This window comes from Falco cherrug, chromosome 2, assembly GCF_023634085.1.
Source record: "Falco cherrug isolate bFalChe1 chromosome 2, bFalChe1.pri, whole genome shotgun sequence".
Lineage (NCBI taxonomy): Eukaryota > Metazoa > Chordata > Aves > Falconiformes > Falconidae > Falco > Falco cherrug.
The window spans coordinates 29370790-29609207 of NC_073698.1; the positions used below are offsets into that span (position 1 = coordinate 29370790).

Consider the following 238418-nt stretch of genomic DNA (forward strand, 5'->3'; position numbering starts at 1 on the left):
CTAGCGCTCTTCCATACACTTGTGCTCTGGTGCCCAGCCTTGCCTTGGACAAGCTCCACACAACTCCTCACCCCATGAACCCCCAGCACGCATGCCTGCAGCCAAAGTAGGGTTCCCAGCCAAGGGCAGACACACAGCTTCTCTGTACTTGGACCTAGCCTTAAGCAGAGAAAAAGACATTTGGCAGGAGAGTGCTCTTCCCCTTTGCAGAGTAAGGCATTATGAGATTAACAGCCTGCAGGATGACACTTGGCAAATTCAGAGTCAGAGCAAGAAACGATAATAATTAACAATGCAGGTAATTAAGCAGTGGAAAAGCATGCTAAGGTCTGTGGCTGGTTCTTCAGCCCTGGTTATTTTACACCAAAATATCTTTTCTCAAAGAGATGCTCCCATTCAAATGGGAGTGAATTAGGTCAGGAGAGTTCCCTGACCTGAGGTAGGTAGAAGATCACACAGATAATGCACATACTCCCTCTGGCTTTGTGACTAATTCCCTCTGGTACAGCTATTCCTCATGTATGTGGGACTGCTTGGACCTGTGCTTGCCCTCAGGAACTTATAAACTAATTACATTTGTTGTGTCAACCCATTAGATGGTTACAGGCTGCATGCAGACTCATTAGTTAGGCTGTATTATGTTTTTGCTCTTTGAACGTTATCAAAACATTCAAGTCTAGCATGTTTAACGTCTGCTACCATTCTTTGTACACAGATTTCTGTGGTTCCTCTTTGCTAGCAAACCACAGGTGCTAAATGCGCATATGCTGGTTTTGGTTATTTAGAAGATTGAAACTATGGTGGCTGATGTCATGCTGACCTTTTAAGTTTATCCTACTTTTGATGAAACCCTTTATTGTTAGATTTAAAAAAAAAGTTTCAGATCTCATACCATAATTTTATTTTTAAAAAATCGGCAGCCCATACTCCTCCAGAAGAGGTATAGTAGCTCACAAATCAAGAACCTGCAGGCCCCTGGTACCTCCACACTTGCAGTGCCTGCAGAGGACCCAGGTCCGCAGTCTCTCCCAGTGAGCAGCATGTCCGTTCGTAGAAGGTGGGATGTGACAGAGAAGTATAAAAGTAATGGCAAATGCATAAAGCACCTGGATTCAGTGCAAATGAGCTGTTTTTCTTGGAGCCAACTCCAGACTGCTCTGAATTTTCCTAGGGCACAGGTAGGCAGGCAGACTCTTGCTGGGAAAACCTCAGGTCTCTGCACCTCCTTCGGAGTCTGAAGCCGTCTGCCTCATTTCTTCCCTTCCCTCTTTAACAACAAACAAACCACGAGGAACTGGTCTTGGAAGAGTTTTGAGGTGCCACCACTGTCTTCCAGCTGCAGTGATGTCCCACGGGGCACTGGGGGAGTGAATGTTCATCAGGTGTCATCTTCGTGTCTTCATCCCAAGCCATTCTTTCTGGGAAAGCCCAGTGCCCTGCGACTGTAGGAGTATTAAGAGCTGCCCCACAGCCGCCCTCTTCATTCACATTTATCCAGCAGTTTGCATTCTTCCTGTGCTGGCTGTGCATTTAATGTGTGAATAATAGGCGTTTTATGACTGTTATTCAGCACCTACATACTTTTGCTGGAAGGAGGGTGGACGAGAGCAGGGCGGGGAGGTTTTTAGTTACTGAAACTGCTATTATTTGTTGACAAGATCACCGAGTATCTTAAGAAGAGGGAATTTGATCTCCTTCCAAGTAACTAAAAAGAAATTTGCACTGCAGAATATGTGTGAAGCGTATGTATTCCAGGGTAAAAAAAGAAGACCATTTACAGTCACATTGCCTAGGGATTTCAACATCTGTGAGGAAACAACAACAGGGATCACACAGTGTCCACATTCTTTACAATGACTTGATTATTTTAGCTCTGGGCCAGTGGAGCAGTACATGAATGCACCCTCCTGCTAGACCCACCTCACGTGAACTCAGCCTCATGACAATCCCTCTCTTGTACTTCAGGTATTCCTAAAACTTCATCTAGCCTGGGAAAATAAATTAATTGAGAAGCAGGTATGCAAGAAACATGTTCTAGCTGACTGACTTTTTCACATGCAGACTTTGGTGAGGCTAACACTGACGGAGTCCTAGAGACAGTGTGCGAGTGCCCCAGATGTCTTGCCCCTGAGAGGTGTTTGCTCCTGAAGGAGGGTGGGAGTTTGTGTCCTGCTCCTGCAAAGCTGCAGTCACATAACAGACATGTGAGTCCCGCGGAGACTGCAGCTCCACTGCCTCTTCCCACCCAGGGACCAGCAGGACTTAGAGACGTGGGGCCCGATGCTCCTGGCCTTACAGCCCTGCAGATGGCTGTGAGGGCTGCTCACGCTGCCCGTACCGAGACTCCAACACTGCCACCACGGACCTGGGCCCGTCACCAATCCCATCTGGGACCTGGAGGTGCTCGCAGGCCGAGGAGAATGTTCGCCATCTAGGCAAGAGCACAAACTGGTGTGCAGCATCTCAAGCCCTGGCTGGCTGGCTCCAGCTGAGAAAGAGATGCTGCTGTGGATGAAGGTGCCGGGGGATGGTGTGCAGCCCCCTGTGCTCAGGTGTGTGGTACCCCAGCACCCTGCTGTTGGCTGTAGTCCCTGGCTGAAGTAGTGGGAGAAAGAGCTGAGTACCCACTAACGAGGAGAGGAGACGTTTCACTCATTTCACAGCTGCCAAAACCAGCCTAAAACTAGGGGTAGAGAGCAAGTGAGAAGAAGAGCGCTGTTTACGTAATCCTTTGGCAGTGAAATGGGTCAGTGTTCTTGTGGGAGAGGAAGAATGTAGTTTTTAAGAAATAAACAGCATCACTGTAGTTGATAAAAGCTGGACTGTCCTGCTTTCCTGAAGGGTAACACAGAAGTTTACTGTGGGCTTATATGCCTTGTCTTTTGTCCTCACAGTTTCTCCTCTGAACACAGCACACTGAAATGGAACATTCCTGCTGTTTTCTTTTAAATAATCTGTAATTCCTTGGCTATAATGCAAAGGGAGGCACCCATCAGTTTGTTTGGGTTATTTTTTCTCTCTTCCACGAATGTCCTTGTTTATGTTAACTAGCAAATCTAATCAACCAGCTCAGAGGAGAGTTACACAACTGCAAACCTCCTGAGATTTCAGTGGAATAGCAAATCTTGCTTAATACCGCTCCCACCCCCCCCGCCCCCACCCCCATTCTCTTCTCACTTCAGATTTGCAGCTCCTTTGGCGTTACAGCTGTGCTGTGCCTTTACATATAAACCAGATTAAACAGCAAAGGGAATGCTGAATGGAAAAGCTGTGTTATTTCCACCTTGCAGGACTTACTGAAATAAGCCTGGCTGTATCAAACATGAGATGAAACTCCCACAGGGAGCATTAGTCTGAGTGATTCATGTAAATGCTTAAAGAAGTCTGTCTTGTTTGAGCTTCCTAGTCAAATAAGGTGGGTAATGGTACGCAACCAGCAGAGCCCCTCTGCTTTGGAGAGCACTGCTGACAGAGACCTGTTGTTTATTCTTACTGGGAAGCAAGAGGATGAGTATTGGGTACCAACAGATTACCCCGAGTTATGGGTAACTTTCACACGAGGAGCTGTGAGCGTCTTCTGTGGAACTGTCTAGTGCTGTGAAACGTTCTTCGTCTGCACCCTTGATGTGAGCCATCTGGAGGGGAAAAATCTCATCAACCTCTAGAAATGCAGCCAGGTTTATGATCACTTTCTTTTGCAGTTGACTTTTTAAGGGAGATAATCTCATCAGGAGGAGGTCTGAAGGAAAGGTGACTTACAGGTATGTGCATTTCATGTGTGTTGATTAAGGCATAGATGAAGTTGCTTGCTTTCCCTCCCGTCTGCACTGTCTGGTTGTCAGGAGCTGTGGCTCAAACCCATCCTTCCTGCTAACTTTTTGACTCCACCACATGCACCGCATGGGGCCTGATTCTGACCTCGGCACCAGTGCTGCAGCCCCAGCATGGCTGTGGGGCGGTGTGGGTGAACAGCACCAGCAGTCACAGATAGGGGAGTCCCCTGCTGCAACACTGAACTCCTCTCTATGAGCTGAAAGAATGCTGTGTGCTGGGGCACCCACCTGCACGACACCTTTTATGGGTGACTTCCATGGGGCACTTCTTCTCTTGGCTTGCTTTGGGCACTACCTGCCTGGCTTGGGGGATGGCTCCCCCGTCACAGCAGCTTCGCTGGCTCTGGAAGCAGCCCCAGCATCAGCTGCTGCAGGGGTGCTAATAGAGCTGTAGCTGAAACAAAGCTTGTTGCTCAGAGTGGAAAGCTGGGTAGCCAAGTTTCTGCAGCACTTCCAGATGTGAAGCGGGGGAGCCGATTTTAGCTGATTTTTCAGATTTTTTTAATTCTGATTTCTTTGATGTATTTTTTCTAAAGCACCGTGCAACCACACTGCAAACAATTTGTACTGTTCACTCACGTTCAGCTGCATGTTCCCAGTGTCATTTGCTTAGCACTTTTTCTAGCCGAGGCTCTCCAACTGAAGCCATCTGTGTGCTCAGGCAGGTCAGCAGCAGAGATCTCTTCCACCGAAATCCAAGCAAAAACTATCCCATGCCCACTCAGTCCCATGTGTGACTTCTGATGTCGGCCTCTAAGGTAATCCCATCCTGACAGACTGCTCCATGGACTGAGGGGGGGCAATGCCTACAGTCACTCAAGAGGCAAAATTCCTCTTAGCTTTGTGGAGTTTGGACTGAGCAAGGACTGTGTGGTTTTGGCCAACCAGTTTGGCAAGGAGTGCTCCAAGGAGGTGTAATTGCTGAGTAACTTCCCATCTGCGTGGGCACTCAGGAGAAGGGGCAGAGGCTGCCGGGGAGTTACGCTAGGTATTTATTTCTCCAGGGAAGCAGGAGCTTGGACCTAAACCTCAATATCCCTCTCAGCACACTGCACTGGTGCTTCAGCTTCCCCCTAACACGCATCTTTTACCTGTTTTTCTCCTTCCTGTAGTTTCAAGCAACCTCCTTAAATCCTGCAACATTTTTCTGGGGAATTAAACGTGATTGTGAGGGGGGACTAAGTTGTGAGAGGAACTAAAGAAACCTCCAGTGCAGCCTGTCAATGCTTCTTTTCAGGTCAAAAGAAATGAGTGTGATGATGCGTTTGCTGCTGCTGCTCCTTCTGGTCAGCTTCGGCTCGCCTGCACCCAGGTTTTCAGTGCGTATCTTTTACTGGTGTCTGTACAACCTCTCAGTGGTTTATGATTCCCAGCCATGTAGAGATAGGTGCATCCACAGAAGAGGGATGGAGACCTGCAAGAGCAGAGCAAAAAGGCATCTGCCTGCAGCTAAAGGAGGGTCACTCTTGTCCTGATAATAGAATAGTTTGCACACAAGGGGCTGTGCAGCTCTCTGGGTGACTAGACTGATATTGCCAAGAGTTATGAACAACAATAACAAAAGCCCTTTAAAAAAAGAAAGTAATTTTATGGCCAGTGAAGAAATATTCTACTCCATTCCCTCAGGGAAAACTGCCTTCATTTATTCAATGTGATTTAAAAAGCAGTAAGGGGAAGATGAGGTAGGCATGATCTGAGGCAACCTGTACTCTTCTGATGAGTAAATTTCTCTTGGGCCATCCCAACAGGGTACAGAACTTGGCAAGGAGAGTCCAGTGAGATAAGGGCTGTCTGCAGCAGGTCCCTGTGTGCCTCCAGCCTGGAAATGCTCCTCTGTGGAGGAAAACCAACAGGCCTAGGAGAAGGAAGAGGCAGCTGGATGGCCATGTTTGATCACACTCAGCAGTCTGCTGTCATGGGCAACTGCTTGTTTTGCTTGTACCTAGTACCGGTTCTGACCTGGTATCACTCAAGCCAGCTTGCTCAGGGTTAAAATAGCCAATTATTCTTATTGCACAGGTTTCCTTGGTTGTCTTGGAAGAGATTTTGCTCTGTTTTGTTGTGTTTTTAATGGAATAACACCAGCTGCACACTAGACTGCGGCTGAAAATGTTTATCCCAGCCAGTGTGTGTCAGATTCTTGGTTATGGTAACGTAGCTTTGAAGTTATACCACTGTAGGCTCACTGCTTTCAGCTCATTTGTGTCAAATATCAGCCTTTTATCTTCCAGTTTTACATAAAGATGATTCTGGAACCTTGCTGGTTTGGCCTGGCTGCAGTGCAAGAACTGAGTTTCCCCCCTCTTATTACCCTGAGCATTTTCACAACTTCCAAACACTCCCCTTGAGTTCATTAAATGGGAGTCAAAATGAATGACTTTTTGTCCAGAGTAATTTTCTACATATCTGACCATATTCTGGGATGCTCTGAGCAGTGGCAAGATCATTGTAGAAAACTCATTTCCACTGGGTTCAACTCAACAGCCCACAACAGCATGGTTTGTGTATCTTAGGAAGGAACCGCCATGGAATGGTCTTGATCTGCAGAGGCAGTGGGACATGTTAGGGTCAAGAGGAGGCAGATACTCCTTCTCTCTGCCTCTCTGATTTCACCAGTGACTTAAGTGTGGGGATTTTTGTTTTATTTTCTCCACAGGAAAAAGATATCTGCCTCCTAGACAATAATAAATTAAGAAAAAGGTTAAACCAGCTTCAAGACTTGCTTTACTTATATGAACTGCAACTGAAGGACATCCTGGAGAACACTTACCACAGAACAAAAAGCGGGCTGTTTTCAGGCAACAGGAGCGTGCAGCATGAGATGCTCTTACCCACGACCAGTGGAAATTTGATAGTCTATGACCAAGGTACAGTTTGCAGTGGTGTGTGTGGAAATTTCAGCTTGCCATAATGTTTGTTTCTCCCTGCAGTGTCCCATGCGTCATATTTTATTTCTGCTTAAAGTTATAGAATGTGTAAAGGTGGATTGTGTTTTTAAATGCAGTCAGATACATGAGAAGGAGGGGGGCAGACTGGCTGCCCTGGTACCAGCAGACATCCCCCAGAGCCAGTCAGCTGGGCCAGCTTTAGGCAGCTACTGCCCAGGTACAACGCAGACACCTGCAGATGAGCTTCTCACCTGGGACTCTGGTGCACAGAGGAACAGGCTCCTCTCAGATGTTTTCCATCAGGCCTACTTTAGACATCTCCTTTAGGAAGAGATGGGTCTTGCTCTTGAAAAGCTCATTTTCCCCGAGTGACTTATGGGAGCCCAGAGTGCCTAGCTCAGCTGTGGGCACTGAAACCTGTTTTGAAGAGCGCAGCCTCCTTGCTCCTCAGCTACTCCACCACCTCTGCAGCACAGCAGTGGGCATGCATACCCGCTTCCCTGGTGTCAGTTTAAGAACATGGTCATAACTGGAATCGTGGCCTGTGGCCAAGATTTTACCCTTCCTGGGCATTGCATTGAAAGTGTGAGGCATTCTCCTGATACAGCCCTGATGGAGCTGGTCACAGGAGCTTAGCCCCTTCCAGTAGAGATTTCAGGCCCCAATCCAACCTGAAGTACAGCTGAGATTACCTTCCACACGGAAATCAGTTTCCCTGCAACTGATCTTGCTGACAGAGCCAATGCCTGTCCAGCGCTGCTCCCATGCTATGGCCCCAGCCTAAGCTGCAGCCACCCCGTACCTCACCAAAGATTTGGGAGTGACTCCCTCAGAGGGCATGGCTGTAAAGGCTCTCAAGCTTTGCTACCCTATGTCAAGCCCAGCAGTTGGCAAACCAGCGTTGCTACTACCTTACTGAGCCATTTGCTTTGGCTTTGCAGGGCTTGCAGGGCCATCCGCAGGCTGGCCAAGTGTCCTTGTCCCATACAGCCCCTCAGTGATGCCTTCCCTTGGCTGCACGTACCCCTTTGCTTTCCCCCCTCCCCATATAACAAACCCATACTGTTCTGCCCTAGATTGCTCCGCAGTGTATAATCGTCAGAAGGCCAAAACCGGCTACTACCGGATAAGGCCCAGAGCAGACCGAGAGCCTTTCCTGGCATACTGTGACATGTCTGATGGGGGGGGGTGGACCGTCATTCAGCGGCGGAGTAACGGCAAGGAGAATTTCAACAGGTGGGTGCATTGTGGTTGCATCAACAGGGCTTGCAGCCAGGTCTCCAGCTCCCAGCCCCGGTCCCACTGCCTGGCAAAACCCTGCGTTTGAGAAGCAGGGTATGCTACGCTATACTTTAGCAATGATAATTCTGCATTAGGACAACCTGGTGCTACAGGTTTGTAGCAGGAGGCCATTTTCAAAATGGACCTACAAAGGCTTTTCCATGGCTTCTCTGCATTTGAGTAAGTGTGTACGTGTGTACATACTTGTTTTATCATTATTGGAGATAGCCGAAGGCTCCGAATTGGCAGGTATCTGCTGTCAGTTCATAGACTGAGATCTGTTGAACCTATTACCTGTTCTCGTATCAGGAATTCCATTCAGCATGGTGTAACATTTATTCATCAACATATTTCAAAAAGATGTCAAACCACTGGTCCAGATTGTCCTTTCTCTGTGCAAAATCCCAGAGAGGTGACTTTCACTTGGAGACCTCCAGGAGGAGAGACGCTCTGGTAGCACAGTAAAGAAGGAACATCCCCATGCAGATCACAGCACACACAATTTCAGGGCATGTCCAGTGCCTCCTACAGTGAGTGCAGTCCATTGCAAAGCTACCTCAACTGACTCTCAGGCTTGCTCAGAGAGTGGTAACCATCTAGCCATGGTACTTCAGGTCTCAGCATCAGTGAACGAAAAACATACTGAAGAGGAGCATTGACTAGTGTGTACATTAATATCCCTAATAACATGAGGGAGGGAATAAACACGGGATTACTAAAACTGGAAATGATGGTACACAGGTTGTATAGGTAGTATAGAAGTATCAAAGATAATACATAAATAACAGAGCAGATTTTAAGAGAATGAAATTATGAGAAGAATGTAACAGCAGGAGATTTCTCTCAGGAAGATGAAGCCAGAGAATGGTGATGAAAAGTGAGTATATATCTTTGAAGGACAAGTTGCCACATTGAAACAGTAATCCTGGAAAAAAACCAGAGGTGAGAGTCAATGAATAAAAAATACATTTAAATGGAACAGGAGCTCAAAACAAACACAGATATTTTCCTTTAAACTTCCTCTGCAAGCTTCTACTTGCAGCTTCTATGCAATTTCTGATTCTTCACCATACCACATCATACATTTTAGATTGCCACGTATTTTAGACTGCAATATTTGTTCCCAGCCAGGAGTGCATTTGAATTATGACTTGCTGAAGAACAGTATCAGATGCTTTGCTGAAGACCAGTATGACAGCTGCTGCTTTCCCTTTCCATCTAACTGACACCCTCAACCTGTGAGCACTGCATCTGGCAGTTGGAAGGTTTGATCCCAGTATATGTGTGTGCACAGGTTTAGCAGGAGAAGCAGCTGTGAGCTGTATTTACTTCTAAAGTGGAGTGACAAATCTCAGCTCAGCTTGCTATGGATCAGGTACTTTTAGAAAACAATGTCTAGAGATACAGATGAAGTTTTACTTGTTACCATAGCCAAGTGTCACAAACTGTCTAATTCCCTCATGCGCTGAAATTGGTATTTGTATCTCACTGCAGGAAATGGGATGATTACAAACTGGGATTTGGGAAATTCCAGGGCAAGAATGATGAATACTGGCTGGGCAATGACCACATCCATGACCTGCTCGCTAGAGGTGCAAGTATTTTCCCTCCACAGATTTCTTTCCAATTTGCGTGAGATAGCTCATCCATCTAACAAGACACCACTTTGTGTTTAGGAGAGTGCTCATTAAAGATTGACCTGATGGACTGGCAAGGGGAAAGACGTTATGCAGTTTATGAAAATTTCCAGCTTGCAAATGAGCAGGTAAGAAATTGAGAGTGGTGATCTGCTTGGTTTGTCTGTGAGGTTGGGGCATCTGCATATGCAGCATCAGACTTCAGTATCAGGGTTGTAATTACAGTGTTGCAAAACTTACCTGCTCTGGTTCCCTGGGATTCCAGGTTTGGCTGTTTGACAAACAGCCCTGGGAGCAGGGACCTAAGCCTGGGACTGCTTCCTCACAACCACTGAGTGCCCAAGCCAGCAGGTCACCTCTGTGTGTGCTCTTTTGCTAACTCAGCTGCTGCACGGAGGGCAGCTCTCCGCCACAGGGCGCAGGGATTCCCACATTCATTTGCCTCCAGCCCCATGGTCTTCTGTGAGGTAAGAGACAAGGGTTTGAACCTCTGCAATGAAACTGAACCCTGTTTTCCTGCTTCCTAGGAGAGTGTTTCAGGCTGTCACATAAAAGGCAATTGCCAGAACAAACTCTACTTTGTTTTAAAAGAAAACAGTGAACTGTAATCCAAGCTTTGGAAGAGCAGTTATAAGTTCCTATCTTGAAGAAAGGTACCTGTACTACTACACTTGGTGCTACGGACACAGAAGACCCAAAGACAGACACATCCCTGTATTTTCATGTTTGCTTCTAGCTTTAGACGGTGTCACGCTCAGTATTAGTGCTGTTCTTTGCAGGCTTGCCTGTCTGAACACACCATGCCTAAGTGGCCCAAATACCCAGGGACATGAGTTCCATTGCATGGACCAGTCCTAGTTCCAACTCCATGACCACTCCAGAAATTTATGCATTACATTCAGTTTGCCATTAGTTTTCTTATGAAAAGTTTGAACAGCTTCATTTTAATACCTTACTGCTATTTTTCATAAACAAAAGTGGAATATGATGACAGGAAAAAGCCCACACCACAAAAGTAATCATCCATCTTACATCAAACATCTCTTAGATCTGTTAGCCGTGCACAATGGAACTATTCTTCTAAGTATTCCTACCAGGACTAGACCATTTAGCTAGAAATCAGATGGCTTCTAGTTCCTGGAAGAGCAAAATTCCTAAGGAGTTATTCTAGCTGAACAACTGACCAGTTTATGAAGGCAACTACTTGGCACAGTTTTCTGCCAGGTTGTTCTTGATGAGCTAGGAAGAGCCTTCCAGCTTGTTGTATAGTGCATCAAATGTTTATTGAAAGACAACAAAGCCTGAAGCCTGTTGTAGCAGCAGCTACTAGCAATCCCTTCTGGAAGTTTAAACCCCGCATTGATCTACACTAGGATCATTAAAGCACGGGGCCAAAACTCACCCTTGACTTCAACAGTCTTGCCTTTGACAGTGGATACAATGGCCAGAGAAAAGTTGATCTCAAAAGTGGGAGGAAGGGCAGAAAGAGCTGATAACAAAGACGTTTCACATGTTCTTGCAGGACAATTACAGGTTATGGTTTGGCACCTACTCTGGTAACGCTGGCGACGCTCTGTCTGGTGGGAGCAATTTTGAAGATCAGTGGTCAGCCTCTCACAGAGGGATGCAGTTCACCACATCTGACAAGGACCACGATCGATTCCTGGCAGGCAACTGTGCATCAGAGAACAAGGGCGGTTGGTGGTTTAACAGGTATGGAAAACAGTTGATTCCTCTTGGATGCATAGGGTGTGGGTGGCTGTACAGCCGAGAGCACTTGCCTGCCTTACAGCAGCTGGAGGTTGCTGTGTGCATTTGCCACCTCACACAGTCAAATCTAAGATGTTCAGACCTACAGATCCTCAAAGGAAAGCAACCTCCTTCTTTCACTATGAAGCAAAGCAGGTCAGTTGCATTCATTTTAAGAAAATGGGTCATAATAAATGCACAGGGGGGAATGACCTGGAAGGAAAAGAGCTCAAATAAAATTCCTTTAAGTGCTTTGGGTTATATCCCAGGAAAGAAAACAATGGTAGCCACTGCAAGGTGAAGTGTGTATGAAGGACATTTCTCTGTTGTGGAGCATGTCTAGGGGGTGAGTTACCCCTTGTTAGTCCTGATGGTATGTTTGCTAGTTGGGCATACCTCACACATCAACAGATAGGGGCTCAGGTTCACCAGCCCTGGACACACTGCTCTCAGGTTTTTTCAGCTTTAGTGCAGAATGAGCCCCTTCTTTGACCAGGCCCTCATCACATACAAACTGAAATCACTAGAGCTACAAGAATGTACATCAATAGTGGGATTTACCTTGATTAAAAGACATCTGCATTTTTAGGTGCCAATACGTAGCCGCCTACACTTGAGCTGCAGCCTACTAAGTGGCACTACACCGCTCTGTTTAGGCAACTGAACTGAGTCCCTAGTTAATACACTTGGAGGAGTCAACAGGTTGAATTATCTGACCAGCATAGGTGTCTACGTTAGGATGACCCACATACTTCTCTGGGTTCCACTAAATGCATTAACCAGATTCCCACAGGCTAATGCAGGACTTTAGATAACCAGTTCAGTACAGACAGATACATCTAGGTGTCTGAATTTGTCAGTGAATCCCGCCCTGGTATTTCTAAATGTATGATGTGTGAAAACTGTACTTCACTGTAATGATGCAATATCTTCCCACACTAAACCTAATTTCCCTTTTTTCCCTTTCCTACATTGTTACAAGGTGCCACGCCGTAAACCTCAATGGAAGATACTACAGAACAGGGAAGTACAATGGATCCCATGACAATGGCGTGGTTTGGTCTACATGGCATGGGATGTGGTACTCGCTAAAATACTCGGCCATGAAAATCAGGGCTCCGTTCTTTGTTGACAGCGAGAGTGGAGATGGTGAGAACGGTCAGGGCAGCTGAAACCTGCTGCTTTGGAAAGAAAAAAGTACAGGCTGAAAAGAATTGTGTAAATTAATAGCCAGCCCTCTGCTGCTGCCAATTGACAAACCTGCACTGTGATAACTGGAGTTGCACCTGTTTGTATGAGCTGAAGCTAATGCTGCAAGTTATTTGAGCACAGCCAGCCAACAATTTAATGGAAAACATATGGATCTTAGTCATGGAAGAGTCACAGTTTTCTTTTTCAGTGATTTTCAGGACTTCATTGCTAAGCGTTTTTGAAAAGCATTCTGGACCTTGAATGATCAAGAATGTTCTTTTAGCTATTTGTACTCTTCAAGATCTTTCTCATCTTGATTTTAACTGTCCGCAGCTCAGTTACCAGAACTTAAGAACAGAAACAACAAGTTGATGGGGAATTGGAATTAATCTGGTGTCTCTTCGCTAGTGCTTTGATCTGAATCAGCAGAGTTTTTTTAAGCAGCTCTCCCTATGGTTCCCAATTGCCACACTTCAGTTGCAAAATGCTTCTGGAGTGTGTGAAACCGAACCAGTGGATGCACATGCTCCAGTTGCTAACGTGCATCCAGGCTAAGGCTATGTCAGAGTAAACCCCCACAACGTGGACAGTGTGGACACTGGGTTTCCTTGCCAACAGCTTCCCACTGCAGATACGCTTCTATAGCAGACCGTGATACATTAAAGCAGACAGAGACAGCGCTGCCAACCAGGCTTAAGCCCCAGGTGAAAATTAGGCAGATTTTACTACATTTAAGACAAGCACAAATATTCTTAGGAGTTCATATAATGCAGTCATGATTCATTTGTACATTCTCGTGGAGTGAGGGGAATCAGTAAGTGGAAAGTGGTTGAACTGTAAGGCACACTGACTTCATTGTCTCATTGGAGTGAAAGAAAGAGCAACACAAATGACTGACAGAAGTGGAATACTGAAAATTTATTTTCCACAAGTTTTTAATAACAACTATTAAAAATGAACAGTAATATTAGCTTGATGTAAATCATTTAACTACCATGTTGCAGAATGAGCCTTTTTAAAAAAAAATAATATTTACAATCATGTATTAAACTGGTAGTTATTTTCCATTTACTTGCTTTCAGATCCATACATATTGTAATTTGTATTATATATCCATAAAGGGTGAAATAAAACCATCTGAGTAGGATTTAACACTTTGTATTTGGTTTTCAACAGTACAAACTTGAACAGAAATTTGGATGAAAATCTTGGTAAAGCTCATAATGTGAGAAATGCATTCTTTTGGCATTGACTCTAGTGCTTTTGCACCTGCTGTTCTGGATAGTTGAGTGGGTCTGCAAGGTAAGTTTAATTTCCATGGCTCAAGCTGTCCTGGACAAATGCAGAAACATGTGCAGGTTCAGTGTGAAACTTGGTTTGGTTCCTCTGCTTTGTCAAGAGGTAAACCCTGCTCTCACTTCTTCCTAAACATCCCAGTGACTGCAAAGGTGAACACTGGAGCACAATGGGCCAGCGCTCCAGGGAACCATGCTCCTGAAGCCTGTGCCCTGGCAAGGCTGCACTGCTGCTCTCTTCCCAAGCATTGGCATGTACCCACATGGAACGAAACTTGCACTATGCCCCTGAAATGAGGTTGCCCTTGTGAAGAAACCACTGCGAACAGCCAGCACTTACTATTTCCTTTCTGATCCCTAATTCTCTATTTTGCTATGGTAAAATCTTAGTGCCAGGTTGTAACTGCATGTTGGGAACGTAAGGAATCACTTTGCACATGTTGTAACCGTGGGGCCACAGATGCAGTGCTGAGGGCAGTAAGGACAATTTTTGTCTAGGCAGAAGACACAGAGAAACACGAGTGAAATAAGTTAATGCCTTCTGGCAGATGATGCTCAATCCCATTCTTCAGTAGAGGGCTAGGGAAGCAAGATAAAGATTACAGACTGGTGATGCTTGACTCTGTATGCTGGAAATCAACTACAGCACCAAAGAGACAGCGTTAGTGGTTTGCCAGTTCACTGAGCAGGCAATAAGCCATCTGATAATAGAGCATCAAGCTGGAAATAAAAGTCCACAAGGCTTGGTCAGACAACTGTTACCCAGTCCAGCTCCCCAGTGAGTGTGCAGTAAGTGATGTAAAGCCCAGAGTACAGAGCCTCTTCCCCCTTCTATGTTAATATGGAGAGGCAGGCATTATATTTGGACTGCCTTCAGCCAGCATGAATATGTGAAGGTGCTTTTTTTTCTCTTTCTCTGAGAGAGAAAGGGACCAAGATCTGACAGGCTGGGAGGGAAGGGGTCTGCCTTGCTGCCTTAGATGCAAGATGTACCTAAGTACATGTAGTGCATTACAGTAGCTGTTCTGAACACAGTTCGACCCCGAGACAAGGTTTCAGGAAGCAGCATCTGGCTTAAGAGTGAGGGTCCCCCTCCTCTGCCACGCAGGGAACCCCCTTGGATATGCAGAGGTCACAGGGCTTTGTGTAGGACCCTGCAACTCCCACAGCAAACCCCAGGAAGTGTTTCAGAAGTCTCTTTACCTTAATAAACAGGGTAAAATGCCACTAGCTAAGAACTTATTTGATCTGAAGGCTACTGCCAAGCTCAGATCACTCCCACTGAGGGTTAGGAGACTGCTTGCTGAATGTTGCTGTGCTGTACATTTGATCTCCTGTTTCTCCAGGGCCTCCCGTGCTGAGAGGCTCATGGAAGCTGTAAATATTGTAGCCCTGTAGCTCCAGCGCTGACAGATCACTGCTTCAGGGCAAATGTTCTTGACACTGTGGAGTTTACCTTAGTACAGGGGTGGTAAGTAACCTGAGCAGCAATTGCTTCAGAGCTCTGATTTCCAGCTCATTTAAGTCAATTTAAAGACTCATCACATTTGATTAGCTTTGGATCACTCTTCAAGTGTGGACATGTTCTCAAATGCTTTAAACAGCATTTCAAGTTGATGGTTTATGGGAATGCATAGCTGGTACTAAAGCCACGCTGGGCCAAAGGGCTGAATGCCGACAATGCAGTGTGCTGGCACAGCTCCTGGGAAAGAGGGAGTTCGCATCACCCTGCGAGTCAGATCTGGCGCTCCAGCAGCAGCTGCGAAATGTTACCCATCAAAAAAAGGCCATTCAAATGGCGGGGTTTCGTTCTGGCAGCCAAATGCCGAGTGTCTTGCTCCTCCTAGGCTGTCACAGCAAGACCTGTTGCTGTGTGCCTGTCAAGTTACCTGTGCATATGCTTTGGATACTTCAGTGGGGTGCCACTGGTAACTGGCTAATGCACAGTGATGCTGCTCTTCCTTCAAAATAGTTGGTTTGGAGGGAAAAAAAAGTGTGGCCCTGTGAAATCTATCTTTCTGGTCAGAAAGCCAGTGTTGAGAGATAGCCAGAGAACTGAGCACATGCTAGTTTTTCCCTCACACCCACAAGGCAGGCTATAGGGCATGTAGGGTTGGGCTCCTTATGGCGGAGTTGTTTTAAGACTGACAGTCCTTTGCCTGAAGCTATCTCCTTTCACTCCATCCTCCATGGGCAGCACCTCCTCTTTTCTTGTTTTTGCCCAATAGCATTCCCTTGGTCTTTGCAAACTCCCTGAAGAGACGGTTATCCTAACAAATGGCAAGCAAAGTCTCTGAGTCATTCTCACTGGCCTGAGCTCTGTCTCGGTTGTTAATTGGGGTTTCAACCCAGCTCTGAATACTTGCAGCAGTGTGTAATCACCAAACTGTGATCTCTGGTTTTAAAGCACAACAAAAAAAACCAAAACAATGTAACTTTTGTACTTCACCATGATTCTCCAGGAATCACCAGATGTCAAGCCACTTTATTTTTTCTTTTTGTCCGCAAAACAGGTATTCATCAAATAAATCTGTTGTTCACTGGTTTTGTTCATAATTTATTTTGAGCTTGCTGTAGTAGTATTATTGTCAGTTATTTACATTTTTTAAAAGTTTAATAAAGGCAAAGATGATTACAGAAAAGATGGGTGATTCAAAAATTCTCTCACTGTCTTTTACCGATGCTTCAATGCTGCCTTAACATTTCTGTGAGGACTAAAATTTGATGATCAATTTTCTCTGCCCTCCCAGCATCATGCCTTTTCTACTAATCTCCCGCAAATATTTGCACATTACTGTTTTCTTAACATAAATATTGGCAGACAGAAAATATCAAAGTCTTGAATGATGAAAAACACCTCCTCAATTTTAAGTTCAGTCCAAGTATTCAGCATCAATTGTTTGCACTTTCATGCAACCAGCTAAAAAAAACACCACCATATGACTTATTTGAGCAACTACAAATGACGAATCAACACAGTTCAATAACAACTACCAGAAAAACAATGAAAACTGCTCGCAACTTGACGTTTATGTTTTCTAAATGGCCAATGATCCACTAATTAGGACAGATGGTCTAGGATACTGGACAATAGATGCTTTAGGATATCATAATCTACTAGTACATGGTCCACAAGGTGAGAAAGGCTAGATCAGTGGCATTCATCATGCATGACGCACCAAACGTGACTGCTTTACACAATAAAATCTGTTGGCTATTCCTGCGTCACACCTTCACTAACATGTGCTTTCCCAGGGTATTCTGTGTGTATTGTACACACATACATACAAAAAATAATTACACGGAAGCACTTTCCAGTAATTAGAAAGGAATGTGTTCCCAGAAGCCAGACTTGGGGCATTATTCCCTCCTGCTCTGTGCAGAGGTAATGCAGTTCCTGCTGCCCCTTCCACCAGAAGCCAACCGACCCTGCAGACCCTCTCCTGTGCACGCCCCTCCTGCAGGGCTGCAATGAGTCACTCAGATCACCAGCTTCTCGATGCTTAAAGTACTTGTTTCATCCTCTTCATTTGAGCCGAAATACCCGGGGAGGTCGATCATCTGCTGCTCTGCCTCCGTTAAGCCAAAAGTAGTATTGTCATAAAAGGCAAACTCAGGGTCCAAGGGGAAGCTCTGGCACTTGTCCCTTCGGTACTGGGCAGGGCTCACGCCTGGGCCTCTCTGGGAATTATCCTTGCCAGTCGAGCCCGCTTCCTTCCGCCACGCACCTCTGGGGTTAGGTGAAGGGCCCCTCTTACTACGGCTGAGCTCGGGCTTATCAGCTGCCTTCTCCTGACCAGCAGGCTGGCGGTCAGTGATCAGGTCCAGCTTCTTCACCGGGGGACCTGCCCTGTGGTGGCCCTTTGTGCCGTGGCCCTGTGGTTCGCACCCCAGCACAGTGCTGTGGGACTGATCCAGCTTTTCACACGTGTGATTGGTGTTCCTCGATTTTGGCCGCGTCCTGTCCTCCAAACCCTGGTCCCACGTTCTGGTCCTGGAGTTGTAGAGGGGAGTCTGTCGGGGGGTGAGGGTGGACATACTTCTCTCTCTGAAAGGCCTGGCCTTTTTGGTTTCATGGAAACTGGCTGTTCTTCTAAACTGCGGGTTTCTGTGACAGCCCCTCTCGGGTAAGTCCCCTCTGTTATCCTGGTGCTTGAAATGAGCTCTTCTTACTAAGGTCTGAGTAGGGCTCATGGCAGGATTGGCCTGTGAGAACGGAAAATCCAGCCTAGGGTGAGAGCTTTCCCCCAGGAATTTGGGCTGACTGGCTGGCTGGTCCAGAAATGGAGATTTGATCCTAAATTTGTTCGCCACTGCCTCCTCTTGGTTCTCCCCACTCAGGGGAAGCATCGTGGTAGCACCAACAACCGTGTCCGTGAGGGGATTCTGAGAGACATGGTACACCTTGGTGGTCTCAGTCAGCCCTTTCTTCTTCATCTCTTTCAGCTGCTGCTGTGCCAGGCGGTAGCTGAAAATCGGAGGGATTATTTTTTGTGCGTTTGGCTGAAAGTTTTCGCTTCCAGAGGCATCATCTTCTTGGGCAAATTGGAGGCTTCGCCTGTAAGTCAGAGGAATGTTAACAGGGGCATCCCCTCCTTCGGCAAAACTGTCCCGCTGCTTGTTGCCTTGGCAAATGTTCTCCTCATCAGAGTTTTTCCGGAAGCTGGGGGAATGGACGGAGTTTCGGCGGACAGCAGTGCTGCACTTCTGAGCTCTACAGAGCTTCCTCCAGAGGGTGATGAGAACAGTGGCAAAGATGATGAACAAGCATAGGGAGATACCTGTGACGGTGACTATATTATTTGCTTTCTGGTCCTCTCCTGGCTGGACAGAAGGTGGAGTGGGAGGCCTGATAGCTGTAACAAAGAGCACACATGTCTGTCAGAGTTGCACTGCCATCAGCACTTTGGTATTTTAGGATGGATACGTTACTGCAAAGAAAAAATAACCAATTAATACAGTACAGGAAGCTGTCCAACTGCCATTAAAATTTGCTCATTGGAGATGACTTACTACCAATGACTTCAAACTGGCAGGAACAGATCTACTTACTTTACACCAAGGCTCCCATGGACCTTTTCAATGTAATCTTTACTTTTTCCTGTTCCGCCATTTCCTTAAGGCATCCTAAATACGTGTAAAATGGGATAACACTATTTGTCCTCCTTTATGAAGTACATTAAGATCCTCTGGTGAAAGGTGCCGTAAAAGTGGAAAAAAATAACCCGACCCACATTAGTACTTCAGGTACCACTTTAGACTTACTTTTAGGATATCTTAAGCGGGCGTGAGATTTGCAGTGAGTCTGAAGAGCAGAGAGACAGCACTAGCATGGGCAGTGTATCTTTTCTAAGGAGTCCTCTGAGGATGGATCTTCCACTGCTGCCTGATGTCACAGCCCCAGAGGCTGAAACCTTCCCCCACTACAGCAGGCTCCCAACTGAGAAGGCCACTGCTCTCATGCCCCTGGCATTCTAGTATTGACACTTTTCTGTTGTGGACTGGAGATGGGCCTTCAAAGAGGGAAGAATATCCTGCAGCCCTCCTTCACTAAGGTAGTGGTCAGTCACTGGAACAGGCTCCCCAGGGAAGCAGTCACCGCACCAAACCTGTCAGAGTTCAAGGAGCATCTGGAAGATTGTCTTAGTCATGTGGTTTAATTTTAGGTAGCCCTGCGAGGAACAGGGAGCTGGACTCTATGATCCTTACGGGTCCCTTCCAACTTGAGATATTATATGATTCTAATCTGGAATGTGAACATCTCAGAGCTTTCCACATCCCTATTTAAACCTCCACCTGCCCATTGCACCTCATTACAGAAGGCTGAACCAATGAGAGATTAATAATTCTTTTTGTGGATGAGGTCTCTAGCATTTCAGATGCAACCCTGAGCAGAATATAGCACGGTGGAAAGTGGATGATTTGGTGCAGCAGCTAATTTTAGTGTGTGTTAGCACTCCCCAGTTTCTTGTGGCCAAACGTCAGCTGTCAGGCCACAAAAATGCCGTCGGAGGATGAAGCTGCTCAGTTGTAGTTGACAAGAGCTGGCCACAAAGCTGTGAGCTCAGACTGAACCACTTAACAACCCTGTCCCAGTCTCTAGCTTTATCCGGAACCCAAAGCCTTCCATCAGAGTGATAGACAGTCTGTTGTAAAACTTGGCAGGTGCTCCTGCCAGCACCACAGTGACTGTCCAGGCATAGGAAATGCGTCTGCAGAATAACAAGAAGGAGACACCATGTACTTCCCATAATTCAGAATAATACTCATTCCACAGCAAGCTGGTAGCACGGCGATTAGTTGTGCAGGATGCACAAATGCACTGATGAACACAGACCAGAAGGTCTCAGGCTGCTATGACAACAGACATGCAGGGTGCTGCGCTGGGCAGGAGATCTGTTTCTTTGACTCAGGACCACCCGACAGTCCCAAGCCCTTTGAAAAATCCTGCCATTGGGTTAACTCTGACCTTCATGTCACTCTGAGAGCTTGACATCAGCTTAAAGAACAAGACCACCGCCTGCTGAGTCCTTTTTGGAGGATGTCTAAAACTTGCATTCAGCCCAATGCCACCACGCCAGAGCATGGAACACTGCTGTTGTGGGGCCTGAGCAGGGAGTGAACATGCTGACCTCAGGGAAGAAGGCAGGACCAGCATTTGCTCTGTTCAGTACCACCACAGCAGAGCAATCCCTTCATTGCTCATCCTTCCCTCAGTCCAGTTATTTTCTAAAGACTCCGTTTTCTATCTGTAATGCAGATACTGTGCTGTATTGTTTGGAGTAGAAAGCTAACAGCTAGGGAATGGCGAGGTTTGAAACAGGACTTAGTTGCATAGATTTGCCACTCTCTCCTTCTCATCTACCTCTGCCCCTAGGCTGTGTGCTGGTTTCATTTATTCAGCCATTTGCTCCATCTGCTGGACTAATGACTGCAAACACAGTTATGCTGAAAAAAAAGCTTGCCTGCTTCAGAAAGGTGCAGACAGTCAGGGGGTGGGGAAGAGTGACACTCCCAGCTTGAGATCAGGCAGCAGATGAACACTGTAATATCACGGTGTCAAGTCACTTCTCAAGCACCCTAGGATTCAATGAGATGAAATCATGTAGGTGATTCTGTAAAGAAAGCTGCCTGACATGGGAGCAGGAGTATTAGAAACCACGTGCAAGAGAGAAGCGAGGCAATTCCTCCAGATGATCCCAGGGCAATGGGTGCAGATGTAGGCCTCCTGTGCATCTGTGTTTTCTATATATAAACCCTCTTTATCAACCCATAGACCTCGCTAGAATCTGAGGGTTGTCCAGACCTGCTGAGTACTGTTAGGCTGTATCTCTAACCAGGCTGGCACAGGACGGCTGATATCTCTGGAAACTACCATATGCATTATACAGTTGCGCACCTGCAGAGAAAGAGTGACACCTCTGAGAAGCACCAGAGTCCTGTCACTTCTGTGCATGTAAAGCAGGGTGCATGCACAAACCCCGTGTCCAGCACATGCTCCACATGCATGGACCATCCTCTGGGGAGCTCTCTGCACTGGGACTGCCCTCAGAGCTCCAGAGGAGTGGGGTGAAATTGCCCAGCAAGGAGCCAAGCCAAATACTGTCCTTACAGACATACCCCTCCGGCAGGTAACAGGAGGCGCGGAATAGCACAGCTCAGTATCAGCTTTAGAAAAATACCAACAACCCCACTGCATTTTGCTGGTGGCATTACTGCCCACAGCATTCTGACTGCTCGGCATAGAGAAGACAACCAGACCTAGAGCAGGGAATCAGTTTTAAGCTGGGGCCCTAAACACTTGGCTTGTTCCTCCCTGCTTACACTTGCAGCATTACAATATAAGCAAACCCACATGGCCAGCATTTTCTAGTCATTAAAAACATCAGACAGTTTAACAACAAGCTGTTTAAACATCCCAAGTGCTGCACAAACACTGACAAAGTGCACTATCTGACTTGATAGAATACAATTTTTAATATTTTCCCTTCGCCTGACCCGTTGTTCAACACAACCCACTTCTTAGAGTGCTCCCGATACATTTCAGCCCTGCCTGTATACTTCTGAGGTCTTCATTCAACAAACACCCTAAAGCTGGTTCAAGCCAACATCTCCATTTAAAAAGTCGTCCTGTGGTCTTCCTGCTCCAGCTACACATTCTCCCCCTCTCCTGTCCTTCCCTTTTCAGTGGCCGTGTGAGAAACAACCTCCCTACTTTCCTAAACTGTCAGTTCTTTAGGTGGCTGCATTCCAGTTCTCCACACAGCACTTTTGCCAGCACAAGAAAGTTCACAGAAGCAGCCAAAACAAGGGGTGAGGCATTGCTCACTTTGCAATAGCTTAAAATATCTGCTAAATTACATCCTGAGAGCTTAGGAGCTTGCACAGTCCCTGGGCACCTTCCCCTCCCCATCCCTGTCCCCTGTGGCACCTGTGGGACAGAAGGCATTGACTGGAGCTTGTAGATGAGCCCGTTTCTGAGCAGATGGACCTCTAGGGCCCCTTGGCCCTGCTGTAGCAGCTCTCCAGTTCCAGAGACAGCACCCTCCTTTCCAGCAGGGAGTTTGCAAGAAGCGAAAGTTTAGCATGGACTAAGCACCAGCGCCCTGTTAAAAGGGGCCACTTCTGCCCCTTATGATGGCTGCAAACACTCAGCTATGGGGCTGGCACAGCCTCATCCAGCCTCACCACGGCCATGTGGCTACTGTAACCCCCTCTCACCTTACAGGACACTTAAGTCTCTTGTATCCGTACCCACTGGCCACCCACCGGCACTGGCCAGTCTGCCCTGTCACTGGCCCACAGTAGTGGCAGGCTGGAGCAGGGGGAGACCTGGCACTGCCACCTCAAAACTCCCAGAATGGGAACCTCACTGTGGGTCTCAGCTGGAACCAGCCCTCTTTTAATAGGTTTCCACTGCCTGGGGTCTTTGGCTTTCAGTACTGAACATGTTCTGCTAGCCCCAGGATCTCTCCTTCAGCCCTTCTCTGCTCCCTGGCCATGCTGGAGATTTTAAACCCCTTCCATAGCACCCACAGGTTTCAGAAATCTTCTTACACCTTGGAGCCCTATCTCCAGCTGTCCTACAAACACATGTAGGCTCCCACCCTACTCCATCAACTGCAGGAACGTGACACCCCCCCACAATCAATATGACTGAAGGAGAAATCAGATACTTCCATTTTACAAAGCCCTTCTGGTAACAGGCCCTTTGCTTTTTCCAGGGGAGACATGCAACCACAGGGAAGAGGACAGCAGAGCTACGTACACAAACACTCCTCCAGTGAACACAAGGAAGTCTCCCTCGGTGATCCAGCACAGCCTGGTTTTGCCGGCGAGGAGGTGAGGCACTCTCTGGAGCGCTCCCGGACGCCGTCCCCACAGGTGACACTGCAGGGGCTCCAGGGCTGCCATGGGCTCCACGTTTCTGCAAATACATAAACTCACAGCAATAAGGAATGCATCTGCCTCCTTACCTTTAAAAACACAGCCATTTGCCTTCTCTTATTTGAGAAAACCAGCAATAAATAACCTAACAATCCAAACAGCAACCCCAAAAGAGCAAGCAGCATCCAGGGATCTGCTCCTGTTCCCATCAAGAGTCTGGGGCAAAGCTTCCACTGTTTTCCTTTTCTCACTCCAGTGCCAACCAGCAACACAGCAGTCGGTCAACTGGCAGGCAGGTTCTGCCTGGAACAGCAAATGGAAATTAATCCACAGATCTTTGGAATGGGTTAGTAATTTATATATTCATCTAATTCCTGCCTGACAAATAGTGCTTTTACAGCAGGATAACTAAAGTGTAGTTACTCCTGATTTATATGATTGTGAAAGGAGGATGAGCCTACAAGGTCTAATGAAACGGCAATACTGGGGTTTTTCTTTATTATCTTCTCAGCCACACAAACATGTTATTGAATCACTCATTTGACAGCTTACAGGCCCCTATTGCTTATGGTTAGACAATTAACTCAAGATATAATTTTGCAGGTTCATTTATTTATTTTAAGTGGAGGCAGACTCTAGTTCTAATACTACCTCAAACATTATCATTTTTTAATGTTTAATGAAATCCCCCTTTTGCTTAGACAACATCCTCATCCGGTGTTCAACACTCAAACTTTACAGCAGCAAAAACCCAAGAGGGATAAAGGGACCGTTCCTGCCCATATCTGGCAGCTGTGACGCTGAAGCAGGACCACAACTTTAAATTCCAAACTAACGCATGAGTCCAGGTGTAATCTTAAAGGACAAAACCCTGGGGACTCTCCTATGGGTCAGTTGACTTGGTGGCCTGGTTTTGAAATCTGCCAGAAAGAAAAACAATACACCACTTAACTCAATTTCACCACTCACAGCTAAAGTGGAAAAACAACTAATTTAAAAAAAAAAAAAAAAAAAAAAAAAGAGAAGTAGATTAGGTTTGTTAAAGTTTGCTCTTTTAAATAATTTATGGTGCTGCCACTGCCAACACAGGTCATGATCTTTAATTTTATGACACAGTTGCTTTGCTGCTAGCATGCCCCTGAGCCCTGAGCTCCTGGACAGTGACCAAGTTACCATATCAAAGGACTAGACAGTGTTGCATGACTGGCTTTATGATTTCATGTTATCTTCGTTGCTCTATTGTTACTATTTTTGAAAATAACTTTTAATTTTTGTCTAACAAAAATTAAATACAGCTGTGTTTCAATGAACATGAAATTTTAACTGGTTTGGGCCCTGTCCTATGAATTTTTGTGCGCACGCCAGCAGGAATAACGTTAACACAAGCAGCGTAACAGAACCAGCGGGGCTGGTCTCCTGCGTGCAGGTACTCACCTGCATTGCAGGATGGGGCCCAGAGGGTTTGAGCTTACACTTGTGCTGTCAGCCAAGGCTGTAAAGCGTGTGTGGGCACATACTCACGCACATCTGTGTGCATGCACGTTTGAGTATGTCTGCCTTGCCTAATGCAGAGTAGAAATGGGCATGGCAAGACGCCCTGGTGGTGCTGCGGTTGTAAAGCCCACACAACACCAAGTGACCTCTCTGGCTATTTGCCACTGACTCCACAATACTGTGACATCCATGATCCCAGGCTGTCTTTCACTTTGTGCTTTTCGTGCACCTCTCTGCTTTCGCCCCTCTGTTTCTGGTGCTGGAGAGCTGCTACAGCTGGGGTGAGGAGCCCAGAGGCAGGCTGAGCTTTTGCACTCCTCCTCCAGTTTGCAGTTATGTCAGTTCCCAGTAAAGCGCAAAATGGAGCAAGATTGGATGGTGCGTGGTCTCAGGAGGAAAAGGAGTCAGAGGATGCCAAGGGGAGGAGAAATGAGGAAGCTTGTTGGGGTAAGGATCTCTCAAAGGTACGACCCTGGACAGTTGCAACGTCACATCAGCTAGCGAGCAGAGCTATTAGCAAGGGCAGGAAGGAAAACAGGCCATAATTTAGTCAGGGCTCACTGATCCATCCTCCAAAATTACTCAAAAATTACTTCACGGTATCACAGTATTTGGGGATCTCACAACACTTTTCTTCATATCAGTATCATGAAAGACTCCAGCAGCATCCCTCATCACTAGGCAGAAGGAGGTAGCTCAGCTGGAGAAGCACCTACCTCCTCACAGACTACTTTATGTGAGCAGCTTGATGAGTCTCTACCATATTTTCAGTGTGTGAGCTAGCTCGTTTCCTTCTCTCCACACTCCCTGTTCATTTAAAATTCTGTTAACTACAGTGAGATATAGACCCAGATCCTGAAAGGTTCCAGTTGCCTCCGGTATTAACACTGGTGATAGTGAAGGGTGCTCGGCAGCCTCTGCATTGATGCCTGTGGGCTTCAACGTACAAGAACATTTAGGATGAGTAATTTTCTAACTTTGACGTCAAACATATGATGTGCCCATTGCTCCAGGGCACTTTTCACTGACTTCAGCTTCAGCTGAGGGCACAGAGTTCCTTAGCAAAAACACTTGGCATCCATAGCTTTGGGGCTAAGAATATGCACCTTAGGCAGCAGGAGAGCAGGAAATGCTCCAGCTCCCACGAACGAACGACGGGAGATTTAAACTCCTGCAACTTGTTCTGCAACCTCCTGCAATTACCAGAATGTAAAAGAAAATGAAGCATAGTTTATTCTCCCCCAAGGAAATGAAATGATTAACCTTCATTTAAGACAAAACAGATCCAAAGCGCTAGGGGAAAACCCAGAAGGTACGCACCGCAAACTAGCTCTAATAAGTGTGAATTTTTTCACATACAATTGAGGAATCAATTATCAACGTGAAGACATCTAACTGATGAGTTAGTCTGAAATAGCTGACAGTTGGCAGATCTGCCAGCATGAAAGATAAATGCAATTAACTGTGTTAATTGTTGCTCTGCATAAATATCTCCCCTCAAATTTCTGTGTTCGTAAGACTTTGAGCATGTAGTGCTATCCAACGGCACAGCCAGCAAGGGTTGCTGAGAGCATCATCCTTACAGCACATGATAGTCCTAAGCACTTCAACCAGACCAGTGATACAGGACAAAATCACTAATTACTTACAGGCTCATGTAAATGCCTACACTAGCCTGGGGGACTGCAGGATATTTGTGGAAACTGAGATAGTTTTTAGGTCCTGAGCCCGGGCGCACACACATTGTATTGGTCTTTGGATAAGGCCTGGGCAAACACTCTTCTCAGCTATTCCGTGTTTCTCTCTTCCCATGGAAATGAAGCCTGGGTGCACCGAAACAGTGGCATGCTCCAACAGGTTACTAATTTGGACAACGAAACGACGAGGATCTCTTTAAAAGACAAAAACCTAGACTCCACCTGGGCAAATTACAGACATCTTTAAGAATCATGGCGGCACAGCCTAAAAATGTTTTTCAGAAGCCAAGAGCTATCCCAGTGAGTCCACAACACTCGATTTATTCCTAAAACGCTGAGGGTGTGGAGATGAAGTATTCACTGACACAGGAGAAGCTGATGGGGTACAAACCAGCCCTAGCATACCCACATCCCCTGCACCTGCCTGTTTCTAAATAAATGCAAACCAGATACAGATTCAGGCAATAGAGCTAATTAGTTCCCGGAGTTTCCTACAGATAGGCAGGTCTGATTCATACAATCTTATTCAGGGAGTGAGAATTTGATGGAAGCCTGACCCCTAGATACTCCACTTACTCTCCTCCTCCCTTACTGACCACTTTTCCCTTCAGAAGGTCTTCTCCTGCCTTCCTCTTTGCTGGCAACAGCCGCGCTTCTTACATCTTGCTGACCCCTCAATAGCTTTTTTTGACAGTTAGCAAAAGACAGATGAAAAAAATTAATCTCTGCTGTCGGCAAGTGCAAGAAACTACTGGGAGTCACACCGAAGTTGAAACTGGTCTCAGGAGTGTAACTAAGAACTGTAAAAGAAAGTTAATTAACACCGGAAATATGAATAAAAATTTCTATGGGCATATTACTGATTCATTTTATCAGTCTCATCCCTAATGTTTCACGAGGGATACAGGCTAGGACATGGAACATCCTTCTAAGGAGTGCGTAAGTCTCACTGCTGGGGACACTTAAATTCCAGATGAACAAAGCACAGGATAAAGCATTGAAAAGAATGAGCCTGCAATGCGTCTGTTGCTGGGTAAGATGATCTAACAGAGTTTCCTACCTCAGACATTCAAATAATCCAGTGAAACAGGGAAAAAATTAGCTACATGAATCTCTAAGTCACCTGTGTGAAACAATTAACATCCCACTGAGACGAATGAAATGATTCACATCTCACTGTTATTTTTTCACAGGTTCTCCAATCGGAGTCTAAAGAAAGCTGCACAACTGCTAGCTCACAGATGTATTCCCCACCTTTAAGAGACATAGTCACAGTCTTAGGTAGCACAAGGTTGTTGCAACTCATTTTGAAGCTGCTGCCCTGGCCTGTTCAAGGCCACTGGGAGCCTTCTCCTTCCTACCCTAGACACAAGCCAGATTCCTGTTCCACAGGCTGTACTAAACCTGGCTGGGATGAGGAGTAAAGGGCACGACTGACAAAAGGTCAGGAATACAACTGATGCCTGACCCATGGAAAATGGGTGTGACAAAATAATCATATTTTATCTCTTCCTCTGTGGTTTGGATAAAGATAATTTTAATGATTTAGGAGCTTTGATCTTTTACAAGACAATATCTCTGCTTCATAACAATAGAGCATACGCTAAGTGAAGTAAGAACTGGCTGAGTGACAGATTTGATACGCAATTGTCAACAGAAAATCATCACCGAGTGGGAATGCATTTGGAGACATTCCAAAGGGATTAGTATAAGGCTCAGTGCTGTACAGTGCTCGCCTAGTTGACATCAAAATAAATATAAAACCATTACTGAGAAAATATGTCACTCCTGTGATGACAAAAATAGACAGTGCAGTTGTATGGAGCAATGTGGGGTACTTGCTAAGTTAGAATAACTCAAGCAAAGTAGATCATAAATCGGCAAAATGCAAAAGAAGGAATTCTAATTGTACCTGCGGGAGGGTAGATTACATACTGAAAGGTCATACACAAAAACAGCTCAAGATGAGTTTACAGGGTAACATTTATGGCAAAACTAGCTAATGCAATTGGTGGAATGAAAGCAGAGGTAGGGATAAGGAGAGTGCTACTGCTCAAACAGCATCAGTGAGGAGGGCATCTGAATACAGCACCCAAAGCTGGTACTCCTGTTAAATAAAAAGGTTTAAAATAATGGAAATGGAGCCAAAGAGAGACAGAAAATTAATCAAATCCTGAAGAAAACGCCTTCCAATTAAAGACTCAATCTTTTCAGTTTATTAGGAAGAACACTGAGATAATCTGGAAGGACTGAGATGATCTGGGTGTGCAAATGCCTTTGAGGGGGGTGGGAGACTGGATAGGAAACAGCTGTCTCCTCTAGCAGAGAGCAGCAGAGTAAGAGCCAGTCGCTAGAGGATGAAGCTAGGTCAGCTTTAGTTATGAAACACACAGCTTCCTTTTTTTAAAAAAAATAAGTCAGAACGCAGTATTAAAAGAAATTATCGGAAAGGTCTCTGTTTTGTGCTGCCTTCAACAGAAGACTAGATAACTCTCTGGAGGATAAGCAGCAGACAAATGCAAAGACTAGCTGTGGGGCTCAGCACCAGGGTAACTGGATGACAAGTGATGGCCCATGCTGCACAGGAGCCCAGGCGAGAGGCTTATCAGCTCTCCTCCCCTTAAACTGAGTGAGTTCAGGAAGCCCAAAGCAGAAAATCAGTGACTTGAGAAGAGGCGTCTGTTGTGCAGCAGCCGCGCATTTTGCACTAACAGCTATCGGGGTCTGGGTCCACGCAGGCCATCTCGCAGTGCCCTGCAGCAGGGTGAGAGGGCTCAGGAGAGCTTTCCCAAGCAGCCAGGAGGCGGATGGCCATCACAGGCGGTTCAGCTCTCTCTGCCTGTCGTGGCTTCAGGCTGATGCGCCCCTCCCAGCACGCCCCGCTCCTTTCAAACGCTGCCTGCGGGCTTTGAAGTCTCGCAGATACAGGCACAAAGTCAGATGTGCTGCAGTCTAATTAATTTCAGGTTGACATTTTATTTACGGCTACGCGGTGTGGTTTCGCTTTCATCGGCTTTGTAGATTTGACACTTCTAACTTGGCAGCTATTGACTTAACTCTGTTCTTCGCAGGCATAGCCTGATTCTTTCGGCTGTGGTTGTAAGGGTGGTGCAACTGGGGAGCCCAAGGAAACAAAGCAGATTGCAGGGATTCATCGCTTAAGGTGGATCTCATCAATTAAAACAGTTAAATATTGGGCACCGAAACATATCTATGTCATATCCTAGGTATTCATCTGTCAGGGTAATTATCTAGATCATATCAGTGTAACATACCACCCAAGCACAGAGAAAGAGTTAGAATTCTATCTTCCTTTTTCCTTGAGAATTATCTCCGTTACGAAAACAATATGCTTTCATTTTTAGATAGACTTTCTTATGCCAAAGGAAGAAAGAGAGTGCCAACAGAGAACGCAGATGGGAAGTTAAGATGAAGAGAAGAACTATGTACCCAGGTTGGCATGTGGTGAAAATAGAGGTCATTTTTAGTACAGAGTATTAATTAAACAGCTAACAGTTTTAGAATTTATGAAATAGTGCAAAGCTAGACCAAGCAATCCTAGGAACCTAATTAAGGTAGGCTGTGTCTGGACTGTGTGCTATGGAGCATGTCCTACAGTCCTGGTCTCCTGATGATCCCACTTAGCTGCCCATGAAGCGCAATGACCGTTTTTTGGCTTGAGTTCCTGCACTTCCTTTTCAGGGAGACCAGGGCGGGGAGGTGTTGAAAACTGTGCACACCTCAAACCTTTCAACCCAAGCTCTTTGAAGTGTGCAGATGGGAAAGACTAATTCATGACCTATAGACACAAGCCTGCTCCAAATGACAGAACTTACTTTTCCATTCCAGGATGTAGGCAACACAGGCTAACCCAACCCAACCCCAATCCCCTCGTGCACATACTGCCCATCCTGCACTGTGGTTGCCTTCCACAAATGAGGGATGAGGACATTTGGCTCATCTGCTTCTTCTGCCATGCTACTGTGATTTGTAGACTCTGTCAAACCAAGGACTGCCACCTCTGGAGCTAGAGCTGCATAAGATTTATAGATATAAACGGAATGTATAGATACTCCTTAAGCAGGGCTGAGGAATGGGCTCAGGTTCTGTCTTGTTATCGTACTTAACTGTGACCACTCCTTAACCATGATCATTCATACTCCTGGACATGGTTTTGGCTTCTGCTAACTAGCACTCTCCCAGACTATGCCTGGTCATGGCCCAAAAGACAATATGGACCATGGACTGGTCGTTTGTATGATTCTAATCTTTCCTGGAAGAAAAAGTTTAGCTATATGAATGTGACCCATGATCTGCCAGGTGGTCTCATGGGTCAGAAAATGCATGCTGGCCTATTTTAAGCAGCAGAGACATGTCTTGAAAGGCTGGCTGAAAAAACAGCAAGCTGTCCAAGTGACACGGTGTCTTTTGGTATGGCCAAACCCTGATTCATCTCACCAAAATTTTGTGTATCTAACAGGTAGGACTCTAAACAGCAAATGGGCTAGAGAAAAAGACACGCAAGTGAGGATTCAGCCCATATATCTTTTATACCCATGAATCACCCTTGTAAGATCCCCATCTCTCTTGACTAAAAAGCCAGACAACTACTTAATGTTGGACTTTTGGCTTTTAGACACCTAGATGCAGGTAGGACTAATGCTACCTTTAGTGTCTCAAATGGGCCAGGTCTACTGCAGTATCTTCTTACCTCACTGAGCAGGCCAAGTTTCAGTTTTACCCAGACTAGATAGGTACATCAGTCAGAAAGCCCCAGATGGTTTTGGTTGGTACTTCATGTTAACTTAGTGCAGTTTTAAGCCACCAAGTGGCATTTGTTACCAAATGTCCTTATGTATGCCTCTATGTAACAGTCTACTCCACCTTGTTCCCAACTGCATATGACATCACAACTATTTTGTCTGGTGTAGGAGACCCAAAAAGTAGCTATTCAATAGGGGACACCACAATCAAACCTATTTATCATTACCCACATTGGCTGGAAAGAGTGCTGAAAGAGGACAAACGTCTGTACAAACCCATATTCCTTTGGATCATCATACACTCCTTAACTCTTGTTGGGAAATGGCTTCGGTTTGAGAAATTAAAGAGGTCAAAGCAGTACTTGTTCTTCCCCACATCAAACAAAGTGCAGTTAAATTCTGTCCTGTTGTCTCCTGGGTGAAGGGCATTTTCATACAGCCAAGTTGTTCGTTGGCTGGGATGCTTGACAGCCTCTTTATAGACGACAATTTTTCCACTGATAGAAGTGCACGGTGGAGAGACTATGAAGACCTGAACCAAAGTCTTGCATGTTGTTTCTGGTGCCACAACCAGTCTGTATCCAAATTTGTGGAGGAGATCTATGGGTCCTATGGAGGAAATGATGGAACGTGTTTCTAACGATTTCAGTAACACCGTGATATATGTTTCTTGACCAACAGGCGGGCAATCAAACTCTATCCACTGGGACCTGGAGAGCAGGATTCTTTTGCTAGTTCTAATGCCCAGAGTGTCGTCAGAGCTTACTCTTCTGAATTCATAAAGGGTGCTAGTAAATATCACATCCAGTGAAACCACTGTCTCGTTTATGGCACACAACTGCTCATTCGTAAAAATTCCAACCTGAATGGAGCTCCCAAGCACCTCTGAACTCCTGTTCAAATCAATGTGAAATACAGGCCATTCCACATGGAGGGCAGACATGCTTCTTCTGCTCCACTGGGCAGCACTGCTGTTGTTGCTGGGAGAGACCATTCTGAACAAGAAGTCCCCGGCACTCTTAAAATGGAAACACTCAAATTCTACCCTCCCATGGGACTGATTTGCTGGAAGTTGTTTTCTTGCAATTATCTCGTTGGTGCTGGCATCCAGCAAAAGCACAGACAGATGCTCTGCTGTCACATTACCATCACTATAGTACTGATATTCCACAGATACTGTGTCATTGCTGAAGGCTACATGACCTGGGCGCTCCAACAGGAGATACTCCACTTCGCCGAGAACTGCAAGGAAAACAGTTTCACAACAGTATTAAGAGCCAAAGAGACAACTGATTGTTTATCTACCTTATGGAAGAATCCAAGGATTTATAAAGTGGATATTTAAGAAGTGGATCTCAAGCTTTTTAAAGTGAATCAGTTCACAAAAAATAGGTCCTAGCTATAGCAATTAAAGCTCACAACCTCCCCTTTGCACAGGGACATGGTTTGCAGCAGCAAAAAGCCCACTGCAGTAACATGTTCAGGAAGGTCAAAAACAAGGTTTAAAAAAAAACCCCACACAAATGACCCAAAACATTCACAGAAAATCTCAAACTTCTCAACTTCTTTCACTTACAGTTTCTTTAAATCCACTTCACAGTGGCCAGCTGATGTTCCACTTACTTTAGCTATAATTGAGTAAAAAAAGCACAGTAGTTTCTTAATAGAGAAACATGAAAAATGTCCCCCAAATTAAATAAAATAGGAAGTCTGCATGATGCTTTTTGAAGCCTCTTCTCTTGCTCTGTCTTATGAATCTTTCATTTTGCTCATTTGCATCGCAGAGACACTTGAGTGAAAGAGCTGAAAATAACAGTGATGGTGACTGCAGCACTTTTCTTGTCTCAGATGTGGTGCAACATGTCTAAATGACATCATTTCATTACAAATGGCCCAGTCTTTTTAAATGTACTTCTTGCATGACCATGTTTGTGCAAGTTGCCAAATTATCCTGAGACGTGCTATAACTAGCGGGGATAGATGATATCTAAAGCAATGGATTGGGAAGATCACATTTCCGTTCTCAGCTCAGCTAGCTTTTCTGCATTGCTTGAAACTTAAGAATTGAAAACATAGAAAGGTTATCTAAAAAATGGGAGCTACATGCATCTATTCCAGACACAGAATGCACTGTGAGACGTCTTTATGTAATTAATTGTCTGGGAAAAGGCTTCTGAGTCTTGGATGATGCTACGGAAGCATAAAACTTCAGTTAAAGCAATCCTTTCATAGGTAGTATCAACTAACAATACTTTGACTTGTTAAATCTGTTACATATGTCTTAAGATTACCTCAAAGAACGCTTTGCTGGAAAAACACTGCAACTGCCAAGAAGCACTCAGCAGTCAGGAGTAGCAGGACTCATCTCACATAATATTAGACGCCTACCACTCTAAGCTTCTATTTGAGTTAGTCACCTTGGATTCACTTTCTTGTCAGCGGGGAAAATTTTCGGGAAGAAATTCATCTGACCAGCTACAGACATTTACACCAGTGAGGTGCAGTGTGCACTAGAAGAGCCTATTACCCTCCACCAGCTATAACACATCCTCAAAAAAAACCGGCTCCAACCACATCCATGCAGTCCGAATGAAGGTGGCACGCACAGCCTTACACATACAAATCATGCATATACTCTTACATGTATGTACCATAACTTTCATTTGCATTTCCAAAAGACACTGCTTTATTTGGCAGATGGATGGTGCTCATTACCAGAGGGCTCTTTTCTTCTCATTCCTCTATGGGTGGTGCCAAGCATTACTGACTGCACACCATCCAAAATCCACGCTGATAACACAGATATATTCATTTCCCACATGTACTCTTCTATTGTGCTCTTACCGCAGTATATTAGCACATTAGAAATATTAGCAAGTTTATCCTCCCAATAACCCTGGAAGATGAGAGGATGACTCTATTTGTGTTTACTGTCTTTGGAACAAAGCACAGGCACAGAGGAAAAGTGTCAAGTATCAACTAACTGCAGGTGCCCCTAAGAAACCCAAGACCTGATTTTAAATACAATGGTCCTTCAGACATCCAAAGCAGGATCCCATTGATCCCAGCTGTGGTGAGCACATGGCACTCCAGGAAACCTGATCTCAACTCGGACACTCAGAGAGCAGGAAACAGATCCTGCATGCCTGTTAAAAATGGCTCTCCATGAACTGTCCAGCAACATGTTCTCCTTGCTCTTCATGTTTTGGTTCTGTCATCTGTGCCTGCCTGTGCCTGCCCATATTTTCCAGGCCTGTTCCTACCATCAGCTACTGCCAATATCTCTTGGGTACTATCCTAACTCCGTTACCATTGTTCTCCAAACTCCTGCCTTTGTCTCTTTGCCTTTATAGCTCTTGTACCTTCTCCTGCTCCTTGGGCCTGCAATTAACTCCAGCAAGTTCCTACTTTTCTCACTCACTGCTAGCATGACAGCAGAGAGCACAGGACAAGAACTCTAGTCCCCAGTATCACAAACGTGGAACGTGGGGGAACTCTGCTGCCTTGGGCTGGAGCATGCACAATATTGCGTGGGGCTGGCAAGAAGAACCAGCGGGAGCTGGGGCATGCTTAACCCTTCAGAGAACTTCATTACCATCATCTGCAAGGACTTAGATCTGAACCAAGTCTGGGCAATTCTTCACAACGACAGCAGAAAGCATGTCCCAGGCCACCGCGAGCACTCCAACATGAAGTTCCCACAGCTGTGTGAAGAGTTTCCCAGGGAAATGGTTGCAAGTTGCTGAGCTTTTGTTTCTTTGAACATGGGCAAAATGATGTATTTCTCTACAAAGGAATTGGCTAGATTCAACTTAGCTGAAACATTATAAAGGAAAAAGGAATCAGACCACGGCAAAAGTCCAGCACGAAAAATTTCAGCTTCAAGCTTTGAACTTACAGCAAAAACATTAAAGTGACAGTAATGAAAAACATTGATGTTTGTACCTACTGCTCTACTATCTTTGCTCTGTCTTGACTCTTGCACTATTTTTTATTTGGAATGGCTCAGACAAGAAGAAGTACCACTGTGTATGTGTGGGGGAGGACTGGAGAGAGGCCAGGGGACTGCCATCTAGCTCCCATCAACCTTAATGCAGATCATTTGGGAAGTGAGGAAAGTGGGAATTACTGGAGGATGCTGTTATAGCATTGCAGAGCTCTGGCTGGTACACCCCAGTTCACAGCATCCTTTCCCCCATCTTTGGTTAATAACACAAGAACTTTGCACTCACGGACAGCCCACACAGCAGCTTTTTATGATGCTCCAAAAGGCTCCAGTCAGAAGTGGCCAGCTTCTGCCACAAGCTCCTTCAGCCGCCCTCCAGCTTACTGTGTGTGCATGACTGTGTCCATACACCAAAACTTGGACCCAAGTTGTTTGGACAGCCAGTCAGGGCAGCTTTCAATGCATTCGTATATTTTTGGTTGCCATTACAATGGTCTCCCATTGAAAGAAGCCTGGCTGTGGCATCAACAACCTGCCAGAGGAGTCTTTGCAAGAAGTCACTCTTAGAAAGATCAAAAGAAAAATCCTTGTTTTCAATGAAGAGCGAGAAGAATTATTTGAGGCTGCTGTTCTGATATTTATTTGTTTCTTGCTGTGTTTAAGCCAACTTGGGTTGTGTTGTTGGCTTGTCAGCCACCAGTAACACAGAGCTAAGAAAAACAAACACATCAGAAAAAACTAATAAGAAACAAGAATAATGTTTTGTTGTATGTTAGGACATTTTTTTAGCATTACAATAATTTTCCAGATCATACTGGATGATTAAAAAAATTAGTCTTGGTCTGAAACAGAGAAGTATATGAGTAAAATAATCATCTAAAAACTAGGTACACATAGGATACTCAAAGATGTGTATACGCAGAATTGCTTGGAAGTAATCTTCTGAATTACGGTCCGCCTTTTAACTGGGAATAAGGCAAAAGATGATGCACCTAAAGTTTGCAGAAGGGATTTAGCTCTTTAACTGCACCTTGTAATTACTTACTGTGCCACACTATAAAGTTCAGGAATAATAGCTTTTACCTCTGAGTCAACTAGTTGTGAATGCCTGCAGGACTAGCTCACCAAGAACCAGTGGACAATGCACTCACTCACCTCACTTCGTGGGTTAAGCAAATTTAATACTTACCTTCACTGTGTTCTCCGCTCAGTGCAGTGTTCCTAACTTGGCTAATTAACTTTGTCTTATTAAAAGAAGAAACAGTACTAAAAGCCATAGCCAAGTATTGCTACCCCTACTGGAATTAAATTAATCTAAAAGATGGCAATTCTAGGTTCTTTACACATTCTAGAACATGTCCCTTGTTCTAGAGCGGAGACAGAGCAAGCACAGAGGCACGAGTAGCATCCTTAAGTATTCAGTCATTACCCATGATCAGATTGTTCTCACTTACACAAGGAGAGAAAACCGCATACACTTTTGGTCCACTTCTCTCCTTTGTAAGACATCTTCAGCTGTTTGGTGTGTAAACTACGTGCTACCACAGCCCGTTCTGTAAAGGGGGACTAAACAATCCTTTATCTATTTTTTCCGTGCTGTAGACATTTCAGCAGTGTGGGGCTTAATCCTTTAGCGTGGTTTGACAATATACTGCAGCTGTCAGAACACCACCTACTTTTATATTAGGAACATAATTTTCAAAAACAATTTAGGAATTAGGAGTCCCATTTTCAAAATTTCTAATTCACTGTGCAATAAGGAATTAATACCCTTTGTGAATCTGCTTCCTACTTAGTACATTCTTGGAAGAGAGAAGACAACATGTATAGGATGCCCCTCAGCTTGTAAACATCTTACAGTTGTCTCACTTGAACTTAAGATGTCTAACCTCCCTCCTTGGCAGCTGATAGTGAGAAGGCGGCACCTTTTCACTCCACCCATTTCAGACTTCAGATGGGTTAGAGCTGCTTTCAGTATGTGCTGATTTGTGTGTGAACTACTCGAACAAGACAGATTGCCTCTGACTAGATGCCTAATTTTACATTACTAAAATTGAGTGAGTACGAATACCATCCTTTGGCTTCTTATACATTCAGAGAAAAGAACACCTCTGTTCTTAAAGGTTCTCTAAGTGGCAGCTTAGGTCCATCAGATGGGGGCTCACTCAGTCAGAGGAGAGGAGGTTGCCTATACTGTAGATGCTTACATCACAGCCAACCATCATAGGTTCCTTTTATAGTTAATGGAAAGAATCAGGTAGTTGTACGGCACATACATCCTGGTACGGATACCTAAAACAGGACTGTCTTCCAAGATGCTCATTAAATATTATGAAATACGAGTCTTACAAGACAGCAGAGTTCCAGTCACTGCTTCAAACACAACTGGAAAGGATCCTGGCACTCTGATCTAAAGGGACAGTTTATGCAAGCTGTATTTTCCACCTAAATATCGCATAAGATCTGAACTGTCTTCTATGTTTATCAGTGGTGTCTTCCATGGCACCTGATTTCAACAGATCATCTGGAAACGGCACCATCCAAAATCACCTTGTGAATACACATTTCACAGTTTTCCCTTGATAGCTCTAATACTCACCGTAGTCACAGAGCACTACGAGCAATAGATTTGAAAAATCTTTCAACATCTGTTTCATTCTGACCAGTGAGATCCCAGGTTCTTTTACTCCTCATGTCCTTCTTCAGCTCCACAGTGCAGGCACGTTTTCCCAAGAACGCCTGAAAGTTAAAAAGTTACAGCTGTGTTGACTTTGCTTCATAAAATATGAGAAGGAAGACATCCCACTAATTAAGTAAAAAAAATCCCACCCCAAACACTATTAATCAACACTTTTCTCCAATTTACTTAAAAATTACTAATACTGTATCAATGGACCTGAATAAACACAACTACAATTCACTGGACAACAAATTTTCCCTCCTGAAATGTCAGCTCCTGAACCAGAACAAAGAAGACAGGCCACAACAATTTACCTTTGCACTGCAGCAACTGCTGCTGTGCACATCTTATATTAAGATAAAGACTCGTGATAGCAAAATTACAAGTATTTTATACAAAATGTAACTCTGATCCAGCACATACTGATAGTGGAGATGTATTGCTGCTGCAAAATTCATATCACTTACTGTCAAATACTTTCAAGCATGAAACTGACTCAGCAGAAAACTACCATTTTGGTTCTCAAACTGCCCTGTTTTTCAGGTCTAGTAATATATTCAGTTACCTTACTAGATTTATAAAAGATCTATAACTGCCTTTTTTTGTCATTCCAACTGATCAGATCAAGGAAAAAGTGGAAGTTAGCACTTTCTCCATCATTTTTAAGTTTACATACTCTGCAGCCTCAGTTAAGCCAACAAAAAATAGAGCTCCTTTTGGCAACTTTCACAATTTTATGTCCATGTGTTTTAAACTAGTCTTTATGAGGCTTGTAACAATCACATAAAACAGGTTGGAAGCACAACGATAGCAAAACCAACAGTTTGCTTCAGAAACAGAAGTAGGGGAGAATCTCTAAAAAGATACAACCTAGCTCAAGGGAACCATTCTTAAAATATAAGGACTGCTCTTTCATATTGCATAGGAGTGCCAGCAAGTCAGTCTTGCTGTGCTCACCATCACACAAACATGCAAGAAAATTCTTGTTCCATAAAGTTTACAACCTAATTTTACGTGAGAAATCTGGCACTGGTGCAGGCAGAAGCTAGAAGCAAACAGAACTGCAGAGCATAGAGGTGAAACACAAGGACCAGGTACAGCAAAGATCAGGTACGTCTTTAGGAATCACAAATGAGGTATTTCAACAATTACATTGCTAGGCTTGTTGAACGAAGACACAGCAGACATGTTATTTGAAAGCTTTTTAAACTGGTCTCTGTGCCAAGTGGCTGGAGAGAATGATTTCTAAGAAAAGACTAGCAGCACGGCTTTGCTCGGTAAAAGCCCATTACACCGATAGCTGTACGCATCTGACAGGAATAACCACCACCCGGCCCACAAACTTGACAAGGCTCCAGACAGAATTAGACAGGGACAGTGATACCACCACCCCTCATGATTTCACTTGATATGCCGTAAATTACAGCACGACAAACCTTACGGCTCAAGACAGGGCGGGCTGCTGGCAGAGGGCGGTGCAGAGCCCAGCCTGCCCCCTGGGGGGCGCTCTGTAACTGCCCCTGCCTACCGACAGCAGCATCGCGCCAGGGACGTCGCTCCTTCCCTGGGCTGTTACTGATCATGAATCAGTTAATCGAAACAAAGAATCAAAGTGGTCCAAAGAAGAAAAAGCAGGTTTTGATTACAAAAAAAATAATAATAAAAAAATTGTGATAGATGCCTTGGCCTCTAACGTTAACTGCTCAAGGAATACAGCAGAAGTTACACTGTGTTGCTGTAAACTGCTCCGAAAAGGAGGGGGGAAATGCTCTGTGAGGCACAGCCGTGACTGTGCTGGATGATCTAACAGTTCCTTTCCACTTCGAGCTTTCCTAGCTGTGTATTTTTCAAATGGCTTTTACAAATACTTCTTTCGGAGAGACAGTCACACACTGACAGGTGAAATTCAAAGAATCCTAATCTCAGTCTAATGAGTGACACACTGCAGAAAGGAAACGAAGGTATGGAAGGGAGAATAAATCCTCGGGAAGAAAAAAAAAAAAAGCCTGCGTGGGAGAGTACTTTTGAGGCGGTGGCCTTACATCTTCATTTGCACATCAGCCCGACTGAGGGAAAAGCGACATGGTTCACGAGACAGGGCACTGGCAGGAGGTAGGGGAGACGGAACTTCTGTCCCTATCCCTGCCATCACCAGACACACAATATCAAACCGCAGCATTAATCTGCTCCCCTCTTCCCCATCCCATCTCTCCTGCTCTGTATTTATAGCACAGATTTGTCAGGACAGGGTCTCCTAACCTAGCCTGCGGATGGAGCGCAGCACCAGAGCCCTCGGCTGTTTCAGTAACACCGATCGTTTGTCAGACCAAACCCTCCTGCCCTCTCACCCATCCCTCCGCGTTATCTTGGCTCGCTTGGGAAAAGGCTCGGGCATGCAGCGCAGGCAACACCCAGGCTGGATGGAACTGGAGTACTTGAAACGGGACCAAAACTAACTTCCAGCCGGTGAGATCAGGTACCTCTGGAAGCCTAGCCTGCGGCTACTTCACCCTCCGCAAGCCTCTGCCACCACCACTCTGCAGCCGGAGCCTCCCACCTCACGCACAGCTACTTCAGCTGCCATACAGCCCTGCCTTCCAACGGAGCTCCTGTTAAAGGGCCTCCATGAAGCCTCCCGGAGTGTTTGCACCTTTGCTAGCTCAATTCTAATAGCAGCTTTGAATGAGAGAACTGCTGGTCCCGTTCTGGTGTGGTGTTGCCCCTCTCCTCCTCCTTCCCCACAGGTTTCTTCCTCTCCTTTCCTTCCGTTTTCCATCCGTTTGCCTCGCCCCAGTTTTGGACAGCCCTTACGCTGACCTCTACACTTGGTTCAGACTTCTCCCCTCTCCTCTCAGCCTTCCCTAAGCCAACTTCTGTCTAGATTTCTTCTCATTTTTAGGTCTTCTTCAAAACTCTTCACATCTTTTCCCCCTGCCCCCACTCTATTATTTTTTCCACTTTTCATACTTACATAGAATTAGTACTTTTCAAGGCAGACAGTACATCTTAAGCGGTTTCAACACTATTTAGATCTTCTACCTCAAGTTCATCAACTTAATGAGATGAAAAATGATCGAACAGAGAAGGCTATCAGACTTTGAATAATTTGCTTTTTTAATTTATTGCTCTCATGGACAAGCATGGACTAAGGCTCTATTGTGTGACATGCCGCAGAAGCACAGCAACATAAAAAGATGATTTCTTCTTCCAAGAGACAGCATAATGGGCCGACTGGAAGTGGAAGACTTCCTCTCCAAAGGGAATTAGAAATGACGGTTGAGGAGGGGATAAGCCATAAAGCACCTCAGAGATGCAAATCAATAGGTTTGTGTGTAACACAAATGATACTGAAACATTTCAAGTCCCTGCTCTGCAACAGATCTCCTGTGTGATCTTGGTCACATCACTTAGTTTTCCTGTGCCACAGCTCTCCATTGGAAATAGTACCTCACTATCTGGTACAGGAACTACAAGAATAAATCTACCATGAACTTCAAGACTAACAGGCACCACAGTGTCAGAACCCGTGTAAGAACCAAACATAAAATTTACAGTTTTATTTACAATAGGGTTTTTTTGCAAATAAAGAATAAAAGAACAGGTTATATATACTGACTACTAGAGTCACATACGTTAACCTATTCATATGATGTCCCTATTTCTCTACATCATTAATATCATAAAGTATTTTGTGATCATTTTGGTTTTACAAACAACAACAACAAAAAAAACCCCAAAACAACAACAAACCACAAGCCAAGTGGATTTACAACTCCCATTACTTTTTGCGGCAATATCCAGGGTCACAGAACAAACATTTCACAAACCAGCCATCTCTTCCGAGTGCTGTCACTTGCTAATTTAGCACAGCTAACCAGTTACCAGCTTCATCAGCTGCAACAGTATAGCGCTCAGCAGCTACTCCCCCTTCATGTAGGAGGATGAGAGGCAAATGAGCCCTGCAGTTAAGAAAGGGCCATCAGGAATTAATCAGCTATTCCATGACCAAGCACTGAGCTTAATGAGAATGCGGACTCACAGCACTTGAAACCTCTGCACTCTGGAGCCTCATTCTCACGAAGAGCGCCATGCATGGATCCTGTATTTCACCCCAGCCACGGGTACCCTCAGTCCCTTTGCAAATCCCCCTCCCCTGCTCCAGCCTCCTTCAGGAATCGGGAAGAGGCCTGTCCTCGCTCACCTCTCCTCTGAGCACAGCCCTGCTCCCTCCTCTCCCCCCAGGCCCCCCAGCTCCAGGTGAAGCTGGATCCAGCCATGGCACAGGTCCCCCATGACTTGGGGCACACATGAGCTCGAGACAGGAGAAGGGCTTGGAAAAGGAGTAAGCTGGGGGTCAGGCTGAGGACTGCCCCTCTCGGAGGCAGCCTTCCCCCGGACCCCAAGCACTGCCCCAAGCAACAGCACCCTACCCCAGCTACCCCAACGGATCCAGCAAGTAGCTGAGGTCTGGAGTGATGCTGTCTGGAAAATAAAGTTATTTATTGGAATTTAAAGCAAGCAAAATGTTGCCAGAATGTAAAGGGGGAAAAAAAATCCCAGATGAAAACCAGTTTCCTTAATAGCTGCCCATTAGTAAACATTTTTCAGCTGTATTTGCAAACTGAAATTTGCACAATTCTCGTTATGCATGAGAGGCTGACAGTAAAATAGGCTAGAGACGGAAAAGCCTGAAAGTCCCCAAATCCTCCCTACATTCCACTTGAGGGACACCAAGCAGCACAGACAGCAAAAAGAAACGTGTATCTGCAACATTTCAACAAATTTAAGGTATTTTATCTGTATGGCAGGAAAGAGATTAATTATTTTCAACCAGTATTTGCTTATTGCAATGGGATTAGGCAGCTATTGAAGTGTTACCACCTGCTGGGAATTTCAGAACTTCCCAAATAATCCTCCTCCTTTGACATTAAAGAGGGAGCACCTTAGGTGTGCATCACATTTTATCAAAATCTAATCACTGCTGACCAGTCTGAGTGGTCGGGGCCAAAAATATGCCACTTCTCAGAAGACACCGAGTTTAGCAAAGAAAGTATATGTATGATGTCTGCCACAGCAGGGGGCTAGAGCTGACATCCTCAAAGGCATCTTTCATTCTTATTTACACATCAGACAATTTTACATTGTTATCAGATAATGGCTTTATTAAAATTATGCATCTAAATTCACTGGGCTGAAACTGACAGCACCAGACTCTCTGTGTGCAAGAAAAAAACCCAATAATTAGATGGTAAAGCCTATTTTCATCAACATTTGGGGTCATATCTCACAAAATGCTAGGATTTCTCAGCTCCTTTTGATATCGACTCAGCAATTCAAGAGCTAGCTGGCCGGCAACATCTGTCCTTTGAAACCTAAGGGCTACAGCAGACTGAATAGATGGATGAGATTTACTTTGGAAAATGTACAGTGAAAATAAGTTTATTAAGCACAAGGAGATTTGAGAAGGTGTCCAAGCAATAATAAATAATAAATGCAAAGAATTAAATACAATAGACCATCCCTTACAGCATAAAGGATGTAATGCAGTCATCCATTCTTCCCCTTTAGATTTTTTCTTAAAATAGATGGGTATTGTTCACCGTTTCTAAGATAAACTCCACTAAAAGGGGAATTCTAAAGATCGTAGTACGGGGAGTATGTATTGCACAGCTGAAATAATTGGAAATACGCTGGAGAAGCAGGTCCGAAATACCATGAAGTACCAGCACTGCAAAGAGAACGGAGAAGCAGTCTCCTACGCTTCAACACTGGTTTCGTCGGATACCCACACGGCTTGATCCGGTCTAGCGCCCAACGTAAAGCAGAAGTCACTAACCGTGCTGTGAAACACTAAGGGTAACCCCACTTGTCGCCGACCCGGAGTGACACCCGCACTCGGGTGCTCCAGGTCCCGGCGCTGCCCGCGCCCCGGCGGTGCCACAGCGGCGGCGCTCCCCGGCGGGACGGTCCCTGCCCCACGGCGAGGGGCGGCCGCCGCCAGAGCCCCGGCCGGGGACAGGCACCAAACCAGACGCCACACGGGTGTTTTTAAGAGCCCCGGTAACCCGGCGTTACGGCAAACACCGCGCGGTGCTGCCAGCCCCCCTCGCAGGCGACCTACGGGCCGCCCCCCGCCTGCGCCGGCCGAGCTCCGCGCCGCTACACGCCGCCCAGCCCGCTGCCAGCCCGCGGCTGCCGCACGGCTCCGGCCCCTCGTCACCCGCGGCGACGCGGCGACCGCCGCCGCCGGGTGACCCACCCACGCCCCGCGGACGGCGCCCAGCCAGGCCCGGGACCCCCCGGCCCCCGCCCCGCCGCCCAGGGAGCTGCGTCCGGCCCGCGGGCAGGGGCTCGGCTCCCGCCCCGCGCTCACCTCCGCGCCGCTGCCCGCGGCTCTGCGCGGGAGGAGCGGCCGCCGCACCGGCGCCACCGGCGGGACGGGCGCGCAGGGACGGGGCCGAAGCGGGATCCTTCCCGCGGAGGAAATGCCGCCGGGGCTGCCCTGCGGGCGGGCGGGCGGGCGCTCACTCACCTCCGGCGGCGGCGGCGGGAGCGCCCGGCCCGGCCAGCGGCGGGGGGAGGGTTAAATGGCGGCGCGGCGCGGCGCGGCTGTCAGGGCGGCTGTCAGCGGGGCGCGGGGCGGCGGCGGGCGCCGTGCGAGGGGAGTCCGCGCCCCTGGCGGCGAGGCGCGGCGCGGCGAGGCGCTGCCCTGCCCGGTCCGGCCCGCCGGGGCCGCGCCACCCGCACACGCCCTCCCGCCCGCCGCCGGGGTGAGGCGGCCCCGCGGGCGAGGGGCCGCCGGGGGGGAGGGGGCCACGAGCCGCCCGCCGCGGGGCGGGGGGATGGGGGGGTGCGCCGGGACCCTGCGGCGTGTGCGCCCGGGGCCGGCCGGTGCCGGTGCGGGCTGTGCCGTGCCCCGGCCGCCAGCGGCGCGCAGTGCGGTGCGGTGCGGTTTGCGTGGCCCCGGGGGGTAACGACCGCGGCCTTCCCGCCGGCCACGAAGAGCCCGAGGGCCGCGGTGCGAGCCGCGGGGGGCCGGCGGGCCCTCAGACCTGCCCGCACCGCTGTTTCGCCACAGGTGCGTGGCCCCCACCTCCTGCCTGGCTCCGGAGGTGCCTTCCCGCCAGCGGCGAGCGCGCACCGCGGAACGGGCCGCCTCCGCGGGCGCTGGGGAGGGCATCCAGGCATCCGTGCGCAAGCCCGCACCTCGGCGCCGGGCGCGGGTGTCCGCTGGTTCCGCTGCCATCTCCTGAAGGGTGCAGCGGGCAGGCAGGAGGCCGCTCTGCAGAGCCGGCAGTGAAGACGGGCACCAAACGATCTCACCAACGGTGAGGAGCGGTGCCGGCTCCTTAACGTGCCCGTCTGCAGCCGAAGGTCCTGTTTGTGCGGGTGTTTGTCATGTCCAGTGTTCATGGATAGTGTTCAGGGACTGTTGTGACAGGATGAAACTATCCTCTCACCAGAGGCTTCTTCAAAAAAAGAAACAACTTCCCATCTGTTTTTGTGCAACAGACTCATCCATTTGTCTCAAACCACAGTTAAATTTGTTTCCCGGACATGGAATTTGTGATTTAAATACAGACTGATGGATGCCCACACACCTGCAGAGCTACAAAAGGATTGCAAGGGGCGTTTAAATCAGCCAGTGTTACGTGTAACAAATCTTCCTGCTTTCCCTAATTCATCTGCAACAAGCATAAGGCATGACATAAAGGCCTGAAAGAAGTAATTGTCAACTTTTGGTGTCCAAAACTAAAAACAAGCCAAAATGTTGCTCCCAGTGAACTTACATCATCGATACGACCAAGAAAATACAACTTCCACACGACACAAGCATCCCTGCCCCATGTGACCCTGAGCCTGAGGAGACAGTTAGGGTTGCCACCTGCCCAAGCCCCCTGTTGTCCCCGGCCTGCCTTCCCGCTGTCACTCAGCTCTGATCAACCTGCACTAAAACCCTTTTCCATATGCTAGCTGGGGTCTGCGGTGGTTAACACTTTACAGGCACACTGCCATCTGGAGTACCATCAAAAATCTTCGGGAAAGCAAGATAAACACTTGCTGAGGAACTGGGGCTCTATTCTGGACAGCAAAAAGTGAAGTATTCATGTATCATAAAGATTTTCTAGGCTGTTTGTGAACATTTTAATTTGAACAATCCAAATTCCTAATACTCTTCTGTTTTGTTTCAGTCAAGGTGTGTGCGTTTTTTTTTAACTTGGCTGACTTTTTGCTGTCTGTAAGATTTTGTTTGAGGTTTCAGAGAAGCGATACACACGTGCGTGTGTCCAGTCTAATAAGTGAAGGTCACTGCATTTTGCCATCAGACACTTGCAGCTACATGGTCTGTCCCATGTCTCGTGGTGATGTGGCTCAACCCTTTCTCTGAATGCTGAGGAGCTTCCCGTGCCCGGTCCTGGCCTGTGTGACACGTCTGGCAGCCAGCATTCAGCTCCAGCTCCAGCATTCAGCTCCAGTGCTGCTGTGGGGGTGCTGAGGCACAGAGGTGCACGGTCACGCCAGGAGCTCCTTTCACATTGATCACATAAGTTACCAGCTGACAGAAGTGGGTACGCCGTGGTACTGGGTTCATTCAAACAGATGATAAGTCACGTGGTAAATAAGGAAAATAATACTGTAAGGAGATTACAGATGATGGGGAATTTCAGAGGAGAGGAAGTGTGTGATGAATGGCTCCCTGCTCCAAAACGTCTGCTGAAGTCCCACAGCTGAAACTCCAGTCTTGCTTGCTACCTACATTTAACGTCTGAAAAATCTTACATCGGTGAGTGCATTGCCAGGCTTTTTTCCTCTATGAACAAAACTTTTTAAGGATTTAATCACTAAGAAAAAAATATCATTCCTCAGTTGTAGTGCAGAGGAGAAAGTAAAGAAATCCGCACAGCAGGAAAGAGCCTGGAACATGTGGCAGGGTGTTTTACTCGTACTGCAGTATTTTGCACTTATTATAGTGTCTTTGATCCAATGGCCTTAGAGTATTTTATGAGCTATGAGTGATCCTTGGTCTTTTTGTTTCCCACTCCTGATGAAAAACACTTTGTCTTAATTTTTCTGCCAGAGTAAACTGATTTGCTGAGATTATGCTTAAATTGTAAAGCCAGAAACAAAGCAAAGACTGCAGCTCGGGTCCCTGTGCTTCCCCCCCATGCCTTCTCTTAGACCCATTTTTGGGTCTTTGCCTTTGCGTTAACATGTCCAAAAGGGGACAGAGTCCAAAAACTAGTGATTAAAACCCACAAGTCACCCATATCGTTACGTGATAGAATTGACAAAGACCCCAGATAACAGGAGGACGAGCATGGGATAAATACACAGGCTACTTTATTAAACCCTTTGAAGCACACTGGATTATGTTTGCACATAACACACCTGCTGTGATGCTAGGGACTAAGATCTGTCTTTGTTAACGTGCCATCCAAATTTCATCAGGAACATATTTTTCATTAAAATACTTCAGCGGAGCTCTTCTCTGAGGCATCTGGCTAGCGGCGGATAAAATGCTGGGTTCCTTGCCATTAAAGTTGGTCTCCCTGGAGAGTGAGAAACTAATAACAGAAGGGACAGGAGGAAGAGGGAGCAGATGAATACTCATTTAGCCCACGATCGTAACATTGAGAACAAAATTAATTTAGGCACTGAAGGATACAAAGAGAGAGTGAACTTTAATTGCTGATCTGCAGCACCAGCCGCCGGTGTGATAAACAAGTAGGGAGTGCGCAGATGGAGCCACTTGGGTGCAGGCCCCAGCTAGCTGCTCTGCTGAGGTGGCCTGTGTGGCTGAAACGTTAGAAGCAGCCATGACAGGAAAGTCAGGCAGGGAAAAGCATCCTGGCCTGGAAAAACGGGTTTACCTGTTTTCCAGCTGCTGGCAGCTGTGCAGAAAACACTTGCATGTGTCGCGATAGGCAGTGTCAGAGGCTATGGACCCCCTGCTTGGCCAGGCCAGAGCAGCCACATTGACTCCAGCCACGACCTGAAACCAATCTGCCTGATTTTACCCAAGCCAAATTAAGGTTATTTGTATAAAGGGCACCACTACCAGATCGGCTATGTTGGTGGTTTTCAGTGGGCATAAGGTGGCGTGCTGGTGTGTGGCTCCCTCCCCATTGCCAGCGCAGTTGGGTTGGGAAGAAAATGTCTTTTTTTTCCCTTGGCATAAACCCAGGATCGTGTAGTTGCACATATTGTGTACAGACCACCAGGTGTGAAAACAGAACGGTTGGCTACCAAATTCCCTCTCTGCTCTGTGTAGTGGGGAGAGATGCGACACTGTGTGCGATTTCTATCTGTGCAAAATATGCTAAAAGTCTCCTCTTGCTGATATTAAAATGACCTCAAGCTCCCTAAAGGGAGCAGTAATAATATGCTGAATCGGAAAGGGAAACGTGCAAGCCAAAGAAGTCTCTATTTGCCCTCATCCACACTGGCAAAGAAGAATGAACAGAGCAGTGCTGGCTGCGATACAAGCTAGTCATCTGTTATGGATGAACAAGGTAAGTGCCAAAATAGTAATATAAATATTTGGTGGTTTAGGGGGGAACTTTAGAAAGCTGGAAACAGGAAGAAACTTAAACATGTCCTTTTGGAAATGATACCTCTGCATTGTTTAAGAAATTTTCTCAAGCTATCAAAAGAAAAAAAGGTGCTGAAAAAACTACGGTCTTGACTGGAGAACTGAAAAGAATACTAACAATTTAACTACAGAAGGCATGTAAATGAACAATAATAACTAGAAAAAAGGTAAAATTGTCAGGAATTGATAGAAATCAGAAGCATAAAACTGGTAAAGAACTTAAAAGAAGATGAGATCCGCAGCCAGTAGTGTCGAACAATAAAGATTTGTCTGATTTTAATATAAATTTGAAACCAAAGCATGGCAGCTCTTCTACTCATCTACTGCTATGTGAAAAATTTGCTTTGTCAATTGGAATGCAAAAGAAATACAGACGTTCAATAAATACTTCTGGTCTGGTCTGGGGTGGAAAACCCATGATAGAGCCATATTCCAGGCTGGTAACAAAATACTTTCTGTTCCAATGCAAGCTTCAGAATGTAAAATAAGAGCAGCTCCAGTTAAACAACTTAAAGTCAGCAGCTCTGGATAAACTTGCATCTGACAATTCGTAATATTATTTTTCCAATCAGTTAGTTTGGAAATGCTGTGGAGGTTTCAGACCACTGGATGAATACTCCTGTATGGGATTTTGTTGGTTTGTGAAGTGAGAGCAGCCCCAGCTGAAACAGACCCATCAGCCTTACCCTGATTCCAGGCACAGGGATGGAAAAGCTGATAATAAAAAGGGAGAGTACCATCACCAATGCCATTTGACAAAGGTTGGTGGAAAATGTGTTTTAGATAATGTCACAAGTTTAGTGAGTAAAGGTAGCAATGCTATAATGTAATAATACTTCACATTTCCATAGAACATTTGGTTTGGTAACCCCTGACATTTCCACCAAGGACACTTCTGCAAAATCAGCGCAGCATGCATCAAAAGGATTAAATGTTAACTAATTGGTCTCAAAATGTCCTTTTAATATGTCATCTTCATGCAAGATGTATTTACCTAAAGATTTAAGTATGGATTAGGCTTTAGCAATTTAAAACTTTTATCAGAGACCTAGAAGAAGATGTAACATCATCACCGCTCAAGTTTTCAGATAACACACCAATTGGGAGAATGGTAAGTCCTGAAGACAGGTCACTACTGCTGAGCAATCTCCAAGCAAGCTGGGCTTTAACAAACATAGCTCCCACAACGTCACATACCTAGGAACAAAGACTGCAGGACATGCTTTATGGGATGTGCCGCTCCCTCCTGGGTCCTCATTACTTTACAAAGATCTGAAGATCATACTGAGTTGTTAGCTAATCTTGAGCCCTCACTGTCGTATTAGTTCATGCTGCTGCCCACAGGTTTTGAGCAGAGAAAGATGTCACCTTACTTTTACAAGTGTTTTGCCTGAAAGTATTATGACCAAGCGCAAGAAATATGACCTGGATGAAATTGCTGTAAGGAAACACAAAACTTATAGGAAAATGGGGGAATGAGTAGTTAGTATTGATATCTTATAAAAATAAAGAGGTGATTGAAATTCTTCAGTCACTAGGAGAAATAACCATACAACCATAGCACAAAGGACAACTCTGGAGGAAGCAAATCTGCAGGAAAGCACCTGCAAGCTGCCGAGGGAGCTGCAGAACAAGCTTAATCAGATGAAGCCCTGAGCCCTTCCATCTGCGCTGTTGGTTGTTACCCCAGTGTGGTTCAGGCTCACAGTTTCTATACTGTGCTTAGGAAAAGCCTAGCTTTGGACACCCACCAGGAAACCAGGCTGCAGTGTGCTTAGCCTAGTGCAGTTTCACAGGAGACCACCCTCAAATCCCACTTTACCTTTTTCTTTGGTTACCCACCGGAATGAGAGTCCAGCAGAAGTCTGACATCTAACCCACATTCACACCTGAGCTATAGGGATGGGGAGCGAACTGAGCATGAACATAGGTGCAAGCACACGTCTGGTAGCGTGGGCATACAGTCTGTATGTGATGGCTGGGAGTATAAAAAATGGGGAAACAAATTACCTCTGCAATTAGTATTTTTGCAGTAGTTTTTCTTGGTCCAGCGCTGCTGTTGACAATTTAAGGTGGTTATTAGGTGACCAGGGAAAACCTTGGGAAGAGCAGAAAATAGGACAATGCGGTGGGCACAAGGAATCCGATGATTAATCTGTTTAAGAAACAGTTAACTTCCAGGACACCTGGCATGAAGGGAACTCAGCCTTAAGGCTGAGGACTCATTAAATATAAGGTCCAGCGGCTAGAACCTGAAGCTAAACAAACTCTGATTATGCACGCTGAAAATATTTTTACAACAGGTAGTGGTCATTGGAATAATTTGCCAAGAGCTGTGGTGGGATTTCCCAGAAGTTGCAATCTCTTGTTGTTCCTAAAAGAGGAGTTCTACTTCAAACACACATTAAGTATGGGAAGTCCTACAGCTTCTGTTACCCAAGAGGTCAAGCGAGGTGATCATAATAGTCCCTTCTGGCCTTGTAACCTATAAATAGATTAGAGTCCCAGGGGAAAAAATTATCCTTATCTTGGGCTTTCCCAAAACACTGTGGAAAAAACAATTGAAATGCAGAAAGATCAGAAATCGTCACTTTGCAACAGTTGTGTCTCGTTCAGTATTTCTACTGAAAAGACCAAAATATTTTGTTATCTTATTCCAGAACATCTTTTAAGCTCTTTCTTCTTGCTGTCAGAGCTCAGCCATACTCAATACACCCATTTTCAGAGCTGTTAACTAGTCAGTGTTTGATAATTATAACAAAGGTTGGGTTTGAAGTCTGTGGGAGTTTTGCCATTCTCATTTAATGGGTGGATCAAACCAGAGTATCTTTGCAATTTAAGGACACACCTCAAATTCTCCATCCGATGTGAAGTGAAACTCAGGGGAATTGTGCCACACACACACAGCTGCTGAGTCTAGCTGAAACAACAGACGTTTCCCATATATCACGTCAAATACTGTTATATTTAGGCAACATTTGAAAATAATTCTACCTACATGAAGTGAATCATTAAACAGCCACAGTACCAATGCCACACCTGCAACAGACACAAATTTATTCTGTGCAACCGTGCTGCCTTCATTGTTCTTTGCAAAAAGAGGGTACTTCACACAGCATGTATCCTCCTGCAAACTTTTTGGTTAAAAGACAGTAACAAATCCTGCCTTTGAGTTTCTAGGAGTGTTCTGCAAGTATGAACTAAGGAACACAGAAGCACCAATTTAACTGTTGACTTCAAAAATACAGTGAAACAGCATTTCGATTATAGCAGTCCCCTCCTTTACTTACTTCCCGAGATTGTTTTGATGATTATTCATCAGCAGCTACATGAAACCCTCCAAGTACATAAAATACTTTGCACTGAACAAAACAATGCATAACTTCTGAACAGTCTCAGCCTTATGCTCAGAACAAGATTGGATTCACAAAAGTGCTGCGACTATTTCAGCCCCTTTTGCCTTGAACTCGCTGTCCATCATTGCTGTGAGCATGGCAGAGTAGGGTTTAACATGCTCTTTCATCAGTGGGAATTTGAAGTCACAGCATTCCACACAGTCCAGTGGGAATGCAGGAGACCCAAGATCCTACTGGTCTCAAGCAGGGATGTGAAGCAGGGTGGTTTCTGTCAGGTCTACCTTTTACAAGTGTGTGCTAACTAGCAGGCTATAAAATTTTCTGAAATGGAGGCTTCCTCACTCAGTCCTGACATTTTTGTGTTTTGGTGTTTTTTTCATATTTGAGTAATACTTTAATTCTAAACCACAAAGAAAAACAACTCTCAGGCCTGCTGGCCTAGACAACTACCTGGGAGGTATGACACTTGGGCCTGTGCTCTAAAAGGTATTTAAGTATTTCCTTAAAATAAAGACAAATGTTGCCAACATACATGCCCAGAACATCCTCTTAGCATGAGTACTTGCAGCTCATTCTTGGGAGAATAAAATGACAGATGAAGTCTTCCCAGCAGATGACCTGTAACTACAAGGTCTGGCATTTCACGTGGATGCCTGGAGCACTGCAAATTAGGATGAAATGGGAACTGCTAAAATAGGAGAAGCAATGTTGCAGATTCATGAATCTAGCTCGGAAAAAAAAAAGCATTGGAGAGGGGGTTCCTCCCAAAGAAAACAATGATTTCACATCAAATTCACAAATGATTTTGAATCAGCCATTCCTGCCTTTTCAGTGTGTATTTTAGAGAACTGTCCAGTTGCAAACGAGAGCCTCCCTGGGCTTGAGGAAGCAAGAACTTCTACTCTTGGCAACAGGCTCCTGCTGTCTCCCACTACTGTCCTCACGAATTCGGTGAAAATACTTCCACTAATTTCACAAGCAGGACAGTCAGGTCCTTTGGACAAACTGTAAAAGTCCTGTTAGAAGAACTGAGCATTGAAGAGTTTAGCTTATCAATACACAGCCAACAGTGATTATTAAAGATACACTTCTGAAGACTTCCAAATACACATACATACATAAATAACTGTCCGAGGGAAAAAGAAGTTTGCACTTCAGAAATGTCGTTCAGATTAGATCCATGTTTCCATAGGCTGAATAGAATTTTTTTGAAAACAAAGGCAAAGGAGAAATGGACAAGAGGTACAGATTCCTGAGCAGCACTCTTTTCCTGTCAGAGGTATAAAAAAGCCCGTGTTTTCAAATGAAAAACAGAATCATTATTTAAGACCACTCCATAAAAAAACCCAAGCACTTTTTGAACTGACCTCTGATACAAACTTCTGTTTGAAGGACTGTACAATTGGGCAGCCCTGGCAAAATGAGATTGTGATTTTTTTTGTATCATGATACAAATATTCTAGGAACAATCAAAACATGAAAGGTTCGTATAGGCATCTTCTGTATTAAACTAGAATGATCTGTGAGGTTTTCCTCTCCTATAATCCTGCTTCAATAGATTTTTTTTTGTGGGTAGTATCAATGGAAATGGGGCTGGGCAATGGCACTTTAGGACAGTGCGATGTACTACCACGATACCACAGACCTGTAAACATGTCACTCCCTCTGTTCACCCAACAGCTGGCTCCAAGTGTAGCACCAGATACATGATTTCTGTTGTCTTTCAGGTTGGAAAATACATTTCAACGTGTCAAAGACCTTGCCAGCGCTAGCACAGGGCATGTGCTTGGCTCAGACTCAGACTGGTTTCCTCATCAAACTGGTGCTTGTGTATGTATCTACAGTTCTGTGATTCTGGCTGGGGTGGGTCACAGGCTACTCAACGGAACCATGGCATTCTAATTACATTTAATTTTTCCCTTTAATCAAAACTACCTTGGCACCCTTTTAGCTACAAAAGGAGAAAGCAAAAATATGATGCACTTTAAAAACCTGCCCCACAGAATCACAAGATTTTGATGTGTAAAGATTTTAAAGCTGGCCGAAACATTTAGGAAGAAAAAAACAGAGAACAGTCTATTTAAGAAAATCTTTTAATTTTTATTACTTTCTAGTAGTCATTTTCCCATGTTATGTTTAAATTCTAAACCAGCTATACAATTTACCCTATAGATTTCTTCCCTGTAGAAAAAAAAAAAAAAAAAGTCAAACAAAAATCTTGGGAAAGAAAAGCTCAAGAAGGTACATCATTCTAAACAGGTTGTATCGTTATTGCTTAAAATGAAAAGCTCAGGGTTGGAGCAACCGAGGTTGGGAGTTGACACTTGGCATTTCCTTTCTCATTTTGTTCTTTCTGCAGAAGACATGCCCCCTTGTGGAGAGAGGTTCTGGCCCATAAACCACTGGTCTCCCTTGACATCGGGTAGAAGAAAGAGTCACAAATCAGCTTTTTGCTTCTGAATTTCTCACTTTTCAGTCCCTCCTTAGATGTGTGATGCTTAGCATACCTCGCATAGATCTCTTCTGTGGGTTGTGGGAAGGATGAAGAAAAGCTGCAAGCCATACGACTCCTGACGAGATGACACTAGATGGTTAACACAGTAAGAATAGCGTGAACCAGTTCCTTCAGCTGTGCCAAATACATTAGGCTTAGCACCTTCATGAAACAGAGGGAAACTGCCCTAAAGAAAGCACCGCACAGAAGTTTGCTCTTGACAAGGATAAGAGGACACAATTCCTTGGACCTAAACGAGCATCTTACAAACCATAAGCATCATCACTGTAGGGTTCTCTGCACTGAACTCCTTATTAATTTGTCTAAGCTATGGTAACACCAAAACAGTTCTGAAAGTATTTTCAAGCTCTTAAAAGCTTTTTCTCCTTTTTTGTAGTGTCGATTTGGCCATTACAACCACAATGCCATTACCTATGTGTTATCCTTGTTCATATCTTGACTGAATTTTGTTATTTATTAAAACTGGTGACTTCAAAACGCCAAAAATTTTAAGTGATGTGGATCATAAACATCCACTTACTGTTATTACCATGACAACAGATCTTCAAGTAATGTAACAACTCCACTGGAGTTATGAAAACCGAGACTATCAAATTGTATTCAGTGTGAACACAGGGTGAGGAATACCAAACAATACGATACCTTGTGACTATTAAACACAGGGTGATAGTCTTCCTCCCTTCAATACTGAAAGCAGATTAATTTTCACACATGAGACATAAGCTAACAAACAGTCTCTCCAAAACAGGTAACAGGCTGATGAAACAAATGATCTTTCATTAGAAGTACAGGATAAAACACAAGCACATTAAAGCACAGAGTCTGGTAGAGTGATAGGAGGGTATTCCACTCTGCTACATGAAGAGAGGACAGAGAAAGGGCACCTGAAGTACAACATAATGAGACAGGAAGGAAGATGGCAAGGAAAAAGAGAGGAAGTCTCCACTAACAATGCTTCTATCTGAGATATTAGCATAAGACATAACAAACACTGTGATTTCTAGATTCACATGCCATACGTTTATCTCTTCTGCAGCAGGTTCTTTCTGTCTCAAAGCACAAGAACTCCAAGATTCTCTCTTAGGAAACTGCTCCTTGCTTCAGGGAGAAGGGGTTACTCTACCCTGGTTTTGTTCCTTATACTTCAGTACACACCAAAGCCACTTTTCTTATCACTACGGATACATCTGTCTGCTTTGTTGCTCTAGACATAAACAAATTGAAATTGGAGTATACAGTAACCTGTCTTCTGGGTGCTGACCCCCATGGCAGACTACAGAGATAGTCTCTCCACTTTCACTTGTGTGGAATCTTCATCTGACTTCTCTTGAAATTAAAAAGGACAGAATACACCAAATAAAACCTGAAACATGAGCTAGCCAGCTTGAGACAATTAGCAAACTTCTGACTTAGTGATTCCTACTTCCATTCAGTTCCATGTAAGAGAGTTCAGCACTTGAAATACCTGAGAACCGTAAAGCATTGCGATGTTCATCACTGTTGCAGTTGACTAACAAAATTAAAATTTTAAAGTCAGTTGTTGGAAGGGTTCTGCTCCCTTGTTCAACCGTTACATAGTAAATTGTACACAAATGACATTAGCTTTGAGTCAGAAATAAATTTGGGTAGAATCTCAAGCCCTCCACTGAATCATCTCTGCAAAGATGGCCCATCTTTTCAGCAAGAAGCAGCCTAGAGAAAGCAAAAGAAGACGTGCTGTATTACTTGAGGACAACATGGTAACAGAGGTATTAAACACAGCAATTATTACTTACCTTTCTTTGGCTAAGAGAACAGACATCCCCACCAGCTTAGCAAACTCGTCAGCTGTGAGGGAACCCTTTTCAGACACCTATCAAAAAACAAATACACAAATAAATAAACTACAGCATTAAGAGAACAATGATGTTCTCTTAGCTAGTGAATCAGGGTTAGCCTTGTGAAGTGATAAATTGGTAGCAAATCCCTTGTGAAAACAACTAGTTTGTTTGCATTTTTAAAAAGTACAAATAATTATGGGTATTTGCCCTTAAAAATACCTCTTCTCTGTCTTGGGAAAACTGCCAAATATAAAAAAAGAATGTAGAAAAGACTCAAATTGTAACAAACATAATCATGTGGTACCCTCTTGTTTGGATTTTTTTTAAAAGATGCCTTGGGACAAAGAGAACAGAAAAATCAGAATAGCTCAGGCACAGTATACTGTCACAATCAGTATTTACACAGCTCAGCTATCTATACTAAGTGATTTGGCAAACTTCAAGTGATTCAAGTGAAGCCTAAATGAGGAAATAAAAGACCTGTTAAGGGCAGGTCATCGATTTAGAGATTTAAGTAGTCTCAGATGGAAGTAGAGAATTTGAGTTTAATGAGATTTAAAATATCCCCACTGTCTATAGAAGAATCCCCACACCTTAGTACTCCACCCTATATTATGGCATACTAGAGGGATCAGTAAAAGCCACCATCACATTCAGCTGACACAAAAGATAGGTTCAGTCTTGGGACTCAAAACTTTGTCTTAGTTAATACATGCTACAATGAAACCTCACAGGCTGGACATGCGGATGCTTAAAATATTAGATATGCAGTCTAGACTTATTATTGCCTTGAATTTCCCAGATAAACATGTTTTATTACCCTACAAATTAATAATTCTTCCATTTCTCCATTGCTTCAGATTCAAGCAAACTTGTAAATCCAGACATGGTTCCCATGTCCTGCTTCCCACGTAACTGGGTAGGGAGGGGTCTATTCTGCATCATTCTCAGCTGTAGTATTTTTATGGAAACTCAGATTAAGCTAGTCCTAACTTGAGATTCTATAAAGCTAAGTGATCAAGTCTGAGTAATGGAAGTCAGCTATAGAATCTAATATGCATATGGGTGATTAATTATCTTTCCTTCCCAAACCACTACTCTCATCAGGGGTGACTTTGGGATCCTTTGACTTCCATCTCATTTCCTGTCTTCACCAGCCTTTCAAAACATCTCTCTCCTGTTTGAAAGGCTGGTGACTTCCTTTCATTTCTTCTCAGAGGTTTCATGTTACCGTACATTACACATTAAGTACAGGGTGCTTTTGGCCACAATTCTGATCTCATCTTCCCCCTCCTGTACAGGTTAGCCTTCATCATTCAAAGCCTTTCCCTTACGTTTTTCTATGGAGTCAGTGTCTCATATTATGAAAATAAAAAGAAAAAAGGTGTTTCAGTAATAAATCCACCATCTGTTGCTTTTTGCAGTTGACCTTGTTTGTTATCAAGAAAAGGTTTTTCCTTTCCTTTCAAAGAGATAAGCCCTTTACTGAAGGCAACAAATTAATTAGAAACCAAAAATAATCAGAAAAAAAACCCCTAAAATGAACTAGGTATTTTTCTGTAAATATGAGAAAATAAACTGAAAGGATTAACATATATTGAAAAATTTAAGCATTTTAGTTTTGATAATTTAGGATGGAATCTTTTAGATGGCTACATACATTTCTCTTATCTAAAAATCTTTTTGATGAGAGAAAGCTATACAGTAACAATCATGCAAAACGCACTGAAGAGCCTACCTCATTTATCAAGGGAGAAGGTGCCTGTGATAGCTCTACTTCTTCCTGACTGCCCAAGTCAAAGTCCTCTTTGACCCTGATGTTTAACTTTGGGTACACTGAATCAGCCTTTACTCAACTTTATGAACAACAAAAAAATCACATCCCGCTGAAAGAAACACAGGAACATGCATCAAGCAATAGGATAGCAGGACTTTAAAGACCCAGAGGTAGTAAGACCATGAAGGTTTACCACACTGAGCAATTTATACTATTTTTTTCCCTGATGAAGCTAGCCTAATTCTATGCGCACTAGTCTCCAACTGAGTGCTCTTTACAGTGGCAAACTCAGTAGATGTTACACATACAATGTGCTATTTTATGAAATAAACCCAAACTAAACAACTGCCTATATCAATATTTCAGAGCTACTTTCACCCCGCCTTCAAGCATGTTGTGTACAGTGTCTGAAGTCCACTTCTGTTAAATTAAGTGCTTAATACATGCCATGAATTTCATTCTGCAGAGCAAAAGATTTGGAGGAAGGCTGAAGGTTAATGAAGTTTGAAAAGAGAGGAAAAGTGATTTATTCCTTAAGGAGAACGCAATGACTAAGATTATTGCCTGCATAGCACTTTGAAGATGAAAAGTGCTATTTAAGTATTACTGTTAGAAGATTGGAAGTGGAGTATTTTGTATTTCAAAACCTCAAAAGGAAATCCTGTACCTCAAGTTTTTATACCTAATGTGTTTAAATTTCCCTAGCGTGGTCAGAACACTGAAGGAAATGAAGTACACTTACTGTCTCCAAAGCAGAAGCTACCATTTCCTCTTCATTATGAGACTGGAGTTCAATCACCATCACACCACTGTCAAATATCCGAAGCCTACAATCAAAAGAGAGTCTAAATAACTAAAAACTCTGTACACATCACCTATGGTCACATTTCTGATGCATTCACACCTAAAACCACATTACAAAAGGAAAAAAAAACCAAACCAAACAAAAGCTCTGTAAAATGAATATTAAAAGCATCTTCAAAATCTGAAGACTGAAAAGAATGGGGTATATGTCTGAGTTTAGTTAAACACTTTTCCCAGTATGAAAAAAACCCAACCTGTATTGGAAGTGAAAACAATACTGTCTTCCTAGCAAAGTGAACCATTGTTAAAAATTCGTATTTTAATGTAGAGTGGATATTGGTGCTTACAGCAGCATCCTTTAAGCAAAGGATGACTTTGCTTAAAAAGCAAGAAAATCTACTGCAGGTAAAAATATTAAGTCTTCCAAACACCATGGTCTGACTTGTGAGTGCCAGGTTTTATAAATACATCTGTAAAACTCTTACCTTATTGGTAATTTCAGTGACTCCAGCATCTTACAAGCATTTACTAAATCTTCTGGTGACAGCAACTATTAAAATAGTAAAACAGATTTATTTCACAGCTTGCATTTTAAGTATACAACATAACACCAAAACAAACAGTTTTAATAACTACAGCTATAAAACACACCAGGCTATACAATATTGTTAATTTCTTTCTATTTTGCAGCCTACTTTCATTGGCTTCTACGCTCCTTTCTGTTTCCTTACTATGTGTTCTGTAATAATCCTTCTTGCCCTGTTTACAGAAAAAATTGATGTATTTGCTTAAAAAAAAAACAAAACAAATTCACCATTCTTTAGTATTCTCTGTCCTTTCAGTTTTCTTTCCAGATAAGTATGAATTTTCCCTTTTATATGGTATTACAAAAAGAAGCATACATTAAAACAACTTGTAGAGCATACATAAACATTGCATGGAAGAAGGAGAAAGAATATAGGTAAACCCCACATTTTAATAAAGGGCTGATCAGTTCATGCTGTTAAAACAAGTAGGGTGAGCAATTGGTAGGGAACTTCTTACACTTTTTCTTTAATTACCTTATCACTGAAGTACACTTTATAAAATATTTAATTAAACCAATTTCTCACCTCTAATCCTCGTGCACGATTTACCAGACAGTATACTTCTGTAAGTGACATGATCCCTCCTCGCTCCTGTGTTAAGCACAAGACTGGTAAGAGAAATAGCATTAATCTAGTAAACACGGTATCTTTACTTGCATTTGAGTGATTAAACAGGTAAAACAGAGGAGCTAAACGATGGGCCTTAATGAAAGAAACTACCCAGGCAATACCATATATTTCTAGCATGAGAGGTAAGTTGTAACATCTTTCACCAATCATTTTAAAATGCAAACCACTGATACTACATCCAAAGACTGAATTACTTTGATTTTAAAGCAGAGAATAAGTCACAGGAACAAGAAATGTCAATATATTAAATCTACCACATCAACTTGTTTTAGTAGACACATAGCCCTTATAAGTTGCAACATTTTGGTGAGAATCTTGAATTCTCTAACAGCTTCAGACACACTAGAATATATTACCAAGGAGGGATAGTCTGTGTAATAACTCTGTGTTGTATTTGCAAAATGCATAATTTTAAGGTGGTTTAAAGACTACTTATATTTTTAAAGTCATGTGTTGTTTCACTCTTTCTTTAAAAAAATAATATTCTGCAGCAAGGGATGAATAGAGGGCTGTTCAAATGGAAGGAAGACCGCTCGTATGATTTTCTAAGTATCACTGATATTTTGCAGATTAGAAGTTGAGATGCTATTACTCCAAAGGAAAATTCTTACTTCTTTTAAACTTTCTTAATTCAGGAAGAAGATATATATATATATATATTCTTTCCATAAACACTGAATGTGAAGCTATGCTGCCAAATCCAAGACTTTAAAAACAGGCACAGTGCTACAGCCAAACACATTTACGTCAAAATTCAGCAACGCATGGAAAATCTTGGTGCAAAATTAGGTGCTTTACCTCTAATGGTGTCTGGAGTATTCCAGCTAGTTGCTTCGCCAGCTGCATGTGGTAATGTGTACCAGATCCATGTGTTTCCCTGGTAACTGGATTAGCTATACCCATACTCAGCAGATAGGACTTGAACCTAATAGTCTAAACAAATAAATTTAGAAGTACATCAGCTAGTGAATGAGTCTGGTTTTGAAAAATCTTTTATTTTATTACTATGCGACAGTTTTGGTGAATAAATCCATTCAGTTTACTACCGATAAAGTCAATTACTATCAAAGAGAAGGCAAGTCTTAATAAAATTCAATTTTGACCAGCAGAGGTCAAAAATACAAAAATTCACACGAAGGCAGTAAAATCTGCTTTTAAGAAAGGGTCGAAAGAAAAGCTAATGCTAAACAAGTCACTTTTACTTTATGTAGGCACTAAAACACAAAAACACCCAACCATGAAGTGTTCCTTATTAAATAACATGTATTAAATGGATAATTTTTGCTTTGCATAGGAACATTTCTGTTGACTTTAAAAACAAAATTCACTTACCTCATCCTCAGTGATGTCACCTTGTTTTTCTTTAATCTTATTGGCTATTGACTTGGATAACTCCACCATTTCCTTAGCCTATCAAGAAAGACACACAGATAAGTCAACTTTCAGCTCCACAGTGAAAAGCACGCTTAAAACTGAGAAACAAGTGTAAGTCAACTTGGATAAGTGACACATGCCATACCTTCTCCATTAGTTTGCTAAGATCCTCAAAAGCCTGAAACAAAGACACCGCAGATCAGTATAATTACAGCATCAAGCTTCGTGGGTACAGTGAGCTGCCTTTGTCCACCTACCCAAGCTTTTCTAAGAGCTGCTATCCCTTTAGATCAGTATGTTACAATGTCAGACATTATATATAATTGGTTGACATACCTGTTTTATACCAGGTCTTAAAATCAAAACTACACAATCCATAAACAAGAATAAAGAAAAGAATCAATCAATCACACACTTTACTAGTACGTGAACACTAGTTCAATATGAAGTCCATACAATAGGAAGGAACAACGAGACACCAAGGCCCACAAAAGATTAAACTGTCCTAGTTTATTATGCTCTCCTAAAAGCTGGGGAAAGGTTTCCTGGTGGTGACGGTAGATTTTTTCCAACAGTTAACCATCACTCAAGGAGATCTATTGTATCTGGCCAGCAGCAAGACTACTTTAAACCTACAGAAGTACTCCTCCTGACAAGATAATTTTAATCAGTAGATGTTATGAAGTTCTAAGCAACAGCCATTTCAAATAAGCAAGGAAGAAAGTATATGTTTTTCACATGTATGCTTAACTGACAAGACAAAACCTCTGAAAATGTGTGGCAATTTCTCTTCATCTAAGTATTGCATACATAGGACCAGTGGTGCTAGCATAATAAACAAAAACCAGTTAAGAAAACGAATGAAGTAAGATCCACAAGATAAGTGATCAGATTTCAATAAGTTAAGATAAAAACTAGACAGAAAGCATCCTCTGAAAACTCTAGTTGTTGGACCTAAAAACCAAAATAAATACTAGATAAAGGGAAAAAATTATTTTTACAAAACATTTATTTTCTTGTCTAAGAAACTGTTAATTTTGTTTCAAAAAAACCCAAATAAGTAATATACTGGGCATCCACCACGGGACCATAATTATATCAAGCCTATTAAGCTCAGTAAACTGCTAAAGTCTCAAATACAACAACTCTACAACAACTTACAAAGGGCATTTTTAGGCTTAAATAAAACATACTTCAAAAAATGCTGAACATATACTGAAATGCAAAAGTTTTAGTAACGATAACCAACTAGCATTAAAAAAAATCATGTACAAAAAAAGGTAGCAACCATATTAACACAACTATATTAAAAAGCAGCTACCATTTCTCCCACCCTCAGCAACACATATTCAGCCTTCTCGCCCACATCTCTCAAATACGTGACAACACGCCCAGGTGGTCAACCTTTTCAAACAACCTTTTCTGAACAACTGGTGCGAGAAAAATTCCTGAAACTTTGACACCTTAAAAGAATTTGCATAGGAAGACCTAACTGTTCCCAGCTACACTTAGGTGCCTTACTTAGAAGCTTATTGGTCTGAGATTCAACGTGCAGAGACAGAGATGCCTCCAGGAAGGGACAGGGTTTGCTTTTCATCAGAACCCGTCCTAATGGTGCCAGTGTTTGTCCACTGACTGGAGAAGTCTAGCTTCTTAACACTTGGTACCTAGGTTAGGTATCCAAAATTAAGTGGGACAAAGCAAGGTCCAAGGTGAGAAAAGATAATATACTCGTGTATAACAATAATCTACCACTATCAGAACAAAAGCTTCTCTTTGGAATATTTCTTCTTATTCTGCCAAATTCAATAATTTAAAATAGATTTCCTAATCTATAGTGTAAATCAAAGTCCTCCTACTGTATTTGTATATGATATCAACAAAAAGTTTTCTAACAAGGCTTTTCCCAGCTTATTTCTAATCTCTATAGCCTGCATGAAAACATCATTCATCAAAAGAACCCTTGATTTAGCTAAATAAACAGCATGCTGTGTCTAACTCCTCCTCTGCCTGACTCACCAAGGGCAGGCCTGGAAACAAAGGGGAATGTGCACACACCTAACAGGAACTTCCTCAGATAAACAAAAGGCTAAAGAACTGGATTCTTATCAGCAGTGAACAGCAGATGCAGGAAGCCTTTTCCTGGAAGCCAGGGCACCATTTTTTAAATTAAGTCATTTATAACATTTACAGCTAGAGGAAGGCAGGATTTTACAAGCCATGGTTTTCCTTCGTTCATACAACATGTATAAACGGATTCATTTTACTCTCTGACAAAGCTGCTGAAGGAAAAAATAACCAGACAATACCTTTTGAACTATATACACAAGCATGTAACCACAATACCTTTTGAACTACACACAGAACTTCATTCATTACATTCCTTATAAATAGAAAGGAAAAATTTTAATGCTACCAGTATCTGAAACAGCAGGCAGCCTGCAAAGATACTATAATTTTCTTAGGTACTAGAGCACTGAATGTCTTTTTTTATTGTGCCACACTGAATTCCATAAAGCTTTGCCACAAAAATTAAATCTATTGCATGTAGTTTATAAGTACTTCTGTATTAATCTCTACTACCAAGATGGAACCAGACTATTTTTGAGGCTACTGTTCCCAGGTATATATGAAGAAATTAATTGCCTCTGTTGTCCATCAGTATTGAGATCTGAAATTCAACTATTGTGCTGTTTCTGGGGAAAAGGATGGTCTCCATCTAGCCCAGGTATTTTGCAAAGACACTTGTAACATCTTGCTGATGCCTGGACTGCAGAACATTTTACTGTAATTATAAGCCTAAATCTTAACATTTAGAAACTGAATAAGATTAAAATCTAACTTTACCAGTTACATGCAGACACTTAGATCAGCATATTATCCTTAATATATATTACATTTTCAACTGAAATTACAATTAGCTGTAAAACAATGAAGGACCTCCCCCCACGCCCAAAATTGTAATAGTCTACTTCTGCAGATGCCTTTGTGTTCTGCTTCCCCTGATCAAAAGTCACTGAACTCGAATTTCTAATTCTACTAAAGTTAATTTCATAAATACACACCGTTAGTTTCAAAGAACAGTCTTCTTGAAAGGAACTGTTTAAATTAAGTACCTTTACATATATTGAAAAGCCAGTTAAACACAGTAAATAACCATAAATTATACACTCTTAAATGAATTCAGACTTCACAACAAAAACAATAAATATTCTCAGCTGCCCCTAAAAGAAAGTGTGAATGAATGTAAATGGCTCAGGTGGTTGACCTTGAAACATCAGTAGTATTTACCTCGGAAATGTTTTTGTCAGTCTCTTTTCTTTTTTCCTCTAATTTCCTTTCAATCCCTACAATTCCTACAGCCCTTATTCTTCCTGCCTGCAAAAGAAAATAATGAAAGGAATCAAAATAGGAAACGCTAAGTTTTCTCATCCGCCTCACTGTGAAAAACTTTACATTAGATGACAGGAAACATTCTCCCAAAGAGCTGGAATCACACATACAATATTTCATATATTTCTTAAAGTATTTTTTAAACCAGTGTAATAAAATAAACAGTAAGCATGAAGCACGTATGAATTTGCTGTAGTAGACAGATAAGATTACTATATTGAAGCTATTAATTATGAAGATGCTTAATAGCCTGATCCAGACTGCGCATGCCAGCTCATCTCAATTAGAGCCTCTGAGTCCATGTGAACATCTATACTAGAGCTGTGCAAATGCATGAGTGTATCTGAACAGGATTACCTCAAGGAATCTACCCTGAAGAAACATAGCCACAGAAACACAATGCGAAGTGCAGTCTAATTTACCTTGCTGAGAAGTATCAGAAGGGAGGTAATGGTGAACCTTTCATTTGATACCAAATGTGTTTTCGAAAGACTGGTACCTAAGCAGCAGTGGTGCCAGCCCTCAAATCTCTGACTGCAAAGCTTAGTGTTAACAATTTACTACAACTCAAAATTAAGAACAGGAGGTAAGGCATTTTCATTGATTCTTGATGCAGGGTCCAGGCTTTGCCGTTAGTCCAAATGCAGCAATGTTTATAGATACTACATTTACAAAGGAAGACATGTGATCTGACACGGAACAATCTTTAAATCATCCTATTTCATTCATATAGTACTGTATGTTCAATATATTCATATATTCAACACATTCATATGCAGAGACAATATCTACATATTTATCACAGAATGGTCAGGGTTGGAACAGACCTCTGGAGATCATCTAGTCCAACTCCTGCTAAAGCAGGTTCACTAGTGCAGGTTGCACAGAATCACATCCAGGTGGGTTTTGAACGTCTCCAGAGATGGAGACTCCACAACCGCTCTTGGGCAACCTCTTCCAGTGCTCTGTCACCCTCAAAGTATTTTTTCCTCGTATTCAGATGGAACTTCTTATGTTGCAGTTTGTGCCTGTTGCCCCCCTGTCCTGTTGCTGGGCACCACTAAAAAGAGCCTGGCCCATCCTCCTGACACCTGCCCTTAAGATGTTTGTAGACATTGATAAGGTCCCCTCTCAGTCTTCTCTAGGCTAAACAGGTCCAGCTTTCTCAGCCTTTCCTCATCAGAGAGATGCTCCATCCCCCCAATCACCTTTGTAGCCCTTTGCTGGACCCTCTCCAGTAGTTCTCTGTCTTGCTTGAACTGGGGAGCCCAGCACTGGACACAGCACTCCAGGTACGGCTTCACCAGGGCAGAGCAGAGGGGCAGGAGAACCTCCCTCCACCTGCTGGCCACACTCCTCCTAATGCACCCCAGGGTCCCACTGGCCTTCCTGGCCACCAGGGCACACCGCTGGCTCACGGGCAACTTGCTGTCCACCAGAACTACCAGGTCCTTCTCCGCAGAGCTGCCTTCCAGCAGGTCAGCCCCAGCCTGTACTGGGTGCGTGGGGTTGTTCTTCCCCAGGTGCAGGACCCTGCACTTGCCTTTGTTGAACTTCCATGAGGTTCCTCTCTGCCCAGCTCTTCAGCCTGTCCAGGTCTCACTGAATGGCAGCGCAGCCTTCTGGTGCATCAGCCACTCCTCCCAGTTTTGTAGCATCAGCAACTTGCTGAGGGGACACTCTGTCCCTTCATCCAGGTCATTGGTGGATAAGTCAAACAGGCCTGGACCCAGCACTGACCCCTGGGGAGCACCGCTGGCTACAGGCCTCCTGCTGGACTCTGCGCCACCGATCACAACCCCCAGAGCTCTGCATTCAGCCAGCCCTCAGCCCACCTTGCTGTCCGCTCACCTAACCCACACTGCCTGAGCTTAACTATAAGGATGTTATGGGAGACAGTGTTATCAGTTTATAACCCAGAAGTATGCATACAGATAAAGAAGGTAATCTAACATATGACAAAGGGATTCTCCATAACAACTGTCCATTTAGCATACACATTTAAATCAAACATACAAAGGTTCCAAAGAGTTATATAAATTACATGTTATATATTTGACTTCCAGCCACAAAAGTAAAACAGGAAAGAAAGCACAATTCAGACCAAAAATCTTTCAGCTTCATTAGATCTCTCATGCTGAATTAATATTTGCATAATAGTGTATGTGCACATGTGTGTGTATCTGACTTATATAAAAAAACCAGAGCTAATTATCAACTATTCCAGTCTAAACACACTCTTAAGAAAGACAGGCCATAGTGTTCTGTATCAGGTGAAAACTGTAAATGAGAAACTAATTTATGCCAGTGAAGAAACAGGCAAAGTAAAGCTGAATTCCCACGTGTCCATGGTGTTGGTTAGAGAGGCATGCCAGATGCAGTAGATTGGAACAGCAAGAAATGGAAACGACATTATTACATACAGATTCTGCTCAGAAGCTCTGCGTGTACCTGTGGATCCTTGTTAACTTGTATGGTCTGACCAGTGGGCATGTTCTCCCATCTCCTATGTGTGATTTCTTCTGATAGTCGTCTATAGAACTGCAAACATTAAAGAGTGACAAGAGAGGTTTCATAAACCGTGCAGAGTACCTCTGGGTATTTTTAGCATCTTGGTGGTAGATGAAAGAAGCTTCAATGTAAGACAAAGCACAGGAACACCTACACATCCACAGTACAACATTACCTGAAATTTCTTAACGTCCAATTTTCAAAAATATATACATTAGAGAAGGAGCCATGTAGTTACTAATTAAACTTGCATGATTACTTTTATTGTAAAATATTTTTTTCAGATATTCAAAATGTTCCAAAACATGCTAAATTTAAAAATGTCAAGGTTTGCTCAAAGGTATGCTTTTAAAGGAGGGAAAGTTGAACAATCCAATTACTATTGAACAATATAAAGATGACCGCACAGATCAATTACACTTATTTGTTTATCACTAATACCAGAAGCTGGCATTAGTTAATTAGTTAACAGTAGTTAACACTAAGTGTATCCCACTGACCAAAATCCAGAAAGAAAACCTATTCCAGTGTTACAGTGCAGTTTTCAGGAAGGCATTCTGAAGTCATAAAGAAAAAATCTGGAGTGTAATTGATATGCTAGGTAAAAAGTAAATACAGTAAGTTTGATTTTCAGACACTAGCGTTAACATTAAAATAAATAATGTTATAATTAGGCAAAACAGCTATACAATTATAACTAGGCATAAATCTACTTGTTCTAAGCTAGAAACAGCTCACAAAGAAATGAAAGTGAGTCTGATCAAGCAATGCATTTATAAGCCAGTTATAACTAAGTCAAGTTGAAAACCTGATTTTCTGCAGTGAACAGATACAGCTTTTTTCATTGTTCAAAGTTAAAGTTCTCAGTTTCTTCAAGTGAGGATCTTATAATGTGAAATTTCTTTACAGAGTGCAATTTCTTTGTTTTTTAGGATAAGCCTTCTTTTTAAAAATATATTACGGTTTTTTAGAATGTTCAAAGCCTTTGAGATTTGGTGTAGGTAAAAAAAATAAAGATTTACAAAAAATAAAATGAAACAAAGCTCCAAGGTGACAAAAAGTGTTCAGCAATAAAACTAAAGAGATGATTAGGAAGGAGTAAGTTGCTTGATTCAGGTTCAGTAGAAGGCTAGCTACAAAGAAACGTATTTTACTCTGTTAAGCATTTAATAGATTTCAGACATATGACTTCAGAAAACCCTATGTTCAATTTAAAATACTAAAAAAGGAAGTATAAGATTATATTAAAACTACTAAAATAAGGACAAAGCTTAATAATGCCTCTTGGATTTTTGGAACTCCATTTGTATTATTTAACCAAAGTACAGGACCCTGAAAGCTCACAGTGTTTGTCTTCAAAAAGGATGTATTGAAAAAGCTCCACCTCAAAAGTAAACATGGAAAGATCATGGAAAATTATCACTAATGCAGCAAGAGGGGAAAAGCATGTTCAAAGATCTGATGTACTGGGCTTGCATGGTACAAAACTTACCTCAATCTGCCCATGTTCTTTGAAAGAAAGTTTGATGTAGGAATATTTGCTGCTTTGGAATGGACCAGGCTCTTTGTTTGAAGAAGCAGGATGAAGATGAACTACTATTTTGGCACTAAGAAAAAGTTATACAAAAGAGGTAGCTTTCTGTAATAGCTAAAAAAATTTGTTTCTACAAATTTTAACATCTAATCAAAACCTCTATTAAATTTATCTCACATAAGAGCTAAAATACATCAAATAATGTTTCATGTTTGTACATCAATATTTAAGTATTTTGACTCAGTATTATAGTAGATCTTGCATAAAAAGTACTAGAAACGCTGAAACACCAACATCTCACAAATTTAAAATGTACCCACCACCAATTCTTAAGAAATAAACATAACAAATGTTAACATTTCAAGCAATAATTTCTAAAAAAATCTTTTAGTTAAGATTAATCATCAAATAGTCATTTAATTTGGCTTTTGACTTGCAATAACTACTGCCAAAATACACTATCTTTGTAACAGGAAAACAAAAGGTCTCGATACTATGTTTAATCTGTCCCACTTGTATATGTCACTTGTGAACACTGTATGTGAATTTGTCCAAAACCAACATTCAAAGTTAGCACACATGGAAATAACAGTCTAAAATGACACCTACCACCAAAGCAAACTCTAAGATAGCATTATTTTAGGAACATAACAAACTGCTATCACAGTAGAACTGCAAGTCCACCATTATAATTTCACTTTACTTTTTTCATGGGTCTTTATATAGGTGACTTATCAAGCATTAGTGACTTACCTGATTTATTCTGGACACCTCAGCACATTACCTTACCCATCCGACTACAGGCTGCAAGCAGATGTCAACTATATATATATTTCTCCAGTTAATATTTTTCTCTTCTTCTTATGAAGCTTTGAATCACAGAATCATAGACTTTAGGCTGGAAAAGACCTTTAAGATCATCAGGTCTTCCAAGTCTGCCACTAAACCATGGCCATATGCGCCACACCTACATGTCTTTTAAATAACTCCAGGGATGGTGATTCCACCACATCCCTGAGCCGCCTGTTCAAATACCTGACAAACCTTTTCAGTGAAGAAATTTTTCCTAATATCCAACCTAAACCTCCCCTGGTGCAACTTCAGGTCATTTCCTCTCGTCCTTTCACTTCTTACTTGGGAGAAGAGACCGACCTCCACCTGCTTACAACCTCCTCTCAGGCAGCTGTAGAGGGCTATAAAGTCTCTCCTGAGCCTCCTTTTCCCCAGGCTGAACAGCCCCAGTTCCCTCAGCCGCTCCTCACCAGACTTGTGCTCCAGACCCTTCACCAGCTCCGTTGCCCGTCTCTGGACACGCTCCAGCACCTCAGTGTCTGTCTTGTAGCGAGGGGCCCAAAACTGAACAGATGTGGTCTCACTAGTGCCAAGTACAGGGAGACAATCGCTGCCCTTGCCCTGCTGGCCACATGGTTTCTGATACAAGCCAGGATGCCATTGGCCTTCTTGGCCACCTGGACACACTGATGGCTTTATACGCTAATACACTTCTTCATACACAAACCATGCTGAATTAGTTATTCAAGTGAGTGGAAACACTTGAGTTCCTTCTAATCACTGCTAGCATTTCCATGCTCAAAATCAATCATATTTGGTCATAAAAAATATATATAATACAGGATTTGGCAGAGTTTCTATCCCCAACCAGTTCTGTGGCACAAAAGACTAAAAGTAGCTTTCAAATTTAGATTCAGCAAAATCACTGTTGTCATTTATGACTAATGAAATTAAAATGGCAAGTTACAATGCATACTTGTTTAGTGATTACAAGATTTAACAAATCATATCAAACACTGCTTTGTCATGACTCTCTTACACACTTGACCTCAAGTGAGGAAAGCAGGTCCTTGTGGCTGTCAATCTTAGATTACAAAAGGAATCTACCATGAATTAATATATAAACTTGGGTACCTCATATAACATGCATGTGCAAACTATCCATCTGAAAAAAGATTATCACCTTACCTTTTTCCTATCCCAGCTGCCTGCTCTTCAATAAAGACGATCTGAGACAGAGGTATAGCAATGCAGCACTCCTGGAATAATCAATGCAAGCACAAGTGAAATTGAAGCCACATACTGACTATTCATTCTCTAAAACCAAGTGTTCTCTTTCCTTATTTCACAAACAGTATGGATCTCTACAGGTGCTGCCTGAGGCACTCCATATGAAATACGATAGTAACAATCAAAACAATCTATTAAAGATAAATTTAAGTAGAAAACTAATAGAAAGTTGCAACTGAGCTCTAGTTAATAAAAAACAACCCAAATGTGTCACTAAAATTTCCACACTACTGCAGCATATCCCTGTAGGTGCACAATACTCAATTCTTAACATTTTTTAATTGATGTTACTTCGGGAGCTAAAACAATATCCAAAGGCATCAGTCTTTTAAGTGTTGAACATGTACAAAATTAGAATATCTCTGAGTGGAATATTAGTTTCTCCATCTATCCCATACCCACGGACTTAATCCAGAAGTTGATGGCTGCATCTCAACACACATTTATTGGACTGTGCTTCAGACAAAACAAAGTGGAGCAAGAAACAAGACTATAGCCATCTGTGGGAGACTAACCTACCCAAGATAAACTCTTAGTCTATGTATTTGAGACATAAATTGCTCAAGGGAGTGAGTGATTCAACATATCTGATTAGGTGCTGGTCTTGTTTTGGTGAATATCCTTCAGTGAAGTCTTTTGCACAATAGCTTGGTGATTGACATAGTCACCCAGAACACAGGAAACACAGGATACATTCCCTCTTGGAACCTCTCTCTTCCATCTGCCATGAGGGTGTGCTTAGCACCAGGTTACAGTGAACACTGTTAGGGGGCCCTCTCAATCCCTACTACCAAAATTGTTCCTCTTTGCATGGAATAATTAAATACTCATTAATTTGGAGATTAGAAAAGTATACATGCAGGAACTCTTGACTGTTCAGTAAACCTCTCACTGGGAAAAAGCATGGATTGTATTTCCTGTTCTAAAAACTCTTTATACAAGCTATCTAGATTCTTCTGTGGCTCCAGATTCTACAGCCGTTACATACTGTAAAACACCCACATAGCTCTGAACGCTTTAAAGACAGGCAAAATCATACTTCCGTTAAAAAAAGGTTTTGAATACAAGAGTCCAACTATATATAATATGTACACTTCCAAGATGATTAACTGATTTAGTTCACAGCTAGAAAGTTAAGGACTTCTTGTAAGCACAAGGAGTTAGAATCACTCCTTCCTAGTGAGAGAAGCAAGAGGAAGGGATACAAAAAGACAGATGTGTTAAAAATGCTGTAAGCTTATCTGGATACTTTTTTCCTAACGTCTCATGCTCACATTATGCACAATTTTGTGATTTAAAATGTACAAATCTAGCTATCTAACCAACTTAAAAGAATCAATATTTTTTCCTTTGATAATCACTGTATTTTCTAAACTGTTCAACAACAGATGGTATGTAACAACAGCAGCTATAAAATACAGCTGTCTGGTTTTGTAAAAAGGTTTGCTATGTTAACCTAACGATAACTGCCCAATTTATTACTAAAGTTTGCTGACACAATAAAGGGGATTTTCTCTACAAGTTTATTCTAGTAAACTAGCTAAGGTTTCTAAGGCTGATGTTATATCACAGCTGAGCTTAGTCAACAACTCACCATGAAAATAAAAGGGCACTGTGCTCCCCATGTTTCAGTCCTCAGAGCTTGAAAAATAATCAGCTTTATTTACCACACGAACAAAGTTATTTATATTTACATCCCCCCTAATCAGAACTGGCTAATTTTTGCCAATTTCCTAGCCACATGTACCTGTCCCTTCTGTTAATCAAGCCTGGAACCTGTCAGAATCTTTGCCGAGTTCAATTAATTTGCTAAACTAAAACTATTTTTATTATTCTCCAAGGTTCTCCTCTGCTGATTTAGCAAATCAAATGATCTTGGAAGAGGACAAAAAGCCATGTGGCCCAGGAGCACAGGGGGAAGTCAAGGAAAAGAGACATGTATCATCCTTTTGTTGGGAAGGACAGAATACGGATGTGGACAGTTGTAAGACTTGCTGAAGTCATAATGCTTATTGTCACTCCAAGCAAGCAAAAAGGCCAAATCAGATCAGAAGCAATGCCTGTTGCAGTACATGCCCATCTCTCAAAAAGAGATGCTGATGAAGAAAAAAGGATTAACACTGTCAGTTTAGCAGTTAAATTATCTCACACTGCCTGTGCCCAAAAAAAGTTAATTTATACAGAATAGTTCATGGTCTGGACAATCAACCCCTGACTTGTTCAACAGTTAACCCCACCCTGGGGACCAGCTCTCAAAACATTTTAAAAAATTTGTATTAAAAATAGTTCTGCTGTTCCTGCAAACAATCCCTGAAGAAAAAAAAAATTGCTTTGCCAAACTAAGAACATCCTTGGTGACCTTACCTTCTTCAGAAGGCTCTTAGTAGCTCCCTGCTTTGGAGCAAGGATGTGGTATTTGGTAGGGAACAGCCTTTGGGTACGAGAGGTGCTTCAGCTATCCTTGCACAAAATTAGTCCAGTGGAATATAATTCACCTTTGAGAAGTTGTCATCTGAACATGCTCTGTCTAAACCTTGGTTTCCAGGGGTAAGTTTCTAAAAGACTGTGTCCAAAACAAGCATTAATCCAAATTGGTTCTGAGGAGGACTTCTTCAGTTGCAGCTGTACATTGGTGCATGCTGTCACACTCTATGCCTAGAGCTTCGTATGCGTTTGTAGTCTTTCTCACTCACTTTTAGCCTGCAATCTCTGGCTGTGGCTTAATGGTACAAAGCATTCAGCAGCAGTATCGCTACAGTGTAGTTCTGACATTGCCACATAACCTCTGAGTCAATTCTCCATAGCAGTACAGACAAATGTTCTGGCTTATTGAAGGGATTGTTGAGCGCAGGAATAGGCAGTTGGGAGGTTAAGACCAGTACGAAATAACACTGCCACCAAACACATTCTGTTACCAGATCATGGTCTGGAACTATATGGTGGGAGCAGAAGACAGGGGAACTTGGACTTGAAAATAATGAAGAAGAAAAGGTCTTTCTAGACAAGGAGCATGGGTGAGAAGTTCACATTTTGATCTGCCTGACACATTCAACTTCAGTCTCAACCCCAGTGTTTTTTAGTGCATGATACCAGACTCTTTTCTCCTTTGTGTTTGTGCTGTAGAAAAGGAAAATTTATATGATTAATGCCCATCCCTGCTTATCTCTGCATAATTATTTTATTAAAGCAGAAATAGGTGAAAGAACATTCCTGTCTCTTATTTTCTCTCCACTATGAGGCAAAAAATGGACTATACTTGTAAAACAAAACACACACAAAGGAAAATACCCATCTCCTCTCCATGTGCAGTCTTCTCATTGCAAGCTACCTGTTATGGAATTTACAATTGAATGACATAAAAGATACAAAAGTGGGACTTACGTGATTCTTCTGATCCCTCCAGATTAGTCTGTGCGTGCTAAGCAGTAATACTCCACTATCAAATTTAACCTAGACAGGAAAAAGAAAAGAGATCATCAACAAATTTGACCAGTAAGTTGCATAAATACTGATCTTGGACACATTACATGTTACCACAACATAGCAATCAAATTCAACAAGCCAGTACTTTAAGAAAACTTCTCCCACCCCCCCACCCCCCCTAAAAACACAATAAATGAAGTTTAGGAAACAATGGAGAAAATTAGTATAAAAGGATTAGATGGATATACACAAAGTTTCTTTTTCAACTGTATAAACTTTCCCCCAGGAAATCCTGAAGGATCCTCCCTCCATATGCTGTGCAAGATACACAAACATTCTTAATATCCTATTTTAAACATGGCTATTGGCTTTGGAACACTCTTTGCTGACAAGGAAAGTAAAAGTTATGCAAAAAAAGCAAAGCACCCTGATAAGAAGATACTGTGCACAATCTGAAATCTTCTGGCCTATCACACGGAAGTATTGCTTCTATCCATTTTACTGTTGAAAACTTCTTCACTTATCCGACAGCAATCAGCATGTGGAAAACCTGTGTTAGCAAATTGCTTCCTACTTGTAAAACTTGAGGCACGTTTTTTTCACAGCTTTTTATGAGGGTATGCAACTACTGCGGCATGGAAAAATTAAGAGATCAAGAGACAGCCCAGCAGCGAGGTGAAGCATTAAGCGGGCAGGCTCAGATCCGAGCAGAGGGCAAGGGGGCAGCCTTCACGACCAGACCTAAAGAGTATTTTACAACTACCAGAAAGACTCAGGTGTGAATTGTATGACACGTCCTGTGTGTGACACCCAACTTGCGGCACCGAGTGACAGGGGTGCGCTGAGCCTCCGGGACGGGCAGGGTCAGCCCAGGCCATGGACATCAGGTTTCACCGCAGTGACACGGGCTACACGCGTCCTATGGGCAGCCCAACCTTCCGCCATGTGCCACACACCGTCCCAGACCTTTCTCGGTCCCGCAAGGCCCGGATCCCCTCCGCAACAAGCTTCTCACAGGGCCAAACCCTGCCCGGACCCTGCCAGACCCCAGGGCGAAGCGTACTCCGCCCCCCTCTGCCCTCATCGATGCTCCGCCTGCAGCCCAGGCCCCTTCACACCCCGCGTCGCCCCACCTCGCCCGGTACCACCCGGCCCCCGCCGTCCCCCTCGGCCCAGGCCCACGGCCGCGCCTCTTCCCCCCCTGCCCTGCCCCGGCCCGCCGGGCCCCGCCGCGCCGCCAGGCCCCGCGCAGGCCGCGCCCGTCACCTTCTCCTCCCCGTCGCAGAGGCGCACGCCGCGCTGCTGGACCACCAGCGTCTCCCCCAGCTCCAGCAACCCGCTGGTCCAAACGAACCTGTCCATAGCGGGCGCGCAGCTCCCTCCCCTCCCTCCCTAGCTGCCGCAGGCAGACCAGGCCGCGGCAGCCGCTCCGCGCCCGCAGCCGCCGAGGCGAGCAGACACCATCCCCACCCGCGCCGCGCCTCGCCCTCTAGCGGCGGGCGGAGGAACGGCCGCCATCTTCCCGCCGCGGCCGGGGGCACCGCCCCTCCGCCCCAGCACACGCGCCCCCTGCCGGCCCCGCCGCCGCGCGGGGCGTGGCCGGCCCCGCCCTCCCGCTCGCCATTGGCCAGTTCAAGTCCCGCGGCCGGCCCAATCAGGGAGGCGCTGCGCGGCGGGCGATTCAACGGGCCCTCGCAGTCTCCCCCGTAGCGCTATGGCGGCGAGCTCCTCTCCCCAGCTCTCAGCCAGCCGCAGGTCTGAGCCGGCCTTCCGAGGTAAGGCGGCGGGGCGGGCACCGGGGCACGGAGCCCCGAGGGGCTGCGGAGCCCCGAGGGGCCGCGGAAGCGAGGCGCAGGCTGCCGGGGCTGTCTGTCGTTAGCCGCCCCGCGTAGTCCCGAGCAAGGCCGCGGCGGGTAAGGGAGGGGCCGGTGGGAGAGGGGAGCTGGCCGCGCCCGCCGGGAAGCGAGAAGCGGGAGGCGAGGGCAAGCGCCTCCGGTGGGGTGGGAGGCTGAGCAGGTCTCGGTAGCGGCGCCCGCTGTCGTGGCCTTGACCGGTGCGAGGGGGCCTATGAGACTTCACCTTCCCCTGGCAGGGCTGGGGCCGGTGCTCTCCCCCCGCCCCTGGGCAGGGCTTCTGGCGGGAAGGGCGCCCTTCTTCATAAGGAGATGCTTAAGAGCATCCTATTGAAACAAGGAAATGCTTCGATCTAGACCTGGACTCTTCTATTTGTTACTTTCTGACCGGTTTGGTTCGCGCGAGCTAAACGAACTGAGTTGCTTTGATGGGGCTTTGCCGTTTGGAGCTGGCAAGATCTGAGTTTCTGGTGCAGACGGTGCCTGGGGGGCTCCAGGGCGCAGCACCTCTTCGCAAGTACACCCGGGGGTGGGCCAGCTGGTGCACGCCTCTGCAGAGCAGGTGACACACATGGCCTCTTGGGCTTCCTTCGGAGCGGGATTTGGACAGCTGTGCTAAAAAAGCACTATATCCTGAACGAAACAGCGCTGCAGCAAGCCTAAGTCTCGATCCATTCTGCTGGCTGGCTGTTTCAGGCTTTGGCGTGTCAGTGTTGAGGAAGAACTTGCCTTTTTCAGCTCTCCCATGCTGGGAAGTTCTGAGGACAATTACCCCGTTTTGTGGGATGACAACTTTTTACCACACAGAGTGTGCAATCAAGTGCTTAATTCTTTCAGGATTAATGTTCAGGTCCTCAAAAGCAATCATGTTTTAGCAATTTCTACAGTGTGAACTTCAGTAATATAGAAATACCTGAGTGTTGAGGGAGGATGTTGATGAGCCTTGTAGGGATTTCTGAAGTGTGAATAAAGAACAAGGGGCAAGACAAAATATGAAAGATAAAGAACACATGCAAAGAGATTCAAAAGGGGACTCAAGCCTGCTTAGGAGGAGGCCAAAGTCAGGTTTTATGTGAGTTCATTGAAGGCTTCCACAGCTGAATGAGCCTGTCTATGATGGAGGATGGTGCAATGCCATGAGTTCCTGAATATGATAAAGGAATTGTTGTTTTGAGTCAAAGATAAAGCTTTAACTTCATGCTGTCATATCCCCGCTGCATGTCAAACAGTTTAAGACTTGGAGTCTTAACTGTCTAGACTGGCTGTGTGGATGCTTGAGCTTGCTTTGGGTGGCAGTGTTACTGAAATCTCGGAATGAAGAACTTCTCAACACCAACGTGATGTAGATAAGCAGACACTTCTTTATTAACGGCCGGGTGCGTGAGTGAGTCTTCTCACGATCAATGCACACCAAGTTTCAAAATCAGACACCATATATAGAACTTATTCATGCATAATCGTGATATTTCCCGAAAATCATTAACGTATTCTCCTCCCATATCTGATTCTGCACAGTAAAGGTTAGAAAGGTCCAGAAATGGGTCTGCGGTATGATTTGGGTAGGTGGTATACGAGTCGGTGGTCACGATCTCCCCCTGCCGGAGTTACCTTTTACTAAAGTTCACGGTTTCTTGGCAGATATCTACAGGTTGTTCCAGTCGACTCTCCCCAGTTCCCATTAATCCTATATTCTGACATTTCAATACGCTTTCTACATATGGAAGACTAGTTAACTACAAAGAAACCTTTCAAACCCTAAACTTATTACCTAAATTTTAAACACTGATTCTAGCCCATTCTTCTGGCCTTGGTACGGGACTGTACAAAGGATTTCATAACAGCTTTTACTGTGCAACTATGTTTCATTAAAATATATTTCTTATCCCTCTATATTTCTATTAAAAATTATTTTATAAAATCAAATAAAGTCAATCAATCTTAACTTATTAGCAAATCTGTAACAGCAGGACCATCTTACCCAGCTGCTTCCAGCAATCCAAGATCACTGCCTCCCTTACAGGAATAAAGAAAGGTCTCTGAAAAGATCAACAATGCAGCCCTATGAAGGATATAAGCCTCTGGTGTGCAGTCGGTCAGCGAAAACATGCAAACTAGTATCCTGTTCTGCAATGACTTTCTATATTAAGAAGTGACAGCTGGCTTAAGACCTTTCCATGATCACTTTGTGGTGTTATTAACACTCCCATTGATTCGGTGTTTATGCAAATGCCCAGATGACAGCAGAAGAGAAGGAAATGATTTTGCAGATGGTCAGCTGGGTTCACGTGCATGGCGTTTTCCATGTGTGCTAACCTTACCTTGCTACCATTACAAGTGAAAACTGTGCTCGCTGAGCCAACAGCAAGTATGTGAAATGCTGGACGGGCATTCAGAAGGTAGAGGGGTGAGCCTGACTTCTTCCCATTGCAAAATCGTGTTTCTTCAAGCTTAACGCAGCAAAACGGCTATCTTGTACAGCTGTGAGTTTACGTTCAATTGCCCCTTGAATCTAGTCTTTCTCAAGAAATAAGAGAATGTGTAAGACATCATAAGATGTGAAAATTAAAGATTTTTTTAACCCACAATGTCTATGTTTCATGATGTCCTGATGCTTTTCTAATGGCATTTACTTTTTTCTAAGAAACAAAGTTTGGCATGATTATTTTAGCTGAAAATGTAATCTATATTTTATTTTTTTATTAAACCCACCAGAACAAAGACAACAAAAGGTTGAAGAATACCTATCAAGAAAAAAGACCTTTTCTGGTGTGCCCGTTCAAAAAAAGCAGGCATCAATCAGGTAGTATTTCTGCTATGGCTTACATTCTTTAGAAAGCTTTGTCGGTGGTTGGTGGGAAAGACAATAGCAGTTCTGGCTGAAAACCTCATCCAAAAGGTGATACCACACAGTGAGGCTAGTGACCACACAGATTTCCTGAAGCCCTTTTATTGTCAACAAACACTAAAAGCTTTTGTTAACCACATGCATAATAGATGCAATTCATGAAGTGTATTATCTGCTCCTCTAGAGACTGAGACAGGACGTAATACCCTCATGACAGAGCTCTTGTTTGAGATGACACTCTGCTGTTTGCCTCTATGACCTTCCTTCCACAAATAAGTTTTCCCCCTCTTTCTACTCAGGCTATGCTGCATGTGTTCACGATCCACTTGATCTAGCTTCATTGTGCTTTCATAGTTAGTAATTCACTATTTTGTGCTAAAAGCAAACAAACTATAATAAAACACAAGCTGTGTGGTGGCCAGCACATCGGCATGATGTTCTGTAAACAGAAGGTGGGCACCTATCATCAGCTGGTGCTTGTTTTTATTGACTTGTATTTAAATCTTCCTGCTGTTGTCTAAAGTCTGGACATATACTGCAAGACATTCTAATAAGCAGCAGAAATATCTCTAGAGAAGACAGTGGTGTAAAGGAGCGCAGAAGGTTCTAGCTCTGCCGTTAGTTCATGGTGTAACAATGTCTTTGCAAATTGTAAATTTCAGTCTGAAATTTATTCCAATCTAAATAGGAAGTCTTGTTTGCTATTCTGTATACTTGAGGTGGTATGGTCCCATGTTCAGTAGCACAGAGCTACTTGGTAGTACAAATCTAACTGAACAACGACCTTTGAATGTAAAATACACATAAATTACAAGGATGAATATAATCTGCCAAAAGACTTACTCTGTAGTAGGAAAAGGCAAGTGCTTTCATGTTTTAAGAAAGCTATCTTGTGTTAGAAAATCAATGCCAACTACTTTCATTATAGCAATACTCTTAATTTAGCATTTGTTTTACTTTATTTTCCTTGCTTTCAGTTTCTTCTCTGGCAATTATATTCCAGGACTTTTCATAGTCTTCAGTTAACTTATTATTTAGAGACATCATGTATGTGGGTATGACTAATACTTTTATTTTGCAGATATTGTGAAGCTGTTACTGTTGTAATAGCTTTTTGAGAAGCTTTTACTTTTATGAAGCCATTACTGTTCCACACTGACTACCTGAAAGGGGGCTGTAGCAAGCTGGGTGTCAGTCTCTTTTCCCAAGTAACAAGCGATAGGATGATAGGAAACGGCCTCAAGTTCCGCCAGGGGAGGTTTAGATTGGATATTTGAAAAATTTTCTTCACTGAAAGGGTGGTCAAGCATTGGAACAGGCTGCATGGGGAAGTAGTCGGGTGGCCATCCCTGGAGGTATTTAAAAGACATGTAGATGTGGTGCTTAGGAACGTGGTTTATTGTTGGGTTTATAGTTGGACTCTGTCTTAAAGGTCTGTTCCAACCAAAATGATTCTGTGATTCTATAACTAATGATCAGTTCCCTTAACATGTGTTCTCTATCAGGTGGTGCAGAAGTGACAGCAAGATGCATGCTTTCTGCAGCACTTCAAAGTCACCAGTTATCTTTTTCTTTATTTTCATTCATGTACCCTCATTTTCAGCTTGGCTGGCTTCCAGAATGTCATCTGATGCAAAGTTATCAGTTGCTAACTGAAACATTAATTTTCAGTCACATGCAGTAGTGCCACATGTTTCGTATTATGCATTGTGAAGCACCTGAGGAAGGATTTGGATTTGTAACTTCAAGCTGAGGATATTTTTCTTCTGAGCTGTCAATATATTTTCCTAGTTTCTAGGAGACAATACTGGTCTTGGTGGTTTCGTTACTCATTGGGTAGTCTGATGCCAGCTGTGGTGCCTGACTTCGGGTTTTGGAACCTGTCAGTGTGGTAGGAGCTATGTATCCTTGTTCAGACTTGCCTCAAACAGCCTGGCCCCTCATGATTGCAGTAGCTGAGCTTCAGCTTGTTGTGCTGCTCCCCCTTCTCCCTCAACTGCAGCATTTAGAAACTTGACCTTGTGGCAGATGCATCAGGCCAGACAGGCTAGTGCTCATCCTTAAACATGAGAATGGCATCTGCAGTATATAAGGTCTGTTCTCTTTTCTCCCTCTCTGTTAGCTCGTTATGGTGTAAGAAGGGATGTTTTGCAGCCTGAGCCCTGCTCAATGGTTGCTTAGCCATTTATTTGTTTCTGGAGGAAGAGTACAAACTGAGCAGAAGTGCTTCAGCATGAGTTGCCTGCAGACTACCAGCTGGACCATGTGAACTTATTCTAAAAATATATTCATTTGTTACATTGTAGGATGATTTAAGATGTCTTCTTTTCTTCTTTTTTTTTTTTTAGCAGTAGCAGAACTAGGAGAGCAACTAGCAATAAACTGCAAGACAAAACACAGCTCTCAAGTTCTCCAAAGCCAGAAATAGTAAGTTTTTGACTGATAATCACATACTGATGGCACTCTGTTTCTGTGACTACAACATTCCACTCACTTAAAGCGTATTTAAGTTCTACAACTTCCAAAGCATGAGAAGCTTGCAGGTGCAGAGGTGCAGTTTTAACAAACTGTTCAGTGAGTGCTTATTGTATGCTTTTTGGAGAGCTGTCGCATTACTATGTGTAATGGACCATATTGATATTAAGTTTGTACCTGACTGGAGAGGGCATTAAAGAGGATACCATTCTTGCTGAAACAATGATTAAATTTTAATAACTTTTCTTGAGACTCTCAGAACTTTTTGGATATATTTTCAGTCTTTGGGGAATTTATTTATAATCTGAGCAAGGTCTTCTGTCAGAGTAGAGAATTCTTGTATTGTACTCTGTTACTTGGAAAACAGTAGTGGAGGGGGAAAATTCCAAAAGGGAGAACAAACTTTATTTAGAAATTTCCTGAAAGGAGATATTTTGGTCTGTGTTAACATTAAAAATCACATGAGACATTAAACTACATAGCTTCCTGAAATAACAGCCCTTGTACTCAAGCTCTAGTTATTGGCTTGGTCAAATCTTAACTTCTAAGCCTGAATGACAAACCAGGAAATACGAGATGTGGTATAATTTTCTTACTGTTCAAGGGCATCTTTCTTGAAGGAGAAGAGTGTCAATTTCTGCAGACTTTCATGTGTCATTTGCATGTCTTCTGCATTTGGATCTTTCACTATTCTATGAGCTGCTGCTTGGAAAATGCTGCCTTAGTTGCTGTAGAGCATCTTCTTTGGAGGAAAAGACTAGGGCTCACTCCTTGTAGCCTCTAGGCTAGGGTTATGCTGAGAACATATGGCTGAGAGTTTTCAGGGAGTAGTAAGGCTACATAAAACCCATGTGTCTATTCTTAACTACAGCATTCTAGAGCTCATTAGTAAGAAAATTCTCCTTCTGGTACCATGTCCTAATGCCCTAATTAAAGGAATTATTCACTACCTTGCATTAGCAGGGTATCCAAACTAAGTGGAGGAATGGTGCTGCCACTAAGTGATGTGGTATACAAACTAAGATACTGCTTTTGTCTATATATAGCCTAAAGCAAGTTTCTATTTTATGACTCTTCTTAGAAATTGATTTTGGCAGTTAAAAGTCAGCAATTACTTTGAGTTTTTTCTTTCTATAAGAAGAGTGTAGCCCTCAGGTTAGGCTGCCTCACTTCCAAGGTACAGTTTAAACAATGCTTACTTGATTTTTTTGATGTGAATTCTGCAATGAGAGCTGACAAATACTCTGTTCAGTGTGTATATATATATATACACACACACACCTCTTTTGTATTTTGTAGTTACCTTTAAGTGCTATTTACTGTTAATCACTTTAGTCCTGTAAATAAGTGAAAGCTTCTTTGGGAAAAAGTAACATGCAGCATGAATGTCCTTCTAATAAGTTTGTGGATATGTTTTTGACTTCAGGAAAACAATGAGAATGCTAATAAACTGCCATGGGACCAATCAAGTGGTCACTCCGAAAAAAGTGTTATTTTAAACTCTTCCACAACCACACTGACAAATTCCATATCGGGAACAAACTATAATGAAGATCATGCTTCCAAGGATGAAGTTACTGAACTAAAATCTCAGCACGTGTCACTTAGCAAGTCCTTCTTGCAAATGAAAAGCATAAAAGAGAAGCAGTCAGTTGAAGAAAAACAAAATTCAGGTATCAGCCTACCAAAGAAACCAGTGTTTGGTGTGTATCGTGGCAAAGTTATCCAATCCAAGGTAAACTCCTTCCGAAAAGCACCAAAAAGTGAGGGGGAAAAGAGTTCTTTGCCAGACAAGAAGTTTCTTCCTCCTGCCACCAAACCAGCAGCAAGATCTTTGTCGATCAGCCGCTGTAACGTAGTTTTGAAGACCATCAAAGTCACAAACAACCCTAATTCTGTAAAAGCAAATTATGTCCTCCCATTTCAGAGCAAACCATCTAACAAAGCTGCTATTAACTCCCAGTCCCATCTGAAGGAATGGCAACTGACATCTGTTGTAGCACCCAAGAAAGTAACAGAAAATACGATTCTTGGAAGGGTTGCACAGCCACTGAAGGCTGCTTCTAACAATTCTGACCACAGGATACTAGGAGTGAAGAAATGCACAAGTTTTTGTGAAGGTGCAAGACCAGAAGCTCCAGCAAAACCAGTTTCTGTTGTTCCTGGTACAAAGTCAGGACAGAATTTGAAAACTAATGGCAATAGAAAATCTCTTCTACCAAAAGAGTCAGCAGAAGCAAGAAGGTAACTGAATTACTGACTATTGTAGCTTGATCTTGGGAGGTATTTAGACCTTTTTTCCAATAATGTCTATTTTGATCTATTTCTTGCTGTAGTTGTGCTGAAAAGTGACATCTGAGTGTTTTAACTTGATGCCCAAGGGCAGTAGACAGAAACTGTAGACTTAATACTGAGAAATCATGATTCAGACTAATTACAGCAGCTCCTCAGGTTTACGGCTTGTCCTGTGCAGTTATAAATAGAAAATATATATTGCTTGTGGTCTCTGATTTTTAGGCTAAGTGTTGTGACAGCCTTAAGCATGACAGATAATTCTTGAAGTGAATCGCACATGCATGCCACTGCTTCAAAAAAAAAACAAAAACCTGATGCAGAATGTATATAGAATTGACTGTGTTTATGGCCTGAAGGAGAGCACTTGTCAATGACATTATATGGTTGTTCTGGGCTGCTCTCCATGCTTTGTGTCTTTAGCGATAGCTTTTAGTTTTCTGGTTTGAAGTGGGATTAGGGAAGAGGTGGTACATATGAATAAATCAGAAGCATTTTCTACCCCTTCTTGGAAAAATAAAAAGTCTGTAGCTGAAGTCTCTTGGTGCTGCTGAAAAGGGAGAGATTAAAGTGAAAGGGTGGTCAAGCACTGGAACAGGCTGCCCAGGGAGGTGGTAGAATCACCAACCCTGGAAGTGTTTAAAAAACACATAGATGCGGTGCTTGGTGACGTGGTTTAGTGGTGAACTTGGCAGTCCTGGGTTAATGGTTGGACTGCATGATCTCAAAGGTCTTTTCCAACCTAAATGATTCTTTGTTTCTATGAAAGCATTCTGACCTGATAGATACCTACAGCGTAAGTGATATGCATGGTTCTGAAATATCCATGCAGGTCTAAATGGCAGCTGTATCCTTTTTAGAATTAGAGGATAGGACTCAAGGACAATCTGGAAAGTATTTGTATGACTTACCCTAGTTAGTGTCAGTCAATGTAAAAAATAAAATATCTGTCATGTCAGCTAATAATGTTTTTAAATGCAGAGCTCGTCTGGATGAATGGAGGGCATCTAGAGGAAAAGTGCTGAGGAGACCTCCTATATGTGTGCAGCTGGGACCCCAGTCTACAAGTGAAGAACAAGGGTTCTCTTCTGGTGAATCTTTAGAGCATGTATTCCATAATGAAAAGGTCAACAGGACTCTTGCAGAATGTCTGAAATTAACTGAACAGGTATTCAGTCCCTTGCCTAGCAAGTTCTAATAATATAGATCCCTACAACATGCAAGTCCTATAGGCATGCTGGACTTGTGAACCAGATGCAGGGCACTAATTGCTCCCCAAGTTAGGCAATATTGTAGCTTTTTGCTGACACCTGAAGGAATTAGCTCTCACTGAAGAGTCGCCAATTTACTGAACTACCTAATAAGATTAGGCAATAATGGTAACATAATAAAGTAGAAAAGTTCTAATGTAATGAGGGTAGTATGAAATAATTAATCTAAAATAAGTTTGCATTTGCAGAAACTTGCCTAGAGTTCTGATAAAGTCTGGTTTAAGTAGTTTTGAAGATGTGTATGCATTATACTATCCCTTCTACTTACAAGACTGTAGAAATAATTTCCATTTGGAAGAATAGGTGAATGACAATTCTACTAAAGAAGGAAAAAATACTTGCTTTTTAGTTCAAAACCAGCTGAAGTATAGCACCTCACTGTTCACTGCATTTAAATCTCTGCACTTGTGTTGACTTTAGGGATGTCAAAGTGATGAAGTACGTGCCATGTTGGAAGATATGGCACAGAGCACTCCTGGGGCTAAAAAGCTTGCGAAATATTGGATCTGCTGTATACGTCTTGAACAGATGGGCCCTCTTGAAAAGGTCATTGCTGTCTATGAGGAGGCCATTTTGGCAGGGGCAATGGTAAGCAGCTTGTCTTGAAGTTTAAGAATAATAAATATAAAGGCATGAAAGTACGGTATATCTGATTTTAATAAATACTTTTATAGTAGGAGAGCCATGTAACCTATGTGAACGTTAAAAAGTTGGATTTGGTTTGCTCTGTAACCACTGTAGATACTACTTTCAAGAAGAAAGATTTAGGATCATCAAAATACCATATGATGCTCTGCCTAGAAGAAATTAAGGACTGAGAATTCTAGTGTCACTAGAAACCCAAAACAGAACTTAAGTTCATCAATAAATGTAAAATTAATTCCTGTACTTAGATATCAGCAAGGTTTCAGGACATCAAATAAATACAGCCTTAGTGCACCAAATGCAGGATTCACTTGTGTCCTGACTTGTGTCTGAACAGCATTAAATAAGCATCATGTGTTCTGTACCACTTTCCCTGTAAATGTTATACCAAATAAGCTGAAATGATGATTAATTTTGGAATTGTTTTTCTAAAACAATGCAACCTTTTTCCAGCCTAAAGATGAACTACGACACACACTAATAAATATTATAAAAAATACTGAAAGCCTCTTTGAGCCTGAGGATGGTAAGTCCAAGCGTACTCTATTCTAGCTAAATATCTGATTTGACAGGCAATGCAAGCTGTTTAAACCATTTATGCCTGTAAAATTCTGTTTCATGGAAACTCCTCTGTGATCATTTTTTACTCGGTTGTCTTTGAAGACAACCTTGTAAACCAATCAATTTGTAAGCATGTTAAAACGAGTAGTGGAGATGCTTGCATATTCGGACTTTCTGCTTCAGCTCTGTCAAAGCAATGTTGTCCAGCTATTTTAGCCTGACAGTCAAAGAGTAAATAAACATTCTTGTGAGCTAAAAATCAGTTGCCTCTTTGACACGTAAACTCCTTTACCAGCAGATGCATCGTTGTGTTATGGCATAGTGTCAATTAAAGGTGGTAAATCTTCCAATTTTGGAAGCAAAGTAGCCATATACACTCCTGTTCAATATAACGTAATCTGCCAAGTATTTAATCCCAACTGAATGAAATACTTGCTCAGAGCTGCTGTGCATGGGAATGAGGAGAATGACCTCTCAGGATGTATTTACCCTGAGTTCTCAGGTTTCACGTTCTTGAAGGCCACTAAAATTATTAGTAATTTAAATTGCTGTGGCTCAGACTCAGTACATGCTTAACTTTCTCATGTAAAGTTTTAAGATTTCAGATCTCTCAAACATTAACTTATATTTTGCTGTAACTAATCACAGCTGTACTTTTTTTAATATTTCAATTTTAGGGGGAGCTGTGGTAGAATCTGGTTTACATGAGGTAGTTGAAGTCAGTGGAAGTTTAGGTTCAGGAGCATCGGAGCAGGTTCAGGAGGCCTCTAAGGATCTCTGCTCTGATGACCAAAAAGCAGAGAGTGACGACACTAAGGCAGAGGCTAACACTGAAGTGATCAAAAACGAAGAAATGGATTCAGACTTGAAACCAAGAGAAGACATTTTGCCAAAAAAGAATAAAACCCAGAAGACTAAAGAAGGTACAAAAAAGAAAGGAAAATGTGGAACAGAAGAGCAGAATGAAGATGAGGTAAAAGATGTAGCCCGATCAGTTAATTCTCCTGAGAAAGAGAATGGCACACCTTATTTCCTGAGGTACAATCAATCTACCACACCATACTTGGGAAGGTAAGATTACTTCAGGTAACTGGAAAGTTTGCAGTGTCTGGGGCAACACTAATGTTTGTGTCCTGTTGAAACAAGGAGGCACTGCATTTGTGAAAACCTTGTTAAAAGCTCTCAAGAACTTAACTTTTTAGTATTGCTTCCTGTTCCTTCAGAAGGAAGTATTTCTAAATGAAGTCCTCTATTTACTCAAACTGTTTTGCTTTTTGAATGCCTTACTTCAGAGTAATCTAATCTCTTTGGGGCAGAGACATAGATTCCAGATTTAGGATCCCTTCCCACAGCCCATGTGGCAGTAGCAGTGCTACACTGAGCTAGAGAAAGTAGGTGTCTCCAGCCATCCCCTTTTCAAATGTAGATGTGGTTGTACATCCTACAACACAGAAGCAAACAAGATGTAACTGTCCTGTAAAGTTTACCTTAACCGTTTTCTCAGGCAAAATTCTGGTTAGTAATCTCGGGACAAAACAGATAACATCTAAATTCTTTTTTGCCACAAAGTGCCTTTTAAGATAGCAGATTTAAAGTTGTGCTCAGCCTTGGCATCTGATGAAGCTGGACTCTTGGCAGCTGTCTGCTATGCCTCATAGCAGGAAGAACACTCCCCAGGTGGAATGGGGGGAAATCTTCCTCTTTTGAATACATTCTCCAAATTATTGTCCAAGAAGAAATATATATCTAGTTTTAACTGTATGAAAGGACCTGTTTTCAGTTTCCTTTGGCTATGAGGATGGGGAAGAGTTGAATGGGAATCACGACTTACTGTTTCTGCTAGATGCTACAGAGATAATTTGTATGATGGTGTGCCTGTGTTTAGTGACTTTTATTTACTTTTTTTTACTAAGGGTGAAGATGCACCATGAGGCACATGACTCCAGTGCTAAAGACCTGAAAATTGTAACCCCGTTGCGATGTTCTCAACGCATTCGGGAGAAGATGCGCAAGCTGTTGGATACTGTTAAGGATCAAGATCCATGTGTGTCTTCATTTGAACAGCTAGGAGAATTGGAATAAGAAGCACTGCATTTATCCACAGACAGCAATGCACTCAAAGAAATAAGTGCTGAAGTAGAAAATTAAAAAGGGGCAGTAATGCTACATGGGGGTTAAAGATTGGATCCTTTTTAAGGGGAGTTAAGTGGCATTTGTTTTTAGCAGCTTTGAGAAAAGGAGCTATCTAAAACTTGCGTGGATGGCTTAATATGAAATTTGACTGCCTGAGTCACTAGACTTTTTTGAATTTATAAGTTTCTGCCTCTACAAAATTGCAGTGAATCTGGTCTCTTTTAGTACTTACAGCCTTCAGTGTCTTCATGTTAAATATGATTCATCAAATATTGAACCAAGGAATAGATTTCACACTTCATATAATAGTCTGATTGTAGTATGTTGTTAATATATACTGTTTTCCTGTTGCAATTCCTATAAATTCTTTAGAATTGCACGATCTTAGTTTAAGAAACAAAAACAACTTAGGCAGCGTCTACTATAGCAACGTGTAGTTTTGAAAACTGAAAACAGCTAGTAGGGTGTGTACAACACTAAGTTTAAACTGTGTATTTTTTTAGGGTATTTCAATAAAACAGATTAATTTTAATTCCTTTACTGGATCGTGATTAAACCCAGTAACTGGTTTCCTTTGCAAGTATGATACACTAATTACTTGTGCAACTGTTCTAATGTTGATTTGCATTACTCTGTAATATGGAAGACTTACTAAACTAGTCATCTTAGTTGTGTTTGTTCTTAGTTTCCACCTAAAGCCCATAAATAAATTGTAGATTGTGGCTAGAGGCCTGAGACCGGAATTCTGAAAATTATTTTATATGGTTCTTGGAAGTGAACTGTCAGAGTGGAACATGGTGGAATTTTTCACATTCAGCAGAAGCTGAGTGTTTCTGTTATAGTTTACCTGTCCAATTAAATGACAGAGACTGGCCAATTAGAAAATTTGATTTATTAAAGCAAGCGACAAGTAAGCAAAACAGTGCTGGGCGGCCGGGGAGTCTCCTGCTCCACCAACGGCACGCACTCTCTTCCCGAAAGTCACTGGTTTTATACCCCTCGTCCTCCGGTGATAGTGGTGCACTCTGCGTCTGTGCTGCTTGTTGCTAGGGGGTCGTTTTCTGCCTTCCTTGGATTCCTGGTGGTCGTGGGGATGAAGGCTCTTTGTCTAACTCACATCATGGACTCCTCGTGTTCATGAGCCCCATCCCCTCCTTCCTTCTCAAGTTTCTTTCCATAACCCTTCCTGACCGAATACTTGTGGCTGACCTTTGCATATTCCATGTAAATTTCCATTGTTCTTACAAACTTTGATGAAGAAACAGCTCACAGTTTATCACATTTCCATATCTTCGGTATGCAGTTTACATGAACTGTAACTTAAACCTTAGCTGAACATATTTCAGTGTTGAAGAGACCTTGGTCCTTATGGCTAGCTAGAATCTTCTGTTTGCAGAAGGGATATGCTCTTTGCATCTAACAAGAAACCAAACTTAAAGTGTACTATTGCACTACATTTTCTTCAGATACTCATCAGTGTTCAGGACGGTTAAGACCAAGCATCCATTTGTAGTACTATGGGGAGTAACAGGATTGACCATGTCTTGATCAGGACATGGTCTAGGCAGGCACTTCTGGTTCTCCTTGTGGAGGATTTAACTCTGCTGCATTTTGTGGCTTATGTGCTGACCAGAGCATCTGTGTTGTGCCAGTTCTGCTCTGCCATGGGCAGTGACTGTGTGCAGTCAGGCTCAGGGTGATTTTTTTTTTTTTTTTTAACCTGGAAGTCTGTGAAGTGAAAATACTTTTTCCAGCATGGAAAACAAAATGGTGGAAATCATCCTGCCAATAGAAGTGCACAAGACTTATGTTTTGCAAGCAGCTTTACAAGTTTTTTTTCTGTCTTGAGACATTTCCTTGTTTTTTGTTCTTGTAGTTAAAGTTTTTCTTATGCTTCCTTACCTGCCAGTTACATTTCCACAGAGAAAATACAAGGTTGAACTACAATTCATGTGGCCAAAGGCCTTGCTTATTTCAGTTGCTAGCGATAAGCTCTGGCACGAATTAAATCTCTCGCTACAGTGGAGAAACCCATCGTCAATCTATTAACAGGTGATTTGTCCCCTGGCTTTTGTGCAAAGTGGAGTCCAAAGAGATTTTAAATATTAACAGGACTTTCTACCAAAGGTGTGGTGTGGGGGGGGTGCTGTTTATTGTTAATAAGCCCCGTGAGCATGTTCAGAACGACTGGCCGCCACGGCCACACGCGGCGCCGCCTGAGAGGACGGACGGGAAAGGGGGAGCAGGCGGGGCGGCCCCGCCCGCTCCCCCTTTCCCGTCCGTCCTCTCAGGCGGCGCCATTCCCGCCTCCGGCTCGTCTTGGCTGGGCTACGGAAGAAGGGCCGAGCCCGGCCGAGTGCTTTTCATCAGGGGAAGGCTCCGACGGTTTCCGCGGCCATCTGAGGTGAGTATCGCCTCCGCGCCTCGGGTTGAGGGCCCGGTGGGATTGAGGGGCTCGGGGGCGGGCTGGAGCTTGCCCCCCTCAGTGTGAGGGAGCCGTGGCTAGGAGGTGTAACTGCAGTTAACGTGAAGTGCACGGCTTCCCCTTTCCCCTGAAAAAACACTGTTCTCCGTCATCGCTTAGGTGCTTGCAGTGTTTTCAGGGGAAGTTAATCAGCGTGTTTATTTTTCAGCCTCCAAGTGAACCGACGTTTTTACCCTTTCAGAAACAATTAAGCTCTAAGATGTCTGCTGAAAACAACTCATCGGCCCATTAAAACACTGCGTGTGCATAGGTATATACATAAAGCAATGTCTGAACTATCAATACCTTAAAAGCACCAACATTGTGAAGAAAGTATCAAGTCTGTAAATCCAGCGATAGGACATGTGGGAATAGTTCAAAGCTGTGACAGGGGAGGTTTAGGCTGGGCATTAGGAAGCATTTCTTTGCTGAGAGGGTGTTCAAACACTAGAACAGACTTTCTTGGTGCACCAAGCCTGTCAGCATCTAAGAGGCTTTTGGACAGTACCCTTAATGTTTTAACTTTTGGTCAGCCCTAAAGTGGTCAGGCAGTTGGACTAGATGATTGTTGTGACATACAGAATTAAACTTTGTAACTCAGGATAGATTATAAAGCAGGTATGTTTAATTCACTGGTGGGCATCAGGGTGGATAATTCCAAAAGCACCTGCTGCCCTGACTTCTTTGTGCATGTGTGATTTAAAATATACATTCATACATATTCAATAGATGCCCGAGAATAGGTTGGGTTAGGATAATTAGTCTACCGAGAAGTCATTAACATGTTTCCTCCCATTTGCGCTTGTGCACTACCTCCTTGCTGGGGGTCGTGGGGGTCATTGGGGATGAAGGCTTAGCAGTCTCCCTTGCTCTGAACTTTTCACCTTCACTTTTCATCCAGACTCAGTCGTGTCTTGAGTTTCTTCCAAACCATAAAACAGGACAGATCCAGTTTTCCTATCTCAAGGATGTTCACATACCAGTGTCTTCTTTTTGGCACACAGAGCATCCCAGGTCCACCTTATTAGTACAAAGGGCCCCAGGACCGGGCCTGATTTGCAAAGTTGTACTCTGAAGCTCCTCGCTTAATTTGCAAAGTCACACTGTGAAGCTCCTCTTTGTACATATAATGAGAATTTAATTATTCTAAGTTTTCCATATCCTATTAATCTAGTTATTTCTAAGCTTTCTATCAGTTGCAGGTCCCTTCCAAGTGAAATATTATGTTCCTATTCCTGCCTGTATCCCTATTCTTTCAGTCAGTCCTTGAGGTTTTTGCACATAAACACTGGTAACTTTTTCCGGTTTGATCCTTCTTGTGCTGTTTTAGATGAGAAATGTCACTGGAAGCTTGAAGCTTATTGTCTATATTATTTGCCTGCGAGTTTTGTTTAGCATTATGAAACAACTTGCAGAAATAAAGGTAGCAAAAAGAAGATGCTGAGTTGTAGGCTTTAGCATTCAAAATTTAAAAATGCAGAGATATGCTGTATGATACTTCAAGTTGAACTTTCTGAAGGCCTCATTTTCAGCAAAATCACAGTAGCAGTGGTTAGGAAGACTAAAGCCGTAATAGAATTACAACTGGCTGGGGACATCAGGGACAACAAGAAAAGCTTCTGTAGATACATTAATAATAAAAGGAAAACTAGGGAAAACATGGGCCCTTTCCAGAAGGAAACAGGAGACCTGGTTACCCAGGACATGGAGAAGGCTGGGGTACTCAATTACTTTTTTGCCTCAGTCTTCACTGGCAAGTGCTCCAGCCATACTGCCCAAATTGCAGAAGGTAAAGGCAGGAACTGGGAGAATGAAGAACTGCCCACTGTAGGAGATGATCAGGTTCAAGACCGTCTAAGGAACCTGAAGGTGCACAAGTCCATAGGTCCTGAGGGAATGGGTGGATGAAGTGGCTAAGCCTTCCATCATGTTTGAGAAGTCGTGGCAGTCTAGTCTGGAAAAGGGGACATGTAACCCCCATTTTTAAAAAGGGAAAAAAAGACCCAGGAAGCTACAGGGAAGTCAGTCTCACCTCTGGGCCCACAAGATCATGGATCAGATCCTCCTGGCTAAGGCACATGGAAAATAAGGAGGTGGTTGGTGACAGCCAACATGGCTTCACTAAGGGCAAATCGTGCCTGACAAATTTGGTGGCCTTCTATGATGGGGTTACAGGACTGACAAGTGAGGGAAGAGCAACTGATGTCATCTACCTGGACATGTGCAAAGCTTTTGACACTGTCCTGCATGGCATCCTTGTCTCTAAACTGGAGAGATGTGGGTTTGAGGGGTAGACCACTTAATGGATGAGGAATTGGCTGGATGGACATGTCAAAGAGTTGTGGTCAATGGCTTGATGTCCAAGTGGAGACTGATGATGAGTGGCGTTCCTCAGGGGTCTGTATTGGGACCGGTGCTCTTCAACATCTTTGTCAGTGACATGGACAATGGGATCAAGTTCACCCTCAACAAGTTTGCTGATGATGCTAAGCTGTGTGGTGCAGTCAACATGCTGGACAGAAAGGATGCCATCCAGAGGGACCTTTACAGGCTTAAGGGGGTGGGCCTGTGTGAACCTCATGAATTTCAACAAGGCCAAGTGCAAGGTCCTGCATGTGGGTCAGGGAAACCTCCATTATCAACACAGGCTAGGCTGAGAATGGATTGATAGCAGCCCTGAGGAGAAGGACTTGGGGGTGCTAGTGGCTGAAAAGCTCAGCATAGCCCAATGATGTGTGCTTGCAGCCCAGAAAGCCAACTGAATCTTGGGCTGCATCAAAAGAAGCATGGCCAGCAGGTTGAAGGAGGTGGTTCTCCACCTCTGCTTGGCTTTTGTGAGACCCCACCTGGACTACTGTGTTCAGCTCTGGAGCCCCCAGCACAAGAAGGACATGGACCTGCAGTGAGTGCAGAGTGCAGAGGAGGGCCATGAAGATGATCAGAGGGCTGGAGCACCTCTCCTATGAAGACAGGCTGAGAGTTGGAGTTGTTCAGCCTGGAGAAGAGAAGGCTCTGGAGAAACCTTACAGAGTGGCCTTTCAGAATTTAAAGAGGGCCTATAAGAAAGATGGGACAGACTTTTTAGTAGGGCCTACAGTGATAGGACAAGGGGTAATGGTTTTAAACTGAAAGAGGGTAGATTTAGGCTAGATATTATTTTTCCTGTGAGGGTGGTGAGGCACTGGCACAGGCTGCCCAGAGAAGCTGTGGATGCCCCATCCCTGGCAGTGCTCAAGGCCAGGCTGGATGGGGCTTTGAGCAACCTGGTCTAGTGGAAGGTGTCCCTGCCCATGGCAGGGGGGCTGGAACTAGATGATCTTTCACGTTCCTTCCAACCCAAATCATTCTATGATTCTATGAATCGTATTTGTGGTAATGCTGAATGGTTGTAGGTACCCACATTTATCACTCATTATTTTGCTGGGGTTTTTTTTTTTCCTCATGCAGATTATATTAACAACAAATTTCAAAAGAATGAATCAAGGTCATGATAAAGTTTAGAAGACCATCCTGTGAAAGCGAGCGTTTGAAGAGAAGTGTGTTGGACCTAGGCTTGTAAAGAATGGAAGAATACAAAGTGTTGAAAATACTAGGAGAGGGATCCTTTGGCCGAGCTCTCCTAGTTCATCATAGAATCAGTGACCAGAAGTATGCAATGAAGGAAATAAGGCTTCCCATGGTAAGTGTAACACATACATCACATCACCCACCACTTTAAAAAAAAAACCAAAAAACAAACCAATATAATTCTGGATATATTTTTGAAATCCTGAACATTTTTGCTGAGAGTTTTGTGTATTAGACAGGTGTATGGCATGGCTACTATGTAACTATGTCTGAATCAATGTTGATAATAAGTGAGGTAGCAAAATCTGATCTGTTTCAGAAAGCACATGGCTACATTTTGGGAAGTGTAGCACATAGGAAGACACTTAGAATGAAACCCCTGTTCTGCTGATGCCCTTGGCTGCATTCCCATTGATTTCACTGGATAGACATCACCTGCAACACCTAATGAGGAAATTAGCCTCATATTATTGCTGGTAATCAGTTATTCAGGTTACCTTCTCTGCACTTAGCTAAGCAAAAAAAAAAAAATCACAAAATGAGAGGCACTGGCTTTATTGAGGCTGAAGCTCAGTTAATACCTGGGCACTTGGCTTTATACTGAGTTCATGAAGTATAGACTGTCAGCTGTTCCAAAGTCTTTGTGCTGCTTTGTTACATAGTTCTGCATTTTCAAAACATAAAAAGTAATTAAATAAAGTAGCAAAATATCCTCTGAAATTAATAAGAAACAAAACACCACACACCTCCCCCAAAATGAAGAAGTCTTCAGCTAGTAATAAACCATAGATTAAAAAATGATGGGGTTTTCAAGTTTATGAATGTCTTATTAAAATAACTGAAGAACAATTCTTAAAAATGCTTTCCTTTTGGAAAGTGAGGTGCATCATCTGTATGTATGAAAATTTGTTAGTGTGACATTTATATGAGCATACTTACATTTTCAGTCTTCATCTGATGTAGAGAACTCTAGGAAGGAAGCAGTGCTTTTGGCTAAAATGAAACATCCAAATATCGTTGCCTATAAAGAATCATTTGAAGGTAAATATAAAAACTTAAAATACCTTTGTTTATAGTTGCATACTCTCAAGAGATCAAGATTACTTTTATTGTTGTTTATAATATGTTATAAACAAAGTACATGTTTATTGTAATATTTAATACATAGCATGTAGTCAGAGCTTTATAGTAAAAATAACATACTTACTCCGCTAACGAAAATACTAATTATTCTTAAATTACCTAAAATTTAGCTGGTGGACATCTGTATATAGTGATGGAATATTGTGATGATGGAGATCTAATGCAAAAGATAAAACACCAAAGAGGAAATTTGTTCCCTGAAGAAAAGGTAAGACATTGTTTTGAACCAAGGACCTAGGAATCCTTTTTCATGTAAACTGAAGCATGCTGCATTGCATAACACAAATTACAGATATACGAACACCTTAAATGAAACAAGGACACTTACAGAAACATTTTTGATTTGATAATTTCCAGAAGAACAGCTGGACTGAAAGGAATAAAAGACAAATTGCTGTCTATATCTGAGAATTGTGCAGGCAGTGTGAAAAAACAGAGTTGGGTTTGCATGCATAAATTTATGCAATTAAGTAAGGATTTAACACAAACTCCAGCCATAATTTCAAGCATGGGAAGAGGTATTGCAAATGGGAAGTAAATAAAGCATTCTGGTAAGATAAATGAAACTAGCCAGGAGACTAAATACTTGCATTTTATGTATGCATATGTATGTTAAATGTTTGAACCATTCAGCAGGCATTAACTTCTTTTATCAGATAGGATATAATATTACTTAGAAAAAGGTCCAAAGTGGCATTGTAGTGATTGAAAACTGCTTCCTGCCACAGTTAGAAGCATCATCTTAATCAAAATGAAAAGACCAGTATCCTCCCCTGATATAATATTTAGGTTGGCCATACATCTCCAAGAACTTTATTTTGTACTTTTAAAAAGAACACATTTCCTTTTAGAAACAGTATGTTATCTCAGTGTGGATTTTTTTAATTTTCTAATTTACTATAAAATTGTAATTCACTTGCTTATAAAATGACCGTCAGGTAAAGTGCCATGTAGTGACTCCCTATCTTCATTATTGTTATGTATTATTAGTTTTCTAGACACAGGTAGTAAACATTTCTTCTGCCATGTTAAAATATACTTTATCTTGAAGAACTCAAGTCTTTCATGCTAACTGGGGGCCATTATGCTACAGTTACTTTTAACTGCCAAGTATTCTGAACATGCTTTATTTTCTTAATGTTTTTTTATCTATTAGTAAAGCATTCATTATATGCAGCATTGAGCTGTTATAACTCTTACTCTTTTCAGATCCTTCATTGGTTTGTGCAGATGTGCCTGGGTGTGAAGCACATTCATGATAAACGTGTGTTGCACAGGGATATCAAATCCAAGGTGAACAAATCCAAGAGCAAGTTTTGTTGCCATTAATAAACTCTCTTCTGCATGCAAAAGTTCAAATCCCTCTTTCACAATTTCCTGTTACTGCTGCACACTGTGTTTTTCATTTAGGCTTAAGAATGTTAAGTAAATGAAATTGTGGAGTGTATGGAATGACACAATATTGTGGGTGTAAACATCATCTAAGTATACCTGTACCCTTCATGTCCACACTGCACCAATTGCTTGTGACAAACTGCATATAATTTAAATCAATAATAGATGTAGAAAATGTGTATGAAATACGCAGTTTGTAAATAACTTGCCTCTCACTTTTTCTTTGTTACTCTTTCCTAGCAGAAAGAGACAGATTCAGAAGAAAGTGTGACCTTAGTAATTCGAGTACAGCATAGAGATAAGGCATTTCTAAACTCTGATTCTTCTCTGTTCCTGATGCTGGAGCTTTAGGCCCATATAAACTTTCTATGTCCCTTTAAACATAGTTCTTCTTTCTTTTTTTTAATTTTGGTGGAAATGTTAGGAGAAGCAAGGAAAAGGATATATAAGGATAAAATATCAGAAGTGATAGTCACTTTTTTGTATATACAAACTGCAGAAATGTTTCCTAGAATAATGTTTAACTGTGTTAATCTATGCTCTTGAAATGCAGAACATCTTCCTCACTCAAAATGGAAAAGTCAAATTAGGAGATTTTGGATCTGCACGCCTTCTTGCACAGTATGTGGATATCTCCACTGATCTCAGTGGTGTAAAGTTTTATTTTACCACTGATAAGTAGTACAGAGTTGTTAAATAATTACTTTTCATCTGGCATTTCTTCTTTGTCATTTCAATAGTCCGGTGTCATATGCTTGCACATATGTGGGAACTCCTTATTATGTTCCTCCAGAAATATGGGAAAATACACCATACAACAACAAAAGGTATTAGTGTTTTCAGTGGTCACAAATAATGCCTGACTGATGTATGTCTTCTTATTGTTGACTCATTCTGGTTTTGTGGCTTATCCATATTTGGTTTAGAGAAGATATTGAGCTGAAGAATATTTAGAAAGAGGTAATTACAGGTTTTTTAAGATGAAAAGGCATAAATTCCTCCTTACTTGGGTAACTAAGAGTACAGTGTCTTTAGTCTTACAAGTTTGAAAACTGGTGTGAGACCTCTCTCTGTGTTTGGGAAAGTAAATAGATACATACAAACATACACACGTATGTATGTATGCACGCACACATATATATATTTATGTGTTTGTGTCTTTTTTGCTGGTCTTGCTTTTTTGGCTGGTCATATTTTTTTAAGCTCTCCTTGCCAGTCCTGATAATGCAGGGATAATGGCTACAGGACTGATGACTTAGATTTATACAGCCCAGTTGTTCTGGTCTTTATGCAAGAACTTCTGAGAGCATCTTGATAGTATGGTGTTTATGTCTTCCTCCTAGACTCCCAAAATCCTAAGTCACTTTACATTCCCTCCCCTAGACGTGTTCTGTGACCCTACTTGTACCTGAACCAAGTGATTTATTTTCCAGAGGAGGGAAGAAACCTTCTAGCACTTAAGTTTTTTTCTGCTCCTCTTGCAAGAAAGGCATCAGTTGCTTCTTGTGCAGGTGGCACTTTTGGTGGAAGACAATGTTTTTTTTCTCAGGAGAACTCTTAATGCCAAGGCCAGAATTCCAGCTCTCAGGATTAGGATTGTGTGCCTGCCTTCTTATGTTAAGGGCCAAGGTATACAAAGGCTTTCAAGTGTGGAAGGATAAATATTTTTGCATCAAATCATTGAAGAGGTATTCTAGGAATAAAAAGCCACCTACCACTGTATGATAGTCATCCTTTTTTACATCTGGGTAGGATAAAATAAGCAAGATAATTTCCACTGGAGAGGTTAAACCCATAATTGTATTGGTTTTTATGGTTGCTTACATTTCTTTTTAGTTTATTCAATTCAGTTATGTACACATATTAATTTCATTTTTTCTAGGCAGGATATTAAATTGTAATTTTTGGTTCAAAATTTCTCATCTTTCTCTATACCTACAGTGATATATGGTCTCTGGGATGTATTCTGTATGAACTATGCACTCTTAGACATCCGGTAAGTATAGTTTTATTGCTATCAAAAAAAGGTTTGGAATTCCTTAAAACTTAATTAGCAGTTAGGTGTAGTTTGGTGGATTCACGGTCAATTATATATTTGACTGACATGTTTGCTTGCTGCTTCTGAAAGAGGGAAGTATTGCTCCACCCTTCCCACCCCTCTTCCACTACATCTGTTCTTCAGCAGCTCTTGGGACCTTTTGGACCCTTCTGTAAAACACTCCATTTTCTACACTGTTAGAAAGCAATTCTTTTTTTCTTTCTTGGTTAATTTTCCTCAATATCAGTGAGGTGATATGGGGCTTATTAAGGAGTCTAGCAGCTGCCAGACTGGTTCCAGATATCTGCAGGGGTATTGCAATGAGCACTGTGTTTTACAAGATCGGGATGATTACAGAAGGTGGAGGCAAGGACACTCAAAATCTTTGCTAGTGAGAATATATTGTGTGCAAGTATAGCAAAATGTAGTGAGCTATAAGCAGTTTTGTACCTTGCATCAGCGATATATCTGTTTGCTTATTTTTCAAATCAAATAAGTCACTGTCCAAGCACTATCCTGCTATTGGGACAGTGGGAGCCTTGATGGATGGTTCTGCCTTTCTGTTATTTCTGGGACGCTGTCTTTTACAGTGTTGATGCTATGCTTCTTATTTGATAACTTCCTCTGGCTTCTATATACAGACACATGGCTAACATGAGAGCCCTTATCAGGGTGTTTTGCAAGACAATGAGACCATCCTAACTTAAGGTTATTTCATCTTAGTTTTTTTAATCATCAGTTTCCTTTCATTGAGCTAATCCTATCCCATGAAATCCTGTGTATCAGCAAAAGATTCTCTACAGCTGCAACTACTAGCAGTGCAAGAGTTTATTTTACACTGTACGTAACTGAGTGATAAAGGAGTCTGTGCATAGATGTGTGTTGACCTAAGTAGGTCTGTGGCAAGATGTTGGCAGTCTCATAGCTATTCAGGAAGTGCTCAGAGCCAAGATACCAAGGACTGAAGTATTTTTCCCTTTTCAGCAGCAGTGAAACATTATGTGTCTGGTTTTATGTGATGGTCACATGTGTTCTTGCATAATCTATCAGAGGTGATATAAAAGGATGCCGCACACCACAGATGCTTGGCACTCTGCAGCCAAGCCAGTGGGGTGTGCCACAAGAAAACTTTCTTCATGGAGATAGAAGTTCTCAGCTGTTTTCTCTCAGGCTGTTGCCATCCATAGTTATAGCTGTCGCTGCTGATACTGCAGTTGACCAATGACTTGTACCTGGAAGCAGTAATTCCTGACTGAAGACGGGTTAACAGTTAGCTGAGGAAAGTAAAAACTTCAGCCATTTCATGTAGATTTGCAAGAGGAAATTTGTACCTTTACAGGTTACTTTTGATGATTATTCTTTTTTAATCAAAGTCTGCATCTTTCCTGGCTGACAGTTTCATTCTTGCAGTTTGCTTCTGATCTCAAGTATACAAAGTAAAGCACGCCAAGATGATCCAAATTTCCTCAATGCCATATTGCTATTAAAATAAAATTTGAACAATCCTAAATTTATTGGAGTAACTCCCGCCTGGTTTCCAGTTGTACAGGTTAGTTTGCAATGTCTGTTATGCTCTGGTTTTAGACAAACTTTGTATGCAAACTATGACATTTTCATTCTCAGCAAATTTCTGTCAGTGTTAACATAATCAAAAGCCTATGTAATAGCCCTACAAAATGTAAAGCTACTGATGTATTGACTCAGGGTCATCATTCCCCACCTCTGAAACAGCCCTGAAACTGTCAGACTGTGTTCCAAATCAGTATGGTAATAGGCAGCCTACATAAATACATACCAAGCATTTTTATATAATAGGTGTTAAGCTTGGTCTTAAATTGTATCAGCTTTTTTCTACCTTATGCTTAAGCTCCATGGTCTAATGTTTGTTTGTTTTTAATGCAGTTTCAAGCCAACAGCTGGAAACAGCTCATCCTTAAGATATGCAAAGGGTCCTATAATCCACTACCATCTCATTATTCCTATGAACTTCATTATTTAATAAAACAGATGTTTAAAAGAAATCCCCAGAATCGTCCATCAGCCAGTACTATTCTTGCAAGAGGTTCCCTAACCAAACTTATAAAAAATTGTTTGCCTTCTGAGGTACGATATATTCTTTATCTCTAGATTTAAGCAACAGTATGTACATTTTAGATACTAAATCAGTTTCTTTTGTAGTTTGTTAGTGTATCACAATATGAAAAGTAGTGTTGTGTAGGTCCTGCTCTAAAAGCCATAAATAGAGCTGTAGACTTCTCAGAAAACAGTTTTTAGAAGGGTTTGTTTTGAAAATAAAAGTTGAATATTGACACGATGCTGCTAAAATTAAATATTGTTAGCTGTTATCCATTACAATGCTTTTATATGGCGAGTTTATTTTTAACAAATAGCATATACTGTAATTTAAGAAAGTTTAAAATGGTACAATATTTGCATCTCTTCATACATATTCCAGATGGCAAATGAATTTGACCAGGTATTAAAGGAAACCAAGAAACTTGAAGGCAATGCAGCAAGGCCAAAGGGTAAATCAGCAACATTTTTATTTATGTAAGAAATTATAAAATGGCTAGGAATTGTAAGATCTTAAACACAGCTAGAAACAGTATTATGTGTTCAAATCCACTTTTAATTATTTCAAAATCTAATATTATTGAATCTATATGGAAAAATGCTTGAAGGGCATAAATTATATTCCCACATGAGAAGTACAGTGCAAAGCTGCAATGCATACATTGTAGGTCTTAAGATTTGTGTTAGAATTAAACTTTTCAATTTTAAAATAGGCAAACCTTTCAGCTGTTGCATATACATTAAATATGATGGTGCTTTCTTTCCCAGAACACAGTGAAGCAAGTTATTTTCATTATTTAATTTTTAGAGAGAATGTTGGATTTTTTCTTGTGCATAAATTTAGTTACACCAAAATTTGTACACATTTGGAACTCAATAGTAGAGGGACTCCCTGTTGAGAATGAGCTACGTTGACTGAATTGTGAAGAAGCTTTCACATAATTTTCATTGCTTGGTTCAGTGCTGTTGCTGTCATACCTCTAGAATACCACTGTACCACAAATGCTTGCTAAAGGCATTAACTCTTGAATCTGTTCCTTAATGTATCAGGTAATGTCATGGCTGCTGGAAGCTCAAATAATAAGAAAGAAAATAGGGTAAGTATTCAAATATACATATAATATTTGTATTTTAGTAATTTAGAATGTTCTGTATTACAGAAAAGTTCATACGGAAATTTATTAGTATGCTGAATCATAGATCAGCCTACTATGTCAGCTGTCGTCTGTGTTCAAATTACAGAGTTTTCCTGTGCATTTCCCATGTAACATTTTTATGCTTCCCATTAGTTTAGTTTCAAAGAGGATTTCGTTATAGCCCTGTCAAACCCTGTGCCCCCAAAAAAACCCTCTCCTTTTTTTCTAAGTTTTGGGATACTGCAAAAATTGATGCATTTTCTTTGCTTTAGGGGCACATTTTGAACACGCTGCTGTGAAAATGGTCTAATCTGGACATAATCTTCAGTAGGTTTTAGGGCCCATGTGAGATTTCAGGTGAGGAGAATTAAGTCACAGGTGGCCAAGAAGTCATCCATGGGTACATTACAGCACAGCCTAGTGCAGCCTTGTTGAGTATATTTTTCAAAACATGTTGCCAGTAGCACTTCTTTTTTTTCTTTTGATAAACCTGTCAGTCTGAGGAGCTTAATATTTGGGTGCATCTTCCTTTCCCTGGGAGTATGACTCATTTGTCTTTATATTGCTGCTGTTCTTAAATGTAAAAAAAACCAACTGCAAACTGCATCAAGTAACTACATATGTGTAACTTGAAACATGTCAAAAAATGGCATGCAGTGTGAAATGCAGTGCAGTAATACATACAGTGCAATTGCAATTGGCTTCATGGTGTCAGTGGATTCATTTTCAGACCTTTAGACCACCCATTTTACAGCAAAACTCAAATAATGCCATGTTAATGTTACGGCTTTGTTTTTCTTGACAGCAAGGATAATGATTAATACAGTCTTTATTCTTTTAAAGCGAAGTAAAGATGAAAGTAGCAAGCATAGCCCCTTAGAAAGGAAAAATATTACTAAGGATTTGAGTGAAGGCATAAAGGAACAAAGGAAGTCCAATGAAAAGGGTAAGTTGTACAGTTTTAAGACTGATGCATTTCCCTCTGTGTGGTGATATCTAAATGTCAGCGATCCAGCTGTTTAAACAGGTAGAGCATACAAGTCTGCACCTTTAGAAAATGATGCCACTGTTACTTCTGTGATGATATTGATTCTTACTGCTTATCTGAGATCTAAAAGAAAAATTTAAAAAAAAACAATCTTGGCCAAAGGATTAGAAAATGACTGAAAACATTTGGTGTAGAGTAAATGTATGGTGAACTCTTACCAAGCTCGGATTTGTGCCCATAGAATCAGATACCACTGTCAGCGAAGTGCTGTATGCTTAGTACGAGTTTGCATGGACAGAGAATGAAGTTGGATACTGTTTATCATCCTTTTTTTGTTGTTGTTGCAATTGCAGTAGAAACTTCTGATGTCCTCCCAGGAATTACTGATGTGTCACATCCCCACAGGAGGCAATGGGAAAAGAAGATATCCAATACTGTAGTGGATATCCTGGAAAATGCATCCTTGCTTTCCTCCAGTTTTACATCGGAAGAGGCTAAAAGTAAGATTTAATTAAATATGGGTTTAATTCAAGTAATATCAGTGATTCTTTACAGATTTTAAAAGCCAAAACTTTACAGGGCATATTTAAAATGACGTCAAAATAATTTTAAAATATTTAGTAACAAACACTCAACAAGTCCACTGTGCTGAAGAGAATTTCTTAGTGGTCTTGTGTGACAAGAGGACTGCAAAGAGCAAGAAAGCCACAGATAACAGTAGCAACCCTAGAATTACAATCATTGCTAAGAAATTGTCCTATCAACCCTCCTCTTAGTATACCATTTGTGGGGGTAACACTGAGGAATTAATCTGATGCAGAATGCCACTGCCTGTCTTTCATTAGGAGCATATAACATGCATACCACTACTTCTGTTGTCATTTAACATACAGATAATGCCAATGACAAGAACTATTAATGATATACTTCAGATGTGAGGCAGAGATTTTGCTTCCACATCAACAGCTTTTAATTAGAACACATAACATGGGGTTTCTCCTGGAAAATGTTTCAGTTTTGAAATGCCCTACACTGTATGCAATTACTATAATTATTTTATGTGATTATGGATACGTATTCTAAGTAAATGTGAATAGATGCTATTGAAATAAATAATCAAGATATGAGTAGTTAGAAAATTCCCAAGCTGTGGTAGGAACGTTACATGATAATTATATGCAGGGCAAGGGAAGAGGACAGAAGAATGCATGTATTCAGGTGTTCTGCTATTAAAAGGCACTCCCTGATAGCAGAAGGTTCCACTGTGGCTTTCTGACATTTTCTTTCCTCTTAATGTTGGTAATGTCAGCCTCAGTGTGTTGAGAGGTCAGCGGTGCTGCAGACAGAAACATCTAGACTCTTTTCTTCCTGTATTTCTCTTTTGTATATGGTCTTTGTAATCAATGCTGCTAATGCGATTTTATGTAAGTAGTATTTATTAATGATTTTATACCTAGGTGGCTGCATTATAAACTACAGTGAAAACAAGCCACGTAAGCAGTGGAACAAGGAAACTCCTCAGACCCTGATGGACATTCTCAGTAACGCAGATGTCAGCTTAGCATTTAAAACATACACAATTTATAAACCAGGTAAATCCCCAGTTTGTGAGCAAACATTTTTGCAAACAGGTTTATTAATAAAGACTGTTGGGTTTGGTTTTTTTACATGCATAAGCCCCTATGTATAGAGATTGTGCATTTGAATTCATGTCCCAACAGGCTATTTCAGGTTTTTTATTTACCAGATGAAACGTGGGCTCACAAAAAGCCAGGTTTAGAATTCACAAGTGACTGTACATCTCTACTACATCTCTTTATGATGGACTTTCACTTGCAGCTCAATAGCTGAATGAGGTTGTGGCAAAAATGCAGCCACTGTAGAGCCCTGTGTTCCCCATCCTGCTAAGCAGCCTGGTGTATGTGTTAGGGAGGTGCAATAAAATACACGGTAGCCCCATCAGGTAAACCCACCTTCACAAAATCAGTAGTGCCTTATCTTGATGACAGGATGGTAAGATGGCACAGCTAAACATAACTGTCATCTATAGATGTGCACAGCCACAGTTGTAAATACTTGTTCTGCACATCAGCTGCACTATTATCTCCCCACTTAGAATAGGTAACAGCTTGTACTGGGATCTGCTAAGAACCGCAGGCAAATTAGAAAGACTATATCATATTCATATTCTTAATAATTTTATTTTGAAAATTAAAGTATTTTGGTAACATTTTCTAACTTTTTCATTTTTGTGTTTTAAAAGCTTCTGAAAATATATTAAAAGGTCCACTTTCTGATGAAACTGAAGCATCTGATGAAGTAGACGGTGAACATGAAGCTATTGTCATAGATTCTGAGAGACTGGAGCCTAGATCCGATGACGATGACACGTATGTCCAAATGACATCCTTACATTTTTGTTTTCTTTGGTTCCTCAAAGTGATTCTTCCAAAAAGACATTCCCCTGAGAAAAATCAGTATTTTTCTCAGCATCTAAATCCATCCCTCTCCTACATAATGATACTAACATTTGATGGTATTTGATATCTTACAGGTTTTCTTTGCTATATTTATGGTTATCGATGATGTTGAGATTAAACAAGTTGCTTGTTATTAGCAGATTGCTAATAATTTGCTGATGACTTTGCAAAAATGAAAGCACAAGATGCAGTTAGATCCACAGGAAAGTGCAAAACCTTCTTGCATGAAACATCTTTGCACTCTGACCTTGGAATCATAACCAGTGGCAAAACCACTTGCCTAGCAGTATGTTTGCTGTATGTGTGTACTCTTTCATGCACAGTGCAATAAAATCACTTTGGTACCTTATTACTGAGACGTGTTTGTAGAAACTTTTTAATGTTGGTGACCTACTTCTGGCTTTGAAAGAGCAGAGTGTACATCAACACACTCTGAACAGAAATACTGTATTTTACAGATGTGTGTATGATTTGGGGGGGTTCTTGGGTTCTCAGAATCTCAATTTATGTCATTGTTTATTTCTGTGGCACTTGGAGATAAACTTCTTAGGCATGCATTACCGCAGTTCAGCTGCCAGCTATTAATATCAACACATTTGCAGTCTCCTAGATGCATTTGCTTTTGCTTTTGATAAAACTTATTTGGGTAAATTCAAAAGAGAACATCTACTGGGTCCTTAATCACCATGCTTCAGGAAATAACTCTCTCATGTTGATATTTTTAACATAATTGTTCCTAGTTGTAGGGTAATTTTTTGGGGGGGAAAGCAAATACAGATTTATAAATTTGGTTTTTGTTTTGCAAAATAACATTCTGAAATCTATTTTTAGGGACTTTGAGGAAGATGACCCAGACTGGGTGTCAGAACTGAAAATGATATTGAAACACAGTGACTGAAAACTTGAATTTACCTACAATAACTGAGGTTAGGCTTGCCAGTATTTATAATCCAAGTTATTGTTGTTAATAGTTGCAGTTATTAATAAAATTATTTCAGTCAAAAAAATCTGAGTGGGCATGTTTTCTGCATCACAAAACAAAGGGTGGAAAATGCATGACAAACTTTTTTAGCTGGAACACTTTCAAATAACTAAATAAGCCTAGATATTAAATGTATTTTGAGTTGGTAATAGCTTTGCAGAAATGTTTAGTCAAAAGCATTAGCACTAATAGCATTGTTCAGATTGCCTCCTTGTCATGTTTCAAAGAGATGGTGTAACACTATGAGAATGTGTAAAGTTTTAATCCCTGACCACATACAGAAATATTACATTGTGGTGGGTTGACCCTGGCTGGATACCAGGTGCCCACCAAAGCTGCTCTGTCACTCCCCTCCTCAGCTGCGCAGGGGAGAGAAAATATAACAAAAGGCTCACGGGTCCAGATAAGGACAAGGAGAGATCACTCATCCAGTAGCATCATGGGCAGAACAGACATGACTTGGGGAAATTAGTTTTATTTATTACCAATCAATATTAGATTGAGATAATGAGAAATAAACCCAAATCTTAAAACACCTTCTCCCCACTCCTCCCTTCTTCCTGGGCTTAACTTTACTCGTGATTTTCTCTACCTTCTCCTCCTACAGCAGCACGGAGGGACAGGGAATGGGGCTGCGGTCAGTTCATCACATGCTGTCTCTGCCACTCCTTCTTCTTCAGAGGAGAACTCCTCACACTCTTCCCCTGCTCCAGAGTGGGGTCCCTCCCACGGAAGACAGTCTTCTGTGAATTTCTCCAGCGTGGGTCCTTCCCACGGGCTGCAGTCCTCACACCCTGCCCCAGCCGGGTCCCCCCACGGGTGCCGTCCCTCAGGCACAGCCGGCTCCAGCCTGGGTCCCCCCGGGGTCCCCAGCCCCGCCAGCAAACCTGCCCCAGCCCGGGCTCCTCTCCCCGCGGGGCCACAGGCCCTGCCAGGAGCTGCTCCAGCGTGGGCTGCCCACGGGTCACAGCCTCCCGCGGGCACCCACCTGCTCCACCATGGACCTCCACAGGCTGCAGGGGCACAGGCTGCCTCACCGTGGTCTTCAGCATGGGCTGCAGGGGAATCTGCTCCAGCGCCTGGAGCACCTCCTGCCCCTCCTGCACTGACCTGTGGGGGGGTGTCTGCAGGGCTGTTTCTTTCATGTATTCTCACTCCTCTCTTTGGCCTCAGTTGCAGTTTTCCCCTTCTTCTTAATACGCTATCCCAGAGGTGCTACCACCATCGCTGATGGGCTCGGCCTTGGCCAGCCGTGGGTCCATCTCGGAACCGGCTGGCACTGGCTCTGTGGGACAAGGGAGAGGCTTCTGGCATCTTCTCACAGAAGCTGCCCCTGTAGCCCCCGCCGCCTCGCCATGCAAACCCGATATGTACATAGTAGGAATAACCAATCTTGTCTGAAGGGCATATTACGGAAAACATTTAGCTATGCTACATATCTGAGCCTTGAGATCATGCAATTATAAATCCTGTGAAAACTCTTTGAGGCTGAGCTGTTACCTTAATGACTTCAGTCGAGATTTTTATATATGCCATTGCATGTGTGGAAGGAGGCTAATTGTTGGTAAATAAGGATGACTTTTCCAATTTTGATGAGGAGACACAGTCCTGCTGCAGAAAGCATTATTGGCCGTGTGGCGTTTGTGCTCTGTGCTGGCTGCTGCATACTGGATAGTTTCTCGAGAGAAGCACAGCAGGGGAGAGCAGAAACGCTCTCAGCAGAGTTCTGGGGAAGCTGTTCCAGTCTGTGTCCACGTAATAGATACTGTCAGAGAGTAACACACCAGCAAAGCTGTAGGAAATCTGTGGATCTGGTACGGCGACCTTTCACAGCGCACCTGCCGCGCTGCCCGTGGGCGGGTACGTGACTCCGCCGCGGGTGCCAGACCTTGCGGCAGCCGAGATCTTCCTTCGGGCCGCCCCAACCCCGTTACGGGCCACCCGCGGCGACAGCCGCTCGTCGCGGGGGGAAGGCGCGGCCTGGCTGAGGGGACTAATGCTCCCGCTGCTCCCGGCGGGGCCCCGCCGCCCCGGGGCTGGCCGCGGGCGCTGCCGCCACACCTCCGTCGCGGGGGCTCCTCCTCCTCTGGCCCTCGGCGGCTCCGGAGCGGCGGAGCGCTCGCAGGTACCGCGTCCCCCGGCGGCGGGCCGGGCCGCAGTCGCGGGAGGCCCCGGTAAGGGCTGCCCGCCCGGCGCCATGGCGACGGCGGCACGGCCGGGGAGAGAAGGGCGGCGGGGAGCCACCCCCAGCGCGGCCAGCGGAGGGGCACCCGGGCCGCCAGAGGCGCCTGCCCCAGCCCCCGGGCGGGAGGCTGCGGACCGCCACGCGTGGCTCTGTGTCGGCCCTGCTGCGAGGTGGTCCCCCGCGGCGTGTGGTGGCCGTCGAGCCCCGCCGCCCTGCCCGAGGCCTGGCCCTGCCGGCCGCGCCTCCCCGGCGCCCCGCTTCCATCGGGGTGCCCGCAGGGGCAAGGCCCAGGGCGGTGAGGGGCCTGGCGGTGCCGAGGGCAGCCGGGGGTGCGGGGGCAGCGCACCCCCGTCCCGGGGCAGCCCCTCACGCCTGTGCGAGCCCGGCCGCCCGGTGTGGCACCTTCCCGGTAGCGGCTGCGAGCAGGAGCTGGCGCTGCCCCGAGCGCCCGAACCGTGAGTGCCCGGGGGTCACCCAGCGCCTCGGGAGCTGCCAGCACCGAGCCCCCCCCCGGCTCCCGGGGCAGCTACACGGCTTGCCTGGCCTGCCTGGGGGGAAAGCCTGGCAGTAACTTAGCGAATCTCCCTTCCTACAGCTCAGGCCAACGAATAAGAACAGGTTTATACCGGCTGCTCATATTTATGTGTGCAAGGTTGCTTATGGATACGCTGCAAGTACCCGGTGATATGACCGTTTCTGCCAGAGGCTTCCAGACGGCTGCTGATGCCCGACGGCTCTTGGCAGTGAGCTCCTGCAAAGTGCAGCGGCTTTCCATTTTGCTGCCAACATTAGGTCACGTTAGTTGAAACTAAATCAACATGAAATAGATTATAATTTTATTTTTTTCCATTAAAAGAACAATTCTGCAGTATTGTTAACTTCAGGAAACAATGAGCCAGACTTACTTTCTACTGTTTTAACCTCATGGTGTGCTAAGACTAAGCTTCACACTTTTCTTTATGACACACTCATAAACTTGCTGCTTGTTCAAAGTGTAGATCAGCAATAAATCGCAGACTTCCAGGAGGTGGCATTTTCAGGAATAATCAACATCAGAAATAGAAACATGATAAAAGGTAATAAAAATGTGATGAAAATGACAGTCTTAAAAGGTAGTGTCCATTTCAGTAGTGCAAACTCAGATGTTACAGCATTGACTACGTGCAATATTCATTTGGGGACCTTTTTGTTTTAGCCACTGCTTTAAGACGAAGACACCATGGATAAATATGAAATCATTAAAAAAATTGGAGAAGGATCTTTTGGCAAAATATTCCTGGCAAAGGGAAAACTGGATAATGAGCAGTGTGTTATCAAAGAGATCGATTTAACTAAGGTAAACCAGCAAAACCTGGATGGTAATGGTAGCTATTTACCTGATTGTGCTACTTACATTTAGCTAGGGTATGAACTTGGGTTGTGTTTTGTCTCCTTTAGAGTTCCATCTTGATTATATAGAGTTAAACCTTCTAAAGACTGTATGCTTTGCTAATTTAGTGATTTTGCAATCATAGGCAAAACAGGTATTTTGGCATTAAGTCTTTACTTTTTACTGCATTTTTGTTTTCAAAACTTCTCCCTACTTACAATGTGTGACACTACCTAATTCAAATTTTATAGCAGATGATTCAACTACGATGAAACTTTTGCCGCTGAAATAACAGATCACAATTTTGTCATACATTTCCTTAAGCTTTTTAATTTCCTTTTTTTCCCTCTCATCCATATTTTCAGACATGAGTAATTCACAACGGAGTCTTTTCAGTTCTCCCTTCTGTTTATGGCAGTTGGATTCATCTCATCTAATTTTAAATTTCCATTCTGTTGCTGTCAGCATCTGAGCTGTTTGGCTAGACTTGCTTTCTGGGAGAACAAGAGAAATACGTATTTTTAGGAAGCTGTTGATCGTGTGTATTTTAGACTTCTGCTTTAGAATGAGCTGAATCGGCCCACAAAAGCGCTCTTTGTTGAGTACAGAGGCAGGTTCGGGTCACTAGCTCTGGTATTAGAGGAATACCATTCCTATATCTAGTTCCAGAAAGCCAGGCAATTAAACTCCCTGTGATTTCAATAAAGGGATTTCAACGGTCAATTTCAGTGAGTGCCTGCATGCTTTTGACAGGTCCTTTGCTATTCTGGGCCACACTAGTGAATTTCTAATATATTAGAAAATTATAATGAATTTGAATGATTTTTTATACAGCTGTTCTAGAAAGAGCTGTATAACTTCCAGTTGCAAACCCAGAAAAATTGATATGCCAGTAATGACAGCTAAATAAAAAAAAAATAATTTCTCTTTATGCTCATAACCAATAAAAATGATGCATTTCTAATCTTAGATTTTGATGTATGCAAAATAGAAAAATGGAAGTTAATAAAATATTGTTGTGGATCCCACTCATTCAAAAACCAGAAGCTGGATACAGAAAATTACTACCTTGAAGTCATAAGAATTATTTTATATGGTAAAGTGTGTTTCATTCATTTTCTGACTTCTGAATCTTTGAGGATTACATTTCAAAGTTATTTTGTAAGAGTGAGGGTAAGAAACTTTCTATAAATACAAGAGAATGTTCTAATGGATGGGGACTTAGAGACATGAATTTTTTAGAAGTAATGTCGATGAAAGTGTGATCACAGTGAACCAAATAGAAGTTTTCCATTTAATGTAACAGGGCAAAGAGTTTGTCCGAAAGTTGCAAGAATGAACAACACTGTAAAATGAAGGACTTTTTTTCTTTTTACTTCATTCTTTTGAGATCACCTATATTAGGAATAAAGAGTCATCTAGACCCTTATTTTTTTAATACTTCAGGGAAGTCTAACTTTAGAGTTTAACTATTCATCAGGTAGCTTAGCAATAGCATTTGTGTAAAAAGTTTAAAGGTGTACATTTGCCTGTTTGTAAAATATCATAAGTTGTTCTAACTTTGGTAATATTCCGATATATTTCCGAGCAAGCACTGCAAATTGCTATTTTACATCTTATTTTATAATATTTCTGCATCCCCTTGGTACACAGTCTTTTTGTGTTTGTGGGACTGGTTTGAAAACAATGTAACTATTTTGTAAAAGAGTTAAATATATTATTGCTAGCATATAGTTACTTCATTCCTTGTAGATGCCTGTGAAAGAAAAAGAAGCCTCTCAGAAAGAAGTTATTCTTCTGGCCAAGATGAAGCATGCAAATATTGTAACCTTCTATGCTTCTTTGCAAGGTTTACTTTTAAACATTTTTCTTTTATTTGTGATTATAGGCAGCAAAACTTACCTTGTTAATATTGTCCAACATTAAGACTGTCCCCAGCCCCTTACTCACCAGTGGGAACATGTCCCAATTCCTAAAAATGAACATAAGGAATCAAATTCAGTCATCATTTGCCCTCTCCATATGTGTGGGCGGGACCTAAGGTATTGTGGCATGAATGCTAGGTCTTGGCGTGTCTGCATTGCTTAAGTTGGACTTTAGTCTTGATCTTCAATAGAAGTCCAGAGTTTAATGAGACTTTTCTAGGAGGTTCAATGGAAGAAGAGAGCTTTTGAGTATAGCAAGAAACAGGCCCTGTTGGTCTTTTGTTGTGAGCCATATTTTGAGGTATCACTCAAGGATACGGAATTCTTCAGGACTGAAAGAGAGAGAAGGAAGTCAGTTCTCCATAAAGCTAAATCCCAGTATTTATTTTTCCTGCTGACATCTGTCATAAGCAATGCCTTACGTAACGAATGCTATAGTTACAGCTTGTGTTCAAATTGTGTTCTGTGATCAGGACTGTAAATGTTTTAAGGGACACATAAATCTGGTAGTCTTCTGGACCCCAGAGAGGTAACAATAGGGTGAGTTTCCATACTAAGTGGCCCCTGCCGTTTATTTCTGCTGTTTGGACGCTGTCTCCTTTTAACCTTTTCCCTAAGCCTAACTGTATATTTGGTAATTATTGGGGAACAACCTCAGCTGTGATGCATTCTACTAAGCATTGCCTGTAAGAAAATTTGTCTTTCTATCAGTGTGGTCTTTTGAGGATTTTCTCATGTATTTAAGATTTTTGTGAATCTCCATTTAAATATATTTTCACATCTTAGTTTTGCATCAGGTTTCACTGGAAGTGTCCATTTTTTCTCGATTACTCTTTGAAATGGAGGCATAGGTAGAGGTTTAACTACTCCCTTTTGAAAGAGGGACTGTATAGAATAAACAGAATTTATTGCTGTATTAACGAGTAATAAAGGAATAAAGGAAAAATTATACTTTTCCTTTCAGAAAAGAACAAGCTATATATTGTGATGGAATACTGTGATGGTGGAGACTTAATGAAGCGGATAAATATGCAGCATGGAGTGCTCTTTGATGAGGACCAGGTGAAAGAAGATATATTTAGAGGAAAGAACATATCATGTAAAACATATGGTTTGAATTGTCCGGTACTAGCTACTGTTTCTTTTCTGGCCTATTAAAATTATTGAATGTTTTAAAGAAACTTTGGTAATTTTAATGGGAGTTTAGAGTTTGCGTGTCACACTGCTGTGAGACCTTAAATTAATTCATTAGCAGTATTTTGATGCTGTTTTTATCCACCCTCCCTCCCACTGCTGCTTCCATTGTGGATGTACTTTTTCTTCGTATTAGTAGTACACCTACTAAGCCATGCTTTCTTTTAAATGGTATTTTAGAATTATTGGGTGATATATTACATATGAATTCTTCATTTTATGCTATTTGCATCATGACATATCCTGCTTTATATTGAAATCAGTGGTAAATCTCTCATTCTTTTCATTTGGGTCAAGATTTCTCTGATGCCATTTAAATAGTTAAACCAGCACAGAGAAACAAGCCCATACATCTGATTGCATTTGAACCATCTTCACTTACATTTTATTTTGTAAATAGGTGAGTAAGATAAGTACTGCAATTCACAGAAACAGAATTTCCCACTATTCCTTACTTACTCATCTTTTTTTACTAACTCTTAAGCTTTCTGAAGGAAATTTTCTCTTACATATTGGACTTAGTGTAATGAGCTCTGAGGTTATTTAATCCTGCATAGTCTTCTACTTTTGCAGGTACAATGAAAATTTACCTACAAACTAGACAGGTAGTATCAAACCTGTTAGTGAAAATATACTCTAGAGCATAAGAGTGGGGGAAAAAAGAAGTGTTGTGACTTTTTTGTTTGTTTGTTTTAGTAAAAGAAGAACTCCTTAGTGTAGAAGTTAGTTGGAAGTGAATTACTGGTTCAATAATAATGAATTTTAAGATCCTATTGGGAGCCATACTAGAGGTGGAGAGAACATGAGAGCAAATAGAGGACAAAACCACATATCATGAAAACACAAAAGAGAGAACTGACATACAAAACCCCTTGACAATGAGACAGAATAATACATATCCAAAGAAATTGAAAGGAAGTACAGACAGAAGAATGGATTACAGAACATGTAAATATATAAATATATATAGAACATATAAAGATACATCTGCCAGTCAAGAAAGGAAAGAAAATTGCCCAGTGTAACGTCATGTTAAAATATCTATATTTTCAAATGTATGCCTAAGAAAGTATCATTTATGGCATCAGCCCTATTCAGGAAATCATCTGCTTAATGTGAAGCATTAACTAAGTAGAAGATTATTACTTGAATCACAGTCTTTCATGGCCATCAGTTTTCCTAAATAGAGAAGCATGTAAACACATTGTATTTTTGTTTCTGAATTGAGTCCAAAAGTCCTTATTCAATAAAACACATGTATAGTTGAAGTTAAATATATGCTTAAGAGCTGTACTGGGTCAAGGATAAACCTGTGTGCTTACTTATTATGCAGTTTTTTTCATACCTGCATTTCACCACATTTCAGTCCTTCACTCTTTTTATCTGTTTTTTTCTGGACCACATTCAGTAAGAGTACTAATATTATACCTGGGTGGTTTGACTTCCACCACTGAGGATTAAGAAGCACCTCCCAGTTCTGTCTCGGTTGTTATTTGAACTCACTCATTTCTAAATAAAGGTCTAGTATTCTTAGTGTACTTTGATGTGATTCTTCAGTCCCTGTTCAAGTACTTGTCCTGTCACAGTCAGTGAAAACTTGATGGGGATAAGGGAAGTAGAACCAGTATCTGCTTTCATTTAGTTTTGTGATAGCACTAAAAAAGGAAAGGAAAAGTCTATGACATTAATTAAAACAGTATTAATTTTTACATTTTACATTGCATATGCTCTACATATTTTAGATTTTATTGTTGTAATTGGACATTAGAGTCACACAAATTTATAGGTATCTGTTCCCTTTAACTTTCACTGCAGATTCTGAGTTGGTTTGTGCAGATCTCCTTGGGCTTGAAGCATATTCATGACCAGAAGATTTTACACAGAGATGTAAAAGCAGAGGTAGTAAAATTAGTATCAGAAAGGGGGTGATTTTGTCTTGTAAAAGATATGCTTAAGAAGCTCTGCCATGTTTTCTTTTCACATACAAGTTTTGCTTTTATTTGCAGAACATTTTTCTTAGCAATAATGGAAAGGTAGCAAAACTTGGGGACTTTGGCATAGCAAGACAGTTGAACAGGTAAGCACCTTTTTTAATTAGTCTGTGACCTACACCAAATAGGACTGTTTATGAATATTCAAAATGCAACCTGAACGTGCACAACTGCTTGTGGATTGTGTTTGTTCAGGAGGTTGGGATACAAAGTTTCTGACACTACATTTTTTTCTGTTACCCTAGAACATGCCATTCTGCATGAAACCGCAGTCATATCTAGCATAGTAACAGGACTTCTGTGAGGTATACGAATGAGGTAGGGTGGGGAAGCCCCGGGCTTTCCCTGTTGTCTGTGGAACTCACTTAAAGAGATTCTGGAGGCACAGCTCCTGTTCTTGCAGCCATTGATAATCATTTCTAGCACCTCATAGAAAAGAAAGCGAAGAGCACTACAGGCTTTGGAAAGAGTGTAAGAAGAGTTTGTACATATTTCCTTTGTATGTCCTCCAAGACTGTGCCTATATTAATTTTTTTAAAAGGGCCAGAACTGACTCTCTGGGCCTGAGAGTGAGTGGCATGGGACAGCATGGCATGCATCCATACAGCCAAAATGTGTTCTCCCAAAGAGGGTGGCCTTATCTTTACTGACTTTGGGGGCAAGGTTGGCCTGTCTTGCATAGTGGCTAGATGTTGTCTAGGAAGAATGCTTTTTGGTGTGGCCAAAACATGCCAGAGGGCATGCTGACAATGGGACAGTTCTTGAATTTGATCTGGTTTTCAGCTGCTTGATTATCTTTGACCTTGGCAGGATATTGTGGCAAAGAAGGTCCACCATTTAGGTTTTCTGTGGAAAGGTAATTTCCTCTGCAGATTCTCCTTTAGCATCAGTCCTTCTCAGTTGCTTTGTACTCCATGTGCTGCAAGTCACTTGTTAAAACTTTTTCTATCCCTAAATTAGGTCAGTGTAAGTTTAACCACATTTCTGTCTACACAGCATCAGTAAAGAGAACAGATAACTTTAACCAACATAGGCGATTTTCTCATTTTCTTCAGATGTACCTAACTGTGTTCATGTATTAGGTACACAGGTGGTTTTGGATATCTGCTGCACCATGGACCTCCATGGGCTGCAGGGGGACAGCCTGCCTCACTGTGCTCTTCACCACGGGGTGCAGGGGAATCTGCTCTGGCACCTGGAGCACCTCCTGTCCTCCTTCTGCACTGACCTGGGTGTCTGCAGGGCTGTTTCTCTCACATATTCTCACTCCTCTGTTCTGGCTGCAGCTTCTATTGTGCAGTTTTTTCCCCCTCTTCTTAAATATGCTATCCCAGAGATGCTACCACCATCACTGACAGGCTTAGCCTTGGCTAAGTGGTGGATCTGTCTTGGAGCCAGCTGGCATCAGCTCTATGGGACATGGGGGAGGAGGCTTCTAGCAGCTTCTCAAAGAAGCCGCTCCTGTAGCCCCCCTGCTACCAAAACCTTGCCACGCAAACCCAAAAAGTTTCTTAGACTGTCTTTTCCTCCTCCTCCGGGGTATAAAAAGGCATTTTCATTGCAGTTCTCCAATATGTAAGATAGTGTCCAATACTTTTACTTGCAGTGTCTGTGGCATCTCTGGTGCTCAGACTTCACATACTCTGTAAAAAGTGTAACTTACAACTTTATTGACATCTAGTATAGAGTGAGAAGAATCACACTCTGTGAGTACCTGTTTCTCTCCACTGACTTCCCAGTGGCTCTTGATTACATCCACAGAGTAGATACCTGAAAGCAAGTGAAATTAATCCAACTGGTGTTATTTGGTTACACCTTTACAAGTTCCAGAGATGGAACTAGAATTCATTTACTCCCCATTTAGTTTCTGAACAGTACGTCCTCCTTCCACAGTTTCTGACTTGTGTGACTGACTACCACCTCCCCTATTCTTACTTCAGCGAGTATGTTGGAGACTTCTAATATTTTGCAGTGTCTTTGACAGCTTTCAGAATTCTGTGTTAATGATAAACATTCCTTGAAAAATGTTTATTACAGTGCTGGTGAAAAGTAGGGAAAAGGGAATTCTGTGCTTTCTGTTTAAGTGCAGACAGTCTCCACTATTAGAACAGCTGGTCATTTTTACACAGAACTGGGAAATACTTAAGTAGTTCTTGGGGTGTTCCATTATTCAACTATTTGGAGAACAGAAATAATGTCCTCTGTGGGCTTTTCACCTGGAGTAGAGAAGCCTCTTGTTCAATTGCGTGTAAACTTTTTCAGTGTGTAAGCCATTTTTTTCATTGTGTTTCATTAGCACTATGGAGTTTGCCCATACCTGTGTAGGGACCCCCTATTATCTGTCACCTGAGATCTGTGAAAATCAGCCATATAACAATAAAACGTAAGTCTCTGTCTTTTTTTCATATGCTTGTGCATGAGGGCATGCAGGCATAAGAGAACTTATATTAGTGATATCGTGGTTTAAATCAGTATTTCTCCAGGCCACCAGGAATTTCACATGTCATCCTTTGTGAAGTTTTGTGTTATTGTGTACATTAATTAGGTGTATCAATTGTACACAACAACTATGTTATACTGTACAAGTCAGTTGAATTTTGACTTAGTGTCCAGAATATAGCAATCATTAATTTGTTGCAATTCATTTACAGGCTTAACATAATTATATATTTTTTAATAAAATTATTGTACTTTAAAGTTTAATGTCATTCTCTTTTAATACTCCTTGTTAGTAGTGGCATGAAATGTAAAATAGATTTTTTTCCCCCTTTGCTTTCTCTGGCTCTCCATCAAATGCTAAATTTTTCTCTTGTTTCCGACATGTAACAACCAATGCAAGTATGTGTCTTTTCAGTTCCAAGTTTATTAATTTTTGATACACTCATTTGTGATTTATAAAAATACACTGAAATTAATGCTACTAGATTGGCAATTCTGTAACTTTGCAGTAGCCACCTGCAGGAAAGACAAATAGGTCTGAGAATTTTAAAGGCTCACTCAGGTTTAACACAAAATACTAGATGAGAAGCACTGAAAAGTTGAGCGGGCTAGACCCCCTTTATGTGGGAAATGTGATCAATACCAAATGTTCTGGAGCCCAGACTAGCATCTCAGCTCTAAGGTTCTATTCACACAAGTTTACTCCCTTATTGTCTTCTCAACAATCAAGTTAGCCAGAGACAGCTTTGCCCTTCATCCTGCTAGGAACAGTAAGTAGACATTCTTTATGTCATGTGCCTTTTCCAATTATAATTATAGTACCTAGTTAGGTATCATACAGACATTGGTACCAGAACAAAAAAGAAATTTCTAGTTCTTTTCAGTGCATCTTAAAGAAAATTAAAAGTTGCACCAATGTTGATCTGTAATGGACTAATGTTCATAAATTTGAGAGCTGAGAAGAGGTACTGACTATATGTATGAAAATATTGCAGTCTTTTCCATGAAACTTAAATGACTTTTTATTCACAGAGATATTTGGTCTCTTGGCTGTGTTCTTTATGAGCTATGTGCGCTAAAGCATCCTGTAAGTACCACAGAATCAGATCATTATCATATTATTGAAAAAGATAGTGGACAGCTGGGAAAAACTGTAGTAATAATAGCATTCATAGTCAGCTGATAGAATTATTTTCAGCTCATTTGTTGATATAAAAGAATGACTGCTGGTGTTAATTTTTTATATTGTGTCTGTTGTGTATATATTAAGGTACAATTTATTATGTTGTATTTCTGCAACGTGTGTGTGTGTATATACACACACTGAACATATATTTACTCTTTAGTAAGTACTAAACTTTTTCAAAAAGCAGATGAACAATGAAATGAATTAAAGCCAAATTTCAAGATTAGGGTCTAGGCATATAATTTTACTCATTTCTATTTGAAAATACCAATCTATGCTTTCTAAAGAATTTGAAACCCACATCTCCCCAGAAAGCAGTTTGACGTTCCTCAGAAGCATTTTCCTAAAGGTTTGCACATTCATGTAAGAAAATAACAGATTGATAGCATCTTCAGGAAGCTGTGCTGTCCTCAGCCTGATGTGAGCCTCAGATAATCCTCAGCCTGTGAGTATTATGTGGAGAAGGGAACACAGCAGAGACTAATCCCAGCAACGAGAAAAGGATCAGGTTCCTGGGCTCAGCAGAAGTTGACCTTTTGCTGAGCTTGGATGTGGGAGATGACAGAGCAGCTCTGATAGGGAGAGCAATTGGGCTGAGCTGTGAGCAAAGGGATATTGCTGAGGAAAATTTCAGATTTCACAAAGTGAGAAAACATTAATATTAATTCTTATGCATATTATATGTTTTATTCTGTATTGCTGCCCATTTTTTAATTTGGAGGCAGGGACCAGATGCTGATGTAGACAGGAAATGCAAGTGAAGCTAAGGCAAATTTTGGTAACACCACCTTCAAAACAGCCATGTAAATAAAATGGTAATTTTAGAAAGAACTTGCTTTCAAAAATATTTTTGCCTGTCTGAGGCCCTAAAAAACTGTATTGATGTTGACCTGTTAAGAGATCTGCTGAACTGAGAATGCTGATTTACCTGAGTGGCTTTAGTTGTTAAAAATTAAGATTGTACCTTGGTGCCTGAGAGAACACAGAACACAGAGGCTAAGCTGCGTGGAGTGAAGTTTTGTAGGTGAACACTGTGAAGACAGTATGCATGCAGGTCTCTGTTGAACAGCTTTTGGCAAAATAAATCATGTTTCATTCTGGAAAACTTGCTTCTGTTTTACTATATGAGAGCAGAGTATGAATAAAAGTCTTCCAGGTACAAAAGCTGTCAGACCTCCTAAGCTGTGCATCTGAAGCAAGTAACCAGCAAATACAGTCAGAGAGAGTGGTTGTATTAATTTTCCACAGCAAGCTATGGTTAGCAAGAAGGGATTTGTATAGCACAGGGCTTCTGTCAGCAAGTACTTTTTTCAAGTGGGGGCATCTAGTCCATCATTTCCAACCAGCAGTACTTACTATCCCCTTTTTACTGTTTTCATTAAGTTTGAAGGCCATAGTTTGCACCAGCTGGTGTTGAAGATTTGCAGAGGATGTTTTCACCCAGTGTCTCCCAGCTATTCATATGATCTGAGGATATTAATTTCCCAGTTGTTTAAAATATCTCCAAGAGATCGACCATCTATCAATTCTATTCTAAGGAAGCCCTTCTTGCAGAAGCTTGTTCTCAGGTATTTGCCCCCTGAGGTAAGTGCCTGTACTGCTGCTTGCTGAGAGAAAAATACAGACCAAAGTAGTATAAACAGTTCTGTCAGGCACCTTTTTTCTTACACATGACACAGGAAGAACTTGGTCACACTATGATATATAGAAAAAGACCTTCAGCATCACAGTTTGGGGCCAAGCTGATACAAGGTAATGTTAATAATATTATTTAACATTAGTTCTACACTGACATTTGTTAGTTGTTATATATGTGATGGTATAACTTTCTCCAGCAGTCTTTATTGCACATTTGAATACAAGAGTTTTGCACAAAATTAAAAAGAAAAAGAGGAGAGAACTGCAACAGCAGAAACATTCACCCCAGGCAGTGCATCACTGTCCTGTTTAGGAAAAGACAACTTTAAGTCCAGCTCATTAGTAACATTCAGCTAGAAAAGCTGCCACAAGAAAGTGCTGAAACATTAGTCTTAATTCTTTTAAGAATGGAATTTACAAAACTGAGAGGCTTTGGTCTAGATGCAGTTCAGGTCCATCACATGAAAAACAATCCTTACTTAATTTTTCCAAGCTATGTGCAAAAATCTTGCAAAATGTGCTCCATGGTATTTTAAAAAATAATAAAAATGTATTTTACAAAATATTATAAGTTAGATTCAGTTGTGAGAGACAATGAAATCTGTGTGGATTTAGTGCTCATTGATAGATCAGATTACATATGCACATTCTTAGAAAACATGAACGAGACTAAATGGTATCTCTGTATGAAATGCTGAACATGTTTCTATCAGCATAACTTTTTCCTAATTCTATATTATTTAGTATATCATAATTATGCCTTAAATTTATCTTTGGAAGTATTGAAGTAGTTTAAACAGATTTGTGAAAATAAACATATGTAGTTACTTAACTGCATTATGAACATTTTTTTTTTCCTCAATAAAAGTTCTTTGTGGTGTAAGAACCCATGTTATTTTGGAAGTTACTTCCAGTGAGATTACCTGCCTTCAGGACTCATGCAATTTGGACAGAGGCACCTGAACACCGTATCACTTAAGCATTTAAAATATATCTATGGTCATATACTCATAATTTTCATATATTTTATCTCCCAGACATGATAGTCTCACAGTCATTACTCAGGAAATATTTAAAACTCACTTAGAAACTACTTAGTCCTAGCAAGGACATTACTATTGGTTATTGCAGCTAAGGTATTTGCTAAATACTGACTGACCAGACTGGAGTGGTGTGTACTTGTATTCTCCTGCGTGGGAAACCGATAAGGTAAATTTTTCACTTTTCAACCCTTCTTTCCAGATTTCACAGGTACTACAACATTGTCTAGCAATCTGTAGAATACCGAGGGCTAGGTTTAGAAAGGGAATACCTAAGCAGGTAGACACCTAGCCTCCAATGAAATCTGAGCCTAACAATCAGACCTCCTTTTTTCTGTTATTGGTACTAGCATGAAATCAGCATTCTGATATAGAGGTTTCCCTTTTATTCAGTGTGCTTTGCAAAACTAATCCGTGAAATCCACTTCACACGAGTGTGACAAATCATAAAGTTTTCAAAAGGATGTCATTCTAAGAATGAAAGGCAGAGTGCCTAGGAAATGTGAAATATGGTGATGATGGTGATGATGATAAAGGGATGTAAGGAGTGTTTGTTAGCCCAGCCTGTCAGTGTTAGGTACATGCATTGTACTGTGGTTTGCAACTACATGATCATTAATCATGTAGAGAGCACAGAATGTAGCCTTTTAATGTTTTGTTTTTAAAAAGCATATAAACTTCAGAAAAGGAGAGTACAGGACCTAGTTTCTCCAGAATCTGGAATGGTGCTGCCTGTCAAGAAAAATGAATTATTTCAAAGAAATGAATGGAAACCTACTTCAAGAGGGCAACAGCCTATTTTTCAGGTACTGTGTATCTGCATTTTTGTAATGTTTAATCATTGTCAGAAGCCAAATTTTTGCTCTTAGAAAAGACCCTTTGAAAGGTTTCATTAAGGTATATTAAATGTAGCTTAATGCCTACACCAAGTCAGTAGAGACAGCTAAGCACTCCTGAAGCCTCAGAAGAGGTGTTTCAGAAAGTCTAAGTGGGAAACTGAATTTAGTCAGCTTCAGTATGGTTTTTTGTAACAAAAAAAATGAGGCATGCTTTGCATTTGTATTTGCACAAAGGCAAATAAACTCTGTGTTTGCATTTTTGCTATAGAAGCAAATGCACTGAACCTCTTACCTCAGTCCTTCTGAGAGCCCATTCACAGGCAAAACCACTAGCACCCACTGCCCTTGTCTCAGATACTTACTACAACAATCTGGGATCAAACCCTACAGCAGAAAGCCCCTGTTCTTCACAACTACTTGCGTCCCTCGCTCATTTTTCACCTCCTTTCCTCAGGCTGGATATCAGCTGTGTACTGTGTCCAGCCTTTTACTTGGCATCACTTCATACCTTTGTATTTATCTTCAAGAGCATGTAGTACTGCCTTGGGTGCTGGTGAACACAGAGCAAAGCACATTTAGGATCTGGGAGTTCCCAGCAGTAATTGCACATTGCAGTTATGGTAGATTAACTGACGGTAGGGAATGTGGAATTCCCAGAGCTGCACCCATCAAGCAATCACTTACACTACCAATGGATAATACTGGTCCTGTGCAGAATATAGGACTTAGTTTTCCTCGTAGTTACATTTATGTGTATCCAATGCAAATCCAGATGGATGAAGTTAGGAAGGTTAAGTTTCCTTTCATTGTGTACCGCTGTAATCAAAGGCAGAATTTTGTCCACAGTGTTTCCATCTATGCGACATACTCTGATATTAACGCTGGGAAAGCTCCCACATTCTTTCAGCATCCAAATGAAGCAAATGGTTTGCAGAGTTGCAGGGTCATACTTTGAACATGTTGCTTCAGAATTCACAGAATCACAGTATGTTTGAGGTTGGAAGGGACCTCAGGATGTTATCTTATCTGCACCCCTGCTCAAGCAGGGTCCTCTAGAGCTGGTTGCCCAGGACCATGTCCAGACAACTTCTTAGTATCTCTAAAGATAGGGACTCTACAACCTCTATGGGCAACCTGTGCCGGTGCTCGGTTACCCTCACAGTGAAAAAGTGTTTCCTCCTGTGTTTCAGTTTGTGCCCATTGCCTCTGGTCCTGTCACTGGGCACCACTGAAAAGAGCCTGGCTCCGCTGTCTTTGCACCCACTCTTCAGGTATCTTGATAAGAACCCATCTGAGCCTTCTCTAGGCTAAACAGTCTGAGCTCTTTCAGCCTCTCCCTATATGAGAAGTGCTCCAGTCCCTTAATCATTTTTGTGGCCCTTTGTTGGACTTTCTCCAGTATGTTCATGTTTCTCTTGCACTGGGGAGCTCAGAATTGGACACTGCACTCCAGGAGTGTCCTCACCACTGCTGAGCCGAGCGGAAGGATCATCCCCTTGACTTGCTGGAAATGCTTTGTCTAATGCAGGACAGAATACCATTCACCTTCTTTGCAGCAAGGGCATGCTAATGGTCGACTTGGTGTCCACCAGGACCCCCAGGTGCTTTTCTGCCAAGCTGGTTTCCAGCTGGGTAGTCCCCAGCATGTACTGGTGCAGTGTAGGACTTTACACTTCCTGTTGTTGAACTCCACTGAAGTTCAGTCAGCCACTGAAGTTCAGTCAGCCCATTTCTCCAGCCTGTTGAGGTCCCTCTGGATGGCAGCACAACCCTCTGGTGTATCAGCTACTTCTCCCAGTTTGGTGTTATCAGCAGACTTGCTGAGGGTGCGCTCTGCCCCACTTTCCCTATCATCCAGATCATTAGTGAAGATGTTGAGCAGGATTGACCCCTGGGGTGCACCACTAGTTACTGGCCTCCAACTAGACTTTGTACTATGATCACCACCCTTTGGGTCCAACCATTCATCCATTTTTCAATCCCCTTCACTGTCTGCTCATCCAGCCCATACTTTATCAGCTTCTCTATGAGGATTTTGTGGCAGACAGTGTCAAAAGCCTCCCTGAAGGCAATTGCCTGGTGGGCAATATCCACTGCTCTTCCCTTGTCTACCAAGCCAGTCATTTCATTGTAGGAGGTTATTGGATTGATCAAGGATGGCTTCCCCTTGGTGCATCCATGCTATTACTGACGATTTTCTTGTCCTTCATGTCCCTGGAAATGGTTTCCAGGATTAGTTGTTCCATCACCTTGCTAGGCACTAATGTGAGGCTGACCAGCCTGTAGTTCCCTGGATCCTCCTTCCTGGCCTTTTTGAAGATATGAGCGACGTTTGCTTTCCTCCAGTCCTTCTCCCAATCACTGCTATGTTTGATCAAAGATAACAGAGAATGGCTTTGCAATGACATTTGCCAGCTCCCTGAGTACTTATGGCTGCATCCCATCAGTCCAGTCTGCTTATGTATTCGCTAACCTGATCCTTTTCCACCAAGGGTATGTTTTCCTTGCTCCAGACTTCCCCCCTGGTCACAGGGGCCTGAGATTCCTTAAGGCTGATCTTGCTAGCAAAGACTGAGGCAAAGGTGGCATTCAGTACCTCGCCCTTTTCCATGTGTCACTGGGGCATCTGCTTCACTGGTCACAGTTCTCAATTCTCTACATTTATTTAGGTGGCCTGTTTTGTTCTCCTTATTGCTTGGGATTGCCATACTGTAAAACTTATTTGAATGAGGGACAAGATAAGTGCTTTTTGAGGTTACCTCTTCCTTGGGAATATTATTGGCAGTGGAAAATTTTCTTGTATAGATATGAATTTCTATTCTACTATAATCTGGACTTTACCATAGGTAGCTGAGCCAATTTTCAGTGTTTTGAACAAGGAAAAGAGGGAGGAATAGTTAATGTATTTACCATCTGTGGCAGGGATACTTAGATGCTTTTTAATTTATGTAAAAAAATAAGTAAAATTCAGCATTTTTCTCATACACCATGTAGTCTCCCACTATGGAAAAGTTTGTGAATGTCTTACCACACTTACATCACACAGTGGCAGCTAGACAGTCACCTTCTCTCCATTGTTCTTACGAGAAATGGAAAAGACATTCTTGTCACAAAGTAGAAATACAGGTGTGTTTCATCACAGTAAGGACTTTGAGAAATGAAAGGCAAGCTCCCACAGGCACATAAGCAAAGGGATGGTGAAATGAAGTAGCTCAGTGCTCCCCTGAAAGCAGGAGGCAATAACGCATACTGCCCAAAACTACATCCCAAGTCCCCTTTGCACTCACATGTCAAAATGAAACTCTCCTGGAAGCAATTGTGGTGCTTTAGGCTTTAGAACACTTTAGTGACTCTAGGGTAATGACACTACAGAGTACGAAGCCCCACACTGATTGACTCATGCAACGATATGGGCTGCTGCTTAATGACAGAAGTTGATGGAACAGGGAGAAAGGAAAATACAATGGTAAGATTACATAAGCCCTGAGAATTTAGGAAGTTTCGGGGTTATATGTGAACGGATTTGGAAAACCTACAATAACTGTACTGTAGGCAGCCTGTACTGTACTGTACTGGAGCCGTGCGGCTCAGACTGGGGCGAGGACAGGAAGTTAATTCAAACTTGTACTGATACAAATGAGAACAGGTAAATTGACATTATTTATTGTATTTCCAGCCACAGACCTCCAGATTTAAGATGGCAGAAAGGCCAGAAAGCATTAGAGTGCATGGCCATTATGACCATTACTATGATAAGCTTGACAACTTGCAGAGGAAAGCTAATGCACTTTATGACCTTTCTCATATCAGCCAAAGAGTTGGGGAATACTATAAACTGAAAGGACAAGTTGCACCTCCACCTCCACCACCCAACTGGTAAACTTTTCTCACTCTATTTATTAGTGGTGAACTGTCATGTATGTTTTGAGTTATCAGCCTTCCTGCTTAGGTAACACTGGACATGGCTTATTCAGTATAATTACTTCCCTGCTTGGTCTTTAATAATTCTATCATGTTTGTTGAACAACATAGTTCCTATCTATCCAGAAGTTCCTTCTGAATGTATTGTCCTGATGTTTGACATTTCATTGTCAAAATGTCTCCCAAATCTCAGCATTTTATTGAGTGAGAAGTAAACCACAGGCTTTTCATAGACTTTCTGATTATATCAAGGATAAACACTGTCTTTCCTTCCGACCAGGATCAGAATGATGTAAAGACCAAAAGCCGTTATCCACTTGAGGGAACAGAGTGGGAGGCAGGCCATGAAAATGGTGCTTTTTTTCCTGCAGAGCTTATATTTTGGTTTCAGATACAAAGACCCTTTCTCCAGCAGTTTGTTTACTTCAAAGCCTTTCTCACAGAGTAGAGATACAAACTTTTTTATTGCTTTAAACATTGCCTGTCCGTTCCATGATAAGCCATTTTAGGTGTGGATGAACTTTGAAAACCTTGAGAAAGGAAGGTAAGGAATTTTTCATACTGCCTACTTTTGAATCCTTCCTTTAAGGTTGACTAAATCATTCATTTTCATTCAATGATGACTGTGTTTAGAATGTTTTAGTTAAGGGCCATCAGCTTTAGAACATCTTGTCTGAGCTGAGTTTCTAGCAGAGTCTGTGAAATAAAAGGTAGTATATAAACATCCCTTTCTTCTCTCAGGCCTGCAGAATATCTTCAAAGGCGTTTTGAAGCCCAGCAGTACAAGATTAAAGTGGAAAAACAGCTGGTAAGTAAATACTGAATCGATCATAGAATAAAATCTGTAAAAGAAAATGAATGAAAATCCAGAAGATGAACTGATGTCTTTCTAACAGCAAACTGTAACACTGACAGGTAGAAAGTTTTGTTCTAGCAAGTTCATTGATCTGCTCTGCAATGCTCAACTTGAGATTTCATTTTCCAATGCAAAACTATAGCAATGTAAAATTCTACTATAACTTTTTCCTCCAAAAATACACACTTGCCTTACTGCACTCTTCAGTGGAATGAGGGGAGTGAATTGAGTGAGCACTGAAGGAAAGGACTCTAAATGAAAATTCCTTTGCTCTGGGATTTATTTGTATATTCACAGGGGCTGCGACCATCCTCTGCTGACTCATGTCATGACCAAATAAAGCAGCAGAAAATAAAGGAAGAGCATCTCAAAAACCATCAGCAGGATATGTCTAGAAAGAATGAAATGAAAGAACAGGTAAATGAAGTATCTTCCTGTTGTGTTTTAACCCTAGCTGGCAACTAAGTACCATGCAGCTGGTCACTCACCTCTGCCCTGGTGGGCTGGGGAGAAGAATCGGAAAAAAAGATGGTAAAACCTGTAGGTTGAGATAAGAACATTTTAATAATTGAAACAAAATAAAATATAATAACAACATGATAATAATAATTGTAATGAAAAGGGAGACAACAAAAAGAGAGAAATAAACCCTTAGGTTTATTATTATTTGTTATTAGAAAGACAAGTGATGCACAATACAATTGCTCACCACCCACTGACGGATGCCCTGCCTGTCCCCAAGCAGTGATCGGCCCCTTCTGGCCAACCTCCCCACTTCATATACTGAGCATGATGTTCTATGGTATGGAATATCCCTTTGGCTAGTTTGCGTCATCTGTCCTCGCTCTGCTCCCTCCTGGCTCCTTGTGTACTTGCTCACTGGCAGAGCATGGAAATGTGAAAAGTCCTTGATTTAGGGTAAGCACTACTTAACAATGACTAAAACATCAGCGTGTTATCAACATTATTCTTATACTAAATCCAAAACACAGCACTATACCTGCTACTAGGAAGAAAATTAATGCTATCCCAGTTGAAACCAGGACACCTCCTGAGCTGCTTAAAGCTGTCTTCTTACACTCCTTGATGGTAGTATTCTTTACATAATAATTGATTCTTTTCCATCTAACCACTAGGAAAATGTAAGCTGTTTGCATCTGGTTCCATCTTGCATAAACTGGTTAAGACTTGCACAAAAGCTGATGTTCATAATCATTTTATAAACTATGGCCTTAATCTCACCTACTGAGATCAGAGGAGTTACATCACTGACCAAACTAATGTTGGAAGACAATAGATCCTCACATTTACAAAACAGAGAACATAGTGATACATGTACTATTCATGTATGTATATTCATTGTCCGTAAGTCATACTAGGACATTTAGAGTGTGATATAATAGTATGTGATCATACTACTTCCCTGGTACGTTACAACTTTTGGAGATCATTTTATACAGAAACGATATACTTTTCTGGTTTAATTTTGGGTGACAGAGAAAACAAACTGATGCTTCGCTCTTAAATGAACACATGTAAATACATTTAATCTTCTATCTTAGAGTTATAGGAAAGTTCCAGAATAAATATGAATATATTAACTTTTACACTATGGTCAGACTTTGGCATAAGAACATACTCGTCATGTACATATTCTTCAGAGACTCTTGCTGTTAAATTTCACAAAGTCTGTCCTAAATATGCCAAAAAAATAAATTTTATAGATTTGTCCATTTGAAACATGGGCAAATTGGGATAACTCATATAAGCAGTACAGAGATGTCCTTAACACAAAAACTATGTTTTGGCCAAATTTGAAGTTTTTGCTACAAAGCATAGGAATGTTGAAGCTTCTCCAAGAAAAGATTACCGGATTTTGTTTCATTTTGGGGAGCAGGTTGCAATACAATAAATATTATATAATATTTTGTCCTCCTAATTTCCAGTCCTCTATATTTGGATTGCAACCTTAGCATCATTACTCAGCAAGTCCTTAGGTCATTCTTGGAATTAGCTGGTTTAGATATAACTCTACAGAAAAGGTAGCATGAAACTGTCTGCAAATCTTCAAAAAGGTTAGTCTGAAAGAGTTATAACTCAAAAATGTCCTCTAAGAGGAAGTATCAGGCAATCTTTAAAGCTGGCAGTAAAGGATAAGGATCCCTTTTTCTCATATATACACAGTTTGATATCCATATAATATTCTGTTTAGCTAGTGTTATTTCTGTATTTCTAATATATATGTGTTCTACCTTACTTGTCTTTAATAGGAGTATCTGAAACAATTGCAGAAGATTCGGGAAGAATACCACAGTGATATAAAAGAATTCAGATTTAGAGCAGGAATACTCCAGGTAACAAAGCTCAAACATACACCCAGTCATACTTCCTCTTTCTTTTATAAGTTAGTACACATAATTAGAAATTGAAATTAACATTTGATAAAAATGTTCCCTAGGAGAATCAAAAAATACAAGATAAAACCTATGTTGTGAGGCAAGGAAAAGCTGAGGACCAGTCTGAAATCAAGGATACAGCTAGAACAGGAGAAGAATCACTTCAGGTATCAGTATCATCTCCTAGTCTAAATAGATTTTTTTATGCAAGTCCCACATGGTCTTTGATTCACTCTCTGTGACAAATCTGAAAAATGGTAAAGCTTAAATCTTATCTGAAGCTTGCACCATATGTAAAAGTCTCCCTAGGTTCCCTTCATGAATAGCCTGGAAAATTTCTTTGGTGGAGTCCTGACTTGTTTTGGTAATTCTGTTTCATCTGTAAATATTAGGATATACTTTTACTTAATTTATTTTTGTCGTGTGTTTCTTTTCCTTGCTTTCTAAGCAAAGAAGCAGCCACTCACAGCGCAAGTCTTTTATGAAAATTCTGTACAGAAGGTACAGCGATTCATGACAGCCTGGAGTAGCACTGTGTGGGAAGTTAGAATTCAGTTTTATCTGGAGTCCTTAGTCCTTACTTAAAAATTTGGGAGAAGCGGGAGGAAGAGACAGAGCCAAAGCTTTCCAGCTACAGCACTCCTTCACTTCTTTCTCATCAAGCACTACCAACACACCTGCTGGAGTTGTTTCCAGCAACTGGAAAGTTTCAGAATTGTTCCACTTTGCCAGTATTGACATTGTGAACACCGGATGAGTTTTCCAGACCACATGGAGTTCTACAGAAAGTCCACTTTTCTTCAAGTGAAATGAATGCCTCAATTTATGCAAATTGATCTCAGTGTGAAAATTCCCAGTCAGTTCTGAAAGGAAAATAGCCCTGGTCTAGCTACTAGGATTCTTCAGTCAGGATTTGCCTCATTTTTTTTTGTTTTGTTTTGTTTGATGTAGAACTTCCTGCACTGTCCAGTAGCAAGAGGCAGACTGCCACATAGATTGGTGACAGATTCTGCTACCCTATTGCAGCCGGAACTTGGGCCAAACCTGACCATATTAGTAGGATTCTATTCAGTGATTTTCACAGATCGTGGATCTGGCTTTTACTAAAATGAATTCACACATCATGTGATGTAGGTTGTAGGCAACCAGAGCCATGATAGGACAGAAATTATATTCCCTGTGATTTAATGGGAAACACATGATAATGAAAAAGAAACACTAGATTTTGCACCTGCTTGATGTCACCTTAGTTCATGGGCACTCAATCTACTGGAGAAACTGTATATATGTTTTAAAAAAGTAAAATCTGTGAATTGTAGTCGTTTCATCTGAGGCTGAGGATGTGCCCTACTTGCAGCAGATCACTGAAGGAGCAGCATACAACTCTTTACTTTGCTTTTATCTGACAGGTTCTAACATAGGATAAAGGAATATGAAAAGGAGTAATTAGGTATTTTTCAGGTGTTACCAGAAAAGAAGATACTATGAAACATGGCTATACTTTCTGCAGGCATTGGTTTCTATTATAATCTTGACTTTCATCACTTCCAAAGTTTTCCAGAATGAAATCAGCATGAGTCATCTTGCTCATAAAAAATAAAAGATGTATTACTTATTTCTTGACACAGTACTGTATCCTCCTAACACAGGTTTTTGAAAAATCAGAGGTTTGCAGTGTATGCTAGGTTTCCCATTTTTCTATTTGCCAGATAAGCCAGAATTATGTCTTTCAGTATTAGAATCTAAATAAGGCAACAAATGGAATATTCTTACAGATACATATACAAGGAAATCGGTGACTACATTTACTACTTAAACGGGTCTTTTTTTAGAGGGTATAGACATAAACTGGTTCCAGAGTGTGTTTTAAAGTTGGGGTTTTTCCTCCTTCCAGGACATGGAAAAAAACTTTAAACAAGTCAGACTCCAGTATAGTCAAGACCAGAAAATCTTAGAAAAGAAACATAAACCAAAGGTAACCATCCTCATTTCTGTATTTTTTCCACTTTCTTCTTATGTCTGTATGTTTCAAATGATTGTGTTATCACAGTAGCTCTGGAAATCAAGTTATTTGTGAGTCAATTGAGAGTGCTCGTCAACTGTTTGTTAGAAGTTTATATGAGAAGATAGAATCCCTAAGAAAATAAATGAGGTTTTCAGATCATTTGAGGGAGACTCCCTTTAGATATTCCCAGATAGTAATCAATCCCTACCTACTCATCTTTATATCAAACTGCATTAGTAGTGTATGGGAACTCACGTTTACTCATAGTTTAAAGTCAGGCTGCTAATTTTTTAACATTTTGTTATAGAATTATTCTCTATAGTGCTTTTTAAATTATAGAAGGGGATGGCAATTGAATGGAAATGCACATAAGATATCAGGAAAGTTTCTGAGATTATTGTGAAGTGGACTCAAGGTCTGTTGTGAAATATTGCATGAAAGCAGTACAGTATTCAAGTTTTAATACTGGTTGAGAGCCAGCTGTAAGAACCAACTCTGTGTATTGCAAGGATTTGAATTAAATGATTATTAAAGACACCTTTCCTTAAAATCAAAAGTGGATGCAGTCCACTTTTTTTTTCATTTGAAAATATCCATAAAGTGTATTTAGAGAAGTCTATTTTTTTCCAATTTGTTCAACTTTGATTTTGTTAAATAGAAGAAAAATATTGTTAAATAAAATGTATTTTCAATAGAAGAATAACTTTCAAGTTTGTAGTACTATATAAACTGTGTACATTTAATTAAATGTTTTTATTTAATAAAATGAATTAATGAAGTGTGATAATTTTCTTCAGGGAGGAGTAAAGTTTGAAATTAATTTAGATGTATGTGTTCCTGAGGAAGACAGTATTCAAGAAGCAGAGGTATGTTGTAGTTGTATTCAAAGCATTTACATTAGTAATCTGAAACCATAAGAGTAGCTCCAGTATCTAAGGTTTGTTTCCATTACCATCATCCTCTACCTTTGTTATAACGAAGCTTCCTATTGAGGATTTGTTGACATATTGCATATATATGACCTTCTTGAAGAAGATAATTACTCAGAGGAAAATTGGATAATATGTGGATCAATCCTTCACATGGTAAAAGATGAAAGGAGTGCAGATATTTAATTTTTTTTAATTGGGCTTGAGGGGAAGAACTCGCCTCAAAATTGAGTTAGTCTGAGAATGCCAAATTTGATTTGAATTGTTTTAGTACATTTATGTTTATTTTCACTAGTATTGTATCACAAAGCAAGAATAACATTGTGATGAACCAGTTGTTATGTAGAAAAAGTGGAAGTGAGACTACAGAAAACATGTGTGATTTCATTTATTAAAATGACATTTGTGGCTGATCAACATGTAACAGGTACCTATTAAGATTGTTGTTAGTATATTAGAATTTTTTAAAATATTTGTAACAGCAACATCAAAAATACAATTTCTTTCTGGTATATATATTCTCAATTTATCAAGCACTGTTTTGTCATTCTGTCGTTTCACACCTCTGCAGAGCTCCATGCAGCCCTCTGATACACAACTCACAATGTGACTTTTGAATTTTGCTGCTTCGCTTTTTGATACATAGTTTTCCCGTGCATACATGAGAATGGCTCACAAACACAGTAAAATAAGAAGGGATTAGTTATTTTACCATATTTGTTTTCTGTTTCCAAAGTAAGCTATTTTTTTTTTCAGGTACTAGATAAACTCAGTAAGACTTTAACTTTTGTGGATTGTGAGAATCTTAAGAAGAAAGCGGTGGAAGTTTATGAAGCTCATATGGACAGAGCTTTGGAAGAAGTATCTGGATACCAAACAGGTATTTCTTGGAGAAATGCAATGCTGAGTATTAATCGTGAAAATTACATAGGAGTTAGGTAAATTCAGTAACTCCAGGCTAGAGCAAGTTTATCTGATGAGCTCTGTCTTTATATCACATAATGTTACAATCACACTGAAATCTACTTTAAAAAAAAAAAAAAAGAAATAACTTTGCCTTCTCTTTTTCTTCCCCTTAGAGTCCAATGACATAGATGATAAGAAAGAAAACAGAAAATATCGGCAAGCTGGAGCACCTCAGACATTACTGAATTTTTTAGCTGATGTTGATGTCACATCTGTATGTCCTCCTATGGCTGAAAACGAACTCAGTAAGAAAGTTTTGGTTTTCAGTGAAAGTAAGGAGCTGGTAAAATTCAGCCAGAATACTTACAGACCTTTGCCAAAATGATTCCATACCAGAATGTTCACATGATCTGGCAGGCTTTTAATTGCAAGACTTCATAATAACTGAGGTTATTGTATGTGTTAAATCATAGAATGCAGTTGTCATTTTCCCCTCTAATATTGCAGTGATGTTGTGCTGCTCATGCACGTTAAGAGGGCTGCATTTTGCGAATCACTCTGTGGCCTGGGTAACGGTGGCTAAAAATAACCAGTCTATGCAACTAACCATCACCACTTTCTTGGGCCTTGAGCTAATGAACAAGAACTAGAGAAGTCAGTTGCCAACGCCATCCCAGGGTGTGTGGGGGGGTTTGGTCTCTCACCCCACACACTAGTGTCGCTGTGGGGTCACAAGCACAGGTGCGTGCTCACACAGGTGTGGCTGTGGTGATGCTCCGTTTCAGGAGAGGCTAATCACTGGGCTTGTTACAGTAACAGTGCATATGTTCCCAGGCAGCCAGCTGTCTCCAATGACTGGTTGCTGCAGTCACTGGAGTTACTTCCAGCATTCCAGCATGCTCCCAACACCCCAGATACACAGAAATAACCTGAAGAGTTTGCATAGACAGTGATGACAAAGCAGAATATTATTAGTGTACCACTTCTTGTTCGTTCTGGCTTAGATAAAAGAGCGTAGGGTGCAAAAGAAACAGGAAATTCTTTGAAGATTTTTCAGCCTGAAGAAGCCAACAAGTTTGAGAGCAAGGACTGCTCAGTAAAGTTGCACCTGTCTATTCCAGGCTTAAAAAGCAGTTACTTGAGCATTAAAACTGGTGTTAGAAATTTTATCTGACAGATAGTCCAAACTATTTTTTTCTCTACGGTATTGATCAGATAAAATACTTACTGAAAACTAATGAGTATTCCACAAAGTAAAAAAAATACAGGTGCCAGCATTACCAAAAAGGAAGAAGTCAGTGTCAAGACTAGAAAGTCTGAATCTGAAAAAAAGACAGTGGCAAGCTACACTCATGCTTTAGTGACCCGAGAACCTTGCTGTTCTTCAGCTGACCACGCTTATCTGCCTGAAGACATCCCAGAAAACAGGAAGCAGTGGAAACAAACACTGCCAGGGACACTCCTGAACATCTTAGCAAAAGCAGAACTGTCTAATGATTCCTTCACCTCCCTTGAAGAAGAAATAGGTAGGATGTTTGTTACTGTAAACTCTGCAAGTTTCTCTTTAGTGTATTACTTCTTCTACCACTGGCAGAGGGTCTGTGATGAGAACCAACATTTTGAAGCACTTGGCAAACTAGAAAAACACGGGCAGCTTGCCCCAGCATCCACTGCTCTGTCCTGTGGCAGCGAAAGGCCTCTTTCAGGATGCTGCTGTTTTCAATAGCCAGGAAAAGGGCAAGCCCTACCTACTGGCTATTACTTTCATATGTCGTGTTTTCATTTGCTTGGGTAGACAGAGGTAAGCTACTACTGCCAGCAAGTCCGCAGGTACCACAAACCTGGATTTAGCCCCTGTAACTGTTAAGGTTGAAGAACCGTATGCTGTAGAAAGCATTTATGCAAATAAATGTATTTCTGTACAACAGCTGTAAATGATAGTGCATGGCGACTTAAACTACAGTGGTGACTTACTTTACAACATGGTCCATGCTGATGCAGCAGACACTGAAATTCTGAAATTGAGTTGAACACATACTGCAGTGCACTCTCCTAAAGTAACAGACTGTTTTAAAATTGACATTTTCTTTGCATCAAAGTTGTTTGCTAAAAAGCCACAGTATTTTCCACAGAAAGATGCTGTAAATATAACTGGACATTGTGGTTTTATGCACAATTGCCAATCTACTGAATGTATAATTGGATGACAGGCCTTCTGAGCCAGCTAACTTGCACATACCAAGTTTCAACAATTTTAATGGATTGTGAGAAATGTCTTCCATTTGCAGCTGTGCAGTCAGCACTCTCCTACTAATTATGCCTCACAGATGTTTCCTTAGAGCATAACGAGCTCTTTTAAAACTGCCCCATCCTGAAGACTAAACCAGCTAAATGTACCACCTAAATTTCTCTCCAAAGACTAGCTTTATTGCTTACACATTAAAAAAAAAGCAAACCCAAACCCCAAACCAAAATGAAATTCAGACCACTTTTCACTGATATCAGCAGTTCATAGGCCAAAGCAAAAATAAGTACACAGGTATTCTAATTGCTGTTACTTTTATCAGTTACATTTATTAAAATATGGCACTCTCTCAATACCCCATTCTGCCCTGCTGCTAAAGCTGACGTTGTGGAGTACAGCATTACCCAAACTGACAGATCTCTGTTGGATCACATGCCGGGTTTAGTCTTTATATTAGAACAACTCTTAGCATTGTTCTCCCACGTTCTCCCAATCTTCAGATTAAGATTGCCCTTCAGTCTTCGAAAGTGAGCATTTTTAGGTAACCATAGGTACATCCAAAGCAGTAATTTTCAGTCTTTCTCAAACAGTACTCGCCTAAGTTTTCCATTGAAAATGCAGATCCCTGTATTGGGAACTTAAACATACTAACATTATATCATCTTTCTTTCTTAACTTTTATAGTCCTTCGGTTATGATCTACAAACACATTAGGTTTCACTATGCAGAAGTTACAAAACACTAACTAAAATGTGTGATCAACAGAAGCATGGTATTAACATAGTTGTAATTTGAACAACAACCAAAAAAATAATCAAGCAATTACGTATTTGCTATTACTTTATGTAGACTTTTATAGTTAGCTAATACACAAATAAAGGAATATTTCTCTTCCTTTCCAGAAGAAAGATTAACTATGTTGCCTCCAAAAGAAAACAAGGAAGATGATTCAGAAGCATACTTTGCTGTTGCTGTTGATGAAGGCAGACTTGAACCAAGATCAGATGATGAAGACACGTAAGTCAAGCACATTAGAAGAAAAATCCATACAACTGTTTTCATGAAATGACAGGCTGCATTGCCTAAAGCTTTTCTTCTGTTCTTTTAAATTCACAAGTGAAGAAAATTTACTTGTTTTACAGTCTGCTAATTTAATGTTTAATTCTGTAAATTAGTAGGTCACATACCAACATGGTCATTAAAAAGGTTATGCAGAAGTATTAACATGGCTTTGCAACTCCTGTTCTCTTACCTTATAAATACAGGTAAACAATCTTACAGAGGAAGAAGAAACAGTTCATATTGTGTGTGTTGCTTGTATATTCTTTATAAAGTATCTTTAAAAAAATCTCAAAGACCTTGAAAGGAGAAAGGCTTGTAACAAGGATGTATTTAATTAATACAATTATCTTTTTTTTTACTGTACAGAAATTTTGAAGATTCTGAAGATGAACTCAGACATGAGCTGAAGGAATGTCTGGAAAAAGTGGCAGCTTCTCCAGCAGAGAGAAGCATGGAGTCTCCCATCCTTTCAACAAATAAAGGTCAAACAGATGAAGAAAGGATGAGTTTACCTCACAAACTACTTGGAAAATCTAATGATGATTTAGAAAATAACCATGGGTCATTTAGTGCTGACACATACAACGAAAAAAGTAAGCAGGAAGCAAGAGCTACATAGAACACCAGCAAACTAACTGTTTCAAAAACTTTAACTTGCTTGAAATTTCAGCCACATCAGTAACAACATTTAAGGATAGATGACATTAAATGCCAAGTAATTCAACTGCTTTTCCACTGTGCTAAATGCTCAATTAAAATTAATAGAAGGTTGTTACTATTTTGTTTAAAAGGAAGAAAATCAGGCTAATTGTCATATGTCTAAATGTTGAAAAATCCTCATCCAGACTGTAGTGCACTTTCATCTATTATTCTAAACTACCTGGGACATCTCTGACAAGACTTCCTTGAGCAAATTCCTAATTACATACTCTCTTTAACTGTATTTGTATCATGTAAGAAAGTTTCCTAACCAGTATATTTCCCTAGCTCAATCAGCTCCTTGTTATAAAAGAAGCTCTTACAGCCTTTCATAATCTCCATGTACTGCTAATACAGCTTTGTAATCCATAGTTTCATTTGCACAGTACTACATAGTACCACCAACTGCTCAGCAGTTTTTTATAGTAGAAGTAAAAGCATTTATTAGAACCATGAGAACTGTGTGTTCCCCATTTCCTAATAAAACATTGGACAGTAGGTTCTTCTAACTGTATTTTTTCATATTAAAAATTTCATATAATCCAGATAAAACTTAAATAGAGGGAAAACCGCATTCTATCAGTAGCTTTTTTATAGAATCATAGATTCATTTAGTTTGGAAAAGACTTTGAGGTCACTGAGCCCAACCATTAAGCCAGCACTGCCAAGTCCATCACTAAACCATGTCCCCAAGCACCACCTCTACCTATCTTTTAAATATCTGCAGGGATGGTGACTCAGTTGCTTCCCTGGGCAGCCTGTTCCAATGCTTGACAACCCTTTCAGTGAAGAAATTTTTCCTCATATCCAATCTAAACCTCCCCTGGCACATCTTGAAGCCATTTCCTTGTTACCTGGGAGAAGAGACCACACCCCCCTGTCAGGCAGCTGTAGAGAGCAGTAAGGTCTCCCTGAGCCTCCTCCTCTCCAGGCTGAACAGCCCCAGTTCCCTCAGCTGCTCCTCACCAGACTTGTGCTCCAGACCCTTCGCCAGCTCCGCTGCCCGTCTCTGGACACGCTGCAGCACCTCAGTGTCTGTCTTGCAGTGAGGGGCCCAACACTGAACACAGGATTCGAGGTGCAGCCTCACCAGTGCCCAGTACAGGGGGACGCTCACTGCCCTGGCCCTGCTGGCCACACTGTTCCTGATACAAGCCAGGATGCTGTTGGCCTTCTTGGCCACCTGGGCACACTGCTGGCCCATGTCCAGCCAGCACCCCCAGGTCCTTTCCCACCAGGCAGCTTCCCAGCCGCTGTGCCCCAAGCCTGTAGCGCTGCCTGGGGCTGTTGTGACCCAGGTGCAGGACCCATCACTCAGCCTTGTTGAACCTCATACAATTGGCCTTGACCCACCAGTCCAGCCTGCCCAGATCCCTCTGCAGAGCCTGCCTGCCCTCCAGCAGATCAACACTCCCCCCCAGCTTGGTGTCATCTGCAAACTTACTGAGTACATACTTGATCCCCTTGTCCAGATCATTGATAAAGATATCAAACAGGACTGGCCCCAGCACTGAGCCCTGGGGAACACCACTTGTGACCGGCCACCAGCTGGTCCATTCACCACCACTCTTGGGGCTCAGCCTTCCAGCCAGCTTTTTACCCAGTGTAGAGCACAGCTGCCCGAGCCACGAGCAGCCCATTTCTCCAGGAGAATGCTGCGGGAAATGGTGTCAAAAGCTTTACTAAGGTCCAAGAAGACAACATCCACAGCCTTTCCCTCATCCACTAAGCAGGTCACGTTGTCGTAGAAGGAGACCAGATTCGTCAAGCAGGACCTGCCTTTCATAACCCCAGGCTGGCTGGGCCTGATCCCCCGGTTGTCCTGCACATGCCATGCGATGTTTTACAGGATGACCTGCTCCATAACCTTTCCTGGCAGCAGGGTCAGGCTGACAGGCCTGTAGCTACCCAGATCCTCCTTTCGGCCCTTCTTGCAGATGGGTGTCACGTTCACGCACCCCCAGCCAGCTGGGACCTCCCTGGTCAGCCAGGGCTGGTGACAAAGCGGCTCGGTGAGCACGCCTGCCAGCTCCCTCAGTTCCCTCCGGTGGATCTCGCCTGGCCCCATAGACTCATGTGTGCCTCAGTGGTGTAGCAGGTACCATTTCACCTTGAGTTATGGTGGCTTCATTCTGCTCCCCACCCCCACCTTCCAGCTCCGGGGGCTGGGTACCCAGAGCATCTCACTATTGGAGGCTGAGGCAAAGGCAGCATGAAGTACCTCAGCCTTTTCCTCATCCTTTGTCACTATGGTTTTCCCCGCATCCAATAAAGGATGGAGATTCTCCTTAGCCCTTCTTTTGTTGCTAATGTATTTATAGAAACATTTTTTATTGTCTTTTATGGCAGTAGCCAGTTTAAGTTCTAGTTGGGCTTTGGCCCTTCTAATTTTCTCTTTGCATAACCTCATTTCGTCTCCTAGCCCTCCTGAGTTCCCTGCTCCTTCTTCCAAAAGTCATAAACCCTTTTTTTCCTCAGTTCCAGCCAAAGCTCTCTGTTCAGCCAGGCCCGTCTTCTTCCTCACTGGCTTGTCTTTGGGCACACGGGGCCGGCCTGCTCCTGCGCCTTAAAGAGTTCCTTCTTGAAGAATGCCCAGCCTTCCTGGACTCCTCTGCCCTTCAGGACCGCCTCCCAAGGGACTCTTGTCAACCAGGACCGTAAACAGCCCAGAGTCAGCCCTCTGGGCATCCAAGGTAGCAGTTCTGCTGATCCCCTTCCTTACTTCTCCAAAACGTGAAAGTCCTCATCGTTACATGATCACTGTGCCCGAGATGGCCTCCAACCACCACATCACCCACAAGTCCTTCTCTGTTTGCAAACAACAGGCCCAGCGGGTGCCTTCCCCAGCTGGGTCCTTCACCCACTGTGTCAGGAAATTGCCTTCCACACACTCCAGGAGCCTCTGAGACTGCTTCCTCTCTGCTGTATTGTATTTGCAGCAGACATCTGGTAAGTTGAAATTTTTCACTTCTGTGAGTTTGCTAAAGTATTAAATACTGCTTCAATGGCTCAAAAAAGAACTATATGCTTTTCCACTTTTGATACAAAAGCAGATGTCCAATTTTTGAACATTTTGTTCAGCGTTCCGGTTTATAATAAGCAGTAGTTTAGGGCTTTAATGTTCATGTTTGTACAGCATTTATTTATGCCCTCGAATCTAGACCCTTCTATTCCCTAGAACAGAACAGAAAACATTTCAGGAGAGTAGAGTTGGAAAAATACCATTAAGCTGTCATACTGTGAAAGGGCATGAGGAAATAGCTAATGCAAGCATCATGGGCAAGGGCAATTATTACACTATTAAAAAGCAAGCTAGCAAAACCACCGTATCATTAACTTAAAGGAATCACTGTAGGTAACAAAATATCCAGAATCACAATTAAAATCCCACATAATAGGATTTTGCCACACAACGGGGGACAGCCATTTGAAAATGTGCTGCAGACTCTGGAAACAAAATCTCCTGGGTAAAAAAAGCTATCAAACAAAAGCGTTGCCTTTAAAAAGTGTGACTGTGGGTGAAAAGTCATTAAATGGGTGGAGACTGAAAGTATTCAATAAATAAAAGAACTTCCAGATGTAGTTCTGTTACCAAGGAAATATGATGGTTCTGTGAATCCAGAGGGTTTTACAGTGCACCACACTGTCACGTAGTCAACACAGAAAATTATCAGGAGTGTTTTTTTCCCAGTAGAAGAATCTCTATTACGTAAAGCAGATACCCTGACAGAAAGAAAAACATCTCTTTATTGAATGGGACCAAGGGATCATAGATTAGATACATTTATAGGTGACACATAGCCAAATATAAAAAGTTAATTTTATTCATACACCTTTATATTTATATACATTTATTTAAATAATGGCTCCACAGATAACAGGAATGTCTCTTCAAAATGCTGGTCAGAAAACCTATGCACAGAGCGACGAGCATTTTCTCTGATCTCTAACCTTTTTTCAGGAGACAAAGAAAGGATATAAGCCATCATCTCGGCATAATTGTCCTCGTTTTCTGCTAGGAAGCCAGTAGTACGTCCTTCATAGGGTATCACAATATCTAATTTGGGACCTCCAGAATTGTGAGCCAGGATAACAGTGCCAGCTGCCATACATTCAACTACTCCTGTAAAAGATACAAAACATGCTGACATGAGTGTGCACATCATACTCTGGCTTTCTGTGAGGCATGGAAAGGTAAAACCGCAGTACAATTCACCCAGAAGTTACTACAGACTGCTGTTCTAGATCAGTTTGAAAAATACAGAGTAAATGGTCTCAGAAGAAAAACAAATTTAAGGTTTTCAGTCCTGAGGACTGAAATTGTAAGTTTCTCTTAAGCATATAAAATTGAAATTAGAAACCAGATATAACTGGTTAAGCTATATAATAAGTTATATATAAAGTTATAACTGGTTAAATTGCGGTTCTTGTAACATACTTGATTCAGCTGAGAGAGATTGTATCACCAGTATATAATGGTGAAAAAAAAGCCAGATATTGAAACAAATGTGAAGATACAAGGGAAGGTAGCTCTACAACACTGCATAGTTCTGTTCTGCTTTGTGACGGAACACTGCAATGCGCATTTTATGGTTTGGTGTCAGCTGCAAAAAAATAATTAAAAATTACAGCTGAATGTAACTTCATTTTCTCATTCACATTGAAGATTTTTAACATTTAGAAAGATACTGAGAGAAAAGCTGACTATGCATGTTTCAATCAGATGATATTCAGAAGTTCAATATTTTGAAGATTAACAAATCTATAGCTTTTGACAACTCAGCAAGACAAACTAGTAAAAATTGTTACCACTACATCTGTATTTTTGATGAAAGAAGTTTTAATGGAATGGGAATCTGATAGTAAGCTTTCCTCAGCCAAAAGCAGAGGGATAGGAATAGCATGTAATGTATACATCACTTCAGTTCTCCTCCACAGTTCCAGAACAGACCTCAGAAATCACTTTAATTGCTGATTTGTCTCAGTTCTGATTTGGTTTTTCAAAAGTTCCCCTAGCTCAAAAATTGCCAACTATAAATAATGCTTTTGGAACATGTTTTTTACAGATAAAATTGGAGATGAAGCTGAAATCATGCTGAAATTCAAAATCACAGTGTGATTGTGTAACTTTTTTTTTAAACTTACTTGAATTGTTTTGTGGGGGAAGAAATATGAGAAACCCATTATTCTGGGAGACACTTCAGAGTAAATTTTTTATACCAAGTTCCTACAGACTACTAGGGTTGATACTTATTTAACTTGTATTGTAATAAAGTCTGATGACATGAACTGCAGTTTAGTCACATTATATCCATCCGTTTGGCTGCTAACTTACCTTGTAGATTTATGACAGATGGGTCATCTTACATTCCATTTCAAGGTCGGGACCCAAATAACCCCAATAAACTGAGCCCAATACCTTAATTCTGTATGACAGCACATTGCAAACCAGGTCCCAGCTCCTCTTTGGTGTTCTGTTCCGTGCTATGGTGACTGATTTAATTGCCTTACAATGGATTTAATTGCCTTAGCACAGTGGCCTAGTGCAATGAGATGACCAACAGTAGGTACCTGGTGGCATCTACACGGGGCTTACAAGTAAGAGACAGGATCTGTGGGAGACTCACACCTCTGAAACAGCAGATGGAGCCCCATGACGTTTACTAGACATTTCAAATGGCAGCTGAGGCAGGTAATAGACAATCACAATCTCTACACATGAATGTCTATGTATGAACTACATCTAAGCTCCCTCTGTGGTCAGTGGAGCCAACAGGGCACAATCCAAGGTGCTTAAACAGAAGTACCTGCTGCCTTTTGAGGCTCTGTTGGGTATGGCTGGCATCTGTGCAATGAGGCTGGCAAACTTAACATGCGACCTTAGGGTGACCCATGACCTTGCAGAGGGACAGCTGGAGGTCAGTCAGGACATCCTGGGCAGCACAGACGGGACTAGCTGTCTGTTTAGGTGACCAGAGGATGTCCATCATTATTAACAGTCTAAGATGCTTTGGCTTGCGCTACAGTAGCACCTAGTGGTTAGTCACCTGAATTGGTCCTGTAGGCTTTACCTCAGCTAAATAGCCTGTGACAGGAATGCAAGTTGGACACCTGCCTGGCATGCAGACCCCTCTGCTTAGACACCTGTACTGAGGAGCCTTAATCACGAACTGAAGCCCTCCCTGTGTCCCCAGCTGGGACAAATGGCTCAACACTGAGGAAAAATACTGACCGATCCCAAAGTGCTCATTCCACATCGTATGCAGGCCAATGGTGGCCTCAGCCAGGTGTCTCTTTAGCTCCTCAAAGGAAATGTTTATTCTGAATATCACGTCCTTACTAACTCCCAGCTCATCACAAAGGTGCTTAAGGTTATTTACACGTTCTTCATCTTGTTGGTTACGACAGCCTCCAATTAAGACAAGCTTCAATGATGGCTGCTGCCCCAGTCTCTTCTCTTTCAGCAATTTAGCAAAGGCTCTGATTTGCAATGGATGATCTTTTTCAGGCCTGAACTGGCTGACAGAAACAATGGAATATTCACTGGTGCTCTTCTCCTCTTCCAGTGGAATATCCAGGAAGGTCTGAACATCACACGGTGGATGTACAACACAAGTGCAAGCCCCAGCTCTCCAGAGGGAAAGGATGTGATTTAGTGTCCAAGAAGAATTAACCATAATCACATCACTGCAGGAACCAACCAATCCATACATGAAAGCAAAGAAGTAGTAATAGACAAGTTTAAATTTGCTGAAAAGAGGACTGTTTGTAATGAAGGCTGCATTGTTAAATCTGGTATCCTGATTCCTAACGACAGAAAGCATATCGGTGCTGATAGTGGGATAATGGACATAGCATCCTACGCGACAACCTCCTAAATATTTAAAGAGGGGAAGCGTGAAGGCATAACCCATTGAGTCAATATAAATATCAGGAACACACTTTAGAAGAGCTTCCCAGCCAAGAAACACTGATCCTAAACTTTGTCCCAGCAAAGTGAAGTGAGGGTAAAGAGAAGCTTCCACAAGGTAGCGTTTTTCCAGAAATACAAACTTCACAGGATGAGATAATTTAATATTGAATCTTCTGAAAGCACCTTCTACTATTTCTTCTCCAGTGGCATCTCTATCACCAGTGTAAATAACACACGTTACATTTCTGTACCTGCAAGAGTAAAGAAAAGAATTTAATAGATTCTTCAAATTTTTTAACATGTAACTAAAATATTATCCATTCAAAATTACTCAAAAGATATGTGAGAACTAATGTCTGGCCTAGCTCTGAAATTATTTTAACTGAATTATACTTTTCCTTATACTTCCACAGTTTTTTCTGATCTGCAGAAGAACATATGGCTGAGGACCTGGGGAATATGTTTTTTTGTAAAACAAAAAGGGAGCTTAGTATTATTCTACAGACTTAAGAATGCCTTGCCCTACATTACGAGATGTCTGTGTGTGCATAGCATGACTAAAATGCAGAAAACTGTGCGAGCCAGTGGGTGTGCCAATGTTAAACCCACTTTAGATGTTAACCTGTTTTGCCTCCTGCACCAAGAGGCAAGTATGAAAATCATCAGTTACCTACTGATGAGTTAAGCCCATACAAAGCTCCATACCAGTAGCAGAAAACCAATGAAGTAGGAGGGGTTCTCCCAAGGGGAGAAAGAATTGATAGATGCCACAGCAAGAAAGATCAAAATCCGGATAAAGGGATGAAGTGGAATGGTGCAACCAGGTGAAACTCAAATGCAAAAAACCCCCATAGGACTGGTAGATAAATGACACCTATTTAAATACGTAAAATGCCAAAATGTGCACAGATAATACCATCAGCAGCTGAGAATGAAATATGGTATTTGATAAACATATAGGCTTACTTTTTCTGGAGCGTTCTAATGGAACACCATAAGACTCTCTCCCCTCCACCACCTGCATTGCAATATGGGTGAAAAAAGGCAACCAGCAATGGCCGCTTCCCATCTTCTCCTGCTGAAGTCAACTGTTTTTTCCTTTGTTGTATCCACAGCCGTATTCCCCACAGCAGTACCACCAAGCAGACACATAAAATTCCACTTAGAAATAATGCAGGGATTAACAATGAGCACAGCAATCTGAAACAAGCCAGAAATTTTAAAATACAAAACTGCTTTGAAAAAATACTATGTACAAAATTGAGAGAGAAGGGCTTACAGGTAGAGTTACAGGGAGTTCAACAATTTCTTGAGTTCTCATCTCAGAAATCATAAACATCCCTGTATCATTTCAACAATTACAAAAAAAAAAAAAAATCACTGTTCTATACTGTTTAGCCAAATTTTTTCCGTACTGTTACTTCACAATAATTTACTGTTGTTTACTCACGCCATGTATCTATGTGCCATATACACTATAAAGGTTGCACGTCCTTACCAATGTGGCAAAATGCAACTAGCAAAGTGATTTCTAAACAGATTTGTAAGAGTTTTCTTCGGTCCCAGCTCATGTTTAGCCTATTAGCATGAACTGCTTTGGTGCAGAGCTACTTGAGCCAGCCTGCAGTGCATGTCCCAGAACCTGCATTTTCATCCCCCCTGAGATTTGAAGATGCATGTCAATTGTCCAGAAAAGCTCTGAGCAGTTTCCGTTTAGAGACACCTGCTTCCTCAGATCTCTGAAGCACTCTCTGACAGGGGAATTCCCTTTGCAGACCACCACCTCCCCGCACAGCTCTCCTAACCCACGAACGGTGTCTCTCTTCTTGGCCTACACAGCCTAACAGGCAACAGAGCCCGGTTTCTGATGCTGTGCTACCGTTACGATAAACACCATTTACTCGACATTAAAGGAGCTGCCCGCGGCGAGCCACGCGTCACGACTGACACGTAAGATAACATTCCTTTCGGGATGAAGCGGAAAAGCAACATTAACCCATCTGAGGCCGGCGGCTGGGCGAGAAGCAGCCGGGCAGGGTCCTGTCCCATTTCGCCCTGCCCGGAGGCCTCCGCTCCTCAAGGGGGTACGGCGGGGCGGGGCGGGAGCGCGAAGCCCAGGCAGGCTCGGGGGGGTCGGGGGAGCGCGGTTGCGGCTTGGCAGGGGGCCACAGAGGCACGGGGTCTCCTTCTCCCCTCCCCCGCCAGAACGCCCCGCCCCCACACTGCCGCCCTCGCACCCCCGGTACCTGATCAGCCCACACAGACACAACCCTCCCGCCACCATCTTGGATAACGCCACGACACCTTTCCGCCGGAAAGGGCGGTACCCGGCTGCGCGGGGGCGGGGCCAAGCTGGTATTGCCTCCCTCTCATTGGGTCCGGTGGGAGATAGACGGAGGGGAGGGGAACGGGGGAGGGGCTAAGCAGAGGCACCGCCCCGCCGTGTGGGAGGGAGCGGCGAGCGGGGCGCGGCCGTGCCTGAGGGGATGGGAGGGGCGCGAATTGCGCGGGCTGGCGGCGCCCCGGGGCGGGAGCGAGGCTGGCACCGCCCCCGCCACCTCCCCCGCCGCCGCCGCCGCTGCTGCCTGGCCTCAGGGGGCGCCGCCTCCGCGCGGGAGCCAGGGCCCGGCCGCCGGGCGGGGCAGCGCGAAGTGCGGGCGCCGCGGGGTGTGTGAGGGGGCAGAGGCCTCCCCGGGACAGGGCGTTTCTTCTGCGTCCACCACGTGCAGATTGTGTCTCGGTAAATAGTGGCCCTTACTTCGGCCAGAGGAGGGTGGTGTTCTGTGTCCCGTCCTCCCGCCCTGCTTTAATCTCCCGTTTGTAAGTGAATCCCTCTTCATGGAGGAGCACCTGTCAGGCAGGGTGTCCGGATCTCCATGAACACGCTCACTGGGAACAATTTCCACTGGAGAATGTCCAGGCTGTCTCTGGCTAATACATGCTGTCTCCCATTTTATCTTGATTGGGGATTATATGCACAGACCAGAGGACTAGTGTAGAGACGTGACTAAACAGAGCTGTTTTTCAAAATGCCACTAATGATGTGTCGTGTCGGCGAACAGCAAGGCTTGTATTTCTAAAATGGCTTCCCCTGGAACAATGTAGGAAACTCCTGCTCTCCCAGATGCTGGGAGGTGTTGAGTGAAAATACCAGACTGTAGGTGAGGAGGGGCTTAGGCAAAATAGGCCAAAACATTTCTGATCTGTCACATCACTCAGTGCTTTTTTCCCCCACCACATTCTCCATTTAAAAAATAATAAAATGCTTTATGCGGCAGATTTGATACAAATAACTCAGTCTCCATTCTCTTGCAGAGTTGAGTTTGTCCAAAATTTGAGGGCATTTTGAGCCCTGTTTCTTTGAACTGGGCCTTTTCAGAACCTGTGATCTTTCAGCCTCTTAAGAGATCAGCATGATCTCTTTCATGTCATAGCCACCTGTGCATTTTGAGGTCTTGAAGCTGTTAAGAATGTTTATGAAGGTCGTCCTGTCTTCTTTGGCAGAAGAGTGCTGGTTGGAAAATGTTGGATCATTAGTTTATGTGGTCATTGCTATAGCCTGAAGCACAGAGACAAAGTCTCTACTGTAGTGGGAGTGAGAAGAATTCAACTTCAGTAATAGTTATTCGATTCTGACCTGCCTGGATTGAGTTTTCCACTTATGAGGACTCACCATGTGGGAATGGAACTGGAAATCTGTTAGGCCCTCAAAGTCAGAGTTTTATTGGTAATTTTACGGCATTTTTATTTAAATAACTTCACTGTCCTAAATACCACTGACTATAGGTTTTATCAGGGCACCTCTGCCTTTATGTAAGCAGGTAAATTGGAAGAGTTCTGCTGAGAGGTCCAGCAAGCACTTGTAAGTAGAGTGCCGCAGGTGTTGGTTTCTCTCCCTTAATCTTTTTGCTTTTCCCTGACAGAGCAATTGCCTGAGAAGCATGTGGGGTGTATGCAGAAGAGACCTTCACTGCACTCACATCTCTCAAATCAAAACACCTCTCTTGTAACACCAATATTGGAAGATAATTGCCTGGGTTCAGAGAAGAGGCACAGTTCTTCTAGGGAACAAAAAGTCCAGTCTGTTTTAGATGGTGACATTTGTGTGCCTCCCCACTGACTTGAAAAGGAGCCTATGGCCACTCCCTTTGAAGGTATGAATCTTAGATTGAGTGTCTTTAGGAATCTGAAGGATTACAGGTTAGCCATGGCTTAATTAAGAGGAGACTTAAGTAATGGTGAAGAGTTCCAGGTAGCAAGAAGAGCAATTAGTGAGGGAGACACCTATGTACCTGGCTTTTGAGTTCCACTTGCTTGTTTTAGGGAGAAATCTGAGTGATGGTGAAAAATAATTTTCCCAGTTCTAATAATTCATAGTTCACAGAATCACAGAATGGTTGAGGTTGGTAGGGAACTTTGGAGGTCATCTTGTCTAACATCCCTGCCCAGGCTGGGTCATCTACAGCCAGTTGCCCAGGACCGTGTCCAGATGAGTTTTGAATGCCTCCAAGGATGGAGACTCCACAAGCACCCTGGGAAACCTGTGCCAGTGTTTGGTTGCTCCCCCAGTGGAAAAGTGTTTCCCGGTGTTCAAACAGAACCTCCTGTGTTTCAGTTTGTTCCCATTGCCTCATGTCCTGTCACTGGGCACCACTGGTAGAGCCTGGCTCGGTCCTCTTTGCACCCTCCCTTCAGGTACTTATATACATTACCAAGATCTTCCCTGAGCCTTCTCCAGGCTGAACAGACCCAGCTCTCAGCCTTTCCTCACAGGACAGATGCTCCACTGCCTTGGTCATCTTAGTTGTTTTATTTTTTCTTAGTCCCTGTAGTGATAATTAAACCCCAGACATATTAATACTTTCAAAGTTCTTTTGTTAACTTTTCTTTAATCACAGGGTGAGCAATACAAAGACTGTGTTGCTGACAGTCTTAGAGACATAAAAGGATACCTTTAATGTGTGAAAATCTGACAGACTAATTGAGTTGTCACCACTTAACAACTTCCCCACCTTAATACAAATGTAGCAGACGATATTGTATGCATGCATTTAGGGTATTGGCAATAACGTCAGCAAAGGCAGTGCTGAGCTCTCTGTGGTGTTCCCACTCCAGCCATGAGAATGCTATTAAAACCCTTGTCTGTAGGAATTCCATGTGGCTGACATGCCAGCAAAATTAAACTAGTCTTGCCATGAAGTCAGCTTTGTTTTCAGCTTCCCAAAGATGCACCACATGTTTAATCTTTTGCTGCCTCTGCAAGAATTTTTGTCCTGTTTTAATTGCTTTCCTTATTAAATGCCCTTACTCTGAAGTTAAATCCATGCAAACAGGCCTTCTGAAGTGAGTAGTATTCAGAACAAATAGCAGAATCCACTCAGTTTGTTCTCTGCAAGCCTGCAAGGCATTTGAGACAGTTTTAAAGTACATTTTTATCACTCTTACTCTTGTTGAGTACTCCACATATGAGTAAGCTGGTAGGATAAAACCACTGGCAAGTAGTAACACAAAGAAACTGGATTAATATTGTGTAAGGATACTCATATGACGATCATGTGGTCTTTTGTATTTTCTTGTACAGTTGGTTACTTTCTTTCGGAAACATGCCCTGTGTTGCATTGAGTCTCTCATTCAGGGCTGTGGTCTTAGTTACCAAAATGCTTGGGACTGTTTTTAGTATAAGGAATCTTAGATCATTTATAAACACAGCAATTTTTTTTCCTTTTTGCACGTCTTGTGATAGGCTGTTGAATGTTACAGTACATTTGTTCTTCATTGCATAATAACAGAAGGCAGAAATAAAGTTGCACTAGTTGTATGCAAAATATTTACAAAGCAAGAAACAAGTATTGGAAATAAATTGTGGCACTAATGTATCTTGAGAAAAACACTATGGGCTTGTTTGTACTGATATGTTGTAATATTAAAGTTGCTAAATGCAAGCGATTCTAGTAAAAAATTTTCTTAACTATCATCTTTACTTTTGAGCTAGATGTTCTAGGGCATGGGTGCTCGCACCATGTATCTGTGAGCAGAAGCCACCCTTTGGGCAGAAGCAATGAAGAATTAAGCAGCTTGGATCTACACAGATTTTTTTGCAGGAGCTCCTATAAACCACGTTTATTTGTATCACCAGGCAATTTAAGCAGATTGAACCTATAGCTTTTGATTAACAGAAGATTATTTTCACACAAGTTGTCCCAGCTGGGCAAGGACCATGTAGGAAAAAAAAAAACCAGTTCCACTGTTGGAGTTTCATCCTGTAGATTATGCTGTGTTTTAATCTCCTGTGGATTCTTCTGACAGCTCTTCTAAACAGCCATCAGCAGGAAAAATCAAAATGCCTGCCATTTTTTAGGGTGACTGAAGGAAATCTTTTCAAGCAACCCAGAGCACAGGCAGAAATGAGATGGCAAATGATGTAGCCCTACTGATAATATCACTGAATTTGCAAAGTAACATGTAGACTCAGCTTAAGTCCCAGCTTTTTCAGCTGAAAGTTTGGAATTCTTGAGAGGCTGGAGACTGTTTTTGAATGTCTGTGATAGCAGACTTGAACACTTCTTGCTTTTCTTTCTCCCTTATGTAGATACTAATGTCTCTGTGGCCATCTGCACCTAATTGGACATGAAGGAGATCATAAAGGACCACCTCTTTCACAGTTGTACCTTAACATCTGTTTAATTCAACTATGAAACTGCTCAGGAAGTTGCAACAATTCACAGTGTGAAATTTTTAGTGAGTTAGGCATCTTCATTATCAAACATTAAAGGGTTTACATATTGAAAAACAAATACCCTGCACTAACTTGTTCAAAGTGCATTTGTGCACGTGTGTTTGTGTGTGCTTCTCTTTGCCTGCCTCAGGAAGCAAGGGAGAGTGCTATTTGGATGAAAATCCAAATTATTTCACATGAAGCCAGGACGAGGCAGGATTTGCATTCTGTGCTCACGTCTGGCTTCTTGGCACTGATCAAGACAGAGAAAAGAGCCAGAAACTGCCTGCGGAGCAGGACAGAAGGGAGTTACGATTATTGGAGGAGACTGTTTGGCTAGTCCAGACATGAGAGATGCAGACTGTGCCTCGTCACCTCCTCTGACTTATTTCTATTCTGGGGATGAAGAAAGCTCGAAAGGTCGGTGATTTTCCCATGGGGTAGAGTCAATCAAAGATCCTCTTCTGGGGGATGAAATAGGGCCGCTTAAAGTAGTTCCCTGCCGCACTACCTTTTCTTTCAACAAGTGGAGGTACCAGGAGGGAATGGTAAATGAACTGAGCCTGAATTTCCATAGATTAACATCTCTGTTTCCCAGGAATTGAGGGCAGTTAATAAATCTCAGCAGGTTGCTCAGCAACTCTCAGGATGGTCTCCTTCTTTTAAACTGAGCTGCAGAATGCATCGGTTTTGACTAAACACTTGTCCTTGAAAGAAACATTCTTTGTCTGAAGAACAGACTGAGGTGAACTCTGGAAATGACAGGATTGCTGTGAGCTGAAAAAACCCTCCATTTTACTGTCAGAAAGCTTTTTTGTGTTTTTCTTTTCTCACAACTGCAGGCTCCCGGGATCTCTTTAGGAGTCAAATGTCTCCAGTTTCCTCTGTGTGCTCATGCAATAAACAAACACTATTTTTACAGTGTTTGAGTCATGATGAGCCACATGCATGCCACAGAAAACAACCTGAGAAAACACATCTGCATTTGAAAGCAGGATTTTAACTGCACATTTCAATCCAGGTATTAAGTATTTCAGATAAAAACACTTGTAAACAGAAAGAGGTTTACTCTGTATTGCCGTTCTCTTAGATATTTTTTGAAGCATCTGTTTGTATGGAACAGATTGTGTAAAATTAGCAGAGTTTCCTGTGTTGATACTTTCATCCCTGACTGTTGCTTTAGTTCTGATATTTCCACCTGAATTCTTCCCCACTACTTGTTGCAGGCTGCCAGTATTATTTGATGTAATAGGGAATTTTTATCAGGTATTCCAGCAGAAAAAAGTAACAGCAAATATGTTTTCATCTTTGTTTCTTTGCTTAGTTTCTATAGGACTCCGCAGCGAATCAGTATGGCTCTTTCCAGGCAAGCTCCACATAGTTTCATGGTCATCTGGAAGTATGTTTTGTCCACTGATAGAAACTGGCCCCTTGCTGCCTGTGGCTCTTGCCTCAGAGTTGACTGTAAGTTCATGTGAGATATTAGCAGTGCTGTAATAGTTCCTAGCCCTGAAGAGCAAATAATTAACAGGATTTTTGTAGACCAATAAGTTAGCTAAACAGCTAACTGCTCCAAATTACAGTTTGGATCTCTGACAACTGGGAACAGCAAAGCCTCTGTCCCCGTGTGCCTGTAATGTTCTCATCAGAGGTTTCCCTCCTCACTTCTTGCCTGCTGTGGCTGAGGGGAGTCAGCCGGAGAGATGGAAGATTTTCATCCATCTCCAAATAGGGAAGAAAAACTTGCCTAAGGGCAGCACTGTAGTTAGGGAGGCCCCAGCCGCTGCCCCTCCTGTCTCACCATGAGTACAGTGATGCTGAGGGTCAGTGGCATGTGAGCAATGCCTGGGTTTATTCACTCATGGGTGGTTGGTAGTCTTGTCTGGACAGCATGTGGCTGTAGTGGAGGACAGGTGAGAAGGGCCTTCGTGCCAGCCTGACCGGGCTGTGTCTGCACACCTGTGGCCAGAGGATCACCTAAGAGATTACACTCTCTGCAAAGATGAGATCATAGAGAGGACCCTAACACCCTCATGCCTTTTTCTACCCAGTAACTGCAACCAGTCCACAAGGAGGGAAGGGAAAAAAGGAGTAAAACCCCCAAACAGATGATGTAGAAAGTGGAAACCCTTCTTCCCAGGCAGAATTTTGCCTGGAACACCAAGAAAGTTGATAGGACTTTGCTAAGGGCTCTGTGTTGGAGGAGCCTAGGTGGTATGCTGAGGAGAGCTGCTTTCAGGCTCCTCTCTTTCTGTATAGAGTTGGTTTCTGCCAGGATAAGGCAGCCAGAAACAACTGTTAAGAGAAACTGAATCTGGTCCTGCCTTTCCACATCTAGCCTGTCCTAACAAAGGCAGTATGTTTGTACTTTAGACATGACATCTGTAATGCAAACACAAGATGCTGTTTTGTCTTTTTCTTGACATGAAGGTGACTGTGGTGTATATAAATGAAATGGGATGAAATAACCTTTTATTCAGAGGCTGAGCAGTTTGACTTGGGCTATAGAATATAGAAACACCAGCTATAGAACCAGAAATACAGGCTTAAATTGGAGTTACTTTTCTTTTCTGGTAATTTTTCTTTGTTATTATTATTTTCATGCTTTACAAATGCGATGTGCTTTATATTATTTACTTAGTGTCAGGAGTCTCATAAAAGTAAAATCTCTGTCTCTGGCTGTCAAACATGACCACAGGAATGATTTGAAACAAGTGCTGGCAAAAAAAATAAATAGTAAATCTAAATGGCGTGGACTCTACAGCTGGGGACAGTTTAGAGGATATCTATTAAATATGGAGGTCACTTAAGACATAGGCTTACATTCCTGATCTGTATAGGGGAAAATTTAATTGCAGATTTGGCACGGCACCTTAGGGTCTGCTGTTAGCTTGCCTGCTACAGGGTAAACAGCAGCTTACTTTTTTGGGAAAAAAAGAAAGTCAGTCTTCCCATTTACTTAATTCACAATTCAGAGAGCTACCGCTTTATTTATTCAAAACAAATGTAAAAGACATTTTTCAAATGCCACAACAAATACTGAGAAATTTACAAAATAAAACTGGATTTAATAACATGAGTCTTATTTCTAAATGTGGATAGCAAATGTAGGTGGCAAAAGCTATGATCTTTAGCAATGACTGATATAGTTCACAAGTAATAGGTTTTTCTGTCTTCTCAAATTAGCTTTAAAAATAGTTACTTTTATAATATTACTCATTCTCATGTTTGAAATAGTGCAGGTAAGATGGATAAAATGTGGGTCCTTTTTCTGTGTGTATGGAATTCAAAAAAGCTTTTGCTCAAACTTCACAAGCCAAAACCAGCTCAGAACAAGAACAAATTGTGGACGTCAGAAAATTGAGTTTGAAACACAGAAGTGAAAATACTGGTTTTGTTTTGGCATTGCCTGATGAGTTCTGCCAGCCGTCTTCACTGGCTAGATGAGTGAAGATTACTGGAAAACTGAACTCGAATTAATTCATGCAGATTGCAATTGTTCTTTGTACTTAAACCCTGACCCAAAAGGTGTGCCTTTTCCTGTGGTAATATGATCAGCCTGGTAGTTTCCGGGGACTTGAAAACAAATTCCTGCAGTATAAATAGGCAGATAACAGAAATTATCATAATGAAATCAACACTGCTAAAAGCAGACAAAGTACCAAGTCCACACAATTTGCAACCACATTAGAAGCCATGGAGTGAAAAAAATTAGTAGGCGTTTTGGGGCCCTGTTACAAAAGAGATACTCCATCGAGTTTTGCTGGTTTAGAGCAAACAAAACGTTTTTAAATATTTAGAGAAGATTGAGTCCGCTTCCTGAAAAACTGAAGCCAAAGTCTGAGCTGATTTGATCTGAAATGAGGCCATCAACTCTTAAGCAATTTTGTTCATGGAAGGTAGGAATTCGATTCCTTGTATTTCAGTTACATAGCTTCCTTTTCTCTTGTCGTGTAAGAAATAATACTATTTATGATCATGCTGCTTCACCTGTTGAAAGCAAAATGTATACCATTTGTGCTATAGAAATGCTTGTGTATCTGATGGCTGCCAGTTTTCTTAGGACTGTAGCCAAATAATTATCTTTCTCTTTTCATTTCAAAACTAGAAGCAGGAACAAATGTATGTTAACAGGGAGTTTTGTTGCCTTTTTAATGCTAAAAAGGTGTGGCAATGCTAAAATTTTTTTTATTTTCTGTAGTAAGTATGTCACTTAGTTTGGAGAAGTCAAGGATGTAGTTACGTACCATGAGTCTGACCAAACTTCCACTGAACTTTCAGCTGCAACTGATTGACTCCATGGGGGAAATGTGAGGCTTGTGTTGGTTAGTAGGACTGAAAAATGACTGCTGAGCAAGTGCAGGGATTTGCTTGAAGAAAAAGTGCATACCTTCTCTTTTGGCTTAAAGAGGACAGTGACAGATGAGAACTATTTGTTTCACATAAGGACTGGGTGTTTCACGGGTTCCTCCCCAAGCAATGATAACTGTGAGTTACAGCCCTGTTGTTTGTTACTAGGAACTTTGAAATATGTGGCGCTTTTATTCTCTCTCTCCTTTTTTTTCTCTCTCTCTTTTTTTTCCCCTTAAAGCTCCAGTTCCTGCAGTTGCATTATATGTGTAAAAACAACAACAAAAAAAAGTCAATCCAACTCTGTTATGATGGGCAAAATAATAAAAAAATTTAGCTGACTTGCACCCTGAAGACAAATTTAAAAGAACAGAAAATACTGTCAAATGTGAAATTGCTTGGGTTTTAGCCTTATATCATTGTTTGTATGCCTCAGGATGGATTGTATTTCAGTGGTTTAAAACGATGTCTGAGGAGCAGGAAAACAATTAACATTCAAAGGCAGACTGGATTTCTAGAGTGATGGATTTATACTAATACACCCCTCTTTGCATTGGCATGATGTGCATGTGTCTGAACCGGTTTCTCTTGTCTGTCATGTTAAGGCAATATGACCCCCCTACCTCCAGGCCCCCATTTTTTCCCTGGAACCCAAGCATCTCATCTTTCAAAGCATTGTTAAGACTATTTTAAGATGCTTTCTTTGGGCATGGAGCCAGAGGGATTAGATGCAGGCCAGAATATCCCATAAAACCAGGGATGAATGCATTCAGGAAACATAATTTACCTGAAAACACGTAGTTCTTGTGTGTTTATCATATTTGCCAACAGTAGCAGGTAATGTAATGGGGAAAATTCATGTTTTGCCAGCTCTTTGGGCTTTAAGTCAAAGGGATTTATTTTTCTTGGGATGTTCTGCATTTTCTGACATTAAAATACAAACATCTCTGCCCCGAACTAGCAGACCTGTGAAGGCAGCAGGCATATTTTCTATTTGCCATCTAAATGTCATGCTACCAAACCTGAGTGATTCTTCCTGGCGAAACTCCTAAGCTGTGGAAAACCTAGCCTTGAGCCAGGGAGTGATACCATGGTTATCAAGTGAGATGGGCAACATTGCCTTTCTTGTTTCAGCCATAACTAAAATGCTCACCCCCAATTCACGGGTAACACAATTAGCATCCACTCTAAAGGGGCAATTAATTGAGCCAGAATGGGGAAAATGATTTGGAAACCAGTCTGACAGAGTTCAGCAGCAGGCGATTGCAGTGGTTAACTCCAAGCAGCTGCCTTGCTCCCCTGGCAGACATTGCCACCCTTGAGGTGCTGGCATCAATATTGGATCCCTTCGTGATCTGCCTCCTGAATCATAAGAGAGTTGTGGAGTGGTTGGGATGCAGCAGGACCTCTGAGCTTTCAGTCTGGTGTACTAAGGTAAATGGAAACTGGTTGTACAAGATGCTCAGCAGTTTCTCTGTTGTGAATGGTACCTCTTCTCCAAAAGCTGCTTGTAACTCAGCTGCGCAGGTTTCTTTTGCCCTTGCCATATAGCTCTGCTTGAGCCACCAGCTAAACTAGGTTATTTTAAATCAGCTAGACTGTTTGAAATATATCTTATGCCCTTTTCATCTGAAGAACTACAGCAAACTTTTTTTCCAACCAAATAATTCTTTTTGATGTGGGTATATACTTTGTAAACTGAATGTGTTCAAAGCACAACCTCATGTGTTTCTTCTCTACCTCCAATTCAGGACTCAGCTGTAGGCAAAGGACTATAGAGCACTAAGTAAGAACTTGTCTCCACTACTTTTAGAAATCAAACCAGGTTTTTTTTTACCTTAAGAGTTGCTCAGAAGTTGGGGGGAAAAAAGGATGATTAAGGGGAAAATGAGAGGAGATACTTACTAAAAATCTCTTTATTCTATCAGCCTAAGTTGAGCTTTGCTGGTAAACTTGAAATGAAGAAAAACCCAACTTGTTTTTACAGTATGTTTCATCACATGATGATTTCATTAATATTACTTATGTGTAGAAACATGCTAGGTAGGGTTTGGGATATGTTTAATAGTAAAGATACTGTCAGAGATGAGTGGACCAAGTATGTACTTTAGAGCTGGCCAGAAACTGGAATTTTTGTTCCCTAAGACAATCTAGAATTCGGAATTTCTATTATTTGGAAATAGGATGCAGAGCTGAATTTCTGCATATCTTTGATTTGGACTCAGATAATTGTTTTGTTTTAGAAAGATAAAAAATAGTTCTACACTTTATATATATATATATAATATAGATGTATCTTTAGTATTTAAAGACATTGTACTGAAATGTTTTCACATAAGTCAAATTGTATGACTTTCAATTGCTTGATACAAGCCCAGCTAAAACCAGCAGTTCCTGAAAGTATTTCACCTTTAACACAGTTTTCTTTTTCAGAAAAGCATTACAGCTGAAGTCAGGTATATTTTTAATTGGTTTCATTGATAAATACAGCACAAACACAGATGCTTTCCTCTTTGTAGTAATACTCTTTAGAAGGGCCATTTCTCAAAATGTTTTCAAAATAGCCATTTTTAAAAGTTTAATATTATCACTGATCTTGCATATTAAGACAACGATACAACACAGTGCTACAACAGTATTTTTTAGTTTCTCTTCATTGGCAAGGGACTATCTTTTTCCAAAGGCAGTTCTTAACTCTGAAGTGGAGTCAAGAACTGTGGTGTGAGCAGAGCTGAGGATTCTTCTTTGTGGGGAAGTTATGACAGGAAGACAAGTCAGGATGCTAATGTCCTGCTTTCTGGACATCTGGTGGCTTTCTGGACCAGTGTCTTTGTGGCAGGGGTGTGAGGGATGAACCTCTGCTTTTAACACAGTGCTGTAAATTTGCTATGAGCAATCCCAGATAAATATCCTCAGGCTTGGCTCAAGGCACTTCTAATGGTTATGTACCTGTGATATGTATGGCTGTCTAAATTACATGTTCCTGATGTTGCCCAGAGGATTTAAGAGGACTTGAGTTTGCGAAAGGGAATATCTTCTTTTTTTCTTTACTTTCTGGCACTAATTTCTGGTTTAATTTTGTTTGTTTGTTTTTTAGTAAGACTTTTTGATGGTAAAGAGGCACATTTTTAAAAGTAGAAATATTGTACTCACTCTTTTTCCTGCCTCTTGAAACAAAGAATGAATATTCTCATGCCCTAAGTGAAAGACCTTTGGTCCAGGAACCTTATCTAATGTTATAATCATAGGCACATTTTCAGTGTTAGAAGGGACCACATTTCCTCCAAGAAATCCCTGGTAATTTCATAGGAGGAAATGCAATAGCATTACCCTTCATGGGAGCTGTGATTATTCACATGGCCACAAGGAGCTAATGCCTGCCTGGCTGAGTTAATTGTGCGCTGGCTTGCTGCACACAGGTCATGTTTGACTAGCTTGTGAAAGGCAGCCTTGGCTGAGCTCGCTGCAATGCCGTGTGCAAAGATTAGCAGTGCTGAATGCAGTTTGGTAAGCACAAGGGATGCCAATTGGTGGGAAGCATTTGAGCTGGCAGGAAAAGCAGGTAGCCGAGTGCAGCAGGCAGTGTACAGAGGGATCACAGGTTACATCTGGGATTTTGTGATGAATGCTTAATGGGCACGTTGATTAGACAGGCAGAACTCTTCAAGCCATTGTAAATGTCGCTGAAAGAAGTGTGGCTGATAAGACACCAAATAACTGCTTTCATAAAGCTGCTCTTTGGCGTTGCAATATTTAAAGCCCAGAGAGATAATGGAGAGAAAACTGGACAATAAAATGAAAAGGGAAGTGTCCTGCTTAGCTACTTTAAACAACAAAAACATAACCCTGGTGTCTATTCGTAAGCAGCAGGCACCTCATGATGTGCCTGAACTACTGATTATTGGTGAGAAGTCCAAGACAGGATCTCTGGTAAAAGCAAGCAGTAACTTGCAGAAAGAAGATAAACTTTTGCAGAGTTACTCCATGGGAATGCCAGAAGTCAATGCAGTTGAAAGACAGGTCAGTGAGCTGGTGAGTGTGTGTGTTGGGAGGGAAGAGGTATTTCTGAACTGGAGAATTTAAAACAAAGCATGTTGGACGTGGGTTGTATATTAAAGGAGGTTAAGCCTTCTTTATCTAAATTGTCTCAATCCCCAGCATGGATGCCTGCCCCATAACAAGCAATACACAAATGCAAAGTCCTCTGGAGATCCTCTGAAAGTAATCTTTGAAAGCAGATGTTAATGATGAGTTATGCTCTAGTAACTAATGAGCATTTTTTCAGCTCCACCTCTAATAATATAGAGCAGTGATTCTTAGTAAGGAAACGTATTAGTGTTTGTCCTTTTGAACTACAATTGCTTGGGTAGTTTGGCAGCAGCTGATACGAGGTTATTCTCTGGAATAACAGAAATTGCAGAAACATTAAAAGGTCCTAATTGTAGGTAAGTAGTTTATTTATAACTACTAAGTGGATGCTATTGGAAGTTCTTGATAACAAGCCTGTGGCAACATTATTTATTTTATTTGTTCAGTGTTGTGTATAACTACGGTATTTTTGGAGATCAACTGTTGTGGAGAAGAGGCTTAAAAAAATCAACACTGGTAAAAACACAATGAGGTTTATTATTTTAAAAGAGTTTTTGCTGTTTAAAAGGTATGTAAATTACAGTAATGTAGTTTGGATCAGTGATTATTGTGAATGTTTAAGGAAAAGAAACTCTCGGAATGAATTTTGTGTCCTGTGAAACTGTGTATGCTTAGAATGGCTTAAATAAGTGGTGTCAGACTGGAATGAAATAACAGCCACTACAAACCAAATATACTTGAAGGCTTTTTCTGCCTCAAGTTACTTCTTATATTATAAATGTTTGCTAGAAAACGATCATGACATAAATGACTTTGTTCTACCAAAGGATCTCTTCTCTGTGTTCAGTTCACTGGGATATATGTGTTGCTTGTACTGGAGCCGTGAAGAACATCACAAAGTGGTTTGCTTTGTTTTAATTCTAAATTGGAAACAAGCCATTTACAACAAGGCTTTCCCCTTTCCCACTAAAGCAAGCATGGTTTACACAGCTCCCTTTAATTTAGAAGTACCTGTTAAGGTCTCTAAGTTTTGTTAACTACAGTGTAGGCATCATTTTAGTAAGACTGGCTACAACTGCCTAAATCTTTCCCCATCATCTGCACGGTTAGAGAAACCTGTTCCCAGACAGGGAATAGCAGTCCCTTGGCAGAAGCATTAGGGCAACTAACTTAGTATTTTGAAAACAAAAGCACCATGAAGGCTGCTTTAAAGTAATATTTTCATTGATTGTTGATATCCAGGTGGAGAGTGTGGGTTTTCCCTCATTTAAGACTCAGGAACTGTTTGAAAAATAACAAGTTGTGTTCCAACCAGTTAAGATCTAATACATTTAAACAGTATGTGCTAACAAGATGGATAGACAAGTTGCACTGAAATTTGTTAGGGAGGATGAGGGTTGAATTTCTGCCCACTCATAAGTGCTGCTGTTGTAGGAATGAAATTGAAGGCTCGGGACCTTTGATGTTCCTGAGGTTGCTCTGTCCTCATTTTATTGTTCACTGGCTGCCTGTAACAAACTGGGAAAGCATCTGAAGCATTTAATTAATAGTATGTGGCGTTTCAGTTGTGTGTTACTGCCTGCCTGAGTCCAAAGCCATGAATCAGCATGGGTTGTGAAAGAATGAAGCAGGAAAGCTAAAGCAAAGACACAGATAAGATAATTTTTTGGCAGTTGTGAGCTTGAAGGCGAGGGGGCAACAGCCGGTTTCAGCCTGTGGAGGTACAGGGACAAAAGCAGCCCAAAACCTTTGGAGATACTGGACGAGAGGTTCAGTGAGATCTGGCATTCATGGATGAGCAGATGGGGAGAGGCAGAGGGGAAGGTGCGGAATGGGCTGGGCCCCATCTCCACGCCAGCCTGGCATTGTGGTGAGAAGTCTGGTGCCTGAATTTCAGGATATGGAAACTGGCATCCCTGCAGGCCAGGTGAAGGAGGGCAGGAGAGCAGTGCCAGTCCTGGGTGGAGAGCCTGGCAGGAGCACCAGAGAGGAGCAGCAGCCATGAGGGATGTCGGTGTGGGTGACGCTTGGGGAGCTGTGGGGTGTACCCGGCATGGCCTCAGCCTTGTGCTGCAGAGGCCAGGTGTTACAGTGGTGTTTTGGAGGTGGCTGCACCTCTTGGGAAGGGGAAGTGAGGAGGAGAGGGAAGGCTTTCCTGGTGACAAGTCACACCACAAGGTCACCATGGAGCACAGGCGTGGAGGCAGCATGGGGACCCAGTCAGGGGTAGCTGGAGGCTGAGGCCAAGGAGAGCACAAACCTTGTTGCGTTCACAGCCATGCGGTTGCATCCATGTCAAGGCACCATGTGTGCGTACATGAGGGTGTTGCCTAGTGCTGTGGTTTCCTCTTCGTTTTTTTTTCTCAGTTCAGTTGTTTTTCTCACATTTATTCTGTATCCCCTCACAGCTGTGTTAAACTATCAACCTTTGAACTTATGAATGGGAGCATCCAAAAGAAATAGCTCATTCTGGGGGACAGTGGGGCAGCCTGACACCAGGCTTCAGATGCCACACTCATGCACGTCAGCAATTTCAGTTGCTACTCATCTTGGGTCCAGTTCAGATACAAATGTTTTCCATCCAGTTCTGGTGCTTCCTTTAAGGCTCTCTGCAGCTACTGCTGTTTTTCTGTCAATGGGTTTCTTCTTAATTTTCTTCTTTTTTTTTTCCCCTTTATTGTTTAAATGAGCTTTATAACACTGCTTTCTGTAGGGATTCTTAGTTTTCAGACTAGAGGCTTGCTCGGCTGTGCATTTTCAGTTGCAACTTTTGTGTGCAGAACAAGGGAGAGAAAGAATTGTCATCATTTCATGTTTTCATTATTTACGAATTTTTTACATAGTCACTGCAAAAATATGCACAAGACTGGTAGAGCAAACAGACTTGGTGTACACTTGCCTTTAAAAGTAAGCAGGTCTCATTTGGTGTGAGAAATAAAATGGCTGGTTACTGTAGCCAGTTCCTTCACACTTCCATAGGGATGTAGAGTCAAAAGCATTTTCATTATTTGATTGGGATTTCCCTCTTGGCAGGGAAACAAGCAGGAGGAGCAATGCCTGGGAATCCCAGGTACCTTTTTTGGGCACTTTTGAAGGTGTTTGCTTCTCTGATCCTCTTGCAGATGGTGTCTCTGAATTACTTTACAGCCCATAGGTGCCATTTTATGTGTGGGTGTTAGCTGGTATCAGGAAACCCTCTTCTGAGACCTAGCGTGTGCCTGAGGCAAACTGTGGGCACATTTCTGTGTGCCTTGTCTTTGTGTCCTTATGTGAACTGTTTTCCTCTGATCTAGTGTAGAAACACCCCTTCTTGCAAATACACACGTAGATGTATTTGTGCCTCTTCTGTATTTTTTGGAAGCTGTTAAACAATACTAAAGGCTTTTTTTGGGAGATGCTTCTTCATTTTTTTTGGTTGTGTTTTTTTAAAAGGGAAGTAAGCCTTTTATTTTTTTCTAATCCATGTCCCCTCTCTATTTTTAACTTGTCATTTAAAATGTGTGCTAACATTTTTCTCCTACAGAGCATAAACATAAGGCTTTGTCAAGTAACAAGCAAAATATTTTTGCCAATTCTTCTGAATTTTGGTATAGCTTTTTCTCAAAATATAAAGTGGCGGCCAAGTTTTTATGTTTTTTGTGGCTTACAACGCATTGAAATAGTAAAATCAGTCCTTGCTTTTATGTTTTTCAAAAGACTGGAGGACCAGAAATACTCTTTAATGTTTTTGTATTATTATATATAGAGGAAAACTGAGGTGGTTGGTGAGCGTGGGGGTGGAGGGAACACGGTGGAGGACATAAGGCCAGTGATGGTTCCTGGGTTTCATCTACAAGTGGCTGGCAGAAAACGCGGTGGAGGGGAGCAGCAGAGTGGAGGATGTTTGTCTCACTCATCTCTCACTGTTTCACCAAAGGATGCAGAAGGCAAATGCCTTTGTTGTAGGAGCCAAAGTAAGTGGACAAGCTGAGCTCCTGTAACTTGCATGCAGATTTTTGCTTTACTGGGTGTTTGTGATAAGAAGAGCTGGCCCCTGAGAGCAGAGTGTTCTTGGGGCACTGGGGATGGAAGATAGGGAAGAGGAGACAGGGACAATGTTTATATAACATTTCTCAAGGTAGACATTACGATAAATGCAACTGAGTTTCAGCAGCATTTGAAATGCAGCGGGTGAGAGACTACACATCTTCAGATGGGCTTCTTTTCCTATATATGGCCATATTGTTATTTTAAACTGTGGGAAGGCACAAATAAGAGGAAATAAGCATGTGGTCATCTTTGTGTGTGGTTAAACAGGGAACCACTTTTGCAGGGAGGTCCAATTAACTGTATATGTTTTGTTTTGGAAGGAGGGGCTAGCTATGCATTTCCATGTGTGTTGGGGATTTTAGTAACTTCTGGTAAGGGAAGTGCAAGGAGAGAGGTATGTACCCCCGGTGCTGCCAGACCTGTAGGGCTAAAATGTTCCTGTGACTCTTCTTCACCAGCATCTCTGGAGCATAGCCTTGAGGTGAAGAGGAGAGGGAGGGGGCAGGGGGGAGAGCTCATGGTCAGGATAGTGAGGGGCTGCACTGGAATGCTGAAGAGTTAAAGTTGCTCATTCCTTCTCCTGTTCTAATAAATAAAATATGGAGAAGGCTGAAAGCATATTTCTCATGTTAAATTTTTGCTGTTTTGGTCATGACCCCAGCCCTCATTATTCCCAAGCTGTCTAAGTGTGAAACAAAATCAAGTTAATGAATTTTGAATACTGCATCTAATGAACTGGATGCAGTCTGGTGTTAATAAGCAGCCTAAATGCTTCTCATTCATGCTGTGGTACCAAGGAGGGAGTTTTCTTGTCGGCGGTAGGAATAAGATTTGTGGTACTGAGCCTGATCCAGTGCCCCTTCTCCAGCCCCTTCCTGCAGTAACGCCCAGCATCAGGTGCTTTACTGAATGCTGGAGACCCCACAGAATGACAGGTGAGAGAATAGATTTGTTGTAGTAGCTTGCATCTAGATGTTTAGTAGTTAGAACTGCCTTAAGTCACGGACATGAACGTTGATGTTTTCTGACAGTCTGGGACTTGTCCCTCCCCTTCCAGCAGTTTCCTTTGGCAATCTTTGGAGTCTGTGCTCCAGTCACCTGTTCGGTGAGAAGCATTGCCTTTATCAGTATATATTTTTTTTAATACTTCATTTTCAATTGACTTGAGTGCGTTAAACTGTAGAGTCCCAGTACTGTGGAGCCTGTGATTTGGCTGAGAGTCAGATAGTCCACTTCTGGCCAATCTGCTTCAATATTGGCCATTACATCCTGAAAATCAGTGTTGGATCAAACCAGTGAGTTCTTGTAGCTCAATATATGGTCTTTCTTAGGTGCCTCACAAGGAGGCAGATGAAACTAAACCAGAGTGGAAGCATCTGCGTATAGTTTTGTGTCTTTTAAAATCTTTATCAGATATAGATTTTAACTTAAATGTTTTTACCTATATATAGGCAGACAGCCCAGGCCTTTGTGTGCATGTGTATAGCTCTTCAGATATCGTGCAACTGCTCCTCCCTCTGCCAGCTTGTTTCAGGCTCCTGGGAAATTCTTGATTCTGTTTTCTGTGAGGTTTTTTGTTTAGTTTGGTTTGGTTTGATTTGAGCTCCTTCTGAGCAGTAGCAGGTTGGCCAAGCTAAGCCAGCTTCTGACATTTGTGGAGAAGCGTTCAGCACACTGCTGTGATCCTTTGTGCCATTGTGCTCTGAAGAGCGGGGCTTGGGCTGCATGGTGAAAGTGCCCCATGGCTGCAGAGAGCTCAAGTTTTCAATGATTGGATTGGTGTGGGAATATTGAGACAAGTTTGCTTTTACATCCCTAGTGAATATTTTTTTAATTGCTGCTCAAGAGAAGTGTCAGAGGCCTGATTCATCATTGTGAGCAAAGCTCACTGTTAATATATTCGAAGTGTAAGTTAATGTTGTGAAGCATTTTGGCAGTATAGGCTGACTTGAGAGCACTTCTAGCATGTGCTTGAAAGCACATGCAGAATATTGCCCTCTAAAAGCAGGGCTAAAGTTACACACATTTTATTTATATTTTTCCTTTTGCTCCCTAGGCTTTGTCCAACACTGATTCTCCTCCTGGCTGTGAGCTGGAGCCTACAATGAAACACAATTTTGCTTTTGACAACATGGGCTATGAGGAAAGCTTTGAACCTGTGCCCTCGTCATCTTCCCAAGAACACACTGTGACAATCAATGTTGTGGGGATGACTTGCCAATCGTGTGTGCAGTCAATAGAAGGCCAAATTTCTAAGGTGAAGGGCATTGCGAGTATTAAAGTCTCCCTTGAAAAGAACAATGCTGTAATAAAGTATCTGCAGTCAGAAATAAGCTCTGAACAGATTCTCGAGGAAATTCAGGGTATGGGCTTTGATGCCAACATAGCAGAAGAGAGGTTGACAACAGCGACCGTAAATTTGTCATGCTTGAGAGAAGCAGTAGTTAAGCTTCGGGTAGAAGGCATGACATGCCAGTCCTGTGTCACCAACATTGAAGGAAAGATTAGGAAATTGCACGGTGTGGCAAAAATCAAGGTGTCACTTGGTAACCAGGAAGCAGTTATTGCTTACTATCCTTACATCATTCAACCTGATGACCTCAAGAGCCATATCAGTAACCTGGGGTATGCCTGCACTGTTAAAAGTAAATCAGCTCCTTTGAAGCTGGGTGTCCTTGATCTTGAGCGCTTGCAGAATGCAAACCCCAAGGAGACACCAGCAAGTCTTGAGTGTGATGGGGTGGATCCCTCGGTCGCTGAGATGAGTAGCATAGCTACAGTGGCTGTACGGATAGAAGGTATGCACTGCAAGTCCTGTGTCAGAAACATTGAAGGAAATATATCAGATCTTCCTGGCATACAAAGTATTCAAGTATCTTTGGAACATAAACGTGCTGTGATACAGTATAGCCCAAATTTGATTACCCTGTCAGCTTTGCAGCAAGGTATTGAATCCCTTCCACCTGGAAACTTTAAAGTATGCCTCCTTAATGGTTCAGAAGCAAATAAAGGAGAATCTTCATCATCCGCTTTCCTATGCGATCTCTTCAGAGAGCCACTGCAAGACACGACATGCACAGCTGTTATCAGGATTGATGGCATGACCTGCCATTCTTGTGTACAGTCTATTGAAGGGACCATATCACAGAGACAAGGAGTGCAACATATAGCAGTTTCTCTAGCTGGCAGAACTGGGACCATACATTATGATCCGGCTGTCACTAATGGAGAAGAGTTAAGAGCTGCCATAGAGGACATGGGGTTTGATGCTTCTGTGCTGACAGGTAACTGGTTTTAGTTCCGTGGGTAGTGCACCAGGTTGGGCCATGCAACACCTCATTGAGACTCTCTTCTCGAGAGAAACTCTCAGAACATCACATTGGCACTGTCTTTTCTAAGGAACTGTCCTGATCTGACCTCACTTAGCAAGGGAGAGAGATTTCGGATGTGGAGCACCTTATTTCAGCCCTTAATAACTGCACTAGTGGGTGGAAGAGTTCAGTTATGTTATGAAGCCAAAAGGTTTGGAAGTTGGTACAAGGTTTTTCAAATAGCTGATCCCCTTACCCACTGAAGTAGGTTTCCTCCTATGTCTACAGGCTGCTGTAAGTAGATCTATCAAACCAAATGTTTTCATTTATGTTCCAGAATACTAAACCCCTGACAAACTTAATGAAATCTCTTTCATTTTAAACCTCTTCTTATCTAGCTAAAATCTCTTTTTAGTGTCCTAATCCTTTGACCTTTATTTCTTTATTTTTACTAGCCCTACTTTACGAAGCCTTATTTTAAGCGAGGTGAGTGGCAAGATGTAGGTACTCTTTGGTGGGAGCAGGTGCTTTTACATATCAGCTGCAGCACAGTTTGTACATTTTGTACATGTGCTCAATGTTTAAGAAGTTGCTATGGTGCACAACCTCCTCTCCAGTGAATTTCAAATGTGGCAACATTTATCTATTTCAGCTCATCTGCTTTGAGATACTGATGTAGTCTACCTGCAACAAATTAGGTTGATGGCAATAGCCCACATCCTATTCACTTTTCTCACGGGTCCAATCCCTCTGAATCTTTTATACTACAAATGAGGAGGAGACCATATGTGGTGGTTAATTATGATTTTTTTGTTTGTTTATAATTTGTTGGTGGGAGACCTTCTGATTCATCTATGGAAAAGGAGGGCACCCCCTGTATTTAACGTGTTCAGAAGCAATTCTTGCTCCTTTACACAAACCTCTGCCCAAAGGAGGCAGGTTGTGAATGCAGCTGGAGCTGTTGTGTGTCTGTACAGTATCTGGTAAGAACAAAAATGATTGCAACTGGCCTGCATGTGTGGAGGTCTTCCGAGTGCTGCAAATCCTTCCACTATTTATTTTGCAGTACTTGCAGTGTAAATATTGGGCCATAAAGAGAAACCTGTTGAGAAACTTGTCCTTTTCTTTGTCTGAGATGAAGTGCTATGAGTCCAGCATAGATGACAACAGGGACAGAATGAGTATGACTGGACTGCCTTCTCTATGCTGGATAAGGACCCTATAGATACCAATATATCTTTATCAAGTGGAGGTAGCTGTCAGGTCTAGGCATTGAAATCGGAAGGAATCATTTGCCATCTGAAAGTGGAAAACTAGTTCTGTAGAGTTAAATGGTCATGCAAGTGGTACTGGTGAGTGTATATTGTTATATGCATAGTAACAATCTATATTATTTCCATGAAGACACCGAGATCACCATGTCACCTTTCAAATAACTAAGAGACTTTGCATGACTGATAAATGTGACCTGTTTGTAGTTTTGCATCATCCAATCACACTGTAAACAGTGTTTGTTCAGTGTATTGTGCATTTATTCAAGATACCGCCACTGGAGAACGTAGGCACCGGCCTGACACCAGCAATGCTGCCGTGCAGCCTCAAGCTCCAGAACCTCCTCGCCACGGCTGTGGGTCAGCTGGTCTTCCAGACATTCCTCACCTCGATGTACCAAACCAGCCCAGTGGAGTGAGAGCGGAGAAGTGTTTTTTACAAATCACAGGCATGACCTGTGCATCATGCGTGTCTACCATTGAAAGAAATTTGCAGAAAGAAGATGGTAATAAATTTGAGATTCCTATAATGAGTCTATAAGAGACTATGGGATGGAAAAGGTATTCTATGTGATTAATGGAAGAGGGGATGGTACAACATCTGGAGGTTAAATAGACTTAATGCTCTTTCTTAGTGCTAATGTAACTATATCATTGTTTAACTACCCTACTGCACTGGTAGACAAACCCAGGGGGCATACTTGTATTGTAATAGTAAGTTGTAATGTGATAAAAATTTCAAATAAGGCTCAAGGCAAGAACAGAGAAATGTTTCTTATTTAGTTTTCAGAGCCTTATTGCTTTATAGAGCAATCCATCTCTTCCAGAGCTGTTGAGAGCTCTGACACGTGGGATGTGAAACTTGCACTTCAGGGCACATTTGCACAAGCAGGTACAAACAAATGTGTGGCTCCAGTTCCTGGATAATTATATTAGCTTAGGCACAGCAAAGCTGATTAGGTTAGAAGTCTGCAGGCTGGAGCTGCCTTTCCTCTGGCCATATAGAAGATGAACAGATGAGCCTCAGCAATGTCTTATTTAATTTGTGCAGGCATGCCTTTGGAGGGTCTTGCTTATCAATTACTGCACTCCCAGTGCCCCAGTGATGGTTTTACTGCCTTGATTACAAAATCCAAGAAACCATTAGCACTGAAGAACAATTTTTTTGCCTGTGATTTTTGTTTTGCTTTTCAATTCTAAATTTATGTGTGTTTATTTATTTAAAAAAACCAAAAAAACCCCCAAACAAAACAAAGGGAAAACCAAGAGAATAAAAAGGCCTAACATGGTGCTGGGGTGGGAGTGGGTGTGGGTTGTTTAGGGTGTTCCAAACTTACAGAGTCCAGGGTAGAGCTTGCATCAATGAGTGCAAAGATTGCTTCTGAACATCCATTTATTTTCACTAGAGCGTAGCAAAACTCACCTCCTTCCACGTGTGACTGTTGCAGTTCCTTTCATTGCTGAAGGGAACTGCAGTGTGGCTAGATCTCGGTAAAACCTTTGCAGTTGGGACTAGGGAACAACGCAAGAAGGAGGCAGAAGGAAATTATTAGGTTTATAACATCTCTAAGTTTTTCCAGCCCTCATTGACAATCATTTGTGATATTTTATTTTTCTTACCTCAAAGGAGCTGCATTATCTAACATTTTTTATTATTGACACTGCAGGAATTATATCAGTGTTGGTAGCACTGATGGCAGGTAAAGCAGAGGTAAAATACAAGCCAGAATTCATACAGCCTCTTGAAATAGCACAGCTGATCCAGAATTTGGGTTTTGAAGCTACTGTCATAGAAGATCATGCAGAAACAGAAGGGAGTGTGGAGCTTCTTGTAAGTCATGTGTTTTTGAAATTACATGTTAGTTTTGGAAAAGTCTGGAAGAGTAATTTACTTGCAAATGCTTTTGTTTAAGTAGTTGCAGCTTCAGCAAGTCAGTTCTGGCTGGTGACACTATTTTTTCTTAACAGCTGAAAAGACAAAATCAATTCATCTCAGAAGAACCTGTCCAAAGGCAGTGAAATAAAACCTGATATTTGTATATATAGAATAGACTTAGCAAGAAGAAATGAAACAGAACTTTTCTGTGACTTCAGTCAACAGTACAGACTCTGAGCAACTGAGAACATATCACCAAATGTGTGTTGATAATGCCTGGGGCTTTGTACAGAGGTCTGAGAACTTTGGGTAAAATTAATAATTTTTTTATATGAAGGACAGATTCTTCACAAATCTGTTTCTGTTCTCTGATATACCCACTAAAAGTCAGATAACAACAGTCTGCAGCTGTACTAATAGATCAGAAAGTGAGAACCTACTTACTGAAGCCACAGGAAAATTTAAGTGAGATGAAGTCATACATGCAGAGATTGAGTTTGCCGATGTTAATATAGCTGTTGATAGAACTGTATTAGCTATACCTTAATACAATGTACAAGTGCTGCTATACAAATATATAGCTGTGATTATAACTGCTGGTTACATAATTTTTTAATTAAAGTGGACAGTTATGTTCTCAGCTTTGTTTCATTTAAGACAGCTCTATAAAATCTTGATGCTGAGGCTGTGGGTCAGTATCAGCAGCGCCTGAATAGTCATTAGCACCTTTGTGACAGTGGGAAGCCTTGTCTAAAATTCATCCACAAATATTGGGTGAATGTGGGGGACCGCTAACTGTACCTAAATTTGTCTTTTCTTTAGATCACAGGGATGACTTGTGCTTCTTGTGTTCACAATATTGAATCCAAACTCATGAGAACAAATGGCATATTCTACGCCTCAGTTGCACTTGCTACTTGCAAAGCTCACATCCAGTTTGATCCTGAAATTACTGGACCTCGAGATATTATTAAAATTATTGAGGTAGGCTTTAGAAAATTATGTATGAGCAGTTCTAAGGTGAAGTTAAAAAGGAAATAAAGGAGCTGGTATTTGAGAGCTCTCACCGACTTTTGCAGATGCCATAGTTATTGCCATATGTTTTTATGCTCTTGTGGTGAAGCTGTTCTACTCCACAGTAGTGCATATTCTCCCAGGTTGTTACTTTAAAACCACACCCTAAAAACTACAAAAAAGAAACCTTTTTTATTTATATCTGATAAAAGTGTCATATATTAATTCCTTGCAGTTCTGTGTGGAATCATGTGTCTCTGATGTCCAGTCATTTCAGTGAAGTGTTGATACTTCAGAAAAAAAATTACCACTTTCTCTTGCCAGTGAAAGAGGTCGTAAAAGAAGTTTTGCAACAGCTCATACCACAAGTATTACACATCTCTGTATATGCTGGCATTTATTCCCGCATCAATTCAAAGAAGAACTTTTTAAACGGAAAGCTTGTGATACAGCCACTAAAAGAAAACTATCCTGGCTTACCAGTAACCACACAGATCATAAAATCTGCCATTATCATAGCCTGGGTGTGGACAAAACTTTTTGCTTCTCTGCCCCACCAGAAGGGAAGAGAACTTACTCTATGAGGCACATGCAGTGAGTGGTCAGGAGGACAGCAGAGACTGTTCGCCTTTCATGTTCTAGAGTATTTACTCAGAAAAAAAGCTCCTAGACCACAGAACTGATGCAGCAGTAGTGGTTAACGTGTTAACTAGTACACTGTTCAGGCTGGCATAGTATTTCCGTAAAGTATATTTTGCCACAGGAGCATCTCATGATGCAGGTACAGTTTAAATGTATTGTGCTTGCAAGTGTGCTTTGGGTTTTTTTGTGGCTTTTGACTTTTGGTGGGGGCCTTGTTCTGGCGCAGTAACTCACTGAAGCATCTGTCAAAACAGGCTTGTTGCTTGTCTTTGTTTCTGGGATGCTTTGCACTGTGGTTTGTTGTTTTACAGGTTTAAACTGATTCTAGTCATTTTGATTTTCAGCTTCAGGTGTATCTACTCACCTGTAGTGTTAAGGAGATGCTTGCAAGGTTGACTAGCCCAGTGCCTTGTTATGTTTTACTTTCCCTTGTGGTATTTCCCATCTCTCATACTTATTCCAGTGGAGATGAAGGGGCATTAATTTTCCTTGAGGAGAAGGGCAGCAGGCAGTGTCCTGGGACACTTACTGCATCTATACATTGTGTCCATGTACCCATAGCAGAAATCCTTTGCAGTCCACATTTTGAGTACTGTCTGAAATATCCTCTCATGTTGGCAGAATCTAAAAATAAATAAGAAGTTAACATTTATTAAATATGGAACAGTGTCCTTTTCTGACATTTCTCATAGAAGTAGTGTAATTTAAGTATAAATAATCTTGTTAATTTAATCCAAACTAACTCATCTTCCCTCCCCTTTCAATAAAAAGGAAATTGGCTTTCATGCTTCTGTGGCTAGAAGAGTTCCAAATGCACATAACCTGGATCATAAAAAGGAAATACAGCAGTAAGTATTTCTGTTTCTCTCTCACTAATGAACAAGTATAGATCATCTGTTGTAACTCATCTTGCCCCTCACTCTTCCCAGATAATTTAGCTTATCCTGTGTAAAGTATATTCAATTTTACGATTTGCCATTTGATTCAAGTACTTTTATTACTCTCATTAATTTCAGTTTTCAACTGATAGAAGTCTATACAGTTAAACATGTAGGAGACACAGAAACTGTCCCCAAATGTTGTATCTTTCCAAAATATCCCAAAGCTGTGTGTACAGTACTAATAGCTCAAGCTGTACACTGTGAGCACACTGTTTGGCCTGGGTACTGCTGGGTGTATGACAGTTGGGGATTTACAGCTTCTACTTTTCAGGTGGAGGAAGTCTTTCTTGTGCAGCCTACTGTTTGGTATCCCTGTCTTAATCCTAATGATTTATATGCTAATACCCAATGGTGAGCACCATGGGTCTATGGTGCTGGAACAGAACCTCATTCCTGGATTATCTATTTTAAATCTTCTCTTCTTTGTCCTGTGCACGTTTGTTCAGGTATGTCCACAGTACTTCCTAGGGGTTTGCTTTCTGTTCTGTAAACTCATGTGATAAAGAGAAAAGACTGGAAAGGTTTAGTGGATTAGGCTTGCTCTCTTGTCTGTACCACCTACACAGAATAAAGAGACGTTTTTCTGCAGGTTTTCCATTCTGTAATTGCTCACAGGACTTACTCCTGCCAAAGCTGCATCAGGTAGTTTTCCAAGTGGGGAAGGTAGTGTTAAAATGAAGAAATACCTGATCAGCTGCAAACTAATTGGGTAGCATAGGCAAATCTTTTCAACTTCTGTGCCTTGTTTACTTTTCATTGCTGAGGAAAAGGATGATATTTAGCTGGCAGAGTTGTTTTGAGAATGGGGAAGGGAAAGTGAGAGGATGACAATGGAGTCAGCCTCCTAGTAGACCACTCAACTGAAGTTATAGCAATATAAAATTTGCATGGGACAGTAATGCTTTCCCTTATATACTACATATTTATAATTCTGCTATAGGCAGCATCATGTACTCTCTGCTTTCACTGCTGTAATCTTAATGTGCGTCTGTCCATGCTTACATCAACAGTTTCTTGGTGGATGGTATTTTTATGTACAAGCTTACAAATCACTGAAGCACAAGACAGCCAATATGGATGTGCTCATCGTACTGGCCACGACGATTGCTTATGTGTATTCGTGTGTGATCCTGGTGGTAGCGATAATTGAAAAGGCAGAGAAAAGCCCTGTCACTTTCTTTGACACTCCTCCGATGCTGTTCGTGTTCATTGCCCTTGGGAGATGGCTGGAACACATAGCAAAGGTAACACATCTTCACACTAATTGTGTATTTGTGATGGAAGTAGAATAGAACTATTCAGAGGAATTTTGAGTCAGACGTTTATGATGTAGCCTGTATTATAGAAGGTCATTTAGTTCATTGGGTTAAGTGGACATCAGCATTTATCTATCTTAATATATCTTACACACTCTTCTCTGTTTCTTAGAGTAAGACCTCAGAAGCTCTTGCTAAACTTATATCTCTACAAGCCACAGAAGCCACTGTGGTGACTCTTGGACCTGACCACTCTATCACCAGGTATATATTTATGAACAAAAACCCCTTCAGCCTGCCTGGGTGCACAGACTAGGCTTGTTACAGTTAATGTGAAAGCGTGATTATTCTTTTGAAGCTACCGGTGTAAACAATGTGTCTGTTCTACTTGTGTCTTTTGCAGTGAGGAGCAGGTAGCTGTTGAACTGGTTCAAAGGGGTGATATCGTAAAGGTTGTTCCTGGTGGAAAGTTCCCGGTAGATGGAAAGGTCATTGAAGGCAGTTCTATGGCAGATGAGTCTCTTATTACTGGTAACTTCCCTTACACAAAGAAATGACATTTTCTAGAACTCTTTCTTACAAGGAAAGAGGGCAGACCCAACCCAAAAGCTGCAGTCTGAATAAACTCCCACCTTAATGGATGCTGTGCCTAGCCTTCTTGAGCTCGAATCCAAATCCTGCAGCTTGCACACACCCTAAAAAGCTGAAGAATTTCTGCTCAGTTTGGTCACCTTCACTAATGTACTGATGGGATGGATAGAGTTTAAACACCATTATTCTGGAGATCTGGTGGGAGTTTCCCCTGGAATGTATTTGTGGAGATGGTACCTTCTCAGAAATAATATCTAAAGGGCAATGGGGAAATATTGCTGAGATGTTGGGTGTACATGCATGGGCACCAAACAGGGCTTCTGACAGTGATCTCCCAGTGAGCAAGGAGAGGGAAAGAGAGCCTCGCAACTTGATGCTCATTAAGGGTCATGAGACTTTTTCACAGCTTCTGAAATTTTCAATTAATTTTGTAAATATAATAAGAATTTCCTGCATCATGCAATTCTCAGAAGTAAGGTAAAGGATATAAAAACTTTACATTGGCATTGGCATACTTGTTTTAGTTATGTATATACTTTGCTTGGGAAACAGGGACGCCCTTAGCTTAAGAGAACCAGTCATTATCACTAACTCTAAAAAGAGAGAAAATAAAGATTCTGTTGAGCTAGTGTTTTTGGAGAGGCAGCATGAGAACAGGAGCTTTGCCACAGAGACAACTTCTCTAGTCTTTGAAAACTGAGGGAGGTGGAAATAAATTGTTCAAACTCCAAAGGCTATGCAAAGTGTTAATTGGAGAAATTCCTAGAAGCTGCTTTTACAACCAGTTTGCTCCTGGCCCTTTTGAGGGATGGCATACTGGAGAGTTAGGACCAAGAAAACAGCATTTGCTTTGAAACTAAACCTAGGAAGTTGTTTGTAGAAGTACGAGACCACTTACATATGTCTTCACTAGACAGAGATACACAGTATGTGATTTCTGGTCGTGCATACCCGTTAGCATTTCAAGTTAGCATACTGATTTTGCTACCAAAAAAATGAGCTGTGTGCTAATGGACTATGTTCACTGCTATTAGGGGTATTGGCTCATTTATTCTTACCTTTTCTTTCTAGGGGAAGCTATGCCAGTCACTAAAAAGCCTGGGAGCACAGTGATTGCTGGTTCTATAAATGCACATGGCTCAGTTCTTGTTAACGCAACCCATGTTGGTAACGATACCACCCTGGCACAAATTGTGAAATTGGTGGAAGAAGCTCAAATGTCAAAGGTAAAAATAATAGAAAAGAAAACCTTAGTCCCATATTTTGATTAAATAAGGAAAAGAATCTATATTTTGATATATTTACTGGTTCAGGAAACTGTTTTTTTCCAGACTTCTAAAAAGAATCAGATTATAATGAACTCTGCATATTTATGTGTCTTGATCATAAACATGAAAATACCTGTTTTTCTTTTTTATAGGCACCCATCCAGCAACTGGCAGATAAGTTTAGTGGATATTTTGTTCCATTTATCATCATCATTTCAACAGTGACATTGCTAGTGTGGATCACAATTGGTTTTATAAATTTTGATGTTATTAAAAAATATTTTCCTGTAAGTAATTTCATTAAGAGCTGGATTTTGGTGTTAGGATACCTTCCAGTGTAATTAACATACCATCTGTGGGTTTGATGTTGCAACCTGGCAAATACTTTTGTACAATGTGGTGTTTTCTACACAGAGCAGATAATTACACTAATTAAAATCTATCTGCAGGTATAAATATACCTTTGCATTTACCCCTTAGTTCTGAATGGGTTTTCTACAAACAAATTATTGGCAGTCTTTCTGGACTAAAAATGTTCTATAGCTGCATGGCAAGGAGCTGAACCATTCCTATCATGGCTGAAATATTTCTGGACAACCTTGTTCCTGATGGCAGATAGTGATTTTGGCTTTAGAAAGAAGATGAGCTTCTGTTATCTTCAGGATGTGTATTTGCTGTGCTCAGCAGCTGTGGGGATCTGTGTGCCTGGGAGTAGGGTTCTCCCTTGCTAAGCTATGAAGGAAATGTCAACAAGTTATATTGTCATCCGGCAGCCTGAGAGCAGAGTCAAGTATATGTGTGCCTGAGCAGCAAAAAATCCAGAAAATACTGCCATAAACAATTCATAACATTGACCTTTCTCTACCATTACAGTAACAATAATAGATTGCTTTCCTATACGGGAGGTTTCCAGGTAAATGTTTTTTGAAATGGCTATGGTTGATTGTACATCTGTGTTATCTTCTATCAGCAATCATCCATCTCTTCCTTTCTTTTTTTTCCCCCTTCCCTTTTCTTGCAGAATCAGAACAAACACATTTCAAAAGCTGAACTAATACTGAGATTTGCGTTTCAAACCTCGATCACTGTGCTGAGCATTGCATGCCCCTGTTCTTTAGGCTTGGCTACCCCCACAGCTGTGATGGTGGGCACAGGAGTTGCTGCGCAGAATGGTATTCTCATCAAAGGTGGAAAACCCCTGGAAATGGCACACAAGGTTAATAGTTTATTCTGTACTTTGGTAGCTTACCCAGCTGTTGCTACATGATATATAATTTCCCAGAAAGTCATGCTGGTGGAGAGAAAGACTGCAGGATGTTGTTTGGGTTTTTTTCTGCTGGTTGCTGCTCATTAGGTAAAGAAGACAAATCTGACCTTCTTTCTTCATAGTCACAGCAAAGTGTTGAGTGAGACTGCTAATTTTCTGCATGACCTCAGAGGTTTCTGACTTCTGTGCTTTCATTACCTTTTCTGCAAAAAAGCCCAATAATCCAGTGTTTTCCTTCTTTCTTCAGAGGAATGTTGTGAAATGTTCATGATCCGTAGCTTAAAATGTAGTATGTAAGAGAAAAAAAGAAAGATTTGAAGTTAGTTTAGTGTATAGAAAAAAGATGGGAGGGAGGCAGAAAAAGCCCTTCAAAGACAGAAAAGAGATGAAAAGAGAAGGAGGAAATCTGAGAAGGAACAGGTTTGACATATTCACAGCCAGTGAAAAGAATATGAGTTTAAACCATGCTATGGTAGACTGGATTAGACATACGCAGAACCTTTCAAGTGAAAAGAGTGGTAAGAATAAATTAAACAGACTGGTAATTCATGTTCTTACTGTACGTTATAAAGCATAAACCAGAACTTTTTCCAAGGCTCTGCAAAAACAAAAAAGTTACTACTAATTAGTGTCAGAACTTTCTACCTTTTGAATTTAAGTGAGGCTACCGTCAGGGCCTGGAAAATGAGGTGACCTGTTGGATTCTGCAAGGTCAATGGGCTGGAAGAGCTGGGAATGGAAATAGTGCCTACTTTATTCATTTTTTTTGGTTCTTGTGTTTCTCTGTGCTGTGTTTATTTTTAGGATTAGAATTGACTTGGTTTGGGTTTCAGTGTATGTGGGGGTGTGTTTTCTGGTTCATTCCCGATTCCTCAAGACCTTTTGGGCTGGCTAACAAGCGATTGAAGATTTTGGTGAATAACATGAGGCTGGTTTTGGTTAGGTTGTTTTTTCTGGAACCTGTGGCAGCTTCTTGTACTCTTCCTACCTGCTCTGTCACCAAATAACTTCCTGAGTCCTCTTTCTTCAGCGCTATTGTTAATTGTTCAGAACAGCATTTGCAAAAGCCATCCTTGCATCATATCCCTTGTGGTAAAAGTGATTGAAGTGCCATTACGTGAGTCCTGCATGTGAATACATACACAAAGGACAGTACAAGTCCTGCAATGACTCTGTTGTCTGAGATCCTGATATAGGTATGGGATGGTGAAAGCAGGTGAAACCACCTGCTCTACAGACAGTTCAAAGTACATACAGGAATCCCTACTTTTGTAGGTTTATTATGTCTTGGTGTGGATATAGTCACCTCATTACTAAGGTCTTGCCTGTATTTATGTGCCTCCCTATGCTTGCAGGGCTTAGGCAGTAGCTCTGGTTTATTTCTTGCAGATCAAGACTGTGATGTTTGATAAAACTGGGACCATCACCTGTGGAGTTCCTAAAGTCATGAGAGTGCTTTTGCTGGGAGACATGGCTGTGCTCTCTCTGAAGAAGGTACTAGCAGTGGTTGGCACTGCAGAAGCCAGCAGCGAGCATCCTTTAGGAGTGGCAGTCACTAAATACTGCAAAGAGGTACTTAGCCTTCCTGTTTCATCTGAGTCCTGAAGGGATCTGTGCAAATGCAGCAATGTTGCAGAAAAAAAGCAAGTCCCTGAGGGACAGGCCTGCCTGAAAAATAATAGGCTGGAAAGCTGGGAGATTTTATGATTGTGCATCTTAGTCTGGACAATTCTAACCTTTGCTTTTCTGGTAAGCTGTGGATTTCTCAAGCAAGATCCTAAAAATTTTTTCCTGAACTAGTGGGAAAATTCAGGTTTGTGGAATATGTGCAGGAGGGATACTTATGCTTCCGATAGCATTGTGAAGCAAATGTGTGTGGTGACATTTCACGTTACCTGACTCTAGTCTCTTCTGTTAGTCACTTGCTTATCTGAATAGATGAGTCAAAAAGCTTTAAACTGTGATATTTGTGAGTTTCACAAATGAATTAATAGATCACTCAAATTTTTGCAGATTTTGCAAATGCTTAAAGGTCATTTATGTGTTGCATGTGTTCCTCAAGTGTTTCAGGAAGAATGAAAGCACAAATAGTAACCAAAATAGGAAGCGTGGTTTAAATAAACAATTTATTTCTGCTAAGACTAGTAATTAATTGATTCATGGAAAAATTCATTGGCAAGAACATATCAAATTTATTAGTGGTAGATCTTTCAGTGGTGAAATTTAGAAGCTAACATATAAATGTAGAAGTAAAAAAAGAGTATGGGTAATGACTCCGTTGCCTTTGTCGTATTTTACATTTTCTGGTTACAGATTTGTCTTAGTATACTGCTGTAGTCATCCCATGCACTAGTTATTACTGGATCTGGCTTATATTAATTGCAATGCTATACCGTCTGCTAATATTCTTACCACGTGCCTTATCATCCCTGTATTGTAATAAGGTTACTGAAAGGTACATGTAATTCCAATTTCCAAAGACAACCCAGAATAACTTGTTTATAAATTATTATTTTCTCCATTCTTTCTGTAACTCAGGGTCCTGGTAATCCCTTTTCTCATCTTGAAGGTACTCACTGGCTTCTCTCTCTAATTCAACAGAAAGACCCAGTTTCCTTATCATCCAGCCAGATCACTCCAGGAATTAGATACAGCTTTTCACTATACTTTTACATATATATATATATAAAAGGCCCGATCCCCCACAGCCAGTTGTCTGTGAGGTTAGTTAGGATTTGCATCTTTTCAGAAGCTGTATGGTTTATCGTTCAGTATTTCTCATTAGTTCCTAGTCTTGGCTGAGGCCATGAACCACCAATGTAACTGCTTTGTTTTTGAACTGCCAGGAATAGCTGTCCTTTATGGTTTTCTGGTGCTAGGGCTGTGATCTGTATGGCTGTCCCTTTCTAGGAGTCTGAACCACAGCATGTCCAGAACATCCTTATTTTTAGTTCTGTGCTACTGATACTCCATGCTGCTTTTCAGTCAGTCGGTCATTGTCAAGAAGAGGAATGAAGCCTCTTTTCAGCAGGAGTTATCTAATATTTATACCCCATGTGGGCAGCACAGACTGATGATGGACTCTGGTTATGTCCACAGGAGCTTGGCACTCAGAGCCTGGGATACTGCACCGACTTCCAGGCAGTCCCAGGCTGTGGCATCAGCTGCAAAGTTGGAGGTGTTGAGGCTGTCCTGGGCATGGCTGAGGAGGGTCTCAGTAAGCTGGACGCTAACAGGAGCAGGGACAGCAGTGCTCCTCTGGGAGATAAGGTGCTGATCACGCTCTTGGAATCACATGGTATGTCTGCCCCTGAAGTGACCGCCAGTCACAATGTGAGAGCTAATGAATCAACAGTCCTGACCCCTGTAAAACAATCCTACCAGACTAGGAACAACAGAAAGGTGGATATATGGCAGGAGGAGGCAAAGAACGTGGTGGACAAAAATGTGCCTTAACAAAAATGGAAGCTCTCTGTTTCCCCTATTCTTGATACTCTTGATCTCTCTGCAATTCAGAAATCTAAATAACAATTTAAATGCTACTGTGATGGGTACTCAGAAAGTCCTTACAATACATAGACAATAAGGCATACACAGCAATGTCCTTTTTGTGTAGAATGGTCCAGCAGAGAGCAAAGTTTGCCAGTTAGCATTATCTCCCCATTTAGAGCAGTCACCTTTAACATATGTTGTCTTACTGCAACTTCTTATATCCTACCCTTTAGTTCCCTATTAATTGGACCTCTTGTTTTCTGTTCATATATCTCTCAAGGCACTTAATCAAAAAGAAAATCTATTCAGCAGATGCACAATAAAGCATGTTACATCTGCAAACCAAGTTTCAGTGCCTGATGTTTTTTGATTAGGCCAATACATTTGTTTTTGTTTCAGGGTCTGTGGAAGCCACTTTGCTCTTTTGTAGTGTAGGAGAGAAAGAAAAAGTATTTAAAGCCATCCTTAAGAAGCTCATCAGTTCTCTTCAGAAGGCTGTGGCTCTCCTGACCTTTTTGAGAAAGCTATTAGAAGAATTAAATAGAATAAGAACTTTAATCATCACAACTGTGCCATTTGTAAATGGTGTTAATGTAATATTTTTCTCATCTGCCTTATACAGCTCTTGTGAAGTTGGATTGAATATATAATGAGGTGTTTTACAAACTGTTTCATTCTTCGTTAGAACAAAACTACTTTTTTCTTGCCAGAAATAGCCTTTATATGTGAAAGAAGTCATTAGTTGTGAGAACAAAGCAGCATGGCATTTATGAAATGTGCATACTGCATTTATTCAGAAAAACAATGCCAACTAGCAAAGGCAAATACAGGCAGATACTTCCATTAAGTATGTTAGTTCATGATGCAGTTCTGTTTATAAACAGGCACAGATTGAGTCTTGAAGGAGAAAAGTTTTATGAGGCTGTCTTCAGGTAGTGCCTATGCGTTTGTGTTTGGCCATGACAGCAGCACATCAGCAAGACTAATTCTGTTTGTGTCTTGGTGTGAGCATTGCCAGTCTTGAACACACATACACAAAAAAATTTTAGGAAAACATCTTCAGAATAACTTTCTATAGCTGATGAAGCCAGACATTGTCCTCCTCAAACACTTCTGGCTTGTGTTCACTATTTTTGAGTTGCTCATTTTTCTTTTTGTCTGTGCACAAAGGTCCATCAGCTTCTCATACATACTCGGTGTTGATTGGAAATCGTGAGTGGATGCGACGCAATGGCTTGCATATTGCAAATGACGTGAATGATGCAATGACAGACCATGAAACGAAAGGACAGACTGCCATACTAGTGGCTATAGATGGTAACTGCTGTTCTTTGGAGTGACTTAGGAAATTGTCAGTTGATCCAACCATGGAACTTAAAAAGAAACTCTGGAGCAATTGATCAGTGACTTAGTGTCAAGAAACTACTGATCTCTTAGTGCAGAACTGCTTGTGAACTGCAAAGTATCAAGGTGTTCTTAAAAGAAGCCTTCACCTCAGAACACTGTTCATAAGATTTTGTTGGGCAGTTTTTAATTTAACTATTTATTTCTGGACTTCCTGTTGTCTAGGTCTGTTGCTCAGAAAAGCAGTGCTAGTGCAGTGATATGTCCCATCCTGATTTTACATCACGTAAGGATCAGAGGCCAACCTATTGCATCACTGACTTCAAAACATTTCATGAATAAACATGATGATTCATTAGATCATTCAAGTATAATAGATTTGACTAAAAGAGTTTTGCCAAAGGGGTTCTGTTCTGTGCTGTACAGAAAAAGATCCCAGACAATACCTCAACATGAGAAACTGCTGTAATGGTGATATATTACCAGTGCATTTGTGGTCTTGAAGTGAGGTCTCTGGTTCAATTACTGAATAAATAGACTTGGTGCTCCTAGAGAGCAATTTTGAGAGGCATTTGCATGCCTTGGCCTGGGCTCCATCATCAGTCCAGTAATATCGAATGCTCTTAACATGAAAGTAAGGGCTTTGATGTACAACTGGTGTTCCTATCACTGTTAATGATAGCAAATAGAGATACAGGGGTACGAAACCTACCTAAGTCCTTTGAAAAGGTAACATGCACTGATAAACCAATGTGAGATTTTCATAAGTCACATGAAAGACATGTGGATGCACCTTTGAGTCACTATGTTGGAAGGCAGCTGCAACACTTTTGTATGGAAGTAATTAATTGTAATAGAGATCCAACCCTGAAAGATTAGGAGACATAATTCCAGATACTTTATATACTTCCTTCTGGAGGAATGTCTTCAACATGTGACCTGGACACAATTATCCAAACTTTCTCTAGCCCGCTATTGTATTTGTCTGTACCATAAAAGCTAGAAGTCAGGCATGTGTAAAAGCTACCCTCCTCCCCTTCCTCCTGGTCCCTAAACATCAAAGGTGTTTGTTGTTTGACCTGAAGCAGATAAGTGTGAAAAGTTTGTGTGTGTGTGTAAGAAAGAGACCATAACTTAGAAAACTGTAGACAGTTGTTCAGGTTTATGAGTGTCAATTTTACCCAGAATGTGGGCACATGGTGTGATGGAGGGAAGTCCTGTTCTCTCGCTGCCTTTCTGCCTCCCACAGCTCTCTCTAACAGAGGACATTTCTTTGTGTAGGCGTTTTGTGTGGAATGATTGCAATAGCAGACACCGTCAAGCAGGAGGCAGCCCTTGCTGTGCACACGCTGAAAAACATGGGAATAGATGTGGTGCTGATAACCGGGGACAACAGAAAAACTGCAAAAGCCATTGCTACTCAGGTATCTGCTTCTTTACATTTTTTAAAAAATACATAATGATGTTCTAAAACTCTGCTTACTGCAGTGAATTTGGGGCAGGAAATCAGAGTTTCACTCAATGCATTAAATGAAGACTAGCTTTTCTTGGTCTGAGGCCAGTGGCTACCTCAAGATCCCACTGAAGACAAGCAGTCAGTACTTCTTCAGAGGTACAGAGGTTCTTGCAGTAATTAATCTGTTGCTGAACTGAAGCCTCCTGCTTTCCTTCACTGAAGGGCAGTCATGTTTGGTTAGTGATGAAGGAAATTTGCTTTAAGGTCCAGTCCTGTTCCCTACAAGGTAAGTGGGGATTTGTCATTAAGGGCAACAGTAATAACAGTAAGAATGGTTAAGAAGCATAGCAGTCTAAAAGATGTTGGGTTTACATGAGATTTCCTTGATCTCAAACTCTAAATGTTGCTTGAAAGGCAAAGCCAAAATCTCACTCCACCTTGCTACATTTCTACTCTCTCCACCTTAGTTTTTCTCTTTCCCTTTTGCATCAATCTGCTTCTAATCTACTGTATGCTACCTCGCTTTCCTCAGATATCTCACCACACAGCTAACTCAGCCAGCACTGTGGTATGCATGTTCTTGCATGTTGTGAGGTCTGTTTTTTAAATCAGTGTGATGCTTTAATCCTTCTATTTTATTTCACGCTTTCACTTTTGTGTTCAGTTGTGGTAAAGTGCTTTCCTACTCAACTTTGTTAAGAGAAATCTTCAGAAACAAGCTTTTATTTATGGTTCCAGGCACTCAGGTGAAGTTTTCCAGCAAGCTTAGTCTGTGCCAACCTATATTTTCATTGAATTTTTGGCACTTACTTTCTTTCCAATGGAAAAATAGTAAGCCAGTCCTAAAAACTTTCAAAAATGTTACTTTTTCAAAGGTTAAAAGAGAGCTCTTACCTTGTGTAGTGAAAAGCTGATCTCTGCCTGCTGAGGCAGCCAAACCAGGAGCATTATGCCAGCCCTCTTCTGTACACCACCAGTGCTAAAGCCATTGGTAACAACTCCTTATAAGTTGAGATGCGGATGGGTAGAAGTGTTTAGGCAGCCATCTGCTTGATCTTCATAGTCTCCTTGAGACTTGGACATACTTGGCATTTCTGCATACTGCAACTGCCTGATCATATGGGGTTCCTGTGTTGCATTATCTGCTTGAGAGCAGGCAGGCCCCACAGAGGGATCTGGGCAGGGTGGACTGATGGTCTGAGGCCAGTTGTATGAGGTTCAACAAGGCTCAGTGCCAGGTCCTGCACTTGCATCACACAACAACACAGCACTACAGGCGTCGGGCACAGTGGCTGGGAAGCTGCTTGGTGGGAAAGGACCTGGGGATGCTGGTCGACAGCCGCCGGCTGGACATGGGCCAGCAGTGTGCCCAGACAGCCAAGAAGGCCAACAGCATCCTGGCTTCTATCAGGAACAGTGTGGCCAGCAGGGCAAGTGAAGTGATTGTGCCCCTGTGCTGGGCACTGGTGAGGCCACACCTCGAACCCTGTGTTCAGTGTTGGGCCCCTCACTGCAAGACAGACACTGAGGTGCTGGAGCGTGTCCAGAGACGGGCAGCGGAGCTGGCGAAGGGTCTGGAGCACAAGTCTGGTGAGGAGCGGCTGAGGGAACTGGGGCTGTTCGGCCTGGAGAGGAGGAGGCTCAGGGCAGACCTTACTGCTTTCTTTTCTTACTGCCTGAAAGGGGGGGGGGTGTAGTGAGGTGGGGGTTGGTCTCTTCTCCCAAGTAAAAAATGATAGGATGAGAGGAAACAGTCTCAAGTTGCACCAGGGGAGTTTTAGGTTAGATATTAAGAAAAATTTCTTCACCGAAAGGGTTGTCAAGTGCTGGAACAGGCTGCCCAGGGAAGTGGTTTAATTACCATCCCTGGACATATTTAAAAGATGTGTAAATGTGGTGCTTGGGGACATGGTTTAGTGATGGACTTGGCAGTGCTGGGTTAATGGCTGGACTCAATGATCTCAAAGTCTTTTCCAACCCAAAAAATTCTGTGATTCTATGGTTTCACTGAAAAATTTTCATGCTTCAAGCAGCATGATTAGCTGAAAGCTGGCTTCTTAATCATCAAACCTTTCTTACCAGGGCAGTAGAGCTGTAGAAGCAATGTGGGGCATGATGCTAATGACAGAACATGGTTTGCCAACACCTCTGCAGTAAAGACGGAAGGGGCTGTAATCAGTCCCTTTCTTATGCCAAAGACATGTTGCTTTTCAGCTTCCTGTGTAGATTGCAAGTGTTGTCTCCAGTGGAATTGGTTTAGTTGGCCTTCCTTTGCTTCTCCTTCACCCAGAATAGCAAATGGCTCTTCCTTTCAGCATGAAGCATATCACCAACTGGATATGTTTTTTCTTTGTACATAGGTTGGGATCAAAAAAGTCTTTGCTGAGGTTCTTCCTTCTCACAAGGTTGCAAAGGTCCAGGAGCTCCAAAATGGGAAGAGGAAGGTTGCAATGGTTGGTGATGGAGTCAACGATTCCCCTGCACTAGCCAGGGCCGACGTTGGAATTGCAATTGGAACGGGCACCGACGTTGCCATTGAAGCAGCAGATGTTGTTCTTATCCGAGTGAGCACTAGTTTTGACCTGTCCTATTTTATCACTGACGCTCCTCTTTTTGGTTTGTTTTCTGAAGACTGCATGTGGAAAACTTTCAATGCTCTTCTGTCTTGCAGAATGACTTGCTGGATGTAGTTGCCAGTATTCACTTATCAAAGAGAACAGTTCGAAGAATACGGATAAATCTGATTCTTGCCTTAATTTATAATCTGCTTGGAATACCCATAGCAGCAGGTATGTGACTGCCAGAGCTCAGCTTGTTGAAGACAGCAGCACCGTTGAGCTCTGTGGTGCATCCTACAGGATCTCCTGCTCAAGGAACCAAATAGAGGTTCCTAGAGTAGTTAAAACTTAGCAGGAGGAGGACAGAATAAATACGTTCTCTTTTTTTTGTTTGTTTGTTTTTCATGTTGTAGAAAAAAAATCTTTGTTTCCCAAATTTTAAACTCTTAGGAAAAAGTTCTCATACAATGAAATTAAAACCATGCTCTTATTTCTCATAGCGGTACTTGGGGATTAGTTTCTTTATATTCAAAGCCAGCTCTAATCAGAGATACTATCTGACTTCTGGGTGCTCCCTCTTTTATTCACCCTGAATCACACATTTTCTCTTCTACTTCTTGCATTCTCTGTTTCTGTCAGACATCTTCTCATGCTCCAGATTCCTCCTTAAAACTTACTTCAAGCATTCTTTCTTTATGAGTAACTTCTCTGTCCTTTGCCTGGACTATTGCCTTGTCTTTCTGTTGCTTTTGCTTTGTTTCATATGTGCAGAATAGCTGAAGGGGACAAACAGTCTTACCTTGTGGCCGCAGTCTTGTAACTGAACTGGTGCTAAGGTCATCCCTTGCAACAGAAGGGTAATTTTAAAATAAGTAAGTAAATATGTATCGATCTAGCCGTGTTTATGGAGATCTCCACAGGTCATGTTGCAGAACTGCCAGTCTGTTCTATGATGTGCAGGGACAGAAATGTCTGTATCGGGACAGGCAGCTCTAGCTCATGCCCGTATGTTTTTTTGCTAGGTGTGTTCATGCCTGTTGGCCTTGTGCTTCAGCCTTGGATGGGATCAGCTGCAATGGCAGCTTCTTCTGTGTCTGTCGTGCTGTCTTCCCTGCAGCTGAAATGGCAAGTTGTCTTACACTAATCAGCTGGGGACCCTTAGGTAGCTCTGCTGCTGGGACTCAAGTGAGAAGTTACTTTGGGCTTTGTGTACCTAAAAGTACCTGACAGTCCTGTAATGTAGCATTGTTCTGTCTAATCCTTGGCTCCAAAGAGACATGTGTCACTATCATGAACAGACCTGGAGTAAGACAGTACTGAGCATTCTTTAACTAGCAGCTGAAAGTGTAACTGGATGCCACTGTGTTGGAGATGTAATTCAATACCAAGGGAGGTAATGATCAACACTGGGTTTGCTGTGAATATCAAGTGAACAAATCATTCAAAATCTAGATTTGTACATGGTTTTATTTTTTGTCTATTTAACTTGGCCAGAGAGAAAGAGAGCAGCAGTGTATTTATACTTTTGCACCTTACTGTAGATAAAGTATCTTACTCTATTTTTTTGGAAGTGAACCAGTTTCTGAACTGTAGCAAGATTTTTCAAATTGATAGACTCGCAGAATGCTTTGGGTTGGAAGGGATGTTAATTTCATTGATTTCTTTAGGCTAGATTTTTTGGGCGCCCTTTTTGGATGCAGTTACAGTGGGCCTGTTTTTAACAGCATTGTGAGCAAACAACTTTCAAAAATAAGACTCTTTACGGTGTCTGAAATTAGTCCAAACCTTCACGTGTTCCTACAGCACCTGGGGTCTTCTGTAGTGTCGTGTAATTTATAGTATAGCGTAGTACGGTATGGTATAAATTATTATATAGGAATTCTGTTGCTGCATTATGTTTCTTATCCTGCAAATGCTCAGTGAGACCACAATCTAGAATGAAAACTACACATGTGCTTATGTTTGTTTGCAGAATCAGCCCTACCACTATAGAATTTTCATCCTAAGAACTTTCTGTGTGTAGTTATGCAAAGGATGAGAAATTTCTGAGAAGGGATTCCTTTATTCTTCAATCATTTTGATCTTCTGCTGATTACATTAAGTATCAGACACAATCATGGTTAGATATTGAGAACCCCCCAAAACATACTTGGCTTCAGACTTATGGAAGCTGTATTCCAGTATAACCTGTAGGCCAGTAATCTTTCTTGAAGCTTTACATCAGCTGAATAGAACTTCAGATTCCAAAGAACACGATAATACATGTATGTGAAGAAGACCATGCATACTTGCCCTTGCTGGGCTTTTTTTGACCTAGAATACATTGAATGGGTCATCAAGTCCATTCCCCTGCAACTGTCTGCTATGAACCCTTTCATAATTCATAATTCAGCAAACTCATATTTTTTCTTAAAGAACATCACTTTGAGAATCCTTCTCTTTTACTACTGAGATGTCTTAGTGCAATGGGACCAGTACTCTCAGTCATTAACATTGTGTCTGAAGTGCAGGTAACATTTAGGTTATCAGAAGTTTCAGAGTTGTTCTAATGCCAAAGACACTTCTGCACATCAGTTCCAAACATCTTTTCTCTTTTTCCTCTTAGTTACAAGAAGCCAAACACAGAAAGTTATGAAGCACAAGCTCAAGGCCGCATGAAGCCACTTACTCCTTCCCAAATCAGTGTTCATATTGGAATGGATGATAGGAGGAGGGATTCATCCAGATCAGCTCCTTTGGATCAGATTAGCCAAGTGTCTCTCTCTTCCTTGACTTCAGACAAGCTACCGAGATGTAATGGTTTTGTTGAGGAGGAAGGGGACAAGTGGTCATTGCTCATGAATGGAGGAGATGAAGAACAGTACATCTGAAGCACTGTATTTTTAGTACTGGAGGAAATATTCCTCCTCACTAGGGGTGGGAGGGACCGACACTTCATCAAGAGTTTCAGGCCTCTAAGTGAAAACTTTCCTTCAGCTCATAAAGCAATTGCAACTCAGCTCAGTGCTGGGTTGTATGGACTGTGGTTTTTTTTCAGGTCACCAGTTATTTCTAGTCACAGAAAGAATCTGTGACTTTATAATTAACTGGCTCCTTTGCACACAGCAATTAGTGACATAATGTAAAATTGTAATTTTACATTATGTCTAAAAATGCTGCTGTCTTCTGGACTGTTTGCTGGGCATCAAATTTCATACTTTTCACTCTTTCTAACTTTACTCTTTTAAAAGCACATGAAACAAAAGCATTTTCAGAGCCGCCAAATACCGTTCTCTGTCTCCAAGTGAAAATAGCCATGGCACAAGAAGCTCTGTGGTCAGAAGTTTTATTTTTACACAGAATCCTAACTAGTCATGTCACTGTGAGAGCATTTTGTATTTAGGATTCATGTGCATGTCCTTGGACCAAAAAAGCTTCAGTGTTTCACTGACTATAATTCTCTGACAGCTCTCTTTCAATGCTTTTTACTTGCTTTCAGATATCACATCCTTCTGATGCACATTTCCATTGCTAAACTTGTTCTGTGATTCCCACTGCACTCCTAGATTTTATCTTTTGCTCCATATCAGCTGTTTTCCCCCTCTTTTTTTTTGTGCAAGATATCTTCTATGAGTTACTTATGTTTATAGATATTTCTGTTTTGGAAAAACTCTGTTAAGTCACCAGGAACTTTTCTGTTCCTATTGATGCCCACAGAGGCAGAGCAATTCCTGGTTCAAGTTAGCATATCATTTTCCTGTGGATACCTTGCAGGACCCCATGAAGCTCCTGACAGTTGGGCAGTTATCTGTGTCTTCCTTCTAGCAGAGTGAAGAATTTATGCCAGTGTGAACAAAGGTGGTACTTGCCATGGTGTGACTGAGAACAGAACTAGCACTGGTGTGACTCCAGCATGGCTGAATGGAATGAGTTTGTTGCATAAGTTAAACCCAGGTTGATGGCTGCTTAAAATGGAGCCAAAAGTTTAAATGGTAAAGGTAGAAAAACAGCCTTAAAATGTGGGGCTTCTCTTTGCTACCATATAAATAGCCTTTTCTGATGACAGAGGACCTGAACTAAGAATATTTGTAATAGCTTAACATTTGATGTCAATTTGTTTTGAATTGTTTTAAATTTTCCTCTTTGCTTGAGTTTAATGAGAACCAGGGTTCTTCACTTTAACATCTTTACCAAAGCTTGCAGTAACTTTATCACTGTGAATGTCAATTTCTTCCCTTAACACCTTTTAGAATCACGGCAGTAGGAATCAATGACTTTGGTGCACTGAACCCAATCCTGGGGTGCTGTGTTGCTCAGCTGTAGGACTCTGAACTAAGAAGACCAGAGTTTTATAGTCTAATCTAAAAAGTAAAAGAAGAGGACTTACCATGCTAAACAATGTGACATAACCACTTACTTTCAATAACTCAAATATAGAGCTGCTTCCAGTATGGGTTCAAATCCTGCTCTTCCTAATGTGAAAATGAAAAACAAGTCAGAGGGGAAAAGAATTGTGCTGAAAGCATTGGGCAGATCTTCCTATTATCTCTTCCTCTTAGTATTAACTTGAGCTCTCCTTAGTAATCATTGACGGCACTGTCTTAAAAATAATGACAAATCAGTTTTAAAATGGATAAAATCTCTTTATATGTGTGGAGACTACTTTCACAGCACACACACTTTTCAAACATGTGGTAGGTGCCTACACATGTCCCTGTGAGGAAGATGGTTTATTGTTTCACTGTTGTATGTTTTCTTACCCGTGCTTACAGTAAAACTACTGTGTTAAAAAACAAAACCCCCAAAACCAACCAAGCAAACAAATAACTTTGTGTCTTTGTTTTTCTTTTTTTCAGAGGGATACAGAAAAAAAAAAAAAAGACTGTAAGCAGTGATTGTTGGATTGCAGGATACATATGATACATATGCACAAGAGATTTTGTGACTGCTTTGTGATCTATTTCAGGCAGGATATATAACAGGGGGAAAGGAGTGTTGAGGCACACAATATACAATTGTATATTGAGGTACGTGAGGTTGCAAGCATGTTGAAAGGTGAAATTAGGATTCAAAATCGTCTTGAGAATTTGGGCAGAACAGACAAGTTTTGCAAACAGGAAAGGGGAATAGAGGTCAGCTTGGCAGAAAAAGGTCAGGTAGTTGGCTGGCATTTCATTTTGTGAGCCATTATAACAACATAGTGATGCTGAAAAATGAACAGAAACATTAAGATGTATAAAGACTATATCACAGAATAATTTAGGTTGGAAAAGACCTTTCATATCATCCTTATGACGTGAAATACTTCTTTCTGTTCAGCTCTGAAGAGGCATCGGCTGAAGTATCAGGTCTAGTATTGTGTGTCATACTTGTTAGGATAAACCAGAGGCAGTTCAGAGAAGAGCAGAGATTTAACAGAAATCTAGAGAACATAAGTACATGAGAATGAGAAATACAAGAAAATCGAAGGAGTTTGAGTAGGTTTGCCTACAGAATACTCAAAGGAAATACAAGTCTCCAAACAAAGAGAACAATTTATTCCTTTCATGTTTTCAGTGTCTTTTGTGTTCGTGGTGGCTAGTACAAGAAAGAATAGGCTTATTGAATCAAAGAATATTTTAGATTAGTCGCTAGGGAGGAACCATGTAACAGGAAAGATTGTGGAGCGCTGGAAGAGATTGCTGAGGGGGGTTCTTCAGATGCGTGTGGCAATCAGGCACGTACCTGATGAAAATGTGTTAGCTAAAGGTGAATCCTGCCTTGGGGCAGATGACTGTCCTGGACAATCTCCTGACCTTCTCTCCTGCCAGGCTTTCTCTTCTTTCTGTGAACATACTGTGAACTGGAAAATTACTGGAGTAGAGGACTGATCGCAATATCCTGCTCTCAAGAGGTGCCAAAGTACTGGAAGAAAGATCAGCTTTGACTTTGTTTAATAACTCAAAAGGAACTAGAAAATACGTTAAGCTTTCCTAACTATATTTGCATAATGTCTTAGACCGTAAACTGCTGTGAAACTTGCATAAATGCCTAAAGGAAGTTGGAATAACTACAGATAGTCAAGAAAAAGAAATCTAAGTGTAGTGCTGACACTTGTGATCGTGTGCTCTTGTTAAACTGTTGAGCTTGAGCTGACTCGCTGGAGGGGCATATGAGGTGGAGGACAGCATCTGCATTTCTGTGTAACATAATTATGAGCTTTCCTTATCTTCACTAGGACCATCCGCCTGTGGAGCCTCTGGCAGAGTGAAGTGCTGGCCTGTGGCTGGGGCTCCTCTGTGCTGTGATCCCAGTCCAGTAAAAGGGCTGGAGGAAAGCGCCCAAGAGGACGGGCTCTTGGGGTAATCCCTAAGCTCAGTGCCCTGGCTGCTCGCCAGTGCACCATGCTTCTCCGTTTTCCCATGACTATTTAGATGGATTAGACAGTGTGGAGGAGCTTTTTAAATCCCAGTTTTGGTCTTAGGCATCTACATTCTGGATGTTCTCCCAACGTGACTCAGTCATTGCTGATCTGACTCTACATGTTGATATATCTGATGATTTAAATGGGATGTCTAGTTGTTTTGCCCTGGGAAAAGTTCATGAGTCTTTTTCTGTAACTTTTTTCTTTAACGAACACAGAAGATGTCTAAGGAATCAGATCTTTTAATTTGGCTTTCATGTTATTTTTAGTGCAATAGCTAAGGAGCAGTGTTTCCTGTGAAGCTTTTCAACTGTTTTCCTTCTCATGCTATAGTTTTGCCATAAAATTTTTTGGTGCCCTAGGTTCACAGGAAATAAATTATTCCATTTAATTTCCTCCTCCCTCCCCCCTTTTTCAAGCAAATTAACTGTCTGATTTCTATCCAAGCTGATTACAACCTTTCTCTGACTAAATATTCTTCCAAAGATTGTATTTTCTCTGAATGCACTTGCCTGTGAAGAAAACAAGTGAGTAGGTGGTGAAATTATACAATGGTGTACAGGGATGGGAAATCAGATAATACCAAAATGCTGGATTTAATTTCCTCTACTAAGATGCCAACAGCAAGCGTGTTGGTTTTCAGTGGAAAATCGTTTGAGAGTCACAACAAAAGAAGTGGTGAAGCGCAAAGCATCCTGTTCACATGTGAGTTTCAGACAGGCACAAATGTGGGAGAAGGCAGGTTAATTCCTTTCCTTGTCTCAAATTAAAAGCACCCAGACTTTGCGGGCAAGCACGGCCCATCCACAGACTCTCCATGTAATGATCTGATTTTCATGATTTGTTTATCTTCATGATTTCTGAAGTTTCATGTGGCACTGCAGGGGAAGGGAAGGGGGTGTCGCAGGAGGAGGTGTGTGTTTGTTTCCCCACTTGGGCATTTAGTTGCCCCAGGTGGAGGTAAATCCCCTGGGAGATTTGTGCTGGTCAGTGCTGTGGTCCAGGGGCATTGGTGCGAGGTTCAGGCTGGGGGCTGTGCTGCCTGGTCCGCCAGCACCTTGCTTCATGGGGGACCGCGAGATGTCACTGCAGGTCCAGCCCCAGCCAGAGAATCCCCTTAATCTGTAAAGCATTTGAAGATCCAATACATTCACTGCTGGTTAGCAGCGAGGGAAAAAATGCAAAGAGGGCAGTTTAAGTCACATAATTGGTGTCTGCTGAAATTATTGTTAAATTTCTTTTGCCTTCAACAAGCTGATATTCGAGAAGAAAAGCAGTCCTGCAGGAAGGCAAAGCATGGTGCCTGCACCCTCAGAACAAACCTGCACAATGTGAGTTTAAACTCCGCAGGCAGCTGAGGGTGCAAGACTGCTTCTTTGGTTGGGTTTTGTTTTAAGCAGACTCTTGCCTTCGGGGAAGTCGCCATCTAGACCTGTGCCGTAAGGCTCCAGGAACGTGTTTCTGTTCAGGGGAGCACCAAAGCACAAGTGTAAATCCTTCCGGAGTCAGTGAAGATAACGTGACATGCACAGTGCTTCTCTGAACTACAGCTGCATGTGTCTCATGACAGACAGACAAAAAAAAAATTGGGCATAAATCTGAATATTTGACACCCCTGAACACTTAGGGAGCTACCCAAAATCCGGATGACTATCTGTAAAATGAATAAATAGGCTGGGTTTGAAAGAAGTTCACCAAAGTGGTTTTTTTCTCCACTGCTACCTCTTTTTAAGTGTGACACAGTGCATGGCTTTTGTACAAAGCAGCGGTGCTGCTGTCACAAAGTGCTGTAGCTCTGTATTATTATTTAAATCCCTGTAACCCTGCTCGCCTTCAGCCCATGGCAGGTGAGGAGCTCCCAGGCTGCTGAAGAGGAAGAGGAGCTGTCCCCAGGCAGCACGGGGCCTTGGGGCACCCATCAGGTGAAGTTCGCCAAAGGTGCTTTGGGGATACACAAGATCAATGGGATCACTCAGGCTGCTGCTTTGGTAGAAGATGGATTGTGGCAGTTTTACTTAAAGCAAATTGCTTTAAAATTAGCATTTATCTCTCCACTTGTATTTTTTTAGACATTTCTGTGGTTTGAGAACACCTGGCTGAAATGTCCATGTCTCCTGAGCCCTTCACCTCTCTTCTACCCTCGTAGCGTTAGGGTGAGGGCTAGAGATGGCACCCTGCGATGGGTGGCAGGAGGAGCACGCGGTCTCCTCTGCCCAGGCACAAGGGGACTACACAGCAAGCCTGGTGCTTTCCTGCCCTGTAGCTCTGCAGCTTTCTGCCTTGCCTGACGGGCATCAGGGGCTGCAGGGGGCCAGATGTGCAACACACACACGTGGTGCAGACTGGCAGCAAGGAGCGAGGCAGAACGGCCACCCTGCACTGATTCGAATTGCGTTTGGGGAGGGGCCTGCTCATCCATGCTCGAGCCTGTGGGTTTAATCAGACCCCTGGGGGGACCCAGCACAGTCCTGCTGAGGGGCATGTGCAGGAGGTGGTGCCAAGCCTGCTGCCAGGAAAGGCTGGGGGGCAGCCTGGCTGCATGGGGGTCACTGGGCACCAGGAAGTTCTTGTGTGCACTCATTTTCAGTGTTCAGAGCTGGCTTTTTTAAATGCCCCGTGTGTCAGTGGGCCAGTTTATGGGGCTGAAGCAAGGGACACAGCTAAGGGTCTTGGCCAGGGAGGGCAGAGGACTTCTGAGTTTGCAGTGAAGATAGGGTGTAGGTGTTTAGTGCAGTGGTTTGTGCCAGCTTTCCTGCCAGGCAGGGGGTTGCCACATTGTGTGCTCCCGGTGACAGACATCATAAACTTTGTCTTAGTCCCTGGGGTGAAAGTGTAACAGGTTTCTCCACAGAAGAGTGCTAGATTTTGGATGACCCAGACGCAGAATGTCTCCAGAGCAAACCAGGTTACCTCCCTGTACGGGGATGCATGGGATGTGCCAAGCAGCCCAGGCCAGATGCATGCTCTGTGCACAGAGAGCATCAGCACCGCCACGTGTCCTGCTCTGCCTCCGGAGATGGGTAAAGCTGATGGACTATTTTCTGGACACCTGCTAGCCCAGGGGCTGCAAAAATACTTGCTGTGAAAAGACAAGGAAAACCTTGGCTTTCCTACAAGGCACAACATCAGACTGTACAACATAAACCACTGTGGGCTGAGCTGCTCATGTCCTGCACGCAGGTTACAAGCAGGTTAATCCTGACAATGCTCACACCTACCGCATCCAGCTCATGCAGGCAGAACTGGCAAAATTTTACTCACCAGGGGAAACGAGACCTGTGGGGGGGCTTGCTCCAAGGCCTGTCTGTGCTTTCCAGCAGTGCCGGGAAGGGTGTGCAGAGTTAGGCCCTGCTCCAAAAGACGTGCCTGCATCCCCGCAGAAAGGGGCATCACTTCTAAGGGTTAAAGTTATTTTAAGTTATCTCTGCATTGCAGTTGCAAATCTGAGCAGCTGGGAACAACCTGCTGAACAGGAAAAAACTCAGTAAATATATACTGTCACTGATTTATAAAAGAGTGCGCAGACAATGTAATTACTGTAATTATGTCAGATACGTGCTGCAGAGTTGCCATTTGTGTTGGGAATTTTATCCTCTCACTATGGCAGGAGAATTAAAAAAACCACATACACCTGCCAATATATTCGTGCCATGAGTAACTTACTCAGAAGCTGTTGTTTGATTGTCCTCTTTGCAGACCATGGAGCTCATTAAGCATATCATCTTGGAGATGAAGGGGAGAGAGGCAAGGCTTTCGGGTAGCGTGCTGCTTGCTTCACACCCACGGGGGAGGCAGATTTTGGCTGTAAAGGTGGCCTGGGCAATGCTACCCTGGGCAAGGCCATGTTGCAGTGAGATGGTTTATAGCTGTAGCTCACAAGAAGCTGCTGAAAGGGAAGTTTTGGTGAAGATGCCTGCACTCATCTGCTTCTGCGGGTGCAGGTACCCACCGCTGGGACGGGTGGGCTGAGAAAACCAGCAGTGGGTGCTGGGCGTGAGCTCCTGCTGGACCTGCCCTGCCCTGCCAGCCGGCAGCACTCATGGAGGGATGTAGTGGCCAGAGCGCCTCTGCCCTAGCTTATCTCCCTTTTCCATGAAGGTTTGCTGTAGCCCACTCCTGGCCTCGCTGGCAGGGTCGGGGACACCAGGCAACTCCTGTCTATGCTGACAACAGGCTGCCTGATTTTCACTCATGACTGCCATGGCAGGTGTAAAAAACTATGGACTAGGGTATTGTTTATTAAGATTTATGTTAAGCCCAATGTAAAGATTAGGCAGCAAAAGATAAGATCACCGCCAGGTGTCCAGGATGCCGCTTGTGAAAGATAAGATCACCACCAGGTGTCCAGGATGCCGCTTGTGCATATGAATGAAGGGCCAACACCTCCACTACTTCATGAACACGAAAGTAAAAGAAAAAAAAAGTATAAAAAGGGACTGTTTGAACTGCTCAGTACGGCAGTTGGCGGAGCGCAGACTCCCCTGTCGTCCAGCGCTGTTTTTGCTCATATTCTACTTGCTATAATTAATAAAAATTTTAATTGGATTATGATCTATTGTGGTCTCAATTTATAACACAGGTGATAGCTGAGCAGCCAGAACTGTGTGACTTGTATGGTCTATGGACCGTAAAATATGGGCTTATATGGGACTATTGGGTAAGGTAGGAAAGGGAAACTACAAGGAGAAATGTCTGCAAGGTACACAGGTATCGTAGGAGATGCTCACTGTGACCTGTGATGAACAGAGAGAGAATAGTAGAATCATAGAATCATTTAGGTTGGAAAAGACTTTGAGGTCACTGAGCCCAACCATTAAGCCAGCACTGCCAAGTCCATCACTAAACCATGTCCCTAAACACCACATCTACACATCTTTTAAATACCTTCAGGGATGGTGACTCAACCACTTCCCTGGGCAGCCTGTTCCAATGCTTGACAACCCTTTCAGTGAAGATATTTTCCCTAATAAACCTCCCCTTGTGCAACTTGAGACTGTTTCCTCTCATCCTATCATTTTTTACTTGGGAGAAAGACCAACCCCCACCTCACTACACCCCCCCCCCTTTCAGGCAGTAAGAAAAGAAAGCAGTAAGGTCTGCCCTGAGCCTCCTTTTCCCCAGGCTGAACAGCCCCAGTTCCCTCAGCCGCTCCTCACCAGACTTGTGCTCCAGACCCTTCACCAGCTCCGCTGCCCGTCTCTGGACACGCTCCAGCACCTCAGTGTCTGTCTTGCAGTGAGGGGCCCAACACTGAACACAGGGTTCGAGGTGTGGCCTCACCAGTGCCCAGTACAGGGGGACAATCACTGCCCTGGTCCTGCTGGCCACACTGTTCCTGATAGAAGCCAGGATGCTGTTGGCCCTCCTGGCCACCTGGGCACACTGTCAGCTCCTGTCCAGCTGGCTGTCAACCAGCACCCCAGGTCCTTTTCCACCGGGCAGCTTCCAGCCGCTCTGCCCCTGCCTGTAGCACTGTGTGGGGCTGTTGTGACCCAGGTGCAGAGCTAAGAGGAACTGGGATGTGTGGGTGGCTTTTGTAGGGAGAGGACACCCAGATTTTCAGGCCACTGCAGCACTTCTCTCGGGGATCCCAGAGGGTGGAAAGCCTCAGCTGTTCAGAGGGCTGCTGGGGTCTGGCCGGCACTCACTGCAGCTTACAGCTGGAGCTGGATGCACCCCAAACCCTGTGATTTCCAGGCAGGTTTCACTGCAGAGGCAGCAGGTTAAGATTTTTCCCTGCACAAGCCATTAACCAGTTATTAATGGCTACAGCAACAACTCCATGTGCTTAAAAAGAAGGGAGAAAATGAGAATTTGACAGAGCTTTCCCTTCTGAACACACTGGGCTGTAAGAAACGATCCTCTTGCTTAAATAGTAAGCAGGTTGGACCAATATAAGTCAGTAGAAAAATAGGCTTGCTCTCAAGAGATCTTCAGAAGTAACAAGAAAAGCAGCTTTGCTCTGCAAGTTTCATCCCAGGATCTTGGCCCAGGGAGAGCAGGGCCTCTACAGCAGTGCTGGGAGGGAGAGATGGGGAGGGAGGTGAAAACAAGGCTGAGCCCAAAGCAGCCTCACTATTTTCCTCCTTTGAAAAGTGTCAAATTCTATGGGAAAGCATACCACTGATTTAGTAATTTTGTCATTGCTGTTGTATTTAACTCCCTGGGCATTTGTTAAATGTAAGCCCTGAGATAAAGGTGTTATACAGCAATAAAACGGCAAGCCAATTCCACGAGGAAAGAGCTGATTGCATCTTACACAAGGCTGAGCTGAGGCACAGGTGATGTGACCTGAGCGGTGTCTGACCCCAGCAGGGACTGGGACATTTTGTGTTTCAGCCATGCCTCTTCACCACCATCTTGCCTTGTTCTCCTGATTGCTTGGCTTGTTTGTAAAAAAAACAAATAAAATAAAAATTGAATTTAAAAGAACTCACTTTTGGGTTCATAAAAACAAAGGAACGTAAACATAGCTCACCCATAGCCAAGTTACTAGTCTCTGATTCAGACATGTATGATTGTTTCCCCAACAACTTCTTCCCCCTCTCCATTCTCACTAGCTCTTCCATCATTTTCAACTTCTTGTGTAAGTCAGAAAAGAGACAGGTTGAAAAACTCCATTATAAAAGACCTGAAGAGTAATGAAATGAGAAGATTACAAGTTCTGCTACGAGGTGTGTATTCTCTGTGCATCACATTTACCCATCTGTGCTGATGACAGCAGTTCCTCTGCACGCTCTTCTGCTTACTTCTTTATTAAAACACATGTTTAGAAATGGCAGTAGGTGTAATGAGAGTGACTGCACCTATACCAGTATTAACACTCTCCCCATTTAATTTACTATGCTATATGTATACACATCTGGCCACAGTATTTTTGCAATGCATACAGTGGCTTCAGCAAAAAAAGTGTTTTTAACACCCAAGAACCAAAAAAAAAAAAAAAAAAAAGAGGCAGAAATAGCAAACCACAGTAAATGATATATTCTCTTTATTCTGGTGAGTTGTTCAGACAGGCACTGGGGCACAGAGCAAGCCATGATACTCCAAGCAATTCCAGCTCTGGACACAATCGCCTGCATACAGGGCAGTACCAAAGCAATCACTAGAAAGTGGTAGCACATTTCCCAGAGGGCTGCTTCACCTGCGTCAGCTGCTATCACGTTTTATCCTCTGTTAATATGAGAGGACATTAGTCCTTCTTTTTCTTTTCTTTTTGGTTTTCTATTGATCCCAAGGTTCCTGTTTACAGTTTGGTGCTTTGATGACCATAATTTCTCCTCTGCTGAGGGTGTCCTATTGCCTCAGAAAGAAAATTATATTTCCATTTACTTAATAAGGTCACTCCAAGCTTAAGTCATTGGCCTAGCAAGAGGATGCACATAGGCCAGTTACATTCGTAATACTTTACTCCTCTGTTTCTCATCTTCCCCTACAGGTTTAGCTGGTGTCCCATGTGTAACATGCTTTGGAATTTGTGTGTGGAAATGCAACAGATGCTGCCACATGCATAGCAGCTCAAGGGCAGAGTCTGGAGAAACCAAACCTAAGTTGCCAGGCTCTTATGCCACCTCTCCTGTTTTACTGAGAGAAAAAGCCTCCTTGTTGCCTCTGAAGGTGGATTCCAGCATCACCAGTGGATTATGTGCAGTTGTAGCAGATCCCAGTGTCAACTTTATTTTTTCAGTGCTATGGGGCGCACAGACTGGAGCAATGCTGACACTGTTGGCCTGGGTCATCATTCACTGGCTTCAGGTTCACCTCCCTTTTCTTCACCCTGCTCAGGTTGAAGTGGACTAGTGTACCTTGTTCAGAAGTGTGGAACTCAGGTGTATTATCCCCAGACGTGTAATTTGGGCTGACATATGCCTGGGTCTTTTCCAAATGCGGTGGTTTCTTTTTCTGCCTAGAAACTTGTGACAGCATCGGAAGATATTGAGCATTTGCCCATAGCCTCTGGATATTCACAGTAATTCTGAGCCAGCTGCCAGACACAGCCGTGTCCTTGGCAAATGGCCATTGTCCATATGCAGGTCAACTTCATACAGTATGTGCAGGAAATCCCATACATGCATACTGTATCAAACCTTGTAGACATTTGCAAGGCATCTTTTAACATATTTCAGACCTGGAAATCCCAGACAGAGACATAGCTGGGCATGTGGAGCAGAGGAATAGGAAGGACTTTCAAACTGCCTGGTTTGAGTAATTCTAATTGTATCATTGTCTTGGTTTCAGCTGGGATAGAGTTAATTTTATTCCTAGTAGCTGGTACAGTGCTGTGTTTTGGATTTAGGATGAGAATAATGTTGATAATGCACTGTGGTTTTAGTTGTTTCTAAGCAGTGTTTGTACTAAGGCAAGGACTTTTCATCTTCTCACCCCACCCCACCAACAAGTAGGTTGAGGGGCACAAGAAGCTGGGAGGGGACACAGCCAGGACAGCTGACCCCAGCTGACCCCAGGGCTATTCCATACCATACGGTGCCATGCTCAGCATATAAACCAGGGGCAGAGCTGGCCGGGGGCTGCTGCTCGGGAACTGGCTGGGCATCGGTCAGCGGGTGGTGGGCAACCGCATTGTGCATCACTTGTTCTGTATGTTTTAATTCTATTATTGTTATTAGTATCATCTTCATCATCATTATTATCATTATTATTATTATTTTCCCTTCCGTTTCTGTCCTATTAAACTCAGTCCTATTAAACTTCTGTCCTGTTATTACCTCAGTCCATGAATTTTACTTTTTTTCCCCAGTTATCACCCTCATCCCATCCCACTGAGGTGGGGGCAGTGAGCGAGTGGTGATGTGGTGTTTAGCTATGTGCCAAGTTAAATCACGACTGTCCTTTCTGGGTGCCCAACACAGGGCAGGAAGGGTTGAGATAACCACAGATCTGACCACAGTGTGTTAAAACAAATTTGCTATAAATTTGACTAGTGTCAATAGTTGCTGGTCACAATGTTGATTTATTTGCCCTCAGAGCTGTTGTGCTTGTTCTCAGGGTTGCGTTATCCAACACCTCACTTGCTGTATATGTTTCCTGTTGTGCTGTTTATCACCTCTGGGGGCTGGGTTAAGGTTATCGGTTTGTTGTACTTTGTAACACTGGCTTATGCTATGATAGAATTGCTGATCATGAAACTAATGTGGTATTTGTACTCAGCATTGCCATTACCTCTGTGCTTTGGGAGCTGTTTATCAGAAAACATTAGTAATTACACCTTCTACCTTTTCTCCTCAGAGAGCCAATCTATGGGGGAGACACCTTCCTCCACCTTCCCCCTCTCCTCCAGGCTAATTACAATAGCTTTTGAGAATTTTAAATATCCTCAGGATGTTCAAATCAGCATGTTCCTATTGCTATGCTTCCTGAATGTGTTCCGGGTCTTGTTTAAGGTTAAAACAACTATTTAAGAATACCACCCAGAGATCTGCCCTGAGGCTGGCTACTTATGAGTGGCAGGGTGTGTGGGGTAGTATGGGCAAGTGCCTACCTAGGACAGTGGGCACCTCTCGTGGTTTGGAACTTCACCTTTGAGCGAGCCCAGAATCCAGAAAAAGTAGTACAACGTTTGGGAGGAGTACCCTGTTTGAGAAGGGGAAGAAAATAGTCCAAACCCTTCTGCAAGCCAGTTTTGCCATAAAACAAAGTAAGGTCAAGGGACCTGTACAGAGGACCCAGTTTTCAGGAATAAAATGGCAAGATGGATGTCGTGAGATCCCAACAGATGTGATCAATAAAATAACAGCAATGCCTCCACCAGCTAGTAAGAAACAAACACAAGCTTTCTTGGGTGTTGTGGGTTTTTGGACAATGCATATTCCAAATTAAAGTCTGATTGCAAGCCCTCTCTGTCAAGCGACTCAGTTCTCTCCCTCGTCTCACCCTGGGGGGGAGGGCTGAGTGAGCAGCTGTGTGGTGTTTAGCTACTGGCCAGGTTAAAGCACAATAATAATTCTGGCTAATGGCAGCCCACCGTCAAGGGGCGTGAAGGCAACTAGTTATTTCTCAATAACTTAGTACGGATTGTAAGAACACTTTTTATCGGGGTGGTTATACATTTCCCTTTTCTGGTCTTTACAGCTCTCATCTGTTTGTCCCCAGCAAAGTTGTCTGCCTTACCCTCTCCTGGACTCTGAAACCCAGCAATTCCAAACAACTGATTTAAAAAAAAAATAAAAAAAATGCTTCTAATAGAGGCTGGGTGATTTGGAAAAAGAGGAGGCTGTCAGAGCTTTCCTGAAATATGGAGGAGACATTGGCAAGACCTCCATGTTGTTTATTTGCACATGAATGGGAAGGTTTCAGGGAAGCTGTTATTCATGCCTAACAGAAGGTGCATCAAGTGAGGCGAGCATATTTCTATACAGCAAAAATTTGAGAACCTGGCTGCCAGATAGCAAATACCCATGTGCTGGATGAGCCATACACTTTGACTGTTACTCCAAAATAGGACTGAAAACCTTTGGGAAAAAAAGAACTGACAGTCCACATGGTCTCATTTGAAATATACAGACCACCAGTCATCCCAGTCACTAGCAATGTGTCAGCAGAGGGATTTTGTCTACCACTCACCCTGCCGTCCACTCCCCGGTAGCTCTGTGTGGTCAAACAGTTCTCATTACCTTGGCTTATTGCTGCTCTTGCAGGTGGGTGTAGGATCAAAACCACCAGCCCCTCTCATTTATTTAACCTAAGGCCAGTCATGACAGCACAACATACAGCCCTGCAAGCCCCTGAGTCCCTACATCTCTTTTCTATCTGGTGCTTAAAAAATATTAGGCAGTCCCCCTGCTTGCATGGGTTTATTTCCATTTTGCCTTTCTCCCCATCCTATTTTCCACGCTAAGCAAGTTATTTCAGACTAAGCAAGATATTTCTCATTCACTCTGTTAGTACTTTCAGGTTCTGGCTCAGGCTTTCCCACTGTACGGCAGTCTTTCCTCTGAGATCAGTTTCTCTTTTAAAATACTTGTGCAGGATTTGAGTGATGCCATTTGCAGAAGGAATGGAGAGCTCAAGTGTGAAAAGTGACTGCAAAGGGCTGCAGAAAGATGTGCCCATCTAGTTTTGTGAAGAAAATGTTACAGCTTTTAAACTGCTGGTAAAGCTTTTTCATTGCTTCATGCATGGCCCAGCTCCCATTTGCATCTGACTTTGTTAGCATTTGGCTGAATCCCTATTCTTTTTGAAAATGATTGATTGCAGAAAATCTATCCTTATTAGTGCTATTCAGCCCCAACTGTATTTACCACAAAAGCAATTACCAGGGAGCTGGGAGCTGGCTTTCCTACTCAAAAAGGTTGGTTTGCCTACAGGAAGAGCCAGGAACCAGCATTTCCCATGGCCTCAGAAAGCTGGAGAATGTGTTTCAGCCACAAAAGGCCATGTGGACATCCTGTGCCTCTGTCCACGTCAGATGCGCTGTTGCCACCATCGCTGGTCCCGTGCCGAGGATCACGTATCACCGTGTTGGGAACACACATTTTCCAGAGACAGTCCTGTTGCCATATGGGAATGCACTGCTTGTCCCTGCCTCCAGAAGCTGAGAACTGGAAAGAGGTAATCAACGTCAACCAACATTTACCAGCTTTTCTCCATGCCACTTCATTGCTAAGAAAGTTTTAATGTGAAAGGGTAATGTGTTGAGAGCACATGCTGGTGGAGCAATTAGATTCACAGAACTACAGAACGGTTAAGGTTGGAAGGGACCTCTGAAGGTCTTCTGGTCCAATCCCTCATGCTCAAGAAGGGCCACCTAGAGCCAGTTGCCCAGGACCATGTCCAGACAGCTTTTGAATATCTCCAAGGATGGAAACTCCACAGCCTCTCTGGGCAACCTGTGCCAGTGCTCTGTCACACCCCCAGTGGAAAAAAAGTGTTTCCTGATGTTCAGAGGGAACCCCCTGAGGTTCAGTTTGTGCCCATTGCCTCTGGTCCTGTCACTGGGCACCACTGGGAAGAGCCTGGCTCCGCTCTCTTCGCGCCCTCCTTTCAGGTATCTATATGTATATTGATGAGATCCCTCTGAGCCTTCTCCAGGCTGAACAGTCCCAGCTTTCTCAGCCTTTCCTCACAGAAGAGATGCTCCGGTCCCTTCATCATCTTTGTGTCTCTTTGTTGGACTCTCTCCAGTAGTCCCCTGTCTCTCTCATACTAGAGAGCCCAGCACTGGACACAGCACTCCAGGAGTGGCCTCACCAGGGCTGAGCAGAGAGGAAGGATCAGCTCCTTCAACCTGCTGGCAACAGTCCTGCTAATGCAGGCCAGTTTACCGTTCAGCTTCTTTGCAGCAAAGGCGTGTTGTTGTCTAACGGTCAACTTGGTGTCCACCAGGCACCCTGGGTCCTTTTCTGCCAAGCTGCTTTCCCACTAGCTGGGTGTGCCTGGGATTGTTCCTCCCCAGGTGCAGGACTTGGCTTTTCTTCTTGTTGAATTTAACGAAGTTCCTGTCAGCCCATTTCTCCAGCCTGTTTCGGTCCCTCTGGATGGCAGCACAACCCTCTGGCATGTCAGCCTCTCTTCCCAGTTCAGTGTCATCGGCAGACTTGCTGAGGGTGCGCTCTGCCCCATCATCCACATTAACCCTTTGCGGCAGCAATTCAGTAATACAGACTTGGCCATCTCTGCTCTTCCCAGTACACTCGTAGGCCTCCCTCTTGTAGCAGAGACACCCCCTTTCCGAACGTTTGGTGATCCGGGAGCTTAGCTGTGCTTTTCCCCCCACCAGGAGGAGCATGCAACCCCTTAGCCTTCCTTTGAACTCCCAGGCACTGGCTGAATTTGAGAGCTGCCTGAATCTGCTGGTTTGCCTTTAAAAGGCGCAGTTTAGCCCACTCTCAGCTACATGTCCCAGTTGCATCCATGTTTCAGAGCCCAGCTGCAGGAGCATGAGATGGCACTGCCATTACAGGCGCTGCAGGTTTTCTTTAACACTTGCCAGCATAGCAAAGAAATGCTTTTATGGGCAACCACACACTTTGCTTTAGAAAATTGCTATTCCCTATTTGAATGATCTGCTGCCCTGGTCTTTCCCACTGGCACAACTCTGGGATGGCATCGTCTCCAGATGGTGTGGCCAGGCCTGGAGGATGCCTGCTGGAGGCTTTCAGGGCATTCTCCCCAGGCAGACAATGCATGCATTGAAAAAACTAAGTATTCCTGAAATCCTTTAGAAGTCCTTTTTGAGAATGAAAATAATAATGAGGAAAATATAGTGTTTTAAGGCCACGTCTAAACCTTGCTAGAATCTTTCTTTAGCTGTGCCCATAGCAACTATTCTCAGGTATTTGAGAAAACCTATGAAACACATTAAGATCCCAGTTCCACTGTATTTCTAACTGTGTTATGGGACAGCTATGTTGCAAGTGGACTACTGGTGGGGCTTTATTACTGATGTAGTATTTTGCCATCTGGTCCTTCCTACATAGTAAGTACTTGCAAGAACTCGCCTTCTCCCCCAACCTCAGGCAAAACATCTCTAAGTTCTTTAACAATCGCAGAAGCTACCAGTATTAGTTAGGGCATGGAGCCAGCTTCCAGCCTGGCTCCTCGAAAGTATTTTGGGGTGGGGAAAGCATCTTACCTCTGCAGCTCTTCCTTAACATAGAAAGATACGTGGGCACAACTGATTGGGCATGCTTCGCATGTCCTGAACAATTTACCTAACACAAGCAGTCACGATCCACCTCTTTTGTCAAACTGGGTAAAATAAAGGAGAAAAAGACAATGCTGATTTAATGTAGCAAAATATAAACAGTCCAACATAATTCTTTAGATACGGCACCAGCAATTTACAGTTTAATAAGAGAGGTCCATTTCTCCAGGTCCTCAGAGGCTGTGGTTGATGTTTAAAAGCAGCAAGAGTGTTATTTTGTCTCTCACTGCTCTTTTCTTCTGGCTGGCTCTGGGGAATGAGAGAAAAATCATACTGTGGATGATCTCTACCTTTTGATTGCGATTGCTGTACTGGGTATTCAGATGCCATGATGACAAACACGGCAGAGTTGCTTAGTGAGATTAACTGGCTAGGTAGATTTTAATTATGAACATTAATTGATGGATGAGGGGGACAGAATCACTGATGGCATCTAAGACAAGAAACATTGACACCAAAGAGATTGTTTACAACGTATAATAATCCAACAATGAGAATTTACTGATACAGGGTTGGTCTCTTCCATATGAACCCATAAAACTTTCCTGATATAGCTGAGAGTGGGAATGCTTTTGCTAAGGCAGTAATAAAAATAATAAATGGGTTTACCTAAACTCCTAGCAGGCTCTAATAAAAGCTTGTCTAGCAGTGGAGCGGTGAGAAATTGGGACCGCTGCATACCTGGGGTGCCTGGGAAGCCCCGGGGCAGCCACCAGCCGGCTGGTGCTGAGAGTTTCTTGTTTCTTGCATTCTCTGTCTTTGCACGGATGTGCCCTGTGCCAGCCCTGGGAGTGATGTGGCAAGGTTAGACAGAGCCCTTGGGAACAGGGACGTGGTACTGCACAGCAGTGACGTGACATTGCATGGATGCTCCCTTCTTCACCTGCTTTGCACTGGCTTTTCTGTTTGTGGACATACATTGGGGCCTGTTGTGTGTGACGTCCCTCATGGTTATAGAAATCATCCTTTGGCATGGGGGGATTTTTCACCATACAGTGACCTAAAAATCAGGCAGGACCTCTCTGATGCATTTCCAGGTGCTAAAAGATTTCTAGTCCCTTGCAAATGGCTGGTTGGCTGGCACTCAGTGCAAAACTCGGAAACAGAACTTGGTTAAAGGGGAATTAAGGTTGCCTCTGGTACATAATGTTTATGGTCCCATACTTCAAACCTCTGAAGACCTGGAAAGGGCTCAAGATTAAAACTAAATTTCTGGAAACCAGGAAATGCTGATCACTTAAAACAGGAATATCATTCGTGCCAACATGAAAGAAAGCTTCTTTCAATGCCTTCTGAATTTTGTAGTAGTGGAGACTAGTAGCTTCATCTGTGCACCTCAGGACTTTACAGAACTTTTTAGTTTGTCTCCACTCACATCTTTTCCAGGCTGACCTGCACAGGACCTGTCCCACATTTCCCACTTCATGGGTTCTCACTGCTTCATCCTTATTGCTTCTGGACATGGGTATAACAGACCCACACACACTGTCCAAAAGGTGACACACCACTGAATTCTACAGCGGCATACATACATTTTCTGCTCTACTCTGTTTCTTTCCAGTTAATTCTCAACTTTTTTTTTTTTTTTTTTGATTCTTTGGCCCCCTTTGACCACTGTGTTGATGTTTGAATTGCTCTATGTATTACAGACTGCCAGTTGCACTCCTGGCCAGACCCCCAAGGCAGGGCAGGGGAGAGGGAAGAAGGACCGATATCCTTCCCTAGCAGTGTAGTGTTGGGAAGGAGTTGCATGTGTGGATCTGACTGGTCTGAGCACTCCTGCTCTGCCCACCTGTGACCCCCACCTTGCCCTGGATGGGTCCTTCCCACCCCTTCCTGTCCCTACCTTCCACCCCAACTCCCTGTCCTATCTGCCCCTGGCATTTGCTGCCCACTGCCCTCACCTCCATTTCCAGGGATCCATTCCAGAAAAAGGGATAGATATCCAAAATAATGCCAGCACCTCGTGCGCAGAAGACCTTGACATTAAGCTCACACAGACCCATTGTCCCTGGAGCATAATTACATGACTGCCTTTTGCATTCCTTGTCACTAAATCACAGCAAACTGATTATAAATGCATGTGAGTTATTATTATGACTTTCAAATGGAAAACCAGCAACGTCTACTGGAACTGCTCCAACAGGGATAATGTATTATTCTCAAGATAATAGTCGAAGCCCTTTCCAAGCATCACAGGGCACAATTCCCTTATATCAGTAAAGCCTCCTTGAAAGAAGTGAGCAGAGCCATACTGCTGGCAGCCCTCTCTCCCAAGACAGCCAAGGATGAGATGGACCACCAGGCTGGGGGGCGTAGGTTCAAGTTGAATGATCCCACCATGCCTTTTGGACCCATCGAGTTGTAATGCAGTGAAAACTCAGTGCTTGTAACCTTATGCACAACCACATTTCCGCCTTGGTGGTGCGAGTTGCTCTGTACAGGCGATTTCAGAGACCTGAAATGTTGCTGTACTGTGTTCCAACAGCACTTCCTGAAGCCCAGGGCTCACTATGCACTAGCCAAAAATAAATATGGACAGTTTGAAGGCAAGGTTGGGTCCTGCAACGTGCGTGCACACCCAGGCATGCATGGTGGTTTTAAGAACTGGATGACTCTATTAATAAACTTTGTTTTTTCCCCTCTGTATGTCATGAATCCTCCTATCAGAGGAGCCCAAAAGCAGGCCATGAAAAGCATCCAAGCACTGCAGGAGGAGGCACTAGAAATTTCATCCAGCTTGTAGAGCCCTTAGAGTAAACCTCTGAGCAAAAAGCACTTTTTAAAGTATATGTGGCCTCAGGCAGATCTGAGTCTGATTGTGGGTGTTATTATACAGAGATGCCTGTTTGCAGATACACATTTGCACACGTGTGCACATACAGGCAAATATAGTTATAGATATTAAAAAAACATCAACATGTAATCATTACATTGAGGCACTTACTGTTTAATCTGGAGATGAGGATTTTTGGTGGAAGCTGCTGAAAAGCTTCTCCATGATGGCAAAAGCCTCACGTATAATGGAGTCATTCCTTGCTCTCGCTGCCTCTCTCTCCCAACAAACCCTGATTTAATCAGAGATGAATGACAGTCTGAGCATCATCTTAGAATCCTGTCCCCAGCCCCAAGAAAGCTGTTGGATGTGAGCATCCTTGCAATGGGTGGAACTGTAAGGAGCCGAGTGCTGTCCTCCAGCTCTCCCACTGCTCCTCAGTCCCAGCTCACTGCAGGGCTTGGCTCAGCCCTGCCAGAGTCCTGGGGAGAAACGACATTATTTCCTGAACCACTTGGCACTGATCTTGTAGGAACTGTGAGCCTGCTACCCACTCAAATCAATTTTTCAGAGGTTTTCCTTTATAATGAAATTAAAGCATCTGGGTTTAATTTGTGTTGCACACCTTCAGGGAGTGCAAGGGAGAAAGCCCATGCCTCAAATTCCGTAAGTGAAATCTTTCTGCAACCTGTGAGGAGTAGATCTCTACTTGAGAGCATGGTAAAATGGGTAGAGTAATGAAAAATGTTTCTGGCTGACATCACAAAGACCTTCAGAGAGAAAGCAGAAGAAATGGCCGTGCAGCCTCAGAATTGCTCTTGGCCCCCCCAAATCTGTTTTGCCCTCAGGGGAAAACACAGTCACTTGGTCATTTTTTTGCACACTGGTAATTATACTCCAGTCCAAGAAGCCATCTTCATTCCTGCTGGAAAAATGCATGAAAAATCATCAAGGCACTTTGGAATGACTACAAACGCCTACAAGAGTCTAAAAATACGCAGCAGTGACAATGTGTGCCACATCAGTTATTGTCTCTGTGCTTGAGTTTGTGAACCGCTAATTCACATACCTACATTACAGTGAGGAGTCCAGCATCCTTATCTAAAGCACAAATCATTTTAGCAACGAAACATTACATATATTTATCACTGTTGTTTGCTGTTCAGTGGGAAATAGGCACATCATGAGGAGGGTTTTGCTGGCGGTAGCTGCCACCCGTTTGGGTTTTCCTGGCTGTGTCCTCTCTTTCCAGCCAGCACATCTGCCAGCTTTATTTTGGTTTTGTTTTTTTCTCTATTTCCCAAAGTGTCTAGCTATAGGTTATATGATAACCTCCTGCTTGCCTCTAGGTGGGCTGCCAGCCATCAAGAAATCCCATGTGAAGGAGGAAGAGTTGGGGCTGAGCTGGGCTGGGCTGCTCCAGCGAGGGGAAGAGATGGGGCAGAGCCAGGAGACAAAGTGCGGCAGGGGGTGCAGGAAGGTGAAGGCGGTGGCTCCCACCAGCAAGGTGGGTCTTGGAGGGGTGACGGTGGCATCACCTGGCCCTGGGAGCATGGCTTGTTGTCTGGTGACTGAGCTGTTCTTCAGGAAACATAGCCCACAGGTTTCCCATAATGTCTGTGGTGTGCTATCAACAGTAATTGGGTTAAAAATAGAATTCCTTTTGTTACAGTTGTCATGCTGGCGGTGAGTGAGCACGAAATGTGTGAACAAGCTGCAGAGGTGTTAAGTGTGTGGTTAAATGGTATGTATGTGTCTGAAGGCAGGGGTTATCTTACCGCCTGGTCGAACATGAGCCTGGAAATCAATGTTGCATTTAGGAGTTTTGTACAGCACTGTCTGGTTCTTATTGCTGTTTCTGGGGCCTCCACCGTGACTGCACCGGAGGAGCAGAGAAGGTAGCTGTGATCCGTGCACTGTGAAATGCCTCAAAAAACCCAGGGTCAGCCCTCTGAAAGCCATCTTTCTGCTGTCAGATAGGCCACCCCTGGAGGTGTGCAGGGCTTTCATGCAGTGACATTAATCACATTTGATGCCTGAATATCAACATTTAAAGCTCTGGACCTTAGTCTGGACCTAAGGTTTATAGTGTGATTGCAGTCCTACCCCTGACACCCAGACCCATCTGTATCTCTAGTGTCTGCCTCAGTTTCCTTTCCATGTAGACCAGGGCACTGGGCAAGGATGCTGGTGTGCCCTGGGCTTCTAGTATGGCATTAGGATGCACATAGGCCATGTGTGCTGGTAGCACAGACCCTGTCCCTGCATTTCCAGCCTGTTACACTAACACAATAATGTGTATGTATAGCATAGTAGGTGTCCTGACCACACAGAAGAGTTGTACGATAAACCCACTGGAAGATGTCAGATGTTCATTAGTAGAAGGGTCTTGTGATGGGAAGTGAATCACAAATATTTTTTAGAGGGGCAATGCAGAGAGCAGCCCGTGGGCATATGCATGCAGAGGTATTGTAGTTACCCCCTTGCCTGCAGTCCAGCAGCCAAATGTGTTTGCCCCTCTACAAGGTAGCTTCTGTTTGGAGTAGGCTATAAATGCTGTTCTGTGAGATTCTTGAGTCAGATGCTAAAAATAGCAGGTGATCATAAAGGCTCATTTCTGGCATTAAAATCTGGGGTCAGTCCATCCCATCTATTTATATGGAGCCATGACCATGCTGTGACTCCTGGGGACAAGTCTGGCTCAACTGGTGTCTGCCCATGTGAGATCCGTGCCAGTGGCAGTGTGTGCTACCCGTGGATGGGGTCCTCCACATCCCCCGATGAGTGCACCAGGGCTTGTCAGAGATGCTGACTTCCCTTGCATGGTGACAGGGATTGCAGCTAAGGCTGGGCTTCATACAGGGATGGTAAGGTTTAATTAATTATGGGATTGGAAGCTGGTGGTTGTGTAGAGACTTATGATCCTGAGTTGACTATACTTAGCATAGGCAAATGTAGGACATTTCCAGCTAGTATAGAGCTGGGGGCAGATTCTGTGCAAGGGCTGAGGTCTTGAAATTACAATTAAGGTCACTTGGTAGACAACACATAAGGTGGGTAGTAAATTCCTTGTATGTTCTGTGGGGCCAGTAAGGTGTGGGGACCTCTGAACTGGATGTACCATATACCATATAAGTACCATGAGTGCAAAGTACCCTGCTGCTGCTTTTCAGCAGGCTGGTGCAGGGCTGATGGCTCCCTGCAGAGGGATCCTTGCAGGCTTTGTTATTTATGCCTTCATTAGGAAGAAGATCAGTTTACACAAATCCCCTCTCCCCATCCTTGGGAAAGATGGGTGCTTCAAATAATATCTGCCCTGTTAATCAGTTCCACCTCTATCAGCTCTTGATTGCATCTGCTCTCAGGGAAGCACCACTCCCCAGCTGATCAGTGGGAAAGGTCAGGTCACACAATCGTTTCTTCATCTCTCAATTATTTCACAGTATTAATGGCTTTCTATCAGGCTGCTGCTTGGGCTGGCTTTTTAAATTAAACACCGCTGCTGATTGCATAGATGCAAATCTGAGTGCCACTGAAAAGAAGAAAATGTCATGTGTCTTGGTACGATGTAAAGTCAATGTAGGTCACTTGAAAAATGAAGTGTGTATATGACAGGTATGAAGCAACCAGAGGATGTACAGCTTTCTCTTCAGTGGGGCTGCATGTGTTTGGGCTGCAGCTTGGAATCACGATGGAGTCTGCAGGGAGAGCTGCTTTTTTTGTGTGAGTCAGCAGGGAGAATGCATGTTCACAAAAGAGGCACTCGCTGTGATTCCAGTGAGAATTCACTTTGGTTCACACTTCCCTCCCGCCTGCAGCGTGGTGGTCAAGCCACAGATGCGCAGGGTGATCCTGAAGAAAGTGGAAGAAAACCTGTACGTGAATTGGGAATTGACTGGCAGGGTGAGCAGCCAAATAACAGCTTTTCAATCCAATTTCTGTTTCAGTCTTCTTAAGCTAGCTAGGCAGAGCTCTGGAAATGTGGCATTCACATGAAGAAGAGTAATAACAACAGTAATACTGCTTGAAAAGCTCCCGTGCCAGAAAGCTCAGAAAGCTGCGCCGCGGGACAACAGAATCATGACGCTGTAACTCACAGTAAAAATGTGGAGGGTGGACAGTCGTGTTTCCATTCGCACCAAAGAAATACAATCTTTAATGAATTTTTACATACTGTTCTTGGGCAGCATGGCAAGGCACAGGATGCTAATGAAGGTGATGGCATGAAAAGTATGTTGTCAGAGCCCCGCACTGAGGTCACCTGCTCCCACAGCGCTGACGCTGAGATTTGGTAAGTTAGTAGCTGCACAGCTCCTGCTGTTAGTAATTAAAGCAACACTTCTAATAGCAGAGGCAGTGCAGGGGGATGACTAGGGCAAGGGCACGGTGTTTTACCTGTGCTGCACACACTGACTGGCTCCCAGCCACTTTTTCTCTCTTGGTATATGTCTGTAAGTATAAACACACACAGCAGGGCGCACACAAAAATCACAAATACAAAGAGGACAATTTGCAGCCAAGGGAAGCTGGTTTCTGGTTTGGTGCTTCTGTGCCATGTACTGCAAACCTGAAGACCCGAGATACAAGCTGTGTTTATCTTAAAAAATCCAGGGCTGCCACCATGGTGTCTGAAGATCACAGGTACAAATCTGAATTGTCTTTTATTTTGCTAAAAGCCCACATCATCAAGCATATATACTTGTGCTCAAATTCACCACCACCTTTGAGGGGTCCCCTTGGCCACTTCTCATGTTGCCTGTGAACCAGCGATAACAGAATCCCAGTTTTAATTCTAAATACAGATTTATATGGGACTTTGGAACATTTCAGGTACTCTGAGGGACCGCATAGACTGAGTGAATTGGTGGTCAGGACAAAAAGCTTCCCAAGAATCCCTAGGTGCCAAGAATCTGGAATTCCCTCCCTCTCTGCAGATCATGCTCCTAGTTCAACCAATAAATAAAAGAAGATTAAAAAATAAAAAATAAAAGAGGGCAGAGACAGAGAGAGAAAGGGAGAAAGATTTTCAGCATTACAGATTTGTTTTGAAAATACAGTTTCTTCACGGTTCCTCTCTTCTTTAAGCCACATTAGATGTTAATTTCTGAAGGATGAAAGTGTGGTTATTTTTTACCCATCTGATATTTTCAGCCACAGTATTCTATCTCCTCCTTCAATTTCCACAGCACCCTCTGCACTGACTTTTCAACAATTCAGCCAGATTTCCTGGCAGAACAGCAGCAGGATTTATATTTGTGTCTGGATGCTCTCCATAGCTCCAATTTCCCATGAGTCACAGGCCCACCTCCCAGATTTTTTTATATTCCTCCTATGCAATGACTGACAGACAGAGTTGGAAATTATAGCTATATACACACACACACACATACATATACATACACACATACATATACTGAATAAATTCAATTATCTTCTGTCACTTGCCATTACGGTTTGTGACACAGGTAGGTATGTCAGTTGACTTAAATGACTCTTCACCATTTTCCATGTTCTCCTTCTCACATCACACGAGTTAGCTCCACAGCTGTGTCAGGAATGCTGCATTTTAAAACATGCAGGTGAGCTCAGGAGCTATTTCGTTCTCCCATTTAAGTATTTATGCTGATTTGGCACTACTGACTCAATTTCTTTATTGCTCTGTCATCAATCCCTCTGTAAGACACTCTGGGCTTTGGGATGTTCTGTGGTTTTAGAGGTACAAAGCTGTAGTCCGTAATTTCCACCTTTGTTGTGGCCTTGAGCAGAAAATAGCCTGCTGTGAATTGCTTGAGCAAAAACTTTGAAAGAAGACCTAGAAATATGAATATCAGATTCATCGGCATCTTCACTGGCTTCTGACTGAGGCCAGGGCTGCCTTTCATGTGGATAAAGTTGGACCCTTCTGCCTCGACATAGATTTTCTGTAATGTTTTCCATAGTATTTTATATTTTTGTCCAGGGAAGGAGAGTAAGAAGTGCGTCGCCTGCACCAGAAAGGAAATGAGCTCTGGGCATGCAGCACAGCCAGTCTGCCAAATTTCTGCATCCTTTTGTCAGATCGCTCTGTGCAGGACTTGCTAAGCCTTCAAAACTTTCCTGAGTGCACACTGCTCATTGACTTTAAATTAATTGCACTGCCAACATATAATGCTTGTTTGGATTCACCATGTTTCCATGTGTTTGGGTTTTATCCCTGTATTTACTCTGAAATTACGGTAATTGTTCTGCCTTTATCTTTAATGCCTCTTTATGTGAACAGCAACCACAGGAAGTTCGATCATGGTCTAAAGTTACATCAGTGCCTGTTCTGCCTGACCCTGTGCTGCTGAGTCCCAGGTTTGGTTTGCTCTTCATTCACACGAGGCTGAGACACCCCAGGACGCAGGACAGGGCTCTTTGCGGTAGCATCATTCTGCAGAAGGACCCACCGGCACCAGTGCATCTTGACACTGACGTTCAGTGTCTGAAGGGCTCAGCTGCATCACTCCTGGCTGAATCTTTTCTGCAAAACAAGCTCTGCAACCTTGACTTTGGGCATCTTCAGCGATTATTGTATCTGGATGCTGCAAATTATTTTGACGTTTCAGTCTCTTGAGGGGAGGGCCAGAAGGGAGGACAGAAGCCTTCCAGATAGGTAAAGCACTTAGTCAGTGAAAAAGGCCAGAAGAAGTTGGGGTGGGTTAGTCTAGGGAGACTTGGTTAGAGAAGACAGTACAGGCTTCAGCCAGATAAACACAAGGCAAATGGAATGGTTGTTCCCCATGCCCACCACGGATAGACCTACAGGTAAGAAATCAAAACTGCAATTAAGGAGATTCACCTCAGACATCTCAAAAACATTATGTGTAAGTAAAGCCCTAGAGACACAGTGATGGTTGTGCAACACTGCTGCTGGGAATTAAGCAAAATACCTTGGAGAAGTGTTTACACAGAGCATAACAGGTATGGCTGCTTTTGAGGCACAGGTGGGCTTGGCAGCTTCTTTAGGTCCTTCCACTCTACTTTAAGTGAGTCCATGCATCAAACATCTTCAGTTCTTCAGACACGTCTTCAGACTTTCCTGCTCCCTACCTATGCCAGATCAGTAGATCTATTTGTTCCCCTTGTTACTTTACCATTATAGAGAGTTAGCAGAAACTGGTTTTGTGACTGAAATTCATCCTCAGCCCAGAACTGCTGGATGCAGAGCAGATGCCCTCTTAACTTCCCACTTCAAATACCCAGCCCCAGTAAGCATTTTGCAGGTGGCCTTCCTCCAGCAATGCCACCCAAGCAAGGGCCACTCTGAAGCTACCAGGAGGATGATGTATTTTCAGGGGAGCTAGCAGCAGTCTCAAACCATATTGGTACCTGATTTTCTCTGGCTAAACTTCTGGCTCCTCTGTGCTGCATTGTGAAATGCCTTAAATTTCGCCACTGTTGGATTGTACTGACAGCACCCTCACCAGAGAAACGCTGTTCTGCTCTCCTGTGAAAGAAGTGACTAGTGACTCTCCTTAGAGCATTTCATGTGCTTCAAGTTATTTGCAAGAGAAAGCATACCTAATTTTAGTTTAAATGGATATTCATTTGACACACGGATTTGAATAACTGAGATAAATTCTTGGCTTTTTGTCATTAAAATATATTAAGTGACAAGTGCTTCTTGCGTATTGTCATTTTCTCAAAGGTTCTTTCTATAGCATCTAATGATAAAGCTCTAATGCGTAAGAGTCCTGAATTTGCAGGAAGTGACACTGAATGGTCTAATAGATCGTTTTCATCTCTGGCTTACATGGTAATAATAGAACAATAATAACAAAGGTTGCAAAACGTTCCTACCCTGGCTGAATCAGCTGGCTTTTCTTCTGGGCTGGTTATTCATTAAGCAATAAATATTCATAGATTTTTCAGGAAAGACATAGTGCATAATTTGTCTTGAGCAAAATTAAACAGGACAGGCAGCTTTATCCTACAGCAGATCACAAAGGACTGAACTTTAGTGATAGGCTTGACTGACAGCCTAAATATGCCTGACAGTTGCAGAAAGTCATCAGATTCTTCAACAGCAGTTGTAAAGGCTTCTTACATTGTGTCCTTGAGTCTTTTCGATGTTCAATCCCCTATCAAAGAAGAATGAGTTACTAACGCTACCATACCAGAGAAAAATTCAATGCCTGGTTCGACTCAGATGAGTACTTTTCACTGTTGCTCTTGTCCCCCCGGCTCCCGGATGTACAGCGGGTCAAACGAAGATTTGCCTCTAGGCCACCCTTTACATCAGCCTTTGAAAATGTGAAGCATCTAAGTTCAGTTCCTCAAGAGGAAGGAAAACCTGCAAACTCAGCAGAAGGCACTGCCTCTGTACTCACCTCACATAAAATATTGCTAAATGTTGACCACATGCTGCACTGCAGTTACTGAGGATTTTCACCTAGAGGCTCCTGTACCTCCGCTGGCAAGAGGAGCTCAGCAGGTGAATAATAATTCTAGTCCCTCTGTGCACCCTCTCGGGCTCTTACACGCACATGTATATACACAGTGCTAAATTTATTTCCCCCTTGCTGAGAGGCTTGCTTCCAACTTTCCCTTGAGCTTGCATCTTTTCCCACATGCTGCTGACTCCTGTAAATGCTCCCACTTCTCTCCCTGCCCTCTGCTCCTGTCAGCAAGGCTGATTCCAAAGCTGCTCTCAGCCAGGCAGTGGATACAGGGGGCTCACCCAAGCAAGTAAACATTCCCATCACACTCCCAAGAGCCGCAGGAAATTAAATGGGAAGTCAAAACCCAAACCTGGTGGAACAGCACAAGTTGCCTCAGTAAGACTCAGGAGTGTTAACTGTCACTCTTAAAATGTGGGGGATCTGAAGCTTATAATTTATCAGTGCCTTATTTTGGCACTGACTTAGTTGATATAAACTGCACGGAGTTAGGCGAGCTGTTCTGAGCTCCAGAAAATGGTCTCAGCCATTAAGCCCTCACCTTCTCATGGCTTTACTCACCTGCATGCCTCCTGGTGACAGACCAGGAAACCAGAGGTTTGCCCAATTCTTCAGGCTATAGGACCTCAAAAGGATAAATCATGTCCTGAAAGCATAAGTACAATGGCTTTAAAGAAAATCGCATTAAAAAATGACAACTCTTATTTTTTTCCAAGAACTGGAGATGTTATTTCAGAGACCTGGCTGAAACACAGTACTGCTTAGATGAAGTATCAGCATCAGTGTACATGGCTTTCCACATGTTTTTGACTGAGCCTAGCAGAACAATTTATGCTTTTCCCATGTGGACAGTGGCATCTCTGAAGATATCCTCTCCCTCAGGACCAAAGGCCTTCTTCCAAATCAACATTTCATACTCCTTGAGGTTTTTTTCATCTTCCTGAAGGGCCTCATCTTCCCAGAGAGCTCTCCCCTTTTCCAGGAGAGCTGTTTTGTTTGCCCACAGAACTTCTCCTTCTTCCCATAGGACTCTGTCCTTGTTCAAAAGGACCCTGTCTTTGCCCCAGAGGAGCTGATCTTCTTTCCAGAAATCCTTATCCTTCTTTCAGAAAGCATTATAGTCCTTCAGAAGTCACGATACACCTCCAGAAGACTTGGGCTTCCTCCTGAATAGCCTTTTCTTCCTGTCAAAAGGCACCTTCCTCCGCCCAGATGGGCTTTCCCTCTTCCAGAAGGCTTGGATGGCCATCTTGAGATCTCTGGGTTTTTTCCTAAAAGCCCTTGATCTTCTCCTAAAAGCTCTTCACTGCCTCCTGAAAACTCTGAACCTCCTACTGAAGGGCTCTGTCAGCCCACAGCTTCTTGATGAGCTTCTTCAGGCAGGAGGTGTGGTAGGGAGAGCAGGACATAGCTGGCAATGGCAGCTCGGGTCTGCTGCTCATCACTGACAGACAGGGCAGACACACAGCCCGACCCTCTGCCTCTTGCCCTGGGGCCCAACAGAGAGGGAAGTCATGGGTGTCCGTGGTGGCATCACCCACACCTGTGTCATAGCTGACTTGAAACGATGTTATACCACAAGTGAAGATGTTTATCATGAAAGCCCTGCCCAAGACTCAGCCAGCATGATCTGCAGCAGCACCTGGAAGTCAACCTGTGCCATGCAGAGCAAAGGCTGGGATTTCTCCAAGTCCTTTCGCACCGTGACTCTGGCTGCTGCTGGTTTGGAGAGGGGTGTGGGGCTGCACCAGGACCAGCCTTTGGCACTGCGCTGCTTCCCACAGCCCCGATCAGCGGGTCCCAATCTGAAGGACAGACACCTCCGCCCTTTTCCCGCTGGTGCTCGAGGAACTCTCATCTCTCTGACCCTTGGCTGTGTCTCCGGCATCTTCACAGACACCCCCAAAAATGTACAGCTCCCAGAATCATGTGAAACTTGAACAACAAAGAGAAAACAAAAATCTGATTTTCTGTTCTAACCTACCTAATAATTCTGCAGCTAGGATTAAAGCTGGTTACTTATTTACACTGTTCCATTAGATTTATTATTACTTATTGCACAGTGCCTCTGGCTCTATAGCAGAGAACAGGTTGCCTTATAAATAAAACCACTTGATTATTAATATATTATGAGCCTGCCTATCCCTCGCTGTAGTCAGGAAAGGCCCCAGGGGCCTTTGTGGATGCAGTGCAGCTAATGGCAATGTGCATCTGCTCTGCGCAAGGAACGAGAAGGCGGGGAGTGCCCCATGCCTGCGTGACAGCTCCAGGGCATGGTGACAGGATGGACAGACAGCCCAAGCTGCAAGAGCTCCCATGCGCCCCAGCAAACACACTGCCCCTCAAGCCCCTGTGCCCACCAGCATGTGACACTGCCATCACACCTTCGCTGTGCTGGAGGCACGGACCCTCCTCATCCCAGGCTTCCTCGCTCCTCCAAAAGCTGGGCCAGGCTCTGGCAGGGCTCTGTCCTCTCTGCCGCTATTTTGGATATGGCCAAGGAGCCTTCTAGTGGCATCTGGCCAACTCCTGCCTCTCCCCATCCCTGCAGCTGCTGAACAGGCCAGAGTGGATCACTCCTTCACGGCAACCAGGATGAGCTCTCATGGATGGCAAGCTGCAGCAGGACCTGCAGGGGGACTTTGGGTGATCACAGGAGAATTTTAGTTCTGCTGTTTCCTTCTCATGCTGCTTCCTGAGTCCTGAACCTTCCTTCCACAGCTGGGGCTTCCCTGGGAGATTGGAGGTGGGAAAGGAGGAAGGCAGCCATCTACACCCTCATGGAGCTCCTGGGCTGACCAGTTTGTCCCTGCTCAATGTGAGAAGGATCCCAAAAAGAAGTGTTGTGTGCTCTCCCATGTGGGCTGTTTCATCTGTGGGGTTAATGGTACCACACCATGTACCTAGAAGGCTAGAAAAATTAGGTGAGTAAATGTGCCAAAGACTAATTTCCAGGAGCCTGTTATTACCTGAGTTTCAGAGCAGCTGCTGAAGCAGCAGCCATTTCTCCTTCACCAAACAGGTTCCTGACATGGGCTTCGCTCTCCCTGCACTTTCTGTGGGGCTCCTGCCTTGGCATTTCCTCTTCATTCACAGCAGAAATGTCAGTAAATTGGATGTGCTGAGTTTCTGCTCCCTGGGATTGCAGCTGGAAGCAATTAGGGCAACAGCAGTTCAGTTCCAGCCATCCCTGTAAGCTCCAGCAGTGGCTGCCAGCCCGTTAACAACTGCAAATACACTGTCTCTTCTTTGAAATGAAGGTGTTATTGCTTCTGATTAGCTAATTCTGCCATGATCATTAGCCTGGAACATATTACTAGTATTTTAAGTGAGGTCTTCTGTAGCCTAGGTAGGTTGTGCAGGTATCCAGTGTCCCACTGCACTGCCTGGGCTCTGACACAGCCCTGCTCGCCCCAGCGCTGGCACTGCTGCAGGTGGTGGGCAGCCAGAGGGGCTTTCACTCTGCCTGGTGTTACCATTAGCAACGTGAGGATGAGGCAGCTTTCAGACTATACCTTAGGATATCTTCCCAAAACCAGCCGGAGGGCCACGTGGAGGAGGACATAGGTGCTTACACGCTGGTGTTGCTGTTGCAGTGGAGTTGAAGAGCCAGAGCTAGTGTGCTGCTGTAGCAGGTGCAGAGATGACTGTTGGACAGGACAGTCCCAGAAACCTGTGTGCAGGAATGGGATCTCCTAGAGCTAGCCACAAAGAAACCACAGGTGATCGTGTCCTGTCCTGCCCTGTGGATCCAGAGCCTGAGCCTGTCCTGGGGGCAGACTGCCTTGCACAGCAATTTCAGACTGGTTTCTTTGCACAAGACTTGCTCTTGAAAACATGACACATGAGGAGCAGCAACCCAGGGCAGGGAGAAACAAGGAATCGTTTCATCTTCCCTCCTGCCCTTCCAGGCTTCAGCTGGAAAACTCCTTAGGAAAACAGATTTGACTCTGACATGGAGGAAGTGACCCAGGTACCTAAACAGAAGCAGCCAGTGCCATTGTAAACACTCAGGAATATATAACCCATCTGCAGGTGGCCCAGCAGAAGATAACGCCTAGGAGACCTACATCCTTTGGGAGCTGCAGGTGGAAGCTGGGGGAGATCCCAGTGCACACCAGGGCCCAGGGCACCCGTGTGTGTGCGTGAGTCCCACCTCAAAGTCTGCCTCTGATTTATGTAGATAAAGCCTCCTTTGGATTCTGCCCCAAAAAGGTTAGCAGACCAAATCAGGAAATCATTTTACTTCTGTGAGGTGTCTGTCTCCTGAACATGCATCAAGTGATACAAATAAAACTTCGAGAGCCTTTTCTTACATGGTACGGTCAAAATATTCCCATCTGTTTTTTTACTGTGCTCCTAAGGCAGGCTTATAAAGATGTAGGATAATTATATCAGAGTACTTTTTTCAATTAGAACATCATTATTATCTTACAGAAAATGACTAAATGATATAATTTTGTTCCACAAGTCTGCAAACACTCTTTCAATTGTCATCAAAATAATATTCATTGGGTTTCTGCAGACATTTTTAAGAGTCCAGAACTAACGGCTAACAAGTCTGATGCTCGTTTAGATCTGTTTTCTTACTAGACTGAGGTCTCATAGAGAGATGTAAAATGAAATTGAAAAAAATTATGCCTTTACTTGGTATCACTCTTGTTATTCTTCAGTCTCTTACCATCTCTTATCATGAGAAAAATAAAGCCCCAAAGACATCCAGTAATTATGGTTATGCCACTGGAAAACGTATCAATTTTGAAACTCTGTAACAGAAACATGCAATACTTAACAGAAGTTTAGTCCTTATGACAGTTGGTTCTCTGACACCCACCGGTGACAGATCCATTGGTTACCTCCAGTGACATAATTTCACAAAGTTTGAAACCATTGACTAAAAGTCAAGTGATGCTGAGTGGAGCTGGAAGAAGTCACTGGGCTCCTGGCAGAGTATGAGCCACAACTGGTGCTTTGCTTCATTTTCATGCTGGTTGTTGCTGAAGAACACCCACCCATGGGTTATATTACCCTCACTAGCTCCCCTCCTGGTTTAGGAAAACTGGCTGGAAGACACAAACAACACTTATGCTAAATGTTAGACACATGCTTAGGTTATGTCACTGCAGTTGTATGTCTAAATTTGTCACCCAATGTAAGTGCTACTGTATCTTGTGTCATTTGAAGAAAAACAAGTGATGGAACTAAAGCTGAGCACAGATACAACCAAGACCAGATGATTTTTAAAAGTAAATCTGTGATCCTAAGTCTACCTGGACACTTGCTTTAGAAGAGTAGTCTGACTTTTAAATGGGTTGCTCCTACTAAATTCATTGGGAAGAAGTGGTGCATTAGTGGATTTGAAAATCGATTCTGTCTTTATAGTAGGCATTTTTACCTGGATTTGTGTTCCTAGTCTTTGAAATTTTGGTCATTCGAGCTTCTTCTCTGTGAAAGTGTGCAATGTCTTAATTATATACACCATAAATGCATTTAGTGCAACTCATCCCCAGATACTGCAGGATGTGAAAGAATGCTTTATTTTTCTGTTGAAATTGTGTTAAAATTTAGAGAAGGCTGTTTAGTTTCTGTTTAGTTGTAGAGTGCTTCACTCAGTCACAGTGGTTTCTCTGTGAGGCCTTGACCCAAATTCATCTCAGCAATCCAGCTTGTTCGATGACAAAAACAACTATCCAGCTAGCAACTGAGGACAGGCAGAAAGAATGAGATGCTTCAGGAGGACTGTAGGAGAAACCAAGGTTAAAAAGCATCATGATTGCTAGGAAGCATCCCTTGGAAATCTGTTCCAGCTTTTTCTGTTTCAAGGCTCTTTCAGGCCACGGTACTTCACCTAGAAGCAGCTTCTACCAAAATACTTTTTTCTTGTGGGATAGCTCTGAAGTTTCTTGTCTAAAGTTCAGAATTTTTTTTTTTTTTATATAGGAATAGTTCAGATATATACAATCCTGTTCATTAAGAAAGTCTTGCTGTCCAGGCAAGCCTCTTGTTATTCTTCTTCCTAGATGAGATATCTCCCTCTTTGCAAATGGGTTACCTTGGGTTGCAGAAAGGTTTTTCCTTCTTCTCTCAGTTTGCTTCATCCCTTCCTTCAGGGGCTATTTCTTCTCTCCAGAATGTTTTCAAGCACTGTATGTTCCTGCTATAGCTCCCTGTTTGACACTATAGATGGCAAACACTGCTGGTGGAAAAAATACTATTTAGTCAAATACTTCCTGAGCTTTAAAGAAAACATTATTTTCCTAAACAATAGGTCTTGCTGATACAAGTGCAGCAAGCAGCACAATAAACATGGCAGTGACATGGTGAAATACTTTGGGTATAAATTTTTTACATTCCAGCTCTTGCCATTAATCCCTGGAGTTGCAGCAGCAGGTTATATTTCTTTCTCTTTGGATTTTCTTCAATAGTCTCTTTCCTCATCACACAGTAAATTCTGTTGCCAAAGAGGACAAGGAAGGTCTTTCAGCTTTCAACTCCTTGTTCTTTGCCATTTCAACACAAATTTCCTGGTAAAATGTGGAGAAAGTTTTCACTCAAAAGTGCTTTAAATGTTGCTGCTACCAGTAGCAACCTTCCCGGGAAGGACTAGATGGATAAAACTTTGCCCTCTGACACATCAATTAAAAGCCCCCATGCTTTTCCTTTCAAGGATGGACAAGGAGCAGGAAGCTCTCAGTGCCCTTTCTTGGGAGGAAAGCATGAGCCATTCTTGGGACTTGGACATTTGGATGGATTCTGTGTCTGGAGGAGGATTTCCAGGACCCTTTTTGCCTCTGAATCATCTTGTATGGTCTTGACAGGCAGCTGCTGCCATAGCAGCAACACTTGGGAAACAAAGAGGTGCTGGGAGACAAAGTGCCACCCAACAGCTTTGCCCAAAGCCCCATGCAGTCCTGGCACCTCCCTGCTCTCCTGGGTCATCCCACAGAAGCATGTGCAGGTCCCAGTTCAGATTATGGCCCCAGTGTTACTGGCAGGCGGGTGATGTGTGCGGAGAGGAAGCCTCCACTCTGAGGGTCACATATGCTTCACAAACAGGAGCCCACAGGGGACATTTTACTGCATGTTAACATGACATCCATCCAAAGTCATGAGATGGGGAGTGCGATTCAGGTCCAGACTGCATGTAGGTGTCCAGGTGCTGGTGTCTACATGCCAGCAGCAGTGTCTGGAGAGCAATTCAGCTGGGCAAAGGCACATGGTGCCTCACAGGGACTTGAATCCCACCACAAACCCCACTGGCTGTACTGAGCAGCTCTCCATTGGCCTTGATGAGAGCTGGGATGTCTCAACAACATCTTGATGCTTGCAATTTGGACCTGAATCCCAGCCAAGGAGTCCAGTAGGGGTGGGACTTCAGCCCATGCCCTACCTAGATCATTAGATACCACCCATTAGATGCCAACAATTAAATTTGTATGTGCACGGGCATGTGTGTGTGTGTGTGTGTGTGTGTGTGTCTTCACTTGTTTGCTGCTGTCCCAGAGAGGGCTCCATGCTGGGAGGAAAGGCTTTGCTTTCTGTTGACACTGCTATTTCCACTGCATATCAATGGGCAGTGTCTTCAAAGTGGGCAGGTGACCACTCTGCCTCGTGGTCCTTCATCTACCACTAAAAGAGCAGCAGCAATTACTTTATGACCAGTGTTTGTAGCTGTCTGGGCAGATTTCCTCACCTTTCCAAAGGCTTTAATTTCTGCCCACGTGGAGCAAAATCATTCAAGGGAGCCTTTGCGCTTCTGGAAATGTTGCTGTGCACAGGAGGGACCACCTGCTGTTGCTGCAAGCGCTCAGGTATCTTTGGACTTGGGAATTATTTTCAGAGAGAAAATGAGATGGCAGGAGTTACAGTATCTCAAAATATCTTAACTGACTTTAAGCAGAGCTCTGTATAAGCCATATATGCCATATGTTTTATGGAAGGAACTTCAGGCACCTTCCAGGGGTGAATCAAGCCAAGTTTTGGTTACAATCCCATTTCATATGACTTAGCTTTAGCAAAAAACCCCAACCCTATGGAGTTCTGAGGTTCAGTGTCCTTCTCACAGGTGCTCCATCACATCACCACCTTACAAAAGCAGTACCATGATGCAAAGAGGCCTTTCCATGGCAGCCTTCTGTCCACTGCACACAATCCTGTGTACACTGTACAGCCATGTATCTCCAGAAATAATGAGAGGTCACCTTAACAAACCTCCCCAAACGCATCAATGCCAGCAAAACAAACCAACCAACCAACCAAAAACCCCCAAACAAGACCCTGAGTTGGTTAATTTAATGAATGTAGACTCAGAGCAATGGTCTGAAGTTTGTTTCAGATGAGATGAAGAGCTTGTGCATCTGATGATAGTCCTCTCAGCCTAATAAAGACATTTCCTATAGGCAGCGAGAAGCTGTTTCTGATCCTTGCTGCTCTGATGGTTATAAATCAGCTTCTATTTCATGGCCCATTTATATTCATTTGTTCTAAATGAATATTTTTATTTTCTATAAGCAATTATTTTCTTTCTCCCTAGTATATTTCTAGAGATTTATTACATGCTCTTAGACTTTGTCTTAGTAGGCTAAGCTAGCTGAACCCTGTAGATTCATCTAAAAAAACAGATTTCCAACACCTCTGTCTTTTCTAATGTCTTTTCCTTTTTTAAAAGAAATTCTTTTTCTCTACTGTTGCTATAAGTTTTAGCAAAATCTGTTACAATTTTTAGCAAATATCAACATTTCTGTTTTCCTAATACTGAAAAATTTAAGTCATCAGTGTTGATTAGAAAGGCTCACCCTGTTTTTAATGTTATTATTCATGACAGTAACCCACAGGGATCCCACCAGCCTTGGCGCTCAGGCTGTATCTTGCTTGTACAAAACAGGACAGTGACCGCCCTGGAGAATTTAGCCCAAACAGACTAATAAGACATTCAATAGAGGGGAAAAAGGTGCGTTGTCACCTCTATTTCACAGCTCATAAAGAAAGATCAGATAAGAAGTGCCTTTGCAGCTACTATGTCCCCATCCAAGACTGACCAGCAAAGCCTTATGTGCATTAGGGAAAAGCTCAGTATATATTACAGTTCATCTGGGTCTGATGTTCTTGAATAATAGACTTGCCACACTGATGATGGAGAACTTGGAGCCTGATCCACTGCCTAGTGAATTAAAAGGAAAAGGCTCTTTGCATTCTTCTCCACTAGCGTAAAGCCCCTGATGTGTTCCAAACAGACTGCAAAATACATGTGGAAGAAGAGATGATAAGCGCTGTCTTGCCCTGCTCATCACAGGACTGCCATGACCTCAGTGTTGGGCTCTTCTGTAGCTGGCAACAAGTGGCATCTTGCATGGCTTAATGAACCAGGCACACATAGAAGGACAGCATTGGCAATCAATGACTCCTGTGGAAGAAATTAATGGCCAAAAGGTCAGGTGAAGCGTGGGCAAACTTTCCTGGAAATAAATACTAAATGTCAGGCTGTAGGTAACCTGAGGTAGTCAGTGTACTGAAGGAAAAGATCACTGAAATGACCTGTGGCTGCAGACAGTGACCAACCAGAAAGGACTGTCCCTTTGAATATCTTCCAAAGCAGTTGCTCTGCTGTTACACCTCAAAGGTGAACACACAGAATGGTAAGTGTTTGTTTTTTTTTTAAAACCAAACAACAAACCATAATTTTTCTATGCTTTAGGCTGGGGTCAGATGGGTACCTGTTACACCCAGGCAGGGTTTGAGCTGAGCAGACCCCAAAAAGGACAAGGACTTTTTCTTTCAATTAATGCTCACATCTCCCTACTATATAGAGCTAAGTACAGCCAACAGAAGTGTCACACTCCATCTTTGGCTCACCTTTCCTACCCCTGAGGCATTGTGACTCCTATTGTGACACGCTTTCTTAGCTAATTTGTCTACAGGTGATAGAAACTCTAGTCCTAAATTATTCTTAGCTAATTCTCACTGTTTGCTTAGTCCCGGTCTTAGAGATCTGAGGATCCTGTGACCCCAACTGTAGTTCAAAGAAATGGCATGGAGCATACAATTTACTGCAAGTCAACACTTCAGGCCCAATATGCACACTCTCTTTGAAGGCTGGTAGAAAATACTGAATAATCAGGTTCTATTATACCTCAGAGCAAAAACACACTGAAATAATTTTTCTGTGCTGGGCTCCTGTTGGGACCTTATTCAAAGTCTGTATCAAACCTGGTATCCCTTAAAACCAGCTTTGTGTTACTTTTCGTCTCCAACATGTACGTCAAATAAGTTCTTTGCTGTTCTTCCCCTTTGTGCTTGTAAATAAGAAGGGACCAAGACATACGCACACCTTAGTTGTTTCAGTCTTCTACTTACTCTCAAACCAAAACAAAGAACAAACCACAAGCAGATACAGAGCAGAACAGCACAGTGTTAACAGCAACACATCAAACACCTCTGCTTCAAGTCCCCATCTCTTCTGCTCCTTCTCCACACCCTTTATTTCTCCATACAAATTAAGGATTCTGCTGAATTTTTAAATAATTGCTTTCTTCTTCCGGAGAATTTCAACTTTTGAGATAGCTGCTCAGTTTGTGCCATGGGGTGTAGAGGAATGAAGCTGGGTTAATTAACATTGATAATATACAGCTGTGGGCTGGCTTCAGGGGGCAGTGGGTTGGCTGATGTGGATAAGGTGCAGCTGTGGCTGGTTCTGTTAAGGGGTTGGGCAGCCAAGGAAGGGAGAGCAGCCGAGGAAGGGAGAGGAGGGAGAGAAAGAGTGAGTATGCCCTAGATGAAGGGAGACTAGGAGAAGGCAGCAGAGGGACTGGCATGAAGAGTATGTTGGTGTGAGATGGTAAAAGACCTTGTTGCAGCTTGATAGTTTGGGGAGTGCTGCAACAATGGGGGAGCGAGAATGAAGCCTGTGAATATACTTGTTGTAGAGGGGAACCGTGCGGAGGGCTGGGGCAGTGAGGGAGGGGGGGGGAGTGCTCAACCATCTGACATCAGACGAGCACTGGTGTTTTGGCATCGTTGTGACTCCTCAGCACGGTATTTGCTTAGTCCCATCCCAGCCTGCTCAGCCTTTCCCTGATTTCCTAATTTTCTCAGAGGGCATCTGGACGTGGCTGGTTACAACCATGGCCTTGCTGAATACACCTTCATGGCCAGGCAGCTACAGCACAGTTGTAGCCAGCTGGCCGTGTGCTGGAGAACTGCTCACTGTGGTGCAGGACAGGTGATCTCCTGATGGTGCATGCAACAGAGGGTCAAGGACTGTCCCCTGTGCAGAGACCTCTGTCCAGGCCTCTCCATACCCATTAACCCCATGGGACATGGCCATTAGCAAAGCTCTGTGGCAGGTCCTGCTCTGAAAGCACTAAGCCACTGCTCCTCACGTGCTAACCTGTGTGAGCCTTACCGCTTGTTTCAGCCAAAGAGGACTTCTGGAAGTGCTGCCCCAATGAGAGAGTAAGAAAACAGGAGACACCTTGTGAATGGGGTTGCTGTCTGGTGCTCGATGCACAGGACATGGTGCTTCCCCCAAGAGCTGTGCTGGAGACACTTGGAGCCCACCCCACACGCAAGGGAATGCGACATAGTTCCAACATCTTCCCCCACTTTTGAACGGAGCCTCATTTACAGCATGCTGCGGTTGTGCACCAGGAGCTGCAGCTTTCCAGCCAGGTACTGTGAACTTGCTGGTGTGCCTAGAGCACCTCTGTACCTCCTGCTTGGACACCTTGTCCTCCCCTGTGCTATCCAGAGTCAGCCTGTGAGCGTAGTGCCATCTGGTGAGGCCTGACATACTTGTGCAGCCTAAACAAATAATGTCACATCTCACAAACCCCTCAGGACATTTAAAAATTAAAATTGGGCCTATATGCCACCACACCCCTGAAACAGATCCTCAGCAGGACAAGCAATGACAGGCCTAGAGTTTCACCCAAAATGGATTGTTTGCACGGGTGAGTCTGCCTGGTCAGCTATCTGCCAGAGGCTGGAGGTACTGTAGCTCTGAGATGAGCTGGCTCCTAACCCAGCTTTCATCTGCTGCAGCTACATCTAAAATCGTGTCTTGTGGCACCTGAAGCCCAGGATACAGAGAGCTCTTTAACAGACCCAAAGGGAGCCCCAAATGTTGAGTTTGTTATGCCATGACGATACTGCATTAGCTGCCAGGAGAGCTGTTATTACCTCCTCTTTGTAGAGGAAGACCTCTAGAGGAAGAGGGTCCCCAGGGAATCCCCTTGGGCTCTTGCTCAAATAGAAACTGGCCTAGAGGGAAAAGGCATTGTTGAAGAAGGTGTTTTCTTTACAACGGGCTTAGGTCCTGAGTTGATGACTTCTCCAGCCATGAGGCAACGCTCTGTGCATGGAAACACAGGGCTGTGAGAAGCTGTAGGGCTGGCTGCCGCTGAAGCACCTTTTCCACAAGCATCCCACAAGCCTAGGCTCCCACTTCAAACCTCTCATCTGCAGCCTGGGACCAAACCTTGTGGGCAGGTGATGGGGACCAGGAGACAGTTGGGTGAGTCCTATTTTATGGGGCTTGGAGGGGCTACATAAGTCAAGATTTCATCTCCCAAAGAGAGATTTGAATGCATTACCTAAATATACATATGTACCTAGGCACAGAGGGGAGGGTTATTTCTCCCTTGCATGGGGGGGCCCAGCACCCTGTCCCTGAACAGCCATGCAAGCAAAAGAAACACAAATTTAACCAACTCCTGCCTTTCCTGCCTGCACAGACCACAGGGGTGGCATTGGGATCCAGGCTGCAGATAACTAAATGAGGCTGTCAGCAATACAGGCATCTACACACGATGTAGGTACCCAGCCCAATGTCACAGCACAGACCTAGCCAGTGCAAGAACTGTTCAGATACATAAAGTCCTGTAGAACTGTTGGAGGTGCCCTCGATTACCCAGGACATTTGTCCAGAGCTGGCAGGTATGAGACGGGACATCCACGAGACTCACACCCTTCTGGTCTGGTGGCCGGGGCCCAGGCAGGATATCCCTAAGCGGGATGCATTTAGGAACTAGATCAAGCCATCACTCTTCCCAGACCCTAATGGAAGTTCATGTGTAGACAGCTCCACTAAGGCTTCTATCTCCACTCATCCCAGCACTGCACTGAACTCCATCCCAACTCATGTGCAGTCTGCGGTATTCCTGTTTTGAAATCCCCCAGCAACTTTTCTCGTCGTTCACTATAATTACTCTACAGTAAACATATGATTTTATTTCCCCATGAGTTAAGGCTACAAGTAGAGACTGGGGTCCTCACTTTCAGAGGTTTAGTATTTTCAGTTCTGTTGAACAGATACTGTGTTAAGTATGGTTTGCTGTTCTCCAACTAAGGAGGACAAATGCACAAGGTAGCAAAAGGAATATTTCATGAGTGAGAAAATGAAATAAAAACAAATGAAAATGAACAATGTTTTCTTCTATTGTCAGTGAAACAACTACATTTTATTATGGCTGTATGCAATGGGAATATTAGCTCTGATTTGCAGAAATGCAAATTAAACTGCTGATTTAGATTATCATATTTCATGCACAGCAACTTTACAGGCTTTGGCTTTTTTTTTTCATTGTACGTAAAACCTTTATGAGTTATTAGCCTTTTTTTTTTCTGTCAACTATATTTCAGAAGTGAGAGGTTTATTCCTGCTATTACATTAAAGAAGGCATTTTCCTGTTAGGAGAGTTTAGCATTTTATTCAGCTGTGATAACTTTCTGTTATAGTCTAGAATGAAGCACAATTAAGATAGAAATGTTCAGTAGTTTTATTATGCCCTTGTGTGAGGAGCTAATCATTTTTTCCCCACTTCATTTTTCAGGGATTCCCAAAGGATTTTACAGACTCTACACATTTGTCTAGCACACTCTGTAGTGGCATAAACTAAGAATACATGGACCTCAAAAGGGGCTTTGGCTTTTATACTTTCAGTAATTCCACTTTCTCTTATTGCAAGTTTCAAGAGCACTAGAATTTCCTGGCTAAGATTGTGGGCTTATGGGTAAATTTTGCTCACATTAATTTGTGCAATTCGTTACTGTGCTGGGTAGGCAGGGGAACAGAGGACTGTTTTTTTAGAAATAAACATACTTATTATTTCAAGGAAAATTTACTTTACACAGAACAACGCACAGGTTCATCTCCTGAATTACCAGTGGGAGACAATCTCTGATGAATGCCATTCAATAAAAACTTTTTTTTTTCCCCTTTAGGAAATCAGCAAACTTCCCTAAGGAAGTAATTTCATTAGTAATTTTTCAAACACCGGTGTTTCATTTTAGCCTGGCTTCCTATGGAAACACACTGTGTGTGTTTTGTTGCCTTGGGTCTTGCTGACTGGTTGTGCCCCCTAATAACTTGTGAATCTATTTGCTGACTTTGATTGAACTTGATAGAGTAATTGAAGATTCAGGGACACAAGCAAATGAGGTGAGAACATCTAGCTCGTTACCCTGTCTTGGACAGTGGCTACAGACTAAAGGAGCATCTCCTGTTACTTTCCCAGGATTATTCCCCAGCACCTGGAGCTGGAGACTTGCAGGCATCCTCAGCCACAGCTGGTACCTTTGTGTCCCCTCACCTCCTTTTCTACAGAAACAAGGCCAATGTTGTCCTGCTCTGCTTGCATGTTGCATATTTAACACAGAAAAAAGACCCCCCTGAGTAACCCAACCGAGGGAAAGCTGCAACACAGTTATCCCTTACTAGACTTCAATAAAGTTGCTCTCCCCATAGGTTATACATCACCTTTTCTCCTTTGTCTGTCTGTTCCTTAGACCTAGATTAGATTATGATCAACTTTCCTGAGTAAGGAGAAGTGTGAAGCAGACAGTCTGATTTTCTGCCTTGCCTCTTGGGCATTGGCCAAGTAAACTGCAGTGGCATATAAACCTCCCTTCTGCAAGACAGCCTTGTAGGAAGAAGCTGAGGAATTGAAACGTCCACAGCAGCAGGCTTCGTGCAGCAATGTAATTTATTGTGACAGCCCTACAAAAACGTCTTCTTGGTGATGCAGGTGAGAAGAAAGCGCCTGGTCTGATCTTGCGTGTGTCAGCAGGCTCAAGCGCTTCACAGCATCTGCCCTGCACTGAGTTCTGCAGCTTCAGGACTGTCCCAGGAGATGGAGGCAGCCACCTCCTGGGTCTCACAGCCCAGGGTACTTTGGACTGGGCACGAAGTAACTTGCTGCACTTCTAGTCCCCATATCTTCCTAAGGGTGCTTAAAATTTTCCTTTAGAATCACCAGAATCAAGCAGTTTAATGGTACACTGAAGTGTCGCCAGCTGCACTCACCACAGGGACTCTTGGTCTACATCACTTTTTTGCCATGATCTTCTTGTGACGATTGAATGTTATAATTTCTGGGATCCCTACAGGCTATCATTAAAATGCTGGTAAGTCGGTATTGATGATCGGTTTCCCCTGTGTAAGCAGAGTATTTCTCAGCAGATAAGTACACTATTTTTGCCTTGAACAACAGAAGAAATGAAATCTACACTGAATTTCTTTCCCATGGGCTGTTTATATTCCAATACACAAGGATAATTTATACAAGAAAAGGTACCATTCCTGATTATGCGCAGCATTTAAGAAAACAGTCAGGCTTTTCCAATTTGAAAAGAAACAAATAGCGTAGTAGATGACAGACAGTTTTCATGTTGATTTTGACTTCTGAGTCATCAAATTAGGAGAAAGCCCTGTGGCAAAAGTACTCACCCTATACAGAGGGTGAAAATAAACACAAATTGAACAGGATAGACAGCATCTCTACAGGGCCCTTTCCCTCTCCATACTAACCATGAAGTAGCCAGGAAAACCCATGGTGAAGAGTAACTGCTTCCAAAAAGGCACCTGGTGGAAGAACCCTAAGTGTGTTATGGGGGGATATAAAAGGCCCTTTTGGTCTGAGAAGGAGCCGGTGTTTGAGGACACTGCCCTGGCTTGTGCTTTTGGTGGCAGCATCACAGAGTTCCTTTGCTCAGCTCAGCCCAGTGACAACCGCAGTCACAAGATCAGCACACAAGCCAGAAGGCCACAAGTTGCAACGTGTGACCACCTTGGTGCAACCTCAGCAGTCACAGACAACCCCAAACTTGCCTCAGAGCTTTGCAGAGGGCAAGAAAAAGCACCCCAAAAGGAGGCAGTGGCATTAGAGATAACTGAAATACCTGCTGGCCTGGGAACAATCATGGGAAGAGTGGCTTTCTCTGCTGGAAGGAGGAGCTTTTTTACACTGTAGCAAAGAAGAACCAGGACCACATAAGGCCAGGTTGTCTGGTTTGGCCTCTCAGCTGGCATGTCTTAGTCCCTTCCTGCTGTGTCTCTTCCAGCACCAGTGGAGAGCATCAACGTCTTTCAAAGGCATCTCCCCACTCTCTTCACTGATACAGAGGAGCTGGGTTCCCTGTTTAAGTGCTTAAATAAACCCCTGCTTAAGTGCAATGAGTAAAAGCCGTAGTCTCACCCTTTGTTTCGCTCCCATACTCACCTAACCAAAACTTTCCAGGCTTCCAGCCTTGGACCTGAAGATACGCTAGCAAAATTCCTCTTTTTCCCTCTGAAATTACCTTGCTTTACAGTTGCAGAACCTGTTCTAGTTGGGATCTTATCCCCTGCATCTGCATCTGCTGCTGCCTCACATTTTGCGTCTATTACCTCCCCTAGGAGTTGCTACCATTTCACATGTTGCTGACAGCTCGTGGAAGTGCCAAGCCATCAGCATGGGAGGTGCACCTATTTTTTGTCTCATTGCTTCCAGTGCTTCTTTCTCACTATTTTATCAAAGAGATCTACTAATATTTGGTGGTCTTCCCACAGTGCCGTACCCTGCAGTGGGTCTCCTTGAGGCACACAGCCCCCTCTGAAGCCTCATGTTGTGTGTGAAAGACATGACCTAAAAAGCCAAACCAGAAAAGCAAAGGTTTCAATTGCACTGTTTTATATAATAAAACCTTAGTTTGGACTGAGCAAGTGTGGGACAGGCAGCAGTGCAGGCATGATACAAACTTCTCTGCTGTCCAGTGTTATCTGTGGTCAGAATGGGAGCATTCAGGGGATGAAGCAGGGAGGAAGAGCTCAGGCTTTCACCTGTCACTCTGCTAAGCTATGCAAAACAGGCAGCCACGTAATCATGTGGTCAGTGCTTTTTTCCAGCACATGTGACCATGCAGCAGGGTTAAATCATGGAGAGTATAAAAACCAGCATGCACTTGTGTTTGGGCACATGCACACACATTTTGCTGACCCAGTGGCATGCAAAGTTAGCCATCAAACACCATCATTTTCCTTCCCTTGGCTGACCCCAGTGCGGATGTCCTTTTCTTAATGCAAGGCCTTTAACACTGGGAATGATATTGGTGATGAACTGTGCAAACCTGACAGCTGAAGGCAGAATTGTTCTTCCTGATCAGGAGGAGGCACTTTGTCAGCTCCCTGCCAATGACTAACACAGCAGGTAACCTTTTCTTTCTTTGTGGGGCCTTTCCAAAAGGATTCAAAATACATGTTAATCTTTATTAATGCTGTTACTTCCCCCTGCAGAGGTGCTCTCCTTCAAACCCACTTTCTCTTGTACAGAAACAGGGGCTTTCCAGAAAATGATGCCACACCTATAATTAGACCTGAGATATGAAACTACCACCAGCTGATGGGAAGGTGACCTAGCAAGTAACCACCTAACAAATAGACCTCTGCCACAGTGACATAAGACAAGTAAACTAGCCAACGGTTAAAGTTATGTATGTGGCAGTTTGTGAAGAGCTCTATCAGCTGTGTCAATAGGAAGAGGGGGAACTGCACGGAGAATGAACCAAGTACCACTCACTACTGATTTCTGAATAAATGAATTATTTTTTTTTTCTAGAATAAAAGACTGAGAAAGACATTTCTTTTTTTTCCCTCCAGTACAGTCACAGATGTGTGGGGTTCTTTGCTTCCCCCTGCTGACACCCTGAAATGGCACAGGGTGGGCTGTGGCTCTAGCCAGCCGTGGGAGTGGGGAAACTAATGAGGATGGGCTCTGTCAGCAAACGCTCCTGCATCCCACAGCTCCCACGGTGCTGCCGCCGAGAGGTGTGCGAGCAGGCAGCCAGCAGGAATAAAAGCAGCTGAGCCCCCCCACTGCGACTCATTGCCCACGGGCAGGGTCTCGGGGAGCTGAGCAAGGCTTTGGGGTCCCATTGGAAAGGACTTTTCCAGCCGGCTTTCACTGAAGGCTGCATTTTGTGGTTCCTCTGCCTGGTCTCCCACAGGTGCAGGTGAACAGATTTGGCACCCACAGCGCTCTCAGGTAAGAGGGATTTGCTGGGAAGCAGGCAATGTGCCGGGATAAAAGCCAGTGTGGGGCTTGGTGGTTTGTTAGGAAGAAACTGGCTCTGGAAAAGACCTTTGTTCTGAATATTTTAGAAAAAGAAAAGAAACCATTCCCTCTAGCAGTCTTTGAGAAGAGACCTTGCTCTGGAGGGGCTTGCTGGCCCATGTGCACCTACCATGTTGCAGCAGGACCCCCCAACAGCTGGGAGCTGTTTAGTGGGCACCAGGGTCTTAGGAAGCGCCAGTGACTCTGCCTGCCATGTTCATCCATGCAGTGGGGCAACTGGAACTGGAAGAGGGCAGAGTGCGGTTTGAGAAGGCTGAACACTGTAGGACACGCATGGCGATGGCTCTTGGCTGGGCTGATGTATGGTGGGGCCAGTGTGAAGCTGCCTCTTGGCTTTGCCGTGGGTCAGGGATGCACCAGTCGGTCAGCACTCATCTTCTTTTGACTCATCTTACCTAAATACTTAGGGTGAGAATAACGACCAGAAAAATAGTTCGAAGCTAAACCCAGCTGAAATAACAAAGGAACCGGGACGGAGGGTCTGTGCCACCGCTGCTTGTCAGGGACAAGGAACCGAGTTGCAACAGGAGGCAGCAATGTGGGACACAACATGAGTGCCAGGCAGGCAGCACCAGCGCTCTGGGGCAAACCTGGCCACCGGCCACGGGTGGGAGAGGGCACTGAAGAGGGAAGTGCTGCACAGGCTGGGGGAGGCAGAGGTCCTGTGGCTCTGCTGTGGCTGGGTTGCAACCTGCCACCCTGAAAAGTGGCTCTGTGGAGAGGCCCCAGCTTTCTGCAAGGGGCTCAGAAACTTGTCGTCCCCCCCGCTGGCTGTTGTAACCCATGAGGAGGTCTCTTCCCCCTGGGAAATGACCCTAGGGAAGGACTAATTGGAGGAGATCCAGAAGCTGGCTTTGGTCTTTAACTTTTTTCCTAGTTGTGGCTGAGTTTTCTGTTTTGGATGTGACTTTCCCAACTCACCAGCAAACCAGGAGCAGGCACTGTGCGGCAGGACACCTGCCCTGCCTTTGCATGCCACCAGGCTTCACGCTGCGCTACTTGCAGCCTCCTGACAGTTTCAGCGATCATTGCCCATTTCAGCTGGGGAACAGTTTTGTTGCTATCTGGCTGCTGAATTGCACTTTAGCACCCTCATGCATTGTCACACAGGAAGATATTAATCTTTAACACCCACAGCAACTTCTGCAAAATCACTGCAGAAGGGCTGGGGGAAAAGGGCAACACCTATTTATCCAGCAAACATAATGACTTCTCTGAGGGATTTGTTAGTCCTGTAGGAGTCAAAGCCAATGTCTGAGGAAGGACTGAAACCATTGCCTGGCGGTTGTGTGTCGTGTCCTTGTACGAATACGTTTTGTGTGCAGCCATCATTAATTTGCTTGCGTTATCTCACCTGTTAAAACTGCACACACAGAGCTCTGAGTCACAGTCATTTCTGGGCTCCATCACTAGGTGGTGACATGCCCCCAGAAACCGAGTCGTCCTTCAGTTTGTCTTTTTTCCTTTACTGTAAAAAAATAACTGCACTTAGACAAAACGTACTTTTTACCCTCTGCTTATGGAAATACAGCATTCCCAGCTACATGCAATTTTGCACAAGGTAATTCGGTATTCAACTAGCTTTTAATACGGCATTAGTTTTGTTAACATGGTTTCTTGTAAGAATTACTGCCATACAATTAATTCCAGTCATGAACTAATATTACTGATGTCTGCATAATTTAGAACATATGTGTCAGCAGCCAGATGCATACTCAGAATGGATGCCTGTTCTCACACTTTCTAGGAACAAATCTGTGCCAAAAGTTTTAAAGTTTAAAATTAATGTGTCATTTGGTTATGGAAACTACTTGTGTTCCTTCCTCCTTCCTGTTCTCCCTGAGCGTGCAACAATGCTCATTTCCTTCCTTAAAATATTTGTCAACAGTTGCAGCCCAAAGCCAGAGTATTTGCTGCTCTGAAGAAGATTTGGTGTTTGGGATGAGCAGTATACACTCCCCAGAGGTGAGGCTCTTGTACGTAATCTCTATTCTGGTCCATCATCCAGTATTGATGGAGATGTCCACTGGGATTTGCAAGTCTTATTACAGCAGTAACAGCCATCAGATGAGGTTTGTGGCACAGTACGAAGATGAGGGTTGGAGAAGGAGAGCTAAAATTCATGAGACACCTGATGTGATGATGGACACTAGAAATCTAGATATAGATGTTGATGGCTGGCTGCTACACACAAGTGTCTCAGCGTGGGTTACTGACCTGGTGGCATGTCCACAAAAAGCCTCAGTCCTTGCTCCTTGCCTGGCTGCTCACCAACAGGTAAAGCCAGACCTGCCTTTATTACTGCTGTCACTGCCAGGAAATAGCAACTGCAAGGCCAACACACAAGGAGCAAAGCCCACCCCACTCCCATGGCAGCACAGGGTCCTGTGCTGCTACTGGTGATGGGTTTCTGGGCTCGCAGGAGAAAGCAGGCTCCCGGGAGACAGCCAGCTCTGCTCAATCACGGCTGGTAGGGCTTGGACAGGCTATGGAGGGGGCTATGGCCACATATCAGACGCATGGTACAAGTCTGTCTTTATCTTCAGCGTATGTCGGTGGCCTTGTGGTCCCTAGTAGGCTCTGGGCCAGGTTGGGCTCAGCATTGCAACATGAGAAATCCCACCAGGTTTCATGTCATCTCAGAACAGAATGAGGCTAAGCTTGAAATATTGCTCTTTAACCATTAGGAAATCTAAAGAGGCTGGTTTGAGGTATGTGCAGAAATGCAGCTTCCCCCATCCTGGCCTCCTCCACGCACACCTTCATCTATCACAGAGCTGCCGCTGAGCTGTGGTGACCCTGGGCAGAGACTGAGGCTCGGAGTGAGTGAGCGAGTGAGTGTGTGTGTCTCTCTGTGTCTGTGTGTGTGTGTGTGTGAACCATGAACCTTCCATGCTCTCATTGATGCCTGTTGCTACTTAGCTGTCTGGCACTGTCTGAGCTCAGGCCTTGGGTGCCTAGCTGCTTGCTCATCCCTCAACCCACCTCGTAAAAATTCTTT

General features: G+C 42.7%; 9 protein-coding genes across 35 annotated transcripts; 5 read left to right on the plus strand and 4 right to left on the minus strand.

Annotated features, from left to right (window-relative positions):
- The first annotated feature begins 3189 nt into the window (after positions 1 to 3189).
- On the plus strand, positions 3190 to 13726 carry LOC102057433 (fibrinogen-like protein 1). Of its 3 annotated transcripts, none has more exons than XM_027815887.2 (9): positions 3190 to 3415; positions 3702 to 3761; positions 5071 to 5152; positions 6490 to 6700; positions 7798 to 7957; positions 9497 to 9594; positions 9679 to 9767; positions 11162 to 11352; positions 12371 to 13726. In XM_027815887.2, the coding sequence occupies exons 3-9, from the start codon at positions 5081 to 5083 to the stop codon at positions 12558 to 12560; spliced, it is 1011 nt and encodes a 336-aa protein (XP_027671688.1). In that variant the 5' UTR covers positions 3190 to 3415; positions 3702 to 3761; positions 5071 to 5080; the 3' UTR covers positions 12561 to 13726. The 3 variants fall into 3 exon arrangements, with proteins under 3 accessions (XP_027671688.1, XP_027671689.1, XP_005446685.1); XM_027815888.2 differs by having other exon boundaries at positions 3702 to 3750; XM_005446628.3 differs by having other exon boundaries at positions 3190 to 3750.
- A 2679-nt stretch (positions 13727 to 16405) lies between these two features.
- Positions 16406 to 44570, minus strand: THSD1 (thrombospondin type 1 domain containing 1). Of its 3 annotated transcripts, none has more exons than XM_055702893.1 (5): positions 44374 to 44570; positions 37761 to 37900; positions 31492 to 32457; positions 23143 to 23301; positions 16406 to 18730 (listed from the first exon to the last, which is right to left on the minus strand). In XM_055702893.1, the coding sequence occupies exons 2-5, from the start codon at positions 37816 to 37818 to the stop codon at positions 17355 to 17357; spliced, it is 2559 nt and encodes an 852-aa protein (XP_055558868.1). In that variant the 5' UTR covers positions 37819 to 37900; positions 44374 to 44570; the 3' UTR covers positions 16406 to 17354. The 3 variants fall into 3 exon arrangements, with proteins under 3 accessions (XP_055558868.1, XP_055558867.1, XP_055558869.1); XM_055702892.1 differs by having other exon boundaries at positions 44215 to 44570; XM_055702894.1 differs by lacking the exon at positions 23143 to 23301 and having other exon boundaries at positions 44215 to 44570.
- A 9296-nt stretch (positions 44571 to 53866) lies between these two features.
- On the minus strand, positions 53867 to 75693 carry VPS36 (vacuolar protein sorting 36 homolog). Of its 2 annotated transcripts, none has more exons than XM_055701644.1 (14): positions 75508 to 75693; positions 74200 to 74268; positions 70717 to 70787; positions 68695 to 68809; positions 67143 to 67232; positions 64590 to 64676; positions 61444 to 61476; positions 61257 to 61334; positions 60723 to 60857; positions 59820 to 59885; positions 59193 to 59257; positions 58646 to 58748; positions 56082 to 56158; positions 53867 to 55998 (listed from the first exon to the last, which is right to left on the minus strand). In XM_055701644.1, the coding sequence occupies exons 1-14, from the start codon at positions 75601 to 75603 to the stop codon at positions 55905 to 55907; spliced, it is 1179 nt and encodes a 392-aa protein (XP_055557619.1). In that variant the 5' UTR covers positions 75604 to 75693; the 3' UTR covers positions 53867 to 55904. The 2 variants fall into 2 exon arrangements, with proteins under 2 accessions (XP_055557619.1, XP_055557620.1); XM_055701645.1 differs by having other exon boundaries at positions 58646 to 58730; positions 75508 to 75689.
- Positions 75694 to 75891: 198 nt separating this feature from the next.
- CKAP2 (cytoskeleton associated protein 2) lies at positions 75892 to 89059 on the plus strand. 2 transcript variants are annotated; one of them, XM_055701642.1, is made up of 9 exons: positions 75892 to 76016; positions 78807 to 78894; positions 81288 to 81366; positions 82841 to 83658; positions 84688 to 84874; positions 85398 to 85565; positions 86076 to 86148; positions 86861 to 87254; positions 88097 to 89059. In XM_055701642.1, exons 1-9 carry the CDS (start codon positions 75956 to 75958, stop codon positions 88263 to 88265), a joined length of 2037 nt encoding a protein of 678 aa, XP_055557617.1. In that variant the 5' UTR covers positions 75892 to 75955; the 3' UTR covers positions 88266 to 89059. The 2 variants fall into 2 exon arrangements, with proteins under 2 accessions (XP_055557617.1, XP_055557618.1); XM_055701643.1 differs by having other exon boundaries at positions 81291 to 81366.
- A 1533-nt stretch (positions 89060 to 90592) lies between these two features.
- Positions 90593 to 107321, plus strand: NEK3 (NIMA related kinase 3). Of its 9 annotated transcripts, XM_055702499.1 has the most exons (17): positions 90593 to 90720; positions 94228 to 94459; positions 95295 to 95388; positions 95601 to 95698; positions 96700 to 96783; positions 97439 to 97506; positions 97626 to 97712; positions 98827 to 98881; positions 100826 to 101026; positions 101379 to 101448; positions 102047 to 102093; positions 102976 to 103078; positions 103474 to 103620; positions 104578 to 104712; positions 105384 to 105510; positions 106432 to 106526; positions 107190 to 107321. In XM_055702499.1, exons 2-16 carry the CDS (start codon positions 94343 to 94345, stop codon positions 106496 to 106498), a joined length of 1500 nt encoding a protein of 499 aa, XP_055558474.1. In that variant the 5' UTR covers positions 90593 to 90720; positions 94228 to 94342; the 3' UTR covers positions 106499 to 106526; positions 107190 to 107321. The 9 variants fall into 9 exon arrangements, with proteins under 9 accessions (XP_055558474.1, XP_055558473.1, XP_055558476.1 ...); XM_055702498.1 differs by lacking the exon at positions 107190 to 107321 and having other exon boundaries at positions 106432 to 106622; XM_055702501.1 differs by lacking the exon at positions 107190 to 107321 and having other exon boundaries at positions 100931 to 101026; positions 106432 to 106622.
- Positions 107322 to 108204: 883 nt separating this feature from the next.
- NEK5 (NIMA related kinase 5) lies at positions 108205 to 137905 on the plus strand. Of its 5 annotated transcripts, none has more exons than XM_055702493.1 (23): positions 108205 to 108707; positions 109963 to 110103; positions 111889 to 111985; positions 113026 to 113123; positions 115071 to 115154; positions 115262 to 115332; positions 117543 to 117629; positions 118718 to 118772; positions 120255 to 120455; positions 120551 to 120623; positions 122219 to 122355; positions 126065 to 126264; positions 127051 to 127117; positions 127463 to 127582; positions 129436 to 129519; positions 129624 to 129728; positions 131456 to 131536; positions 132364 to 132432; positions 133252 to 133375; positions 133575 to 133706; positions 134790 to 134927; positions 136549 to 136663; positions 137075 to 137905. In XM_055702493.1, the coding sequence occupies exons 2-23, from the start codon at positions 109987 to 109989 to the stop codon at positions 137325 to 137327; spliced, it is 2508 nt and encodes an 835-aa protein (XP_055558468.1). In that variant the 5' UTR covers positions 108205 to 108707; positions 109963 to 109986; the 3' UTR covers positions 137328 to 137905. The 5 variants fall into 5 exon arrangements, with proteins under 5 accessions (XP_055558468.1, XP_055558470.1, XP_055558469.1 ...); XM_055702494.1 differs by having other exon boundaries at positions 108692 to 108756; XM_055702495.1 differs by lacking the exon at positions 115071 to 115154.
- Positions 137906 to 141209: 3304 nt separating this feature from the next.
- On the minus strand, positions 141210 to 146638 carry ALG11 (ALG11 alpha-1,2-mannosyltransferase). 2 transcript variants are annotated; one of them, XM_055701472.1, is made up of 4 exons: positions 146567 to 146638; positions 145287 to 145520; positions 143640 to 144571; positions 141210 to 141530 (listed from the first exon to the last, which is right to left on the minus strand). In XM_055701472.1, the coding sequence occupies exons 1-4, from the start codon at positions 146602 to 146604 to the stop codon at positions 141259 to 141261; spliced, it is 1476 nt and encodes a 491-aa protein (XP_055557447.1). In that variant the 5' UTR covers positions 146605 to 146638; the 3' UTR covers positions 141210 to 141258. The 2 variants fall into 2 exon arrangements, with proteins under 2 accessions (XP_055557447.1, XP_055557448.1); XM_055701473.1 differs by having other exon boundaries at positions 145287 to 145481; positions 146567 to 146628.
- On the plus strand, positions 146252 to 192563 carry ATP7B (ATPase copper transporting beta). Of its 8 annotated transcripts, none has more exons than XR_003563282.2 (22): positions 158915 to 159417; positions 165560 to 166787; positions 168355 to 168591; positions 169753 to 169916; positions 170784 to 170945; positions 172389 to 172465; positions 172830 to 173004; positions 173569 to 173802; positions 173987 to 174078; positions 174218 to 174345; positions 175477 to 175631; positions 175826 to 175960; positions 176695 to 176889; positions 178330 to 178512; positions 180040 to 180238; positions 181603 to 181749; positions 183058 to 183200; positions 185593 to 185796; positions 185904 to 186021; positions 186813 to 186915; positions 188396 to 190796; positions 191580 to 192563. XR_003563282.2 is itself a non-coding variant. In XM_027815895.2 (22 exons), exons 3-22 carry the CDS (start codon positions 165608 to 165610, stop codon positions 188658 to 188660), a joined length of 4296 nt encoding a protein of 1431 aa, XP_027671696.1. In that variant the 5' UTR covers positions 159316 to 159405; positions 159671 to 159830; positions 165560 to 165607; the 3' UTR covers positions 188661 to 192563. The 8 variants fall into 8 exon arrangements, 7 of the variants coding, with proteins under 7 accessions (XP_055557440.1, XP_027671695.1, XP_027671697.1 ...); XM_027815895.2 differs by adding an exon at positions 159671 to 159830 and having other exon boundaries at positions 159316 to 159405; positions 188396 to 192563; XM_055701465.1 differs by lacking the exon at positions 158915 to 159417 and adding an exon at positions 146252 to 146270 and having other exon boundaries at positions 188396 to 192563.
- Positions 192564 to 217860: 25297 nt separating this feature from the next.
- On the minus strand, positions 217861 to 218473 carry CCDC70 (coiled-coil domain containing 70). The gene is given in 2 exon segments (XM_014286173.3): positions 217861 to 218157; positions 218159 to 218473. Coding segments are annotated over 2 exon segments (612 nt in total).
- Between the last annotated feature and the right edge of the window lie 19945 nt (positions 218474 to 238418).

Coding starts and splice junctions, on each gene's coding strand:
- LOC102057433 (XM_005446628.3), top strand. CDS start 5,081: ATGAGTGTGATGATGCGTTTGCTGCTGCTGCTCCTTCTGGTCAGCTTC. Junction 5,153..6,489: donor CGCCTGCACCCAGGTTTTCA/GTGCGTATCTTT, acceptor TTTTCTCCACAG/GAAAAAGATATCTGCCTCCT. Junction 9,768..11,161: donor TCCAGCTTGCAAATGAGCAG/GTAAGAAATTGA, acceptor ATGTTCTTGCAG/GACAATTACAGGTTATGGTT.
- THSD1 (XM_055702893.1), bottom strand. CDS start 37,818: ATGAAACAGATGTTGAAAGATTTTTCAAATCTATTGCTCGTAGTGCTC. Junction 32,458..37,760: donor CGTAGTGCTCTGTGACTACG/GTGAGTATTAGA, acceptor TTTTCCTTGCAG/TTCTCGGCGAAGTGGAGTAT. Junction 23,302..31,491: donor GATGATCCAAAGGAATATGG/GTTTGTACAGAC, acceptor ATGTATTTGCAG/AAACGTGGAGCCCATGGCAG.
- VPS36 (XM_055701644.1), bottom strand. CDS start 75,603: ATGGACAGGTTCGTTTGGACCAGCGGGTTGCTGGAGCTGGGGGAGACG. Junction 61,477..64,589: donor CTGACAAAAACATTTCCGAG/GTAAATACTACT, acceptor TCTTTGTTTCAG/GCTTTTGAGGATCTTAGCAA. Junction 61,335..61,443: donor TTAGCAAACTAATGGAGAAG/GTATGGCATGTG, acceptor CTTTCTTGATAG/GCTAAGGAAATGGTGGAGTT.
- CKAP2 (XM_055701642.1), top strand. CDS start 75,956: ATGGCGGCGAGCTCCTCTCCCCAGCTCTCAGCCAGCCGCAGGTCTGAG. Junction 85,566..86,075: donor CCATTTTGGCAGGGGCAATG/GTAAGCAGCTTG, acceptor ACCTTTTTCCAG/CCTAAAGATGAACTACGACA. Junction 86,149..86,860: donor CCTCTTTGAGCCTGAGGATG/GTAAGTCCAAGC, acceptor TTTCAATTTTAG/GGGGAGCTGTGGTAGAATCT.
- NEK3 (XM_055702499.1), top strand. CDS start 94,343: ATGGAAGAATACAAAGTGTTGAAAATACTAGGAGAGGGATCCTTTGGC. Junction 95,389..95,600: donor CTATAAAGAATCATTTGAAG/GTAAATATAAAA, acceptor CCTAAAATTTAG/CTGGTGGACATCTGTATATA. Junction 103,079..103,473: donor AAGGAAGTCCAATGAAAAGG/GTAAGTTGTACA, acceptor TTGCAATTGCAG/TAGAAACTTCTGATGTCCTC.
- NEK5 (XM_055702493.1), top strand. CDS start 109,987: ATGGATAAATATGAAATCATTAAAAAAATTGGAGAAGGATCTTTTGGC. Junction 110,104..111,888: donor AAGAGATCGATTTAACTAAG/GTAAACCAGCAA, acceptor CATTCCTTGTAG/ATGCCTGTGAAAGAAAAAGA. Junction 120,456..120,550: donor TCAGGTATTTGCCCCCTGAG/GTAAGTGCCTGT, acceptor CACATGACACAG/GAAGAACTTGGTCACACTAT.
- ALG11 (XM_055701472.1), bottom strand. CDS start 146,604: ATGGTGGCGGGAGGGTTGTGTCTGTGTGGGCTGATCAG. Junction 144,572..145,286: donor ATTAGAACGCTCCAGAAAAA/GTAAGCCTATAT, acceptor TTACTCTTGCAG/GTACAGAAATGTAACGTGTG. Junction 141,531..143,639: donor GAATGAGCACTTTGGGATCG/GTCAGTATTTTT, acceptor TATCTTTTACAG/GAGTAGTTGAATGTATGGCA.
- ATP7B (XM_027815889.2), top strand. CDS start 159,157: ATGGAGAGAAAACTGGACAATAAAATGAAAAGGGAAGTGTCCTGCTTA. Junction 178,513..180,039: donor TCACTAAATACTGCAAAGAG/GTACTTAGCCTT, acceptor TTATGTCCACAG/GAGCTTGGCACTCAGAGCCT. Junction 186,022..186,812: donor TGGAATACCCATAGCAGCAG/GTATGTGACTGC, acceptor TTTTTTTGCTAG/GTGTGTTCATGCCTGTTGGC.